At 37.5% G+C, this 254,426-nt stretch overlaps 2 protein-coding genes across 3 annotated transcripts; one reads left to right on the top strand and one right to left on the bottom strand.

Annotated features, from left to right (window-relative positions):
- Window positions 1-789: 789 nt before the first annotated feature.
- fshb (follicle stimulating hormone subunit beta) lies at window positions 790-1,862 on the bottom strand. The gene is made up of 2 exons (XM_036544255.1): window positions 1,617-1,862; window positions 790-1,008 (listed from the first exon to the last, which is right to left on the bottom strand). Exons 1-2 carry the CDS (start codon window positions 1,860-1,862, stop codon window positions 790-792), a joined length of 465 nt encoding a protein of 154 aa, XP_036400148.1.
- Window positions 1,863-5,859: 3,997 nt separating this feature from the next.
- kcna4 (potassium voltage-gated channel, shaker-related subfamily, member 4) lies at window positions 5,860-147,284 on the top strand. Of its 2 annotated transcripts, none has more exons than XM_036543490.1 (3): window positions 5,860-6,123; window positions 6,448-10,599; window positions 147,233-147,284. In XM_036543490.1, exon 2 carries the CDS (start codon window positions 7,199-7,201, stop codon window positions 9,254-9,256), a length of 2,058 nt encoding a protein of 685 aa, XP_036399383.1. In that variant the 5' UTR covers window positions 5,860-6,123; window positions 6,448-7,198; the 3' UTR covers window positions 9,257-10,599; window positions 147,233-147,284. The 2 variants fall into 2 exon arrangements, with proteins under 2 accessions (XP_036399383.1, XP_036399382.1); XM_036543489.1 differs by lacking the exon at window positions 147,233-147,284 and adding an exon at window positions 41,990-42,868.
- The last annotated feature ends 107,142 nt before the right edge of the window (window positions 147,285-254,426 follow it).

The raw sequence follows: 254,426 nt of genomic DNA on the forward strand, positions 1-254,426 counted from the left end.
TGGGTGGCACAATGTGAATTGGCAGTGCTAAATAGGATACATTAAAATAGCAGTCAATATCTTTCAATTCTTCCAAAAAAGAACAATAATTTGAATGACATTAATTATCTTTGAGTGTCTCAGTGATATTTGGTATTGTGTAGTCTACTGTACAACAATCCAGTCACTCTCTGGTGTTCATCATAACTGCCTTTGCTGATTTGTATTAGGTTTCTGTCTCTTTCATTCTTCATGCTCTTCTGGTGTTAAGACTCAGGAATGTATGTTTTTCATGGGCCACATAACTAAACCATGCAACTTTTTCTCAAAATATTTTACATACAAAAATCCATGATTTTAAAGGCCAGCTACAGGATTCACATTCAAATACCTAATTCTTAACAGCTTTTTTCTTACTTTTCACCATTACATTCAACTGAGTGTCATATTACATGTGAATTAGACCAAAATAAGCAGACTGATTTCAAACAGCCTTACTATAAGAATGATTTTTTTAGTGTTCCTAATATATGCAGTTAATTCTTTTAGGAGTCATTCTTATAAATGGAGTGCACTGTATAACAATCCCCCGGAGAGTAATTGCATTTTTCAGAACAATTACAATGTTGAAACACACTTGAAACCTTCATTTAACAAAGCTTAAATCCTGAAGCCTCCCAAAATGGGCCTTAAAAGTTCACCAAAAATATTTTCCAGAAAAGACTCTGATGTGAATTATTAGCAATGACTATTTTAAGCTGAAGCATCTATCCCTTGCTAAGGCTTTGTGTCTGTCGTTCCATGCTGGGTCTAGTGGGCCAGGCATCCTGTCACCTCTATGTTAAGTGGGCCGCAGTCGGTGCTGTCAGTGTTGCATTGGCTGCATTCACAGCTCAGAGCCACGGGGTAGGTGAAGAAAGGGTCCACTCCGTCAGGACAGCCTGGCAAGTGCACCTTCTCATAGGCCACTTCCCTGAAGTTGCAGGTCTGCTGGATGTATGGGGCCAGGGAGCTCTTGTACACAGGCTCCTGTCAACAGTGGCAGGCATCAATATTCACCTTAGTCACCTTGGGACTGCAGTATAGCTATTGCAGTATAGCTATTGCACCAAAATACCTGCATTCAGACTCGGAATGCTATGGCTGTACATGTAAAATATATATAAAACAGCAATGTGTTGTACTGTATGTGCAATAAACTGTAAGAACACACCTGTGCAGCATTTCTTTTCTCAGGTTCACAAAATGCAGTATATAGAGTCTTCACATTGTAGTAAATGCTGACTGTGATGAGAGAGTTAGTGCTCTACCTTGCCTTTTAGACTCAGTGCACTTCGCTCTGCACTTTGTGCTGAGGAATTCACACCACCTGTTATGTATTGTCATATTACTGTTCACACTACTGGTGGGTAGTGTGCCATTGTCTGACCGTTTCCCATTAATGTTCACACTGTGGTATATGGTGTGATTGTGATGAGGGAGCTACTATCTCATATCCTGCTGAGTAACTTCTTGTACGTCCTTAGACTGTGAAGTATCTGATGTGTTTATGATCTATGGCCAGACTGGAAGCTACTGTAATGGTCTGTTGCGAGTGGGAGACGTGGATAGCAAGTGGCTGCTGGAGCCTCAGGTACCTGGGTGATGCACAGGCCAGCGCAGGCGGTGGTGTTGATGGTGATGCAGCCTCTGCATTCTTCACTTTCCACTGAGATGGAAATGTTGGTCAAGCCACAGCTGTGGCCATTGTGGGCCAGCGCCAAGCACAGCATGACCACAACTAGATGCATGTTGACCAGCTCGGTGACAATGGTGAGAGCAAGGGGTCGGTTGGCTGGACTCCTCACCAGAGCTTGCTGTCGAGAAAAACCAACACATGACATCCCCCCTCCCATTCCACTGTTTTGAAATGGAAATAAATTAAACCAGAATAAAGTAAACAGCCAATGAAAAATCCTTTTCTAATTTAATTTCAACTGTGATTCTGGAATGTAAGTTTACATGTGAAGTTGAGGTAAAACAAATCCATACATAAATTTTAAATTTAAAATTAATTTCAATTCAATCAGCCATATGGTCCCAGACAAAGGTTTGTTTCAGCAATAGCCCCAGACACCCTCTAAATTTCTAGTTAGAAAGGGAGTAATTTAAAGAATAAAAATGAGACAGGCAAAGACAGGAATGCAGGAAATAACAGTGGCATCCTCACCTGTGAGATTGTAAGCAGGGCACCAGAATTCCCTGGTCCCCTGGCTTTATCCTCTCTCCCCTAGTTCCAAATAACAGGTGTGATTCTTCTCAGCCAATAGTGGCATTTCCCTGTGCATGTGTTTAGGTGGGTGGGGGAGGCAACAAATCTATTAAGCTCAGTTGTCATGGCACTGCATGTATTTATGTCTAGCCAAAATGTAAATGTAACAAGGTATTATGATTTTTCCACTCTGAGTGGGACAGAGCAAAATTCCAAGGTCGACACTCCCACACAAAACTGCAGTGACACAGCAGAGGGAACCTCTGAAATGATATTTAATACATTCACTTGTGAGCACCAGCCAATGTCAGTCAGAAAGTTTGGCTATGTCTCTAGCCAATACAACATTATACTTTAAAATGTCCATTGGGCTGTTTCCCTTTGCGCTTAAACTTCCTGCTGAATATATAATGTGTTGTTCTGTGCAAACAAACAGTACATCAAAGCCAAAGATAAATATGCAAAGCACAATGTCAGTGCAGAGCCACAGATATCTTTCAAAAGGCACTGATACCAACACTATTTAGGAACCTAAATACTGAATTTGTATGACAACTATTCATTGTCATTCGATGCCTCCAGGAAGCAGTTGACAGCTAGCTTTGTTAAATGCAAAATAGTCACTGTATCTCATCATTTTCTCAAGTCACTTTTCAGGCATATTCTTCCTAGACGTTATCAAAATCTTACATTAATACTGAACAAACAATAGAAATGATGTGGTGAATATGAAGTAACTCGCCCTTATAAGGGCTGTAACAGACAGATAAATGTAACCACAGTAAATTAGTGTTTAAAGCATGTGGGAGAGAAAAATACCCTGGAAAAAACAACTGATTTATTTACCAATTAAAATTAACATAAACATGCAAGCCTAAATCTTATGGAGGTACTAAAAACTAAACAGTAAGAAAATGTCCAAAATCCGAGTATGGACACCATTTATGACCATCTGCGTTTTGATGATCCACATTTCCAAAATTTATTTAAGTGCCATGATTAACTCTTTTACAACACAACATCCTGATTTACAATGAGAAAGATGGCAGGATGGAGTGAGAATGAGTGAGATCAGAAATCAGCAAATAAACAAAAATTCAAAATTCTGTAATAATTTTTGTTTCACATTGGAAGTCTTTGTTTTAGTGTTATTTTAATTTCTTTTATTAATTTTTAAATATTTATTTTAACTTTATTTTAACTAACTAATGTATTGAACCAACGAAGGGAGGCTAAACAAGATTTATTACATTCATTGACTGTGAACACTGTCTTAGCATCTGTATAGACCGCAATTAACATTTCTTCATGTCCTAAAATTAAGATAGTTTATTATATATCTTAGTATTCATACAACATAGCTGAAGCACACTCAGCCTAACGGGCTACTTAGCAACCCCTACCATTTTTTTGAAGTAAGAATGATAGCTAAGTAAACAATAGCCAACTAACGGAAGAAAAGACTAATGGATTTTTTTTAGGTAACTGTATAGCTAAAGTCATATATAACCTAAAATTGTAGACATTGCACATCACATACAGTAAATGTTTACTCTTAACCTGTTTGCAGTATTTTAGTAAATGAGTACTGCCTACTACCTATGTGTGTGTATCTGTGTAATGGATAGGTGAGATGGGAAACATAATAATATAAAAATTCTAAAAACAAATATTGGGTCTTTAACTTTAATACAGTAATAAAGTTGTCAATAACTGAACAACAGCTTTATCCAAATATATTTTACTAATGAGAAATCAACATATAAAAATCAAAGGCTTTCTTTAGAACTTCACTTAAGTAATGTGATCAACATTAAACCATAGTCAGCCTACAATTACACAGACAGGAACTTAAATTGTATTATCTTACTTACTGAAATTACACAGGAACAAGAGAATAACTAACATGTGGAATGTGCACTTTGGCAAGCAAACATAGAATAAAAGCCTATGGCACACAATTGACATAGACCAGAAACATATTTCTGAGTCACAGCGTTTAACTATTAGCCAGGGTACCTCACTTAACCTGACAGCTTACCTTAATTATCCCCACAGGTAACTGAAAGGTTAACCTCTTAGCACAAGGATTCCGAAAAGAGTGCTTAAAAAAAAAGTTTCAAAACAACTGCAATACAACAATAGTATTAACCAAAAATTTTACATGGATGGTGAATGTATGGAACTAGTTCAAATAATCATCTTTAGTTTGAAATCAGAGAAAGGGATGGCATCTACTCATCTGGACCTAGAAAAAGCTGGTACGCCACCATGGACAGTGTAGGATTTCCAGCCTTGGTCAGGTCTTACAGTCAGATATTGTTGTATGATTGATTCTGACTCTGAGAGCTAGGAACAGATAGAATAATTACAAGTCAAAAGACAGGTGTGAAGTTGTTGTGCATAACAGTATCATACTGTTGTGGTCAATTAAAATACAAAAGAGTAAATGTTAATCCAATTAATTTACAGCTCTGTTACATTGCTAACTACTGTATATTTGGATGAAAAATAAGACAGCCTACTGGAAGTGATGTTGCTGAGGCAGTAAGTGTCACTGTATCCCCACAGGACTAAGCTGCAATGACATGGCACTGCGCTGTGGACAGCAACTGATTCATCAAACAGCCTTTGTTATCAACAGTAACATTTGAACTACTGACAAACTCACTGAAGCTTTAAAATGACACATTACATTAATAAGAGGGGTGAGGAAATTCTAAAAGTCATTGTACAAGGAATTTTACAACTAATTACGTTTCTTGGGTAGTTTAAAGAATTTTCAGTTATACAAGTATCCTAAAATTTCTCAGTGAGCAGACCAGTGTCTGTGCAAAGTATGGCCTAGTGGACAAGACATTTAAGGTCCTGATGCATCTTCCCTGATGGCTTTAAAATCCTGATATCCCTGGAAAGACAGTAGGCACTTTTGTTTTAGCAACATTCCACGACTTCTACGTCTCAGACGATATTCCCATAATTAAATGAATAATGACGAACAGGAAGGCAATAATATTATGGAAATAATTACAGCAGATGACGAAACATTTTGGCCCGACTGTCGCAACATCACGAGACCTTTGCGAAAGCACCGAATGGTTAAATGGCAACAGTTGAATTGGATGCAAAAGTTTGGGACTGCAGTATGACTGTAGGGGGTGTAATGTCATAGTCTCACCACTGGGAGCTGATCTAAGTCTAGGAAGCGCTGCAGAGCATGCCAAACGCAACGGTGCTGTGTCTTTCAATAACACACGCACAATGGGGAATAGCGAGGGCAGAACGGCGGACAGATGCGTGTCACTCTGACTGTCCTTATTTCAGTTGACAATATAAAACTTTTATTTATTGTCATATCAACTGCAATGCTCGTTTTGTTGAACTGTTCCAATGGTATGAATTCACCTGTTTTTCTCAAGAACGGATGCAGCGGCACATTTTGTTGTTTTTGCAAGGTGAGGCGCAGGTGATGATTGATGCTGGTGAAATGCGTTGCAAACAGCTGCATCAATAAGAAGCTAAACTGGGCTGTTCTCTGTGTTACACATTAGTATTTATGGATTGTGGACATTTTTTTTTTGCATTTTTCGTTTTTGCAAGACCGTGTGGATAAAAGGACTTAAATAAATGTTTTCATTTTAGCATCTCACTTTGGCGTCACTTACCAATAAGCTATAGCTTACAGTGGAAACGCGTCTGAAAGTGAAATCCCTCGAATGCGAAAATCACATATGTGTAAGCTTAAAATTTCCCCGGTTTATGTCATCGCGGGATTGCCACACTCCCAAAACAAAATGGAAATTGTACAAACCTGAAAATTGCAGCCTCGCCTTTCTACAGTATGCTAATTTGATCAATGGAGAAAAGAAGATAATCTGTATGGCCTTTTAAATGTAAGTAGCATGTCTGAATGAATCGCTGTGGAGTATGTGGGGACAGAAGGGGGAATTAGCATGCATGGACGGAGGAGTGTCTGTATTTATGAAGGACTTCACAGAGGTTGTGTTGCAAAATGCAATCACGCACTACCTCCTGTTGCCGGTGCTGGCCTTTATTATGTTATCTTTATTGTGTTTTTTTCTGTGAAGGAGCAGGCTACTTATTGTCAAGTTCCATAAGAAATACGTAACAGCCAGTCTTTGCTGACGAATATTTTTGTCTAGATTTTGTATATTGTGCTTGTTTGTCTTTTATAACACTTATTTTTCTTCTCTCAGCTGCTGCAGGCGTCAAAGGAATATATTGTTAATCTGAACATCTGACGGCAGAAAGGTATAGTGCTGTTTTCCCCCACCCACTCCAAAACGGCAACTAAGAGACAATAAAAATAAGCATCATTTGCTTTATGTCTGCGCACTTGTGTAGCAAAGGAGTTTGCAACCTGAAGGAGATGAGAGACGTGCATTTCTGGGGAGGGGGCGTGGGAGATTTTACAAATCGCCATTAAAGAATACTTCTACCATTTCAAAAGCGCTGGTGTATACACGTTCAGTGAAATTGTTTTGTGACTGAATAGATATAAAATGTACCAGCTGAAAACCCCGCCTGTTCACCGAATTGCAGTATGCGTGGTCTGAACAGAACGGTTGTATAATCAAAATATGAAGATTTTTTTCATTTGCATATTTTGGGGATCACTTGAGTTGAACTGAAGACAGACTGGGAGCCTCTAAGATAAAGTTCACCTGTTAGCCTGAACATGTAAGCAACTATAAAGCAATGTCGCAGGAATGGCTTTGTACACGGACTGCAAAGACTCAGATGTATACTCAGATGTATCAAAAGTTCCCAGCTACCTGCATGTGCTGCCGCAGGCATATAATAACAGGTGCACGGTTCTGACAATGCATTACAGCAACCAGCTATCCACCTTTCCCCCCCGCCCTAAACCAGTGCTCTAACTTCGTCTTCCTGTGTATGTTATTCGGGGGAAATATATAATTCAGCAATCGAAAACATAAAAACAAAATGGAGTTTGCCATGGTAGGTGCAGAAAGTGGTGGGTGCAACAGCCACCTGCCTTACGGATACGCCCAAGCGCGCGCAAGGGAGCGAGAGCGCGAGAGGGAGAGACAGGCGCACACGCGAGCGGCAGCGGCAGCAGCGGCGGCAGCTGCTGAAGCCGGATCGGGCGGAGAGGGAGGGGGGTCCTCCTCCAGCTATCACCACAACAACCACAACCACCAACAGCATCAGTCTCGCACCGCCTACTCATCCCATGCCAACAACAGTAGCGGCACCGCCTCGCGCCCCTCCTCCTCCTTCTCCTCCTCCTCCTCCTCGCAACAGCCGCAGCAGCAGCACCATCACGAACCACAACAGCAAGCTCTCAGAGGCAGGAAAAAGCAACGGGGTGCGGAGCACCGGAGAAGGAACCGCTCGATTCTCGGCGGGGACTTGCGCCACTCGGAGTTGGCGCTGCTCGGGTCCGAGGAGGAAATTATGATAGAGGAGGAGGAGGCGGAAGGAGAAGAAGAAGAAGAGGAGGACGGAGGAGGAGGAGGGGGTGGTGAAGAGACAAGAGAAAAGAGAAAAAGTTTTCTCTGTAACATGGATGATGAAGAGGAGACAGTCTCACTCACCGACAGACGTCCCCAACCAGGCTACGAAAATGTTTACAGTGAGTATGGGTGCTGTGAGAGAGTTGTGATCAACGTGTCGGGTCTGAAGTTTGAGACGCAACTGAAGACTCTCACGCAGTTTCCTGACACTCTCTTGGGGGACCCCGAAAAACGAATCAGGTACTTTGACCCCCTGAGGAACGAGTACTTTTTTGACAGAAATCGACCAAGCTTCGACGCTATTCTCTATTACTACCAATCTGGTGGGAGGTTAAAGAGGCCTGTCAATGTACCCTTTGACATTTTTTCAGAAGAGGTGAAGTTCTACGAGCTTGGAGAAGATGCCATGCTGAAGTTTCGGGAAGATGAGGGCTTTGTAAAGGAGGAAGAGAAACCCTTACCAGAAGACGAGTTCAAACGACAAGTTTGGCTTCTGTTTGAATATCCCGAAAGTTCAAGTCCTGCAAGAGGAATCGCAGTAGTGTCGGTTTTGGTCATCGTTATATCCATAGTCATTTTCTGTCTAGAAACTTTGCCGGAATTCAGGGACGACAAAGAATTCCTCAGCGCAGGTAACAATTCAGCATACTCAGACAATGGATTTACACCTTTCAACGACCCGTTTTTCATTGTCGAAACTGTATGTATTATTTGGTTTTCTTTTGAAATAATAGTCCGCTTCTTTGCAAGCCCTAGCAAAGCTGCTTTCTTTAAAAACATTATGAATTCTATTGACATTGTATCCATCTTGCCTTATTTCATTACTCTTGGCACAGATCTTGCCCAACAGCAAGGCAACGGGCAGCAAGCGATGACCTTTGCTATTCTCAGAATAATTCGTCTTGTCAGAGTCTTTCGCATCTTCAAGCTCTCCAGGCACTCGAAAGGTTTGCAAATCCTCGGACATACCCTGAGAGCCAGTATGAGAGAACTGGCGCTGCTGATTTTCTTCCTTGTGATTGGCGTTATTTTGTTCTCAAGTGCTGTGTATTTTGCTGAAGCAGATGAGCCCACATCTCAATTTACAAGCATCCCTGACGCTTTTTGGTGGGCAGTCGTTACCATGACCACGGTCGGATACGGGGACATGAAACCAATTACAGTTGGTGGTAAAATAGTGGGTTCACTCTGTGCCATAGCGGGTGTGTTAACTATTGCTTTACCCGTCCCGGTCATTGTGTCCAACTTCAACTATTTTTATCACAGAGAGACCGACAATGAAGACCAAACACCAATTGTGCAGAACACACCTCCCTGCCCTTATTTCCCCACAAACTTCCTCAAGAAATTTAGGGGATCCCCCTCGGCTTCTTCGATGGGAGATAAAGCCGAGTACATGGAAATGGAAGAAGGGGTGACCGAGTCCCTATGTGGAGTGGAAAAGCAAAGCCCGAGCAAAGGAAACGGTACAGAAATAGTCAGAAAGAATAGCTCCAATCCCAAATCGCTTCAAACGGACGTGTGACAACACACTTATCTGTATTTATAGTTAGCCACATGTTTTGAACTGAGATGCAATGTTGATATGACTCGATGGAGAAGTTCTGAGATAATGGCTCCCTAATTACAGTGGAAAAATTGCATGACATGCTGATATTCTTTGACATACCGCCACTGACGTTCAAAATGTAACATAAATACTGTCTTTCTCGGCTAGCTAAAGTGGACCACTCTTTGATTTGGGCTTCCTTTGGAGAGAGATTAAACCATTCATTAACTCAAAACAGGCAATGCCGACATCACGAGCTTTAATTAGCCAACGTTGTGAGCCAAACATTCAAAGGGATTTATATGTACGTGCATTTAAACCATAGCTAGCTAAAGATATTCTTATACGAAACTAAAAACAAGAGAAATTGCAAAGGCACTTTATAAGTTTCTGTATGACACTTTAAAATAATTGAAGGAAAAGGGAGAAAGATCTTACCGTTTTGCTTTTATGCAATAAAGTAACTGTTTGCACTATTGTACAATGCACGGTGACAAGCTATTATCAAGCACCTGCAAGAAATCCCTGCTTTATCATTTTGTGATTGTCTAACACTAACACCCATATCCTCACAGAGACATGACGTATATTTAATTAAATATGTCGATCACGTTCAGTCCCTCTAAAATTTAAGTCCAGTTGGAGAAATGTAATTTAATGCTAAATTAATCGAATTTGCTATGTCGTAAACGCTGGAATCACCAACGAATATATAGAAGCAAATTTGACCTGAAAAGCACAAGGATCTAGGGTAGGCTGGAAAAAAATGAAAAATGTAAAAACTGAAATCAAATGTACATAGCTATTTATAAGACATATTGACTAAATACAAAACAGTACGTGAACAAAGGTCTATATGGTGTTTCCAAAAACGTCCCAAACATCGATTTCTGACATTGGCAGGTCGATAAAGCATCTAATGAATATAAGACAAAGTCCAGTTATATGCTTTGAAGGCCTATCAATACACAAGTAGTTATTCTGTGTTCATAGTCTATGCGTACCTGGAGCGATGCCGGGAAAATGTTTTTAAAACTTGGTTTGGCACTTTTCATCAGTTCTGTCAGAGGAAGATCAGCATCTCTTGGCTCTTACAGCTAAGTGTGTTTTTGTCCCTTTAAATATCACAAACGAATGACTACACATCCCTTTACGTTGAAACTGATGGAAATCCGCAGAAAGTTGTAACTGAAACTTTGAGTACTTGGACTTCTTTTTTCTTTTACTCAATGGACCTCAATACAACACCATCCACGAAAGAACTTTTGGTCTTCCTGGAGAGCACGCGCATTACCTGGACAGAGGGGTTGTGAACAAAGGTATGTGTCTCTTGCATTTATTTTTGTTTCGCATGTTGTACGCACAAACATATATATTATATTTTATTTTACAAATAATTCCACATGACTTGACTCAGGGGATTGTATCCCAAAGGGAGCAGGTGGCATTGCATGTGTTTAACAGTGGGGGATGAATACATTAAGAATTAATAGACTAAGTAAGAGCGTCTTTCTGCAAAACGCGTTTTTTTATGAAAGTATGTCTATATTTTATTGTTCCTGGAGTTAAATTTCAAAGCTTGGTGGTATGGCGACAGTTTCATTTAAATACCGAAATGACATTCTTTTCTTCTGTGCCTATGAGCGTAGAGAGGAATCTCTTCAATGCGGTCATGCGTGCCTGTGCGTAAATTGAGACAGTCTATGTAAGAATGCTTCCTTCTTGATTCCCGACGTCATCTCACATTGACAGTCGTATAATCTGTTTAATCATGATCAAAATCCAGTAGGAACACTAAATCTGAAATCGACTGCTGCCTTGTCCATCAGGCAACTGATAGGCTACATTAAAAACAGAGCGATTAAAACGGAAACAGAACAAGTTTGAGTATAAAATTGCTGCATTTATCATGCAAATTATATAAAGCTCTTCCTCTTCAGATTGACAGGACATGTTCCATTTTGGATATGTTTCATAGAAGTCCTTATATTTTGTGGTTGCATGAAAAACTGCATACTGTTGAGCTAGATTATTTTCTGGTAGATCTCTGTAGATCTTGTAAATGAACACATAGAGCCAATGATTTAATATTTCTGAGCTTGGAAGAACGGGAGGGAAAGTTGGCAGCCTGACAGATGTGGACGGAAACAGGCAGAAAACAAAACAGGAGTCAAACTCCTGTGCTAAAAAATTAAACACCCTCCAGTTAGACTCTCTGCATTGCAATGCTAAGTAACATTTGTAGGGGTTCTGTGCTAAAGGTAAAATATCAGGGGCTGAAATTTTTCAGTTTTATGAATCCACATACACATATCAGTGACATTTTCTCAAAAATATGTATACAGTGTCTTATATTGTTTATAACAGTGAAGTGTGATTTTTTTTATCACTCTTGCCATTTTTAAGCTTTGAGCATGTTTATTTTACTTGCATAGCCATGTGGAGCTATGAAGCTTACTTTAGCAGCTCAAAGAATGAGGTCTGCTGCTGCTGCTGTCTCTTTTTTTGGTAAATTGCACATTGAGTCATTTCTCTTAATGTCAAGGCCCAGTAAAATTGGGTAATTGTAATAATGGAAATGTGTAATACTACTCAAGTACATTTATAATGTGTAATGAAAAGTGATGACACCTTCTGCAAAGGTTGGATTCATGAGCAAGAGAAGTTGCTGGAATGATTTTGTTAGGGTCTCTTTTGTAATGAGGTTCTTGAGCACTGGTTATCATCAACAGTGGGACTGGACAAAGTTTCAAATTTTCATATAGTCACACTTTGGTGGCACAATTTTGCTATACTGAATGTTATGGTCATGTGTGTTTGTGTGTGTGTGTAAGGGGGTATAGCTACATAGTGATATTCTTTTATGTATTCATTGTGAACATGCTGACTATAGGTTAGGAGCTGAACTCTAAATGATAAATTAAACATATGTAGAGTGTCATTTGTACTATTATATTACTTCATTAACTCTTCTTTCTTTTTCACAAAAGAAATTAGCAATTCAATTCATAATATTGTTTAATACATTTGTAACACTGTTAAGAGGAACACGATGCAGGGTGTGTACGCCACATAAATTCTTTCACGTGCAAATATACAGAGAAGTAACATTTCATATTATGTTGTGTACAAAACAAATCCATTTTCTGTATATACTCAGATGTTTGGCCAGTTTCTTTTTGGCTAATTCCCAACTGAAGTTAGTGCTTATGTCCAAAGTTCTGGCAGGTGAATGAGACACAACTGAAGGAAGCATACTAGCCCATCAACTGCTGTGCAAGAGTACAGTGTCATTCAGAATGGTCTAATGGGACATCATTATACTAGTAAAGTAAAGTTAAACCATGAACAAGACCCTTCACACTAGATGACCTCAGAATAATTGGATCGATAGTGCAGTTAGTAAGCTCTACAAAGCAAATAATTGTTGAACTTGTATATTTCCCCCTTGTGCAAGCAACTGTTATGTTGCTTGCTTATTTTGTATCTAGATTAATACATGAGAGTAATATTTTTTTATTATTCTTTCAGACAAGGATAAGTAATGGAATATCCCACTACTGCTGTAAAATGTACCTTTATGCTAACAGCAGTGATGAAATAGTCTGTGCTCATGTTTCTAAAGTATGCAGTCACATTCCAGCTGATGATTGAGCTGACACAGAATATCTAGGATAGCCTGTTTGATAGGATAGAGGCATGCTTTGGAAATAACTCAAAATTTTAGATGTCACTATATTGTAAAACGACAGTTATGCTGAAGCAATATGGCAAAAGGCGGTTGTGTCAGTAGCCATCTACCAGTGGTAGGAGTATTGGCACAGGTGTTTATGTATTGCTACACAAAGTGTGAGTGAAGCCAAGTAAGCCAGCTGCAATACATGTAGAAACCTTACATCAAATTGGATTTGAAAAATTGTCCTGTGGCAACTGATAATGTGAGGGTGTTTTCTTGGCAGATGTTCCTCTAAACTCATAGTGGTCATGGACCGGGTCAGTTCTGACTGTTCTAAAAGTTGAGAGTGTGTTCATCCATGATTCTGAATCTCTTTGTTTGAATAATAGAATTCTAATTATTAATAGTATTATTATTATTATTATTATTATTATTATTATTATTATTAATTAAAAGGTCGATTTTAATAATTATTGTAATAAGCCTTTGCTGATACAAGACTATTTTAGTGATTTTTTCTTTATTTATTGTGGGAAATTCATTTTACCATTATGAAGTACTTTTGAACTGTGAACTTCAAAAGAGAAGAAATGCATGTTTAATGGCAGATCATGCCCACTGTTTCATCCAGTTGCTTTCTTAAGTTTACAAAGCTATAGGCTGTTCTGACAGAAACGCCTGCATATCCATTTTATTTGGTTAACACAGTTGTTTCAAAGGAATCATGCCATTTCCTGCCTTGCTAAAATGCCTTTGCAGTGTTGCACTGGGGAACAGATACACTGTGTGTGTGTGTGTGTGTGTATGTGTGTGTAAAAGTGTGTGTGTGTGTGTGTGTGTGTGCAAGTGAGTGTGCAACATCTTGCTGTTCATTAAAGCTTTCTACCACTGGCTCAGCTTCTTCTCATGACCAGTTCAGGAGTTGATGGCAGTTCAGTGTTTACTAAAAATAAGCCAGTAATTTTTTTCAGTTTTGTCAGTGAGGTCACAGTTTCCATTAAATTAAGAAGTCTTGAAAATTCAGACTAGAAACAGGGAATATGAACAAAAAAAATTTCACTTGTTTAATTTCAAAGACCCAGTGAAAATACGAAAGGAGCCTGGCTTCTAATATAATTCTAATGGTTCACATCTGACCACTAATACATTAAGTTTTCTTGCACTGAGATGCTAGAGCAAAAAACATTAAAAAGTCAAGTAGCTAAGTGAGTAATAGTACTCAGAGAAGAGGTTTTTTCTTCTAAATTCTCAAAGGGAACTCTTCATAAAGGCGGTGGACTAGTGTTTTGTTAATCTTGTAATCTTCAAAGAAAAATCAGGCTCAGACTACCAAGAGTAATCCAATTTTATTTAATTTTATGCATTTCAACAGTCTTTTCATTCATTTGACCATCTCATGAACTATCAAAAGGTTTAAGATGACATTTATAGCTCAAACAAATTAAGAAATTAATTAATTACTCAATTTACTACTTAGACCAAGAAATCCAGTCATTGTGCACATTACTGTGAATTCCTACTGCGTGAATGATTGATAAGTTTAAAGGGAGAAAAAAGGAATGGCTTTTATATTTTTTATTCCTGTGTTATTCCTGTGTTTTCGTATTAACTGAATTATTGTTAAATTATATGAACCATGTTGTTATAGCACATACTATGATACCAAAATAAAAAAGAATAATTTAACAGGATCTTAAAGAATCAAATACCTCCTCCCATTTATTGATCACTGCTGTTCAATGACACAACCTGTGTTATGTAAACTAGTTGAACCACTCAACATAAAAGCAGTGACATTTCATCTTAGCAGAAGAGTACCCAGTAGGAAAATGGTTGCTGCTGTATTTTTGCCGTAAGCATAGCATACCGTGGGTCTGTACTCCTACCTCCTTTTTTCCCTGCTTTGAAATCACTGGCTGCTTTCATGTGGAATGACTAAGACAACTCCTGCAGCACACTGACTTATCCATCTTTATGTGGTACACAAAACTGCACTGAAGGTCAAAGCACTCTAATGGCTCAGCCCGCTTAATAAAAACCAGGATCACCCACTTCCTTGATAACTGAACCAAGTCTTTAAAAATGTGTCATTTGTTCATTATGCTTGTGAGTTGTAAGTATGATCAAATCATTTAACATTTTCTTTCAGTATTGTTCCTTGAATTTTAGTTTTGTGTGTATTATTCCTTTTATGATGATGTCTGTCTTTTTTGTGGGTGGAAATGATCATCTGCTATATATTAACTATTAACATAAACATTAACTAAGTAATTTGTATTAAGTTGACAGACAGTGCACTTGATAGTGAGACAACTCTGATGCAGAGGCCACAGATACTTAGCTGTGGAACACACTGACGGCATGATGCTTGTGCTCCCTGCTGAGTGTAGATCCCCAGTATTGGCTGCTAGAGGAAGTCAATGAGGTCGGTTTCCTGGACTGCTCAGGGCCTTGTAGATTTGTCTGTTATTTGGTAGTGTATGCACAGAAGCTTACCTGCAGGAATTGTTCATCTTTTAAGAGCAGAGTTAAGCCTTATGAAAAGAGTAGGCTTTCCTTTAAGGTAGTTATTACATATGAAAATCTGTAGTTAACTTATTTTGAAATTAATGACAACATGTGAACTTATGCCTTGTACAGTTCAAACTCACCATTCCATTGCAATGTGATCAGTGTGATTCATGATGATGTTACCTAACATATCATCATTGGGCAAGAGTAAACTCAAGGGCCCAGTCCAAATCATTTTAAGGAAAAGTCCAATTCAATCAAAATAAAAACGAACTGTCTGAATTCAATCCAGCTGCCTCATCACACAAGAAAGCCAAATAACAGCCCATGTTGGTGATTTGTGTCTGTGTTTGTCACCATAGATAAACACTATAGCATATGTAATTGGATGTAAACATTGTTACTTTTTTGATCTCAGCCATTGTTGGGGTTTGAACTTTAGTGAATGCTTTGTCATTCCCGTGTGAGCACGTCCTCTCAATGCTTATACATGCAAATTTAACATAGTGATATCAAGTTATGTCAAGTTGTATGTGCTATATAGTTTTAAAATCACAATTTGCTTATTTCTTTGTGTTATATATTTATAATGTGCATTTTGCATGCATCTGTGTTTGGAATCACCTGTTGTGCATTAGGCTCATTGGTGCAACCTCTGTAGTCATGCACTGAAGTGAGATCACTCTTTTCCAATACACTCAAACACATCTAATGGCTATTTTTGTACTGCAAGTGCACCACCGTGAAGTAGAGCCAACTGGAGGATAGGTGCTATTCCACTGACATCTAAGCAGGGATCATAGGGTGCCTGATATCTGTGTCTCCCATTGTGCCTTGGGATCCCATTCATTTTTAGCCAATGACACGCCTGGGATTTAACCCAGACCATACCACTCCGCCTGCACTCAAGATGAGCGCTTTTTTAACTGAGCCACTCAGGAGCCCTATGATGTGCTATATCATACTATGTCATATTCTGCTATTACTGTTTGTAATTTTACAATGAATTAAAAAATAATATCAAAATGGCATGGGCCCTTGAAAAGCTGAAAAGTACTGTAATGGATTAAATTGATTTTATGATTTGCATTAATGCAGTCAAGGCATGTAACCTAAATCAACATGTAAAGAATGCCAGAGCTTCTGAGTTTTGGCTACAGCTGGACATACATGCAGGATTGCGCTATTAATCCATGGCAGCTATTTTGATACAGGGAAAGACAACAGACATCTTAGGCTATGCATTTCTGAGAGTTCGCATCGTAGGCCTGTTTTAACTCATTTTCAAAATTCTGCCAGACAATTCAGTGGTCATAGAACATGTATTATGTGTGTATGTTTATTGAACATTCACCCTTATAGCTACATGTCCCTGAAGCATTATACCTAGGACTGGTTAAATTGGAAGTGTAAAACCACAAAACATCTTTGTCATTTGTTATTTTGCTGTGATAGATCTGAGTAAAATGTTACATTTCTCTGGCAGATCTCATCCAAGTCATTTCTACACAATTGTATGCTGGGAAATCCTCCAAGTCAACATCTAATGTATATTTATATTGTCATCTAAGAGATCCCTACTTTGACACAAAATCCAAATTTACAACCACAGAGAACCTGAAGAGGGAGAAGAAGAATGAGAGAGGGGGGCTTTGCACATCCTGTTCTGAAAGGAGTTTTTTCATTGGCATTTGAAAAAAAATCTTACAGTGTTTTTTTATTGCAATGGAATGCATTTACATGTTGGTCCTACCAATTAATTGTAACTGATGATAAGGTTAGAAGACAGTTTTTGACGTATTTGTTGGTCAGACAGCAGTATAGTACTTATAGTTTAAGGCACAGAATTCAACAGTATAAGCACTGAGAATGTGTTGGAGCCTGTTTAGAATTGAGATAAGTTTGTTACCATTGTGACATGTTTCCCACAGATGTAGATGTAGAATTTGGAACAGATTAAAAACATCACTGCAGAGCATTTTTGTACGCCTTGTTGTGCGAGAGTTTGAGCCAACTTGGCTCACCCTTCTGTAAGCATGTTGCACCAAGGCCATGCTATAATATATCACAGGTGAATGACAGCTATTTAATATTTTAAATCTGGTTCCATGGCTCAATAACTACTAGGTGGTGCTTGGTCTACTTAGTTCAGAGGGTCACATATGCTACATGTGTAAGTGTAAAGGATTAAAGGAACTGTGAAAACAGCTGTCAGAATGGTTAGATCTGTACAAAGAACAAAGGATAGTGGATTTGTTCTTTTGGTTTGAAAAGTAACATCACTTTAGCTAGCCAGCAATCATGGTCAAATAAAGTAGCATGTTCAGCTAAATATTTTGCATCAAAAAGGAGAATGTGAAAAGCAGAGGTTAAGAGAAAGTGCCACTGTGGCTTAATTAATTAACTAGCTAGGAGAAATGAAATGTTTCAACTAAGATAACACATTAGGGGTCAACATGTTTGTCCGAAACAAGCACTTAAAATGAAATAGGGTTACAATAGCTGGCTGTAGCCATGCAGAACCACCCAGTGTGCTTAGATGACAGTCTGAAGTTGTTTTGCAGTCATGGTCAGCAGGTATTGCTTTTGCCAAGCTAGATCAGAGATAAAACATCCTTTACAAATGGCCACACTTAGATATATGTGAGCTTGACCCAAGAGAAATGGGTCTGTGCACTATCAAGGGAAGGTGCACGTTAAAACAATATCACTACTATATATTGTTGCCGGTTTCTTATTCAGAGCCTAATTGTACAAGTCTCCCTCAAATGCCATTGGTTAGACAAGGAAAGTCTATTTAAAGCTTACATTCATTATAATTTTGTATTTTTTTAATGTAACAAGGAGATTTTGCACAGCAGAGGGATATTTTTACTATTGGCAGTAAATGGATGTCCTTTATGTAGAAATATACACATTGACAATAGAATGAGAAACACAATCTAAATGATTGTGTTAGTTGAATTATCTCCTTGATTATTATGACAGGGCTTACCCTGCAGGGATTTTTTTTTTCATTGGAGACGCAATTACAACCATGAATACAGTCCATGTTTATGGGGTCTTAAACAGTGATGACCTTTCCCCCAGGGGAGTTTTTGATGGAAACCAGATAACAATATCCTTTACTTCGAGTTGTAATGTAAATGCTGTAATATTTATATCATGCAAGCAGTTTTGTCAGGCTTCCACTTCTGATGACTGGGGCACTGCAAATAAGAAAAACATAATTTGAATGGAGTGTTTTCAGAGCTACCTTGACGTCTGAGAGAAGAAAAATGGAAAATGTGCATGTGACTGTGGCCTGCAGTTTCTGAGAGACACCAAGTGCATTCTAAAGGTTACAGCTGTGCTTTGTTAAGTACACAGGCAAGTTGCTCTACAGGGACATTTGTGAATGCATAGATGTGGGCCCTATGCCTGCAGTTGAGAAGCGCAGTTGGACAGTGCAGCACGTCTGGCAGGTTGTGGAGGGACTGCTGCTTTCTCAAAGGCACACACAGTGATTTGGGTGATCTTGTCTGTCAGGATCTCACCACTGTCAGCAGTTGACAAACTCCAACACAAAGTGTTGTAACCCAGCTTGGAAAGCCAGGATTTCCTGTTACTATGTCAACTGTGTACTGAAAGCAACTTTTCATCACAGCGTTGGATAAACAGGTTTGATTTTGTCTGACAAAGACCAACTCACCCCACTCTACAGATCGGAATTTCAGTTCAGTTTTCTTCCTCCCTCTTGACAGAAGCATAACACTCCCTATGTAATCATATTTAAGAGTGCCTGGCCTCACGTCTTAAATCTTGAATGGCAAGCTCTATGGGCAGCTCGCTTGCACATCTCAAATAAGAAACTTTCATCCCCAAGGGCAGCCAGATCGGGTCATCTCTCCTTTCCTTACCTCTGTGATGATGGATCATCCACCAAGCTGAATCAAGGTCACATTAAGTTACAGATCTGTGGACTGTGCAGCTGTGTCTCCTGACTGCACTGCGTCTCTCATACATACTGTCCCCACTTGAGTTTGGGACTGTAATTACTGTCACAGAGAAACCTCTGGTTTGATAAATGAATGAAATTAGCAAGATATATATTCTTTAAACTTTAATCATTTACCGTCACAGAAAGTGGTACAGTACAGTATTTTCCTCTGATATGGTGCAATTTATTATCTCACCCCCTGATACAATGGTGAGGCTGCAGATAAGAGCTGGGCTCAGCAGACAGAGCATAGCTCAATTCATCTACAGCATTATCTTTCAAACAGATGTAAGTAATGCACATTGGCAGTTATTTTCAAAATGTGCCATTATGGTTCACCTTTACAGCAGCTGTGTTTTAAAAATAAGGGGCAACCCTGGCAGAATTTTTGATCAGCCCTGAACAAAAAGAGGTTGTTTTACTGAAGAAACATCTGAGATTATAACCTTTAAAGTAATGCTATGGTGTAGGTAATTTTGTTTAATTTGGATCTAGCCCCAGTGTGTTATTCTGGAAATGATGCCTTTGGACTGAAAGTACAGGAATGACAATGTTTATGTTAACCATTTTTTAAGCTGTATGCTCCAAACAATAGTGTCTTTCTCTTTAAAGTGGAGTCTGATTTTTATACAGTCATAGTTTCCTGTCGTGCTATGGGAACTTGAATTCCTTAACTATTCCTCAGCTGGATATGTTCCATAAGCAGTGGAAAATCATATTTTTTCTTAGTTATTACTTTTTGGAAACCTTACCAAAATCCAGGTCCTTATCTCTGACAGAGATCTGACGTGCTTTGCCATGCAAATAAATCTTTCTCAGAGTACATCACTAATTGGGTAAGTGACAGGCCATGGAAATTGAAACAACAAATACTGCTGAAAAAGAAAACTTTGTGTGTCAAAGGTTAGGTATGGTGCTGTTTAGGACATTCAGTTTCATAAGGGGGAATTTTTGTCAAGTACTTGCACGCACACATTCATTCATTCATTCATTTAGAAAAAATTACACAACCTCTTCAATAATAATTATTAACTAAATATGCTTTAACAAGGTTTAAACTAATTAATCCAACGCCCCCCAATATGTGGCCTGCAAACCACATCTAGCCTGAAGATGTCTGATTTACTGTCTGGGCACAACTCCCAGGCATTTTATAAAGCAGCCAATCACAATTTTAAAAGCCTTGCATGGTGTAATTCTGTCCCATCTAAAATTCATTCAGGAGCCAATAGAAAAGTGTGGGAGTTAAGTTGTGCTGGTATGCTTGCCTTTTTAAGGGACTAAATTCAACCTATTTAGATGATTATTATCAGGGTATGTGCTATATATTTACATACAGTGCAATCCATATTTATTTATACCCATGATTAAATAAGGACAAACATAACCAGGCCTGTCAGATGTTTTGAATTCTGTTGGTAACATCAATCCAGTTGAGGTCTGGAGATTGAGATGAACTGCTGGGAAAAAAATATTTGATTTGGCTGAATGTTTTTCATGCTAGAATGTCCCCTTTTTGGCCAAGGTTGAGCTTCTTGGCAGGGGGACCAGGTTTGGGCCTGTCCTTGTATGTATTCTTGGATGTTATTTAAAAGACTACTCTGAGAGGTGCATGAATGTGACCCTCTTTCTGTTTTATGAATAAAAGAAATTAACTGTGAACAACATGACTTTGCTCATACACATTTATAAGCATAAGAATTATATTTTTTCCTGCTTAATGAAGTATATGAATACATATGGAGGGCACTGGCTGTTTATGGTTAGATGGGCAGCCAGTTGTTCATCCTTGGTAGTAAAGCACAGGCAAGAAATTCATTTTCTATAATTTTCATATTTAACAGTACATGAACTGCAGTTTGTCCTTTGAACTTATTGTGGGGAGAGGTAGACTCTATTCTTGAAATGACACTAAATGGCAGTGCTAAAAGAGTATTGCAGTCAACTAGCTGATATTATACAGCTTGCATATTTTGGTATTAGCTAGGTAGCTAAAGTTGCACATTTTTGTTGTATTTACATTATGAATAAAATATTTCTAAGTCTATTGTTAATGTTATCAATTTTTCCTGTTTGATTTTGGAAACAACACAGAATCATTTTCTTCTGTAATTTCTCTCCGATTACATATGATAACAATTTTTTCTACATGATATCTAGTGATAATGAGTTGGAAGAATGTTGGCACTGGAAAATCTTGTTGACAGGGTTTTGTATTTCTCAGTTCTGTGGATGGTCATACAGATGGCTTGCATCATCTACTATAGAACAAGTGTTGATCTTGGGAGGACATGAAAATGTGTGGAATGCTTATTGTGCGTATATGTATATACGCACATTTTTCACCAGACATCCTTTTTAATCAAGGGAGAGAGGCTGGCATCATTAGATTTTGCTCCCTAGGTGTATAGATAAGAAACCCCAGGTAAGACTCATGGGAGTTTAACCAATTTCAAGTCAGTATCCATGGCATAGTGTCAATGACAGCTATTTGATTTAGGGACGTCCTGTGCTTTCCAGCTGACAATATACCTACGCTGATCACCAAATCACAATTCTAAAGAAAAGGCAATGTTAAAACATTATAAACATTAGATTTTAGCTGAGTCAGGACAATAAGAATTTAGGACAAACCTCTGATCTGACCAAGTGGGGACACGTTTTGTCTAAATTGTACCCTTTTTATTACTGTTGCAGAATACAAACACTGAGTAATGTGAATGGGGCCTGAAACAAGAGAATCACAGAATTCTTGCTCATATCCTCACTGCCGCTTAAAACATATATTTGCTCAGAATGGACTTAATATCACTCAAATGTCGCTATTTTCAAATATAAACTGAAAACAGAAAATAAACTGAAAACAGAATAGCCTTCAGATACTGTCACATTCATTTTCCTTATAAACATGGATTGTTTCAAAGCTGATGACCCCTGAGTTTATTGAATTAGTTCATTAAATAGATGTAACTTGTACTGTGACATATTTGTATCTTACGCAGTGATACAATGAAGATGCCTTCATTGGTGTCTGTATGGGAATTGCATTCATGAGATTATATATTCACTCTTCATCAGTAAATGTGGCTGTTCAAGCAACATTGGTTATTGTTTTTAATAACATTACAGAAATTTGTTTAACACACAAAAGCGAGTTGTCCTCCAACTAGTTCCATTTTCAACATTTTGTGGGCTTTATTTGCCAAGAATTCTTTCCTGTATTATAGTTAGCCTTCTCATATCATGACTCAGTTCAAAGAGTCATTATTTTTGTTCAGGGCTCCCGTGGGATAACAGTTGTCTGTGCCCATAAAAGTTCATGCAGTATAGAGAATGCCTTATAAAATTGTATACAGTGGAATAATGTGAGCCACAGACTTGCACCGTCATAGCAATTACAATTTTACAAGTTTTCATTTTAATGGGGAAAATCATTTTCCTCACCAGTAATAGATGTTTTTGGATGTGCAGTCATTTAGAGCAGATCAACAGTTTCATCACATGACAAGTCTACTCTGAAAAAAATTACACATCTGCTGCTGAAAGTGTTATTTCACATATACCTTTAAATTTCATCACTCTTCACTTATATACAATCCAATTTTTTCCATGTCATTTCACTTGCCACTGGTTTCCCTTTGAACTGCTTGTTGTATGGTCCTAGAACTAATCTATATACTCTTATGCAGGAGCTTCTAAACATTAATCATTCTCCTAGTGCATCTCTTTTAACCTCCAAACCTGCTAAAACATTCCAAGTACAAGACCATGGTTGAGCCAAAAAATGCTGCTGTCTGTATTCAAATTCTGGAAATGACAGGCTCAGAACAGAGGTAAGATAAGCTTATTGTGCAACACTATGCAATGCCTTGTAATCCCTGTCCAACCTGACTTAAAAGGACGTCACTGTAAAAGAGAATTGAAATCTGAATTGACCTACATGGATAAATAATAAATAAAAGAGGATGTGTGTGGTTATGATAGTATGCAATTAGAAATCCAGGGCTCTTTGGTTAAGGCTTTATTGGACTTTTATTGCAATGTGAGTGCATATAAAGTGCAACTTACTCTGAAGGGGTCCCTGTACTTTCCATCCATTTATTTTAATTTCTGAATCGCAAGAAGGAAAATTTGGAAAACTAATTTTACCTCTTTGGATTTTTAACATCAACCCTAAAAAATAAAATCAAGTCCCAAGTTTCTGTTTGTTTATGAATTGGGGTCATGAAATAAATAAAGTAATTTGCAAAAAATAAATGGGGCTGCACTCAAGTTCCGTTAGCTGTTCTCAGAAAGAAGGCTGAGAAGGGAAGCTTAGTCCTCCCGTAAGCTAAAGCACATAGCCCATAAACACTGTTTTTCATATAGCTAAATATAGTGATAGCTATGTAAAAGTCACTTTTGACACAGTGTCATGCTGCAATGTCCTTTTTCATGGAAGGCTCACCAAAATTAAAATGTCTTCTCAGAGTACCACTTTTATGACCACAACAGCTTGCTTACACAGCCCTTCCCTCCCAGGGACAATGCTCCAGGTGGTGTATTACTCATCCTTTTACAGGAGCAATCTGCCAATTAATGGCCACCTGTGGATGAATGGCCAATTACCTCTACTGTGCTATCTCCTGGGAAATGCAGTCTTTTGTGCAGTGACTACAGCTTATTTTCAGAAAACACTGTTCTTCAAAACGAAAGTTTTATTTTTGTTTGTAGTCTGCCTAAACACTGTATCACAATAGTTAAAACAAGCTGGAGCTAAAACAAGGACATACAGGCATGCTCCAGAGCTTAAATGCATTTATGAGTTGTATGAACCTCACAATCATATCATTATTAATTCTGAAAGTGCATTGAAAATATTACTAGAGATTGGAGACAAATTTGAACACTTTAAGTATTTCTTCAGTAAAAACCTGAAATTTAGTTCAAAATGAATGACTCTGACCTGTATATTTTGTATTCTTGTATGTTTCAGTATAAGGACCTCCTGGTGTAAATTTGTTCTGTATGTTAACCTGACAGCAGTAGTTCAGAGAACAAGTGTTTATGCAAACAAGTAAGCCCTCCCACTGTGATACAGCAACTGTTTTACAGTACAATATCCGTCCTTCTGCCACCCGCCCTTGTTTTGGCTGGACATTCTTGACACCACCACATAAGGTTTACTGTTTAAAAAAAAAAAAAAAACAGTTTCAGTGCAGTTAAAACTAGAGGTTACAGCCTACCACCAGGCATTCAAGCCAAATGGCTGGTGATTTTAGGAGATGGTCAACAGCACATTGATTATAACATATATACATGTAAAAATATGATATCACTTTAAGGAGTAAAAACAACACAACCCTCCCTAGTTGTGTCCTTGCTTTCTCCTCTCATTTTTATCACCTGATGAGTGTGGCTAATCAATTGAGCGGTTTAACCAACTACTCAGTGCACTTCAGGACACACACACACACACACAGACACACACAGACACACACAAGCACACACACACACACACACACACACACACACACACACACACACACACACACACGCACACACACACGCACACACACACACACACACACACACACACACACACACACACACACAGAGTTAATTCATACGTTAAAAACAGGAAGGAAAAATGTTCATTGGATAAGATTGCATCTTCACAGGTACCCCACCTCAGGATGTGGTAACTACTTGTGAGTTGTGCAGTGCTAAACTAGGTAGCCCAATTTTAATCATGTCAGTTTGTTCCCTTTGCAGAAACAGTTGTACATTTGGATATTTTGTTTGTGTAGTTGAGCACCTTTGTTATTGCACTTTTTGTTGTCTATGTGAGCATCAATAAATATATACTTTTATGGGTGTGTGCTTGTAGTTTACTATTCTAAAGTACAAAGCCAAGTGACCAAGCTAGCTAGTGAGTTAGCCACATAGCCAATGATTTATTCATTGGGTATGCACGTTAGCTCGCTACTGAATATCTGGCTGCAATACAAATTAGCTAGTAATGTAGCTAGTCTAGAAAGCTAGTGAATGACCTACCTTCAATGCTAGCTAATGTTCTAGCTATGTAATGGAAAACTGTATGAAACCAAAGTTTGGTAGATAGCTATCCACTGAATTGGCTACCCAACCAGCGGGTTGGTTAATCAGCTCACTGGCTTAAAATAGAATTAGCTAGCTAGCATTCTACATGACCAGCTAATTGTTGACTAAGTAGCTACCAAACTAGCTGGCTGGCAACCACCTGTAGTAACTTCGTATTTTATTTGCTGTGAATAACAAATCTAGATCCGAGATGTTGAGGCCTTCTTTACAATTGTAAGCTAACATACTAAGCGATGTTTTTACATCAGAAATCATAAGAAAGTATTCAAAAAAGGTTTTTGCAGCCAGTTGGGATTATATTGCTATATGATCATTATTATTAATGTTTTGGTTAAGAGCTTAATTAGCTAGTTGGCCAACTGGCTTGCATGTACAACTAAGATGCCCATCACATCTAATCTGTTAAGTGCAGAAATTGACTTGCAATTGGCTACCATGAAAAGACGTATAGGTGTGGGGTATGTGCTACCAACCTGTGCATTAATGTCCAATATGTTTATTAGGATAGTATATTAATTCATCATATTCCCTTATCCAGAGGACTTGCAGTATACTGAGAAAAAGTTTCAAGTGTAATATGAGTGCAAAATATAAAATTCTAGGTACAAAATAACCTCATAAACTGCAATCAATTAAAAAAATCTGAAACAGGTCAGTAAAATTAAATCTGTTCATCAGAGACCATTTCCATCAGAGATATTTTACAGGAAGAGTGCTTGGTGCAGTGTTTACAGAGTCAGAAGAATTTAGAGTCACAGTGATCTGCAGTTTCAGGACAAATCATTATAATGAGACCACAGTTAGTTAAGTAGCTGAGTTTCAAAAAGGTGGTTATGATCTACAGATTCTGGTTGTGGTGGTAGCTCATCCCAGCCCTGAAGGGCCTGCAGTGGCATAGTGCTTTTTCTGTGATGCACATAAGGGAGGAACACATTTTTAAATGGATGCAACCTGTAAATGACATGATGTGGGAGCAGAGAGGGGCGAGGATGAGGGTTTCAGTGGATGCTGGGGGAGTGCACTTCAGAGCCAAAGTTTTTAACCACCAAGGGGTTGCAAACAGAACTTCATCTGAAGGAGAAATGCATTACTAATGCACTGAAAAGGTACCTAGAGTGTGACTATGAGTGTGATTGGAACCCGCTGAGAGTGCTGGAGTGGCCATATGTACCATACGTTTGTAAATCAGACTTGTAAGAGCCACTTCTTTAGTATGTGCTTGGAATATCCAATTATGTTCATATTCAAGTATTTATTTAGCTTTATTTTTTCCCGAAAGCAAAAATTTCATCCAAGCTTTTGAGGTGTGCATGTTAAACAAGACATTACCAGTAAACAAAAATTTGACCCGCCTACACTAGGCCATGTGTGTTCAAAAATGAATGTTCAAAGCCCCAGAAGCAGAAGTTCAGCAGAAATACAGGCCCCTTTTTCAGAACAGTTGTCTCTTCACTTAGTAAACCTATGGGTTTAGTAATATAATTCAAGAGGAAGTTACACCATTCCATCAAATGTAGATGACCAATGGTGTTTTATGGGTTTTTTTCTGTCAACAGTTTCAAATCAGAGGGACATCCACAATCAATTTATGGTGGTGCATACTAATTTTGTTGACTTTTCCATGATTTATATTTGCAGCAGCAGACAGTAAGACAGGAAGTGAAATATATGACCAGGTGTGTTTGTCTGAGGTTGTAAGCCAAGGTAGTTTCAAGGGTCTTATCTGTTACACTTCAAGTTCAAGAATGAGGATGACACAATGTTTTTGGAGCAGATGGACCGTTAACTTGATGTAGGCTGAGCCCAAATTTTATAATGGAATAAAATGTTGGCGGAGCTTTCCCCATGGGTACTCCCATTGTTCACGACTAAAATATTGAGCTTAGTTTTAACCTTCACAAAAAGCTGCAAAGCTGCCACAGCTGTTTACTGCAATTTGATGTACTGTTCATCCCAATTCCAGTGGCACTTTTCTCAATATAGGAGAATGATAGGTGGCAGTCAAAAAGGATGGTTATGAATATTTGAGATGCAGCAGCATTTTGGCAGAGAGCAGTAGGCATTTTTGTGTTTATCCCACCAGATATCTTGTCAAATCTTTGGCAGTGGCTACCCCAAAAGGCTACATCTCATCAAAAATTATAGTAAACTATGAGAGACATGGCAAGGCATTTGGTGATGAACACTAACATTTACGAAACAAATTTGTTGATTTCAGTGACAGCATTAGCTGTTTTTAAACTTGAGTTAAAAAACCTTTAACTATATGCAATCAGTCTGCAACATTATGAACCGCGATTAGCCACCTTGCAACATTGTCTGATTAATTGTGCCTTCTGCATGCATGGCAATTATTAATTTAACAAATAGTCTTCATTAGTGAAATTCTAAAACACTGAAATTATGGCAAGTCCTGCAGAACTGCTGCATAATCATAACAAGTGAGAGAGAGAGAGAGAAAGGGAGACCAAAAAGCTGTGTTATACAACCAAATAAGAATAAAGTGTGACTGGTGAAATTGCTGAAGAGAAGACAATTTGCCAAGTGATGTTTTTGTCCTATCAGCTAACCATTTACTGCTGTCTTAGAAGAGGAGTATGTATTTTCTGCAGGATTGTCTGCAGGGACAATCGTGAGGGGGATGGCATTAAGCACCTTGGAGTGATTTTGTCACGATTTCTGAGGAGAAACGTAATGAGCCATATCAGTGGCCGATCGCTGCCATATGCTCAATATTTACTTTACCCCCTTGGACTGTATTCCCTATATACTGCTATGAAGGTGTCAGCTGCCTTGTCCTTCTATGCCAGCGGGTCATTCTAGCACACTGTTGGGTATTTCACAATCTCAGTCTTTTCTAAACCATGTGCAGTTGCAAGCACCATAGGTCAACAGCGTCATATGTCACTGTCAGGGGGTTCATTCAATCAATGTCCAAGTATAATGTAATGCTGACCTTACCATAGTGACAGCATACATATTCTAATTACAGGAAATGTTTAACCTCTTGCTGCCATTCAGTTTAACCTTAAAAACAGTAGAGGTGTTAACAAAAAAAAAAAACTCAGAAAAGGAAAATTTCCTGATACTCCATTTGCAACAACATTATCCCAAACAACAGCTGCATGATACTGTATTACATTAGTTAATGTCATGTGAAAATCATATGCTCTACTCTAATGCATACTTTGTAAACAAAGTGCAGTTCTTCAGTGTGGTGTCTAATGTGACAGGTGTCAGAGACAGCATGTCGCATAGTCTGAGCGCAGGATGAGGTTGGGATTGTTCTGTTTTGAATGTGGCAGCCATAGCTTCCCAAACCTAATGCCTCTGCAACTAAGTAATAAATTGCCCAATAACATAACAAAATTGCTAACTAAATAATATAACCATAAGCTGCACAAATTGATTCTTTTTATTTAGAGTCATTTTATTTTCATTACAAGGTAGATAATGGAGAACATGTCTTCAATGAAACAAACTGGTTTCTATTTATAGAGCATTAGAAAAAGACAGTATACATGTCTATGTACACCAATAGCACTTTAAACGTTCTCTCTCATTGTATGTGTGTATGTATATGGGGTAATGAACGCATTGAGCTAATGGCTAATTATTTATTGTTGTGGGTATGCTGCTTTCTCTTCCACACCCCAGTGCTCGGATAGACACACTGAGAGGTAATGTGGTAAATGTGTCCTGACTGGTGAAAACACAGTCACATCATCCTCACATTGACAATTCTTTAAACACCATTTTTCAACATCAAAACTCACCATTTGTGCAGGCCCCACTTCTACTCTGAAAGATCTGCACTTGAAAACAACTCAAGCAGCATAAGGTGCATGCAACCAGACATGTAGCCACTCTGCTCCATTTGTACTTGTCTTTGACTTGTACTTTGCTTGTGGGCATTAGACCATAAGACACATTGGATTTTAGCAGTATGTAGTAACTTATTGGTGAGGAAATCCTGAGCATGAATATTTTTTAAATGAGGAAAGAAGTGATTTTGACCATGATGCATCTGAAAAGCGTGACAGAAATGACACTGTGGGCTTTTTCTTTTTGGACACCTTCCAGTGCAGTTTGATATGTCTGGGATGCCTTCACATTGAGTACATCTGCTATAAGCTATGGGATAAATTTACCTTGATCCAGACATACACATACACATTGATCTTTTGAGTTGGTTTGGATTCCCACACCTCATTTGCCCACAGATAATCAGTTTAGTTAGTGGAGTTCACTTTGTGTAACATATTACATCCCTATTACACCTCTAGCAGGTACAAAAAATGGCACAATGATCAAAATGCAAGATACCCATTATGCAATTCAGATCAAAAAAGCAGGCCAAAGTATTCCACTTCCACAGTAGGGGTGTGAGAAGGCTATGACAATATGTTTTTGGGTTTGGATTGGCAGAAATGCGGTGTACAGTCATGTTTAAATTAGCCTAAACATTTGCCAGGAAAAAGGTAATTGAACACAAACACAAAAGAACAAATTATTCATTGCAGAGTTCAAATGAGTAATATGAGGGTACAAATGACTAAACCGATGGTTTGAATTATTAAATTGAGGGTTTGAATTAGTAATTTAAGGGTACCGATTGCTCAATTGAGAGCTTGAATAATTAAATTGAGGGTTTGAAATTTAAGGAGTACTTTAAGGATGTTTTATTTTATTTATTTTTGGACCATGTCTAAGGTGCACCATAAGTTCCTGTTCACTAGGCAGCAGAAGCAATCAGCTTGTTTCCTGGACTCCTCATGATAATTGCAATTGCAATGTAAAGAGGAATATAACACAAAAAAATTTTGTGGACACTTGGTCATCATCAGCTAGCAGCCCAGAGTTGAAGCTTCAAGTTCTAGGATGGGCTCATAAAATAGCTAATGGAAGAACTTCAGTGCCCTACCACACATGATTTCATGTTAAACATTTCTCTTTCTAATCTCATGGTAAGGGTAGAACATGTTAACAAAATGCTAGCCCTAGTTCAGCCCTGTTGCTCTACAGCTTAATGTTCAGCTGCCAGTAACAGACAAATCTGCCCCTTGTCCAGTGCAAGGAAAGATGTGTTGTACAGTAAAAATGTATGAAGGCAATTTAAAACTATGACAGAATTATGTAGTTCTAAGCAGCATTTTGAAATTGTCCAACAGTGTTTAGTGCCCTGCATAGACTGGCTATCTACCTAGTGGTCGCTACCACACGCTTACCCTAATGTGGGTTAAAGATGACTCGAGAATGGTGTTGAACTCAACATACAGTGAGGCTGAATAGGCTGAACAGGTGTACAACTTGCTGTTTTACAAATCAAAATAAGAAATCCTTTTACCATTGCTCTCCGTAATTCAGTGTTGTCTAAATGCACTACCACGTTTTATTTCTATGTAAAAAATCTTTCACCACCTGACAGTTAATTGTAACAGTTTAGTGAAAGCATTCCATTCAGTATAGTTGTTATTATATCAGCTGTGGTTTTAATTTAATAGGTTCTACAGTGAATATCCTGAATGTCATTATTTCATGTTATCTTCCCAGAATGTTTTGCAGGGGTTTTAATGTCACCCCTTTCTTGTTTAATTGTGTTTGTCAGTGCTGCTGCAGTGAACAATGTCTTTGAGGCACAGGAAATGCATTTAGACTCATTATTAAGCTGCCAGGTTATGAATACTCACATGCAACTGAATAGTGTTTAAAAAGGTATTAATTTCAAAGTAAAATTATGTTCTCACCATTTACAGACATGTCAGCTGTACATGCTGTACAGCTATATACAGAACAGTATTGGGTATTTTACCATTTATTTAATCTTATTAGACTGATTGACTGAATGTCTTTTTCCACAGTATGCACAGTTTGTTAAACAAGGCTAATCTGTTTATCTCTGGTTAAAAGGAAACATTCAAGATGACAAAATGAAAATGTCCTCAGAAATGTTTATTTATCGGCTGAGCTTTTTTCTTTCTACATATGAGGATGCTTCTTGTACAGCTGAGCAAATGTGTTTTGTGTTTAGAGACGGAAATCCCATTTGTTTTTTTTGCAGAATTTTTTCCCTGATCATGGTTCCGCTGATATTACTGGGACCTTGCTCTTCTGAGAACCTCCCCAAAAAAAAAATAGATTCCTTTCCCTGCAGTGTTTGAGAGTAGTTTGTTTAGGTTAAAAAAATCTATGCCTATATCTTCACATTAAAATTCTTTTCCTGTCAAACCTTATGTGGACAAATTTGGAAACCTGCCTATTACATAATTGATGACACAGACTTCTGGGAGAACATTATTCACATCCTAATTTGTGTTTGTTCGTTTTCCAAATTATGGGGGAATGCAATGATTTAGCCTAAGGCTGACTGTAGTTGACAACATCCAAACAATTCTTTATTTCAGCCCCATCCCCCAATCACAGAACCTCAAAGCTATGAATCTTGGAAGGATCCGCAACAATGGCCTAGAACTCAAGTCAATCAATCGATCCCAGTGCGAACTTTTCCATGGTTCTGTTGCTAAGGATAATGAAAAAAGAAACATAACAGGGCTTACGTCTCAGATTTACTGTGCAGAGGAACAAAAGAACAACCAAATGTTTGTAGTAAATGTTAGCATTGCCATAGCAACATGGGGCTGCAATCTACAATATTGTACAATTTTGTGTGCATGGTAATTAGAGCAGTATTTCTTTCCAGGGTATTTGAGATAGCCCAGCTCTCTTTATGGAAAGTATGTGTCAGCGTTGTTCTCATTGCTGTCTTTCTAAAGAAATTAATCATAAAATAAGCAATTATACCAAAGGGTTCCCTTTTTAGCACCTGATATATGCATGATTGTCTTCCATTGTACCCCCTTGTGGACCTCATATATGATAATCCTTTACTTAACCATTGCTGCACACAATAACACATGATATCAATGCCAGGCGCTGTGGTATTTTACATAGATGTACTGCACTTCAGTGGCTTTCATTACCAGATTCACACAGTCGTGCTCGTCTGTTGATGTGATGTTGAATTATTCATCGTGTATTCATAAGGCACTGCAAGGAGACAAAACCCAAGCCTGTATTTTCATACAATGTTTTCTGTCACACTAGTGAAGTGCTGCTATTTTGCACTGCTAAAGCTGTGGGTTGTTGGGAAAAGGGGGGAGGGGAGAGTGATGTTAGTGTGTGGGTGGGTGTGGAGGGCAGGGGGTAGCTCAGTAATGACAGCATGGTTTTACATTCATTCCTTCTGACAGGTTTATTACATCACTTCTGTTTTGTCTTTGTTGTTGTTGTTATTTCTTTTAAACAGGCATTTTAAAAATCATCAGACTCTGTGCTATCTTTGGAAATGGTCTGAAGTCCTGAGTCAGAGACACTTCGATGAATCCTGTACAGGCTGGCCCCAGCCAAATATGTTTTAAAAATAATTGTTTCCCTGTGGAACCACACACCACCACTGATTTGAAAAAAAAATTACATTTCAAAGCTGCCCTCTACCTTTTCTTACTTTGTGGTAGGAAGGGTAACGCCATGTCACGGTCCTTAATGATGTCTAAATTTTCTTTTGTCAGACTTGCTCTGTGAGGTTGTTTCACTCCCTGTTCAGCTGAATTTTTAAAGCTTCAAGTTGTCTCCATTACCACAGTGCTGAGAGGTGTTACTTCACTTGAGATTGCAGACGAGTTGCAGTGCTTTGACTGTGATCAGACGCCATGAAGACACCAGTAGCGATGCAAGAGTGATGGATCTCTATGGAACCACGATATGTCACAAAAGAGAGCACCACACAATACAGTTTTGAAAATTTTCCAGTATTCTGTCAACAGACAGCAAACTGATCCTGCATCACTCGTCACAACATGTGATTATTTGCAGCCCACTCCACAAACGGTGGCACATGACATTGATCCATTGATATAAACTTGACATATTATCACAGCTTCCGCGATAATGTTGTGTGCCGCCGATAGCTTGCAAGCACGGAAAAAGAGAGGCACAGTGGTTACAGAGTGAGAGATTAGTGCTTGCCAGTCTGCTGGAATAAACCTCATCCAAAGAGGTGGGCGTTTTCTGGGCAGCAGTGGAGCAGGCAGGATCGTGACAAGCAGCAGGCAAATACAAAGAATATCCTTACTCAACATAGCAACCCTGAAATAGGTATCCAAGTTCACATTTCCTTTTCTTGTGATAAAGATTATCAAAAAAGCACAAGAACGATACCCATCGTACAGATTACACACATGGAACCTCTGCTACCACGGTCATAACACTATTAATACAGTAACAAAGAGCAATGTGAATCTATACAGAGATGACTATGCACACACACACAAACGCACACAGGTTTTGATATATGTACATGATTTATTAGGCCGGATAGCACTATAAATCTTACCTGCTTTGACTGCAACCTTAGAACCAAAGTGACATTTTGACATCTCTCCTCAGTATTTTCATTACTGATGTGTCACTATGAAAATATGCTCCTATGTTTTTTGGTCTGTTGTAGACCGTGGATGTAGTACATAACAGAGCAGAATAAACTTAATTATCCCTAAAGGAGAAATATGTCTGGTGCCATTCACAGAATGCAGTTCAGTAGTGGCAAAGTAATAGTGACAAGTTGTATAATACACAATGTTATTAATGTTTTCATGGTATATGGCTTTGTCAGACAGGTGTTGGATAACTGCAAAAATAAAAAAACAAATAGCTCTCACAAAATACAGTCTCTTACTTTCTCCCTCGATATTAATCTTCATCAACTGAAATTATTATTTATTAAAATGTAGATACCATGCATTTAATGAGCTAACTATTGTTTAAAAAGCTAATATCAGATAAATTTATTTCTCAGTTGTTTACATTTATTTTTAGCACATCATTCAGAGGGTTATTTCTGTAGCTAAAATTCAGTATTGATAGTTAGTTGACTATATTCAGGAGTAAGTATTATCTTGACAATTTTTTGTATAGTATTTAAAGTGGTTGATGTTGCAGACAGAATTCAAGCTGAGGGATTTCATGGTTGCTTGTCGTGAGTCATAAGTGACTTTGCTTGAATTGAGTTCCTTGCACAAAATTTAAATAAAAGCAAAATGTGTTCATTTAAAAATAAATCTTCCCCCAAGGTTATGTACAACGATTAAAGAAAGACAAAAGTGCCTGTACATGAGCAATACCCCCCCCCCCCCCCCCCCCAACTCCATGGAATGGCTTTAATTCAATGTGACCGTATGTCATGGTGTAATGTGATTTAAAGTGCAACGTGCTAGTGATTTCTGAGTGGTAAACCCCATTGTCACTTTGAATCAAAATTATGTTGTGCAGTCTGACCCAGTGTTCTGTCACAAATGCCATGCTTGATTTGCTATGGAGGATGCTATTTAGTAGGAAAGGACAACAATGGAAAAAAAAACAGCAGCACTACACACAAACACATGCCCAAACACAGATGTAAAAAGTAAAACATAACAAAATGTAGAGGGTGACTCATTAAAAAATGGACAATTTTGCATTGCGGGACTTGAAATGTATTGTACATTACTGCATTATGCTTGTTATGCATGGTGTGGTGATAGAGAACATTTTGTAGCACATATAAAGATCATTTAATTGGCCGTTTGAGAAACGCCTTTGTATTTAGAATCCCTTGGGATTAGAAGAATATTTCACTTAGTCTGAAATGTAGCATGTTGCTTTGTCCATGGATTATATTAAGTATCCTTATCGAAAAGCTCTATATTTGATTTAATTGCAGACCCTCATATAAAGCCGACAATGCATCTTCATCCTCTCTAGATTATTACTCCACCCTGGGCTAGAAGACCTTTGGGGTATATTTGAGGGGAGGTGGATGTTTTGCGTACTGAAACACAGAATAACACTAACGTTCTACATTTGCAGATGATGCTGTGGATCCAGTGTTAGTACTACATCTGTCAAACCGTGAATTATGGCATGAAGGAAGAAAGATGGCTCGGGCAGCCCCAGATGTGCATTTTGCACATGGCTATGTAGAGCAAGCTCCCATACACACAGATTTAATCAATAAATTTAGACTCTATTATGTAAAATTATATATGATACTTACTGACTGACATTTGTTCTACTGGTCCCACTAGATTAGATTGCCTTTTCAATTGACTTTTAGTATACTGAAATATTTCTGAAGTACTCCAGTGTGCGCGGGGAAATCATCATGGACCTAAAAACAAACACGTGTAGCAGAAGGGTCTCTAGGGGTTATTTTGTTAGTAAATTTTGTAGTCAGTACATCATTGTTGGCATTGGCATTTGTCCTTTGTCTGCTCCATCTGAAGTTTTCAGTGGCTGTAAATTTTGATCCGTCTCTCTGCTGTTTTATTCACTGTGATGATCTCTATCTGTCTTTGTTACTTTTTGTGCAAGGTGTTCATTGCAATACATTGATTCAAATTAGTGTGGTAGGATTTCAGCTTCTCAAAAATCCGTCTTGGATTTGGCCTCTTCCTCCTTGAAAGATGCAGTGTGTAGACTGTCAAAGCCTCTGAAATAAGATGTGCCACAATGTAACATGTCAGGAAGAAAGCTAGAAGAAAAGACTAGCCTTGTTGGATTATTTTTGGTGGGGAAAAGAATACAGGGCATGACCAACTTCACAGTTCTTTCTGAGGACTGAGGGCATAAAAGAATGAGGTGAAAGGGACTACACTCTGTCAACTGAAATGAAAAAAGAAGTATCAGTATTTTATTAAAAAGGAAATGGGTTAAATATTTCAGGGCATCAGCCTGTGCAAACTTTGATGGCTGATATGGAGACAGGAAGAAAAAGCTCATTACGTTACAGTAAATAAATCAAATGTCCATTCATCTCCTTCTTTAGTGAGGGATCGTTTAGTGTTCTATCTTCACAGACAGAAAGATAGAAAAGATAGAGTATTTTCAACTGTGAAACTGGGTCCTTGCTTTTCAATATGCATACCTACTAAATTATAAAGTAATGTTGGAATAACCAATTGATGGAAGCCTGACTTGCTGTTCTCATGAAAGGAATTGATGTCTGCTTCTCCTCTGAATATTCATGGTCTCCAGAGTGGCATGTGGCAAACAGTCAGTTGTATGTACACTGCTTATAAGTTTGGGATACTAAACATTTGGCTGTAAACTTTAATTAATAATCCTGTACAGATTTGTATTAACATTTTTGATTAAATGCTGCCGTGGTAGAGGAGGAATGAACTGTGCATTATTCTTTATACACGTTTGGTGTTTGTAAGATTTTGCATTTCAGATTTTTCTGCTATTATGATTTCTGAGGCATAGATTACAGCTTCATAAAATTTCAAAACACTATGTAGAAAAGCTGCAGCTGAGGGCATTTTGTGGCCTGACACGCGGTCACTCCAGTGGAACAGCAGGGCTGAACTGCTTTAGCGCCCCTCTCCCCTGGGAAGGTCCGCTCTGCCAGCCACAGTTACCGCTGTCACCACCCATCCCGTGGCGAGTCTCATGGCACCGGGGACGGGGAGTTACTCTTTCAGCAGACAGAAGACGAATTCAATTAAAGGCCATGGAAAATGCATGAGCTCAGGAACACAGTGACAAATAGCTTAGTGTCAGTGGAAGGGACGGCAAGTTCTGCACAGGAAGTGTTGCAATTAGGGCAAGATCACTGATATAAACAAAGTCTGGGTGCCCCTTTCCTCTGCTGGCATAGGACTCTGCTCGGAAACTCCTGGAATGTAAATGCTTGATAGGCTAGCCCGAGCTTCAGCTTTTCAAGCTGAGCTCCCCAGACCACAGCCCGGCTTCCCTCCGCATCACATTTCACATGTGTGGCTGGCCCCCTTGCAATTCCAAACCACATAAGTCATTCTGCTTTCTGGCATGTTTGGTCTCACTGTTTTCAACATGTGATCTCTCAGTTTCCAGCATGACTGCTGAAATTCAAGTTCAGCAACGTGCAGTGTCAAGGCTTGAATGGCCAATTTTCATTTCTGTTTTGAAATATGAGCAAGCTATAAGATGTATTTTTATGTTCACAAATGTGTGTATGTGTGTGCCTACTGTTAACAGACAAATATATAATTGGAGTGGAAAAGCACGAGTAGAAAAATTGGTTCAGCAAAATCTTGGCTGTACTCTATGACATTTCTGGAGCCATATTTTCTTTTTCCCCTTGCCAGGAAAATATGCATTTCTCTCCCTGTTTTTTTTTCCTGGAGGGGTTCTTATGAAACTGCAGGATCTACAGTGTTGCAGTGGGCATGAGCTTCTATTTAGTTTAGTGACTCTGCAAGCACTAGATGAGACAGTGTTCTCAAGTGATACTGACTGTACTATAGATGAGGAACAGATCTCTTAAGTGACTCTTTACAAGCGTAGAGGACTTGCAATAATCAGGTCAATTGCAGGGGCCAGGTTTACCTAACTAAAGTGGAACAAATAGTAGGCTGTTAGTATCGCCCACTAAACAAGCCAACTGTCACTGACAGAGACAAAAGCTTTTAAAAAACAGAACAAATGAACCACTTCCACTGGTTTGCAATGTTTTACATGTTAGAGGGTCAGTTGTTATTGGTGCATTGGGGGGTGACAGGCGCTGCGTGACTAAAGGAAGCAGTCCTAGAAAAGTTAGTGCCCCTGACTCACTCACTCACACGTTTCAGTCAGTTTTACCTTACATTTCACCTAAATGGGATTTAAGATGTACTGTTGCTGCGCTCTTATAGTTTAAATGAAAGCTTTGTGCAGTAAATTAGGCAAATGAGGTCATCAGTGCTATGGTAATGCTATAGTATACAAAACTGTCAGGACTTATGTCAGAGTGGAACAGTCCTCCCAACCCAGGCTGATCGCCTGCCCTGGAATGGTTGCAGTGTAGTAGGTTTTATTGGTGTTTCTGGGTCTGTTTCAAACAGCAAAAGTTCTCTGTCCTCAGAAGTCTGGAAGTATACAGCAGCCATATTAAGGACAGTTCCAAATGAAAATTCCACAAAGTATACACTTGAAAGGTCCCCTCCACAACATGAAGGGAGCCTATGAAGTAAGCATTGGCAGAGTGAAATTTTTTGTGCTCCCTGCAGGCATCATGAAAGAAAATGAAAGCCAACAGTGAAATGATGGATAGGCTGAAACACATGCCTGTCTAAAATAAAATAAAATACTAGCTTTATAATGACACATTTTGGTTGGACTGAATTTTCTTTATTGTTGATTAGCTAGACTGTTAACCTTTAAAAAAATGAACCACGCTTTGTAGAGATGTGGGGATGGATATTAAGATTGGGATGGATCTTTCTTCCTTGCTAATTTTGACTTAATCAAAGCTCACAGACGCCTCACTTTCTGTATTTAATTTACATCCCAATTTTATATTAGAAAAATGGGACTCATGATTTGCTTTGGGTAAGTTCACAGCATCTAATTGGTGAACCACAGTGTACCATGTCACTTTGTGAACACAGAATTACTGCAAAGCCATATTGATTAATTTTGTGAGCCTGCCTGTTTCAGCTTGCCCTTGCTCATTGCGACTTTGCAGCCATTATCCCAGTGTTGCAATCTTGTTTAATCTTCTCATCCTTGTCTTGCATTCATTCAAAGCTTCACACAGGAACACAGCATTCAATAAAATGATGGACATGAGATAAGGATCCCTTTTAGCTAAAATGACTTATACATGACTTATACTCTCAAAACAATGGTCTTATTCTACAAACATCCTTTGTTTCTATACTTTAGGTGACTGCATTTCACAGTGCATTATCAATATTTAATGGATAATGTTTTGCAATGTGATTCAAGACTGTTACATTGTTTGCTACTTCTTTCTGACACATTGGTTGTTACTTTTATTATGTCAGTTCGATGGGTGTGCTAAAAATGTACTTAATCATGTTCTGCCACCCTGTGAACATTCTGACATGAGCCACATATGTGCTGATGTTGGAGTAGACACATTAGGGGTGGGTACTCTAATGAAACGTTAGCTATATCATATTGACCTCAAACTTAAGCAAACTGTGACTTGAGCATACACACTTTTCCTCTACTCCACCTCAGAAGTGAAATAAAAGGCACAGAAATACCCCTTCTGACCAACAGGTGCAAAAAAGGAATCAGTTGAATTCATTGACAATTCTTACATAAAAATAGGCTAAATACATAAAATCGATTTTTCATTTTGCTGTGATTAGTGTTTTTATTACTAGGAATGTAATGTTCTTAGTTATTACTTACTTATTACTATAACATTTTTTATATTATGCTCTTGAATTTTCTTTATGGACAGTAGTCTCTTTGGGTGAGATACTGTTGTCTTCAATTTAACAGCAGTAATAATATGGCAAAATAGATCCTGTTTCAGTATATTCCATTATTGAAGCCTTAGAAAATTCAGGCCAATTATTACTCACCTGCTATCACTTGTGATTATAAAGAATGAAAACCACTGATACAGTGTTCTCCAAGGACAAATACTGAACTGAACTGGTCTTTCACTGCAAGTTCTAGATTATACCCATGCAAAGGTCAGAGGTGAATTAGCCATGATAAATTTCAGCTTTTTGGTAATACCATTTTTATTTCCAGTTATATCCATTTAGTTAATGCTTTCATAGCTTTTTATTAAAATAAGAGGATAAAGGATGGAGACTACAGTTGGGATCTGGCTGTGTAAATAACATTGAACTGAAAGTGTCCTGCTATGTCTTCCTGCTTGGGAGGAGCCAGACAGCCACCTAAGTGCCACTCCATTTTAATGCATGTTGGGTTAAAATGTATATCAACTGATGAAGGACAATGCTTGTTACAGGAAGAGTTCATGTTAAAATGGCTACATTTCAGGTGATCATTTCTGTTCCTCATGAAAAACACAATGCATCTTAGAAATCAGGAATGAGGCAATCCCTTTAACTACTAGTTAAAAATTGTCCATCATCATTTGGAGTGTGTTTTAAGAGAGCAATATTATATTATTCGTGGGCATGTGTTTGGCCGCCCCATTTTAGCAGGTACAGACATGCACATCACAGGTCAGAATATGAGTATGCAACACACAAGTAAAAGGCAGGGACATAAAAATCATGCAGCACAAAAGAGCATCCAAATCACACATCCAAATCAGAGAGTAGACCTAAATGACCATCTGTATTTGAAAGATTTTTTTGTGGTACCTCAGTCCAGCAAAACAAACCTCAGGGGCAAACATCAAACCTCATAAAGCGGCTAATGTTATCCATAATGTCAATGTTATACATTATTTACAAATGTCATGATGAGGTAGCTTTTTATTGTTGTTTTTTTCTCCAAAAGTAACCATTTCAGCTCCATTAGTTCAACATATTAAAGAATGATAAATATTATAGACCAAATTTTGAGTAAGGGAACAGAAAAGTCTGTTTCCTTAATTGACATACCTTCACTGCAGCTGTTTTCTGCCAATTGTACATTATTCATTGGAAAGGTCTATCACAGGGATAGGTAACACCAAGCTTTGAAGACTCTGGTTCACTCCTGACTGATTTTATGAAAGGTGATTTTTAAAATCTGTATATTTTGGTCTAAATTCAAGACAATAAACAATAACATATTAGATGCCTCTATATATTCTCATCAGTGTTTTCACTTTTTTCTCATTGCACTCCTCAGGTTTTGACAATTACAAACAAGACTCGTTCTCATTCATATTAAAATTAATTTAATCTTAGCTCTTGCATTCTACACTGATAACATACAACAATAATTACTTGGCATATTCAAGAATTTGGGAATAGAATGTAAATTGATGATTTTGAATGGAATAGTTGTGATGAATGTGATGATTCGGAATGAGTGGGATATTCCATTTTTTGACTAATACGTGAATAATGGATAGTTGAACATATTCTGAATGCATAGCCTATTTGAGATCAGTCATGTTACCTGTGAACATTTGTGTCCCTGGCAAGTAATTACATATAGTCACACTTATATTTTTCAAGTATCTAACAGCAAAGTATCTTAGACAGCACAGGAATATTACAGTTAATGTCTCAAAAATTATCATCAGTTTAAAGAAAAAAATCTATTAATAGAGCCAGAGGCATTAGATTCATGGGTTTGATGATGTAAGGGATGCCATATCAATTGGCCTTAATTCTCAAGTATTCAGAATATTGGTCACATGCAATAAAATTATCCATGCTGAAGACTCATAGATTCCACAACACATTTCTAATTTCACATTTCTTTTTACAATGTCCACTCAATGTGACTAAAATGAATCCCAAGCTGAATGACTATAATACCATGATGTGTCCATGCTAGTAAATAAGACACCATAATTGCATGTATTTATACGAACATTACAAAGCTGTAGAGGAGTAGGCTGTTACATTTGAAAGCTGAACCAATACAATGCATTTGTAATGGAAGAAATACTCAAGTGACTGTCCTGTGGTTTTGTTCTTCTTTTTCACAGTACTGTTAAGCACCAGTCCAGAAGAGGGGCCGGTCATGAATACGCATCCCCTGAAAAAAGCAAGTATTGGCCCTTTTGTGAAAACACACTGCTTGACACAGCAAGGACAGACACTACTGCTGTGAAACCCTGCTCCCGGGCAGAGCGTAGATCGACACTGTCGTCGTTTATATGGGTTCCCTTAACTGAGCAGTGATTGACGCCACGGTTGGACATTTTATTGGAAATGGACATAGGAAGGTGTGCAAGTCACGGCCCAGCTGATTGCCTTAATAATATGAATAAAAAATACAGAAATGAGGTGACAGGACTAGAGACCTATTGAAGGTAATGTTATTTTTTTTTTCTTAAGTGAAGCGGTGTCTCACAAGAAACAGATGTGAATATTTTAATATAATGGGGGAAAATAGTTGGGGTGTGATTTTTGTATTTTGCATTTTAATTTTATTGGCTTTATCGTTGCAATCGATAACCAAACAAAGAATAACTGTCAGTCTTGCCAGTGATGTCATTTTATCTATTTATCTTGTTTTATTTTGTTAACCAAATACCACTGTAAAATACAAGTGGAGCTGCTGGAACAAAGAACTTGTATGTTACTCTGGGGCATTTCCCTTTTTAATCAGCAGTCATTTCTGCAATCATTTATTTTGGGTATGCATAGCCAAACTGCACTTAAAATTACACAGTCACTCTTACGCTTTTGTACTGTTCAATGTAGATTAAGGGGTGTGTGTGTGTGTGGTTGTATGTGCATGTCTGTACACTCATGTCCTAATACATATTTAAATTTCAAAACTGGGAACTTTGAAGGAACATGGCAACATCAACAACAAATGGGCCAAATGGGAGCACACACACACCCACATACACACACACACACACACAAACACACACACACACACACACACACACACACACACACACACACACACACACACACGTACACCATATATGTATGTGGTAAATCCCAGAAATCAGAAAGGTGAGGGTTGTTTCTTTTGGCATGTGTGTGTCTTTTGCGTAAGCCTAAAAACATATAAATGTCCAGGACTGACCCAACAACAAAAGGGTTTTCTTACAAGTACAAAAAATGTAAATGGCAGATGCTTAACTGACTCTGATACAAACAGAACCAGTTGCAATTGCTTTGTCTACATGAGAGTCTTGTGTATGTAAAGGAGTGTGATATTTTTATTATCATTATTATTCTAGCCTTGAATCTTTCCTGACCAAAGGTGTGTTCTAGTAACAATAAACGAGTGTGTGACAGTATTCTGGAGATGTAGTGAATACAAATACACAGTAAGTAGAATCTAAACACAGCTGAAGTCTTTATAAATGTATCCTACAATATCAATACTCACAAACATCTGTTAAGATGACTTTACACTTAGACTGTTAGCTATCTCAAAATGAGAAAAAGACTTTTCCCCATGTTTACACCCCAAATAAATGTTCAGTAGTTATATTTGTTGAGGATACTGTAATTTAAACCTTCAGATGTGGGTTTTTTTTAACAATGTACCGTGAACTTGATATTTGATTCTTATACTCTCAGATTGCTTGTGTACGATACATTCAGAATCAACAAAAGCCCAATTACCTTTAAAAGGGAAACTGGCTGAAACAGTTCCAAGGAAAGGTGTTCCCAACATTCTCATGTGCTATTGCATGATCAGCCACCTAGATCAATAGCCAAGAATAATCAATATGTGAGTAAAATATGTCTGCACCCATATGTATGTCTAAATTACTGTAAACAAGGCTATTGCACACTGGAAGTCATATATTGTACATCATTTTTGAATTGTATCTTAAGTTCAGTAGTTTAGGAAGGTATTACTTCAGCAATGTATCGTACAAGTTACCCTAAGTGTACAAACTAGTAAGGTGATTTTATGTCTTCAAATACCTGGCCACTTATATTTGTGATTAGTAACTGGAAGTTTCTGATTTTTTTCATTTCATGTTACAAAAACTGATTCCAAATGTCTCTCCCCAAGTTGTCAAATTGTAGTGTATGTAGAAATGTCTTGGTGTGGATAAGACACTTTCTCATGACCACCACATAACTATCACTGTCCCACTTTTTATTATATTTAGATGATCTACTTCCTTAATGCAACATAATGATTATAAAAATTATTAAATTATTATGAAAATATTTCATCAAAGTTAACTAAATCAAAACTATTTGTCGTTAATGTGAATGAATTTAGTGGTAACAAAATTAAATTAGAAACAAAAAGAAACAAAAGAAAGTGTATGTGCCTAATTTTCCGATTTTCAAAGTGGCAGGCAGTTTTCTTTGACCCAGAATATCTATGCTATAATATGCAAATATCCATACTTTTGGGGGCTGGGTGTTCCATGGTGTTTGCACACTGTAACTAAATCTTGTCAAACAACATGATGGAAAAGATGCTTCTTAGTCAAGATCTTTTTACGTCCATGATATTATATCTCTCTGAACTTTGCAATAAAAGCAAATGTTAATGGCCTAGTATTCTCAATGTTCAAACTTATGTTGTGTCACTAACCTTTGTACGGTATAATAATTTTCATAAATGCTGGTGAATAGTTTATGGGAAGGTGATGTAAACTCCAAAATGATCTATTATTATAAACTACATAAAAATGCTAGACATCCTAAAGTATATAGTTTTGTATGGAAAGACTGTATTATATTGCTATCTAATTCTTCCTGGTGTTCCTGAATTGGCCGTTCTTGCTTTTTGCATGATGCTCTGTTAACATTTGCGTCCTTATTTAAGATGTATTGTTATTTATTTGGGTGCTATATCGGTATTTTTGGGACCCTCTCGTTTCCATTATTTGTTTTACTTTTTTTTTTGTAAAGCAATCATCCAACTTCTGGATTTTCTACATTCATATCATTTTGTAGGCAGCAATATGAGGTGATGGAAAACTGAATTATGTGCAATGTTCAATTAAAACATGAATATATTAAATAAAAACAGAGAAACAACAACAATGATGTTGTACTGTGTGGACTATTTGTGTCCCTGCAGACAAATATGAGTCAGATAAGAATGACTGTTGGCCTATACCTGACATGTAAATCTGCCCTAACCTCAGGACAGGGCTGTCATTGGCAAAAAAAAAAAGCATAAGGACAACTAATGACACCACCATTTTTGTATTTGTGGAGCCTTTTGGCTGTTTTTGATACGTGATACCCAAGTCATTGTTAGATGCTGTTTAAATATTTAAAATGAGCACTGTGTCAAGTAATTACTAAACTTTGGGAAGTGTGCCAGTACCATCAGTCAAGTCCCATTAATGGACTTGAGCTTAGTTTTTTGTTTCTTTAAAAAAATACAGTTGTTGTATCAGTTCAAAGCAAAAACCTATGAAAACTTTTTCACGTCTGTTTATTTTCCAAATTCTTCTATTCAGACAGTTTACCATTGTCCTATTCATTCATATACAGAAAAGAGAAAATACTCTAAAACCAGTACAAGGTACTAATTAAAGGAAATGAGAAGAGGTTATTAATGCAATTTTAATTTTTTTTGTCTGACTGGATTCATTGCTCTTCCAAATTAGTAACCTCCCCATCTTAAATATCTGTTTGATTTTTTTAAAAGTTCTAAAGAATGGATGGTGTTTCTCTGCTGTGTTGTCTGAAATGTTCAGTAGCCCAAGGAGCTCTCGTGATAAGCGCCTGTGAATCAAGAAGAGGTCTGTGGAAATGTTTTACGCTTATCTAGAATCTCTTAGAAACTGTAGAGCACATTTAGTTCCATTATAATCTACTTGGTTTACGTCTGCTCCTCTCTCCTAAGAATAGGTTTCATTGCTCGTGGTGGTAACACTAGACTTGTCAGTGAACAATATCCCACGACGTAGCAGACATTCTGCCGTGTTTTAACTGCCAGCATGCACAGTGTCTTGCTACATGGTATCCCAGCAGCCCGGGGGAAATGTGATGCCCTGTTGACTATGCTTTAACCTGCCAGCCCCACACTGTCCATATGGAAAATTCGAAACTCTACACCCTGCCTCCCCTTCTTTACACCCTATTGGATCTTTGGGTTTTATGCAAAGGGGCTTATCTGTGAAAACTATAGGCCATCATTTACAGCCCCTTGCAAAATGTTCACACGCAGAGTAAAAATGTATTTGTCATAACAATCAATTTATTTATGTCTAGAACCATTCAAAAAACATTAGCTGAAGTAGAGATATGAAGTACGTGTCAAATGTTTTTGCTCTCAGTCTTGGCCCAGATTTGCTATGAGGACAATTCTTGTCTGCAGGACATCTCAGTTGTCTTTGTGGGTGATTGATGATTGTGCAAAGAAATTATTTATAGAACTGCCTTTTATCTGATGAGCCATGCATGTCACAAGGCTTTCATACAGACCTGTACTTCAAGTGTCCTTGGGGTATTTGTATTATTAGCAGTGCTTATTTATTTATTTTTCAATTACTCGTGACATTTGGTGGGCTGCTTTATCCAGGATTATATCCTTAGCTAAAAATGTTGTGTTATTGGGACAAATTAAAAATGCTGAGTCATCGACACAATTTCACACAATTTGACGTTTGAACAAATGTCCTGTGAACCCTGTGAATCCTGTGAATAGTCACATGATATATATAACATAAGTGCCTGGATTTTGGCCCTATAGGGTGCTTGGGCAATCAGTGGCTGTTGATTTGAAATGGGCTAAACCCTTGCAAGGATAAACTGATACTTATAAATTACACCTATTATATATCATATATTATATATTATTATACATTCTATATATATATATATTATACATTATATATTCTGTTCTCTTCTTAAATGTGCAAAAGTGTATCCCCATGCTGTGTAGCCTTTGAGACCAAGCCAAATTGGGTTAAATTTTACAAGAGATGGAATTTGAATAGTCCTATACTACAGTACAGTGAACATCAGTATTCCAAATTGCTCATACACTATGATGAAGGGCAAGTCATCATGGGTTTACATTATCTACAGAAACTGATGATCTCAAAAGTGGGTCAATTTACTGGGAAAAACACAGAATTTATTCATCAAATAAATCATTTAGACACTAGTTAGGTAGCTACAGGGAATAATGCTAAGCATTTTCATTTAAATCATTATGTCCAAGATAATTAAATGAACCATATGAACACATGCAGTTTAGAGAACCAAAGCTTTATGTGTTTTGTCTTATTTTAGTAAGTTTATGCTTGTGTTTAGAGAAAGTCTTTGAGCATTTTAACCGTGATGCAGGGAAACCTACATAGAACCAAGTACTTAATTGTGAAAAAAATATGCAATTGGGCACGGTCCATGTTCACTATATGATTTGTTGTTTCTATAGTGACAGTACAATTGAATATAAACATATGCAGAACCTTCGTTGTGGTTAACCCTGAAAATATACATACCTCTATTGGCATAATTAAATAGTATTTAATCATTAAATATTTTCTCAATAAGAATATACATTTTACAGGGCCAAAATTTCAGGGCTCACAAGGACACACTTCTCTGTTCCTGCAGTATTTTCCCAGTTTACTCATCCTCACTGATGTTCAAACCAACAAGCATTTTAACAGATCTTTTGTCCTTTGAGGGAATGGTGGTAAGTATGGAAGATAACAGAGAAAACCAGGTGACATGTAAAAGGGAGAGTATCATTTGTCATTATGGTATCACACTCAGATGCTTTCTACCATTTCTCTGGCAGTTTAAAGAGTCTTTTAGCCATATTAGACACCTACAGATTATGATTGTGATTATTATTATTATTATTATTGAAACACAATACACAGGTTTTCTTTCATTTTTCCACGTTTTTTAAGTTGCACTGGTTCAATATGATTAAGCTTTGGCAATCTTTTTTCACTCTGAAAGAGAAAAAAATAAATTGAGAGAAATGAAATAAATGAAATAAAGAGAGAGTGAGACATTATGGGTACTTATTGTGACAAGGTCTTGTTTTATTTAATGCAGAGTACTGTTTTGTCACATGTATTTGTCTGTGTGCGTGGGCAATTGTTGCATAATCCTGTCATGCCAGTAGACCTTTTTTGAATTTGAATGAGAGAGAGAGAGAAGGGGGTTGAGGGAAGCTAATAAACAATGCCAAATGACTTTCCAGCATTTCCTTTCCCCCTGCCAACAGAGCCTGCCCATGTTCATACCTCCAGAAACAGCTGCAGGGGAATGTTGGAGGGTTGTAGCTGGGGGTTGATTGAAGGCTCGTGTGACAGTCACAACCTTTGCGTCGTCCTCCTCTCCGGCTGACGGCCGCATGCTCACAGCGGTCAATGTCAAAACTGGAAGCCTGTCGATGTTTGGGATTATTAGGAGGAGAGTAACTGTTAATGGCAAACTACTCTATTGGCTTGCAATGCAGCAGTCATGTGCCTTGTCATTGGATGACAGGTCTGAAAGCACTACACCAAATGGTAGTCCCACCTCATTCATCCCTCTGTCTCTATTCTCATGTGCGAGTCCTTGTTGAAAAATAAGGCATGAAACGTGCATACAAACACATACAGAGAATTCATTTAAATTCTGTTATATCCCAAAAAAGATTTGGGATATAACAGCATCTGTGACACATGCAGAGTGCATAAACCCACATTTAATTTTTTTTTTTTTTTTGTCAGGCATCAAGAGCCTCTGTTAAGCCTGTGGTAATATAGTTTATTACAGTGGGTATGAGCGCCATGTTGTACTGGTAGTGAAATGCACTTTAGTGAAGTGTGAAGAAAATTTCTATTTGTTGTCATGGCAACTGCCGGTATAGATCGAGTGGAGTGAAAAAGGAATCCTAGTGAAGGCCGCCTGACTCCAGCATCACTGAGTCTTTCAGAAAGGCCTTGCCTTCATCCTCTGTGAGGGGTTTATTTTTAAGCAATCAATATAAGAGGGTGGAATGGTGTAAAATAAATTAAAATATTCAGTTGTGGCTATTTGAGAATTTAAGTGGCAGCAAAAGCAATCTCATTTCATATGCCTGAGACAAACCTGTGTGTAGGGAGAACATGATTTTAATTATGAGATAATATGATCATAAGAATAATTACAAGATATATCCCTAGCAATATAATGTTATATATGAAATGTTAGATATGAAATCACCATGGAAAGAAAAAAAAATACTTTACAAAGGCATTTATGTGTCAGCTAACTTGCTGTGTGAATTCTTCAGTCTGAGAATCTATGACCCACATTTAGCCTAGGAGTTAAGGATTTCCATTGTGTAAAGCGGTGTGTATGGCTGTGTATGGCCTAAATTGTTGCACTGCAGCCCAGCAGAGTGCTGTGAAATAAGAGGCTAATTGGTGCTTCTGTTTCCCAAATATATATTTTTGACACTAAAATTTTCAACTTAAAATGGAACAGAATGTGCTTTTCAACCATGGATCTGTTCTATTAACAACACTGAATGCGTGTCACTGCCCAGTTTGTTTGCCCGCCAACAGCCCTATTAGCTAGAGAATATCTAGATAAAGCAATGAACTAAAAAATAACTACAAACGTTTTCAAGACCCAACTTTCACAATTAGGCTTAACTTACACTAGCAAGCTCACAAGCTAATTTGTTATTTGCCACTGCTAGCTAGACATACTTCATTACACATTTAAAACATAAGTGTTCACCAGTGAGGTAGGTACTCATTCAGCTTGAAAGGATACACTTCTGTTCTGTAGTGCTAGAAGTCACTCTGGATAAGAGCATTGCTAACTATAATATAATGATATGAATATAATGTAATTGGTAATATATTCATATACTGTGTCTCAGGATAGTTTGCTGTTTCATAAATTTCAAAATAAAAACTGTGTATGATGAAATTGCTTGCTCACTAGTAATCAAAGCGCCAATAAAATAAATAGCTAGCTATTTAAGTCAATCTTCCAAGTTCCAAGTTGGAAGAAGCCACTTAGAAATAACTTTGTTTTGGCTTACTACAGCATATGCACAGGTTAATGCATTTGAAAAAGTATCTGGGCCAATTTTGTGATGAGAACACAAAGCACATTACGACGGGTCACAATTAAGGGCAAGAGATGAGCTACTGTATAGTATGAATTATTATGCAAATTTACAACTTGATTGTTTTGTAGATGTTTGAATTCGAAATCATTTTGTACAAATAGTAAAGGCACTTCAGTCTTCCAGTGGGAGTCTTTATATTAGAACTTCACAGCTCAGACGGGAGACAGAACACATTACACTGTCTCTGTAGATTACACTATCTCTGTGTCTAATTTTCAGGGTTATTGGTACTTTATGAAATTGCCTATTGAAGCTGATCACTGTTATTTTCAGCTGAGATGTATAGGGACCTGTATTTGCCCTCATCTGTAGGCATATCAGGCTTTTTTTTGGTTTGGGAGCATTGTGGCATGAGTCCATAGCTCAACATCTACAATGAGGCAAAGAGGCCTCCTTTGTATGCTCCTATGTGTCCTGGGAATGGTCGAGTGAGGTTTACATGAACCTTTCCCTCATTACTGTCAGAGAAATCCATTTTTCCTGCTCTTGCGATCACACACTAGTATACCCCATTTCTGATTCCCTGTGCAGACTGCAACACGGTGTTTTAGGTCAAGGCTATGTGTCCTCTAGGTGACAGCAAAAGGATAGGTACTGCTCTTCTTTCGTCAGATTTGACCACAGTAGCAAGGAGCAAGGAGCAAGGAGCAAGTCCATGACTAGTGGTTGTGTCCATGTACAGTTTTGTTGCATTTTGCTCTTTCAATGCAAAATGAAATGGGGTATATGTTAAATTGTTTCTACAGTGTTGTGGCCGGAGATCTCGACACTATGCTCATCTTGACCTCTTTTTATGGTCAGAGCGTGAATTAACCCACATTTCCCACAAGTCCAAAGTGTGAAATTTCCTCTTATAAAAATTGTTTATAAAAGGCATTATTTGAAATGCGATAATCAAAGTAATGTAAGAGCATATTACGTGTACCCCTACAGAAAAACATGCAGTTTGTTGGCTAGCTAGGTAGCTAGCTAATAACTGCAGAAGGTTTTAGTGGGACCTAAGCTTAGTCAACTTGCTGATTAACTGGGTAGAAAGAGATGACGTAAAGTAACTACAAATGTTCTATATTATGCCTGTTAAAAATAAACTATCCAGATCTAGAACTTAACTGTAGGTTCAGCTAAATACACAGTATAACTGCTATGTTAGGCTAAGAAGAAAGAACACTGTACAGCTAGCTATATTTCCTGCAGACAATCATTTCAACTACTGCCTCTGTTTTTTTGCAGGCTAACTAGCTTCTCCTAAACAGCTCATATTTTCAGTCAGAAAAATCAACTTGGCAATAGTCAGAAGCCCTTATGGAATATGCCCATGGACAGATTTGTAATTGGTAGCACGTATGCTTTATAAATATAATCTGGGTTCTGCAGCACTGCATACAATTGCCTACATGATAGCTTTACTTTCAGTCAACAACAAGAAAGTGTATTTACAGAGAATGACTTGAAAACTGTAAAGTTTATCGATAAACAGATATGACATTTAAGAACAAAAAGAGTACTATCATGCAACAAAAATTAATGTATGTAGCCTCAAAGCTATAGGAGGAAATGCTTTAGTTTTTGTATAGGAAATAAACAAACCTAACTTAGTTTTGGATGTTCCACATTCATTCTAAGTATCGGTCTATCATTGTGTCTTTAAACCTGTCTGCACAATCCCCTCAAGAGGTTCATCACTATAAATATAATTCCCTGTAATCATGTAATCTTCAGGTGAAATCACTGTCTTAGACTGGAAATAGAAAACAAAAACAACAAAAAACATGTATACCTGTGTGCTTGAAATGGACCTGTCCTCATTCTTTATTTCGTTGTTGAAATATAAAATAATCTCACTATGTAAAAAAAGACGTATACTCCTTCCAAAAAAAATAAATAAATAAAAATAATAATAATAAATATATATAAATATATATATATATATATATATATATATATATATATATATAAAACATTAAATATTTAGCATCTACAAAATGTCTTTCTTTACAAATGTGTTACAACTTGTCAGTATATTGTATATGAATGAAATGTGAAATGTTTTGCTTGCATAATATAATTATATTCATTTATTCAATATGTATGCTCATATTTAAAACACAATGTACATGCTTAATTATATAGTCATTTATTTAAGGCCATGAATTGATTTAATGTGACATATTTTGTACTTAAACTTAATAGTACTAGAGATAACATATTTTCCTCAGTGGGGAAAAATGCAAAACTGGGCATAAAAACTAATATGGTACTTAAGGGTATTGTTGCTTAAGCATCTAGGACTCTGCCTTTACAGATCATAACTTGTTACAATCATAATAATATATTAAGGAGTAGGGTCTGCAAGCTGAAGGGATCAGGTCCAACTGCCATGGTATCTTTGAGCATGTTATTTAAATAATTTTTCTTCAGTAAACATAAAGCTGCACAAATGATTGAATACAATGCAGGCTCTGTAAGTGAATATAGAAATATAATAGATCAATATAGCTAAAATAGGTAACATAAAATAGAAAATAATCATTCCGTGTGCATGAGTGTGTGTTCGTTCAAGAGGAATGCAATTGTGGAGCGGAGGCAACGGTGACGGGGAGGGGACTGTTGGCGAATAACATGTCAGAGAGGGGAAGAAACCGTGTGGAGTAAACTGACAGACTGTGCCCAGAGGATTCCCTTAGTGAGGTAGGGTGTCAGTGCTTTCTCATTGCCGGGGGATGATGCAACCTCCCCTGTTTGAGCAAGGTTGAGTCCATAAACACATTTCAGTCTTCCTTTATTCAGCCTTTATGATAAAAGGAGAACGGAGAATGAAGCAAGATGATTTCAGAGGGGATTAAAACATATTCTCACATTCTTCTTCAAGCTCAATATCAGCTGAACACAAATTCTGTCTTCAAAGATGGGACAAGCACAGATATCTGCATCTGCATTGTATGCACTGAAAAAAGTGAACAGCCCTGTGTTGCCAGTTTGTTTTCAACGCACTGCTCTACAGCTGTAAAATTATCAAGAACTGTTTTCATTGTCTATGGAAGTGTGAAGCAAAGGAATGCATTTTTTTCCACCAAGAACTAATGCTAAAAATACCCTGACCTTTTTAGATCTTGTGTTTCTATGACAAAAATAGAATAAAATAGCTTGAAGCGAAACAAAAGGCGTACTCCCGTTTAAGCATCCAGAATCCTCTGCTGGAAACGTGTTTTGCATAAAATGAACATTGATAAATTTAGCAGCCTTACATAACCCCAATGGTTCAAACTGTGCAGATGTTAAAAAAGAAGCTATTCATTTAATTCTGCTATGTACTCAAAATAATGCAAAAAATGTGCAATTGCTATATGTGCTAATAATGCACAATTTTCTGTGCTTTTGTTGCGATAATTTACCATTGCTAACTTTGACTAATGTGGTTTTTGGTTTGGAATATACTCTATATACACTTAATACTATTCTTATAACATATAGTGCACACTTGACTTTATAATGTAATTTCTATCACAAACAAGAGTATTTGTTGTTATCAAAACAAATATTTGCATTGCAATTAGATTTATATGGCTTGAGTTTTGATTTTTTAAATGGCTTGATGGCTTGATTCTTATAAGCAGGGTATTTTAACAGTTTTGGTACAGGAATGATTGGGTCCCGGTGTTTTTGAGCAGAATACATGATTGATTGTGAATTCAGCATTTCTTATACATGGAGTGCACTGTAATATACTTCTGTTGTCTCATGAAGATGTCTAAACACTGGCACCAACAGAACCACCCAGGCCTTTTCTAGCTACACACATAGCAACAGACTAAAACACATTATATGATGCAAGGTTAGGGTGTTTAATTAGAATCAGAATGTCTGGCAGCAGGTTTGCACCGCCAGTCACATAGATTTAAATTTACCACCATTTTCACAACGGGCTTTTTTTGCAAACAGTATGATGTCCTAGCAAAAACCTTTACCCTGTCAAAAGGGCAACCACCTCTCATTACTGCAAAATTACAAAAATCCCAAATTAGCAGTGAAGCGGCCAACAGCCACTGCCCTCTCAGGGAGAGAGAGCCTGTTTTTAAAAATTTTCCAATTACCCATTTGAAATGAAATTATTTCTCTTTTTAGTGCTGGGAAACAACTAACTGTCCAACTGTCAAACCATGTGAGTTGTCCACCCTGAAAATGTGTTAAGGAATCACTTCTTTGCTTTCTAAAAATATGGAAAGTTTCATTTAGATTTCAGTCCAAGCCACTTTTGTACCAGAACACTTTTGTGTTTTTTTTTTTTTCAAAATTTTTCAAAAATGATTAGTAAATCATATAAGACTGAAGATTATGGCTGTTAGGATACTCTCAGAGATATCCCTGATGTACTGTGATTCTGTCCCATTAAGAGTTGATCCACTTGTCAGGAGCTGTGATTTTCTTTTGATGGGGTATCTGCACTGCACTTAGGCAAGGCACTTAACCCAGAATTGTCTCAGTAAACATCCAGTTGTATAAATGGATAACATTGTTTAAAAAACTATAACCAACATAAGTTGCTCTGGATAAGAGCAACTGTGATAAAATGTAATGTTTATTGTATTGATTGATTCTGTTGTAGAGCAGCCAAGAGGCAATGGGGGGGGGGGGGGGGGGTGGGTGGATTGATGAGACCAAAGGTTTGGCGATGCCATATTCATGCAAGCCTGTGACATGTGAAAGTAACTAAAATAATACATACTTAATTGAAAAAAAGAAAGACACTTGTACAACCAAAAAAAAAAAAAAAAAAAAAAAAGTCCCCTTAACTCGTATGTTTGTCCAGGATATTCATTTTAAAAAAGGTCCATGGAACGGATATGCACTCCATTACAGATTCTAGTCTTTGCTAGATTGTGGTTATCCAATGATTTACCAAGCTGTAAGCTAAGTAGACAGATGTACTAACTATGTAAATATAACTGTGTATGTCAATTTTGTGTATTTGTTATGGACGGTGACTGGAGAAATGTGCTACAATCCATGTGCGGTTCCTTGACCTTGCATATGTATTCTAACAGGCAATTCTATTAATCACAATGGCTAACACCACACTCAGTAATGTCAGCCCTAGCCCCTCAACCTAGGTGTGATATTCAGCTTTCCTTTTTTCTAATATTTCTAATTGTCTATTTGTAAAACATTTTGTCATGAGTGGTGATCAGTTTTCACATGAAAGCATGTCATTTAATCCACTTTTTTAAAATCAGTTGTTGCTTCAGTTTTATCAATTTGATATCATTATCCCAGAATGACCTGGAGGGGATAAAACATTTTGGCTCCTTGTTATCTTGTCATGTTAGTAAATGTTGCATCAGTTATTTTCACTTTATAAAATCTAAATCTCTGTAATACAAACACAATTTACGTATACATTGTATCAATTCTGATATTTGCCAACCCCATCAAAGTAAAATGAATATACCCTGTACTACTAGTCAGCTAAGATTTGGGACTAGCATTTATAAATACTTAAAATAGTCAACTTTTAGAGCAGCAAGATTGTATATATGATTATGCCAATAAATGACATATCTTACATGTTTTTACATGGCACATGAGCATATGCAATAACAAGCTAACAATAGTGCTGCTATTTTAGTAAGTTGTATTACCTCAGAGAAATTGAATAAATAGATAGTATTAACCCCTTCACACTATGAAAGAGAGTTGTTTTGATGAGCGTCAGGATACAGTGTAATGTTTCCTACAAGTCACGAAGCTTGGCACTGGCAGCAGATGGCGAGCAGCCGCAGACCCAGTGGTAACCCCTGAGGGCAACTACCAGGGCATGATTCAGGAAGTATATTCAATCAACAGACGAAGCTGTTACTATAGTTGCAGAGCTGCCAACTGTTCCACCATGGCAGCAACAACTGCAAGTTACATGCTCAGCTACAGAGGTAAAGAAAACAGAGAGATTTATTGCTTTGGTAAGAAAATGTATGTTTATTAACATTATTCATAATGATTAGTTTTGTCAGGCTTGACAGGGAGAGTATGAGAGTGTTTTATTAGATATATTGCCTCTTACAAAACAGTCCATGTACTCTTGGTTCAAATGGTGGAATAATATGGAAATATTGTATTTGACAATAGCAATTGATACCAACATTGAAAGGAATGATTTTGAGAGAAAGCAAAAGACAGAAAAACAAATGGATACAATCAGAAGAAAAAAAGATAAAAGAAAAAGAAACAATAGTAACATAACACAGTGAATATTGATACCAATTTCAGATGCATTCACTCACAATATCAGAGAATGCAACTGCAAAATGGATTCAGAGAACCCAGTTAATTACTCCATTTAGATCCAGTGTGGGTAAAAGGCAGATTTCAGTTTTTCCATTTAGATTAAATTAGATTAGACTGTCAAATGAAATAGATGGCTCAGGTAGGAGGAAAATACTCTTTGTGAATAAAGCCATGAGATCAAGGAAATCATCAACAACTCAGAACTCAGGCACTATATGATGCATCACATGTAGGACCTGCTGAATTTCAGTGCTTTCGCCTTATGCCACACTCTGGCCATCAGTCACCACCATCTATGAAGGTAATTAGACTGATTAAAATTATGTATCAGTATACGTATCAAGAACCAAACACTGGTCCAAAAACGCCTTTGCGATGTTTGAGAGAGAAAAAAATCCAGTATGTACATTGACACATATCTGTTGTATTATGGTTTTGTTTCTATTTAATCATAGGTATGAAAAGATATGGAAGGCACTATAATTATACTATAATTTTGCTGGGATTCCCCCAATCTCTAAACATATTTCACAAGTAAATGAGCAGAGTAACAAAATGCCATCAATGTATTTTAATCAGCATTTATTACTTTAGAAAGCATCTCTATTGGGATCTAATTACAAAAGAAATAGTTGGATCTTTCTTATGGAATGCACTTACTGTTTAGTGCTGTGTTTGTTTCCCATTACTTAAACTTGACAATTTCTCTAATGTTTTTTTGTTTTTTTTTCATTAGTCTGGATTGACTCTTTGATTGTCTATTGCACCCAGTTCGTATTTTTTATAACTTTTTTTTGTGTTGTTTTTTTTTTTTTTTCCTTTCTGTTGTGGCTGTGAGATGATTCTGCCTGAATCACATTGTGCTTGACCATTCAGAATTTTACCAATTAGTTTTACAGGAGAAGAGACTATGGGGATAACACCCTGCCATGTTTGTTTTGTTAGTTCATTGTGTCCAGTGATCAATATGTCCGAAATTTCTTGTGAAATATAACATTTGCTAAGTTGTTGCATCTATTCTACTTTATGAGGATCTTGTCTGATCCTGAGATCCTGAGATGTTCTCATACTTCTGCATAGATGTCAAAATCCCCATCCTGGGAACGCCATTGCTGGTCCTTCCTTGTATTAATTAGTCATGCTGTGAATGTCAGTTGACTTTTTCACTGGTGGAGATCTGCCAGTCTGAAGTTCTGCCAGTTCTGCCAACTCACCTTTTCAAAAAGAAGCCAGTGATAAGCAGCAATTGGTAAGCAAATCATTCTAACCAAAGCATTGTAATAATAGAACAATTCAATTCATTGGCTGCCATTACAACACTTACCCCCATACTCTGGCATACACTTGCACAACTGGGTGAAAAAAATCTGCAAACTGTACCAACTGAGCCATGTATTGTGGCATTAAAATCAGGTCCACTTGGTTAAGAGTATGTACCAATTTGCAGTATAACATATTTAACAGATAATACTGTAAGGTTTGTCTTTACACTTTATACTTTTGGGCAGTTCAAGGAGAAACAACAAACTATGGATTCACCTCACTGTGAAATGTGTAATATAAACGTTATGTGTTTATTACTTGACATATGACCAATGAAATAAGTCAACTTTAGGTAATTTATCATTTCAGATGATTTTTCACCTTAATTTCACCTAAATATATATCTGTGAAACATTAATGAGATGCCCCTGACATATTTAATGTAGAAAATTTTCAATGATTGTATCGCTTCAACTTTTCACATTTTCTCTTACAAATTCACATCATAGAACCAAGCAATTCCATTTGGTTACTCACTACTGCCTTCTATTTAGCCTGAAAGTTATTGGGCGAGTCATTATACTTTCAGCTTGAGCTACTACATCTACAACTTTCTGGATTCAGCTCTGATATGAGGCTCATGAACAGTGCTTTGCACTTTATGGGGGTTAGAGCTAGGCCACAGTGATGAAAGCCCCCTAGGTGTCATATTCATGCAGATCACCTTCACAGTTCAATCTGATTCCAGACAATGGCAGAAATAAAATCAGCATATTAGCTTTCTCAGACCTGATTGTGCAAACTGCCACTGCAGTGTCTGTTCTAAAGGGATACAGGTATCTTTTTCCATGATGTCATTGTTCAGTGAAGAGTTGAGCGGGCACGTACCAGGTAGACAGTAATGTGTCCCAGCCTCTTCCGGCTTTGATTGCAATCACCACCATGCACTTTTGTGGAAAAAAAGGTTGACACGGGTCAACCCCATTCCAAATGAAGCCAACAGACAGTCACATGACTTGTGTCATCCGATCCTTCATGAGTAGTCAACACCATGTGACTGCTATGAATGTCAATGCTCTGAAGGATACTCGGGGTATATCTAGCAGAGTGTGATGAAAAAAAAAAAAACACCTGTAAAATGGATGCCTTCTTCATAGACCCATTTAAATTAGTTTAACAAATCATGTCAGACTACACTGTCCTCTGAAATAAGTTTTTGGTTGTTATTGAAGGACAAAAGAACTTTTCATACAGTGACAGGTCAAAAGTAAACATATGGAACCTTTTCTGAAAGGCTGATGTTTACACTTGTGTAATTAACCCAAATTACATTTAGTCTCTACTCTCTAAATGACCTCACTGCACATCTTTTATATAGAAAGCCTCAACCCTGGCCTATGCAGATGTTATTTCGAAATGAGGTCCCATTATTATTCTGACCTGAACCACACTCCATCGCTTTTGAAAGCCAAGCATTGACTCTGCCTTGAATGTATAATGGTACATGTTGCCGTAAATTTAAAAATCAGACACAATGAGGACTGCAATTTTTCTTCTGTACATTTTGTTGTACAGCAAAGTTTTCATGGCCAAACTGACGTTTGAATATGATCAAAATTTAGTTGTCAAATTGAGAAGCCATTGGCAAAAAAAATCTGTGTATTTGAAAGTTTCAGTTTATATTTCTGCTTATACAGAAAGTATCAGTGTTATTTTTAGGAAACTGAGCAGATATGAATTTCCATACAATCAAAGTGTGAAAGTTGTGTACAATGTGGAAATAGTGGTACTTTTATTTCCCTTGGAGTCTGAGAAAGGGATCGCACCTGGCCATTGGCTGAGTTTGTTAACCTCTAGGGAAAAGAAGGGGGGAAGTGGGGTACAAGAGAGCTGCTGTGAACAGCTGATGTGGAAAGGAAGTGGTGAGTGGGATTTTTATAGTTGTGGACAGAACCGGTTTGTCTAGGTTTGGTTAATTGCATAGAGACTTATGTGATCTGAAAATTCACCTCCTGAATCTTCATTTGAAACTTCAAATAATTAAGTAAAGCATAATGAAAAACATCTGAATATTCCAGCTTTGCCTTTGGCTTGAATTCACAGTGTACTGTACCTAATGTTCCATAATAACAATCCAACAGAATCAGGCTGTTGATAATAATTTAGATGTTTCTTTGCCAAAGGTGGGCAAATGCACACAAATATACACTAAACACAAAGCAGTAACGTTGAGAGCTACTTAAACATTTATCACTATAAATTGTCTACTGTGCACTGCATTACTAATTCACAAGGAACAGTAACATGAAGAACGTCGCTTGCAACGTGAAATGGATAAAGTTGTCAGTCTAAAGCAAACATGACCTTCGCTGGCAAGGCCCGACCTCATCTGATACAAAAGAGTTGTCCCCAGTTATGTGTCAATGGATACCCAGGCACACGCAGCCCACTGTTCACTTGTGTGACAATGGATACCTGGACACACACCTCTCACTAACTCCACAGAAAAAAATACTCATTTACTCCTATAAAGAAACAGCCTACAGTGTTACACAACAGAAGAAGCAACACTTTGCTGTTGATTATGTGTGCAGAAATGAAAAGAAAATGTTTCTTAGGAAGACCCTAGCTTGTCTGGCATTGAGGAAACTAATTGTATATTGTGAAATTATATATGGTATTATCCTTGCATCAAAAAACGGTCAAAGCAGGCTTTCATTATTGAGGTTTTTTTATGAGTTACCATATGCTTCTTTGATCATTGTTAATTGAAGCCTTTGAGGAGGAAAAAAATGCCTGGATTTTAAAAAGAGGAGTAAAATGAAAATCACAAGTGCTGCAGCCCTAGAATAATTTATTAGAGAGACTGGATTCCTTGAAATTTCATTACCCTCCCTCATAGGAGCTGTTGAGTGGGGTTATCACTTTTCATTTCTTACATTATGAGGGCTGAATGCAGAGCACTAGTAGGGAAAGCCAAGCAGAAAAAACACAGCATAACAAACACAAAAATGATGGTTCCTTTTCAAGGTAAGTTGCAGCAAGCAGACGTCCAGGATTTAACTCAATTCTCCCACAACTGCAGCTGTTTACCGAGGCATGTGTAACTTGCAAAAATCTGTCTGTTTCTATGCCATGAATGCAATATGGCGGGAGAGCAAGAACAAATATTTACAATATCACCAGGTTTGTGGTCAAGAGAATAGGTGGACAGACAAACATTTCGAAGTTTGGGCCTCATATTGCTGATTAAGCTTTTATTACTGCTCTCATGCCTTATTACTTTTTTCTGGAATTTGTTAGTGGGATTTTCCAGCAGTTGGATGTCTTCCCAGATTTTTTAAGAGTCCTGGCATGGTAAATCTTAATTCGCAAGGGCCAGAAACCTTAACTCCTCTGAACTCAGCCTCCCTCCTTACTTGGCCATTTTTTTTCCTTCTTTAATGAAATACAGTCGTCATCCAATGAATCCATCACTTTGTTGGAGAAAAAGAAGCAGTGCTGATTGTAGAATATGAATTTGCTTTGTGTTTTCTTCATAATGTTTTGTTTCCTGGTAAGAACACCAACCCTAAGAAATGAATGGATGAGTGACTGAATGAAGGAAGGTATGAGTGTGGGTAGTTCTGATGATGTTTGTTTCATTCTACTAGTGGATGAGGCACACATGGTTGGCCTGCTGTATTTTATCTGAGGAATTTTCACAAAGGGGCAGGAGCAATGTCCTTTAAATCAGGAATCGGATTGCCATGATCAAGGATTTCAACAGAAGCCAGTTAGTCAAATTATGCTCTGTTCTGTGGAGTTAAAATTGAGGAATAATGACTATGGTAGCACACAAGTTCTGAATTACAAGAAATGAACACCGAACCAGGGCCTGGGTCAGTGGCTAGGAACAGATAGACTCATCTATAATTTCCACTCATGAGAAAAGAGCTTTTTGATGCACCACACATAAAAGCAAAAGGAAAAATGAAAATTAATAAAAAATTAGGTAACCAGCAGGTGTGGCTTGTTACCTAATTGCCAACTACCAGACCATTACGCAAATACCCTGTTTGACGGAATTTGATTGGAAGAGATCCAGTATTATTGTAAATGGAAATTAATGGAAGGAGAGGATCCTCAGTTAACATTTACACACACGTTTAACCATTAATACCTCTCACAGGTTTCCAACAAACATTGTTAAACATTTTAGGGATAAGCGAAGGCTCAAAAAGGTAGTGAGCAGTAATGCACTACTGTTCATGTTTGCATGTCGCTCCTGTTGCAGTGTGTTAAAACTGCTGTCAACACATATTTTGTATTTTGGTGTTTGGTTTTTCAGGCTCCACAGAATGAGGGTGAAAGACCTTAACAATTGAGACTGATACAGCCTGCATGTGCTTTGATGCATACAAATTGTCTTCCAGGTCACCTTTGATATTAATGGGTTAGATTATAATCATGTCAAACCCACCTATTTTTCTCATTTGTATGTCATTTACAGTTTGTCATTTGGCAGATGCTCTCATCCAGAGAGACTTACAAAGCAAGGGTAAAAAGGGCATTGAATAGAGTCACAACAACAGCAGTACACAGAGAACACAGCAGACTACCTGAACATCTGAATCACTGAGCTGATTCATAAAACAAACAAAAAAACTGACCAATAAAAATATAACCTGCTCACGTGTGTTGTTGGGCATGTTATGAAGCTAATGACATCTTACTTAATCTTAGCACATTTGACATTGTTGTGCACTTTAATGATGGTAGGTTTATTACTCACTATTCATTTTTTAACATTCCAAGGCACATGTACCTATTTGTAAAGCACCTGTTTTACATAGAGGTTTCTGATGAGTATATCAGAAGGAAGGGGAGCAAGTTTTGGAATGTAAACACAAACCAAAGTAACACCTGCATTACGTTTCTGTTTTGGGCTTGTTTCATTTTATTGACATGATGCTTTTTGACTAATTATTGCTATCTAAACATTAACTTACCCACCAATGCAACACAACTGTACCGTAACAGGGTTAATTCTGATTTTGCATTTCGCTGAATTGCCTTATGATAGTGTTCTTATTTAAACAGGATGGTGAGCTGTTACTAACTATTATTTTAATAACACTGAATGGGCTGATCTACTAAGAATACTAATAAAGACTGCCACTTTGTGTGCACAATTAAAGAAATTGTACTTGCCACTTTTCTTTTTTTCATGTGATTTACTAAGAGTAATTATGTAAGTAATGACACCCACAAACAACCAGGTTAAAATGTGAGTTGTTCCTTTGAAAAAACCTTTTTGCATTTTGTGATTTGATTTTTAAACATGGAAAATTCAGAAAAATAAAATTTGATCCACAGGAGATTGAACTGTTGGTAGAAGAAGTGAACCAAAAAGTCACAGAACTGCAACATGTGCCAACTGCTAGACCAAGCAATACCACATAACATGTAATGAAAGTCTAATACAAGGGATTTAAAAAAAAAAAACTTGGACATGCATCCCGGACAAGCCCTCATTGGTTTTGACATGATTCCCTTGCTCAACCAAAATGATTAAAATGGCTGTGAATGAAGTGGCTAGCTTAACCTTATTGTGTGATGTGTGTGTACAGAAAAACAAATAAAGAAAAAGTAGCACAAGGCAGACCTGCAGTCCAATGCAGCACAGGTGAACTTATCAACTCTAGGGATCGACCCTCATGGGACGGTTCTGTCCTCTGGGCTCCACAGCCACCAGAGTTATGTTTTTTTTTTATTTTTTTCAACCCTCCTCTTCCGGTCAGCAGTTCACCTTTCATAAGCTTACCTGGAAGGGAACCTGCCTCTAGCTGCATGTTGATGTCAGCAACGAAGTGTCCAATTAAAGAAACAAAAAATTGTGGATGTATGATGTGTTGTGCCCTATCCTAACATGCAACAAAATACCAGTACAGCAAAATAAAATGTGATGGAAAATTTCTGAGATAAGGTGAAAACTGGGTGAAAAAATGGACGTGGAAATGAAAAGAAGATGGATTTTATGTCCTCTTCTCCCTACAATGACAGCACACATTTCAACAGCTGCCTCCCCCTTGGATTAATATATGTGTGAAATTACCTTTCCTGCAATCGCTTTGAGTCACACTAAATTATGTTCCTTTTTGCACAATCATCTGTGCTTACCCATAGGAAAACCTGCAATTTCATAGTCATTCATATGAACCAGCAAAAAGCTGCAGTTCATGCATATTCCACATTTAAAATGCACAAACCTCAGTGCACCATATTACACTGCAGTGATTTATTGCTCGTAGTGACTTTTGCACACATTAAAATGCTCAAAATCACACCCATTTTCTTGAAAAGATACATGAAGGGCAATTTCATATATATGCTGTTTTCACACCTTTACCATGTCAGACTCCACGTTGAAGAGCCATTTCAAATTAATATAAAAAGTCAATCAAATCGGTTGTCTCATGAAAGTCTCATAAAACCTAATCATTATTCTGAATTTCACAATACGTATCACATGTATTACCATTAACCATCTATCAGGTTGTTATCATATTTATTTTTCTAAGCAACGCTGTTTTGCGAAATAAACATTGAATATTGACAGAATCACAAGAATCCATTGGAAGCCATTGTGTGTGTGTGGGTGTGTGTGTGTGTCTGTGTGTGTGTGGGGCGGGGGTAACCTCTATAATTAGTATCAGAGGATGGCTGCATGAAACATGTCAAAGAGATTCTGAAAGCGCTCTTTTCAATGAGTTGATCCATATGAAATAGACAAAGAAAATTTAGGACTGGAGTATTCTAGAATGTGGTGAAGGATGGGGGTCTGGGAAGTACATGGAGTAGACAAAATGATGGAAACACCAAATAATACATGAATATTTATTAGTTAATAAGGAGTTGGGCCATCATTCACGTTCAGAACAGCTCCCATACTTCTTGGAATGCTGTTGAACAAGTTTCTAGTGGGATATTGATCCATTCTTCAAGAAGGAAAGCCCTCATTTATTTGAAAGATGAAGGAGGTGAAAATCTACTCCACCCTTTGCATTCCAGAGCTTCCCATAAATGTTCAGTGTTGTTTGGATCTGTCGTTTAGAGATGCCATGAAAGGTGTTTGACCCTGGTGTTACTGAAATCAAATCTGTTTAGCAGTGTGTATGGGGGTGGTTCCTGGAATAAAGGCACATGTTGACGAAACAATGTTTGCATCATTTCCTTTCTAAGTTTACCATTTGGAGGAAGAATCATACCCAGTGACTCCCACAAGATGGCTGTCTGTACCATAACAGGTACATTGCCATGTTTAACAGTTGGAAACGGGTGATGTGGGTGTAAGGCTTTCTACAAACATAAATTCATCCTGGTGTAGGAAAAAAAAGAATACAAGGTGACTAATCACACCATACCACTTTCTTCCACTGCTCAGAAGTCCAGGTTTTGTGTTCACCGCACCATGTTCTGTGTCGTTGCACACTGTCTTTGGTTACAAGTGGTTTCTGAATGGGAGTCCTACCATAAATATCAGGTTTGTGAAGCTCACAACGTACAGTTTTTTTGAGACCAAGTTATGGAGGTGTAGATTCTGTGATAATATGTAATGTAATATTTGAGGCGATTGTTTTGTGTTTTTTTGCAACTATCCTGTTCAGTGTGTGTCTGTCTCTGTCAGTGAGCTTCATCTTACAAATACTGTTCCTCTTTCCTGATGTAGTTTTTCCTTGTTTTGCGTATGATGTCGTGATTTTCAGCACTGTTCCTCCTGACAGATTGAATAGTTTTGCATTTTCTGTGGCTGATGCTTGCAATTTGGGCACTAAGTATTTGACCCCTTTCAAAATCTGTTAGACTTCTCATGTTGCTTTAGAGACTGGCACATCAGAGTGTTGATTTTAAAACATGTTTTATAGCAGAAATATATTGGTGTTTAGCATTTACGTTAATATGAAACACATGTCCTTTTTAATTGCAATTCAGTTACTTCAAATTATGAGTCCTCTTTCATTTGATGTTTCCATTATTTTGCATAACCCCTGTATGTATAAACAGAATAAACAGAGTCTGCAAAACAGCAGTGTATCAAGGCATTTGCTTCCCCAAAGACATGCAGCCTGGTTTTGTTAAAAAAGACATTTGAACAGATAAGAATAAGATAATTCAGTTAATGATACACATTCATGATATTTTCAAAAATAGCGCTGTTAATTGTTTTCTGACACAAAATCCAGATTTAATGCTAGCAAGAAAAAAACAGCTAAGTAAAAAAAAGGGGAAAAAAGTTTCCTTTTCCCATTGGGTGTTTTTCCATGGTTTATTGGTTTCAATCGGTGAATCGTTTATTGAGACATTTTTGGATACTTTTATTGCACTCTAGTGGTTCAGTTCCCCACACCATGCTATAGCACCTGGGTGTGATACAACGTATAAATCAAACAAACAAAGCATTTAAATCATGCCAGAGATCAAAGAAAGATTTAATTGTATGACATTGTCTGCTAGTGAACATGAACTCATTTTAAAAATGAATTCTACTGTTCTGGAGTGTGCTTTTTTTACTGCATGGAGCTATTGGGATTCTGTACATCCCAAACTATACTAAACTTTTATTTTTTTAAGATGAAATGGCACATTGTCCAGATCCCATTAGTTGGGAGTTGATGCAAACTGGGCATAACTGTCAGCAGTACTCTTTGTTAGGAGACTAGGAGATTTTCTTCCTCTGAAATTACAACCAATTACATACTCCCTCCACTACCACCCATCCCTACAGGCAACATTCCCCTATGTTTATCAGTTCCCCCTCCCCCCACAAATAAACAAAGTGCCCCTCCTCTATCCCTTCCCATTACTGTTATCTGCCACACTATTTTGATCAAACTAAATAAGGGAAGAGTTAATTTATGACATAATACACTATGTCATGTCTTCCGTTATGCCTCTTTTTATTGCCTGCTGTAATTGTAAATGCAGATAGCCATCATAGGGATTCCCAAGCAACTGGCAAACTAGCCAGCACATAATCACATAGCGTTGGACACAAAGAACAATGACATCCCCGTGAATCAGGTTTGGGAGTTAGCACACCTATATTGTCAACTTCATAGCTGTTGCTAAAAGCACTTGAACTGTAGAGTTTGAGCTGTACAGTATCAACATATTTTACATACAGTCTGAGGTGAGCTCGGTGTGACAATGTCACGCTTGAGAGAGGAATGGCTAAGAATGACACATAAGAGCCTATACGGAATCATCCATTAATATCTTGCATTAAAATAAGCAAGCCAATGTTTCCTTTTTTCAAACATGATAAAAGTTTTTTTTTTTATGTGGTGAATTATGATAGAATTGTAATTATTCAAATCAAAAATGTAATATTTAAGAAATATATGCTGTATACATTACACATTAAAGTAAATACCTAGTGTGAATGCTATACTTTTTCATAAAGGTCATAAGGTTTATGCATGCCCTAACATCAGTAGAATGAATTGTGCATCTTTATAGAAAGTGTTTTAATGGAATGGCAGAAGTGGTTTTGAAAAACCCTTCTGCTACTCAATTTCTCAGCATTAATGCCTAACTGTTCAATTTTAACACCATGTGAAAAGGTCCTCAGGTTCATTCAGTGCAAAATCAACAAAACTGCAGTGACCCTGAGGAAATAAAAGTTGAGGAATTTGTTGCTTGTCATCACTCACTGAAGTTCTCTCAACGGTAAAAACCGCAGCAGCAATAACAAGCATGAAAACAAAATTATGTAACGACTGTTGAGAAATTGCCTCAGAACTGCTTGAACATTGGGTGGATGGGTACCTTCACAGTCCTGAGTTCCTCCTACAGAGATATGTCCAACAAAGCACTCCACTCCCACTCTTCAGACCTGGGCTTCATCTCCACCTTCTTCCTACTGATAAAAAGCTCCATGCAGCACAATGACTAACGCGGTCAATGCAGACTGCTGTCATTTGAATGATAGCAGTACATATCAGTGACTTCACAAAACTGAGAACAGCATAGTTGTCTTGCATGCCAAGAACTGCAGCATTCTCTCAACCAAACTAATCGATACTGGTAAGCATTTAATGAGTGTAATATAATTATATTTCAAAAAATTTTTCAGGCAAGTCAAATGTAAATACTGTGGTATATGACAGGGCACTTTTAAAATATTAGGGAGAAACAATTTCCTCAGTCATGTCTCAATAGGGGATTATGAAGTGTGATTTATCTTTTTCTCAAGAATTTCCCAAGAAGGAATTCTTAAACAGAGACATTGGTCTTTTGAATTATGCCAACTAAATATTTGGATGGACTTATCATGGAACATTAAAATAAATACTTCTCTGACTGACTCATTATTGATATAAAACAGAGGGCACTGCTGTATTCTTGGAATACAAATGCTGTATTGAAAACAACTTTCAAGATTTCACATTTTTTTCCTATGTTAAATGTATTGATACATTTTAAGGAAAATCTGTTATAATTAGTAAGAGTAATATGGTTTTTACATGATACCAAAAATGGTAATCTACTGTTCCTGGTGATCTGTAGAGCTGGCACATACTCTCATGTTTAGTCATTGCAGGGAAATTTGTTATTCAAATAAAATGTATAAGCTTCCCTCAAACTCAATCTTGAATAAAAAGTATAAATAAAATCCAACTATTGAAGCAAATGTTCCAGTTACTATTTTCATACCTGGTCCTCTTTTCATTCATGAATGTAACCTTTCTGAAACACATTTGCTTCACATCTGGGTTAAAAACAACACCATGGTGTGCATCCCCCTGTGTTATAATTTGGTGGCTTGATTATTTTTGCTGTCTTCTTGATTATCCAGATAATGATATATTGCAGAAACCCCAGCAGCTGTAGGATTGACAGCCCCTGATGGAGATATGTGGCTCTTAAAAAGCCCTTAGGGAAGTTACATTAGCATTGGGTTGGAAAATGCAGTGGAAACCCTCAAAACAAATTACAAGAAATCGTTGTATGCTTCCTTGATTATTATCTTTAACAGCAACCCCTCCCTAGCCTTTACAGTTTGGTAGTTAGCTTGATTGTAGTGTTCCTATAGAGCTACACCTCAAGTTCAATGATTAGCTCACATTCATAGACAAGTACTTTCATTATAAACTGAACAGCCAAGTAAGGGCAGGTAACTAAAAAACTATGCACGTTGTGTGCTTATGTGGAGACAATTTATGGTTTATTGGTAGTTAGTTTTTCAATCCTGACGTACCTCTCACAAATCAGTCATTATGTAAGATGCTTTCTTACATAATGCTTGGTAAGAGCCATATGGCCGACATCTCTATACATTCTTGTTCATTACACAACATACACTATGACACAGACATAGCATCAATCTATTAAGGTGACAGATATTATCAGTGTACCTTACTGAAAAGTCAGGAGTATTGTACAAATACATCAACAAATGTAATTTTTTCGTGTCCACATACATAAACTACTAACAAGAATGTTTCCTTTTTGTACTTTTCCAGCAAGGCCTGACTGCAAATCAGAAAGAAAATCCTTTCAGGCTTTTCTGTTAGGGCTTGCATGACTTGCGTGACCTGACTACTAAATCTATGAATGCATTCCAGTCACAATTAAAAATTTTAGTCTGACAAGACGATCCACATTTTACCTTGCATATCTGTTGTCTCCCTTACTTTGAAGGGCTTTTGTCTTTGTTATTAACATAACATTTGGGTAGAGCCATTGACCTGCTGTTGAAATCTGGAAAGAGATGAGTGCATAGCTTTGTGCTCATATTTACTTAGGTTTTTTGTGTCCCATTGTAGCTTTAAAAGAATGGCATGCATTTCACAAAGACAAATGATATCTTTGACATTAGCAAGGGGCAAATCAAACAGTGATTCATTAATGGATTTTATTCATTGGTCTATATCACTGCATTTCTATGCCTTTTAAGTAAAATCATTATGAAGTGAGTTGAGTTTTGTTTGTTCATGCAGTCCTGAAATGTGTAATATAGCCTCCGGGTGAATCAATATGTTTATGATATTCTTTCCAGCCAAAGCTTCTATCCTGTCTGACTTGAGTCAAGACACTTTTCTCGGGTTCCTGGGTACTGTGTGCGCACACTGTGAAGTAAATGAGTTTTGGAGCCCTTTAAAGTGGTGGCAACTGAGCTGCCATCAGTTTAGGAGATTTGAAAGACCTAGTTAAAACAGGTTTTAAACACAATTCACCAGGGTATTGGAAAAGATCACTGAAACAGCACTGAAACCTTACCCTGTCAGACTGTTAATGCAGCAGAAATCTGCATATTCATGTTCAAAATGAGAGGATTTGGAGGATACTCTGAAAATAGCTTATTGCCCAGCATGCACTACTGCGAGAAAAGCTGATATGAGCTCTACTGTGCCACATGAGTGTATAAACCCGCTTGCAAGAAAAGCTTCATCTATATTAAATAAATGTTGAGAGTCTCTACAAGATATATATATATATATATATATATATATATATATATATATATATATATATATCATACAGCCACATCATCTACAACATGTTGTTGTGGTGGGTAAGTATTCCACATTGTACTACTGTTTTCATCTGCATGGTGATCGGTTTCTCCTTCATTAGTTACCCAATTTTGCCTTGGGAACTCTGGGTATGTGTACAGTGTTATGTTACATGACAGTGTCCATGTCTGTATATTGGGATGCTTATTGCTATGCCGGCCTGTTTGCTGCTGGGAGAATAAATGAGGTAAACCTGTAGTCCTCTCCCCCCTGATGGAATGAAGCTAATTATGTCTTTCCACTGTGACATGGCCTAGACTTAAATACATGATTTAGCTCAGCCATTGCTCAGAGGGAGCACCTAACCACTGTCTATCTACCTAGTTAACAGGCATTCTCTATATATCTAGCTAGTTACCGAATATATTCAACTTTGGATGGTAGACCATGTAACTGGTGGACACTTTTCCACAGAAGAACGAACCAACCTCAGTTTCCTCAACACACACACACAAACCTCCAGGATATATAGAAATACTCTTGGACATTTCACTGCAAAACTCTACTCACAACAATTGATGTCATTGAATTATATTCTTTACAAAGCAGCCAAAGATTTGTCACTACATTCATCCCATCCTATCCCAGCTGATGAGATGTGAGAGTGAGGATGTCTGGTTCCAATCTGAAGACCTGAATTCTCATATCAGTATCTGCACTACGCCACTGTGACCAGGTCTGCCTGACATTCCTGCATTGTGCTGCTTCAGAAGCTGCAAGAAATGTAAACTTGCTGAGTGGCTGGTTATAGCAGGCTTGCTGATTAGCTAAGGTAATCTGGCCAAGTAGACAATATCAGTGAGCTAGCAGCAAGGTATTTCATTGGCATGTAGCTAAAGATAATGACAGGTTACATTTGTTTGTTAGACAGTTATTATAACAGACATATACTGCTAGCAATTTTAACACTATACGTTATAAAGGTACTAATGCACAGCTGAAGCTGATTTCAGCACTACTTTATTGCAGTATGACACAGACAGGTCAAAGCAGTTGGTTCTACTTATTTGTTTTCAGATGTGCAAAATTCTGTTTCAGAGTTGTATGTTGCTGGTTGCTGGATACATGGTACAAGAAGTACATGAAGGTATCTTAGTCAGGAGAGATTGTGAGCCCAGAATCCATGTCAATCAAACCTTTCTCACTGAAAGTCATCTTCAGTGATATATTAGCTGATATCTGGTTAAAATAAATTGCTAGCTAGCTTGATATAATTCAGAGATAGATAGCTGGATGACCATTTATCCAGCTATCTAGTGATATTATAAACAGCTTGCTAGCTGGCTATTTTAACCAGCTAAGCTAAATAAGTAATTATAAGGTGCTATAACTAAAACTAATTAGTCACAATTGGTTATACTTGTAACCTTCTGTAAGGCAGTTGACCTCAATGTAAAAAATGTGAAGCAACAGTAGATGTCACTGCTGTTTGGTTGCTTGGTAAAAGTTTTACTTATTGCTGTGTTCATGTACATTATCAGCAAAAATCAAAAGCATTAATATAGGGAGTTTTTTCCCCCCATGACTTTAGTACAGAAACTGCCACAGTCCATGTTGGGTCGTGACCTAGAGGTTGTGGCTACATTGACCTAAAGCACAGAGCCTTTGAATTTAACTAGTCCATTACCCAGGCACATTCATATTTGCATTACCTCTAAAATCATCAGTCATATTTACATGAGACAGCTAAACAGACAAAATAAGACAAGTAAGTTCAGGAGGAAAGTTCATTGCATTATAAGGAGCCCCAGACGTATTGGCTTACAATACAGGAAAAATGACTAAACACTTTCTCCAATTATTTATAGTTTGTTTATGTCCGCCTTTACTCTTTAGCTGGATGACAGCTCAGGGTTTCAAAACACTCTTTCTGCAGCGTGTTATGCCTTCAAGAAACAGAAGAGAAAGTGATCTTATTCTGATGATGTATTAGTGGCTGAGTAAAACATTCATTTAAGGCAGGATTGTTGGTTTGATATAAGATTTAATTATTGTTGGATAAATTATTTATCTTCTCTCTGAAGCCAATAAGTGTTTTTTTTTTTGGTAGAAGACCCTTGGACATATAAATATTTAATCTTCCATTTCTTGCTAGAGGAGAAGCAGTGTTCATTTCCACTTGGCGGAAAGCAGCCTGCTGAGCATCGAAGGATCACACAGAAATGCAGTGTACAGCTGTGCATTGGGATACATGAAATAATCTCTCTCTACCTGTGGACTCCTGTCCTGGGGGCTGGCAGCTGTAAAGCTTGGGGCAAATGCCTTTTTAGAACAGTTTTTCACAGTTCAGCCTCCATTGTAATATCTTATATACTAAGTCTACTCATCTGTAGTGGTCTTCTCTTTGGGTACCACCACATGTGTAGGTACTTTTTATTAGTGTGTTTTTTAATGATTTGTCTGGATAACACCTATTCCCCAAAGCATAATGTATAGGGCTGTTCATAGGAGAATAACAGGTTGTAGGCATTAGATTTTTGTTGTTGGTTTTCTTCTGTGTGGTTAACTTAAATTCACCAGCTTAGATAGGACTATTAAATCTGATGTCATCTCTATGTTTTTTCAAGCAGTTAGCTCTTCATATACTATTGAAACAGCTTGGTCTAGTTCTTTATAAAGTTTATTTTATTACAAGGACTCTAATAACATTAGGTCACTGGTTTATTCACACGGCTTTGGGACACAGTTGACACTGCGCCATTGTTGATAGCTTAGGATGACCTTTAAATCATCTGCTCAGCACAGCTATTATATAACATTATGTCAACCCTACAATGAATGTAATGACAGACTGCAAAGGAGAAAACACATATAATCCTATTTGGAGGAAAGGAAATGAAAGCAGACTGTATTCAGAAAATTCAGCAGTATTTTATACTGTGTGGTTTCGTTGTTTTAGGACAGATTGCTTTCAATTTTGGAAGAACCCCCAGTCTGCATACCAAATTGTGAAAACGATAGATTTAAGGATGACTGTTTTCATCTGTAATGTGTATACCTGAATACACACATGTACAGGTCTGTCCTTTATGTTCAAAAGTTGCTGTGAGTATATGTTCTCTAACCCCTGGGCTACATAACCTACATACCTAAGTTCTGATAGACCATTCAAATACCCAAACCCAATGTACGTACCTTTACGCAAACTCCAGATCATGTGAACAAACTAATCCTTCTGGCTGAACAGCTGTATTACAGTTACGAGACAAGGTTTCCATTTTCTAAAAATGACTCATTTGAAAGGACATAAAGACACTATAAAATGAGAAATGAAGACGTATCAGTTCAAGTGTTTCAATGTGACAACAGTGTGTTAAATATATAGAGGAAATGCAATTCAAATCAATGTTGTGGGTAGAGATAACATTAAGAAATTAATCAGGCTGTAAAACCCAACTGTAAATGTAACATTCAGATTAATCATCGTGCCGATTCAAAAGACAGATATTTGTACCACAACAGAGAAATCATTAAATTAGATACTTTTAGATTAGGTCAATACCAGACTCACTAAAAGGTTGGAAATTCCATGACAACATGTTAAATCAATACAATAGCATTGACACAAAAAACAGTAGCTTCATTTCAGGGACTATGACTACAGTAGTATGCTTGGAGGATATGGCTAATAGTGTTTTACACAGTGAGCATGTATTTAAAGAATGGGCAGACCTCCTGCCACATAAGTAATGGCTCATGAACCAATACCAAATCCCCAGACCCATCTTCTTAAATGTGTGCAATTTGCTGAACCCAATACTGGAAAGGCCAACTAGATGCAATAATGCCATACCACTGCAGGCGCAAGTGCTCTGCACCCTTGGTTTTGTGGAGATGCTCAGTGACAGTTCTAGCATATCACAGCCATCACTTTTTTTTGATATACTGAGAGGCATCATTTGCAGGATAAAATTATACATTTGCTTCTCCAACACTGCGGAAGCTCAAAAGGCCATCAAAAGGGGATTCAATGTCCTCAGTAGATTCCTAAATGTGACATGAGAAATCAATTGAGCACATGGGTGCTGTCAGTAAATGAGATTAATTAGGTCAATCAAACATACTCACAAGCAAAAAAATCACTGCATCAATGCCAACTCATTTGTGATGCCTATATAGCATGATTAAATGTCGTTGCCCACAGCTCCTTGATGATTGATGAGATGCTTGATGTCTTTTAATATTTACATAAAATATGATTTGTATTGTCTCATTAACAATATATTTGCTCTTGGCTGTGCCTCAGTCTGCAACAACTGTACCTCATTGCTGGAAATGTTATTTTTCTGTGCACATTTCTCTTTGCATGTTCCTTTTATTAACCATTGCAAAAAATAGCTTAAGTAACCACCATATAAGTCAAACTGAAAGCATTCACTGGGTGTAGGCATAAAGCTTGTTCAAGTGTGCACTTGATTTGTGATTTCTGTGATTTGATATGTGTCATTTATGCAACTTTATTAATGTGCATGCACATCTGGTAAGAAACGTACACATCTTGAAACAGGATGAGTTAACTGCCTACAAATTAACGGAGCAGTGTTATTTGTTTAGCTAGGTATTATAAACAAGCAGCAGTTATCTGCTGCTGATTAGGTAAACTAGGTATAGTTTGCCTAGTTTATTAGCATGAACAGGTGTCAAGCAGGGTTATCCAATACTCAACCAATAATCAGCTGGAAGTAATTGTATTCAACTGGTCAGGTCATCATCTTATCAATATCCTTATCATATGTAAATAAAAGTTATACAGGTGTCTAAGGGAAGGTTACACTAGCAATTCAAGTTGTAAATACGGCTAGCCAAATTCCTTTAAATTAACAATACAAAAGTCAAATGATTTCTCCCCCATGACCACATGCTAACGTTTTCTTTCAAAATGATCCTGCACATAAGTTGAAATTCTTTGCCATGATACCACACCCATATGCAACACTTTTTTTTTTTTTAATTCCACACTTTGTAGTTCTGTATGTCTGAGTTTCCCTTTGTACTCCAGATGTCTAGGTCCATTGTCAGTCTTGGAATTCTGCTTTGGAAGTCTAAAAGTTAGTCTAATAATTTGGAAGTCTAATAATTTGAATAATATGAATGACTGTGATGCAATATTGTAGATACTTGGGCAGTCCCCATTAATGCTGATCTGCATTCACAGCATTTATAGAAATGTCACCATTAATTGTTTCATGACACAAATTTCCATATTTATCGTGAAAGAGAGAAAGCCTTGGGAGAAAAATTGACAATGACAAATTATCCAGTGAAATAAAAAAGTTGTTATTTCTGTTTGATTTGTTTTTCACTCAGCGAACCCTTGAAGAAGATAAATTTCAGTCTCATTCTTCTAGTAGCTAAATCAACACGTTTCAAGACCAAGACTTCTCTGTGTCTTTTCATTCCCCAAATGTCACTCTGTCATGGTGCTGAATATTTATATTATACATCAAATCTACAAATCTACAAATATTCATGCTCTATTGAAGACCATGCAGGCTATGTTCAGGAATATAATACCTACTTATAACATCCACTCTATTTCAATTCAATCACATTTATCTCAGAATGTATGGTGTTGTAAAAACAGAAACCACCTGTACTTTCAGTACTGTTCTCTTTTGTTTGAAAGGCAAAGCTTAGTTGCGTGACAAGGCATACCGTTCCCTTGGAATGCTGCTGTTTCAGTACCTCTCTTCAATTGGTGCTGTTATTCTGTATCCTGATGTCATATGTGAGCAAAGAAAGAGCAAAGACAATATGTTCTTTTGAAATACACAGATTAATGAAATCCTAGGTAATCAAAATAATAAGGCAACATCCTTTTGTTAATGCATCACTTATTATGGAGAACTGAAATAGGAAGACATGTTCTCCTCTCTGTTCATAATGCCTTGACCTTGAGCATGCTTCATTCTGTGGTTTTATCATTCCTCTCACCCAAACCACACAGACAAATTCTCCCCGCGTCCTAGAATAGGGAGGACCTAGTCATTTATAACAAGTGATTTATAATGCTCTTAGCAACATGGAAAATGTTGGTGAAAAAAAGGAGCTTTTTCTCACAAAATATTGAATTTTCAAAAACGAAGCACAAGACTTTGACTTTCAACACTCTTTGCCTAAAACAAAATGCATAAACAGATTAATAAAAAAAGCAACAGCTTCGTGAGTCATCTCTTGTACTTTGCATCACGATGATGTCACTTGTTTTTTGGGGGGCAAATAGTGCCTGGAAGTACAGCAGATTTAATAGGGTATGACAGTGGTAAGCTTCAGCATCGTCATTGTGAGCTTTATAAAGAGGGAAGACCCCACACAGCAGAGTGTAGGTTTATATGAAATTATTTGGATTGAAGACAGAAAAAAAACATCATTATACATTTAAAAATGGACTGGAGCACACAATCTATGCACTACATACATACTGTATATAGTGGAGATAGAAAGTCTACAATCCCGTTCCAAAGTTCTTCTTTTTGGTGTCTGAAATGAAAACAGATGAAGTCAGACTTTTTTTAGCTTTATTTACACATTGTAACCAACAGTACCTAAGTGAAAATCAAATGCCTCAGTTTTCACCTTTTGCTTTGATGCTTGCATTGAATCTGTTTGGAGAAGTCTCTACCAACTTCTCGCATCTATAGTTTGAAATTTTCTCCCAGTCTTCTTTGCAGTGAAGTTCACTTAAATTGCAATGAAATCATTCATGAACAGCTGTCTTCAGGTCAGTCCAAAGATTTTCAGTGGGGTCAAGGTCAGGGCACTGACTGGGCTATTCCAGGACATTGATTTTCCTTTTTCAGCCATTGCATTGTGGCTTTAGCTCTGTGCTTTGGGTCATTGTCATGCTGAAAGGTGAAACTCTTCCCTATCTTCATCTTTTTTTGCAGAGGGAAACAGGGTTTTCTGTAAAATCCTTTGGTACATTATTCATTTCCCCTCTATCTTCACCAGAGGTCCTGTCCCTGCTGAAGTGAAACGGGCCCTATAGCGTGATGCTGTAATCACCATGCTTGACCGTAGGGACTGTGTTCTTAGGCTAATGAGGTGTGTTGGCTTTGCACCAAACATCATTTGGAATTGAGCCCAAACAGTTAGACCTTAGTCTCGTCAGACCTTTGTCCACATGACAACAGGAGATCCAGATTGTGCATAATTCAAACGAGAATGTTCTTCTTTGTGAGAAGTGGTTTCCATCTTGCCACCTTACCCCAAAGCCCAGAATTGTGGAGAACACATGAAATTGTTGCTTTGTGCATGATTGGACAGTTCTTTCTCTGATGTCTTGCAGCTCTTTTAATGTTGATTTTGACCTCTTGGTGACGTCCTTGATGAGTTTTCTCCTTGAATGGTCATCCATCGTGGAGGGACAGCCTGATCTAGGCATGGTCCTGGTGGTGTCATATTTAATCCACCTTTTGATTATGGTTTTTACTGTGTTCCATGGTATATTTAAGACCTTTGATATCTTTTTATAACCCTGTTCTGATCTGGACCATTTAACAATTCAATCCCACAGATGTTTTGGTAGCTTCTTGTTGCCTGTAGTTGTTTCCTTACAGTGGTGTGCACTAGGAAAACATGCTAAAAACATCAGGAGCAGCTTATATGCAGCTTATATACTCAATTTATTAGAATAACCTGAATTGATCACAGGTGAAGTCAATAGACTTTGGGCATGGTTTGGATGGTAAATGGTTAAACCTGAGCGCAATTACAACACCCATTATAAATGGGGTTTAAACTTATGCAACCAATTTGTTTTCATTTTTCTGTTTTAAATTAATATTCAGAAATGTGTTGCCTTTTCTTTTTACTTTGATGTTGTGGGTTACTATGTGTAAATGAAAATGGAAAATCAATCTTATTTAACAGGTTTTCCTTTCAGGCCTCAAGGCAATAAAAACAAATTTTGAAAGGGTGTGTAAACTTTCTGCAACCATTGTGTGTGTGTGCGTGTGCGCACACACACACACCAATATATATCATGGAATTGATACTTGGGGGCAGAATTTATGTTTGTCAAAGAGAGAGCAAAACCATTGTAGGGGATATGAAATTATGTACAAGATGTGATTGCAGAAATTGAAACAGAAACATTGAGTCTGTCAATTATGCAGATAGCCTTGCTGTATTGCTGTACCGATTTGCATGGTAAACTTAGAAGTTGGTGCATACTCACTGACAGAGCAGTAACGTGTTTCCCTAATCTTTGTTGAATTTCTTCATTATACTTATATAGTTTTTTTATGGACCTTGATTGTAATTCACCCTGCATCTCACAAAATTAATGTCTTGTCTTCTACATCATCTTTCCAGACCCTTTTATAGGTGAATATTAAAGTCTGAATAAAATGCAGTGAGGGAGGACACCAGAGGATCCAAATAAAGTTTTAAACTCTGAAGTCCACCTGCTACAATAAACATTTACACATTAAAATACATCTGTTGTCAAGGATGTGGCTTCTCTACCGCATATCCAGAAATAGTCTGTAGATGTTTCCAACACAGGTTGTTAGGGGGCAGATGGCACACATTAATCATAGAAGTATTTGGAATGGAAACTAGATTTATACAAGGGTATTCAGGATGCTATCAAATAGACAAGGCAATCAATCACATCTTCATGTCATTTGCTGCTTTTATTTTCCCTGGTTACACACATTCCTGTTTGGAAATTCTCTCCAGTGCATCCAATCATTCAGAACGTGTACATTCATAAAGAGATGATATTACTTATCAAATTGCAGGCATACGTGGATGGTGACAGAGAATCTCACCCTATCTGCTGTATCCTTCAAATGAACAAATTCTACAGGTGTAAAAACTTACATAAAATGAACTTACATAAACTGATCATCAACCAGTGATTAGAAGAGAGCCAAATCAATCCACAATTCACATGAAAATGAACCTTCATGCAATTTTTAAAAGAGTACTGAGAACGGTAGTAAATCCTACAGTTATTATGAAGGCAAGAGTTTTAAATGCTGCTGCCACCTTTGATAAGGAGGGAAGATCAAGTGTGCGGAGAAAAAAAACAATGGCAGAGAATATCACAAAAACAGATTATATTTTGCCTGAATTGCAGATACGTCACTCAGAGAAACTGCAAAAATATTTAACATGTCGAGAGGAACAGTATTGAAAATCACGGTGGCATATGCCAAACAAGGAACAACTTCATCAGAAAAGAGGAACAGTGGTTGCAAGTCGAAACTCACTGACAGGGAAAGACAAACAATAGACCAGACAATAGAATAGTTTCTGAAAACCACCAAGCAATAGTCTCAAAAATTACCACAGAACTGTATCTACACCTCTGTGACCCAGTCTCAACAAAAACTGTATGCCATGAACTTGACAAAGCTGATATTTATGTTAAGGATTCAGAAATCTCTTGTAATCAAGGCCAATGTGTAAAAATGCAAAACATGACGTAATGAGCACAAAACCTGGACTTCTGAGAAGTGGAACAAAGTGGTATAGTCTGATAAGTAATCTTTTATTTTTTCCCATATAACTAAATGGGTTTATATTTGGGAAAAAGCCAAAGAGGATGCCTTCAACCTGTATTACTTCTTTTCCGACATGATGGTAGATCTGTTATGTTACAGACAGCCCTCTTGTAGTCATTGGGTCTGATTATTACAATGCATGGTAGGATTATGGGCAAGGAACACGCCATTCTGGATGACAAATGACAATAACAATGTAATGTAATGATGAAATACGCCCTATGGTGCAAACATTGTTTCCTAAAGATGTTCCCATAGTCCAAAACCCACCTAAACAGATTCAAGAGTGGCTTCATGAACATCAGGGTGAAGTCAAATGCCTTCCATGGCATCCCCATTCAACAGATCTAAACATCAGACCTTTATGGAAAGTTCTGGAATGCAGAGTGCAGAGTATATTTCCACCTCCTTCATCACTCAAAGAACTGGGGGCTTTCATTTTTGAAGAATGATTCAATATCTCACTAGAAATGTACAACTTGTACAGTATCCCAGAAAAGGATGTTCTGAAGGCAAAGGACAGCCTGACTCTATATTAGTTATTATTATAGATATTCATATATTATTTGGCATTTCGATAATTTTGTCTACCCCCTGTAGCTGCGCTCACAGATGATCATGATTTACCTTATTTAACCTACTGTATGTAGCTGACTTATGTTATTGCTGGCCTGACAGTCATGACAGCAACTTGAAGAGGACCTTAATTTAAAGTAACAAAATACTATTGCAGTTATTAGCATGGGTAGCATAGCATAACAACATTTTCTTAAGTTTGTTTAAAGTTTGTTTTTTGTCTATGTAAGTGCCGTACCTCAGTATTTCAGTGAAAATACAGTAGCTCCAAAACAAATTCATAGTTTTTTTTTTTTTCATTCTACAAACAATACAGTGCATTAATATTTCAGTAAAGATGTTTCAATAGCCTTTGGGTAATACTTTAATATGACCATACTAACTTGTGTTGTTATGTAGACTTCCAAATCAAAATGCTTTCAGAGTACAAAATGGCGAGTTACTCATATGCAGAAATCATATGTTTTCCATAAGTTGGTACATACACATTTGCAAATGTATCTGTTATTCAGAGATAGTGATATCAAAAGCTTTCAGTGAACCATAACACAGATTATTTGCACATAAACCATATGTTCTATTTGAATGAGTATGGATAGCCAGGTTGTCGATGGCATAGATCAGTGCACACACAAGTGTACCTCCCATAATAAGTGAATGTTTTACAAACATTGGTCTGACATCTGGGTGAGCATGCACTTTTGGTTACAAATGCTTGCTGTCTGAGGTGACAGTTCACCAATAAGGTGTTCCACAGAATCCATACATGTCTATGAGCCTTGGGTCAGTGTAAATATCTACTGGTTTGGAATGGTGTTGAATAAAAATAACATACTAATCAGGTGGCTATTCTCAAATGCTATAAAAGGGCATCATAGCTGTCTAGTGTCTCAGTGATTTGGAAATTGAGAGCATTACCATAATGGACTTTCTGATGTGCCGTGGCCATTATGGACTAGACCAATATTTGACAGTCAGGCATAGCAGAGGGTAAATCCAGATGATCCAGTGTGGTGCGTGAACAGACGGCCAAACTTAATGCTGGCAGACTCAGCGTTTGCATGTGTGCAACCACTTACTACTAGCAGTGTCAAAAGGGCAGAGCACACATTGCACCTGTTATAAAAACAGAACAGAACAGACTAGAAAACCGATACCTTTGATATGACCAGTAAAGCTCTGTTGAAGGACACAGCCAGCTCAGCCTGACTGTATGAGCCTTTGAAGGTGTTTCCCCATTCTTTGTTTAAATCAGGTTAGATGCTACAGAATTAGACGTTATCAAGGATTTCGGGGTCACTGTGGTTATCTCTGAAGGAAACCCTGAGAAGGGTTTAATTCCTTTATGGACATAGCAGCATGCTGTTTAACTTTTCTGGATGGCAAACCTCGCATTCCAACAGATCAGTACATAAGTGGTTAAGTACAATTTGTAGAATTTCATGGAGGATTTCATCACCCCATTATGTTGGTTGTTGAAGAATGGCTTCAACCACAATCAAACTTAGCCAAAAATGTTATTTTCTTTCATAGAGCCAAGAAACTGTATAACTGTCACTGTTAATCTCATATATGAAGACCTATCGGTATGTTTACTATCATTGTTTATGACCCCATTTTTTTGTTAAAAACCCAAAACGAGGCAATCAGTTACATTGTATGCCTGGCAAATTCCTAGACAAGGAAGGTTTTAGTAGCTACTAACAGAGACTTTATCACTATTTCAACTTTTAAAGCTAAAAAGGATGAATCAGAATCAGATTTTTACAGAAGTATATTTTTGAATATTTTAACAGAAATAATGAACAGTATGGGTACAAAGTGTCTTTCAGAGACATTCCTTTGGGTGCAAGAGGTGCAAAAGAGTGACAGATTTCTCGCCTGCCAACTGTTGTACAAGGAAGACTTCTGCCTGGACAGACGTTGTTTTGCGATGGTGACTCGCGCGTGAATCAGCCTGACCTACATTGGAATGCTGTAGCTGAATAATCTAATGGATATCATCACTGCATGTTAACACACACAATTCTGATGGAGACTTTTAACTATTTAAGGGGTGCACTGTACAGTCTTGATTGTAGCATCTGGCACAAACCTTAGAGTCTTCTGCAAGGTAAAAAATACCTTATTGAGCCAGGCAAGCAGATCAAAACAATGGTCTTGGGCCATGATTTGAATCTTGAGTGTAATGTGAATGTAATTACCATAAATAACTGTGCACATGCTCAACTAATGGATTACTTTAATATCTTTCCAGCTGCATCATATCCTCACAGGCATCCAAATAACAAATGCCAATTAATGTGCTTAAAATACACAAACCTAAGAATGTATATTATCCGTATAGACGTCACATTTTTCCATCACTATGGTGTGCATTTGTGATTTCAGTGACATAAAACCCTTGCTTCTGTTGACACAGTCTGTAAAGGACACCTTCTGGCAGCATGCATGACAGAAAGGGCCCTGTGAATTTTGGGATGGCAATATGTTGCAGACGGGTGTTGGGGGATTTGACTGCTTAACGCTTGTCCTGGCATATCAACATTCAGCTGAAGTCTGAAGGATGCTTTGTCTTTTTAGGCATCACAGAACTTGATGTCAGCCGTTCAGCACCATCTGTTGGTGGCTGCATGCCATTACTTGAGAAATTTTGGGTATTTTTTGTGATTACTAACTTTTGTGGACAATTCAAACATACCTCACCTGGTTCAGATGTTCTTTAATTAGCCTTGTTCCATCAGTTCAGTATCATGTCAAGTTTTAATTAAAAAGCTTTTATAACCATGGTGTTATCATCATGTCATCATCCTGCTATGATTTTCATCAATTTGATCCTGCTATTGCAGGAGCAATTTGTTATGTCTGTTATCATATCACTAGTTTTATCTTGAAATTGCACTGAATTTATTGTGAAATACAATTGCCTGTCTACATCATGTTATTATTGTTATGCTGTCCTTATACAGCCAAAGTTTTTTTCTGTTATTGGTGTCATTTATCATGATTCCTATTCTTGCATTTTTAATTTTTTTTTATACATGACTGAGCAGCAATGAATAGGCCAAGAAAAAAAAAACCCTAAGGCCCCAATGAGCAGAAACATCTACAAATGACTCAACAGAAACAGTATGCATATGTGGACTGGATTATATACAAAGTGTAATGACTTCATTCCACATTTTATCACAAACGTTTATAATTTCACACATCCTTCAGAAGGCTTTGAACTGTTGACCTTGAGATAACAAAGTCAGCCTATGCTGGCACCCATAGCTAAAGAGTGTTCAGGAACCGATGTCCAAGCAATTACTGTGCATAAATCAAACCTGACATCCAAATAAACCAATTATTCATGATGAGTGAAAAGAATACATAATCATGCTAAAAATCATATTACACTCATGATGCTAACAACAGTATTCATGCTGATATGCTAGAATGATACTCGTATGCTAAAATATGGTATATGATAAATAATGATAAATATCAAATGTATGGATATAAATCTAGCAATCATGCTAATAATGCCAACAGCTGTAATTACAATTTTCTACAATCATAAGAAAAATATCATGACTGAAAATAATTGTCAAATCTGGATTTATTTACATGTGATTTCTATAGAATGCTCCTATCAATGGCCTTGCATGGGGAGATCATTTGATTCATTATCCTTTCCTTGTCAGTTTACAAGGGGCAGTTATTCCTCAGATTTAGTTTTTTATTAAAAATATACACCCAAAGAATTTATGATTTTTTTGTCCTTTTGACATCCTTGCAGCTTATTTAAGTGACCAAATTATCTCATATAAAATTAGGAAAGTTTGATATTATGACAGAGTAATACCAAATTACATTTTTGAATCAGTAGATTTTAAAAAATAGATTGTAGGGCTAGAGGGTTCCTGTAGATATGAATGGAGATTTTTTTTTTATTGCTAGCCACAAAGCAACCTAACAATGTCAACTGAACTGCTTAATGAAAAAATGAGAGATATCTGAATACACTGCAGTTATCAGCAGGTGGAGATTGTTGCATACAATCCTGTTGTTTACTGACATCTGCTTGAAAACCATGTAGGACCCCTTACATTGAGAGAATTCATATTCATCCCAAAAACTACCGAGGAAGAGTAAAAAATAAGCTTTTTAAATAATACTCAAGTATAAATATTTTTGTATTACATTTTTGGAAACATTTACGATCATGAGCAAATCTCCTCAAGCTCATTTCTTTCATAGTACCTAAGCTGTCCTGTGCAGTGGCCTGTGTTATAAAAAGCAAGAGCCTACAAACACAAAATGTTTAGTTTCATTAGCTATCTCAGTCATGTACCCAGCAAGCTATCATGTTATTACAAACCCCTTGAATCTGAGGCATGGTAATAAAGCAATGTTAGCTTGCTATCAGTACCACAGAATAGCAAGAGTTACAGTGCATGAGCAACTAACGAGCCACTACCAAACCAAATTTTTATGAGTCCTTGGCTAACATTAGCTAACCTATCCAGCACTACCACATGCTAGCTATCTAACCTTATTGCCAGTTATTGTAGTCACTAGTGAATACACTAGCTGTTCTAGCTAGCTAGTGGCTATTGTTGTGATAACAAACTAGCTAGAGCTAGCTTGCAACCTCTCAAACAATTATTAATAAAACATTTTAAATCTACCTCTGCATGTATTCTCAGGTCAGAGTAAGAAATCTTATATGCTGATATCTCAATGGACACCACGGACATTACAGCCAGGGATATTTATGTTCTCTGTCCTTTGGAGGGGCCTCCCCCATGTCCTCCACTAGCATGATGGACAGTCAATTTGTGATCTATAGTGATATAAGTATAACTATAACTATAGTGAACTGAGTACAACTGTCTTTAGCTATCAGGGGCAGAAAACAAGGAATCACTCAAATTTTGTGCTGGATTTTGATTTGATTGGTCATTGACTTGCTAAAATGACTACATGGAGAGTAACCCGAACAATGGTGTAGCTCCAGTTATCATCTGTGTACAGGTGCTGATCCATGATGAAATATTGAGCATGTGTAGCACTGGTTGGGATGTGCTGTGTGCACCAAAGAAACTGTGATGGACTCGGTTTTACAAATAGGAGAGTAAAAAGTAGACTCTTTGATTCAAAATGTACTTGATTAAAAGTAAAACTATCATCAGTTGAAATGCTGAAAAATGCTGAAAATAATACCAAAATAACACCTCAATTACTGTAACAAGCATTTTCAATGTGTAATTTTACACCTCTGCGATGGGCTAACGTTTCCCAACCCCCCATATCTGCCTGTCTGCTCTCTTGTTCTGTACAGCAGATTAATTCATTAACTGTAAGTATCAATGTACACTAAAAACAGCTTTCCCAACCAAAAATATTCGCCCCAAAAATAATTTTTAAAAACGCCCACCCACCAGTTCTGTGGTATTTCACTATTTTGTCTGTAGGAATCACCACTGCCTGGTTTCACTGCCCTTGATATTATCAAGCTCTGGCCTGGAACCCACCGAGGTAATGAGTCTTTCACAGGGTAGCACGTGCCATGGAAGCAGGCTGTCAAAGTCGTACATACTCAGGGGATTTTTATAATCATCCTTTATCTGCCTGGGTGTAGCCCCTCTTCAGCACATTTGTCTATTTCTGTCACTGGCCCATTGATGCAGCAGCTCCTATGATGTTAATGGCTGCTGAGGGAAGTCTAGTTTATTCTTATTAGTAGAATTACAATTGAATGGATGAAATTTACATTCATATTCTAAACTGTAATGTTTGTTTTTTCATGTTTTATTCATAAATGTCCACTGTTCAATCACTGAACAGAACATGACAGGATATGGAGTACATGCAAAGAAAATCTTTCAAAAATGCAAAAATTAACAATATTAACATACCTTGTGTTAAATTTGTCATCATTCAAATTTTTTGGCACCATGCAGGGTAAAATGACATGGTATAGTCAATGTACTGAAATAATTTCATCCAAAAACAAAACAAAAATCATTTAATTAATTTTTGAGTATCTCCTTCATAACTGATACTGTGTAGGCTCCAAAGCACTGTCTCAGTCATCTCTGTCTTGCTGGTTTGCATTTATTTTCTATCTACTTATTCATGATGGCTTACATTTCTTTTAACGTCATGGAAAATACATATTTCAGACTGCCCAATCTCTGAGCTGCACTACCTCTTGACATTAAGCTATTGTCAGACAAGAAGGCAGTAGTTTTCATCTATACATTGCAGATTTCTTTTTTGTCGCTATGTCAACTATTTCACCTCTGAGAGTAGGAAAATATGTGCCAGTATCACTTTGGACTTTATTTTCATATCAGTAATTCTTACATTCTTACAACAGATTACACAGTACTTAGACATAATGGCAATGTGTGAGTCGATACCCTATCTGTTTTCATCAAACACAGCCAAAACCAAAAAAAGGTTACTCATTCACATGAGGATTCAGCAGCATGTACACAGGACTTACATTGCACTCAGGGTTGTATGTTGACTTTCATATCCTATAGATCCTACTTAGATTAGGTGACAACAGTTCCAGCATTCAGCATGCAGCATGTGGTAGGAAGATGGAAAAACCTCTGCAGTGACCATGTATAAAAAACATGGATGAAAAACTGGGCGAGTATCCAAGGGACTGGGAATGAATTATGATGCTAATTCAACCTTAATTTTATAAATATATGTGTTGTGTTTAGTCTCTATTAAAGTATGAATCTGCAGAGAGGAGCCAGTATTTTTTTTAGAAAGCAATAAAGCAAGCTAATTTGAAATTCTTTTGTGATTCCAATAATGAGTCCACAGCAATCAAAGTCTCATTCAAATGCGGGAATGCATTCTGCCATCTCTCTATATCTGCAAAAAATGACCTTGCTCTGGATGTTTGGAAATGGAGACAGATAAGGGCAATATTACAGATCAAGGTAGTTCAAGATGAAGAGGCATAAAGCACCTGTGCTGCTAAAAAATATGGTACAACATAAAAAAGTGATGCCATTGTGAGTTATATGAGATTTTTTTTACAAACATGGCAGTTCTTTTTTTTTAAATTGATAAGAAAATTTATATTTTCCCTGGACTAAAACAAGAGCTCTCCCAGGCTACTGACAGCTTTTATGGTGACTAAGATGTTTGTGTCCCCCCTGCTTCCCTCAGCTGCTGAATTTGTATTATTATTTTGGGGGTTTCATAAACTGCATTTTTGTCATTGTGAAAGATTCCCTTTCTTTGAGAACTAAGGCCATATATTCAGGGCACTCCAGTCATGAATACCACTAAGGAATTATTAGTAATTCCTGCCTCTTCACCAGGTCAATAAGCAAAAATAATGAGCTGGTGAAAGGTCAATCTGTACTGTCTAAAAGCTGAAAGATGTCTGTACCACAGTATACAAGATGTATGAATGTGCATTCACCTTAAAGAAAACCATAAGGAATGTAAGGAATATTCTTAACGTAATTAATCCTTATTTAAGCAGAACATGCAGATGGCATTGTCATGCTTGTTTGTTTGCTTTACAACCCTCACAAAGAAGTTCTCTAGCAAGTTATTCATCACTCATTGCTCTTTTTACATTTGCTTCATTTCAGACCAGGAAAATTAAATTGTCATTGAATTACTTTGCAGATACAATTGTTTGTTTAGTCCAGTTGCTGCTACAGCATATGTGAACCAGAACTCTATTGGTTTCACAGTGCAATTTTCAACTGTGCACCATTGGTTTGGTCTTTATGGAGAATATAGACATCTTGTGTGCTATACTCTTGCTTTTAATGTGTGTTATATCATGATTTCACTGCCTGAAAGCAGCAAAAATAGAACCTAGCTAGAATAAGTGTTTCATCTGTTTGCGGAAAATACTTTGCTTTTGGAAAGAATTCATAGCACAAAAAGGTGACTAAAACAAGGCAATATCAATAATAATGTAGAATATAATTTTACAAGACGACTGTGGTGTTCTTTTTAGATATTTAATTTCCAATCAAAACTGTGTTCACTTCTTTGTCAGCAAATGAATCTGAACCCAATAGGCTTCAATTCGTACTGCTGTATTTTCTAGTACTTGAAAGAAAACACCAAACCACCCAGCCAGGTGCTAGGTGGATTGAACCATATGTATAACTAAGACATCAAAAATGATCAAGCAAGGGCTTGTATACGGTACAGCAAAAGTTTTAGCATTAATTAAAACGAATGTCTCATTCCCAAAAATACATAAATACATAACAAAAATGCATATAGACAAGATGTCTATTTTAAGATTGTTTTCATGAAATTAATGATTGAGGCATGACTGGACTGCTGGAGGGCACATAAGGAAACAGCTGGAATGATTGTGACTGTTAGTCTGTCACGGATCTCCATGCATCTGACATACTCACCAATCACATAAGAAATATAGGGCAGTCAACTGGCAGTCCACATAACAGCACACAGGCCTCAGGCAGCTTTAGCCTTCAGCCAGGAAAATCCAACCACCAGGAAAAAAGATTCAAAACATCTCCACATCTGTCCAAGTTTACATGTCCATGAAGAAAAATTAAATGACAGGAATGAAATGGTATCACAAACCATGCATTGATTATGAAATCTGACAACAGCATTTGCCAATTCATTACTACGATCAATTTCCCTGTACAGATGGTTTGGAGGAAGCATGCTTTGGTGAAAATGTTTAATTCCATTGCAGTGAGCAGGGGTTGGTGAGGCAGAGAGCTAACCAGCTGGAGCTGGGAATCAAACCACTGTCAATGTTACAGCTACATTACGATATCCCCAAAGATAAAATCATCCATACACACGTCAATCTTTCCATCTCCCTCAACTTGCTGTCTAACTGCTACGAGAAGAGCTAGAAGAGTGATGCACATAAAGGTTGCTGTCTGGGTCAAATTGATACCTGCTGTCTTATACTGGTTAATCCAATTTCATGAACTGGTTCTAAACTATGCAGCAAGAAATACAGATGAAAAAAATGTATTTACCTAAAGTATAAAGATTTTGAACTCCATAATATATCTTTCTTGTATTGATTGTGATAACTACCCTCTCTTAGAAATGATGGACAAAATACAAGAATTGGAAATCCTTTTGTAAATTGTATTGTTTCAAATTGAATTTCATTTTTTCATTTATGTAAGGTTGCATATGAGCATGGGCTGCTAGAAATGGAATTTCTGACAAAAAAGTTACATATGCAATAAACATTCACACTCACAAAATACTCATAAGATATTAATATTGTATAAATGTATAGGTATACTTACAAAAAGTACAGCATAAATATTCAGCGTTGTAGTGACACAGGACAGGTGAACAAAAAGCTGCAAATTATTGAATCTCTCCCCAGAGAGTATTACATCCCAGATCACTGTTTTTTTTCCTGTAAATGGTTTTTCTTTACAACCTCTTGAACAAAATTTTGCAGATTTTGAGCCACAAGCACCACACTTCAGCCTGTTATAGTCAATTTACCTAATGCTGTAAGGTTTTGCAGGGTCTTTGGAGGATTTGTGTCTTAGAACTTAATGCGTCAGTTATCAAACTACAAAGCAAAGATAATAATGATTTTCAAGAGTATTCTGCAGACAAATTCTTTCAATTAAGAGGTGCATAGAATATGAGAAAATATAATACAACAAAACTAAATAACCATCTTTAGGTCTATCAACCCACTGAACTATATTGCATTTTTATTGCATTAATTTTTAAAAAAAAGACTTAAAAGAAAATACTGTACAATTACCTGTTCAAAGAAAAGGCAATCAGCACACAGTTGTTGTTGCAGAAAGCATTGTAGTATTCCAAGACAGGAGAAGTATTAAGGTAATAACACTTTTAACATGGAAAATTGTGGAATTCATCAGCTATTGGTCATTCTAGACCATTTGTATCGCACCACCTTTTTGAATACATTAAATCCCACAATACTCTGTAGCATCCAGCTTCTCTTAGAAAGAGATACTACCTCATTTCCATATACATTCATTCACATACAGACATTTTAGTAGCTGGCGTTACAATACAGGGCTCATTCATGCCTCCTCTGCCCAATTAAGTTGACACAATTGATTGACATAGATGTAAAATAGTAAAAAGCACTTAAAAGCCCAAGAGTTCAGTATTTTACATTGTAAATGATACCTTTCACCTGAAGAGAGAACCAAAAGTATAGCTTTTCAACTCAGGGATTTTTTGGAAGAACATTTGCCTGAGGCCTTGCCATTGAACTCCATTGTATCTTTCCAAAGAGTTAACTATTATTTGAATGGCAAAATTACATATACTCTAAATATTTTCCCACCTACTGTTATATTTCCAAAACGGTGATTTTACTGGACTCAGAATGTAAACCTTGTATTTAATTGCTGAAGACATTTCAGGCAGACGTTAAGTTAGCTGTGAAGACTTTTTTTTATTTAGTTATGAAACCTTCCTCTATTTAGCTAACAGAGCCACCAGTACCCAATGACAGTCAAATACCTCTCCCAAGAACTGGTCCTAGTGACCAGGCCTGAACTGAACATTGTTTTTTAGTATAATCCTCCTTCCTCCTTCACTTACATAAGAGTAATGCAAAAGACAGCTTGACTAAGACTGTGGTCTCGTCTTGTGATTGTGATGTAATTGAGCTTCATTTGAATACGTTCATTAGAATGTTTAAGCCAGGACTTGTGTGTGGAGTGAGTCATATGGAAGGACAGATACAGCCCAGGGCCCTTGCACAGCTTGCTTGCAACCCCCCTTGTGCCCATGTGGGTATCATTTTGCTTGCTGCTGAATTTTGCCCCACTGTGTGAGCTGTAGACACCTGGCTCAGGATAACATATCAGAGTCTTGGTAACCCTTGCAATGTATGGCATGTGTCTGGATACAGCTATGGCAGCCCGTTGCCAAATCCACTGTGATAAATGGAAGTGGACACGTTCTGCTCCAGCTACTCTGGCTCCTTCTCTCCCAGTGACACATAAAAAAGCAATTGATTTTCCCCACTGATTTCATGTTTAAAAGAACAAAACCTTATCCTTCATATTAAAGCAATAAGATTACTGCAGGTGTATACAAGAGGAAAATGAATGAAATCATTAAATAAATATTTAAAGGGAGCTTGTGATGGTTGTGTAGGCACATACAGTGGATGCTTTTAAGGCAGGGTATAAGCCTTCTTTGTCAAGATCAGATCTTAAACTGAAACTGTAAATGGTACAAAAATATAAAAATCACATTATTTCACAAGTTTCAAACAAATGCAAGTAAATTAGTGTTTTATTTATTTATTTTTTTATTGTGCTCAAATAGGTATTGGATTATCATCATGTCATACCAATGCTGGATGGTTTTATAAGGAGCCATGGGCTCAAATGTTGGACAGGTGCTATGTCACCCTAAAATGTCTCCATCTACTGGAGCTAGGGGGACATGGTAGGCTGTCATTTGCCAAAATTTCAGACAAGCAGTATACCTGAGACAAATTACTCCTTAGGATTCTTTGAAAAAGCTCATCACCAGTACAATTTTCACTCCAAGACAATGTTGAGCAGCAGGTGAGAAAACAAGAAGGGAAAGTGTTGTGAGACAAAGGAGAATGAATTGGAAAAAGGATAATGGTAATTCTGGTCAAGATGTTGAATTTCCTTTCACAGCTGCTCACCCAGCCAATTATGGTGAGATTGAGGGGTATCAGATTTCATAAGATATCAGACAACCTATACATAAATAGAGCAAATAGGTAGTTTATGCTTAGAGAGAGTCTGTCCTTACGTCTGTGGCCAAACTATCCCATGAAGTATTTATGTTTGATGTGCTCTGGGACTAGCCAAATGAACTATATGTTCATAGTTTGTTTCAATCCAAATATAGCTGTTTGCTGTGTTTGCTGTGGTCCTTGTATAAAAATCACATTCTTACTCTCTAATATCTAACTATATTTATCTAGTTGTTATTTAATTATTCTTTAGTCATGGAGAAAGACTCGGACTCAGAGAATAAAAGAAATGATGTTTGTAGTGTAATCTCAGACAGCACAGCCCTGTCTGAAATGAAGAACAGGTGTGGCATATCCTATTCCCACAGAACCAGCTGCTGTGTGTCAGTCTTTTGTTGCAATGCCCCCCAGACCATCATCAATTGTGCATCTCAAACTACCAGCCAAAAACCATGACAAGAAGCATGTGGTTGTACTTCACAAAAAGCAGCACTAATGTCACAAAAGGCATTTTTAAATCAGAAAAGTGGCACTGATGTAACAAAAAGCCAGCAGTAAATTCTTAAACAGTTATAAATTGTCATAAAGATCTGACAATATTTCAAATCCTTAGCCAATTTTTCAACTATGACAGCCCTACCACAAAGGTTACCCACAGGTGTCGTGTATTGACCAGCTATATTTGGACATGTAAATTCACAGTGAATACATACCTGACGTTGAAGGCAATATATCAGTGCATTTGTCCGAGACAATGCAACTAATATGGTGAGGACTACTGATGGGGTTTACACATCTATTATGTCCATAGCTTATATAATACACCTAATGGTAACAGAGTCACTTAAACATTGTGAAGGAATTAGCAATACAATAAAAAGGGGAGAAATACAACATCTGTCATGTTGCATTTCATCTATCAGTAAAAATTAGAAACTACATCACGCACAGGAAAAACTTGGTCTCTCTAGTAATGTTCTGGTGCATAATGTGCCAAAAAGATGTAACTTCAACTCCAAAATGCTTGTTGTTTAGTTGTTGGGGCACAACGGGGCATTAGCAATCATGGAAATGGATTGGAAGGGTCACTCATACACCATCAGTGGAATTTTGTGGCTGCTGTCATCAATATACTAAAACCTTTTAAGGAGGCCACTCAGTATCATTGTCTATAGTGATCTCCTGTGTACATCCTCTGCAATCAGCAAATAAAGAGCCATTTGTGCACAAACAGCAGGTGGAGGTACATGGTCTCCAAATGGAGCAGGTACAGATAAATTAAAAGCGTGCTGGGATTTGATTTTCTAAACTGGATAGCCCTTGTCCTGAAGAGAGTAAAATTGAAGAGAGTAAAATTAAAATTTATAAATAAAGAACACAATAATGTAATTTAATAATATTTATACATGTTGTCTGTTTGCAACAGAATTAACTGACAAAATGAAAGACATCCACACTCCTAAGGCCACTCACCAATCCTCTAGCATTGGGTTTATGTTTGTTCTACATCAATAAATTTAACTCAAATATTATGATAATATCAGCAACCAAGAAAAGGGAAAACAGAGTAGCAGGGAGATGAGTTATGGCTGGTTCACCGGAGCTGCAGGGCATCTTATTATTTTCAAAAATTTTGTAGCAGAGCAATGCTTGTTGCGTGTGAGTCCTTGTGTTAGTGTGGCGACAAACAGCAGTCTGCTGCCAGATAAGTGGAGGGGAGGTGACCAGCAAGAGAGGTTCCCTGATAACTCATCGGAACAAGAGTGGAACTGAGGCTGGATGAGGAGGATGGTGACACCATGTGTCATCACTGGGGTCCGAGTGTAGGAGCTCAGTGTACAATTGAAGTCTGGTTTATTTGAGGCATGTATGCCAGATGGAGGAAAAGACAGGAAAAGTTGAGTGTTATCAGCACAGACGTGGTATGAAAAGCCATGGGCGGAGATAACAGAGCCAAGAGATTGCATATAAAGAGAGAAGAGAAGGGGGGAAACTACAGAGCCTGTGGGGTCTTGACAAACCACCATTCCAGGACACCCTGAAAGAGCATCCAGAGAGCTAGAACTGAACTCAAATAAGAGTTGTGTCAGAGATACCCAATGTAGCAAGGGTAGACCAAACGAGAGCATGTTCCATGGTATCAAAGAATGCAGAAAGGTCCAGAAGAATCAAGACTGAGGAGTGGGCATGCACTGTAGCTGATTGAACAGTTCAGTGAAAGAGAAGAGGGCAGTCTCTGTGGAATGGCCAGCACTGAAGCCAGACTGGAAGTTGTCAAAAATCTTGTTCTTTGAGAGAAAGGAAGACAGTTGGTTAGCCACTGCACTCTAGTGTTGTAGAGAGAAAGGGAAGGAGAGAGACCACTCGATAAATCCTAATATTGCAAAGACAGATACGGTCAACGCATCCTTTAGCTAGCCATCTTCTCATCCAGGTTTCTAGTTTGCTTTGTCGGTGTCTGACAATCTACAGGTTTATTTTGTTTAATGTGTTTAACATGGTATAACGTGTTAAATTTTATGGCTGAAGTTTTAACAAATAATACACAAATAATAGTCCTATACTTACTCTTTTGATTTATTCTTGTGAGGCATAGACTAATGCTAGCATAGTGGGATGCAAGAGGGTTATAAATATTGTGTCTCCTAATTGGTTTATTGGGTTAGTGAATGCTTCAGTGCAGAGCAATACTTTGAGACAAAGAAAAAAGTGCATGTCACAAAATAATGCTCATTTGCAGTTCTTCTAAAACTTTTGAATCTGCCTTGTCATTTTGGCACAGAATGGCCATGTTGTAAACTGGTATAAAATAGCACATCACAAAGTGAAGCCGTTTTGTGATTAGCATTTCACTTTTGCTTTTTCATTTTGGCGGGCAGCCCATGGTGCAGCACAGAGAGGGACTCTGCGAGCCAGGGGCAGTTTGAGATTGACTGTCAAGGACAGGAACCTTTTACCCACTTGATGATGAAGGGCTCACAGAACCATTGGACGTGGGAGAGTATGAGTAGTGTCCCTGAGATTGGTCCACCTTACTTGCTGCATAAGTGCAGGAAAAGTACAACATAATTTTTATATTCTTCTTTTTGTTCAATATAAAACATTTTTGTCATTTAAAAAAAAATCTCCTTTTCCTCTCTGTCCCATCACAAAAGGTTCAACACCTTCAGTGTACTGATTACCACAGCAAGTGAGTGTGTAAACCTTACAGAGTCTACAGAGGAAAGCATTATTTAAATAAGGTATTTGATCTTAGACTTATGAATCTTTCTCTTTATCACTGTACAGTAAGTGTTAATGCAGAGATGCATTTTTAACAGGTAGGTGGAATGTTTTTTTGCTACTTTTTTTGGAAGGCCCATTGACTTTTTCCCATTTTCTCTAAATTTGGAATGCCAAATTGTGTCATAGAAATGTTAATCGCAAAATGCCAAGTTATAAGTTGCTGATGATTACCACTATTGTGCAGTGCATGCAGGGATTTGGTAGTTAGTTCGTACAGCAATTTAAAACTCTGGTCCATCAGTGGAATCATCAGATCAATTATTCTTTAATCATGCAAATGACATCTTCAGTATCAATTACTGTGTGTTAGAGATACTTAATAACTGCATTGGGCAAGAACATGACCACTTTTATGACATTTATTTTTCTCTACTCTGGGGTTGCATCATTGAACCAAAGCAAAAGGAAAAAACGTTTTCAGTCCAACCAAAATCACTGCAAATTTTGTGGCAATTGGCAAAAATGGCAACAAAAAAAAAAAAAAAAACAGGCAGTAGCTCCAGGCTGTTCCTAGGTCTCCTTTGTAATAGGCCTAACTAAGGCAACAAGCCACACTAGGACTGCTTAGTAATCAGCATCAGCTGGGTAGGTGAGGCTACCACTGTCCCAGGTCCTGGAGCCTCCCAGACTGTTGGAGACAGCTGAAAGGACTGACAGCAGTCAAAAAAACCTCAAGAGCAATCCCCCCTGTACTCCTGCTCCAGCTTTCCTGGCATCAGGTATTGATTTAAACAGATTTAGAAGTGATTTACACTTTTATGGATTTGGGTTATTCTTAACAACTCCCTGACCACAAATGCCACCACTCTGGGATATATTTCACAGTATGTGAAACCACCCATGGCAATTGCCAACAAACCTGTACCACTGCTAAAGTGAAAGTTCCTGTTTGACACAAGGTTGGCCATGGTTACAGTGCAGGAATATTGAACAGTGAAATATTTTCTACAAAACAAAAGTCTATCTCTACATTACCCATGCAAGGCTTTCATATCACTGTTCACAAGATTGCGTAGTTGTTTATAGCATTTTGAAATACTCTCAGGTTTTGACTATACTTACCAAGAGGTACTAATAAATTAGCTTTCCTAATTCAATCATCATATCATATGCTGATGTGACACTGTGATCAGTGTTGTAACATTTTAAAATATTGTAATATTTTCAAACTAAATTCCATTATCCAAACCTATGTCTCTGAAGTCTTACCCTTTTTCACGTTGTAATCCTTTCATATACATAGCAAATACTTATTCACATTTCATGAGGTCTTATAATTGTGAGAATGTTTACACAAATTCAGTTGCAATAATGTGTATTGAAAAAAATACCTTTGTACCCTGTGTAAATGAGGGACTACTGTGAAAGAAGTGCAACTGCGCCTTTGGATTGAATTATGGATTTTTAATTTTGTATGTAAATGTGGATAAATTGTTTTGCAGAGCAGATATGTTTTGCTAATTGTTTTGAAAAATACACTTAGAATTTAAAAATTGTGTGTTAGCCATTGTAACAATCATATTGTTTAACCATTGTTTCCATCTTTATAATCAAGTGCAAACTCAAAAATCAACCAGAAACAAAACAAAAAAAACTTTGTTGATGTGAACATGTAGATTTAGTTTCTTTGGCTACTTGTGTTCTAACCTACATGTCATACGTGAAGTAATGATGCAAGGAAAGAAATAAGAGTCTGACAGTGAGCACCGCATGCGGCACCCATGGATTGGAGCATCTAATCACCCACCCTGTGAGAAAAGAGCACACGGAGAACGGAGTGTCCCATGGTCACGGCGCAGGGGGGAGTGACCCTGGAAGATCATACCCAAAGTGACATAGTGGAGGTTTTCCTGTCATCAATTTGTGCCGCAGTTGCTATGGAAACCACACCATCTTTTGAGTAGGTGAAGGATGCAGATTTACAGTGAAAATAGACAAACATAAAGGCTACAGAGCAAAACAGTTCAGAACACATGCAGACTTGTTGGGCTCTAATACTATGTGATTTTTCATCTGTATCTATGCATTATAACATAATGGCTATACTCTGTGCAGAGAGGCTTTTGTTGATGGTTTGGGCTTCAAGGGTCATTCAGTGGATGGTGAATTGCATAATGTATATCACAATGAAATTCTTTTCATATGCCTTCACTTAATCCCTGAATCCAAATTTCAGGCCCTTTGAACATGTATTTTTCCTAATACGACACAACTGATCTCTTGCAGAAATCTTGACCAAAACCCTTTCAGTGTACAAAAACACCAAGGTAATCACATGTACAAATCATACAATCTGTGAAAATAAAATGAGAGCAACAACTGAATTCTATAACAGACATAGATTTAAGATAAATGCGACTTTTTTTAAATGCCTGTTTTTTTACACTGTACTATAGCATAGTAAGTATAAGTATGTACAGCATCATTCAGAAAAAAGAACACATGTTCTTACTATTGTGCATTCCTCCCATACCATGGTGTGGCCATACTGACATATAAACTGTAACACTAGCCTCAAATATTACCCATGATACTTTGCATGTTGAAGGCAGCAAACACATAATTGGTGAAAATGTAAAGATACTGATGTTTTGGCTATGCAGACATGCCACACTCAGGTAATGTGCAGGACAATCAAGATGGAGGAGAAGATAAGCAAGAAAGTGTAAAATGGTCCAGGTTTAGGCATATATCATGTGGCTTTCAGAACCTTTATATTGATTATGCTTACTTAAGTTAGATTTGGCAGAAGTAAAGACTCATATTTTTGTAGGAAATCGCAGATTTGATTTGATCACTGTACCACTATTGGCCATTACATCATTATATTGGTCAAATGTCTTGGTGACCATAATGACCATAATATATATATGTATGTATGTATGTATGTATATAAAATTTGACTACTATACATTGGCTGCAAGGTTAGAGGAAGGGAGGTGGTACCTAAGCAGAAATTCATTATAAGAAGTGAGGAAAATTGGGTAAAATATGCAACTGTGTCATTCAACCAGGAAATTAAAAATCGAAAGGAAAGAAACAGTCATTGTGGTTTCATGCTCATACAAGCAGACAATTGCTTGTGTCCTGTGGCAACTCTTGAAAACTCCTCTTTAATCAACATGCAAATCCGTCTATAAGCAATAACAGGGTTATGTATCACTTGATGTACATTAGTTCAACTTCAGGTAAGCCCCCCTAAAATATAAAAATATATATTAAAAAAATCGGAGATGCACAGCAGAGAAGCTCTACTTTCTCTATTTATGACACAGACAGTGTAAGGTGCAGTATGAATGGATCACACAATAACTTTGTGTCAGGGAATACTTATATAAACTTATGACTCCAGAATAAAATAATAGGTATGCAAAATCCAAGTTACATAGTGACTTCTGGGAGGTAACCCTTTTGTAGCTTGGGGGACTGCCTATTCCACTCTGCCCCAAGATGACTGAATTTCAGGGCAATTAATGTTCACAATGCAGTGAATGGGAGCAAACTGTTGGAACGTTTAAAAAGTAGCTGGTATATCCAAAGTGCACACCAATCATAGCTAATGGTAGTAAGAAGCATATGTTGAAAACTTAATGCTTCAAAATCAACCACAAATCTCCATTAGACAAGGTGCATATGGACTGTGGAATAATGTTTTAAAGAAGAAATTAAGAGGATATATAACTCTGTAGCAACTGTATCACAATGATATCAGTGAAATTGTTTTTTTTAAGAAGACTAGAGGATGCTTGCTATTTTAGTAGGTGATCCTGTATCAATATCAAAAGCTATGTATATAAGCTTTTATAAACAGGCATTTTCAATAATTAAGCTCTTCAGAAATATGAAGGAATGTGAAATGATAAAGCATGTGCAGGCAGAGTACATGCTTGTCCAATTCTGTTCAGTTACATTAGATAATAGAGCCCTTATGGTGTGTGGACTAATATGGAGCTTCTTTCTTCTGGATAGCTACATTGCCTTTCCTGAAAAAGGAATTAATAATGAACAGAATTTGCCCATGTCTCAGCTTAGAAATATCTGAACAGTTAAGAGTTAACAAAACATCTGGAAATGTCACTAAAGTCAAGTATGAGCACACTCCATCATCTTCTACAAAGAGTAGCTAGTGCCTAAAATACAGATTGGACCTTTTTAATTAGTAGGCCTCTGTGCACATTGACAGGTTTTTAAAAATCAGGAGTGAGTCAACAAAAACAACAAATCCAGTTTAAAGAGCGAATATGCATGGAATTGATAAGAGATGTTTCGTAACTATCTCAATAGAGACTTATTAGAGGGTGACTAGCTAGCTTGCAAACGGACAACGATTTTTAATATTTACCTTCCATTTGTCCTCTCAGATTCACAGAAGTATGCAGTTCACCCACTGATCTGATATATTAACTAGAAAAAAAGTTTTGTGGAATTAGAAATCAAAATCTCATTAGCTGATATACCTGTCACTCCAAAATACCCTAATTCATCTGAATGGCAGAGACATTCTATCGAAATTCAGAAGTCCTAATGAATGTGGTATACTCACTCTTAAAACCACAGTTTTCATGAAAAAGGGATGTATTGCCAGCAGATTTGGGTTGGTTCTTGCTGTAAGAGAACTTGCTAGAGTCTTAAAAAATAAAAGTATCCATTCCTCAGATCTCTTTTTCATGGAGAAAGATACTGCTTTTGATTTGTCTGAATGAGGTAATTGACAGAGATATCTAGAAATGGTGTTAATTTATATTTGAAACCTTAACCTGAAATTTTCATGGGTAGACCACTGCAGTACAAACAGCACTCATGGAGGAAAGCAGATAATTAGGCAACTGTGTAATTATGGATAAGACTACCCATTTAATCATACAGGTAACAAGCAAAACCACAGAGGGAAAAGAGAGGTGTAGTGCTGGCTCATGGCTTCACTTGGGTTCTTGCTTCCTAGGCTGTTAGAGGGAAGATTAAACTGATAAATGAGGAGAGATGCCCACCTCTGCAAAATGGCTAAGGGCTTCACTGCCTCACAAATAGGAATGGACAAACATTGGCATGTGTAATCTAGTGCTTCCCTCAAGCGGCTGACACGCGGGCACACAGGGGCAGCAGAGGAGAGAGAGGAGACCCTCTGCTGAGCACAACAATCAGGGGCCGCAAGGAGCGAGAAGTGACATCATCTCCCGAGGCAACATACTGAGCCAATCGCGGACAGAGAGTATGTACAGAGTCAGATCATCTAGCTCTCAGCCTCTGCATGCCTCAATGACTCCGGACTGCGCTGCACAGTACACTGCCCCCGTTTCCCATAATCCAGTGGTCTTGTGATTATTAGGCAGTGTGGGCTGATAGGAGCTGTGCTCTTGCTTCAGGTCTTTTGGTCGTTATTTGAGAATGACCATCCATGGTAAAAATGTATGCTGCTGTATGTTTTTTTGGGATGAGGGGATCCCTGTGCCATGGCTCCCCACAAGGTTCCCTCTTTCCCTGCAGATGCTCCTCAGAACTGTCATCTCTGTCTTGCTCAGTGAGGACATTTGGGGTTTCAGCTGTAAAATCTGCCAGCCTCCGACTTTTATAAATTGCCATGCTGTGCTGTAGAACTGCATTGTTTATTTATCACCACATTGCAAAAACTTTTTTAATCTTTTTTTTTTAAGATTATCTTAAATAAATAATGTAATAATTTTGCAAGTGTTAGTTTCCTTGTTAATTATTATTTATAATTGTTATGTCTTTATAATTTGCAGCCTGTTTTTTTTCTCTAGAACTATATTTTTTGTTTTAGGAAATATGTTTAGAGAAGCAATGAGAAATACGCACATTAGAACATAATCTGATATTGTGAATTTTTTCCCTGAATTTGTTTTTTTTTTTGTACTGCATTATTGTACATTGAAATACTATGATCATGTTTAGTGGCACTGACATAGTGTTACTTTTATAGGCAGTCCCCACTTTCCTGGAAAACCTATCATGAACCAGGTCACCAGAATGTAGTCCTGTTTTCTTGTAGACAGAACATTACATTGTAAATGGAAGTATAGGTTCTGAATACAGGAAAGAAAGTTTTTCATGGTATAAATAAACAATAAATGTGGGATTTGGTGAAATATTCATAAGATATTAACACAGTATAAATATTTATATATGAAATCCAGAGGAAGTATAGTATATGTCATCAATATGGTGACATGCACTCTGTGACGGTTTGGGAATGTGAGGACACAGAAAGCAGCGTGACGCAAATCACAGTTTTTGGACAGATGATTATTTGTAGGGGAGCAAGGTGATTCACTCAAAGGATAAAATAAACAAACCTTCTTGAGGTTCACTAAATGAAAACTACAAACTAAAACAAAGATCACTACTGGAAATAAGGCTGTTTCCTTTCCACAATTTTTACATCCACTGCTTTTTCTGGCTTTTTTCTCATTCTTGTTCTTACTTTCCAGCCTCTTTCTCATTGTAATTCAGAATTTTGTGTCATGAAACTATAGCAGCACTGTCCTCAGTTATCCTCATAGTATAATAGTACAATTCCTGTGTGCATGACTGAAACATTTCATTTGTATAATTTATAGTGAAAACTAGCTAGACTATCTTCTTATGTTCTATAATATTCTACAATACTCTCTTCACAGTCATTCCTTTGTATTGCACTACAAATCGTTCTCTAAGCCGTGCTAACATAATACAGTAGGTTGTAACAGAACAAAAGGGGTTGTCTCCAATAGCACAGCAATAGAAACAAGAGGGGCAGAACAGCAACAGCATTACAGAATCATAGTATTACAATCAGCAGAGAAATCCTAGCAAATATATGCTGAATGAATGTTTGCATATAACATTTCATTCTTCATCCAACATTTGCAATTTGTAAAACACTGCTTGAATTTTTCCTTAAGGTGCAGTGCCAAAAATGTATAAGAATTTCTTGATTATTGTTGTTACATACACACAAAACGTATTGATTCATTAATCAGCTAAAATGGAACCTCACAATACACATACAGCTCAACAAATGGCAGGTGTGTTGACTTTGTATTGCCTGCCCTCTGCTGGACATTTAAAGAAAGGTAAATTATTCAACTAGGTTTTTTCCCAGTTTTGATATTACAATTTTTTGACCTCAAAAAGAGTGAAAACAATATTGTATCATGATTTACAAATTTCCTAACTGTGCTATGAAAGCAAGTATCTCTGACATTTTGACATTTAAGACCATGGGCTCACCTGAGGTTTGTTTTGAAAAATGGCTTTAAAATGTGAGCTGATATTCCAGACAACGTGATTATTTATGTAATGAAATGATTATATAATTCAGGTCAATGCAATTAATAATTAATCTGTATGCAGCAGCTGTAAATGCAAAGCCTATATTCAAAAGATGTGCCCATCATCTTGGTGACATGCTGTTTAAAGTTTTGCTTTTTGATCAACCTGCTGAGTATGCAGTCTGTTCAGAAACACTGACTTCTCACATTTTCTGCTTTGAGGATTTTGAATTCATATACTGTATCTGTCCTAATTTCCCTCCAATAAGCCCTTTTAAGCAACATGTTAAAATGCCGTTAGATCACAATTAGACAGGGTCAGTTCTGGGAAATTGTCCAAAATGTCTACAGGATCACTTAAAAGAAAATTATTGATTAGAATGATGCTGTAAAGGGGAGAGGCAGTTTGGGGGGGGGGGCAGAGACAGCAGCCTGATCAAAGCCAGCAAACATCTGACTCTTGTGCACTATCACAAGATATTTCCAAGATAAAATGGTTGACATTCGCATGTGGCTTTCCAAACCATTCACCTCAACTGACCCTCTGTTTATAACATTCTCATGTTCGACCTAACTGGCAGCAGAAATTAAATAGTATTCAATATTTGCCCATTTTGCCCGCCATTTCCAGCCTCTGCAAAAGCAACAGATCATGGTACCTGTGTGCAAGAGTCACATAATGGGACATCTTCCATGAGATTCAGGCAACAATTGATAAACTGCAAAGCAAAGTACTCCGGTCTATTCAACTGTCCTGTCAGGTAGTTTAAGAACTGATGAAACACAGTGTTACACATTGCAGTTACGCAGTGCATTAAAGCATCTAATTTCAAATTGCTGCAGAGTGAATCTGAACATTTTACTCAACATATTGATTTTCTCAGGCGCAACCGTGGTCATAAACTTTACCCTGTTTACTCTTCTTGTTCGTGGACAAATTATGCCTATTGTACATAATTAGGACTGCAGTATATGACCAGAAGGCTATATTCCTGATGGATTCTATACCCATCTCTCTCTAAGGGGAAATGCTGGATTTCATTTGGAAATCTCATATCTGTTAGTGCTAGTTTTTAATAGATGCAGACAAAATTCAGATCCACATCAGAACAAAACCCAATTCTGATATGGATACATCCCACCTGGTAAATTGCTTGAGAGAAATTACAATCTGGATGAAACACAATTTCTTGTAGCTGAATTGTGACAGGACTGAGTTTATTCTTATTAGCGCTGAGGCACCTCTCAAGAAGGCAGGCACTTTTTTGTCAGCTATTGATGAAGATTCTATCACAGTCTCTACCCTGTTGTTACAAATCTTAGTGTCATCTTTTAGTCTATCCTCACATTTCAACCATATATTGAAAGGCCTATGAATGTGATCCACAGCTCAGGCCATTTCTATTCCTTTCAGATGCAAACACACATTTATAAAACCCTGCATTACTGTGCATTTCCTGCAATGCTGTGTTGGCAGGAGTTCCTACCTGTCTCCTCTTACAGTTACACGTGGTTCATAATGTTGCTGTTAGAGCTCACACCTCTAAGAAGAATCAATAAATCCTTGTTCTTTGTAACATCCACTGGCCTGGCATAAGATCCAGAACTGATTTCAAGGTTTTCTTTCTCACACACAGGCCTCTTCATGGTTCATCAGCTCCTTCATTACTATACCTCAGTCTGCCTCTTATAGCTGTCTTGATTTAAGGAAACCTAGTAGTCCTACTACTATGCATGCCATGAGTGTTAGGGCTTCTAATTTAGTAGCCCCAAAGCTGTGGAATTCCATAGACATCCACTTGGTTTTATTGCACTGCATAGCACCTTGAATGTGGGAAAGGCATTTAATAAATGAAATGTATAATAATAATAATAATAATAATAATAATAATAATAATAATGCATGTACAGTTATGGATCAATGGCTGACATTGCCTTGGGAATATTCTTGGGCTTGTATCTGGCTAACACAAGTGTTATCTTTGTTCAGGACACCTGACAGAGCAGATTTCATATCCAAGCCAGAAAAACAGGTATAGTGGCATCGGCCATTTAAGCCCAGGGGACAAGTGATAAACTTGTGCAACTGACAAAGTCCTTGGGAACAATGGGTCCTCCCTGTAGTCCTGAAAGGCCCTAGAATCTGGCCTTCTCTTCCTTTGAGTAAAGGGTGAAATGCAGAAAGTGTGTATTCCCCAAGAGGGATGGCAGATTACAAACTATCATGGACCCCAGAGACTTCAAAGGCTATCTCTGTACTTTGAATTTCAGAACGTTAAGAGCACCAAGGGTGAAGCAGGTAATCCGTCACAGGCAGTAATAGGTAAGGACTGAATTCATTTGGGGAACCTGCCTTTGGGGGAGGAAAAATTTTGTGAATTGAACTACTGAACGCTACATTCCATTGAGTTCATGACCATAACATTGGCACTACCTATTTAGCATTTGTTAGTTAATACACTTAGAAACATGATCAACTTGAGACAAAATGAAAATACTCCACCTAAACATTTAGGTGAGAGACTGACAGTATCTCACTATTGACAGTAGTGTGGAGGTGGAGTGCCTTTTGCCATAGCTAGACAACTTTTTAATGTTTTTTTTTTTCCTCTGTGTTTATAACAGGACTCTTAGTGGAAACTAACTTCATATTCCTATAATAGAATTTTGGGAAAAAAACACAATCCTGCCAGTAAATGGTTCCCATACAGAAGTTTGAACAATATGTTGGCACCTAATGTGGACTGTGTACTGAATAAATGGGTGAAATTTTAGTCTTGAGAAAGTTGAAATTATACTGTCATGGAGAGCACACAATGCACTGCTTTAAAAATGGAAAAGCAATAAAAATATGATGATGCCATTGGTTTAATTTATGACTTCTGCAAATGATCAGATTAAAGAGTTCTCAGTCCTAAAGACTAATAGCAAGTTCTGTTTATTAATATTGACCTGTTGAATGCTATTTCAGCTCACAAAAGGCAGTAACTTAGCTAAGGCTAAGAATGTTGGGTGGATGATGTGATGAACTCGCACACCAAAAGAACACGACTGCGCAGAACTTTCAGGAAGCACATGCCACCAGCATGCTAACCACATAGTCACCTGTGCAAACTGGTAGAACACTGTCCACATGAAAGTGTATTTTTGTTGAACACAGGGTATATTCACCTGTCAGGGATTTTTAAATAAAGGAAGCATGTTAATCACAATCTGTGGTCACAAGCCTAGGCATGCCACAACATGTAGTTCCAACCTTATTCAGAGCACAGGCACTCATTTGACTAGAGTGGCATACATGTAAAAACTGATTATGTTCTGGGTGTGTTATGGGACCACACAGAAAGATCTATTATCTTACAGCTCCCCAGTGATTCTCCGGTTCTTGCAAGAACTGTTTGATAAGGGGGAGTTACCTTCAACCCCCTTGTGTCAGCACTTAAAGCTACTTGTATAGCAACCATAGGAATATCCCACTGGGGATAACAGTTTCTTGTGGGGATTGACCAGCTAAGGCCTCAGAAGGCACAATGCAGGTACTTTCCTGCATGAGATTTGGAACAGGCATTTATACCATTTATGTGTACCCCATTTGAACCACTAGATTTTGTCAAGCTGGGGTAAGGCAATTTATTTTTGAACATAACATCAGCTAGGAGAGTTTGTGAATTGGAGACACACTCCAATTGTTCATGAAGACTATTGAGGACATTTAACTGACAATTTCCATTGGCAGCACTCTCTCTTGATTGAGTCCCCTATTACTTCTCCTTGGCACAGGAGACACATTCAGACACATTCTCCTTGAGACATATCTTACTTGGCTGTCCTAAACATTTAGAATGTTTTTCTGGATGTAGAGTGTCTTGACCTCATAGACAACATATTGTGTGCTTCATTATCTTATTTATACACAGTTTTTCCTCCTGTTGGTTGTAACACATTTTTTTTTGTAGCAAGGATGTAGATGGCTTGCTACCAATGCTGAGGGGAGTAACAGTATCCAGCTCAGTTGTACAACCATGCATGACCTGAGACAAAGCTGCACACATGTTGTATAGAACAGCAGGTCCTATCCATTTGCATATTCTGCCACATTTGCACTGGAACAAGCACAATAAAAAGATTGCTATTATGCATAATGAGACCTGTGCAATGTAAAGTGACAGTGTCATGAAAATAGACCATGATAGGGTCGCTCAGAGATGATCTCACCAGAATAATCAAACTTGACAATTTAAATACGGATCACCCATCAGCTACTGATCCTTTTTTTAGTATATATGCCTAAAATATATATAACAGCATGACTGTTCATGCTCTTCACATTAAGTAATTTAAATGATAAGGAAGAGATTGGGATACACAAAATATTTGATTTACTATAATATATGAAATTGATTTGAACTTAAAACCAGCTTTTGATTCACATTAAAATAATTTCATGTGAACTGCACAGGGTAACACCATCACAGATGCATTCAAGTAAAAAGCTAAGTTGCTAATAGATGCTGCTTACTGAGGTCGGTACACTCCTCTAATTTACGGAAAGCAAAAGTGGTGATGCAAAACTTTGAGAATGTATTCACAATACTTTTTTCTTTGAACATTTTGTGTCTAGAGTAATGTTACAGTTTCATGATGCTTGCATGACCCCCTCCAGCATTAGTGCATATGCTCCCTCGAGCTTTCAAGGTCAGGGATTCAGTGAAAGGGCCGAGAAGAAGGCTGGAATTGCTGTTAAGAAGAGTGGGGTGTGTTCACGTGTGGGATTTCAACAGTATTGGAAAGCAGTTGCATTGTCAACAGTCGCTGCAATCACACTTGCACTGAAGTGGAAGTGGATTGTCACACATGAGAATAGTGGCCTCAGAAAGTAGGAAATGGCCTTTTATTGAAGTAGTGATAAAATTCCCCTCTGGCCAGTCTCCCTGCCAATGCTATATGTCTTCTTCAAATCATGCGGAACTCTGCCGCCTGACAGGTCCTCTCCCTCCCTTTCTGCACTGGCAGATCCCCCTCTTTTATGTGCTTGTTACTGGTTGACGCCAGCATCCATTTCAAAGCTGTGGTCCTGTCTCAATACTGTGACCTGGACGGCCCTTCCTTTGATACCTCAAAACCCTCCATATCTACCTTCACACCTGCCTGCCCCAGTTGCTTCTCCTGCGTTTTCCATCTTCAGCAATACACTGTGCGTTGTGCAGTTGTAAAGGCGTCTTGTAAGCCAAGATGAGTTGGGCTTTGTTGATGCAAGACATGAAAAGTGAAAGTAAAATAATTCATGCAAAAATTCATTGATTCTTTCCTAATGCCTAATGGCATTTTCATTTGTGTCCCTCATAACTCTCTGCTCTTCTGCCACTATACTCTTCAGGATGTAAAACGTTTCCCATGAATCAGCTGTAGGCAATGAGAAGCAGTACAGGTCTGGTCCTTCCTCCTCTGGTATTACAGATTGAAATCTGAGTATTACTGATTTCAGTAATTTGCTAAAAGACAAGTGCATCCAGTGCCCCATCCAATGAAAATGTGGAACAGCAAGACCACAAAATCTATTAAAATATCTACATCCAAATAGCTTGAACTGCAGTGCCCCCAAGTGTTCAGTACTAGTAGTAGTACTACTAGTAGTACACTTTAGTGAAATCTGAAGTTGACAATACAGTCTAAAATATTTGGGAAACCACACAATATAGAAAAATATTAATATAAGAGGTTTCTGCACACAACAGACCAATCAAATATTAATGAATTGTATTGATACAACTGTGATTCCAGTGTACAGCCCTTTATCAGGACATCAGACATTGCAATCAGTATACTTATGACAGCAAACACCTGTTTGCAATTAGATCAGTCAGGCAATTAGAAAGAAATAACTAACTTATGACATTGGACATAAAATCTTGATTGGTATAAAGTGCAATAAAAAGTAAGCATTGGTTTATTTAGTACATGCTATTAGTATTAATCACTGGTGTATAGTACATAAAAATAAAAATCTAAAATCCTTGAAACAATCTTGGTGTGATAGTTCTGAACTGTAAAATCAACCAGGTGATATACACAACATCACAACAAGAAGATGTTGTCAGCCCACAAAATGCCCTTGCTATTCAATTGAATAAAGCATAGGGTCTATGTAAGCCAAGAAATAAATATGTTAAAATAGTTTCTCTATTAAAATTATTAAAATGATGCTAACCCAAGCCAAAAAAAAAACAAACAAACACAAAACGTGAATCTAGTGATTGGATACAGTAGATATCTATTTTAGTTGAATAGTCTTGGCTAACTACACAGGACAAACCAATGGTTAGAGGTATTTTAATGCACTGGAGGACATAAGATGATATAATGGGTAGGGAAATTAAGATGAAAAAGGTTTGGACATTTATTCTGTGGCCTTACGAAGCTGTGTTTGTATTCTATCTGTTTGAGACAACATATACAGTATAAATGTAAATGCATGGACTCAAACCTCAAAGTCGTTTTTCTGAAGAAAATTCTGAAAAGGGCTTAACTCTCTATATTGTATAGATATGACAGCATGCGACCCAGCCCGTAACTTGGTTGGGTGGCATACAGTACCTGCCATCCTAATACATTTCAGAATTGCCTGTTTTAAAAATAATTGCCTGTTACAGTAATAAAATCAAGATGGGGTGGCAAATACCACATAATTGGGCATATGCATGAAACTTAGGTATCCAGCCTCCAAAGTCATTATTTGCTACCTCCATAAAAATGATTGATGCTTAAAAATAATTTCCCTGGCTTACTGTGAACAATAGGCAGAAAATTCTTGTTTTTTCATCCAATAATTTTGAGAGCAGAAATGAGATAGTGGACTTTCAATGATGCTGCACCGTAAACAATCTGTTTATCCATAGGTATCCAGTTTGTCTGCGTGTCCATTAGGTTTAGACTACCTCACTGTATGCTGTTGTATTCAATGCAACTGAAACGCAGACGTTATATATTTGCGAGTATGCTGAAATACTTATGATGCAATGTCAAGATTATATAGATATAGATATAGATCTATATAGATATAGATATGCTAATCGTAGTGTAGTGGTGTCATCTCATTTGTTATTTTTCTTATTCTTTTGATGCAGGAGCCACTGCTTTGTGTCTATCATCTGTGGACCAGACCATAAAAGCATAACTAACTGTTAGGCAGAATACATTAAGGCAGTTCAAAATAAGCATCATAAGGTATTACCATTCCTCTCAAGAGCTGGTGAGGCTAAGAGCGAGATGTGAGTACAGCAAGGGGTGGGGCAAGCAAGAAATCACCTTAATTGAGTGCACCTGGAGATTGGTCACTGGGTGAAGAAAACAGCTGTGGAGATAAAACATGATGAGTGAGTTAGGCAATCTCCTTCTTCCTTTTTCTGGATTATTATGTTGCATTGTAGAGTTACCTGTGCTGAACCATGAAGCTGAGGGTGGGGTCATAGTGGGGCAATTGATGATGTTGATCAGGAGCTTCCCTGAAACATTAAGGGAGGGAATTTTATTCACCCCATGTGTGTGTAAGTGTGTGTAAGTGAGATGAGCTGGGTAGTGGGACACAGGTCTGGGTTACTTACCTATTGACATACATAACCATGGGTGGTGGCAAGGTATACTAGAGTGACCATATGTCCTCATTTTGGGACCTAAAACACGCGTCTCTAAACGAGGACATGTCCGGGAAAAAGAGGACATATGGTCACCCTAGGTATACAGCAATGGGAAGATAATACCTGAGATATTATTTACTGTGAAAGGAGCATAACTTTGTTTTTTTGGATGGTGTTCTGGATTCAGAAACTGAGAAGTCATCCCCTTTTTTGTGTGCTGTCTGGCTGCAGGTTTGTGCAATGGCTAGTTTTTGATAATACTCTCTGGCTGGTGTCAGGGATTATGACGATGGCTTCCTGGTGCGGAAATTAGCTAAGTTTGTACCTGCTAAGACCCTAGTAATAAATAGACATGATACTTGTCATTGTAATTATAGCATGTGATATGATGGTATCTAGAGCAGTAGCCATATATCTGTTGGGAAGCACATCCTTGCTATCACTATTGGGATGTATAGGGAGTGTGACCTTTACCTGAAGGAGGTCTTTGAATACTTGGAAGACTAGTACTGGGTGCTAGCTACTAGTGGGGGAGTGCAACTGGGAACAGTGGAGACAAGAATGTGAATTACATTGTTGAACGTACCTCTGACATTTTTGTTATGAAACTAGAAGTACATTTTACATAAATGTACCTGTGCTCTCTGTGGTGGGACTGGTGGTGGTTCCCTGCTGTGTGTGTGTGTGTGTGTGTGTGTGTGTGTCACATGGCTGTCATCTAGCAGCTCATGACATCACCATCAAAAATTTATTTCACACTCACGTAAATTTTTGTGGTAAAAGAGTTTAAGTATTGATCTAAAAACAGTTCTTTGTTCTGAATTCATCAACATTTTAATTCCTCCAACTCCCTGGATGTGCAAAGTGGCAGAGGGATCCGTAATTAAAATGGCATGCCAGAACATAGCCCGTCATTTCTCCCCATGCAAGGTCTTTGCCTCGAGTGTCTGGATGTTTTGCAAAAATATGAAAGACTACATGGACAATTAATTATGCAAATATCATTTTTAATGTTGCATGTTCTGACTCATCTAACATAAACCTTTCTCAGAGCAAGGATGACAAATGTCAGAAAGTTCAAATCTTAGTTATTCCTTTTAGTTTGGTATAACTTGCAAGCTATCTTGGGGTATCACTTTTGCATCTAAGCAAGCAACTAACAAGTTTGAGTTTAATTTGAATGGTTATTTCTGTGTGGCAAAATATTTCCTTTGGGCTTTATCTTGTAACTATTTCACTTTAATTTGAAATAAATGTCACAGACTAACAGTGATGAGTGACTCATGATAATGTGCTCTTCTGTGTAATGAATGCATCCATTTTAGATGCTGACCCTTGTGCACTAGGTGGGTGTTGTGTCCTTTGCATTGTATTGACAGTGTGTTGAAAGATTAGGCAGGGTTATCTCATCAAACACACAATAATAAATTAAAGAAAAACAAATGTCTAACATCAAAAGCTGAAGTAAAGCCTAATAGAATTACAAACACAATCGTTTGTCTGCATGTGAGAGTACTTTTCATTGCATTCATATAGCTAGCACTAGCCTGGAAGTATAATGCCTTTAATAGTGTACTTGACCCACACACCACACGGCAATGTCTTATAAAAATAATTCAAACCAACCTGACAACCGTTTTAAATATTTTTTTTTTCTTTTTTTTTCCAAACATTGGAAACACAGTTTAAGGTGTGCAAACTCCTGTCAATAAATAGGGTTAGTCACCATTTATGTTGGAGCAAAGTATACTCTTATACAGCAACTGTATCTCTCAATGCTCCCACATGAAAGGAGGAAGTATTTGCAAATAAATTCTATGTCATAGAATGGAACTGTGATGAGGTTGAAGATTCTATTATGACAATATACTCAGCTCCAGCATTCCTTCAGGCCTACATCTAGGGGGTCCCATTTTGTAAAAGGAAGATCCAGTGCTGTCCACCTTGTTGTTCTGACTAATACCCCTTAGACCATAGACCATACCCCTTAAAAAATGTTCATAACAACCCAGCAAATTAGAACACTTGTAGCTTCAAAAATAGCAGAGACTGAATTTTTCATGTAAGGTGCACCAAGCTGAGCGTTTGGTCCATCTTGATGTAGGAGAGGTAAAGCAGCTCCTATAGCCAGAGTACAAAGCATAGGCCATTTTCATCAGGCTGAGTACAAGAAGGGATAGATGGAACCAGGGGAAAATACAGAGGGGGGGACAAAAAGTCATAAATACTATGTAGATATCAGGATATAAGAACAACTGGGGGTGCACTGAGGTCTGTCTGGAGGTGCAATGCACCCCTAAGCACCCCCATAGTGCCTGGCCTGGCCTGTGTTTACATTTTCATTTGCTTAATTGAAAGGAAGCTGAAAACAAAGCCCACTGATTTCACGACCCATTCCTTTGTGAATCTGAAATAATTCAGATGGATGAGACACCAGCAGGCCCTGTGTGACACGTTGCAGCTGGGCTCTGCAGTGTGTGGTTCTGGGGTGCTAGGATTAGGACACAGGGGGGTGGTGTTAGCATCAGCACCCAGGTGGGGGCTGCACATCAGTGCGTCAGCAACAGGCACACGCAGGTGTGGCCCACTGCTCCACAAGCCCGCAACAAACACGCGCAGATGTGGAACACCGCTCCAGAACCCCATCACAGGTGCACACATCAGCGGGGAGTGCTGCTTCCACAGCTGAAACACAATGACACGATGTTTGCTGCTCCAAAACAACAAACAAACACACAAAAAACAATAAGAAAGCACTGCGGTTGGCTATTCCATAAGTCACTCCTATACTATCATAAAAGTAGGTTGTCGGTAAAGTGTGTCTGCAGTCACTGATCCTGGATCAGCCTCCACTTTTCAAACAAAGTATTTGGGATTTGGCTTTAAGGTATGAAAAGTAATTCTAGGTCAAATGTAGGGGGAAATGCCTCCTTGGCCGTTGGCAGATGACATTGTCACATTCTCCCCCAGCCTCCATCCCTTCCCTTGTCAATTAGTGACATTATCAATAAGAATGTTCTTCCTTGCAGGATCATGGATGAAATTTATGCATCTACACTGCCAAATAAACTGTTTTACCAAAACTTCTCATTTTAATATTGTTCTGGGTGTCATAATACACAGAATAAGTATGTTATTCATTGTAGAAGATGCACTTGTAAAATGCCATTTTTTGTGGCAACAGATGTTAAATGTAGATGCGAAATAGTTTCTACAGTGCATTACATTCCCACTAAGAACTATGACTAAGCAGTGGCTTTGTCAACGCATTTTAATCAAGACATGGGCTTATTTCTCTGACATTGTAAGAATTTCATAACATCAAGAAAGCAATATAATAATGTATGCTGTAGTGCTTTTTGATAATTACTGCATGACTTCCATTAATTACAATTAATTTTGCAATATAGAAGAGCAAAGACTTTTATGCAGAAAACAGTGCAAGAAGATGGAAGCCAAGAAAATTTACATGACTTAAGATATAATAAAATATAGTCTGCAGTTATGAAAGGAAAAAAACAAAAATGCATTCCCATTGGAGAGTGGAGAATAATAGTTTTATACAGTCTCTACATTTGTAGTATCTTTCTAACTTTCACAACTAATTTTTCATTGAGGAAGGGGGGGGGGGGGGGGGGGTTGTGGTTTAGTCTTTTAAATGGGAAGATTTCATAACTTTTTACAAATGCATACTCAGTCACAATTACCTGTTTGACCATCAGCCACTTAATGCAGGTAAATCAGTTTGTATTATTTCTGTATGGGGTTTATCACCATATACTGTATGTACATGTCAATAATTTGGTATATGCATGAAACAATAGCATTCTAAATTATAATACTGTTAAAATGTATTTCTTAGACAGGAGTCAGCTACAAAGCCAGCCCAGATCAGGCAGAATTCATTAGCCTTTTATGATGAAAAATTCAGTAAACAGACTCAGTGAGTCTGAAGAGGGAATAAGTCTCTTGTAACATATTTACGTTCAACTACGCAATATGAACTGATTCATGTTTGCAGCAGAAACAGAAACATAGGACAGAGAGTAACCTACAATTATTTTTAGAGACTGTGGATCTTTCCTTTATTTCCATTTATACAAATACATATATATTTCTACTAGCAAATTGTTTAATGACCATGTAGAAGACATACTACACATGTGGGGTACTTCATTGGAAAATGACATGAAAGCACAGCGCAGGCAAGGGTTAAACTAAACACAAGATTATACTTCAATTGAGCGATTGCTGAGCTTCTTTCATTCAGGAAAATATGGGCCATTGACCTGGAGAACATCACAGAATAATTACACAATGTTCCTGTTTCGGTACTGCCGCATGCAGTGGGGACAATCGGCCAGTGAAAAGCCCTCTGTGAACTATGTCTGTATTAAATTGACACTAATCAGATCCGGTAATAAATCTCCACTCTGTCATTGTGTGAAAGCCCATGCAATAGTTTAACCTTTATTAACACCGGTGCAAGGGTTTAATCATCTAATTGAACTCCCATTTGATTATGTTTGTCTCAAGCTTTAGCTTTAGTCTTTTTTCAGCTTTATTCCAAATTGCTGCAAATGAATTGTGCTACACGTGGCAGTGTTATCATTTCGCCCTTTTCAAATTTTCAACAGCAAACAGAGATAAGGATCTAACTGGGATTCCCACAGCCAAGGAATCGGAGTCCTAAATACTTCAAGTAAACAGAAGAACGTTTAACACTAGATGGAGCTGTCTCTTCTCCAAAGAGTTTTTGACTTCATTTTCATTGATAAAAGTCCTCAGTGGTCAGCGACTGATCCTGTCCTATTATAAAGCAACTTTTGTCTGCTGGTTGCTGCAGAGAGAGGTAGAGGCTGCAGAAAAACAAGTTGGAAGAGAATTGAATAGCCAAATAAATGGAACTATTAATCTACAAAGACAATTGCTGCACAGCTTCAAACCACAAGACACTTGACATATTGCACAAGAAGGAAGCTATAAATAGCTCTGGGCATTATCAATGATGGGCACAGTCAATGGAGGCATTGATGCCATTGTTTCCATAGGAGCAGCAGTATCCTGGTATTCACAAGATGTGTGTCTGATCTGCCTATTATTTAATCATCTGGTGGAGGGTTGGTGCCTGGATCTTGTTGTCAAGAAACAAAGTAGAGCTGAATGGGACACCAAGACCACTACTTTTGAACAACGTTAGACAAGAGAGGTGGCTAAAAACAGATGCAGATGAACAAGTGTGGTCTTGTCATTCTGTCTTTTAGAAATGACTGGATTATTTATGCCCTTCATGTAACCGATATGGAGAAAAATTTTGCTAAAAGGCTGACATCTTACTCATAAAGATGACACAAAAAGCAGTTGTTCACAGCATAAAATGCACTGAATTCTTTCCATTTGTAGGCCTTTGGTATCTTGCAGCTTTTGAATCTGTTTTTTCTCTGTGAGGACATGGTATGGACTGCTTAACACATTCTTTGGAGTCCTGCTCTAAAATATAGACTGTTTACATAAGAAATATGTATACATAAGGTGATGTATACATTAGGGTCAAATTGTGCAAATTTATTGATGCTAAAAATGTATTTTGCCTCTCCAGAACAACTAATATTTTTTTACAATGTTATTCAATGCCATTTATATACAGCATTAAAGTTAAAAAGTAACACAATAACTCACCAGTAACCTTAAAGTACTTGCAATATTCTAACACAGATGTGTAATTTGTTTACATGATAGTATATCATTTTAATTTCCATATATTAAATTTAATTTACCAGTCTGATGGGTCAAAAATTGAAGAACCATCGGTTCACAGTAGTAAACGATGCAACCTATTCTATGACAGCTCAGTTATGATAACTTTTTATTCTAACAGATGTTTGATAAGTGATATCCTGTGTTTGTGCATACTTTTGAGTCCCCAGATGATAACTATAGTATCTTTGATGTTTGGTATTATGTTTGTCTGCTGTGTTTTAGCTGTTGTATGGTTATGACACATTAAGTTAACAGGACACATCTTGTGTATGAAAGAGGCATACTGCCTGAGTAGCAGTTTCTTGAGTCTTGAGTCATCTTTGTTTAAGACAGGGATCTTGTTTAAGAAGATATAAAATCTGTTAGCAGAAGTGGTGCATTGGGTGGTTGCAAAGGTCACTGGTTCAAGCCTCACTTAGAGAGAGAGCCATGTACAACACTGCCAACAAGGAGTCTAAATGCCAGCGAGTGTTTATTTTCATATACAATACAAAAGGTGACCTTATTGTCACATCAGGTGATGTATAATTTAGCTCAGCAGGTGCAACAAAAATACTGAACCACTTCAGTACATACTTTAAAGTGGTTAATTTATAAAATATCGTAGTACACAGGTAGACATCACAGGCCTTTTCAGTCTAAGTACAACCCAACGTTAAAATCAAATCTTGGGGGAAATCCATGTCAACTGAGTCTTGGTTTTGTATGAAATTACCCCATTTTTCAATGTAACTTACATCTGAACAATCTATGCAAAATTATGACTTTGTTAAATGGTAGACCCAGAGTATATTAGTCTTGTCCCAAATCTCATGTCACCATCCAACAAATCAAGATCTTCACAGACACAGGACAACAAGTATGTGTGTGTGTGTGTGTGTTTGTATACATGTGCTTCCCATGTTCTTTGGTCTTAAACACTTTTCTTTTTTAATTAAAGCCAGTAACTCCAGTAAGTAACTTCAGACCCTGTTTATACACCCCTGTCAAGTCAATTTACAAACACTTAATCTGGGCACCACACTGATAGGCAAATGGAATTAATCCTGAGGGCACTCTGCAAAGCGGATTTGGAAATTATGAACCTCCAGAAAGCCATGCTGTTTTCTTTGTTTAACTGCAAGGAGCATTGTGTGCAGATAACTCAGAGAAACACTGGTGTAATTTGCACTTGGCAATAAACCAGGGAGAAGTGTTATACATACAGTACATCTACCTTTTCAGTGCCTTTTAATTATGAGGCAAACCTTGCTGTGGCACAAGGGCCTGGGAACGAGCTTCTCGAGCTTTGAATGCATGTAGGTGCAAGGAAGCATTCAGTTTTTCTCTTTTTGAAACGCTTTTCAGCATTAAGATTTTCAGTAGTCATGCAAGAGTAGTGGTTCAGGATATTATCAATCTGGGCTGGTGTGTTTGGGAGGGGCCAAAACAAATTCTTAATCTTTGAGCAGAGATTCATGGCAAAAAGTGTGAAGCTTTTAAGGACCACATATCAAATGAGTCAGAGGCTTTGTAATGTTATTTCATGGTCACAGCCCTTGCAGGAATGAAATAACAGCAAGCACGTCATTCCTGTGGCAACATAAAACATTCTATGGGACTATTCAATTTGTTGCATGACTCACAACCCATCCAACTGTACTGTGATGTTATTTGGAATATAGATTGGATGTGGTATAAAAAAAGTGCTCTTTGGCCAGCTCCTCTTGGATATTGTTTGTATTTACGTAGGGCCATATTCATGACTCTACCCCGCTTTTCCTCTGGGGATATCACCTCCCTAATCAATAGGAGGCCAGTTCTCAATTCCTTCACTCCCTTCACATCTATTCAATCAGTGAGTGTGCTCAACAGGATCTGTAGTTTGTGCTTGACCAAATAGGCTGAAGAGGCACTGCATCAGTTCCTTTTCATTCCAAACAACATGCTCCTCACAACAACCATTCAACCCCTGTGATAGTCTGTGATTTGTCCAGGTTTGTCTGATAACTTGAGTCATTTCAACACGCCAGCAAGATTTTAAAACTTCTGTCGTCAGAAATAGAGATTCCTATTACAAGAGAACAAAACGCTGTGTTGCACTAATACAGAGCAGAAACAGTGTATGATATTCTGCACAGTATGTCCATTTCAAAAGATGATTTTGTTGTTATCATATTCATGTTTCTTTGATAATTGCAAATTAACTTCACAAAAACAATTATGCATTTGATGATTTTCTAAACACAATGAAAAATAATGTTTATTTGGAAATATTTTCATAAATTTTTCAGTTCTTTGATACACATTCTCAATCCTCATTAAAACTAGGAATTTCCTTTTTGTTTTTTTGTTTTGTTTTTTTAATTAGCACATGGTAAGTTTAATTTGTTGTATTTAGCTGATAGTTTATTTATCATTTAAATAACATTATACAAATTAAAATTCCACAACAGAAATGTATTTATGTATGTATGTATTTATTCTTACATATTCTTGCATAAATCTAGTTTTAAAAATGAATAACTGCTGTAGTACATGAGCAGTTTCAATTGCATACCTTTGCTTTAACAAAATATTTAATGTGTTATTCAATCAATTTTATATGAGAGAGCCTATGTCCATACATCCATAGCTTTGGGCTATATCATGTATTGTCATACAATTTCAGACTTCAGCCTAAAAGACATCAGAAGGTATGTTACAATTCAATCTCATCTCAGACTCCTTCATCCAAATTTCACCAACACCTGCAGAAACCAGATACCTTTGGCTATCAAGATTAATATGCATGCATACAGTTGTTCTCAAATTTAGGAAACAGGTACTGCAATATGAGTGAATGCACAGTGTTATTGTCATCCAATATTTGTTTTCTTTATTATTTACTGTACTTTTGGTTTCTGTTGTGATGTATTTAATGTGTCATGCCATATTAGCTTGTCTAGTATGTCTCTCTAAATGTGATTATAATAATTATTATAATAATGTATAATATAACTATGTAAGTATGCATTATCAACACTCGTAATATATAAACAGGACTGTTGGCAGCTAACAGTTACTCAGTTAATTCAATAATAACATGCGCAATGATTTACATGCACCTATTCTATGTAGCTACATTCAGTGGGTGCAAGCTAGCTAAATTAGTAAGTCTTCCCTACACATACTTCATTGCTACCTTCAGTTGTGGCCATACCACAGCAGGCAAATTCATTCATTTTGGTTCTAGAAACTTATGGAAATGAGATAGTACTCTTCCATATAGGACAGGCGTGCGTTGTTCTGTTGAAAAGGACAGCATATGAGCTTTAGTTTTACCTCTATGGTTTTGAATATTTGGTGACACATCATTGGAAAAAGAAAAATAGCATTCAAGTCCCTGAACCCTGAATGTCCCCACTACTGCCTGAGAATAGCAGTGGGCAACCCTATCTCACAGAGTGCAGCAACCTGTCTCTCTAAATTTAACAATTGGCACATCTGGAACACACAGTCACCAGAATTAATTACAACAAGGCTAATAGAATGTATCGAGGTATTACCACCAGACAAGTGTAAGCTGTCAGCTGTACCAGGCGCATGATCATTCTTTACTCTAATGTGACACTTAGTCAAATACTAAATGCTTGAAGCCTTCTATAATTACATTTCCATTTTACATGGTCCACTTGATTGCCTGAGAAAAGAGAACTGTGGCCACAGACCATAACCAGGGGTTGCCATCTGTCTAGAAGTGCAACAACCAATTGTCTGGAGGAATGTCTAGAGTTAGTGATAAGAAGGAGCTCTGTACAAATAGTTGAGCAAAACCAGGTTAAAGCTGGGGGTGGAGTATGGCACAGGCCTGAGACAGAAGAGCTCAGGGGAGATGGTGGTTTGCTATTAAGCAAAACACAAGAAGGTAGTGGTGGTGTTGGGGGTTATAGCATTTGTGAGGGAGAGGGTTAGGTTTGATTCAAATGATGCAACTACGTATAGGAACTGCACAAACAAATGAATCCAGGAGCACTGAGCTGGACAGTGGGACAGTCAAGAAGAGCCTAATTAACTTTTACCTTTTGGCATTACTGAATCAATCAGATCACAGGTGAATGACTATTTTTACTCTGCCAAACAATCTCTCAAACTTCATAAAATGTCTGGGTATAATTCCTCTCACCATCTTTCCCAGTGGTCATGGGTTCTTTTTCAACATATCATCACATTTTTGTGCCAAACACAAAGCTGATGTGCATGCCCGTAAGGCTCTATTTTGATTTCAATTGGCCATAAGGTATGCTTCCAGTTGTTATTCAGATGTAATCTGGCAAATTCAGGTTGCCTCTCTTGTGCTTTGTCAAAAGAGTCTTCTTTCTTACAACCCATCCGTGATTCTAGCTCTGTTGAAAAATAACATATGCTCACAGGGGCGTAGCTCTATATCAAAAGCGGGGAGGGAGGTGCCCAAGCAGCATTTTGTAAAATGGCTTTTATAAAGGCAGTTTTTGATTTTTGAAATTATTCCTTGTACCTCAGCCATGCCATATTACAAATGACAGTTGAATTAAGGTAAATAAGTCTGCTAATTAACTCTGCTTACAAGATGGTTAGATTAGATTAGTCTGCTAGCTGATAAAGGCTGGTTACTTACTCGAATTGCTAGGTAGTTACCTAGGTAGACATCTGACTAGCGATTAAGCATTACACATATACATTACAATTACATCAACAGAGTAATACATTACCTTGCAATATGTTGAAGAGCAGGCAAAACAACATACAGCTACAAATGTCTTGCAAGGTTACCTCATGCACGTTTAGAGGCAAGGGCAATTATGTCTCTGAGTGGGCTTGAATTTGAGACCTCACTACAGGTCAAGGTCTACTTGGAATAGTCCATGTAAATTATTGCATGTGTTCTAAGTAAATAAACTGAGTAACTGTTAGCTATGACCAGTCCTGTTTATATATCAGGAGTGGTGAGGTCTTGAGGTCTGGGCCTAATGTTGCGTGTTTTCAAGTGTTTACTGACACCATCAGCGCTCCACCAGCTGATGTTAAAAGAAGAATAATGGTGTACAATATCACCACTGATGGAATGGAAGTGTCAAAATAAGTATAAATAAATAAACAAATAAGAGAGCTATTAACTAGCTAGCATTACATAATTGCAGTAACATTACTGTAGATCACACTGGACAATAGCCATCAATGCTAGCTATCTCTATTGTGTAACATTTTCTGTTGCATAGCAACCATTTCTTTTCTGTTGTATTCAGAGACTATATTCTTTGGAGCAATAAAGACATCTAAGAAATGTGTTTATAATGTGTTAATATTCTGAATACTAAAATGAGGTGAGATGGTACAGAAATAAATTATTTTAACTCTGAGCTCAGGGTCATTTTGGCTATTTTTGTTGTAAACCCTGAAAGTGGTGTAACTCTTAGTGCTGTATAATTTGGTAGATATACCTGACATCCAGTTGTAATGCTTTCAGCCATGTGTAACTAAATTTGCATAACCAGTAATATTATACTCGATTATATCGAGTACTCATTCCATATAAACCTAATCTGTGTCAAGGCTATGCATATCCTGTTAACTGCCGAGGAAAGTTAATAGGGCTGTGTGAATAGTAATCAGACACGACGACATCAACAACTAGGGGCTATACTTAGGCAAAGATATTGATTAGTGATGGTAGAAAGGCTACAGCTGCTTCAGGGTGTCCTAAACGATTCAAAGAAGCATTATCCTAAAGCACCAATTTGAAGCCTCCCTCATCTCTATGTGTCTGCCACAGGCTTTTCTTGACAGGCTTTGCTTATTGCCACTACCATTACACTAAAATGAAACAGTACATACACATTTGTCACTTTTAGTACAATACCTTCCAATTTTTTCCATTTCTTTTATTCATACCATCACATGTATACCCTTTTCAATTTTTGCATTGTTTGGTAATTAACTGAAGTCTGTAAAAATAAAGAATAACAAATACTCTCATTGTGATGTGCTCCTGGTGTTTGGTGACTCATAGACAGATTGTCATACAGCATGTTCAAAGACTCAATGCAACATGATTTTTCTCTTATATCCTGATCATGGTTAGCAGCAACTGGAGTGGAGATGGTTGCTTAGTACCAGCTGATTGATACACAGCCCTCCAAGGCATGCTGTTTCTTGTATTGTGCTGGATACAGGGTAATGGGGTTGATAAACTACAAATGCCTGGTTTGAGGGGGGGCGGGCTCTGTAACCATATATGCGTGTGTTTGTGTGACGCACGCAAACCCATTCTAAAGAGTGTCTGCAGTGCAAACAGTATGCCTCTATACCCTTCGAGAAAGAATGAGTTTGACAGGGAACCAATGAAATCATTTCCCTTCTTTTGAGATCCAAAGGGTGAGGTGACTCACACCCTTACACAACATTAGCCCTACAGTCTCCGTCTTTTCAACTCTCCCGACATTGAAGCAGAGTCTCAAGGGTAGACTGAGCGTCCTCTTCCACTATTGTACTATTTTCGTTTTTCATCTCAGCGTGACGTGAAACGGTGCAGTATGTACTAAACTGAAATGAACATTTTTCCCCGTTGCCAATTATTATATTACCTTACATTTTTGACATTCCCAACTTTTCAAAATAGGTTAAAGATAATTACTGCAACATGGGTGCAACTGATAAAGATTGCAGTTTGACAAACTTTATGATGCAGTGTGGTGTAAATCTGTTCAGCTTGAATGCACAGGTGTGTCAGAGTCATGGTCTGAAGCACGGTGAAAGTGATTCACTCGTGTTACAACACTGTATGTACCTGGAATGGCAGACTTTACTGAATTCCTTCCTTTATTATTTTTCTCTCCTTTAGAGGTAGCATTGTGTCACATTTGAAATTATTCATAATTATGTTGAGTTGAGTGGGCTAAAATCACATTTATCAGAATATTAAATGTGGGAAGAATAATATCTTTTAAGTGGCTAAGGATAATATTTCTTGCCCTTCTTTTATTGTTATCTAATTTAGAGATAAAAAAAAAAATATCTAGTTGTATGTGGAGGTAGGAAATGCATCAATATCTGAAGTGGAAAGTTTTGGGTTATTTGTTAGACGTGTCTCAGCAACTTTTCGAGTATGATTGTGCTGATGTGATTATTATACTAAAAGTCCTCTTTTGCAGAACACCAACGCAACTAACAATCACTGGAGACACTGTGGCGAGACAGAAGTTCCAGTATTGTGCATAGTTTTGAATAGATTTATTTAGTAGATTCCCTCAAATGAGAGAAATTACAAGGCCTCTGGTCAATTCTGTGCAAAGAACATTATGACCTGAAAAAACAAAATGTAGTATGTTATGTACGAATTGCAATACATAGCTGCACCCTGTCTAGTACTCCAATGGAAATGAATGAAAACTCATTCTTTCAAACTCAAACTCATTCTTTGACATGAGTTTGTTCTGAAACTAATAAAACGTGATCATGTGTTGGCATTTAAGTAAAATTTGGGCCTGAAATTTAATGCACATAGACACTGCTAAGTTGTGGATGAAAGTATCTGAAACATGCAATATTTTCAAATTGCATCTTTCATGGAGAAAAATTGGTGTCCTTAGTAAAATGTTGTCAGCCATAAGTTAACACAGTGGAAGGGGTGGTGTTTGTGCAGAAACTGGCTTGGCTTAGTCCAGAAGTATGTCTGATTTTTCTTTGTTTGCCCTTTCTCCACTGTATGCAACAAAGAGGAGGAGCAGATGGAGCAAGGAGCATAAACAGAAATGCCAGGATACAAAGGGGAGGAGGATAAACATGAAAAATGAATGTTTCCAGTCCCTACTGGCAATGAATACTGATGGCAGTATGCATCACATAGCCCTGAAGATTTTTGTAGGAACTTGGACAATAATTACATTAAGCATATATGGTATCCATGGATGGACATGTGTGGGGCCAAATGCTTTAGTCTTGAAAAAGAAAGGAGGAACTGTACAAACCCTCAGAAAGCTGCTGACAGACGTCACGATAAAGCCTCATGGTGTGCTGTTAAGCAGCCCGTTCTGGTGTTATTTACTCTTTCCTAGAAGTCTAAGCACCACTCTGAATTCATATAATGTAATATCCTCTTGTTCATGCTCTGCTATTGCTTGCGATCATTAACACACGCACACATGCATGCACACAAGAATGCATACACACACACACAAGCACACACGCGCGCACACACGGAAAGGGGGGGGGGGGGGGAGGAGAGAGAGAGAGAGAGACGGGAACGAAACAGAATAGCTGTGTGAAAGCTATGGGAAAGTCATTTGTAAAGTGACAGGGAGAAAATGCACCCCCAGAAATTAAAAAGAAATTATACTTGCCTGGACTTTTACCTTCCAGAGAGAAAGTGATTTTATTATGGAATAGGAACTATGTTTCAACTGCTGCGTGTTCTTCATTTTTTTTCCTGATGAGCACAAGCAATTGGAGGGAGAGGCATTCCTGCTGATTTATTGAAACACACAAATATAAAAGAGCTGTGTATGTGGTAATACATAACCAGACGAGAGGAGCTAATAGCAACCTTACAAAATGAGCCTCAAAAAAAAGAACACAAATTAGTGAGGGAAAATGAAAATATGAAAATGTAAAGGAGGAACCATGAGTGAGTAAATGATAAATAAGAATCATGTTACAGCAGAGATCATTGACTTCATATCAACCTAATCATAGGATTCTGTCCAAAGGCACAGGAGTATTTTTATGCCTCCTATTCCTGTCTCAAACTAATGAATAATTTCTCACAAAATGTATTGCCAGCGCACATCACGGGCCTGAATAACGTCATCGAGTGACTATTACGCACGTATCCTTGTCAACGCAGAAGCAGCAGGCTTTTCCCCACATACCTCTGGGAGTTGTTGTTTTTTAATAGAACAGCTCTTATTATAAATCAGCCAGTGAGAAGTGAGATGGAGAGAGGGTGGAGGGAGGAAGAGAGGAAAAAGAGACTTGCTCCGAGACAGAAATAAGCAGCGACTGGTTGCATGTTATAAGAACACATTGTGTCCTCAACTGATGCTAAGAAAGTCTCTGTGTGAAATAAGAATCTGTACAGACTGAGAGCTTGGATCCTTCTTCAAATAACAGAGTCCCTACTCCAACCCCTTGAACACATGAATGTGCACATGCGCGCGCACAGACAACGGCTCCCCTTCTGAACTGATTCATTTATTTATGTTTCTATTAGATGGGAGCAGCTGCTGGCGTAGGAGGAGCTGCTCTTGTTCTCTCCCTCTCTGTTGTTCTGAACCCCCGCAAGGAGTAATTAAGCATCTCACCCAGCTGAGGAGGCGTGCCCTTCTAATCACATTGATGGGACAGCTGTAGAGGGGAGGGCTCTGCACTCTGCTGTCGTGTGGCAGTTAAGAGTGGATTATTCCATGTCATTTTTATCGCTGTCATTTTCCCTTTGCGCAGTCCCTCTTGCCTCCTCCTTCACCCCCGCCTCAACCCCCCCCCTCCTCCCCACAACACACACACACATGCGCACACACGCATACACACACACACGCGCAAACACACGCACGCACATTCCAGTATCTTGATTTATTGAGCCGGTACCCTCTTGTTTTTTAATTCATGAAAGAGATGTATGTTTTGAGGGAGCATGTTAGCAGATACTAAGATGAACTCTGCATCAACTGAACTGACCAACAGTGGATTTCACTGAACTCAGGTGACATGGGAGACTGGATTATTTTAAGCAATAAAAAAGAGGAGAGAAGAAGATGGCTGGCCATGGGATTTGCTGTGTTATTTCAAATCAGCACTCACTGCTTTTCTCGGCTCGTCCTTCTCACTCTCACAAACACCTGAGTTCCGTGCGTCATCCTCCTGATTCTTTTCTCAAGGGCAGCAAACTAAAGATCCTATTGGCTTGATAAATCAACTACAAGACGCCATTTCACATTTCTGACTTAATTAAACAGATGCCATCACAGCTTTTCAAAACAAAATATGCAGGATATAAATGTCCCTTTTTTCCACATCTAATGTGATCCTCTATGAATGTTCTGTACAGCTAACGTCAGTGTGACCTTCTGTTTATTAGCAACATTTCATTTTATTACAGAGATCGGCACCTGCATCCACTGTCATCCTTCTTTTCATTCTTTTGCACCATTTTTTCCCCCAGCACCCAAAGTGCACCATGGTGTTCAGGACTGGATGTCTCATTTATCATTTTTTTCCTTTGATAATGTTATTAAATAATTAATCATATGGGTTCTCACCGGGGATGCCATTACCAAATTACCCGTACAATGGCAATATGCTGCCTGTTCAACTCTTTTTGGATGAGAGGAAAGGCAGAACAGAAACTGCTAATGCCAGACAAAGGGGCGCAGCTAAGCTTAGCAATATCAGCTTTTAAAAATGATCTCAAAATGATTCACTCCTTAATCGTAAATTTACTGTCACATTTACACCTAAGCATGTTTTGGTTTTGGATCTCATTTATTTATATATTTATTGAACATATTTCGGATAGAGTATAATAAATTTAGATATGATTGCGGTGTTTTAATTTTTATACATTTTTAGTATACAGAATACAGTTATGCACTGTTATGAAAACATCAGTAAGCTCTGAACCAGAACCAACAAGATTTCAGAGCCAGGAGGGATAACAGTGTCCTCTATTTTGTTCATGTATTGTATTACATGTGAAAATTACATGTGCAAAAATGTATTTGGTGTAGTACGCAGCACAATTTGTTTCTATTGTGCCTTAAAGGCCACTGAAAAGTAAAGGGTGAATTTTGGCTAATTCTGAGAATAATGTCACATCAAGGTATTTGAACAAATACAACCTAATATTTTCAGGACTCTTGCGTAATTCACAAGGGTAAATAGCTCTGGGACAAACGCATGGACGAAATATGTACCCAGAGCCACTATTTACATTTGCATGAAAATCGAAGAGACACAACTCTCTACAGGAGACAGGGGTGGTATTCATTAAATTACAATTGTAAAATAAGTACATGTCTGAAATCATCACAGGAACCTTTATTGTGAGTGAACTTGACAATACTGTATGAAGTGTATCCCAGTATATACTGACAAAAAGGGTTGCTACAGCAAGTAACTGTAAGGGCCTATTTTTGTTATGCTGCTGTGCAGAAGTAGTAACATGGTTGTTTATGGTACCTTAAGATAAGCGCACTGTGCAGAGGTGCAGACAGGACAGTGAAGGACAGTTCACAGGGTAGGAGGGAGATGCTAGGTGTTTTAAGTTTTTTTTTGGTTGTGAATGTCCATAGCATTTTTAACCTCATAGAATGACATATACATTTTTAACACCAGAACCCAGCACGAGAAGGTTCATTTCTTCATGTGCAAATCTGCACAGGTAATCCCTAAAAAGAGGCAGGGCACTCAAAATGTACTTCCGACAGTATCTGCAGTTCACAGCAGGGTCTGTATGCTGATGCATTCCATTTTTATTTCTTGCTATTTTTTCTGCAGCTTTGTTTTGTCATGTGTATGTGGATTTAGACAACACTAAAGCTGTAGATAAAAATAGTCTTCCGGTCAAAAATTAGAGCGATTGGACAATATGCCATCAAATACCCTGTTATACCCGTGACAAGTCACGATCCTTTAATCCTTAGAAAACAGGCTTTAAATACTTAGTTTTTTTTTTTCATATTAAATACATCTTTCACTGAAAATAGAAGGACAACAATGGACAAGTTTTTGTTCTGCATGGGGTGGTTTAACTTAATCTGACAAAGGTATTATTGTGGTATTATCTTTTTAACATAACTGGTCAGGTTTTTTAAAACTACATTCAGTATTTTTTTTTATTTTGTATATTTACTATATTAAGCTATATAAATGACTGTTGTTATAAACACAAAGTTGTACTACATTAAAGCACAGTTAATGGTGTATGTAGATTTAGCTATGACCAAAAGTCCTCATGAATAATGTGTATTGGCCGTGTATTTTTTAAAATTATTTTTCGTCCTTTTCCATCATCTCTTTTTGTCCTTGACTGAAAATACAGCTATCTACCTAACTAGCTAGCAAGCAGTGGGCCCATAGTTAAAGAGTTAAAGATTTAAAGATTTAGTTATTAGCCACTCTTTTGCGTAAAAACGATCGCGACCTACAACGTTATTCTAAGAACCCCTGCAAAATAGAAGATGCCCTAATACAAGCTGTTTCAATTTGGTTCCCTTTTTTAACATAAGTCAGTGGCAGGACCCTCTCTTTCCAGTTTGAATAATCCTGCTTGGTTATCGCTGTACAATCTTTGATCATCCAATCACAAACTACATAACAGCATAATACAAATATTTGCTCAATCCAACTACTTGCTAGCTTTGTTTGGTTCTTGTTACAAATCAAATGTTTTTACAGTTGGCTCTAGTTTTAAATTACAAATGTGGAGACACTAACTTGTTTCTACACGTACTGAACAGACAACAGACATACAGTAGAAATTTCATTTCCGGAACGGCACATGCTATCGGATAAAGGGGAGACCGCTTTCAAACTTTGAATGACTGCGAATAAGTCTGATTAAAGCCTCATCAATTCTTTATGTACTTGTACAATGTCTGGCAAGCTAATTTGTTAGTAAGCTGTAGTAGTAAACATGACTGCTTAGCTGTAATGTTATTTTGCTCACTAACTGATTTAGCTGATGATAGATGATGCTGCTATCATACTGATATGTGCCTCTCAGGATCCTTTTAAAAAGTAGCTAGACTCATAATGAATCATTTTGGCCGGTGGATGTTTTCTTACACCATTCACCCTGGCTGCTGGATTTTGTCTAGGCTAATTTCGAATCTGGTTGAATTAATCAAGAGAGCTGTCGCTTTGATACTTTGCCTGTCAATAAAAGACCACTAATCAGTGGATGAAGTGATTAGCAGTGTGCACTGCTAATGTTTTCATTCACTGTTGATGATGATGGCTTGTTCTGTTGGGTAGGGACAAAGAATGCTTCAAAAATAATGACACTTTAACCATAATCTGAAGCAATGATTAACGAAATCCTTGCAAAAGTTTGTAAAACCTTGTAAAAGTACCTGCAAAATTACATTGGACCAAAGAAAACATTACATTGGAATAAACTAAACAATTAACTGTAAATTCATTTAAAATCTCCAAAATGCAATGCCAGGAAGATGCAGTGCTCTGTTATAGTAGCTATAGTTGCTATTTACTTGCAAGCAGTTCTAGCTAGCTAGCTAGATTTGGGAAAAATGTGTGTGTATACTGTATGTAAGGAATAAGGATATTTAGATTAAGATATCCTTATGGGGTAACAAAACAGGGTTAAAACCCTACATCTGTGCAACATCATTCTTCCCTTTACCTGACATCACAATTTTTTTATTATAGTCATAATTTGTTTAATAGTTTACACAAAATCCACTTTAACTCACATAGCTACAGTAAATGGAAGTCGACACAGGTTATATTCATTGGTCCTATGAAAATTTAAGACGAGGGACAAGTACTGTGCTACATCCGTAAAAGAATGAATCACTTAATGTGATCCATGAGCACTATCTATAACAAAATACATTTCACTTTAACACCTAGTGCAAAGTGCACTCAGAGCCAAAAAAATGAGAATATAATCCTTGAATTGAACAACGGCAATAGTCAACATTTTTATCTACTATATCCTGTGTGTAATGCATTACAGCACTTGAAATCTAATGAAACAAGTGATGTCTTTTGTCGATGAAGTTTGCTTACTCCAAACACAGAGTGACTCCTTAAAACCAACACAATCTGTGTATTCAGCTGCCCCCTGGTGATAAGTATGTTGCAAGGCAGAGGAATCTGAGAAAAAAAAAGAAAAACAAATGCCATGCACTAAAAATGATGCTGCAGCAACAGTGTACTGTCTCTGTGACTAGTAGTTGTGCAAGTCAGATCTGTAGTAGTATGCAGATCCACACAAAGTCACCACCAGTTGCTGGAACTGACCCATTATCCTGGGGGTCCAGACCTCAAAATAATTCAGTATGATTAAGTAGTGTATTTCAGAGCACTGAAACAACGCATTAAGACACTTTAAAGAGTGTAAAGGTTCTGCCAGCATCGCTTCAACTGTGTAATATAATTAGTGATTCCTAATTAGCACTGACAGTTCCGCTTGGTTGTTCTTTGGCTCAGTATGGTTCTTAAAATTATATTTTCTTAACTCTAAGCTGTTACAAATCCCCTGAGCAGTTATAACCATCCAGGGTATCAGACACTATCCTTCTCACTTCCTCTCTGGGCTCTGCAGAAAGCATTATTTGCATGTAGGAGGAACAGGACAGGATTGTCAGTTGTCAGAGGCTTTCTCTAGCACTTCAGTATGGCATGCTTTGGTCTCACTGACTACACATGATAATAATGAAATAACTGAATACTTCCCTTAAGGCAATGCTGGTATTTGTATATATATTTTTTATTTGTAAGTACACCTAATTCATGTTTCAGGAAGTGAAACAGCTGTAGTGGTTTGTACTACACAATCACTTGCCACTTTATACACCTGAGTGATTTTTATCTTTTCAGGTTAGGAGGATTCTCATTCTCTAAAGGTTTCTCATTTGTTTTCATTTTCATTGCAACTGGTGAAAGATTTCAGCCTGAAAATAAGTTGTTGCTGGCAGAAAGGTTTTTTTTTCCACGAAACTCTTCTTAAGAATCTTTTTTTTTTTTTTTTTCAGAGTGACGGGCCTTTCCTTGTTTTTGTAATTGATTAATACATTGATTAAGTAGATGAAATCAGTTGGCCTTTGAAGTAATCTAATACACACTTTTGGAAGATGTTTTCCTTATGTGGTTAAAATAACCTAAATTATAGTTTTAAATGCAGATATACTGTTGCTTTCTAGGTAGTCCAATTTAAATCAGATAACTTTTTCCAAGAATAACCTGACCAAGAGGGCAGCACACTGTTAGCCATATATTAAAACAAAAATACAATACAAAACATACAACCCAAACATGACAAAAATAATACATACAGTATCACTGAAAATACAGTAAGCGCATGAAAACATAGTGTATGGTCAGGAACACACAACTTTATTCAAGGAAATAATTATTTTTTAACACACGCACATGCACATATCTCAAATACACTGGCATTAATTGACATTTCTGGAAAGTGTGTGTGGATCTTTGTTAACCTCTTGTATTCACTGGCGCGTATCTCATGTTAGCAAGTCTGAAAACCTATCATTTGCCAACAATATTACATGGATAGGAAGACAGTGGATGAAGTGGTAGTGTGTCCCCCCTTTCCTGAAAGAGAAGCCTTTGAGGAATCCTGCTCTTATCAATCTCATCATCCATGTGGGGAGGAGATGACCTGGGATACTTCAAGAGGACAGAGCTGATACAAAAGATGAGAGGTGACCTGGACGACATTATGCAGCTGTTCCTGGAATCCAAGATATTATTTTCTGACATCTTGCAACACAGGGTCTAGGTGTTTTGGGATAGCATGTCCTACTTGGAGAAGGCCAGATGCTCGGTTATCATTGGGTTTGCTGCTTTCTGGCATAGGCATAGGTAACATACAGCACCCCAACCTCAAACACATACAGCACCTGTATTGACAAAATGGGGTCAACTGCACATTCCTGTAAAACATCTGAAACAGGGTTTTGCCAAGCACATGTTACAGGGCATTACATTATTGTCATTTAGCAGATGCTCTTATCCAGAACAGCTTACATACAGTAGGTTACAATTTTATCCACTTAAATTGATATTTCCTGCACCAATTGTGGGTTAAGTACCCCTGCAAGGGTAGCAGTGCCCTAGCGGGGAATTGAACCAGCAACAAGCATGTGAGCGCCAAGCTGTGCCAGTTCATTGTAAAAAGATGTCCTGTCTATAAGTAGTTATTTTTTTTAATTATCATTATCATTTTTTAAATTGTGGAAAGCAGGCCTAGGCTGTTTTACATGAGCCTGCATGGTGTTGCATTTCTTCATCTAAGCAGCAATCAAACTAACTAGCTAAATAAATCCACCATTGATGTTTTTCCTCTCAACTCCAGATTGGTGGTTGTTTGCAGCTGTTTATTCAGCACATCAATAGATGCACCTATGTACTATTGTGTGTAAGTATTGTAAGTGTGGGAATTTGTGAAAGGATGATCATCTACGTGTATACTGTAGGAGTGTGATAACCATACTTACCCGTGGAAGGCACCCCTAATCCGGGATGATGGTGTTGAGGCAATGGGGTGAGGGGGAAGGAGCAAGTATTTGTTCATGTGAGCCATTGTTTTATGTATGAATTGTAATGTGAAGTTTAATGTTTTATTGCTACTTGCCTTTCTATAGCTGGTGTCCATGATAGCTACCAGTAAGTAACAGCTTGCTAGGTATTGTTAAAATCTATTAAAACACTATCTATTAAAATTGAGCTGAGACAGCTACATAGCATGTTAGCTATGAGATTTGCCTGTAACTAGTTCACAAGCTAGTCTTCCCCTTCTTTATTAACACATTGGAAAATGACATTGTAATGGAAAAGAAATTAATGAAAGCAAAAGTAAGTAAAAAAAGTAAGAAAGTAAATTCATCATTCAGTTCCTGACAGCAGTTATTTATAGTAGTAAAACAAATAATCTCATTGAAATGAAAAAAGGCAAGTTAAAACTTACCTAGGGTCAGAACAGCTAAATGATGTTGGTCTCAAGGCTTTAGGTAAACCTTGATTTCAACACAGTAAAGGGCACATGGATGGGAACATTTTGAGGGTGTACACATGAGGGTTCCTCTAATTCTCTATACTTTACAGACTTTATATAAAATAATATGATGAAAGACCTATTATTCCGTTATTTTCCACAGAGATCAAGCATCACTAGATTACAGTACACTTGCACAAAAAAAGATTAAATTGGACTCCTCTTGAGTAAGACCTAATAAATAAGTAATAAGTACATTCAAAATCTCTTTTTTAATTCATGAGTTGCCTGCAGTGATTATTTTATTGTTTATGGTTGCTTACGCAAAGTGAGGGACAACAGAGCCATCCCAATTTGTTTGTAAAATGGAACACTTTGAGATGATTCCTGAATGCTTCAGTAAACAGTCTCCCATCCCCCATCCCCCTTCAGATGTAGCTGATGATAAATGCTAGTGATTGGTTGGGAGTTTTTGCCCCTTTTGATCCTCTGTAATCAGAATATAACGTATGTCTTCAGTGTGTTTTGGCTATTTTGGATTATATTTCATTATTTATAACATATGTGTTTATCTCAAAGACATTTAAGTTGCGTTAAGATGCATTTACAAAGATCCATTTTTGAATGGAATCATACCTTAAGACAGATCAGTCTTCTGATTCTGAGCACGCCGAATGTGTTAAGATCTTTGTGCCTTACCTTAATAAATGTTAAATAACTTTCCTACATTGTAGAGATAACTAATTGTGAAGGATAGCATTGATAACAGAACATGATGATTTGTGAACACAGGCAGTCCAAAAGCCAATGAATCCAAATATGTGGTTTGAAAATGTGTACAAGTACTATAACACTAACAGTTTGTCTTTTTAGAACTTGTTCTAATTAAATGTAGTCAGACTCATGAAGCTCCTCTAGGGATCATCAGAGAAATTACACAGCATGTTTGTCTTTGACAGGACACAGTAAATTAGTGTGCAAATATCAAAGCTGTCGATACGATACATTAATCTGATTAATTCATGCCAATGTATTAACTTTGGCAGAGGCTGAGAGAAATATTGCACATCAGTTTAGTTAATGGTCAATAGCTGTTAACAGATTTATCCTCGGTACTTGTATGGTTTATACTTTTATTGTTACATTTGCTATTTCTATATTTGCATGTTTTTCTTTTATTTTTATATTTGGACATGTCATACACAGCTTTATGCATGGAGAATTGCAGGTGCATTATTGGTTAGGAAGGGTTGCTGATGTGCAGTGGAGGAGACCCCTGGCCCGCCTACCCTCCCCTATTTCACTTGGGAGAACGAGGCCGTTTTGTTCCGCCACTGTGGAACACTGTCTCCCAGTTGTTGCTGGCTGATGACAGGGCTGCGATGGAACCCTAGACCTAACACTCAACCTTGTGTTTGCAAGAGCAAGTTTTTTTATTTTTTTTTTATACTAGTAGAGCCACTCAGGTGAAATAAATGAGAGAAACATTCAATGGCAGAGCCAGTTTTACATCATTTTTTTTTTTTTTTTTTTTTTTTTTTAATGTTGATGTGTTCAGCACATTAAAAGCACCAATTCTCCTGTTCACGGCAAAATAAATGGGAAGTTTTTTGTGGAAAAATGATCAAGTTTTGCAGCGGAGAATGAGGGAAGCTTGTATGGCCACAATTTTCTGCTTTCGTGTTGTAGGGGTTAAATCTGGAAGAATTCCGACTAATCAGATGATACACTGAGTTGAGAAAGAAAAATGCCAAACACCTCCTGAAACACATCCTTTACTCATCCATCAATATCACAAGTGTATCATTGACACACTAAGTGTTAAGATGTGTTGTCAACAAGAACTGAGAACAATCCCAGTTTTGTTTGTGCCATTTTTGTTGATGCATTTTTCTGATAATAGTAAAGCAAAGACTTTGTAATGTGTCTCGAATTAAGACAGATATGTGGATGTTACACTTGGAAAGAAATTAAAAGAAAGAATTAATACTTGGAAGCTAAATGTTACACAGCAATATGTAGATTTTTTAGCTAATTAGTTAAAATTCTTCATTGCATTTTTTAAAAGTGTGATTAGGCTTACAGCGGAGTGCCACAGATTCACAAGTTGTTGGAACTGCCGAACAATGAGTTCAAACAGCAGCAGCACATGCATGGGGTATGCAGTGTACATGAGTTTGAGTGTACATGTGGTGAGATATGGAAAACCCACGTATGAAGTGCTATATTGCTAAATGTAATGCAAAACGAAATGCTAAAATGTAATGATGTAAAGAATGTGCTGTGTTTGTGCACTTGAGCCTTTGTTGGTAACAGTCCTGCTTTGAAATAATCAATGCTGGACATTCAACACCATCATGTGATAGCCATTTTTGAAATTTGTTTAAACCTTTTTAGCTTGCATTTGAAATAAATAGGGTACAATGTTTATACATCTTTGATTCTTTGACATGTGAAACCTCCCATAAAGCACTGTAAGTTTCATTCATGTCACTAAATCCAATTCAGCACCTGATTCATCAGAATCTTATTACTGAAAGATCTGTATTTCAACCAATAACTGAGGTCCAGTGGTACTATATTTGGCAAAAAAGAATGATAATTATTAGCAGTTTTTAGTGGTTATGCGGCTTTAAAAGGGTTCAGAACAATCAAGATAATCAATTCACTTGACCCTTGTTTTATTTGACACTTGACACAACTTGACCCTTGTGTATCATGGCCCATCGAGTGCATGTGAGAGAGTAATCTGTCCCAGTGTACTTTCTGCTTATTAGGAATCATTTGCATACAACCTACTCTGTTTTCCCTCACTTGATTCTTACTGCCATCACTCACATGGCAAAGAATTTCAGACCAGGGCTAGCTAGTCGCTAATGTATTGTTTAGCCATTGATGCAAGTGTGTACACACGGAAGTGCTGAAACAGCATGCAGGATTACTAACGCAAAAACAATACCTGGACCAAAGTATTTCCGGCACACTGTTTATTACAGTGTTGACAATTATTTTATTCAGTGTTTGCCTTTTTGCTGCATTTACCCCAGCTTCCTTCAACTGTGGCTACTTCCCACATACACGTTTCTTGTAAGATGGAAAACAAAGCCTGGAAACTGGTTTTGTAATGCTTTGCACATGTGCATTTCCCTGAGGATGGGAGATACCATCTGAATTAACATACCTGCAGTTATGCATCATAATTATAACAGTATAATGAGCTGGTATCCCCATATCACTATGCAAAGCTCTCTCATAATTACTAGGATGTAATTTTTTTATGGTCATTGTGGGGAGTGCCCACGTTTTATTTGTTTCCTGCTGTGGGGTGGGGGGGGGGGGGGGGGTCATCCTGTTTTATGGGGTTCAACCAAGCACTGTAAGTCAGACTTGGGGTGAGACCACCACAAGAGAATAAGTATGTGTAGCATGTTTATTTTTTGCTTATTTGTTTCCAAGAGTTTTGTTGTATAGATACATGGTTTATTCTGCATCACTGTAAAAACCCCACAGTTGAGTCAACAGCTAAGTCATGTTTCACCCTCAAAATACATACGTGCCCCGTCCATTGCTAAAACTACCTTCACCCAGGCCAGGGTGTGACAGTGCATAACACAAAAATGCAAAAAAAAAACATGTATGAATGACAAATGTTGAATGTACAAGAAACCTCATGTGTACACAAAAACACACATACAAAAAGGACAGAACATTTACAAAAAGCCATTTGCCAGTGCCCTCCCAACACTACAAATCCCATCAGCCCCCAGCCCTCAGGTTTTTTGGCTGATGGAGCCATGATGTCCTGCTGGTGCCATTGAATGAACAGGTAGGCCATGTTCCCCCAAACCATAAACATTCAACTTACTTTAGCTGCAAAAAGGTGCATATTGAAAAAAAAACTATCCAAGATTTAGAAATTCTTAAACATCCAGTTGGTCACCCTGCATGTTAAGATACTTCCGCCTGTTTCCTTGTAAGTTTGTAGAGTCCATGGTGTGGGTGCGTTTGGGAGGAGGCAAACAAAGGAGTTGGTGAAATAAAATGGGAGTCTGTGTATGTTTATCCAGGATATTCTTGTTCATTTTAAAGAGGTCCACGGAACAGACATGCACTCTGTTACACATAGTGACTTTATTCTGTACTGGAATTATTTGAATTTGTCTTTTCTGCTAGGGGGCAAGAGCCTGGCTAGCTGTAACTTTTTTTCTGACCATTTGCAAAACACCTGTGATGTGAGTATCTCATTCCTAAGTTTAGTAGCTGTTACCAAGATGTGTGCGTGTGCATGTCAACATCCTTGTTTTTTAATCTGTGACTGTCCTGTTGTGATAGACATTTTAGGCGGTGCTAAGAGAAGGAACACACCAATCTGTAATGCACTGTTCTGCGCTTTTTGTTCTTGTGTTTGTGACCATTCTATTGCATGTTCCTATTTTTTAGGATTGTGTTATTTTTGTTTTCTCATTTGGGTTTGCATGTACTTTTTATGATTGTTTTGCACTGTAGATCCACTGAGCCTATTGTCACCTCCTTCACATTGCATTTTCATTCCCTTCTCACCTGTCCTTGAATGGACAAACCCATTGGCCAAAATATAATATTAACAAGAGGCTTCCCATTTTCAACTCTTTTTGCTTCTAGTTTATACAGGAAAGGCTGAAAAACAGATAGATAAACAGCTTCAGAATCCGGCAGAGTGACAGAAAACTACTTTCCTTCCCCCTCAGACAACCTTTAAAGACTTGCATATCATTTGTCCTTCCTTTCCCTTTTTTCTCTCTTCAAAGGATTGGTCTTTCCACTGAAGGTTACTCATTCAGTATGAGAGATCTGCAGATGCATCATTTTTATACCACAGAAATCCAAGGGATCATGATTGATGCCCTATTTTGACGTCATTCCTTCGAAGGCCTGGCTTCTTTGATTCAGAGGCAGGGAAAAAAAGAGAGGGGAAAAAAGGCGGTCCAGATTGTACAATAAAAAGCCCTGCAGCTGTGCCTTGTTTTGAGTGCTCCTCTGTGCCCTTTGAGGACATTGTTGTGCTCCACATGTATAATTACCTCAACTTTTTCAAACAATATTTGGCCTCGACTGAAGTAGGCCCACATTTCATCAAAGAGCAACTTGTTTATTTTTATCAAATATAATGACAGATTATGCCCATTAATATTTTTATTAGTGCTGAGATGCAATTAGGAATTTTTACTGGGTGGGGTAATTGAGGGTTTGTTAAATCTGGTAATAGTTGATCTGTGACAAGTGTTTTGTCAGACATGCACACCTATAGCACACAGCCGCAACATCTTTCAGACAGTAAAATTAAAATTGAAAGTGACACATATTCAGTTGAAATGTCCTAGTTGCAATGTAGGAAAACAAGCAAAAAAAATCAAAAACTAGCCAGTGTTATATAGTTAACTAGATCAATTCAATACATACAATTAATATACAAATAGACACACTGTATAATAAACAATAGAAGACAGACACAAAATTATGTAAATGTTATGTACTTACAAGACTTAAGGCAAGTGGCTCACATTTGCATGGCTTTTTCCCAGCACAGTGTTGGTGTTATTCAAGAAAGTTTGTATTTCTTATTATTTCTGTTATTGCAACATCTTCAAATCTGAAAAAGCTTTAATGATGCTATCTATTAGTGTGATACACTTTAAAGATAATAATGAGGAGGGGTCCTTCACAAAGGCTGCAATAATGTGTTATCTCTTATTTAACCATTGCTCAAGTTCAAAGAGCAAAAATGCTCAGTGAAACGTATAGACATCAGTAACAAGATCATCAACAGTGTCATGAATCAAAAGGCAAACACATCACCACTTACAGGAATACCATAAACAAGAGATCCCAATGAGCTAATTTGCTGACAATGATTGTGCATCATTGTCAGATGTGACATACATGGGCCCTGATTAGAGACGAATGATACAATGATTAAAATACATTAAATCTTGAAAACATGCAAAACATATATGCATTAACAAAAACTGATTTATGTTAAAGTTTAATTTTGGCAAAAGCCACAACAGATGGGAAATTCATGAAATTACCTCTGCATTGGTAAATCAGTAAATTTAATGTAGCAGGTTATGTCTAAATAAATATAGTAACCTAATACTTACATGATTCTTTCCTTTATTCCAGCGAGGACTATATATTTTACATCTGTTTGAGACAAAGTTTGAGTCTTTAGCAGTCTCCCCAGTGGTGAGTACATGTTGTACTTGATGTAGCTAAGTAGCTAATGTAGCTAACATATCAGCATGCTTCAGATTAGTGTGCTGAAAAGCCTAGCAGTGCATAGGCTGCATTTAATGTAGAGGTAATTTCTTGAATTTTCTGTCTGTTCCCTGATCTGACCTTAATATAACAAAGCTAACATCAATGCTACAGGTGCAATGAAAGCATACATAGTATATGCAGAGGTAAGTCATCTTTCACTATCTACAAGATGCAAACCATAGCAGAAAATTACAGAAAACACTGGAGGCATCGGTCCTTATTTAGACCTTATGGATGGATTTTTAAAATAGAAATTCACCTATATACCAAGAGTTTGGTATCTGTATCCCACCCTCTGCATGCTTTTGGGTCTGTTGTATGTCCATGCATGTAAAATCTGAGACCAAGTGAGCAGCTTCAGTACGGTGTCTAGCGACATGTGATTTTTCATCTTTACGAGTAATAGCATTCATGTCCCCTTTGATACTCAATGTTATGACTGTCTTTTTTACTTACATACTTAGGTTTTACTTACAAATTTCAGACCACAAGTAGAAGAAGTGCAATATGTCATCCGAAGAGAGGCAAGTGTCTTTACATTGTTTCTCAAAAACTTAACTGATTTTTTTTTTAAACCAGTAACTCTGTCTAAGCAGCCAGTTATGGATGGCGTTATCCAATTAGCAGAGTTTGTGGTTGCTGTCCTGCCCAGTGTGTTTGCATGCAATTTCCTTGCTGTTTCAGAGATATGTTTAAAATCCTGTGTCTCCATGACTGTTATAGTCCATTCAGATCTGATGAAGTGTTTGTTTGATGGGTGTTTGTAGATTAAGCAGTGGTGTCTGGCTTATGAGCCTGATTGAGGTACCTGTTTGAGATCTTTTATTTTCTAATGGTAAGTGTAGGAAAGCACTCAACTTCGAAGGTGCAGATGCACCATTTTAATTTGTCGCATCTCCTGCTATTATTCTCATTGTGATATATGCATGAGCTAATGAATATTGATTGTGCTGCAGTTCTCTTTTGTGTCAACAAGAAGGAGTGAATGTGTATTTTCCACAAACAGATGAGAACATCTAAGACAACTATGACAACAAAGCAGCACCCCAGTGCATGCAAGCAAGTGAACAAGTCCATACTTCACATGATATTGCACATGTACAGTATGCACAGAGCAGAGAGGAAGGGTGTTATTTAGACAATATTTACATTTCAGGCACACTCTGCCATCACCATTTCAGAGACTGCAGAAATTATGGCCTCTGGAAATCACATTGAGATCATAATGATCGCAGTGTTGATTGATACAGTTAAAAATGAATAACATAACACATTTTTTTTTAAATTGTGACCTCTTTTACCTGATCTTCTCCATAAATGTCAAGCACTGTGTGAAATGGAGAGACACCATGGTGGCAATCTGTAGGAAATAACTTTAAATGTGAAAGATCATCTCAGTACTTTTTGAAATGAATCAGAGGAGGAACATTCAGTATGATTACAATTAAACACGAACAAATATGACTACCTTGATGAGCTGCAACCCATGCAAAATTTGTCCAAAGAGCACTGATTGACTCCAAATTTAGTATTTACAAGTATACTCCATGTGGGCACACCTTTCCATTACTGCTAGAAAACTCATGCCTCTAATTGCCACACAAACTGATTGGACAATGGAAGCCCAGGGAGATGTGTTTCAAAGGACATAAGAACCTCCAGTGGCCTCTGGGTGACCATTGCTGGAGTTCCCTGCTTTGAAAGTAACAGGCACAACAGAACCATCAAGTGCTGCACATGGATGCATGGGCACCAGGATGGCTGTGCTTTTCTTAATTTAAGTGCAATGCAAAAAAGTTCTTTTTCAGATAGTACACTGTTTTGTATGGCCTGATAAAGGAAAGGGGTCATGCAGAGCACAATCCCCCCCCCCCCCCCCCCCACAATCATTACTAGATGGCCTGGATCCATATACCCTATACCACCTTTAATGAGCTATTTTCTTTTGCAATACGTTTTTTAGTATGCATTGTGCTTTTGTTTTGTGCTTTGTGTTTATTTTTCTATTTTCTACTTTTTCATTTACTTCATTTCCTGATTCACCTTTTGTTTTTAAGTATCTTCTTTTAATATGCTTTAAACATTTCCTTTTTTATTTTTCTTTCATTCATCAATTCATTTATGCACTCATTTTTAAAATCTTAAATAATTTTGGTTAATAATAACCAAAACCAACCATGTAAGCCAACCAAGTGCCTTTCATCACTATCTTTTATTTTTCACATTAAGCAATCTTGCCTCAAACACCAGTTGAACTCCAAGGGGGAAGGGGGTAGCACCACCCAAATTCAGACGTCATGAATGTTAAAGAAAAATATGAACACCTGGAAGCAATACATCATATTAGAAGCCTTTGACATGATAGTATATGTGCCTTATTTCTCTCTAACCTATCTATAGTTGTGGTCATAAAATCAGTGTAATATAATAAAGTTTAATGAAATCAACCAGTTACTCATACTTACAGTGGTGGTTATGTGTGTACTGTGATCCAATACCACACCCAAATTCACCTCTTATGGGCTTACAAAAATGCATAAGAGGTACTTCTGCTAAATAAAATGCAATTTAGTAGCATTTATAAAACATTTCATACAGGAAAATGATGCAGATAAGCCAGGAGGGATAAACACTTAACCCAAAGGAGGAACCAGCTAACAACTTCCTGATGTTGATTCATACTTTTTTATATTGCTTATAATTAGCTAAAACGGAATCATTTCCCAAGGGTCTTAGTGTCACACAAGCTTTAATGACAGATAATGTGTTAGTCTGTCTGTTAATCATAAGAATCTGTAGGATGATTCAAATTTAAATGAATTGAGAATAGACAACATGTAATGTTATAGTGGTTGACTATTCCAATACTTGTAGAGAGCACTGTAATGACTGCTACATATATTAAAGATAGTTACCACATAATATAAGTTAAACATCAGTGCGGTGTTTGCAAGAAAAATACCAATATGTGTGTCTGAAACATTAACAAGCTACCTAGCAAATGAAAACTCCAGTCATTATTTTTTAAAGTAGGTCAGCATTCAGTCGTGGGTAAATTAAGGCTGAAGCATCAAACAATTATGATGAAGTATCCCAAAATGAAATACCGTGATTGACACATAAGCATATTATATGCTCTCAGATTTAGGTTTGACATTCTAAAACTTTCAGTTTTTGCCTCATCACCCTACACACTATAATGGTGATAGATGCTGCACATAAGTTAGCAATTTTCCAGCTCCAACCCAATCAACCCAAAATCTCACCCAAAAACCTGTTCAGGTCAGATTAGGTTGCCAAGAAGACGTTTAACTACTGATTTTGAAAATAAGGGGTTTTGTTTATTTTAAAGAAGCAGCATCCAGGAACTCAGTAGAGTTCCATCCATGTATATTTAGAATGGAATGTAAATTAGTTTACAGCAGGTGATATGATATGCAGGACCAGTCAAAAGTTTGGACTTGATTAAGATAATGAGAAACATGCATTCAAAGACATTTTAATCTAAGGACTTATGCTTAAATGCTTGAAATTTGTTTCTTAGACAAAAATAAATAGTGAAGTTGATGCCTAAATTTTGGAAAGATTTTTAAAAAAGGCTTTTTGGCTACTTTGAAGAATGTAAAATATAAGATAGTTTTGATTTGTTTAACACCCTTTTTGTCACTGAATAATTCCATTTGTGTTATTTCATAGATTTGATGTATTTAGTATTATTCAAAAATATGGAATTAAAAGAAAGAAAGAAAAACCCTTCTCTGAGGAGGTGTGTCCACAGTTTTGACAGGTTCTGTAAATTTGAATGAACTTTTCATAAAGTGTGATCCATCAATTAAAATAATAATAGTAAAACAGAAGAATTCCAGAGGACATTCAGCACTTTGCATCAGATGATAATCCATATTAGCCAGCAGCACCCGGTCAATGGCACAGGGTCTGAGGCAGTGGGGGCATCTATTCTGGGAAAACTTATTGCTACCATGTCCTATAACCATAATTTAGGTGGACCTAGGTTGCCTGTGAGTAACAGTATAACCCCTAACAGTATCACCCAGCCCATGGTGTAGGATTGAAGATGGTGAGAGAAATCACTGCTGAGGAGTGAATATTCTTTGTTGTTGTTGAATACAGAAGCAAGGTTCAGGCACAATAGCCCCACCTCATCTCAACTCAAGCGCTGGGTGGTTGGGAGGAGGGTGTCTCACATATTCAGTAGGGCTCTGATCTCCTCAGCCAACCATTTCCTCTCATTTCAGTCTTTGAAGAAGAGCATCCTCTGTCTGCCAGACCTCTGGATGGTTATAGGAATATATAGAGGCTTGTCAGTTAGTGTGCTTATTTTCAAGGATTTTCAGAGGTTCTGTTTCTAATGTGGTATCATCAGAAAAAAAGTAATATCATATGATAAGAATATTTGTATTAATATAGATGTTAGTGTTTTGGGATTAAAATTGTATCTTGGGAAATTGAAAAAATCATGCAGTTTACTACTTCTGGATTGCAAGTAACCCAACTAGAATGATTATTTCTCTTCTTTCTGACTGCTTGACCTGCTGATTTGTTGTAATTGCTTTTTCCTCTTCACAATGTGTCCAAGGCCCTTCCATTATAACCTACATTGCTTTGATGTGAAATAAGATGCATATATGTTTTCAGAACTATGACAGAAACCTTTTTGGAGGTGTTAAAGTGTAACATATTTATTATTTTCAAACAGATTGAACAAAGTTCAAGTAATGTGTCCAGTTCCCTCCATCTTTATCCATAACCCTGGCTAATAGGAACAAAACCTTATGATGTAACATATAATTTTACCTTAATATATTAAAAATTACACTTTACTCAGTTCAGTGTTACTCATATTGCCCCCAAATAATTTATTTTATTCCAGAAAACACAAGGGTCACATTTATTAATTTTTCATTTGCTTATTAAATTATGAGTTATCATTGGGAAGAGTCAAAGTGTGATTTATTTTATTGATTGATTGAATTTCCAGGATGGAGCTCAGTGAAGATGAGAACATAGGAAAAAATTACAGAAGCACAAAAGTCTTGTTTCATCATCAGTCTAGAATGAACTTCATTTGTTATAATGGAAACTATAGGCATGTGTACTGCAGTGTTGTCATAAAGCTGGACAATAAAATAAATGTGATGTAAAGACACATCTACAGTTTGTTGTGAGCTTCTCAGCAACTGATGCAAATCAAAATGTGGTTCAGAAAGTGTCCTCCTCACCTAAGCAAGTGAATTCCAATGTCAGAGATGGCCCCATTATCACACTGCTGTGCAGGGCTGATTTACTTGAAATGTCCAGTGTTAGCCACATTAACGGTGCAAAAATAGATTTCCATTCAACATAATTTCACAATGCGGAAAAGAGACATAAATTACATTTCACTGTTTGAAATACTCTCAGGCTCTTGCCCATACACAGGCATGGAAATGGTATTGTAATGCATTTTCAGGAGTCTTAATGCTACCTCATCACATAGCTCAGATGCCTTTGCCTCATGGGTAGACTTCATGAATCAGTCCGAGCGAGGCAAGCAATAAATTAAAGGCCGATATAACACAAACAAGTTAGAGACTGTTTATACAGCACAGTGTAGCAAGACACTGCATACATTCTTCGACTGGCCCGTAAGCATGAGCACAGACCCATTTACCCACATAGTGGATGGATGAAAATACTGGCAAGTTGGGGAATTTTTGGAGGTGTTTATGAGGGACTGATTATGGTTCCCTCTCCTCCCATCTAGATTTTCTGAAAACAAGGCGGTCTGCGTTTTGTAGCTCAGTTGAAGGAGCTCTCTCCCTTCTCACATCCAACACCACTGCTGACTCACTGGTCCTAATTAAGCCCTTGCCAAATCACTCTGATTAAAGAGGAAAGATGAAAAGAATGGGGACAATAATAGATGAGCTTCCAGCACAGTCTGTGACAAACACAAGAAGCTGGAGGCCAAGTTGCTGACCATTAAACTTACTGGGTGCTATTATTATTATTCTCCGACTACTACTGATAATACTAATAATGCTATTGCTATTGGTATTGGTATTGCTGAACAGCATTTGTTGTTAAGTGCTGTAGGGTATACCATTCCTTTCTTTGTCAAAATGCATACTGGTGTCAAAGAGGGCAGAACATTTTATAAAAATAAATTATGTTCATATTTAGATATGGATGTGTAGCTGACATGTGTATACTACGTGGGAAACCTGAACAATGATTCCCTGACCAATTTCAAATGTTAATTATGAGAAGCCCCTGGAAATTTTTGATGAAAGATATGACACGTCAATGATAGTCAGTCTTCCGTACAGTGGTATAGGGGGTATAGGGATTATGTTCATAGGGCATGAATGGATGATTCAGAGATGGGATACAGCAGAGGGACAGGTCTGCTGTTTGTGGTCATTGGTCTGGTCTGATCCTAGGAGCTGAGCACAACATTTCTCCATGGGGAGGAAACTGCACTCGGCAGGTTACTGGGTGCAATGATAGAGTGTTTTTTGGTATTCACAGTGTCAATTGTGAAAGTACAATTCATGAACAACATGATTCTCTATTAAATTATTGTAATCCCTTAATTATAAATCTTGGATGGATTGTGTTTTATTTAAACACTGACACCCCTTCTCCACCCCCGGTCACACCCCTTTTTTAAAAAAAACCTTGCTGGATGCACTGCTGTTTTTCTTTACAGCTTCAGTAAATACGCAACACAGCATCCACAGCTAGCTAGCTAGCTATTCATAAGGCTTGGCCACAGCCCACAGAGGAAAAAAAATACAACAGTCAGTATAACACCCTCTCAATTAAAGTCTTAAACTGACAGATGTAAAGGATGGAATGGGAATAGTCAGTATGGATATTAAAATGGCCAAATGAAATTGAAAAAAAGATCCTCAGGCCAGAGGTAGCAAAGTTAGCTACATCAGCTTCCATTATCATTAGCAGGCAACACATCAGCTATCTACAGTGATTACAAGTAAAGGGAAAAGTGTTAGAGTAATATATACACATAACAATGTCAAAACTTTACCTCTTTACCTTCTGCTGAGATCGCTGCCTATTGAGAGCTGTATTGAGAGTGAGGTGATACTCTGCTAGCTATATATTTCTCCTGTGCTCTCCAATTGGCTGTGAGCATGAGAGAGTTCATAGGAAAATCAGTCACAGGTCAGGTAGCTTGGTGTAATTAATTCAGACTGAGAATACTTGCAACATGTAAAATCATTGCTGACATATATTTGGTAAATATTAATATTTTTCAAAAATGTACTATTTGTGCATGTCTCAATTAAGTGTACAAATTTCAGTGTGTCCCAAAATATGATACATGCAATGCAATTCCTTTTAAAGATTCTGATTCTTAATGAAGATGGACAGCTGTCTTACTCTGCTGCAGGTCTGTCTGTGTACAGTTGTGGAATATGATAAACAAAAAAAGCACAAGGAAATATGTGTTTGTATATGTTGAATGTATGTATGATGTAGGAATGCTGCATGAATGGTGAATAAAAATATAAGAATTACACACAACCAATGTGTCCCTTGCATTTTAATAAGATACAAATTCAATTCAAATTCAAACTAATAATGCTGACTAAATCATTGGGTCTTTCCAATGATTCCCCCACAATTCCTGCAAAGCATACATATTAAAATCTCATCGAACAAATGGAGATTAGAGAGCAGAAAAAATGATGCAATTTCTTCACTGGCCTCTAAATGCTAGAGACCCTGAAATACCTGATTTATCGACAACCAAAATGCAGTCATTCAAAGGATGCAAGTTTGGACTACTTCTGGCTCTTTGTCAGGATTTCAAAAACATGGTAAGTTCTAAAAATACACAATCACTTGTGAACAACATCAGCAGTATTGTAAATGCTGTGCAGCCTAATCTTCTTTATGATCTTGCACCAGACTTGGCCTTGCTGTTCAGTGTAATTTAGCTGGATATTGCACAGGGCCGTAGAGAGAGGTGATACTGGAATTTTACCCGTTGAGAGAGGACGGTATTACCATACATGGAGCTGAGATGATTGACGTGTTTTCAGTAGAATATTTAGATGCAGACCAGATTGGGTTTTGAGGACAGCCCTGCTGTGAACTAAATCTGCAGCATACTAAACTGTTAAAACTTGCACCCATTTGCCAGTTGTGCAAAAACTCTGATAAACCTCTGGCTACCGTATAATTTGTTAGCTTTACTGACAAATTGTTTGCTGCTACTATAAAGGTGTTTGCAAGTGATGACAAACCTGTGATAAATCTCTTGTGAACAAGCTATTTGTTCTCCTCTCCTGTCTCTGTCAGCTAACCCACCACACTGCTCCCCTCTCCCTGGCATATGTTCCCTCCGCCCCAGGTGCACAAAGTCCCCTACCGGGTAAGTGTGACTAACAGCTATAGCTGCAACACTCCCCTTAAGCTCACTTTCCATTACCGCTACTATGAGTATACATTCATGCACAGCATCTGCTAGTTAAGGTGTGCAATACATAGTTACACACATACATAATCAGGTAAATCTAAGATATATTAATCCCACGTTATTCCTACTAAATGGCAGGATTGCTTCTTGTTCTCTCACAGCTCCCCTCCACAAAGCCCCAGACCCCACAGTGCATCAACACTCAGACCTACAAGTGAGTGCAAGCAGTTTTCCTTCAGGATTTTGCACAGACCTGGCAGCTTGTCAAGTCCACACACACACTCTCAAATACAGCAGGTTAACACGACCCGTATCTGCTTGAAAGGGTGGTCTTCCTTCAAATGTGCTCCACCTCCCTCCCTAGAGACCATCTGGAAGTGGAACGGTGATGTCACACAGGCAATTCAAGGTAAGCTCATCGTCATCTATGTCCTCTTTCTCCTTTCCCTCACTCTTGGCACTTTTTTGACTAGCGTCCTCAGTGAGCCTGTTCATGCTGCTGTACTGGAGCATATTTTGACTGTCTGCCGCACCTCACTGGGGTCTGTGAAGCAGGAAAAAAGGGGAGAGAATTGCCTCATGAGCCAATTGCTGGAAACCAAATAATTTGTCAGCAGCTAGAGGCAAAGTCTTCGCCACTAGTGGCAAACCTCCTGTAAATCTCTGCCAACCAAAGAATTTTCAGCTACTTGTGAGAGGGTGTGTACTATTAGCAGAAAACCTCTGGTATCTGTCTAGAAAATAAACATTGTATTAGGTGGTAGAGGAGCAGTGTTTGCCACCAATATAGTGGCAAACCTATTACAACTTTGGCAAACAGACACTTTGTGCTTGCCAAACTATAACAGTGTTTGCCAGAGATACTGGTGGATAGTTCTATTTTTATGAAACAGAGAGTTCTCATCTTACTGCCTGATTGGTCAATGAGCATTCCACCTTGGAAAATTAGTAACTGTACTGTATATCGATTTTTGTGATCACCTTTTAATGGGGATTGTATTAATATAACTAAATAACAGCCCTAGAACAGAAGAACAGATACTTGAGAGAAAATTCATTCCTAATAAAACTGACAAAAAAGGGGGAAATATGCAATATGAAAATTATGCAAGTAATTCAATCAGGTACCAAGCATCCACAATTTGTGACCCAATTTGTGATTTCCTGATTGTGCAACCAAGTAGTTGCCTGTATCCTGTACCACTTCTTGTGAAGTTCCTCTCTCATCTATCTGCAATTTCACACTCACCCCAGGTAGATGGGATTCCAAGACAGGAACATGGTTTACACTGGAAGTAATGGGAGCCAACTTCAAGGCTATAAAATAGTCACAAATCCAAAAGTTTGCTACAGAGTAACTGAAAGCCATCTAAAATAAAATGGAAGGTATGTAATACAGAGAGCTTTCTAAAGTTTATGCATTTGGCGGCAATGTTCATATTAATATTGTTGCATTTCGAGGAATAAGGTAACCAAAGAGGTACTGATGATTCTGAATCTGTTGTTTACCTCAATGAAATAGCGTAGACTACTGTTAATGAAAGTTAACACCTTACAATGGTAATTAATGAAAGTGGAAATATTGGTAAGCTAATTTTTAATAGACAAAGAATAAACCTTCCAGTCTCCACAGTTATTATACAAAGCCACAATATGCCATCCTTTGTCCTAGTTAACAAGGTAACAAATAGAGCCCCAGAACAAATGGAGATTAGTTGGCATTCTTCTGATTGCCAATATTTTTAGGTCTCAAAAAACAAAGGGTATTGAACACAACACAGGATACAGAAAAATGTAGCACAGACCACAAGTCCCATGCTCCTCTTTTCACTGTACAGCTGCTGGGTTGTTTCAGTATGTACCCACATGCCTTGAAAATGCCAACATTTCATGATTATATTTCTCTCCCGAATAATGTTACTTAGTAGTGTGTATTTATTTTTCAAGGTAGCTAGGTTCAGGAATAGAAATAAATGGTATCACATCTTGTGATATATTGCATTACAATATTGAAATTTATGATTCAACAGAACTCTGCCTATGCTCATTTAAATTTGTACATATAATTGCAATAAGTAAATAATGCTGTCAATAACAGTTCACCAATGCTGTTGTCCACTATATTAATATACCACAATTTCTTGCAGTGGTTTTCTGCATTTAAAGAGGCCTTTCAAAATGTTTTTTCCATCATAATGTCACCACAACTGTTCGCCAGAAAATTAATTTGCATCGGAAAGGTATAACTAAAACTCAATTGTGCAGTGAATTATCTATATTTTCATGCTTATATAGTTATATAGTTTTAATAATAAGGCTTTTTTGTTGTCGTTGCATGAATAAATACTACATTCTTGAGTGCTCAGAGCTGGATTTATTTTGCTGACTGAAGTGCTTTGGTGTGCAGTTCATAAATGATTCATTCTTTTTATGGCACTGGCTCAGTGTTCTATAGGACCCAGCTCTTCTGAGTCACAAAATGCTCTGAATGACACATACATTAGCCTACAGAAAACTGCAAAGGTAGGTAAGCTTACTGACCAATCAGCCAATCAGACTTAATGGCCAATCAAGTCTAATGATTAAAGATGCCCCTTGAGTGATTTGTTCAGGGAGCAAGAATCAACGAATACAGTGAGCTGCTTCTCTTTCACATTCATTGGCTCAGAAGCTGATAAATTAATTTTTGGGCTTTTTTTTTAATTAACTGGCTTGCTTAACACTTGGTTGCAGCTATGCAATGCAAGTGAGACACCCAAATCACACTGCATTATTATTTTCAAGATGTTCCTTAGTCCAAATGGACATTAAAATAGGTCATATAAGTGATAAGTGATGTCTTTTCCCTAGCTAAACGTTAGACAATAGCTTGGTAATGATGACTACAGTAATGATGATTAGATTAATGAGTAATAGCTGTAGGTAGCTTGGGGAAAATGTCTTCTATACCTAAACAGGTCTTCATTAGGAATGTTTTTCACAGACTGACAAAGTAAAGCCTGCAGTCAGTGCTGTTCAACAGGAACTGATATGAGGCTGACCATAATGCCAGATTTTGTATGACAGTAAGACCAGTGTTTCTCAACCCAAGGCCTGGGGGCACAACATGTATGCTGGGTTGTGTTCTGAGTTCTGCATTAATTAGGTTTGATTGAGATGCTGATTTAATACAGGAGAACCTTTCAACTTGCAGGGAGAAGTTGTTGAGATCCTGACAAATGGCTAAATGTGCAAATGCTGTACTGTTCCAATAATACATATAAAGGGCGGCGGGGGGGGGGCGAGGGGGGGGGGGGGTGTTACACACTTACGGTAAAATGCATTCAAGCAACAGAGTAGGTAAAAAAAATGTAACCAGGGGAATGATGTCAAATACATCTTATACACTTTTAAGATTAAGATTAAGATTAAGATAAGATTAAGATTTAATCAAATTATCCATGATCAAAAAATGCAGATGAATATACATAGTTTATGCTATGGAACATGCATGGCATTGCTACTATTTGGTTAAAATTGCTTCTATAGGGGTCCACTCACCCACAAGCTGCTCACAGATAGTTTAAGGATTTTCAGACAATACATTTGCATTAGACTTGGTTTGTTAAGATGCAAATGTGGTCTGCAGCAACCAGCAATCTAAAGCATATCTCTCTCCAAGTTAGATGTGGGTTTTGGAAATGGAGCAAAAAATGCTCCAACCTCTGTGGGTACCTGGAGACACTGTTGCAGGTGCCCCAGCAGTATGGTTTAGCCATAAAGTTTAGTCTAGTTCATCTACTTACTAGATAGCAATACCTGTAAACACATATTATGTATCATGTATTATTTGTCCAAAAAAATAGCAGGTAGTAATTGTTGCTAAGATAGAATTAGACAATCACTATTCAGTGGGTGGGGCTTAGCAAAGGGCCTATTGTCAACGAAGGTCGCAGTGTTCCATTCTTTATAGCAAGTGCATAGACACGCAACTGACATTAACACAATAGAAGTTTGATCCCTCAATTTTCTGTATTGTTGGTGTCCTCTACTTTAAATCATATGTTTACCAAAATATGTGTTATCCAGAACTGCAAATGAAATATTAAACTCAAAGCAAAAGGGATGTAGTTAAATACATAATTACAATGTACCAGATTCATAGTATACCCAAGGGGTGGCAGTGTATGGAAGCTTCTACTAGCCAAGTGATACAACAATATTTTTCTCATAATCCACCCGTTACATGCTCAGGTACCACCCCTTGGCCTTGGTTACAATGAATACCTTTTTAGTATTGGAATACTGTTGCATCCACTATTTGCACCAATCCACACCACAAAACTAATGGACATACTCTCATCACAACCATTCAGTGCAAACACTAAAAAAACAGTAATTTGTGCTGCTGTCATTTTTTCCTCTTTGCTCTGGCCACAAATACCAAAATGTTTGCCTGATGTGAAATCAGCACTTCATGGTAAAAATGTGCTGTTTATAAGAAAAACACATATCCTCTAGCTTTGTATGGCATACGTGTGCAAAGCAATAGGTGCGACATACGTGTGTGACATCATCACGGAAGTCTTCTGACTGTTTACTGCATTGAACAATTTATTGGGTTACATTTACATCGGAATCTCATTTTCATTAATGTGTGTGAAGCAATTAAAAGGCAATGATTTTTTCTCTTTCATTATAAAGTCATGTACAATAAAATTATTAGTATCCTGTAGCCCAGCATTGGAAATTGAATGCGTGCTGCAAAGCCTACTCATTGTTTAATAAGCCTGTGGAGGGGAGGAGGATGAGTCATCACAGGAGTGAGGCATTGGAATAAATACACCCGAGACTGAAAGGCATCATATTGAGGTGAAAAATTAGGCATCTAGGCATTAGACTAATTCACAACACACATAAGAATTACAAAAGTATTTGTAATTACTTCATGCACACTGCATAGTGTTTCTTATGTACATGTTGGAAATATTTTGTAAGGCTGATTCTATATAGCTGAAAAATTGATAAATCCTAGTGTGTGGTACCCATATTATCCCCCCCTCTAACAATGATTGTTAATTTTTGAATAGCTTCCTGCCTCGAAAGTGCATTTTGTACATGTCAGCCATGATTAATTTGCCAATAAATTGTTTGTACGAGTAACATTTCTATCTGGACATTGTGATTTAGGCCATTTTGTAATGAGTAGCAGAGATGTGGAAGATATATATTAGATATTACAGGATAATTACTACTGCTGTTCAGTTTTTGTGGCACTGTATTCACAATGAACCAAGGTTACAGGGAGGTCAGAGCAATTGTGAAAACATCCGTTGTGGAGTGTCTTACTTTCCTGGAGCAGAATGTTTATCTTTTATCACTTTTGTATTTAAAACATAACAAATATGTTGCATTTTTAAAATAATACTGTAAAATTTGACAACCATTCACCACCATAACATTAGCATAAACAATGATTATTATTAACATTACATTAATATGTATCCTGAGAGCCACACTTTGATAGATAGGACTGCAGTAACACAGTAATGAAAGGGGAAATTGGTAACAGATAGACAGGATCTCTACAGGGGAAGTAGTACACATTGTTTCTGTGTCATCTCATCTCTGTAGAAACTAAATTACATAATTTATATACCAACTCTTGCAATTATAAAACTAAAATTTAATTGCTCACAAAAAAAACTGTGAGTAAAGTAAGTTAATATTGTAATTCAGAAGTGGTTATTGATTCTGAACTGTGATCTAGCTCTCTTGACCTCATCTTACTTCCAACTGTCTGTATCATTATCCTGTTTTTTTCCTATCCTGTTTTCATGTCTGTATGCAAGTTAATAAAACCACACCATGAGAGCACAATTTAAACAATCAGAGCCGTATTTATGAAAGCCATGGTATAAGCGGGTATAATTTCTGTCCTCCAGCTCCACAAATTTTGTATACTGTATAAAAATGTTTTGAGTTAAATAAAACCAAATCAGTGTTTTGATACAGTCATAACTTATTGCATCTCTCAGTTTTGGAGCCTCACTATTGTGGTTTCAGAGTATTGGAATGGTGTATTAAAACATTTTATTTAAACAGTACAGCAGACGACAGAGAAGATGTCATCTAATTGCTATCTATAGTGAAGAGGTTTCATCTAGCCACATACTGTGATTCCAAAATATAACATGATAAAATGGGAGATGGGTGTTCTGAAAAGCAAATTCCTCCCATCATTCTTTTTCTTTCTTATATATTTTTAATGTGTTTCTCTACAGGTACAATCCAGGAGAATTATTTTACCCCTTACCATTATCTTTCAGCGTGATTCAATGCAAAACGTTTTAGAATGGTAGTGAAGAATATTAGTGTTGCCTTCATACTGTTTGCCAAATTTGGAAGTGGTAAATTTCCACAGTGTCTAATGAAAGCAACTTTATTGTGTAAATGAGATGTTTCTGAGAGCAATTTAAATGCAAGATCCATGCTAATTCTTGGCCAAATGTCATATGAGTAACATCTAAATTACTACTTTAAAACTGCCTTTAATTCTATCCTGCGTTTTCCTGTTGTGTTTATTTAATGAATGAATGAAAGTTCATTGAGGGCAAAGTCACATGTTGCAACATCTAAAGCATGTGTTGGATCAAAGTGGTAATTAAGTCAGACTCCAACATCCTGAGAGCATAATTTATCACTTATATAAATATATCAGGAGCTCTGTTGACACTCCTTTATTGAATCTGGTATAAATAGCATAATTCATTCAATGTTAAATAAAAAATACAACTAATTAATATTTGACTAATATAGTCTATCCATCTGCATTTGTTTTGCAAATTCTATTTAGAGTTGTCGGGCCATTTGCAAGGTGGCATGTCGTGTTCACCCTGCAGTTAACATCTTAAAGAGACAGCTTGTTTGCTGAAGTTCCTTATTGTAAGACACATTTTAATTGCAACACTTAAATGTTTATTACATGTTCTTACATTTAAGAAATAGTTTTTTTTTTTTAAGAAACACCAATTTTTTTTAAGAAATACTATTTTAATTGTGGGATACCACAATTAAAATGGTAGTGTTATTGTAATGAAATGTACTGTCCATTATATATGTAGATAGTATATTTAGTTGTCACAAATTGTGCAACCAGCAGGTGTTGATCCTGCCAGAGGAACTGAAAGAACTGCACGCTGTGAAATACTTTTACTTTCCTCTGAGAATGTACTCGAAAGAGCATGAACTTTCAGTAGCAATACATTTTGAATCTTATACTGCCCATGTGGAAACAAATTTCTCAATTCTCTAAATTATGGCTCTAGAATTCCATTTGGAGGAAAGAGGAATAGGCACATATAACCAAATACAATGTTATAAGTAGGCATTAATAGTGAATGCTTTGTTGAAATGACAACATAATATATCAACACCTTGAAGAGACAAATTTACAGGCAAGGGTGTTTCTGACCTTTAATCAGCTTTTAACAACATTCAGCCACACCAACTTCTCACAAAATGTATTGTATATACAAACAACTTTTCAGCAATAGCAGGTGCTAAAGCACATCTAAATCTGCTGGGTCTCCACAGGGCTGTGTATTATTGTCTCTTGAATGTATTTACATTCTCTATTAGAACAACTGTGGAGGAGTGCAATTGTGGAGGATACAGCAGTCATTAGTCTCTAATCTGAAGAAATGCATCACTGTCCTGTGTTAGATGATTTTGTTAATTGCTGTGATAAATTGTATCTGGATTGGAATGCATCAAAGAAAAGGCAACCATTGATTGTTTTTTGGGTAACTCATTTATTCTGCTATTTCCTATTAATATTAGGTGGACCAAATTAAGTGGTTTAAATACCTTGGCATGTGTGTTTCTTCACACACAAATTTTTTTTTTGCGGAAAATGGGGTAATTTGTGGAATGTTACCCTTGCTGCAGAATCTTGACGAATTTCCCCAAAATATATGCTCTCTGTGGAGGTGGACAGTAGGCTGGCTATTTTTAAAGCTATTTTCATTCATTCATACTCTGCATGCAAAAATTCAGATCAGTCTTTTTCGGAAAAGCCTTTGAAACATAAATTGATTATAAATTCTAATGTTTCTTCACTACCATTATCAATAGCTAGCTAGTTAACCAGGTTAGCTAGCTCATTACAATAGTTGCACACTCATTTGTAGTTGTAACCAGCTTGCTGAAAGATGCTGAGGTATCAGATTTTCTGCAAAAAGGATAATCACATCAAACTTGATTAAACTAACCTTCTTAGCTATCCAACATTAATGTTCTCAAATTTCAGCCAACGTGGTTAGTCTTTTAGCCAGCTTAATGCAATGGCTAGTAGGAGAGCAATCACCCACCCAATCCCCCCACCACTGAGAAACCAATACAGACAGGGATCGTGTGCAAAAAGAATGAACCCATCAGGTCGGGACAGTCAGTTTCCCTGTAGCACAGCAATCTTGAGCGAACAGATGGTTTGAAGAGTGGTTGTAGGTATGAGGGGGCTGTCCCATTCACTGTCCTGTATGCCAGCACTAAGGTTTTGAACTTGATGTGAGGGATGACAGGAAGCCAGTGAAGTGAGGTGAAGAGAGGAGTAACTTGATTATGTTTAGGCAGATTGTAAACAAATCATGCAGCTGCATTTTGGATTAGTTGTAGAGGTTTGATTGTGCAGGCAGGAAGGCAAGCAAGGGGGGAGTTACAATAGTCCAAGAGTGAGAGGACCAGGAAGCTAGGAGCAACTAGGAGCTGTGAAGAAGAGCATCTCAGTTTTAGGCAGTTCAGCTGCAGGCAGTATTCTACCATCCACTGTGAAATTTTTAGGCAAAATGAGAAACATGTAGAAACCTCTGTGGTGGTTGGCAGAAATGACAGAAAGTGTGTCTGCTGCTGAGAGCTGTGATATTGCATGTAAAGAGAAAAGAGAAGGGGGCCAAGTACAGAGCCTTGAGGGACACCTGTACACAGGCTGTGGGGTCTAGACAACCCACTGTTCCATGACACCCTGAATGCAATGTAAGGAGGTGAGCAACATCAGCATCTTAAATAGGGAAGAATCTGGATAGAGGAGGAGTGGCAAGTGAGAGGGAGGAAAAAGAGGAAGAGGTAAAAGATGAGGGCTGTAGGGAACTGCACATGCTTACAACCTTTAGGTCGAAATGATCTGCGAAGTCATCTGCAGAGAGATCAAATATATAGCTACAGTATATACCTTTATACAGCTAGCTAGATGCTTTAAATCTTTTCAGCATCTCAGTTTAGCAAATTAGAATGTAGCTAATATAATTTTGCCTAATGATGTAAGTTGGATGCTGCAATGTTTTTCCTTTGTTGTGAACAGTCTTGTTGCATTCTTCCCCCATGGTTGTGTAGGCCAGTTTAAATCAGCTTTAAAGGTACATGTGTTAAACAACCAATCACAACAACACTATTCTGATGTGACATTTTCCAAGATAAAGGATTTGATTAATCAATTATCTAGTCATGGAATACATTTATTTCTGCCATTTTTTACTATTTTTTGATAAATAAACTGACATTTTAATCTCAGTTGGGTTTGGTGGAATTTTGCAGAGAAGTCATTTTTCAATCACAGATTTTGTGAATGTTCATTGAAAATATTGGGATTTTGTACCCTGGGTAACCAAATGCTCAAACTCATATTCAACTTGCAACCTTGTGGCTATTAGTTCTCTCAGCAAGGAGTCAACACTTTGTGTCTCTCAAAAGGAAATTATAGCTTATTGCATATTGGAACATGTTGGAAAAGAAGAATTCTTTTGAAAAGTAAAATTGTAGAATAACAATGGGTCATGTACCAGAAAGTTACATTCCTCAGAACAAGAAATAAATTGTTATTTTGCATAAACTATCCCGGGCGAGTGCTTTTGGTATGTTACATCTGCCTTGCTCAGACAGCCTTACTATAAACCTTATATAACCTTACTATAAACCCTGTCATCTGTGCTCATTACTGAGATAATTATTTGGGTAAGGATCCCATTTGTGGGAGGAAAGTTGCTAATTATCTGTTTGTCAGTAATGTAGCAAATCACATGATTACCACGTATCCCTTGTTTTTCCTGATTTCTATTTGGAAAGTTTCTTAGCAGTCCACCGTGCAGAGAGGGAACCAAGACCAATATGGCTAGACACCAGTTGGAGCTGTGTTTTGCAATTAATTGTCTGATTTTGATTCAACAATTTATTACTTCAAATTCTAAAAGCCAAGGACTCATCTGTGAGTTAGAAGTAGTCTCCTTTGGTTCATATTATGATACATACCAGAGAGTAAACCTGGAAGCCTTCTCAAGCCATTACAGTATAATGTAAATGAATGGAGTCTGCAAGATAATGAATAGTATTGTGTTGAATGCTATTTGAAGTGGGCTCTATGTTTGTCTCCTTTTCTTCCTTTCCTTTTGTAGATGCCACAAGGTAATTATTGCCTTTGGGGAGAGAGTGTTCTATTCTTTGATGGAGCTATAATATGCATTTGACTTGAATGTTACTTCATAGTTGCTCTGCAGATATGACATTGTTAAAGTAAATTGTGAGCTAGCAGTGCTGTGCAGATACTTATATTATTGGTCAATTACTGACATACTGACTGTATTTGGTTCCTCTGTGTCTGTGTATTATAACGATTTTGCATGCATATTAGGCCACAAAATAGCATGGGACACTTCACACTCTCTTGATTTTTATTTGGTGAACATCAAGATAGATGTTTTCTTTTGTGTAGATGTTTATGCATACATATAAAAATAGAGTGTAAGGTTTTCTGTGGGCCTTTGAGATTTGTTTGTCTCCATTTTTTTCTGCTGGAGACTTGTGCTATAATGTACAATTCCAGAGGTGTGAGTCAGCCAGGCAATATTGCGGATTGGCTGATGGGTCTCCCAGAGATCAATTTCAGTCTGTGCAAAGCAATAAGCTGGATATACAGCCAACATTTATTTTCTCTAAAGCACCCAAAGCAAATAGCACCACAGGTGTCAGTTTTTAATAGAGTAAATTATATTCATGCCTTTCTCCCTTTTTACAAAGTCCTTTTACCTCCAGCCCCACAGGAACTTTGGTGAGTCACCACCAGCGTCTTTCTAGTCGACACAGCCTCATTCAAAGATCAATACCTCGAAATTTGCATCGCTTCATTAAAAATATGCTCACACATTACATGGGGCAAACAGTGCATGTGACAAATGCATTTTGATTTAGCATTTTTGTATCTTTTATTGGGAAATACATTCTTCTGACCACATATTTTTTATTACACAGAAGTAAAACAAAAGTCAAGGCTCTGTGTTGCAGTAAGGCAAATATGATAGCACTTGAATTATCACCTGCAACCCTCTCTTGTCAACATACATTATTATATTCTGTCATAAGAGAACAAAACTGTATTGTAATAAGAAAGTTTGCTGCATCCTTCTTTATATGAATATGCCACACATTTATAAGACACCAAGGGCTTTTAATTTCAGTAATGCTTATTTTTAAGATGCTGTAGTTTTTAGAAATAGTACATTTATGATCCCAAAAAAGTCATGTGACAGTTTTTGCACATGACTACAGAATGAAATTCAATAAATTTCAATGCTAGATCAAACAGTGTAGTACAGCACATAAAACTAGGTCAGTACACTCCAGCAGAGACTAGCAGAGACTAGAACACCTTGTGCCAAGAAAATTAAGTTTAACATCAGGTGTGGACAGAAGTGTCAACCTGGTAAGCTTATTCTGCCATAGCAAATGCATCATAACTGCACACCAACAAATGTCCATGGAAAAAGCAAAAATTCAGGAATAACAATTATGAAAGGAGTCAATGGCCTGCTAAGCAAAATGAAATAAATTGGCAATTGAAATAAAGATGCTTTCACAGATTTTCCTGATCATAGTGACATCATAGGTTGTCCATGTTATAGCATTACTGGTGAAAATCGCTAGTGTATATTGACCTGATGGCATGCATCTGCATAGCAAAACTTCAATTAGTATATCGCACCAAATGTAAGAGAAAATCAGAAATTTTCTGTATTAGGGTAGTTAAAAGGGCACTAGACCTAAACACCTCTATTTTCATCTTGTTTTTACCTTGCATGCAGATAAAGTGCACTGAATTATCTCAGGAGCAGACAGCTCTCATTGCTTTCCATATTTCTTCTTACAAAGTATCATCAAGTGGCATTTCCATGTTCCAGAAATTGTGAAGTGAGTACACACTTGAGTTCTGACTTCCTGAAGCAAGTCTAAACATGATTCTTCTAAGCTTGTGTATTTGGCTGGTGAACCAAACAATTAATATTTTTGCAGAGATTTTATTAGTCATATGGTCTGTGATCTCTTAAACTTTGCTGTTCTCTGTCTCAAATCCCCTGCAGACATAGTGATACAGTTTGAGCATCTTCTTTCTATTCAAATGCAAAATCTATCCTGGGGTTTGTATGGGACTTTGATTACAAAGTTATGAGCTATGAGCTGGCCAAGAAACCACAAAAGTTATCTTTTTATTTTGTTATTTGACAAGAATACTAAAGTCTTTGAGTTGTGGAAAAACTTACATTTATACAACCCCAGCTGAATGATACTTTAATATAATAGACAGTGCTTTAGCAAGGAGTGGCCTGTGTAATACGCTTCATTCAAAAGTATGGAAGACTGCAGGTGATGATGTCAGAAGAACAATAAAAATGAAAGTCAAGCAACAGAGACCACTCTCCAAGTATAAATTGTTGAATTGACAAAAAACATTTCATATATTCTCTCATAACAACATTCCTGTTCAACACTGGCTACTGCGGGGGAACCATCCTCAAGAAGGAGGTAAAAACAAAGACACCAGATTAAAGGAGGATACCATGCCTATGAAAGAAGAAAGCCAAGGAGATCTGCAGAAAGAGCTCGAAAAGGAGGTAAAAAATAGTCTGCAAATCACTGACATCCCAAGATACTTTGGTACTCATGGCTGATATGCTCAGAAGAGTTCTAAACGTATCTAACCAACTGAATGTAAAGGTGAATTGTGCAAATCAATTATCCATAAAAATCAACAAGCCTCTGATCACGTCTCCCTCCCTTTGTCTAGCTAAACCATATTATAAGAGACATTGTCTGAAATATTAATGATAAATTATCAATAGGAATGGATATGTGTTGAGACAATCCAGATGTTCTGTCTAAAGAGATTCAGTTTGTCCTTCTGTAACAGACAGCAGCTGAGTTACCTTCTGCCTCTGTTTTGCTATCAAGGGGAGGAACTACTGTCACATCAAGTCTTTATACTACTAATAATGAAAGGAAGCACAGATGTTTATCAAATTAATATTCCATTGGTTGTAAAGGGATGAAACGAGTGCTGTCCACATGTCACTCATTAAGAAATGCCAGCACTCTTAAATGAATCATCAATAAACAAAAAGCCCAAAATAAGCCTTTTCTGTGATAAATGGGCTTTTTTCCTCATCCCTTATTTTGAGATAATAGCAAAATATATATTAGCGTTTTATGCTGTCAGAATAAGAAAATAGATGGAGAAACGTTAAGGCATATTTTTAAAACTAGTATTTTACAGCAATGGACAACTGTCCACATACTGTAGGACCTCTGGACCTTTGGAAGTGTAAAAGGACTGATTGAATGTTATTCTGGCCCCCAACTGCTTGGTGCTGCGCAGAACATTAACTGTCATCTGAAAACAGCATGTGAAAAATACATCTTCATCTAGCATGAAGCAAGTACAAGCTAAGTGGAAAAATGGTCCGACCTGCCAGAATTGAATCCTCTTGTATTGTTTATTATAATTGTTTAGTATCATGATAATCAGTATGTAATCAGGTATTGTCATTTTTATTGGTTTGTAACTACTTTGCTATGTACTGTATAAAAAGTACTGTACATACCACTAACTGAATATATAACTGTGATACGGACGTCATGCTCAGGCTTTTTTTTTCCACAAAGTTGTGGCGTAATGAGCTAACTCTGGAGACCGTAATCACAAATACTGTAGCGTAACATAACTGTGATTGGCCCCGGTGCAAATATTTTTCTTGCCAATCCAGTGAAGACATCATTGCATCATACCACCTTTCAGTCAAAGGTTTTAAAACCAATCATTATTGTATTAGGTCTTCACATTAAGCCATCATTTTAGGTAGGGCATACAGGCAATATGTTACAGTTTTGTTTGTGCATCTCTTTACAAGAAGTATTTCAAGATGAAGTCATCAGTAAATCCATTTGGAATAATTGTGTTCAGTGTAGGCATCCAAAGGATTTCTCTTTTGGGGCAGTCTATTAAGGATATCACCCTCTCTGCGGTTTGGGATGATTTTCTCAATCCCCACATATCCCAACGTGGATGGTGAGCCTCCTCATAATGTTTAACCACTGCATAATCCATATTTCCAGTCCTAATTGCAGTTTTATGTATTACAATGCACAATTTATGACACTGTTTTGACTGGGAATTTGCAATGGATTTGAAGGTACATGTTCTATACTGCCATCCAATGTGGTTATGGAGATTAGATGGCTGCCAGTGGGTTCCCCAACAAACACTATCAATACACATAAATCTTATCATTTTCATCTGTTATTGTCTTGGATCATGGACTGTTATATGCAATTAAAACCACTTAATTTCCCTGAAAGTACTGACAATATTTGAATCTTATTTTGATTCAGTGTCTAAGTAACCATGGCTTTTGATTGTAATATGCCTTTAAAATAGTAACAGTCAGGTTTGAGTGCAAAAAGTTGTGTAGTAATGCTCTAGCAAATGCATGGGCGTGTTGCCCTAGTGATAGCCTGTATGTGGGCTTAACCCAGACCTTGCAAACTCATCCTCCTCTGCAACATATGTGGTTTTTCCAATGCATACGTCCAGACTTACAGTGCAAGGACAATTTGCATTTATGGATAATATTTCATGAAAAGAGAAGACTACAAATAACTTTGAGTGTAAATACATTAGAAAGAAATATATTTCACTTGCATCCTTTGCAACATGCATGTTTTTTTTTCCCTTTCCCAATGCATTCACCCTCATGAAAATATTCAATGAAAAGAGAAGAAAACAAAAATCTTCATGTTGAAGTGCATTTAAAAATAATATATTTCACTTTTAATTTCACTTTATAATGATGCTTTCGATGATACTCATTACATATATTTACAGCTTTTGCTCAGTGAAAGCTGATGCACAGAATGGTCTGATAGAGGCTAGAAACTCCAGCAACTTAATGCATTACCCTGATAGAATAATATGACTGCTTATATTGGTTATGAAGTTTAAGGGTTTATTTTTTAATAGGCAAGTAAGGCTTGGTGTGTGGAGGATTTGAAGCACAGGTGATTTTAAAATCAAAATGCTTCAAAGCCATCATTAATAATTATTGCTAGGTAGCCTAAAATAAGTGCAGTGTCTGAAATATGCATTTGATTTGGTTTTCTGAATACCCAAGGATAAGTAATTGTTTTTTGTTTTTTTTTTTGTTTAAATCACCAAGATAAATGGTCTGAACTATAAATTAACCAGGCAGCCCTCAGGAAATGAAAAATTTTATTGGGGTTGATTCAATAAGACACAAAGTACAAAAAATAACACATTTTTTAGCATCAAGCCTGCCTTCAGGGAGCTCCTGCCATACAAGGTTGGAAGGGCAGCCTTGCATGTCTGCCTTGCAGCAACAGGGCAGGGGCATGCTATTTCTAATGGACGGCCTCCCAATGACATAGAACACTTACTGTATATAAAACTAAATAAACCCAAACAGAGTGATGACAAAGGCAAACAAACAAAAAATCAGAAAGGAAAAAGTTAGTTAAATGAACATCTATTACATGGACTGCGGAACCAGTAGGGCCCGGGCCCTACCTACTTTTGAATATCAAACGTAAAAAAAATCTAATACCTCGGTAGCCACATATCGTCGCTGGCAGGCGGAAACCTCGACCCACAAGACAGTGTTGCAGGGAAGTTGAGACTTCCTCATTACACGCACTTCAATCTACACCTTGAGTGCGCAGTAACGACCTCCAGGCATGGAAAGCCATGGGGCCTGGCACGGGCAAAGGCAGCTGTAGGTGCTAAGATGGCAGGAAAGCCCCAAGGGAACAGGCAATCTGCTACAACAGGGGAGAGAAAAGGTTAAAAATAAAGGATAGAAAAGTAGTTTTGTTAAAACTACTTTTAAAAAAGTGGTAAAACTCAAGTAATCTATTGAGATAACACAACTGAAATTGAAATAAACCATTTCAAAGATTAAAGGATAAAAAGATGTCAAAGTTTTGCTGGAAAAGAATCTGCAACCAGCTGCTCCAGTTTCCCTATGCATCTTCTCTATCACAGCTGGTCCGTAGTTGGATGTACTTAACGTCAATTACTCGGCTACATACAGTAGATAGACAGACTGCATTGAGCAAGTTTTTATTGACTATTGGAAACATAATTACTCCAATGACAGTAGTCACCTAGCTTGTTGCGATATTGTTGCTATGGTTATGTTCTTAACATATATAACAGTGCTGCTGGATTCACTAACTGGTTATGTAGCCAATGGGGAAATTAGCTAATAAGCTGGCTTTTGAGACATTGTGTATTTCATGTCAATGTTACAGAGTAGAGTTCAATTGTTGGCTTACAACAAGAACTCCTTTCTACTCTTCATTGTCAACATTAATTTGTACATGTCCATTCACACTACAATTAATATTGAGATAAGTGTGATTGTGTCCTAGATGTCCATCTCAAATTTTGCAACATAGGGTGCACACATTTAATTTTGGACGAACATATTGTCACTCTGCTGTTTCCTGCTTTCAAGTTATGTTTGCAAACTTTGTAGTGAGCTCTCTGCCTCGTGGCCACTTACTGACATTCCTGGCTTGCAGCCTGGCTTGGATTCACTAGCTGCATAACTAGTTATGTTATGAATGCCGTGAATATTGGCATAGCTATGGGGTGTTGTTAGGTACGATGTGAATGATGTTTCATTAAATCAACAAAAAAAAGTTGAATTTGGTCTCTCGTTTTACGTTATGTTGCTCAGTAACTAACATTAAGTTCAGCCAAGTTGTTACGTAGCCATGCCATTGTTTGCCAACAGCACTCAACATGCACTCATATTAAAACATTTACTCATGGTATATAAGGAATTATTGCCATGGCTGGAATGGTAATTGACCAATGGGAACAATGGCTCAGAAATGCACATTTTATGAAATAAAATGACTGTATAATTTTTTTTTTTTTAATTTTATGTAAACAAATATTTACATCAACATTGTAAAGTCTTCCTTTAAAACAAGCAGTCCCTTTTTCATGTCTTCTTTCATTACATCTCATTAATGGTAATTATTAAATGATTGTGACATCCAAAGGGTATCTAATGCAGTTGCAAATGGCCTTCCTGGCAAATGATGAAACATAAATTATTGCTGTCAAAATTAAAATTCACAGCGTACAGAGAGTATGATCTGGAGAAATGAGAAATGTCACGCTTGTTCGGGTTAGCATGGCTGACACTGAAAATCATTTTAAATCAAGCACAAAATATTATTGATTTAAGAAAGCTTGAATGCGGGATTTATTAGCATTAATAACAAGAGATACCAGTGGCACATGTATAGACATCATTTAGCACTGAATCCACAAATTCTTTATTCAGTATGGCTGTTCAGTATGGCTGCATTCCATTGGCCCTACAGAGCACCTTTTTTATATAAAATTGTGTTAATGTGAAAATTAGATTAAAAAATGTAGCCTTATGCCCAGTGCAAACCTGGGAATATTACTAATATTATAAAATATCTGGGTCACATGAAATTATTAGGTACCTGTTTGTATGATATAGACTGGTTGTAGTGACAGGGTGGGGCATATACATTTCTTTCTCCCATATTTTCCTGTTACCTGGTGTCAGCATGGTGGAGATACTGTTTGATCAAATTGTTAGATTCACTGCAGACGAAATAGAACTGCTTGTGAGGGAGGTCCAGAGGTGCACACACTATTGTTGGTGATGGTCCCCTGGTTATGGTCAAATTCTGAATTGAGTTGTATACAAACGATGTGAAATACAAGCACTGCTAATATTCCTTTATACATGGTACTCAGAGTATTCCTAATAAACATGGTACATCAAGTGTTTCTGGTACACATCTGTGGGAAGCTGCTCACCGGTCCCTTAGTGCCTCTTTCCAAGCATGCACCTAGCTAGCAGAGAAACTATATCTAATGCTACCTCGAAGATAATAATCATGGGCAAAACAGTTGACAGTAGCAAGCTACAGATGCACCAGTTGAATTTGTCATGTTTCTCCTTTGGAAACCAGGTCATTGTGAATTTAATATTGTATATTGAAGCATTTTTGTGTACCAAACCCTAATATGGACATTTATTATAACATAGTTTCACCTAAAATACATTTGTTATGATATTGCCTTACAAAACTTTATATGTGTGTCAAAATCTCATTAATTTCTACGATTATCTCACCACTTGGAAGACAGTGATGTCACTTGGCTGGGTTGAATTGTTTAATGGTGACTGGATTTATGTTGGATGATGCTTGCAAAACTGCAGCATAAGAAATTAAAACTGAGTTGCTTAACTCAAGATGTGTATACAATTTCTACTGTAAAATTGTATGTGAATGTGATGCTGATGTTAATACATCTGATAATGTCTCAATGGTAGCATCTGCAACACTCTAAAGGACAGGAAAACATGGCTTTGGCAGTAGTATCCTCTACATCTTCTTAAATTAGAAGCAAAGAGAGCTGGAAAAGACAAGAGTCATACCAGAGTAAGGGAGATACTGAGATTAAAACTAGAAAGATCTTTAGCTTTAATCAGCTTCTGCTGATACAAATGCTAAACTTAATGTTTTAAGTAAGTATGACTTCCAAGTATGAATGTTTAACTAGACACTATGAGAGCTGTACCTGTCACTATATAGATAAAAACCAATTCAAGATTGAAAAAAACCATTCAAGACAATTTTGGCGATTTGGCCTTGGAACCTCCGCAGCCTTCACGGCAAAGGCAGATGAATCTTCACATGAACAGATCCAACTTACCTGTCACAGTACCAGATAAATCAAAAACATTACCCCCCACCAACATGAATCATGAAGACGTAGGAGATCTTGTCAGTTTGATAGAACGATTATCCTCCTGGAGCAGCAGAAGCCGACTACTCCACAGACACTGGACATTCCTGTCTTTAAGGATAATCCATGTAATTTCAGTTTTTCATCCACACATTCAAACATTGACTTTAGGACAGGACAGCAAAAAGTATCAAGCGCTTTAAATAATATCTTTTTAAATAATTTATTAGCAGGAAGGCTATAGATCTGGTGCGCAGTTGTCAGCACATGACCCTGGACAGAGTTTACTGCATAGTTAAACGAGTTTACTGCTTCTTCAGAAACATTTTAGAGTTTAATATAAAATAGCCACGGTCTACATTGGCAAGACCCTCAAACAGCCTAAACGTAATTCTGAGGACAAAGAGGCTGTCAGCACATATGCAGTTTTCCTGGAGAGCTAGGAATGGAGAGCTAGGTTTGCTGACCCAGTGAATTCTGTAAGTAAACAAGCAACATTTGCTTCACCTGGATCATCCAATGCCAAGAAATTCATGGATGATGGAAACATTCCAAAGGGCTATGTTAGACACCAAGGGGCTGTTTTTTTTGCATGTGGATGACAACATGCAGAAAGGGTCTTTGCTTCATGATCACAAGTCAGCAGTAAAGGCTACATTTCTACAGTGAAGTGCTTGCAACCTCTGACTGACACGTTTGTAGTTCAAAAGAAGATTTATAGACTTGAAGGTTACTGAAAGACTTAAAGATCCTTCAGAAAGAATGCTCTCACACACTAAAACTTGCAAAATAGTAACAATTTTATGTATATTACCATTTACTAAGCTTTTGGTCCATTTGGACCTTTGTTGTCAATAGGAAAGTATGTTGATCCTAAGCTAAGTGTAAGGCTAAGTGTAAGGCAGCAAAAGACGTTCATTTTCATTCTTGAAAAATAGCTGCAATATTTTAGCTCTCATTAGGCTGTATATCTATCTAATTCATCAATTTAAAGGCTGAAAAGATATTGGCTTTATGCTATGTTATGCTATGCTATTTTACATTAAATTGGCTATTATATAAAATATTTTGGGTACAACCACGTAACATTTGGCTTTGTTTTGAACAGCTAACCGTTTAACGGTCAATGTCCCAATGGGAAGAAATGACCCCTGATTTGCAAAAAAGTCCAAAAGAAAGACCTTGCAGCTTTCATTGGTGTTTTCCTCTCTCTCATTCACACTCCCCAGCCACACTCTCACCCTTACGTGTATAGAACATGCTGGAACATAGAAGCCCAGTTAAGCTGGTTCACAGATATTTCCTGTAAAAATGCTGTTTGTTGAATTAATTTCTTGTAGGGAAGCAGATTTTGAGCAAGATGCAAAGCAACATCTTTACACTGTTGCATTGTAGTGGTGCATATTTTCTTTGTCCTGATTTTTCTGAGGATGTGCTAGATCACTAGAATGAATTATATATTTGATTTTAAATATTCTAGAAATTTGTGTGACTTCTAATAAGAACTTACAACATATCTGGTTACCAGATTTTGGAGGAAGAATTGAGTTTAGTGATGATGAAATGGTGAATCATCATGAAATGGTAATCATATACGTATATAAATTATAATTGTCCTGAGACAAATTCTTACAGACATTGACAATTACCCAGTATGAAATTAATTTGATGGAACACAACTGAGGATCCTAAAGACCACACAAGTTAACATGCAAATAAAAACAAGCAACACTCCTGGCAACACATTTTTTCTTGAAGGCAGTTACAGTCACTTTAGGGGAGGTATAATCCATCAAGTCACATAGACAAAGTTATGCACCTGCATTAAACTTACGATAAAAACAACACAGAATATCAAACATTATACAAGATGCTATCTTGACGTTTAAACATTTCTACTATCCCTCTTGTAGAATACAATGAATGCACACAGGAATAGGTATGCCATTCTGCATCAGAGTGAGAGGGCCACACATACAGCAGCAGTGTAGTGACAGTGTTCTGTTCTACTCTGGTAGAGAACAATTCAACCCTTTGTTCCATAGTCAAACTCAAACCACGGAATGCAGTGCATGCAGAGCCTTGAGGCTGCTAAATGTCATGTGCATGGGTTGTCACATCAGTTGAATATTCCATTGCATAGGTTGATCCGCAGGAAATATATTCCCTCATTCAATTAATTTAGAGGTCTGCTGTCTCCACCTTCCAACCTACAGAAGGTCAAAGAAATAATAATACACGTCAATCTTGAGAAGATGAGTTGCCCTAAACAAGTCTCTAAAGAGTGGCAAAATATTCTCCTTTTCCTCTGATCTTCTCTGTTTTGCCACTTTATTTTTCTCTCCCCTGTCCACACCAGTGTGATCATATAGTAATGTTGAGTGACATTAAACCTTACATTTAAATCTATCCAGCATGATAATATATTAAGTAACCCAAACCAATCACACAAAGCATCTCCCTATATAGGCTTGGTGCCAGGAGAAAATACAGAGGGGTGCATTTGCAATCCAGAGGGGTGCACAAAAATCATACATACTATGTAGACATCAGGATATAAGGGGACAACTGGGCATGCACTGAGGTCTGTCATTCAAGCAAAGCTTTGTACAGCACCTTCAAATGGTAGTTATTTTTATTATTTATCTAACCGTTAAATTCTGATTTATTCCAAATGCAACATAACTAAATCATGATGTTTAATTGGCCCAGCTGCCTCCACTTCCTCTCTGACCAAATAAAGTCAATAGATTCTGTCTCGAGGGACAAAAGCAGCCGTGATATGGAGTTAGTCAGCAGGGGTCAGTGGCGGAACGCGCCATCCCAGTGATGTTTGGATCTTCCCGGACCTGTAGGTGTGTGAGGGAAGCATAGCATGTGGGGGTGGGCTAAGTGTCAGAGAAGCCGCAGGCAATGTGGGCATTATTAACAGGGAGACATATTGTTTCCTTCCTAGATCAAGAGACTCCGCATTGCAGGGTCAGACAAGAAACCAGCAAGGAAAAGCTATTGATGGGTCTTAGAGGGAGGGGAAAGGTGGCATATTTAATTATGTAAATACTGTCAGTTTAATAAGGATCTCCATGCTGGCAACAAACAGGACTTCATGGGGGGGCTGCGAATGAGTCAGTTATGTCACAGCAACATGCACCAGTTCTCACAGCCTTTGCTAGCATAACCCTGTTTATAATGTTGACATTTCCCTTTTGTACATGCATGTTGCTTGCTTTAACTTTCAAGTTACAGAACTCCACAGTGGTGGTATCTCTGCAGTGCTCACGGTTTATTCCTTTGGAAATGATCAGTACTCTATTCATGTGTTACTTGAGATGAGTTCAAAATATCATACATATAAGGTGTGTGGGCTGGTGCTGCTGTCTGAACTTAAGCCATGAACCATTGCACGTTTGGCCTACTAATGACACATAAAGTGAAAATGCTGGAACCTACTCTCACAAACTCCTAAGCACGTAGACACACTTACACCCTTCTAGAAAAAGAAGATGAATGTCACATTTTCCCCTAACGTGAGCCTTTGTGATTTAAGGTAATTTAATAAAGGTTTAGTATGAGGCTAGAATGGCTGGTGACTCATAGGTCAGAAGTGGGTGGGAGGTGAGAACATCGGAAAGCCTAAAGCGTTTAGAGCTGTAATGAGGCCTGTGTTGCTTCCAGTGCCCAACATTACAAGTTATTACTTCCTCTAATATTGCAGCTCAAAGCCTTTTTTGTCAGTTCGTAACACCTTGGCTCACTCCTACATTCATGCAGCAGTACATAAACAAACTATGAAGTGTGCACTCATCTCTTTCTTTCAACGGGATGTTATTCTGTTTGCAGATTTTCTGAATATTACACAGCCAATCACAGTAACCATCTGATTTCTCAATGTTGATAGTCAACACAACTGGCATATTCTGTTCTTGAATATGGATATTTCATAGTGGGATGATGGTCAAACCGATCAGAAACAGATCACTGAGGTTGTTCAGTGGAACCCTTTGGCATCAAATGCACACACAGGCACACATTCTACTCACACAGAGGTAGCACTTACCCCTAGATACAGATATTTGTTAAACTGGTAGATAATGCAATAAAGATTGGCTCAGACACGTTACATGGTATGCCCTTTGCTAATCAGTTGATGGAGCTGCTCCACTAGCTTCCTTGATCAATCTCTTTTATTTATACCTTTGTTAGAAAATGTTTTAGAGTAAGACTGATTCTCCAAAGCTCTTACAAACATTTGTCCTGGATGTTGTGTAGCACAATATATCTACTTTTTAAAAATCTTTGTCGGCTATGTCACACTGCCTTCTTGCAACAAATCAAGAATGCAAAGTAATTTTTTGTGGAATCTCAAACACACTGAGTGAGAGCGCAGTTTTGGTAATTTGCTAGAATTTTGTTAAAAGACTGGATTTTTTTAAAAAAGTATTCAACAATCAATAAGAAGAGTCCAGGGACATCTGTAATTACAAAGTATTTAACCGGTCTACAGTTTCTGACTGTTTCTACAGTTGGCTTTAGCTATGTAACAACCAAAGCAAGCTTTTTTCTGCTTTGCCTTTATTTTTTGCTCATAAGAATCTCATCATTGTCAATGTTTTATAGCAAAAACTTAATTTAGGAAATACAGTTCAATACAGAATCAACACCACAAATATACAGGGCAGCAAAGAGATAGCATTTCACTGTGAAGCTATTCAGCTTTGTGAAGCTATTATTTCACAGTGTCCATACACTGTTTCTTTGCTTGCCCAAGCTGTAAGGGTTTTATGTGAACTTATATTAGTTTTGTACTGAAACAATTTTATGTGGCACATATTGAGATGGAAGCTGAAAACTGGTAGGCCATACTAGGAAGTAGAAACTGGATATCAGTACTCCGGTACAACAATGTGTGATAGACGGTGTCATTAGTCTCTTAGCATGGCTTTAGCTTATAATATTCACTAGGCCTGCTGTGGGTACTTCCCTTATAACTCATCCAGAATCATATGAATCAATCTCATTCTATTCCCAACCATTACATGAAAAAAGTAAACAAGGGTCACTGTTAGGGGGCATAATTCTTGCACACTACTAGCCCTATATGGGGGCATGACCATTAGTTTTGATTTTGCGAAGGCTGACAACTTGCTATCCTAAAATTGTTCCCAATGGGAATGAAAGGGACATTGGTAACTAAGATGTGCTCCCCAAGCACTCATTTTATTCTACTATTTTGTTGTCACTTTGTTGACACTTTTACTGCCACAAACAGAATTTAAAAACTTGAATTAAATTACAACATAAAATCCATGTTTTTATGTCATAATTATCCACTTGCCACTGGCTGCATCATACTAGCACATCTGGCAAAGGTTTATTTCAAGAAAATGGGTAATAACAGCGGTGGCCTTGTGGGGCCCTGTTATTGCACTAGTTTATAGTGTATTGGAAAACTTGGGCATGTATCTGCTCGAGAACCAAGGAAAGATCATGAAACACACTATGCCCTCTTTTAATTGAAGTTATCGCAGCATGTAAACCCCAAAAGACAGCCCACATCCACTAAGCAACAATTAACACACATTTTGTGCCATGAAGTACAAACAGTACATAGTGATGGTATTGGAGCTTACAAGTAGAGCCTGTAAATTACAAGTGACATTTAGTGTTTCATAAATAGTTGTGGTGCATTCAACTGAATACTTACACCTTAGCTGAACTCACAGAGAGGATGGATAAATGGTAGTATATGGCACACCATGGTGGCCTCAGCAACTGTAGCCATGGATTAGCATTTAAATATACTATACTTTAGACTGTATGTCTAATCCATATGCCTCTATTGCTGCTTCTTATATAGTTTGCCTGTGCAGTGTCCCACCTTCAACATTTTAGTGTGAAAAGATGTATTCAGTGATATGCTGGTTTAGCAATTCACATCAAATAACAATTGCTACAGAACATATCTAGATTGCAGTAGCAGATACAAGAGAGGAAAACATAGCATGTTTCAATTAGCATGAAAATCTAACATTTGGTATCATCTGATAAAAAAATACTCACAATACAGTAATTGCTGTATATTGGATTATGATTAAATCAAGTATTACTAATATTTTTCAGGGGAAAATGAATTGATTTATTTAGACTTTACCTTTGGACTAGCCAGGTCCCCAGAGTTTATGAATCAGTTGATGAGTCATTTTCATTTAAAACCCATCTGATTCAAAATCAGAATTTGTGCTTTGTGAAATTATTTCATTAACTTACTCCTTTCCTGCATCAAAATATTCATTTCTTACACTATTTGTAAACCATATGTTGCATGACACATAAGAAAATGTATAAACCCATTCTTAGTTTTGATGTGATCAGCTTTGTTTTGTTTTCACTCCATTCTCAGATCATTGTATATGGCAGAAGTGAGAAACTGATGCATTAATGTAAGCAATGTAACAATGAGATGATAATAAGGATGAGGCCCTTTTGTAAGACAGTTTCCCATTCTTTTAAACAGGGCCCCCAGTAAATGATAAGCACACAGATACCCTCTAATGTCACAATTGTTAGGCCACAAACCAAGAACATGAATCACAGCACTGGATTAGATAGATCATGAATTAACATGATTTCTCTTCCTTCTATAAGTGAGTATATACTGATGTGTGGCCCACCAATGGCTCCTGAAAAGAAACAGTGGCAGCCTGTCATGGAATCCACAATGGAATATACCAACAGGAAAATCTGTACACCAAATGAGATTCCAAACATTTTTTTATGGAAGAAAACACAATCAAGGCTTACACACAATATCATATTAAAATCTATTCTATGGCTATGTTGTGTACCTCTCTGCAGTGGCAGGTCACCTGTACTGACCTTAAGGTGAGTCTAATGACCTGATGAGCTGATTCATCAGCCCTACACACTTTTCCACACCCCTGAGAATCCAGAAAGTAGCCACTTGAGCCCCTGAAGCAGCCTGGGCAGCCTCTTCGACAGCCTAGACACAGTTAAGTGCATCCCTACAACTAAATGTGGCATGGGCATAGCCTGTAGCAGCCTTACATACAAACCTATCATACCTTCTGCTCGTTTACCCCCCAGACCTGCCTAACATGCTTCATAAGCCCACACATCCTCCAGACACCCTCAAGGGGTCAATATACAACCTCCAGCTCACGCCAAATGTCCAGGCATTGCTTTACAGACCTGGCAGCCCACTCAACTCTCCAGACGTTTCATTATTTATTTGCCTGACAGACACCCTTATCCAGGGTGACTTGCATTTTAAAAGTGATTTTCTTATTGGATCAATACAAGCTAGGTAACTTGCTCAGGGCAGAGATGTAACTGCAGTGTTGCACCTGGGATTCCAACCTGTGACTCTTCCTGTCCCACATCCACAGCGCCCCGTCATACAGCTCAGATCAGTTCTGACAGACAGCCAGTCAGCACAATTTCTGTTGCAATATTGCAATGGGAGTGTGAATCTCATGGTTCTCTTTTGCTCCCTCTACTCCTTTTTTTCTGGTTTCCTCAACCCCCCGAATTCCATGGCTTTGCCACTGTCCTTAAACTAGCAGAAGAATAACTGATTCAGATCTGAGGTTTTGTATAAGTACATTTATGTACTTCATAAACAGTTTCATTTTACTTTTTTTGTTAAATGGAATATTTTACATGACCAGGAAAATCTATTTCTTGTCACCTTCAGAATAGCCAGTTAAAGGATACACCAGTTTAATTTGTTGCACTATGGTTACCATGATATAATTAATGATAAGTTTTCACTGTGAACGACTGTAGTTACACAAAATGAGGTGCCAAGTGACATCTGTAGCTCTCCCATGCAACTTTGATGAAAGATAAGTACGACAATGAAAGAAAACAACTGGGCCAATTACTTTGTAACTGTAAACTTAACATCCACAAATTTTGTTCATTTTGATACTGTAGTGCCATTGTTACAATAGTTTATAGCTAGGCTGTGTCTCTCATAACCAAATATGGTCATTGTGGGAATCACATGCTGTGACTGAGTTTCATATTTAAACTCAAAAGCAGCACTAGTGTAGTACAGACGTCAAAGCCATCTTTAACAAATGCTGATCCGCAACTGTGTTTAGCTAACAACCTTATGATTGCAAAAAGTTCATATTCTCCTTGTTTTCCCTCATCAACCATTATTTGTGCAACTGTCAGTTACAAGCTAAAACAGTACATTAGTGTGGTATTTGTCACTTCATTTCTATGCCTACCATTTCTATATTTTTTCTTAATTCATGCGCAACTCCTGTTCTTTTAGACTGTTTCATTCACAGATATCAGTAATAAGCCTACCGATTCACAGACAACACAGTGCAACTTTAGCTTTCTGTTACTTGTTGATAGAAAGTCAGAACTGTTTGTGCTCGTTTTGTAATAAAAGTACAGAGATTATTAAGTCATTTCTTGCAGATATCTCTCTGCTGATTCTCCATTTCAAACAGTGCTTGACACTAATGGCAACTTGGGAGAGAATAGCCTACCTCACTCACTTGGATTGGGAGATCTCTGCATTCTAAATGCATTCTCATCTGCTTTGCAGAAAAAGGGCATTTACTCCATCGTATGGAAAAAAGAGAAAAGAGAAATGCAACATCAGTGAATATTCATTAGTTTATCCACGTACCGCTGCAGTGGGAGTAGCAGGAGACAGGAAAATTTAAACTTGCATCTGCAGCTTTTAAGACAATTGATTTTGCAAGCTCCATATTTAATTTTAGAGAGATGCAAACTGCCAATCAGTCTGCATGACAGTGTTGGAATGTGATATTATCAGCTAAACTAATCAAATGACATTGTTTAGCAAGTGTGTCACAATTATGCTGAGAATTCCTGCACATTTACTCAACTCTAAGCAGTCAAAAATGTACTGTTCCACTGTTGAATAATTATTTTCTTATAAATACCTTAGTATCAGTAGGAAAAGTATGTGGCTAGTTACTCTTTAGCTTTAATCTTTGTATTACCTGAAGTTGTTTAACAACAACCATATTCAAGGATGGTGGTCTGTTTCTTATTACCTAGCTACATTTGTAAAGAAAACACTTTGTATGATCTTTTAGCTTGCTAGATTGAGAAAATTAACACAATTATCAACCAATGCAGTCATGTAGGAGCACTGAAATGAGATATATGAAAATCCAATACAAGTGCACATAGCACCCCAAGTTAAAGAGAGCACCGCAGTGAAGTGGGTGAAAATTGGAGGATAGTCAGTACTACACTGATGTCACCTAATCAACTCGCAGGTGATGTACAAATATCAAGGTGGTGATATGCGGAAAAACAGGCCAACTGAACCCAGGCTGTAGGTCTTAGCCTGCACTCAAGACAGGCTCCTTGCCAACTAAGCCAGTTGAAATATGCAATTTAATTAATTTCTTCATTTAATTGTGCATTACATGGATCAGCACAATTTAACATAATGCTCCATCCCCCCACACAGCAAAGAGTTTAGTTTATATTGGAACTCTGTTCAATTAACACCTCACTTAATATCACATATTTTTTCCTCACAGAAAACATGTTAATTGGGTTGAACTGTATTAAAAACATGAAGATGGCAAAGATTTAAGTGAACCTCAGCAAGTATGGAATCCGTGAAATATGACTAATGTGGTTGTTGTTATTGCCAATTCCGCGCACTGGTGTGTACCTTCCTGTGTTCTTGGAAAGCCTTGTGGCTCTACTTTCATTCCACACCTCGTTGTTGTCTTAGCATGTGTCCCTGTTGATTGATTAGCTATGTTAAATTGTATAGGAGCATCTTTCGGTTTTCAAGTGGTCCCCTCCATCCTCAGCATTTCATCAGCTAGGCTACAACACCTCAAGAGAGCTCAGAAGTGGAACCTCTCCTTTATTTTCCCTGCTCAGCTCAGTTCCTGAAGGCTGCCTGGGCCTGCCAGTTCTTTGCTTTAGATATAGCTACCCTATCACATGCAGCACTATTTAATGTAAAGGATACAGCATTCCTCTTAGTAGTATAAATTCGCAATCCTAAATTATAGGGGCACCAGTCTAGGAATTTTACCTAAGCATTTGAAGAATTTATTCAAATGAGCAATTAATCTGAAAGGAAAGGTCATTCAATTAGTAGAGTCAACTCACTGAGTAATTAACACAACACATTTCATAAACACAAACAACATTAACAAACACAAGATTTGCAAAATATAATGTAAGCAATAGTGTGGTGAAGAGATGTCGTGAAATATAAAGAGAAAGCATTAAAGGCATTTAGACAATTTCAGACTGAACTGTTATATTCCCTCTTTGTCAGACTCTCTCCTTGGCATGTGGTTTTCCCTCTCTGTGCTAGGGCTAGATTGCTGGCCTGGCTCTTCTCTGTGGGCTGAAGGCTGGGTACCTGGGTAAACCCAGGAGAAAGAGCAGAAGTTTTTGCAAAAACCTCTCAAATCTCCAGAAATTCTCCTGGAGATATCTTATATAGCTTGTAAGATATATAGCTATATATACGGCCAGCATGAACCCGACATCAACCAGTCATGAGGTTTCACACCTCAGAGTTATGTAAGGGCTGGTCGTCTTTAATTTGTTTAGAGTTGTTTTATAGCATGTTCCATAACTGTGGTGCAGAGTAATTGTAAGCATGTTTCCTCAAAGTTGCAAGGTTTTGGGACATTGAAAAGTATCCAGTCATAGCAGCGAAGTAGTATATGCCACTATATTGCATAAGGATGCTGTAGAGATACGGCTGCTTTTCTGTAATGGTCTTATAGATGAAAGTATACCTGTGGCAAATTCTAGGTGCAGACAAGGACATCCAGCCTTTTTAATACAGTGTACAGTGATGGGCAGCAGAATTAGAATTTCCAATCTTATTGCCCCATGGTACACTATTTAAAACATGCAGGGACCAGTTCAAGGCATGCATGTACAATAAATCACCATAGTCAAGCACTGAGAGAGGCATATCACTCAAAACATTTTCTTCACCTGAAAAACAGCATTTTTAAATTACAGTACCAGAGTTTTAATTTCATTTTTGGGCAAAGCTGTCTATGCTTTTTGTAATAAAGATGCTCACCAAGCTCAATCTGAATCTGTTTATACAACTTTATAGAACTAATTGGTTTACTATCCAAGGCAGTTAACTGTGCATTTTTAGAAACAAGCACACCATTTAATTGTTAAAATCACTGATTGCTAATATGAAACTGTTAAAGCCTTGCTGAAAGGCCTGAACAAAAGGCCAATCCAGTTTGTGAGACAATAGGAAGCCTTCATTAAAATACAATGCATATAATGCATAATTTTGTGGGGGGCACGGTAAGCCCCTCTTTCCCAAGACCTGGTGAATTGCTTGTATTAAATTGAAAAGTCAAACTTAATTGAATGTAAAAATGGGCTACAGATCAAGATTCCCTGCAGATTTTTTAACACGTTCTGGTAAACCAGCTGCCAAATAATTCAGATGCAAATATAAGACCTTGACGTCAATAAACCTGTAAAAGACTAAAATAGACCGGCTGAGAGGTTTGCTCTTAAATTAGACATGGTGTGATTAAAGAAAAAAATCACGGCAGCTCTTGCATTAGTAGGTGTGGTAATAGGATATTGTACTCAAATGAAAGGCATTGCAGGCATCAGTAGTTGCACTCAGCCTCAACATCCACAAAGGTGAGCCTGGTTTCCATCAGTTCATTTTTTCCTCGAACATTCTTTATGTAAAGACTCCAAAGCAAAACCATGTAAGTCAAAACAAAAATGGTTTCATGCTTAAATTTATTCTTTCTGAGGAATTACTTTCCTTCATCAATATATTCAAAAATCATAGCCCCAAAAAACTGGTTGAAAAAAAAGTTGTCAAGCAGGTGTGTAGGGTAGAATGAGGTCCTGGAGGTAGGTCGGGGCAGTCTTTTTTGCAGCAGAAAAGGGGAGGGTCAGGGTTTTGAAGCAGATCCCGGCTGCGACCAGGAGCCAGGAGAGGGATCTCAGTAAAGGGGCGACGCAGGAGAACTTTGGGAGGTTGTAGATCAGCCTAGCAGCTGCATTTTGGATGAGCTGCAGCGGCTGAATGGTGCAGGCTGGCAGGCCTGCAAAGAAGGCATTGCAATAGTCCAGGCAGGAGAGCACTGTGGCCTGGACAAGCAGCTGGGTGGAGTAGGTGGTCAGAAAAGGGCAAATCCTGCTGATGTTGAAGAGAAGGAATCGACAGGAGCGTGTTGTCTGCGAGATGTAGTTGTTGAAGTCCAGCCTGTTGTCGAGGGTGACACCCAAGCTCTTCACAGATGGAAGTTACTGTGGTGCCGTCAACAGTAACTGAGAGGTCTTGAAGAGGAGAGAGCTTGGCCGGGATAAACAGTAGATCGGTCTTATCCAGGTTTAGCTTTAGGTGGTTGGAGGCCATCCATTTGGAATATGTTACAGTAACCTGGTGCAGTTACTTCAGTTCAATCCTTACTCTGTGTAATGGTGTTGGCCAATGCACCCCATATAAAATGAACATAAGGAGAATGTAAAAAGAAAATAACAGGATTTTGTTTAAGATGCAACACATAACACATGAACCAGCCTCAACCAAGACAATTTTAAGTGGGTAAAAAAATGAAACATATCTCTCCTAATCACAACAATACAACATCCTGATAAGGAGAACATGACAATGTACTGTACAATGTATAGATACATTACCTGATGCTGTAAGAGTCAACATGCCTGTGTAAGGACTTTCAAGCTATGACTCCAAAGTTTCTCAAAATGCAGATGCATTACAGAAACAAGAGGACTAAACCTCTTGTTCAACCTCATACAAGTCCATGAGTATGGTGTAGGTGGTCTTCTCACCATCACTTACATGTCAAGTGGGATGCTACCTGTGGTGCACCCACCACTCTTACAAATCAGCAGCTTTAGCTAGCATTTCTGGCTGACAGCACCATAATTCTCAACTGCTCAGACAAATCACTCATTATGATATGCTGCCAAATTAATCTGGGCGGCTTGTTTTTGTTTCATTGTATTGCAGTTCTTCTTAACATGACATGGTGGTTTTGGCTTTAGTTATGGAATAAATACCTTGAGGTGATCTCAAGGCTCTGGGTTTGCCCCAAAGCAACCAAAGGCTAATTACCAAATGATCATTCCACATAAAAATATTCCACCCAGCCATAGTTTTAAGCCAAGGACAAGGAATTATACAACTTGTGGGCCAGAAACACAGAGATCTCCTGCAGCTCCTTCAGATAGCTGCCACAGAATGCATTACTACAAATTGGCCTAAATCACACTCCCCAACGTGATGAGTAATGGATTACTAACGTAAGGGACCCATCTGAGATGGAAAAGAAAACATTTGTATTGAAATGTATACTCAGACGTTTCCCCCCACAAATGCTGAGTTGAAGATGTTTTTTGTTTTTTTGTTTTCATTTTTTCTTTCTTTGTCTATATTTCTGCCTGTTTGTTTTGTTAGCTTTGTTGTATGTCTTATAATAAAACAGACTGCAAGGTCTGCAATGGAGTATGAGGAGATATTGTTTGTGTAACCCATTGTGTAATGTCTCATCATAAGTTCATGAAGTTCATGATTACTACCTGCAATGACGTGGCACTGAAATGAAAGGAATACTCTGGAGAAGTCTTGAGGTATAGTGTACCACATAATGAGTGCCTTATTCAATCAGCTCAAATATTTTCCAGTTATTATTAGCATCTTAAAGAGTCACTGCCAAAAAGCAAATTATTAGGATGAAGCATACTTTAAAATTATCATGACAAAAAAGAAATAAATGCAGTAATTTAATCTTTTATTCTTTATATTCTTCCATATATCGATAGGTCTGCTATTTCATCTGACAGGGATCTGCACCCCATACTCAAGGAAGGGGTAAATATGCTGGAATTGTAAGGAAAAAGTTATTCAATATAACAAGGACACTATGCTGCATAAAAACATTAAACTTAACATTTGAAATGAAAAGTGCACCCAAACCCCTTTTTTCACCCAAGATATTTTTAGCATACTTTAACATATTCCTAATGATCTGCAGTAGCAATGCATTAATTTGCAAGGCAATACAAAATGGCAAAGCTGTTCTTCGCATTCAGTATAAGCCTTGTTAGTTCCAGGATGACGCCTTCCCAGGTCCCACAGGAATGAGGCGCTTTATTCATCCATTTTTTCTGAATGAAGAGCTAAAAATACCAGGACCATTTTATGAATGAAATACTAAAAATACAGCTCACATTAATCTCTCCTCTGCTCACTCTCTCTCCCTTTCCCCTCAAACCGTGCTCAAGTGTTCCTGGATCAGAAGAATGACACTATACGCAGCTCACCCCAGCCATATTAATTTCCTGGGCTGAGACTTGAAATGTCAGTATACATTAACACCTGATCTATAAAGACAACTCAAAGACCTTGCTGGGAGTATTAGTCACTGAGCCTAGGGAATGCAATTGTGAGTTTCCATTGTCAGCTCATGTTGTTGTCGCACATGTCCGGATTCTCAATGAAACACTCACAGCATTCAATTCATTACCCTTATCCTGATTGGATGAATGTGCCAGGGTCTTTTGTACCCCAATCTCCACTTTTCTTCTCCCTGCCCAATATGTGTCTTTACATCTCAAAAGCTTCACAAGGCAGTGAGGGGTATAAAGTGTGATACTGCTTATCTTTAGAGGTATGTACATGGGTAAGTAATTCCTAATACAGCTGTGCACAGCGTGCCTATATTTACCCACCCACCTTTGATTTTAAGTTCAGGACTGCAATATAGTACATATTTAAAAGTCACCAGATCTGTATTTAAAGACTGACACCGTAAACCGAAGTTATATGTATGGTTGATTGACATAAATCCCATTTATTAAAAAATAATAAACGCAAATAGTTATTCTTCTAAATACTACAATAATTTCAATAGCCTTTTCTCTTATTTTCCATAAGTGCAAGTGGAAAAAAACATGTCTGCCAATCCTGACTTGAAAAGAAAATAAAGTGATTAAAAGTATCTCCAAAAGTGAAGAAAAAGCCAACTGATATTTCACAATTTAATATTCTATTAACCCTGCCATTCAAGAAATTAATCATGTGTACTCTTACAAGCTGTGTTTAAGCTGCATCAGATCTCATCAATCATGATACCCTACTAGAATACATAGGGAAGAGTTTCAGTATTACTACTATGTACCTCTTGACACAAGACCATAAACAGGTCACAATATAAGTCAAATTGGCTCATCCCACAGCACAAGCCTATCACATAATGTCACTGCTGTCCAAGGTTTGGTGTGATACCCTTTTATGTCGGAGTATGCTGATAACTTAAGTACAGCTACTTTTCCCCTACAAGAGTCCTAAACTTGAAACTGGGCCTTTTATCCAAACACTGAACATAAAACTGGCTTCAAGTTTCAACTTCACTTATAAATATCTTGCCTCAGAAGTGAAAAAAAATGGATCAGCCTTATTATATTCACAGCAACAATGGAAAAACAGCATGTTTATTAAGGAAACAGAAAGGCAATCATTTCTTAGCTTCTTAGCATTGACATGACGTCCAGTCAATGCTTTAAGAATATCTAATTAACATATCTTGCCTGATTTGGTCTTTCACTTCAGATATCACTTGAGCATGTATTTATGTTATAGATCTGTGTTTTTCATTGTTGGTGATACAATGCAACACACCTTACTTACTCACAACCCTTTTTAATGCATAGGTGATAGCTTGCTAGACCTGCAGCTGGCTTCAAATAGTGAAGTAATCTGTTCAGGAATGGTAATGCCTATGTTTCAACCTTGCTGTCATTACCTCACATGCAACATGCTATTTTTTAGAAATGTATTTTTTGCTAAAATGTCAACAGATCTAGTATCTATCAAGATATATTTTGTACTATGGATATTTCTTACATATTTTTAAAAGCTTACTGTGAGGCTTTGCAGCAGGACATGCACAGCTAGTGAGGTTTAAGCTTTCTTCTGGTGTTGTACTATTGCAGCTTTGTTGATTTGTATGTATGGCTACCCCCATACTGATTATGTGTGACAGGAATGTATGAACAAATACTTGGATAGAAGTACCATAGTATTCCTACCCAATTGCCATGCCTTTTCATTGTACAAACTTTTAGTTGTAACTTTGCCTTATTACATGATACATTGACCTCTTTCAAGACCTTTGTTTCACTGTGAGCACATTATGAAAGTCACTACCTGCAAATAAATTACACTCAGAATTTCCCCTCCATGAATTTAAATCCTACACTGATCTTAATACTAAGAGAAACTCCATTCCATTACTACTACTTACTTGTCAACAACACTGTAAGCAATTACATTGCTCTCTTTGCTTTGAAGTGCCAAAAACAGCAGTTGGGACTCCTACCCCCTGCACTTCTGTGAAGACTAGAAAAGATCAGCGAAACAGCATGTAAAGACTTCCTTCATGATTTTTTTCTCTTGGCGTATATAATATAAATGGCTCCCATAACAAATATGGCTAAGGTAAAAAGCATCACTTTCTCATTTAATATCACAATTGATACACAGGTTTTCATCATAGAGATTTGGCATTGAACAAGTTTTCATTGCCAGCACAAAATCACTGTACAGACTGCTCTGACATCAGAAACAGTGCTTTACTAATCCACTGGAGGCCACTGGTGAATGTTTGTAACAGCAGTTCCCTGCACTGCATGCTCTTCTCATTTGTTGCCGTAGCCTTTAGTAGACAAATGTTTGGCTGTTACCTGCACTTTTATTAGTATTCAAATATGGATTTTATAAATACATCATTATGAAATGTGTTGATCCATGCCTTTGATGCGCTGATGTCTTTAGTCGCTATTTGCAGCATTACAATGCATCAGTACAGAACAAATGACCTAAAACTAGTTTAGGAGGATAGAAAGTTGGCTACTTTTAATAGAGATTTGTGTGTGTTTCTAACATTGAGGATGCTGCTGCATTATGGTATTGGGAAGAGAAAGAATTAGATTCCATTTTATTGAACAATGCTGTATAAAACTTGTTCTTTATAAATCTTGCAACCCTTTTCTACATTGTGAAGTATTGTCAGTACTGTCCCCGCATTTTCTAATTTACAAGTGCATTAGCATACCAATATTCTGTTGATAATCAGGACTATCTTGCAGTGTTATACCATAATAATGTTTCAGGCATACAATAAGACTTATCAACTTAGTTTTTTGATAGTCAGAGTACAGTTGTATGTGGTTAATATCGCCTTGATTATGATCACATTTTATAAGACCACATGCCCCTCATTATTAGTTAAATTGACTCTTTTAATATCAATCAGTCAATTGTATTTGGTATAGTGTACCATAAATACATTTATGGCAGAGTGTTTTAAAGATACAGGTACAAGAAGATATGACAAAGGCCCATAAGAGCAAGGCCAACTGTGGCAAGGGAAAATACTTTCACATATTTATTTAGTTATTATGTAGAATACATTTCCCTAGGGACTAACCCAACTAATGACTTAACTATATTCCCAAAAACTAATTACAATTTAATTTTCATTAAAGGTAGAAAGAATTATGGTTACCCCTAGACATTATCACATGTTTGTGAAAAAGATGAAATATATGGTAATGTTGGCTGTTGTTAGGAAGAATTCACTAGTGTGTGTACAGAGGTAGCAGTGAGCTAGATCACCAGTGCTCTCAGCAAGGACAGCCAATCTGAATCAACACTGCTGTTTCAACAGGGTGCTATTGGTGGATACCAATCTGATCAATCAATTACCATAGAAATAATACATTCAGTCATTATATTTTTACCAATAACAAACATTTAAGCAATTTGAAACACTTTTACTAAATGCTGTGAAACACCATTTTTGAGGTACTGACATTGAGAAACAATGATATTTTCAAATGGCACTTGGATCAGAACTTAACCAGAGCAGAATATTCCCTTAGTACATATGAAAATCACACCAATTTTAGTTGAAAATCTATGTTATAAATAGGTGAGAAATTTCAGGTAATCTGAAATTCATACTCATTCGTGTGTATAATGCTAACCCACATTATGTTTCATGATGCCAGAGGTCTGTTTTCTCATTATTTTACAGCTATACTTAATTGGTATTAGCCACATGTATCCACTCAGTTCAGTCAGCTACAGTCCAATCTTTACATGCACTCTATTCTCAAACTCCCTGTGGAGAGATCATCGGTGTCCCATTAAGATAAACACTATGAAGAAAGAACAGAGGTCTGATTAACAATCAGACCAAGGGGAGGGGGGAGGGGTCCAGAGTAGCTCAGTGGTTAAGGCACTCGTTTTGAATGTAAGATGAGCTCTACGGCCAGGCTTGAACCCAGCCATGTCATCAGTGACTCAAAGTACAAACACTAATCACAATTAGCATGTAAATACATAGTGAATTGCGTTCACTACACGCTGTGCTGCTGTGTGAGTATAGGAGTTATCAGAGTGAGAGACAACAATGTCCATGTCCCAATTCTAAAAGAGGGGTGCATAAAGGGGGAAAAGAATAGAAAAAAAAATCACACTGAAGAAAACAACAAAGCGGGATTACATGGTTGGTAGGCCTTCACCAAACAGACAGTTTGTTCTCCCTTTTAGTGTGACACACCTGTTTTTGACACAGAAATGATGCATCAGGCGAGACCAACACTACTAACCTAACTAATACAAAGTGTATTGAATATATTCCATTGTTAGTTAATGCTTAACAAATATTTTCAAAAGTGGCTGAGAAGCTAATACAATCAAGCCCATGTGAACAGATTCTTTTAGTCCTGGGTTCAGTCAAAACTGCCATGTTATCCTCTGGGGAAGTGCTACACAGTAAATAAAACAAAAATCTTCTCAGATTAATCCAGTGCTACATTACAGTGACTTTTACCATTAAGATGGCTTGATGATTTGAGTGAATCGGACTGAATCCAGGGGACACCTTTTGTAATACCACATAACTTAATTAATACGCTCTCTAATATGAAGAACAAATACATGACATTAAGCAGAGTATGATTTTATAATGTTCCAGTATTATCTAGCAGCACCTCTCCACTTGAGAACAAAATCAGCAGGCTCATTTTAAAAGCACTTATTCATCTATTTTACAGTTAAATAAAGAAAATGAATTTATATACATTTTGTGTATATTTTACTGCTGTACTTTACTACTCTTACATTATTACATTGGAGTGTGTTCAGCCTTAGTCTCCTCATTGATTATAAACATCCTAGTAATTATGTTAAGCATATGTCAAGTGTTATACAGTAATTCTCAAAATAATATTAACCTGCAGAGGTTAACATTATTTAGAGGACCAGATAAACACAGCACATACATTAGTCAAAGTGAACATTGATCAAATAACCCAGCAATTGAACCAGTTTGTATTTGATAAGTGCAATAAAATAGATTATTTGAATAGTATACTTTGGACTTTGTAGTGTGTTCAGAAATAATTGCTTGCTATGTCCTTTGGGATGAATTAGAGTGAAATGGTGTAAAAATAATAAAATTGAAAGAGAGTGAACTTGCATAACATATATTCCCCTTGATATAGCTCTCAGGGTGTTTATATAAAACTCATTCAGAAAAGTATATCCAATATAAGAAAAATGTAAACCATTATAATCTTGCTGTAAGATGAGTGCTCTTGGCCCACCTCTTAAAAGTTGGTTCCATGCCAAAAAACTTCAAATAACATTGCAAACCCCGTCACAATATTTACATACCCCATTGTCATTAGACTGCTTCAGACTCAACAAGCAGCAGAGAACTATGAGGAACATGATGTAGGTTCTTAAAAAGGAAACACTCGTATTCCTGCTGTCTAGAGCCCCAGCCAACATTGCGCATGGAATGCAAGAATATCACACTAAAAAATCTGTGGAATGCAGAGCATGTACTGTTATGCCATTACTGGAAGACATCTTCTCTTAGGTACTTGCAAATCCCTAAGTATGCTGTGCCCTCATAATAGGAATATTCAAGTAATGTTGTAAGTGACTCTAAGTAAGGCTTTTCAGGGCAATTTGCGTTTCATGTTTTTCTTGGTTTGATTGTTTCTTAGCATGTTGACTATTAAAAATTGACATTAACTTCAGAAAGACCTCAGTATTCACGATAAGTATTCACAAAGCTTAAGTGATACCCAGGTGTGGCACAACCATTGCACTCTTGAGCAACAATCTAGATGGTTATCATTAGCTTGTTTATTAGGGCTGGCTATAGCATCCATCTAACAGACATTAGCTAGTTAGCAAGGTTAAAGTCAGCACATATGAAAACAGCACAAAGGAACCCCCAGGAACTTCCAGAGATTCTCCAAAATGCATCATGAAAGTGAGCTGAAGCTTATTAATAACATTTAACAACCCCATGTGAAAAATATTTTATATACACTTTTCTGAGATCAGTACACATTCCTTTGATCCACATTCATTCTCCTAAAAATTAACTATCACAAAATATAAAAAATAGCACCTCAGAAGTATTATTGAGTTGTATGACTTCCTTTTGGATTCCTTCAAATGACAGTGCCTTGTTGTAAAAAAATGAATTAGCCTTGTTGTAAAAAAATGAATTAGCATTGCTTAACTGCACCATGACTAAAACATTATAAGGAACATTTTGACCTCTGAATTGAAGAGTTAGGGCTGTTGAACAAGTACAAGAAAAGGACTCAAGCCTGATAGTTATGGTACATGGGAAACATAAGAGGCCAAGAAGCATAAAGGCTCAAAGAGTGCGCAATGCACTAACCAAGCACTGTGCTAACAGTCTTCAAAAGTTCATGGAAGGGGCAGGCCAGCAAGCAGTCAGCTAAATATAAAAAATAAATTACATGAAACAGTTTCTGAAGGATTTTCTAATACACTGTGGTATTGGTCTTGACTCATGAGAAAACAGAGTTTGGAATTTTTACAGTGACGTACACATACACACGCACAAACAAGTATCAAGAGGAAGAGTAGAAGTTCTCCCTATTCAGGTGAAGCCCGAAAATTGCAATTCTTTATCATAGGGAATGGTTAGCATTACCATAATCTGAACAAAACCCATATTATTTGTACAAAATACCCAGAGACAGCAGGGCAAACCTTGCCAATGATGGGGTTATTGATTACTGCATACCCAGCCTTTTCTATGAAATAGCTGTTGCTCTGGCTGATCATTTAGTGAGTCAGGCCTACAATACCTGTCACTACAGAGCTATACTAGAATTACAGAGAGGAAACCCAGGAGTCACATTTTAGAGCAGCACTCTTAATACAAGGACACAGAAGGTAAAATGGATGTAATATATCCAGCTGATGTCAACACAGGATTGCAGTTTACAGCTCAGGTTTAGGGCTCATTTGCATTCTTGCATGTTTTTGAAAGAGAGCCACATGCTGAGTGTGGTGAAAAATAAAATAACATGGATTTCTAGCACAAATGGGTGATCACAGAGCATGCTGATGAAGTGTACGTGACAGTAAGCTTCAATGTTTCCTTCACACGTCGCTGTTTCCTCTTCTTTAAAGCTATGCACTAAGCCACTGATTTTCAATCCTGCTCCTGGGGCCCCCGTGCTCCGCACGTTTTCCATCTTTCCCTGCTCTACCTACCTGACTGAACTCATCAGTGGCACTTTTGATTAGCTGAGCACACCTGATTTAATCAAGAGCATGTTTGGAGCAAGGATAGATAGAAGATATGCAGGACAGGGGGACTCCAGAAATAGGATTGAGAAACACTGCACTAAACTATGCGTATGCACAGTAAATTCAACAGCTTAATATATCTTATTCAGCAGCTTAATATATCTTATGGCAACAGTCTGTATGAAATTACACAGATTGATATCAGCAGCAGGATGTGTAATCAAAAGAATCTATTTCTTTGAGAAATTCCAAAATTCCAAAATAAATGATGGATGATTAGTGTATGACAGAGTCTAAAAGCTTATATTACTAAATCGCCAATACTGAAGAAAACATTGGCTTTGCCATGTTGTTCAGTCTGGCCTCAAAGCTATGTTCAGAAACCAGAAAAGCTAGTAAATAAGATGGCAAATAAGTGCAATATCCTCTGTACAATTACAAACAATAAACCAGTGTATTAAATTATTTTAAAAGTTAATAACGTGCGATGGTGTAAAAGCCTGCTCTACTCTGGCAGGTAGCTAGGCGTTGTTTTTTGTAACTTGGCATTAATACTTGCACCAGGCAACAGAACCTTGCATCAATAACAGAATACAAACTAAATGTAATAATATTGATTTAACATTAAGTGGCTAGTAAAAATAATGAGGAGGAAAGGAAATTACCATGGTGCACCACAGTGTAATTACTAGAGATATAGATTATAGTCGTATAAATTGGACTCAAGTACAACTTGAGTCACAATTTAGATGACTTCATGCTTGGCTTAAAAAAATAAAATAAAATAAAATAAATCCAGACCTTATTTTGACCTTCTTGACTCAAGACTTCACTCTTACTAACTCTTCACTCTTACAGTCTTGGAGCTTGATGGAGTTTAATGGTTCCCTTCACTGCTCTGCCCTCCTCTCCCTCCTCTGCTGTGCTCACCACCAACAACACAGCGTGTTCTTGTGATGCTTGCAGGTCAGTAACTAGCTAGAAAGCTGTTACTGTGGTTGGACAGAAAATTGTGTCATTGATGGAGTAAAGTCAACCTCATTTACAAGACAACAAGACAACCTCAATAAATGATTGTCCAGTTGGGAGAAGGCACTTGTACTGTTCACAGAACAAATCACTTGAAATTTTAAGAGAAAACTGTTCAGTAAATTTTTGGTATTTGAGAGTAAAGTTTGCACCAAAGAAAATGCTAACATATTTGTGTTGTCTTGTTTACAAAAAAACTACTGCACAGATTTATGATGTAATATCAATTTGTTGCATGCCATGGTCAAAATTGATATTATAAAAATTATGATGAAATGGTTGAAATATTTGTTGCAAAGCTAATACTATGTTTTTTATTAGAAAAAATTCCTTTAAATTAGATTGTGTGTTGTATTGATTTCATTTTAGTCATGGATATTGTACTTAAATGAAGATAACCTCTTCATGAAATTAGGTACATTTCTGTTCATTCATTAGTGTCATGCAACGCTTATTTTTTATTATTTTTGGGGTATTTGTTTTTACAATATGTATTTATTACAGGTACAATTTGACGCCTACGCATAAGTTCAATATTTAAATTTTTCATCAGCCAGTCTTTGAGTGACTGTAGAAATGTATACCCAGTTTCACTTCCCTGTGAATGATGGATTTAAATTGCACTCCAGTGTCATTCCTCTCACTTTCAAGCAGCTTGTGCAGTTCCCTACACGCAGATCTATTGCCCTGCCAATGACTGAGCTGATTGAGTGATGCTTCAACACAGGATAAAGCACACGAAAAATCAATACGGTTGTGCTGCAATAGCACAAGGCAGCCTGGCAAGTGGACAGATAATTTCATCAGAGAATATTAAGTGTTTGGGAAACTTGCTGATTTTAATGTTGCGAGGAGTCTTTTTGATCCAACCCTCTCACCCACACTGTCTATATGGTAGGTGCACCATGGCATGGTAGGAATGCAGATGAATCTGCTAAAGCTGTCATATAGCTTGAAGCTAGCCATTCAATGCTATGTAGCCTATGCCAGCTAATATATGGCATATTATTATATGGATTTTGCTTATTTATTCTCATCAAACTAGTTTTAATACTTTACCTACATGCGCCTTCTATATTAATCTATAAAATGCAAGATTCAGCAGAACACACAAAAACAAGTCACTCAGTGAGAAAACTTACCCACGTATCACTGGCTTCCATGTCCCAAAAATAAAAATGTTCCTCAGCAAGAAAATATGAGGAAATTCCTTGAAAATACTGGCATCTGTGTATTGACAAGGATTATGAATTAACCATGTATGTTGTTAAATAAAATAATAATAGCATAAAAGTGAACTATGGTTTGGTATTTAGCATAATTCAAAAAGTAGGAGTTGAAGACATTATTTTATTAAAACCGTTGTTGCTGTTACTACACATCAAATGTCTGCACTACTTACTGAGCTATTGCTTTGATGTTATTGTTGTTTTAGATTTTATATGAGTTAATTTTGCCTTTTTCTCAATCAAGTTAATGTCGGTACCTTTTGGATCAATGTTTAGCTGTACACCAACAACAATATCCAACAAAGTATCTGGCTTTAACTTATGGAGAAAATTAACAGGTAAGTATATAAAAATCAACTTTAATTTTCACAGAACATTGTACCTGCTTTCTTTTAGGCCTCAAACAACAATCTTTGTACTTGTGAAAGTCCATGAAGCAGTTTTTGTATGTGTTTTAAGTAAAAGTACACTGCATGCTTGAAGCAACCTCCCTCCCTTCTGTCATCATTACAGGTCAGTGATAAATTTTGACCAATCACATGGGATCCAAGGGAACTGGGCCCACAGGTCCTCTTTTCTACCAGACCTGGTGCCAAACTTTCCGATGACCTTCCCTTTCGCTTCCGGATGTGCTTGTTTTCTTTGCGAAGACAATGTACATCTGTTTTGTAGCCTAGAAGACTGAATTGCATCTTCTCTGGAACCCCCAGGTCTCTGAAATCCCTGCATTAGAGAGGCCAACTGTCCACAACTGTGAGTTCCATAAATGGAACACAATCTGATGGTACCACTTTCTGGAGCTGATCTTGGTGCAGTACAGTGCTAATGGTGAATAAAAGAGGCTGACTCCTCCAATGCTCTTTCAATAGACTGACTGTTACTACAACAGCCTCTTTCTTCTTTTTGTCCCATATTTCCATTGCATTTCATTGGGTTAGCTGCTGCACAAGTGCTCAGGAAAGTGGTTGGATGGTTGTCAAACCATTTTACTGCTTTGACACTGACACCATCATGTGTGGTCTCCTTTTCATCATCTGAGCCATGTCATTTGGTCTTCATCAACTTGTCATTCATGACGGTGCATCTGGTAAGATGATTCTGTCTGACAATTCCAACACTGTGAATCTTTGCTTTCTCAAGTATCACTTACAGGTCAATGCTGTAGAACCAGTTGTCAAAGAAGATTTTGTGGGACATGTTGACAGGGATGAGGGAGGCAAGATGTACTGTGCTTCTACTCGTTCTAATATCTGGGGCCCCAGGCATTGGAGGAAAAATAAATAAATAAATAAAGCTGTATACAATGTCATTTTGGCCTGACATTACAAATACATTGTAACTCTGTGTTTGGGTTTCTCTGTGTTCAAGTGCTTGAGTTGGCTCTTGCCTGTAAAAGGTACAATCTGTTCAGCCACACAAAGATTCCCATCCATGAGAATATTCTTGAAACTTGTCAGAAGTGCTGAGAGCAATAGCCCCACTTTGAAAAGCTTGTCATGTCCAGAGTACTCTGCTGGACCTTGCTTTTCATTACTGGCAAAATTAAGGAAACTTTTGATGGTTTCCTTTTCACGAGCATTGTATTTGCCACCCAATCAACTCTGGTCTTGGTTCCCTAAAACATGTGAGTCTGTGGTGGGCCATGCACAGAAGCATATGTCCATAAATTACTCCAAGTATGAATGGCAAAAAAGTTGTGTCTGAAATATTGAAGTAGTTCAGACACACACACCTTATTCTGAATTGCACTTTCCAAAGTCTACACCTGTCTCTTCCAGCTGTTTTTGCTAACTCTTGGCTGTCAGACTCTCCCTCACTGCTTCCGTCTGTGGTCTAGTTGACGTCACTGTCCTCATCATTAAGTCCTAGCTCATCCTAGCTGTCACCTACAGGAAGAGCAAGTTCTGCCCTTTTCTTTTTCTCCTTGCCATAGAACATAGAAAGTTGTATTCATGCTGTAAACATAAGAAATATAAAATGTGATTATTTTATCCATGCATGTATAATATTGAACTGTTATATACTTTTTTTCACAAAAAAAAAAAAAATTATATATTATTTCTGCCAATCTGTTTTGCTAATCTATTGGAGAAATGAGATATTGCAATTATTATCGTGCAGTTTTTCTTTATAGTAACATACATATTTGTTCCATTATTGTAGAGTGTTTCCATATTGCAACAGCTTCCTCCATGTAGTCATGTGTGGGAAAGAGAGCTACTGAGAGGGGTGTACATGTCATGTGACCTTACCCCAGTACTTTATTTTCTACCTTCAGCAGAAAAGACATGCATTTTTTTCTTTGTAGTAAGGAAGTGAAAGGAAATGGTATGTTGTAACACTGTGCAGCAGATGGTTAAAACAAAAAAAAACAGTTAAATATATATAATGTATGATATATAATTAGATGTTTGTCAACAGAGCTATTTTTCTGTATTGATTATCCTTTGGAAATGCAAATAGTCAGGCAGATTATCCAAATCATTAAAAAGATGCGCCCGCGCCATTCAGCCTTGCACGTGACTCACCCCCTCTGCATGTTACAGACTGAAAGCCTGAAGCATGGCGAGATGTCAAAGTCAGCTATGTGGAAACATTTGCTGATGACGAGAAAAAGGTCAAATGCCAAATATGGGAGAAGAAACTGGCATACCATTGTGAAATGAAATACTTAGCAAATCTGAAGCTGGCGATGGCAGCGAAACACATTCTCTACATTCCTGCAACCGCAGAGTGAATTTCCTCGAAGGCTTGTAACATCATCAACAAAATTAGAAAATGGTTACTGCCAAAAAAATGTGGACAGTCTTATCTTCCTGGCACATAACATGAAGAGAGTTGATGTCATATATGCATGGGCATTTTATTCTCAGTTGTGTAGGCCTACTTTGAATATATTACAGTGTCAAATGAACAGAGTTGAACAGAGTTGTTTTTCTAGGCATTTCTACACTTTTCCTTCTCTAGATTTTTCTTATTTTATACGTTAGTGAAACAGAAACAGAAAAAAAATTAATTGGATGATTACAAAAACAAAGCTTCGGAGCCTGGCTGAAATTCACCAATACAACGGTCTGCAGCATGAGAAAGGCATTCGAGCCAGCCCTGCTCTTATGGGACATTACTGTGGAAAGAGCCATTGAAAGAGCCATAGTACTCTCATAATGCTCTCACGCTATCCTTTCACAGACATAACACACCTTTACAACACAATAGACGGACAGACCAGTGTGTGCCCCGCTTCTCCTGATTTTTCCCACAAGCCTAGTGAATGGTGTTGACTACCTGAGGGGAGTCCAGAGACATGGCGGTGAGAAAGAGAACAGTGGTGGAAAGAAACTTATTGGGAGTGCAGTGATCCGTCCCAAGAGGTCATCGCTACAACGATCCAGCATGGAAGGAGGAAACAGAGTATCAGAGGTGAAGTACAAGAGTACTGTCAGATAAGGGATGTACACATTAACCTGTGTGGGTCTGATGCTGTTGTGTGCTTTCCTGATTGGGTCAGCGCAGCAGGTTATTATCCCAGGTTATTATCCCAGGTTTCCCTGTGCCTTGCAGAAGGGCAATAAGTATGGGTAACTGGTGAGGAGCTGGTAATGACACTTGTCTGTTTTAAGAAGGAGCTTTTGTGGGCTGCAAAGCAGCAAAACTACTTCACCAGGTTACCCTCTCATTATCTTGTGGCCTGAAAGCTAGAGAGGGCAGTGGTGACTTGTTAACTGTCAAAACCAGCACTTAGGAAATAAAAAATGTATTTTCTGTTGTCACCTGTTCCTGTGCATAAATGTTCTTGGTTGTCCCAAAGGTGATTGGGTAAGTTTCAAACTGTGAAAAGATTGTCCTTTATCATGAATATTGGTATGGCTCGTCGTGATCACCTTGTACAATCAACCAATGCAAAGCCATTCCATGCTAAGAAACAAACACATGGAATCATTTTAGACTCCCAATGTACCTAGTTCACTAATTACTGCCAGCATAGATTCTCTATGACATAACTGGAGGATTTGCAATGATGTAATGTGAAAAGAAAGTTAAAGATGGAGAAGAATAAGATTAAGAAGAAAGTATAACAAGTTTGGCCATTTATTGTTTAGCCATTGTCATAGAATTTATATGTTTATTTATTACATCTAAATATTGCTAGAGCTTCCTACTACTGCACCATTATTGGAAGAGGTGGTCATAATTCGAGAGCTCTTATCACTTCTATCAACAAGGCATTATTGCCTACTAAGAGATTTTATCCCCTTTCTCCACCACTCTGTGCAACATGTACCTGTCCTTCTTCCATAACAAAATTGACAAAATGAACAGTCACTTTATGTCCACACCGTTCCTTTATCCAGTTACTACCCCCTAACAAGCACTCCTATACTTGAGTTCTGGGATTTTACCTGTTAGTCTGTCACTCAGTTCTGGTTTATGTACCAAAATGAGATCTTCAAACTACCATCTTGATCCCTTCTCCACATCTTGTTAAATCCTCTCTCCATTCTTGCCCCTCTTGGAGCTGTATCCATTGTGTTTAAAATGCTGCCATCACTTCTCTGCTTGTCGTGACCCCAAGTTATTGAATAAATACTGTCTGGTTTCAAATCTCCCCTTTCTCTCCAAACTTTTTTCAAAAGCTTGCCTCTACCCAGCTCCAGAATCACCTGTTTTCCAACAATTTATTGTGGTTACTGAACCATTTCAGTCTGGTTTCAAAGCAAAACACAACACAGAAACTGCCCTTTTGTGGGTCACTAATGACCTTTTCTGCTTTGATTCTGTCACTCTTAACATCCTGCTGTTGCTTGATCTGAGTGCTGCATTTCATACAGTGAATCCTTTTACTCTACCACATTGTGCAGTATGCTGAGCTTACTGGAACTGCATTCTGTTCTTTCAGTTCCTACCTGTCTCATAGACAGCAGTTTGTTACATGTTAGCTACAGATTTGAAATTGTTCCTGTACTACATGGAGTGGCACAAGGTTGTGTCTTAAGTGCTTTGCTATTTTGCATTTATCTGCTCCCTCTTTGCTGGATTATTCATCACAATGGTATTGTTCTCCATTTTTATCCTGAAAATATGCAATATCCAAACAAAATGTCAGCATTGTCACCTTCCATCTGATTGACTACCAAGGGATGTTTAGAGCTAAATGCGTGAAAACATCCTGAAATTGACAAGAGTGAAGTGATTTTAATAGCTTCTCATTCAGTGATACAATGACCAGGTAATTTTACTTGGAAATAAATTATGTCAAGTGTAGATATGAAATTTGCAGGTATGAATTGTGGTTACTATTTCTGAGAATATGTTATCTTTTGAAGCATATGTAAAAAATGTAACCCATGTTGTCTTCTTCCACTAATGAAATATTGCCAATATCAGACAGTCTCTATCCAAAACAGACACAGAAAGAATTGTCCATGCCCTCATCACTTAATGATTGGACTACTGAAGGTAATGCAATGTAATATACTACAGTGGCATACCCTTTGGAGTTTCTTGCCAAGATTCTGGATAATCTGCAGCATGTCCAGAAATCCACCACTCGTATCCTCAGTCACACTGCATACCAAAACCACACCTTCCCTGTACATTCCAGCCCATCTGCCTCAGCATCCTCACCTTCAAATCACTCCATGTTTTTTTTGCCCTTGATTATCTGCACAATTTCATTCAAATCTACACTCTGATCTTCACTTTAATCTATAGACACATGCTCAGTACACCAGTCCACCACAAGGCTCAGTTCAATGGTTGATTGGACTTTTTTCAATGCTGGTGCTCAGGTCTTTTATTTATCTACCATATCCTATGACATACTCAGAAACCACAGTAACATTTGAAATGGATCTTTTAAAATAGGCCTTCTTTTAATAAGTTATTTTTCTATCTCAGCATATATTGTCTTTTAACTGCTCTGACAGAATGTTGTACCTGTGAGAATGTAAGTAAAATTAAATGTATTGTGTTGAGGAAATATGATATTTGGTCAGCACCCGCAGATAACATCTTGCATTTTTAACATGATGTTCCTGATGTTTTGCCGCTGATGGAGATAACATTACTGTGTGGCATTCTGGAGAGGACAGAGATGTTTCGCTTAATAAGTGCACCGTCACTGCTCAGGTTGCAGTAAGGGCAGGGGCTGTTGTCTTATACCCCAGGGGGGTCGCCTTTAACTGTATAAGAGAGAACCCAACTATATTGTCATTTGAACAATTTGTGAACTCTGTGTTATGATGATATTTCCACAGTCAGCTGTGAAGTAAAACTCCCTTCTTCCCTTATGAACATCAGATCCATTTCTCTGTTAACATGGAAATCAAAAATGTAATGCCAAACCATTTTCATGAATTTCTTGGAAATGTATGATCTTGTAGTTTTACAGCAATATGAGAATATGTAAAACAGTCTCAAATTTACTAAGCACAGACAGAAATGTCCATGTTGATGATGACAATGATGATAATTAAGTAGATAAAAGGAGGTACATTTCAAGCTCAAGAGCATCTCCTGCTGCTCTACAACAAAAATGTACAATATACCAATGCTTGCTTCCCTTGTTAGCTACATTATTGTCTTTTGCATTATTTTCTTAATTTGGTTCCCTTGGACAAAAGACATCTTACTTAAAATAATGACTTATTATGATGGGGATTTTTAGAGCTGTGCAAGGCAATGTATGGTCATTGCTCAGATCTTCCACCATTTTTGAAAAACGGCCCATGAAATTCCAAAATTTGACAGGTTTGTAGAGAATGATGAATCACATCAAATATATTGCACTAAACTTCAATTTGTTTGGTTGTTTGGTGTGGCAAATGGTATAATGGTTTAAACAATGTATTTGTTTAAATTAGTATTTATACAATGATTAGTATGATATCCTGTCATTTTATCATTCAGATTTGTTAAATAAGATTTGTTTTGATGAATAGAGATTTGTTTTGATTTTTATGGCCACCAAAATGAATTTGCAAGTCAATGAAATTGCAGATATTAATGATTTCCATATAATTGCATGTAACGATCAGAGCTAAATAAACCAAAGTAATTGATCATTTTAGTTGTCGGAAGTAATTATTTGCAGTAAATTCATTTGCAGACATTACAATTTGTGTACACTCTTTAGATCTACATGCAAAACTGCTGTAATCTCTTAATTATAAATTACTTCATAATCACAAGGTCATTAGTTCAAATCCCACAATAACCACAGGACATTTGGAAACTGAAATGTTTGAAACATTGCTTTCAGCTATGCTAAATAATATGATAATAACAGTAAGACAAAGAAAAAAAAACATGATACTCATCAAAAAGTAAGAACTGCAAGGAACCTGTCTATCCTCGGAGTCAATGATTTTCAAATCTTTAAATAGCAATATTTCTGTATTTCAACCTTAAAAAGTGTGCTTCAAAGTTTGAATATTTTTCTGAGTTTCTCAAAGATGTGAAATGGAATGCAAACTGGCCAACTGAAATAACTGTTGTTTGACGTCATCACGTTATTTATAGAAGGTAATATTTGGATGTGCGAGTGCCTTTTCATGTCAGAATCAAAGTACCCTCCGACAAACACACACACACACACACACACACACACACACACACACACACACACACAATTAACCAGTCTAACACACACCTCAAAGTAATGCAGTAGCGTAGAGGTGAAGGAGACATTAAAGATATATCAGAGTTGATTTTGTTTATGAGAAAATGTTGTAAGAAGATTACAACATTACCTTAAAAACAAATACAACTTTGTCTGTATTGCCTTTGCTCTCCGGAGTGATTTTCCTTTATAAAAGTAAGGCTGAACCTAACCTCTGCCCTGAATATTTACACCTAAATTAAGTATTACCAGCCTTATAAATCTTAGATCAGTCAGATGTATCATGAATATACTGCATAATGAGCCCCTGTACTTTGTACAACATGGATAAGAAAGTATTATTAGTGAGCCTAGATTTCCTAATTGCTAAGTAATATGGTCACTGTGTAGAACATCAATGCTTTTTGTATGAAATTTTCATTTGTAATATGCTGTATTATATATTCAAAAAGTTGAGATGAAAGCGGGGGGAAGTTATCTATCTCTGGCTTGCAGCTGCTCCAGAACCAGCTCTGAAACTGGAGTCAGTTACCAAAAGGACAAAATTTTGAAGACTGGGCCCTTAGAATTTTTTGATACTTTTTTAACTTTTTACTTTTTTAACCTACATATTTTTCACATCTCTAAAGTTTTGTTTGGCTCTGGCAAGGCATTGAAAATTCTCTCATTTGCTATACACAGAGTACCTGTTGATCTCTGGAGAAGAAGGAGCTTGATATTGTATTCCACCTTTACAGCAGTGGGTTTCCAAACCCCTGTGGCTGGTCACGGTTGGCAATGTCCTTGGGGAGGGAATGGGGAGCATGTGGTCCCTAAATTGGGAGACGATGGGATGCATGGGAAAAGTGCAGTACCCCTGGTTTACACCACTGTGTAACTCATGGTTATTGTTGCATTATGAGCTGGTGGTAAGGAAAAAAGTCCCTAATGCTCTGCAGTGATGCCGTTAAAACTGGCATTGATATCTTCATCCCCTTTTGTTATGTTCTTCAGAGCTAAGATACATTTCTTCAGCAGTAAAATCTAAGCTACTGTATCTTGTTGCAGTGGTCACATTTAAAAATGTTCATGAAATCACAGATCTATAAATGTCCATAGAATCACTCGATTAAAACATGTCACAGGTTTCACACGGCATAATCTTCCTTTAATAATCTGCCTCCACACAAAATGGACATCACACATAGTACCTAAAAAAAAATCTACTGCAGACATCAACTCAATCTTTCCCCAGGTGCTGAAGTAGCAGGAGAGTGGAGACTCTCTTACTGTCAGGGCAATCGGTTCCTCTGAGGGCATGACAGACAAACTCAAGGATCTGAAAGCTAAAGGTCGGGCTGGGCACTTACCATAGCAGCAGCAAGTATGCGGCTTTAGGGAATGCCAGGGGCTGGAAGTGGCTACACCAAAGAAAGTTACAGAGCTGAGGGCCAAATTGGGCAGAGCACAAATGCCACAGTGGCAGGAGGTAGCATGGTTTTCAGGAACTTCAAATGTAGAAGAGGCACAATGGCGGAAAATGTACAGGAAATGTCTGATAAACAAGTAGCCCAAGATGAATGTGAAAAATAAAACTGTAGTAATAAAAACATCTAAATGTTTGGTAAGACAAACAATAAAAATGATGATTTAAACAGTAAAAAAGTTAAACTATAGAATAACAAAATAGTAAATAGCAATAATAAAAGCCAAAAGTGCTGGTATAGCACAGTGTGTCAAAAATGCATAAATCAGCTGCTAGGAATTTTGTTTGGAAGACTGCCAAAGAATCCCAAAGAAGGTGTAAACATAGTCACAGCAACAACAGTCAGCTAGTATTAATCTGGCTGTTTAGCTGCAACATAATTCACTAGCTAGTCTGACAAAAGAGAAGCAGATGGCTAACTAGCTAGCTAACCATGACCAATATTGCTCTTCAACACTTCAATGAAAAATGTTGAGACCATCTGGAGACTTGAAAAACCCTGCAGTGCCTTCACACTTGAGTTAACTACCAAACCACAGCTTGGCAAAACTTTTCTAGCTATACGTTATGATGTGGCTTGGCAGTTACAAAAGCACTATATCACCTCATTAGACAGACAGAGATTTGGACCCTGGTGGCAAGGTAATCAAGTTAATTTAATCTGTTAAAAGAAAAACAAAAAAATTAAAAAATAAAAATGTATAATTTATATATTAAATATATAAATATAATATAAAAATATGAAGACAATGGCATGATGATACTGAAGCTGGACAAAGCCAGTGCAATGAGGTTTGTCATCTGGGGTGCACATAGCCAGCAATTTGCAATCCAGTAAGGCATTTCTGGATGACCAAGAATCACAATATCCTTCCACAAGTTTGTGTTTTCTTCTGTCTCTGTGATAATTTGGCCACTGTCTGTTCCACAGCATTGAAAAACACCTCAGCCTCACTGTCTTCATGAAAATCGTTCATGGAATAGGGAGTGTGAGTGCAAACCTCAACCCCCAGATAAAATCTCAGAAGTAGAACTTTGGATGCAAACTGTCTGGGAAACATTTTGTACAAATTCCAACCATGTATTGTAAACTCTTTGATGTACTGTAAATGTCGTGCTTATTCAGTCTGGGTAGGTAGAAAAGATTTATAAACCCACCAACATGTTTCACGATGCACTGCCCTTTGACATTCAGAATATGTCAGTGTTGCAGAAAATACATATGATGCATATTTATGATTAATGCACCACAATTCAACTTTGCCCTCCTTCCCTCCTGCTCTTTTTTATTCTATAGTTGTCTGAAGAGCATTCTAATGACCCATTTTGTGCAGTATTTTGTGTGGCCATGTTGTCCTCTGTCAAGATCAGCTCAGGTTTACTTAGTCAAGTGTGTTCACTTCACTGGAAAGACGAAACAGACTGCATTCAGTCGGTAGGGGGAGAAAACACTACACCCAATGAGACCCTGGCCTCTCATATTTGCTGTCCAGACAGGCAACATTACTAGTTAAGGAACTGTATTATCACAAGTGGCATAGCGAGCATCACAGATAGAGTCAAACAGTGTACGTGCTAAAAACACTACCTACTATTCTTCACTTTGCCATTAATAATAAATGAGGATTACGCATGCCTTCCCTGCCAGTGTTTGTTTTTGTTTCTTTCTTTTTCCCAGAGATGTCCTGAGAACCAGGCCCGCTCTGTAAAGAACATAGTATTCAGTATCCATTCTTCCCTGTGTGACTCTAAGCAATGTAATATTAATTATGCCATATGGTATTTCTGACACTGTTTATGGCTCAACCTCAGAAGTGAAGTGCATTCACATGCATCAAGCTCCTGTTTTAGAGACCTGCAATGGCTCATATTTTAAGGAGTAATTATGCTTCATTCACTGTCTACTTGCTATGGAATCCCATCGACTGGACACTGATGATATAACTTAACAGTGTTCAAAATTTTAAGAATCCAGTAGAAACATGTCGGAAGCAGCAAAGTAAATTGTGATTTTATTAGGCACACTATCTATGAATCTGGTTAGGTTTGGTGTTTCTTTTTACCTTAACACAAAGTGATCAATTTGATTGATCAAAATAGCAATGTTTTTCTTGCACATTATGCAACATGCATATGTGTTACTGAATGTAAATAACGTGGGTGAGGGGGGTGGAGGGGTTCATGGTCTTAATTCACCATTGTAAAAAATGTACATTTATGAGTGAGAACAGTGTGAAAATGCTGTTTTCTTGGATGGCACTTTTACTTGGTGCTTGGCACGAAGGTGGTTTATCATGTCCATTATGTGACTACGGTGTGACCACCTCTTAGCCAGTCAAAGAACAGTAACATTTCTTTTACATATGCATAATTATGATGGCATGACTGATGGGACATGCTGCTTGTTGTCCCTTCTAGCTCCAAAGAAGGCACTCACCTCAAAATCTGACCATTGATGTTGTTGCCATATATTTGATGAGATACATTTCCTAGCTCAAAGAGATGCTTAAAAAACATGGCAATTCAAAACAGTACAAACGCATTTGCTTTTTACAAGTAAACAAATTGTTGTTTTCTTACATTATGAAGGTTTGTAAGTCTCCCTTTTTTAATATGTAGATTCTGACTCACTTGTCTGTAGCAGTTGCCACTGGTGAACCTGGAAATTGGCAGTGAAAACTGGCAACGACTATGCTTTCCAACCATCCAACGTAACTATGAGTGGCCTTCCTAAAAATCTTAAATTTTTTACCAAAGGAAGATGAGCTTAATAGCCTAACCTTGCTGGATGACATTTTAGGTGTTTTCAAACAACAAACTGGCTCCCTGACATACAGTCCAAATGCACACCCTTAAAGAATGTCATAAAATGGAACATAAATGGCAATAAACAGCAAGAAACAAATCAAACAAATAAAAAAATCTAAATCTCTTATTTGACTTGACTCAGAAAATGTTAGATGCCTCTTTAATACAAAAATGAATCAGTAGCATGAAATCAACAAGAAGTGTGTCCAGTTGTATTCCTGCTGTACATCTTTACATGTATGGTGAAGTTGTGCTTTTCTCTACATTCACTTTGCTTGTTCAAGGAATTTTTTAATTCATCCTGAGTGAATAAATCATCAATCACCAAACAAACTTTATGTAATAACTATATATTCTACCCTGGTAGCAAAATCTGAGGATTTACATTGATTTCAGTATCAAATAATGCTATGTTGCTGGCTTCCCACACAGCACAGGCAATGGCAATGGCAATGCAGTATAGCTGAATAGTTAACTAGCTATCATTAGGTTATGAGTGTAGTCTAGTTGCCTAGCTAGTCTATATCCAGTAACATCCAGCTAATTAGTTATCATAACCTAACCTGGGTGGTACTCAAGCGTGAACAATAACTCCTCCTACATCTTTGGTGCTGGTCTGCAACTTTTAATAATTTCTTTTAAAAGGTAAAGTTTAAAGTTAGCCTGGTTGAATAAGTCCAAAATAAAATCACACTCACCAGATTATTCACCACAAGTCACCATTTTAGTGGAGAGTTAGAGTTAGCTAATACACATAACCTAATCTAATATTCTTAGAGCGAAGTGGCTACAATTTTTGGCCGATAGTAATATCATTAATCATAGCCTTAGAGAAGGTGGAAGATGGAAAAAAATCAACAAATTCTATTCCCATCCACTCCAAATTAAATGGGATTGGTTGATTTTACTGTCATTCTTTATTAATACCGCATACAGTTTGTAAGGTCTGTAACAGACCACAGAGGGTCCTGTCGGGAGGAGATCACTTTATAGCTCCACAGAGACTGTTAATGTGAAAATTGTAAGCTTTAATTGTAGCTTCACAGGTTAACTGTTTCCCTACTGTTCTAGATATTTGACAGATATCAGGTTGTACAAATGAATGAAGACACTTCAATGGTTTTTAAAGCTTTAAGTACATTGTCCCAAAAGATTCAGTCCTAGGGCCCTTCTTTTGGATTTACATTCTGCTACTTAGAGACTTAAGCATATGGAATACATATTCACTTCTACACCAACAACAAGCAGGTATATGTATCACTGAAACCTGGTGAAGGTCTTCAGAAGTCCAGGCTTGAATGGTGTCTTAAAAAAAAAAACTTTGGATGAATTCAAGCTTCTTGCTTCTAAATACAGACAAACCACAAATGACAAAAACACTTTTGTAGCACCCTGGAAAATTTGCTCTCATCCTTGACCAAGCCACCCTGAACATCTTATGAAAGACCTTGGGGTTACAATGGTTCTCAGTCGACTACAATTGGATATCCCTATTGAAACTCACACAAAAATATTTCAAGGCTGGCATTTTTCCAGCAAAAATATTGCTAAAATTAGAAGAGATACAGATAAAGCAAATCCATTCATGTATTACTTCTACATTAAAGTATTGTAATACCCTTTTATAAGGACATTTGAATGGCCCTTCCAATCCCATGCAACATGTTCAAAATACTCTGTTATAATCTTCATGAAAGCAAATAAATAAATAAAATGACCACATGACTGTGGTTACAGCATCACTTTACTGGTTACCAGTAAACTATTAAATTGATTGCAAACTACTGCCCCTCCCTTATAAGGCATTAAAAGGAATTCCACCTGGCTACTGGCTTCATCTGTTCTTGCAATATCTTCCCCCACAACCTCCCTGGATTATTTTGTTCACAAGAGGCTCGCTTTCTTCATAGACCCTATTGCCCCAACTAAAAGTGAATGTATGCAAAGGAAACACAAATCTGACGTCTGTGTTTTAATTTTCAATTGGATATGTGATATTTTTGATACTTTTACTGAAACCTGTAAACAATATCTTGCTATCTGAAACAATGGAGAAGAGAAGGAAAACAACCAAGAAAAAATGAGTCTATTATCGCCAGAGAGTACAGATCTGGTAGCTGTGACTATGTCACCAGCAGCTGAGAAGATCCTCTCACTAGTGTCACAGCCTGGTAGTGCCTTGCCAATTTAGTGGCACAAGAATATAGGTGCTCCTGCATCTTCCACTGTTTCAGTGGATTTGCATCCAGTGTCCTGTATGAGCTCACCTGATTCTTTACAACTTTATCCAAAGGCTTCATGCCCTGGTCCTGGATCTTGGAAAGCTCCCCAAATACCTCAGCCATGGCTGACTTCTAAGTCTGACTCTAGGGAGGTGATGGTCCTGGTGTTTGTGGCTTGAACCTGCAGAATGAAATTTCACAAATATGACCGTCCTTATAGTGGCATTGAAAGCAGGGTTTGTTCAATAAAAAGATTTACCATATCTTAATAAGAAACTATGACAATTCAGGTTCAGTACACAAGTAATTTACATCTGATTAAAAAATAATTGCTTCAACAAAATAACACAATACCTGTTGTAATAAACTCATTGCAGATTCTCAGATGAAAGGGAGTATCCAGGTGTGGAAGAGACTTGAATTGTGGGTTCCAAAGCAGTGGTCTAGTGGAGGATGTCCTATAGACCAATCAGCATATCGCTCCTACAGGTCATTTCTGATGGGAGTCTTGTCATCACTGACTGTGGGGCTGTTTTCATCACATGCTGCCATAGATCTCAAGACCATGATTTTCATTAGCATGACCATGGAAGCTTATGGGGTAGCCTCAGTGCAAATCAGGATTGCGACTGGCTTCAGCAACCTCCTGTTCAATATGGCGCTCAACCATCTTGTGGCTTGAGTTCTGTCTGGTGCTGACATCATGGATGAGGATGTGGGCTGGACGCTGCAGTCTTTCCTATTGACTTGTAAAAACATGAGTTGCTGTAGTGCTTCTGTGGATGAAGATAACCACCTTCCTGATCTTTCCTAGGAGGTTAGAAATCTGGGTTACTGCTGTGGCTTTCTAGGATGCAAGATTGATATTATGAGGAAAACATCCCATCTGTGGCCCCAGCCCAGCCATTCCAACTATGTTTTCAATGTTTCTGGCATTATCTGTGGTCACAAGGATGGTTACATTGGTCTCTCCAATTTCCAGACTGCCACTGCCTCTCTCTGCTCCACTCCAATATATGTACCGTTTGAATTAACGTATTTGAGGTATTGCCACGGACATACCTATTCCTATTTAACAGATCCAACACTATGTCATAGTTTGTTCCACCATGCATTAGCCATCATTATTGTAATCTACTGGGAAACTGTCATGTACCCAAATTGACTTAAATGTTTTTTTTTTTTGGGGGGGGGGGGGGGCAGTTCTGGCTTGTCTGTTTCACTAGCCATATTATTTTGACTTAGCTACCTTTGTGTTTTGGTTGTTGCTGGCTCTCTATAGTTTGTTGTCTCTCCAAGAGAGGGGAAGTGGGGAATTAATTTATTTAGTGTGTTGGCCTGCCCTGTGACAAGGGGAACCATTTTATCAAATTATACGTTGTTAGTAAATGGCCAGCAGTGTGGTGTAGTGGTAAGGTGCAAGACTGGTAACCAAAAGGTCATTGGTTCAATTTCCTGTTGTGGGGTACTGCTGTTGTACCCTTGGGCAAGGTACTTAACCCACAATTTACTCATCACATATCCAGTTGTATAAATGGATAAAATTGTAACCTAATAAGTCACTCCAGATAAGAGCATCTGCTAAATGATAATAATGTAATGTAATGTATTTTAACATAGGCAACCACATTTCAAAGTAAGCAGCAAAGCCTGAGTATTTAATGACCCTTTAAAATTAGCATGCGGATCCATTACATAAAAGCTATAACACACATGTGGGTTTCACCTCCTATCTAGTGACTGCATCACAGTCATTCCAATAATTTCAACAGCGCAAACCCTCCTGTGTATTATTACTTTATCACGCCATTTCTTTGCCATCAAACTTCAATTTGCTTCAACAATCAATTCATCCTACATGTGCACATACCCAGATACAAAAAATTTAATCGCTGACTTAGAATCCCATTTAAGCCTTCAGAAATTCAAAAAATTGGTTCCACCCTGAGCACCTGGTCAGCGTGGAATAATTTCCACCAATTCGCTCATTTATTTTCCTTCCCGTTTCCCTCTTTTGAGGGAATTTAATTACCATATCCTCCTTCTTTTAATAACCATACTCTCCTTCATTTCACACAATCACCACAACTTGCATATTTGCGCTTTCACCATAAAAATATACCTCTGCAGAATTAATGTATTTCATAAACACCCTTTTGGTTCCAGTTCTCATGTCATTTCCAGTCATTAAGTCATCCTTTTCTTCAAAGGGTTTCAACCCAGCCTACCTAAGGCTATACAACCGATCACAACAGACCTTTTTGCTCTGGTTTCAGATCTCATTGACATAACTTTACAGTCCTGTTAGTGCCTGCCTTCTATGATTTTCTCAGATGTTCATAACACATCTCTTTGTCACTCTCTTTTGACCTGTCCAGACACCTTAGCACCTATGATATCATAATTATCAATCACACAGTTGTTAGATTCCACCTTAGTAAAGCAAAACTAACAAGGAAAAGGAGCTGTGATATTTTATTTCAGGCTAAATACCCCCATTCGGTCTTATGAACCAGTCTCTGCCTTCATTCAATTACACTCCCAGCAGACACCCATTCATTTTTTATTTTTATTTATTTATTCATTTATTTATTTTGGGGGGTGGGTCTAAACACCATCATAGCAGACAGACATGTTTGCTTCCTTAAAAGACTGGCCTCTAAGTCAAGAAAGTTTTCCAGCTGTCCTGCTTTTCATTCATTTTAATGTTGTACCTCTCCAATAACAAATATGTTCAAACTCACTCCAACCATTTTGGAATTTCTAGTGAATTGGGTATACTAATCTTGCACAGGGGTATTGACACATGGCCTGGCCTGACCCATCTGACTGCAGACATGATATTTTTGTACCTGTGCCCAGAGCACACCAAAGTGTCTGAGGAGTCCGGATATTAACTTACCAGTCTTTAGTACTGAAATGGCCTCAGAGGTGTGGAAGAGTTATTAATGCCACAAGCACAGCTGCATTCATGCATATGCAACCACTCTACCATGTATAGTGTTGTAGAAATACACAGGTGACAGGGGTGAGTTGAATTGATAATTTGTGAGTATATACTTCTGGATAAATTCTGGAACAAAAAATCTTTTGTTGCCTTTTACAGTCCCTCAGTATTCACCATGTCACAATAAATTGTGAATCAACAGCCAGCCCCCAATAAGGGTTGCGAGAGGTCAAAACAATGATGTTGGTATAATAAAAGTCTTTCACTATTTTAATGGTATATAAATCCATACTTTTATTGGGCTAATATGTTATGATGGTGCAGTACCCACTGACCATTGGTTAATTTATTGTGATGTATGTAATTCTCTGTGGATTTGAAACCTTTCATCTAAACACAGGCCAATATTTTTTCCTCCCTTTCTGTTTAACAGTGACCCAAACACATTAGCTCTTAGCCTAATTGACTTTCTCCGCAGTACGTTCCCTACACACTTTATAGATTGAGTTATGGCAGAGTTTTGAATCCAAAGTTTTGATTGATTAATTTCTGACATGCATTTGATTTATGTTTCACAACAAAATCTTGCTTTTCGATCTGTTGGAATAACTGTTCAGTGACAGCAAAACTAACAGAACAAATAGCAGGAAACATGCACAGTAGATGTGTAACATAAAATATCTGAAGAAAAAAAGTAAAGATTAGTTATGGCTTGTCCACAAAACTGATCAAACTTTGTTGCCTCTGAAACAACCAGATTTGCACAGGATCAACGCAAATGGTTTCACCACAACCATGAGATAATCTCTGATATTCTCTCATCCCCATTGCAGTAGTCATTTTCAATAGTCATTTTCTATTGTAGTTAAGCTGAACTCATGCAAATATGGTATTTGTGTGGAACATGTGTGAAGTTAGTTGCTTAATTAAAGGGTTATAATCTGGAATGAATAAAATCATTGTTGCCTCTAATTTTACCTACATCCTTAGAAAATTCAAAGACACACACATGTAAAGTGTAAGAACAGCCTAGGAATGTCTTCAAAAAGAAATTGTAAAAGGTGACAGCTCCTGTTTTATACGGAAAGGAGATAGGATAAGGAGATGCTGGAGACGTTTAACATTCGTTTGCTAGTGAAGATTCATCCATGTGGTCAAGGTCCATTGGGGAATGATTTGAAAATGAGTAATCTGATAATGTACTAGATCAGTCCTACAACCAGATTTATGTACCATGCTTTCTCTCTTCATCCTACCATCTATCACAAGAGCAAAGGCGGGTTTTTAAAACAGAAGAGTAATGGAATTAAATAGCCCTGAATTACAAGATAATTGGAGGGGAAAATGAGTGGGATTGATTGTAGGAAGGTTTGTGGCAACTTGCTAGGTGACCCAAAGAGCTTCAGGGCAGAAATGGCATTTTGTTAGTGGATCAGTGGTGTTTTAGCATTCTTCTTTGAACAAACAAGTTAGTTATTAATGAGTAAAATGTTTTAATTAACAGTTTTTGTCCCAGAAATTAACTTTGTTATGCATTTGTATTTGTTGTCTTCCTAGGATATTAATTTCCATATGCTGAACGTCCCTTGCTTATGACACATTAATTTTTGAACCCATATTCAAATCAAAGGAGGTGGAATACCAAGGGGATTGCTTTTTGAAATATATGATTTCTGAACCTTGTGTGACTTCCATTTGCTGCCAGAAGTACTTGCACCTGACATAGCAGCAAAATTACAAAAGCATTAATGACTCTCTAGTGAACAGTATTCCTTTGCAAAGTGCTGCACAAAGCTCAGGAAGGTTACATTGTCTTTGTGACAGTAATACACTCAGATTAAGAGCATCCCATATGTGTACAGTTAGGTTCACATTCTGTGACAAAATGGCCAGTTTATCACACATGTTGTGCCATGCCAAACAGCTGGAATGTCTGTGTGCCCAGGCACAACAAGTTGCCGTAAGACAATGATTCATAGAAAGCGATGCATAGAAAATGTCCTAGAGGCACCATTTTATGGTGAAGTGCAAATTTCCAAGCAGAGCCCTGGCAGGTTCCCTAGCCCCCAGAGAAAAAAGCAAACTAAAACAGCCAGTTTAGATATTTTGACACAATGGGAAATAAACTTAAAGATCTAAGCCAATTAAGTGACATATCCATGACATCAAGACTAACCAATTTACCAAGTAATTCACGATTCAGTGTGTTAAAGGCTGCACATAAATCAGGCAAAATACAAATGTTAAGAGTACCTGAATCAGAGAATATTAAAAGGTCTATCTTAGGCAGTTTTGACTCTGCACTGAGGGCAGAACCCAAAATTGAGTTCTTCAAACTGACGAATTGAGTACCTCAAGCAGCTTTATGACATAAAACTTAGAAGATGAGAAGCAACAACATATTCAACTGTCTTAGCTATAAATGGCAGGTTGGAAATGGTAGGCAATTTGTTCAGAGTGTTAGGGTTTGAGTCAGAGTTTGTATTTTTAAATCAGAGGTTACTGCAGCAGCCTTTAAAGCATGGGGTATAGTACCTTTACCTAAATGTTAATTGTAATATGAGGGCATAGAGCAAGAAGACAGGTCTTAATCAGTGTAATTAGGACAGGATTTAATGTGTAGGTAGTAGCTGTGGGTTTGTTGATGAGGTTAGTAAAGTTGGCAGAGTCATCCAGAATAAATGTGGACAGTCAACTCTTAAATGTGGCAAGAGTGGTGGAGTCAGTATTTAAAATTAGATTTTTAGTTCGTGGCTCAGCTGCAGGAGGGGGTGTAGCAGACATCATATTTATTTATTTATGTCAGTAATCATATTTTTGAATAACTAAAGAATTTAACTGCATAGTTCAGGAGAGTTTATCATCTGTGGGCGTAAGTAGTTCATTTGTTGTAGAAAACTGAGCTACAGCATTACCATCAGAGCTATTAATGATTTTAAACAAAAGCAGGACCTTTCAGCCTTCTATATTGTCCCAAGTAATGTTCATATGCTTGAGTGTTGACAGGGAGACCTCTAGACACTCAAGGCATTGTCTATAGTGCTTCTCTGAGAGTATCTTAGGTGTAAAGAAGGGTGAACAATGGATTAAGGACGTGTTTCATTTTAAGGGGAGAATTAAGGGAACCTGGTATAGTCATACTGAACTGAGCAACAAGCACCTCCTCAGGTGAGCTCCTCAGAGGCAGGACTTCTGCAAAGTCCTGAGCGTTTCTGCAAAAATGGCAGAATTTACTGGGTCAACCTCTTAGACTACTAAGAGTATCACTTTTGACAGTGGCCTTGCCACAATGTCAGTCAAGAGGGCCTGAAGGTGTGTCCTCCACAACATTCAAAGAATCAACAACTTCTTCACCATTAACTTGGCCCAGCTGCTGTTCCAGGACCTGGTCCTCTCCCATCTGGACTAATACATCTCCCTCCTTGCTGGTGTCCCTGCGTGTGCAAACAGACCCATGCAGGTCTTCTAGAATACTAACGCTCAGCTGGTTCAGAATCTTCCGAAATACTCTCATGTCTTGTCCTTACTGATCTCCCTCCACTGGCTACTGGTAATGCCACATAAAAACATTGATGTCAGCCTACCAGGTGGCAAGGGAAAATGGCTCACCCTTATTTCCAGTCCATCGTCAGATCCTACACACGAAACAGGTCACTCCATTTGCTACTTTGAGATGCCTGGCTTCCCTTTGTAGCTCCACATCCCAGTTGCATCCTCTCTGTTCTGTCTGAGCTTCCCATAGTGGTCAGGACAGCAGAGGTTCTATCCAGTTTTCTTTGCTGAAACTTCTTCTTGGCTCCCCTACCCAAGCATAACTCACCTTCCTCTTATATAGTCTTATTAATATGTATATTGTATTGCATCTAGGCATGGCTTGGCGTACTTATTTAAGCATGTGTTCACTACTTATCACAGCACTCAGTGAAGGGCCTACATATTTGGATGTGGTTAATTGTGTCCTGTATGTGCTGTTGTTTAATGCAACTTTATTAGATGCACTTTGTACTTGTCCTTTGTAAGCCACTCTGGATAACATCATCTGCCGCATGAAAAAAATGTCATGTAATGTAACTGTACTGGTATCATACTGTGAAAGGTGATTAAATAACTCTGCACTTGGGATGCAGGGCTTGAAAAAATGGATAACCTTATGGTTAGAAAAGGACTAAAAGCTGTTGTCTGTTGCTGTGCTATTTTCTAAGCCAATAAATTGAGGGATAGCAGGGTTGCTATTATGTGATGACAAGGACTTTAATTATCTTCCAAAACTCTGAGGAATCATTTAGATTCTCAGTGGTGCTTTTCAAATAAAAGTCTGATTTTGCATTAAGAATCAAAGAGGTACATCTATTTTGAGATATCTAAAATGAATCCAATCTTTTTTTCAATCTGAGAGTTCCTTGCAGTAGTCCAGGCCAAATACCTCTCATAGAAAAGTTCTGAAAGTTAACCAGGCAACCAAGGATTTCATGGACTTTTAGCTTTTACCTTTCTAGTTGTCTTATGATTATAAGAAAATATTTTCTCTTTGTTTTCTTTTATCAATTGTTATTTTTGCCGTTAGGGCAATGCTAGATAACACAGACTAATTGTACATGCAGTAATTGTTGTACCGGTCATCAAAGAATTTTGTGCATTGTTCAAAGAATCCAAGGAAAACAACATACTATACACAAAGACACACAGACTAGTAGGACAACAGGAAATAGTCAAAAGGAAGCAAGATGGGTGGAATGGAATTCTCTGATTATTCAAAGGACAAACAGAAGAGGTGAGTTTTGTGACAAGACTTGACAGTGTCAAAACTGGACACAGAAGAACAGACAGGAGGGAGGAGGGCATTACAGAGCCATGGGGCACCTCTGGAAAAAGCACAGTCACCCAGGGTATGGTGAACTGAAGGGGGGGGGGTTTGTAGAGGATGACACTTTATTACAAATTGATTAAACTGACAAATATTTATCACTTTGCTGTTTTTTATTCATTACTATTCAAACAAATTGCCATGGGTCACCATTGCTTTCAAATTGTGGAACAACATAAGTCAACATCACACACCAACACACTTGTGGGTGTGGGTGCGACATTCCGTATCAGAGGTGCAAAGATGTGTCGATGTTCATTTATGTAGGAATGCAGGGTCTTCTGAGCAGCAACTTCTGAGTAGCCTTAGATTTTGGTCAGCCTACTGCTGATAAGTACACTGAACAAATGATTAGTATGTAATGGTATATTTTGTTATATGTTGCACATATCATTGGATTCATGTTGTTAGAGGATTCACTACCTTAAAATGTGAACCAAACATGACTGAAAAGGACAGACTCTGTAGGCTAACCTACTGCTGTGAGTTTTGATATTACTCACAGTTAAGGCTGCTAATATTTCTTTGTATCAACGAAGTTGCTTCCAGAGACTGAGACGTGTTTATTTAGCTATCTAGCTAAATAGGTGATAGTCACTGCTGGCTGCTTTTCTGTCTTTGTGGGTTGGACTGCTGTGCACCACAATGTGAAATAATAAATAAATAACTCACAGTAAGATTAGATATTTGTGTCAGTATTGGTTGGTATAGCTGGTGATTTTTATCCAGGCTATGTTGTCTTTAGAAAACTGATATTGCTGCATTAGCCTTATAGCCAAATGAACCAAAGGAGCTCACTGAAATAGCTTAGCTATGAAGTAGCTGCCCCACATTGCTGCTGTTTGACTATGTGAAATGTGTCAATGGTTGTTTTAATATAAATTCAAATGGAACGCTGGCAAACAGGTGTTTGGCTCTACAGAATTTGGTTGAGAATATTCTTTTCTGTTTTATACCTATATTATATGGATAGGATTGGCTTTGTATTATATGAGAGGCTACAACAGTACACATACTCTATATTGTAGTTAATGCGCAACTCCTTGCCTTTTGAGTTGCTTTGTCCACATGGATCAGTAAAATCCTACCAATTCACAAACAGCAAAATGTATGACTGGTGCTATACAAGCTATACAGCATTTGTAAATTTAGCAAAACAGAAGTGTTTATAACAATTATTAATCAAAAGTAGGTCTGATGAGCTTATGATGTTTTTCCTGTAGTTTTATTTAAGTTACCTCTCTGCTGTCTCTCTATTTCAAACAGTGCTAAGCACTAATGGGAAAGATCATGGAAGGAGAGGATAGCATATGATTTAAAAATGGCTTCTGTTAAAAAAACAGTCTTAGATTTTCTTTTAACTGTACCAATCAACATTGTATGCAGTATAATTTTGATATGATTTCCACAGGCCACCCAAATCAATGAATTGGTGACAGTGGACTACCAAATTTGCAGCCAAAACACCCTTCCCCTCTGACTGCACTGTTTGTATCATGTGTGGTGACGTAGTAGTACAAGCTACTGTTTGTATCATGTGTGGTGACGTATGGCCTCATGCACTCTCTCACCTAGACTGGGAGGCTGCTGCATTCTCAATGTGTTTTCATCTTCTTTGCAAAAATGAGCATTTATTCCCTCTTATGGAAAAAAGATAACCGCAATGCAAATTAATATTCATGAGTCCATCAACATATTGCCACAATGGCAGTGGCAAGAGACACAACAAATTAAACCAGTGCATCTGTATAGTAAACTGGTTTCACAGACAACTGGGCAAACTCTGTGCTGCAGTGATAGAGTGGCTGAATGACCATACTCATCTCCTGTTCAATACAACAGTCCCTCCTCATTACAACAAATATAATGCCAGAGCTCAGGTTACACAACAAAAGTGCATTCATTTACCAAATTAGAAGTTAGTTTTAGAGCCTCTTTGCATGAATTATGATGCATTTTTTATCTATTTTTTATCTATCTTTAACAATTATTTCTCATATGAATTGTTTAGTGTAAAGAAATCTGTATTAGAAAGGTTTGATTTGCTCATTTTTAATCCCACCACATTTTAGTGATGCTGGACTGAAGAACAGAGAAAAGCATCAATTAGTTGAACTTTTGAATTGGAATTTGGCAGACTTTCGGAACATGTTAGCCCTCAAGATCACCTTCTCTTAAATTCTTGTGTCCAGAACACTGTGACACAGCATGATCTCCCATAATACTGCATTAAAAAACATTGCAGAAGTAATTATTTTCAGAACTGTGCTGAATTTGTCAACTGCTTTAAGGAGAAATAAGTCCATGTAAAATATCCACTGAAAATGTCAAATGTTTTCTGCTCTTGAGCTTGGCCTCTGTGTTCTCCAACTTAAATACATAATACAGCTCAGTGTGTGCCTTCAGTGATTGTAAATATGTGTATTGATTGGTTTGACTCTTTCCTTTTAGTCATATTTCTGTGTGAAATGTTAACTGGATTTTAATTGAGGCTCTAGAACAATTTTCTCAAACCTTAGGTTTTAAATATATATTGTCATATATGTCTTACATATTTTGACATTCAGCTTATATACTGTTTCCATTTATTTTTATTTATTTTGGTTCATATATATGTATGTATACAGTGTATCTGTATATATGTATGTGTGTATATATGTATATATGTATTTTAATTCTACAACATATACAACATATGTGGAAAATTACTCCCTCGCTATAAATAGAGGGAAATGTGTGTAGATATAGCATCCCCCCCCTACCCACACTCCCTTGCATTTTAATTGTCTTGCTGTTTGAAGTAACTCAAAGTGAATATGTGATTTGTCAATTGATTCTTTTTCTTCCAGGCTATGAATAAAATACTTTAATTATTGATGTGCTGACGTCATGCAGCTGTTTGAATGTTGTATGTGGTGCAGACCTCTTTCTCCAGGCTTGCTTCGCTCTGACTTTCCTCTCAGCAAAGGATATTAATGTAACTGTGCTCTGACGTAGCTGCTGCTTGCAGAGAGATGGTGTCCAATAGAAAGCAATACCTTGGTGTGAAAACTATGGCAATTCACAGCCTTGGACAGAAAGGAATCATGAGCAATTCTGCTGCATTCTCTTATTACAGACCTGCCTATGCCTTGAAAATAGCCACAGAAGGGATGGTGTTGTAATCTTCAGATGGAATGTACTTCATAATTAAGTGACGATGTAGAATTTCTGGATCTTCAGCTTACTTTTTCAAAATTCTTGGATGAATAAATATTTCTCTTTCTTCTTAAAAAAGATAAATAGACCTGCTTGATATGAAAAGCAAATAAATGTAGTTGCTGGAAGCTCAGAAGCAAATACTATATTATATTCTTGTTGAAGTTTGTCACACTTTTGGGTAGGATTTCATAAGGACTGGACTCACAGGCTGTTTACTCAGATTCAAGTGATATCTTATGCTCCATATAAGAATATACTGTTTGCCAATATTTGCTCAAATGTATTGCTATTTTAGTTTCATACAATGTCAATCAACAATTTGTCATACACAATACAAGCCATACACACATTTAAGTGAGTACCCTTATATGAAAGTTTCTTTCTTATAAACTCAGGTCTTATCACTTCAATTTCATGGCTTGCCACAACCTTTAATTGTTCATCATGAGGAACACAATTCCATTAAAGATAATACTGTAGCCACTAGCTGGGGTAGAAGATGAAGATTAAGTAAAAAAAGGTTTTTCCTCCTAACAAATTATGAAAAAGCTGCCTTCCTGTATGTAGCAGTGGTGCTTTGCTCTCTGAACAAGAGGGGATGTAGCTTAAACTAAATATTTCTTTGTCACTGAGAAATATATTACCTTAACATATAACAAATAGTTTAGTGGGGATTAATTGTGAGCCAATACCAGGTAAAATTGGGAAGTACATTTTTGTGTAACAAAAAAGTAATTCCTCTCACAATATTATCACATATTAGATAGCTATGATGCAGCAATCACAAAAAAAGAAACATTTAATAATATGTGTAGACCAGACGTCAATGAACAGGATATAATCTGTTTATGTCCCTATAACTGAAAGGCTAGAAAATGCTGTTGGAGAGCATCTACATTCCACTTGCACAGTTAGTCATTACAGCCATTGATAAAACAGCTTCATGTATCCAAAAATTAAAAAAAAAAACGATCATAGTGAATAATAATGATAGTCTTTTTTCCTTCTTCTCTGTATCATCTTCATCATAATCATCATCGTCATCACCATCATCATCTCCTCTGTCATTTGAAAATTTGTATGATTATTTCATCACGTGAGGCAATGAGATTTATATTTCTGTTCTTGTAGCCCTGGGTTCCACAATCACAACTGCATTTGCAACAGAATCGTATTTACACTCTAATGATATATGTCTGGTTCTTGTGTTAGTACAGTGATTAGTTCTTTGTATTCATTTATTCTAACAATATTAAAGATTAATATTTGAAAAGTGTAAAATAAGTAAATCATCTATAGTTTATGCAGTTAGAGACTTGCACTTTTTTGCCTCTGCTGTTTGTGCTCTGGTCATTTATGTGACCAGCATACTGGTGGCTCGGTGCTCTGTGTTAGCTTATATTTGTTGTTGTGTCGGCGCTGAAGCCTTCTGATCATATCATCTGACCATTTCATTTGCTAATGGAGAGGCTGGGTGTCTGGCTTTAAAGATAGGTGAAGACAATAACTGTCACATAAAACAGCACTTAAGAAAGGATTCTTCATCTTTCACAGTTCCCCTGTCGACAGAAGGTCTCAGCGCATTGCTGCAAGAGTAACGTCAGGACAGTCACTGACACCAGATTAGCATCAGAGAGGGGAGCCTAGGACTCAGACTGAAGAGGGCCCTTTCAGGGCAGACTGTAACCATGGCGGTGCGTGGAGACATGAGAAAAAAAAGCAGTTTTACAGGAGACAGCTTGAAAAGGTGACGAATACCCAATCTGTCACCAGGCTAAGTCTGTGACATATGGCCAATAGGTTGCTTGTAAATAATTGATAAAGTGAAACATTAGGCTGTGATGCACGGTCAGCTCTACTTGCAAGGGCCAGGTAGAGCTACTCAGCTACACAGCAATTTAGCCTGCTTCACAAAATCTAAAATGTTTTCACTTCCACTTAAAGTCCATTTGTCTGCAGTTTTGGAGGGGTCAGTAGGCACACCTGTCTTCAAACATTCTGAAATGTAGCAGTCGTTAGGGTGCCTTTATGAACCAGCAACTAATCTAAATAGTCTTACACATTGCAATAATTTGATTAAGATGACAGTGGATTAACAATGAAAAAATATTTAAAGTGCATTTATAGCTCATATATTCCATTTCTGCTGTTACCAAAGAATGCAGTTATATGCAGTTGCCAATAAAAAAGATGTTGGCAGTGGATGATCATTGGTAATCACCAACAACTTGTGTGGCCAGGGTAATATATAGATATTGAACACTAAAAAATGGAAAGTGGGGACAAATGAAAAGAAACTGAAAATGATACACAACATAAAAAAACATGCAAAAGAATTTTATCACTGTAATACACACTTGCTTTCAAATTTAAGTGCCACAGAAAGAAGTAAAAGATAGAATTGCTGTAACTGATCGTCAACAGATTTCACGAACAAATCATGGTTGCTTGGTTAAATCACAAAATACATTTCATTAAAACATTCTACAGTACCTATCATGATATTCAGACATTATATACTTTTCATAAAACCGTTTTGCCAAATCACTTAAATGAGGACAAATGATCAGAGAAAACAGTCTTAATGTTAATGGTGTGTACTCATTTCCTGACCTTAGTGTTGTGTAAACACCCAAATTGCAATCATGATTGTGAGACCCTTCCTTTTAATCACTAATTGGTTTCATTTACTTGTTTACAACAATAAATGCAAAGGTCAAATATTTGCTTACACCTACCCAACTGTGCCACAACAGGTTGTATTAAACACAGATCAGAAGGAAATTAAGTCCATAAATGACAGCTATGTATCTATACATACACAGAGATAATGCCCACCATAGTGTCTTCATACCCCTAACAATTAATAAAAATGCTACAAAAGAAAAATACATAAAAATTACATAAACTACATATTCATTATTTTATTCTGCTCATAAAACTTTAAGAAATGTATATATTTTTATCTAAATAGCTTGTTGAGAGAAAATGGTCACAAATAATGAATTGCAATCCAAAAAACACAATTCACATTTATTCACACCTTTGAAAAAACTTTAAAATACAATCTGACAAAATAAATTTACACCAACCTTCCACTTATTGGATGTTCAGTAGAAGGTTCTGGAACTATACAGAGGCATCCAAAGGCCTCTTGTTTCCCTGTGGTATAAAGGGAGGTAACAAGCAGAAGAGATTCATCAGTAGAATGCATTATCATTGTTAAGGTCAGACAGCTCTCCGAAGACTGCAGGTAAATGGTCATTGACCTTCACAAGTAACTTGGAAGATGGCTATAAAAGGAATGTACAAAAATGTGGATTTACAGTTGAAAGTGGTAGATTCCATTATTTTGTTAAGAAATGTAACGTTGTTGGTATAGTCGTAACCTTGTTAGGAAGAGGATACAAGTGTATCTTTCACCATGGGTAGTGAGATAAGTGGTTTGAGAGGCAGACAAAACTCCAAAGGCAATAGTTGGAAACCTCCTCAGCAAACTGGCATCTTCAGATAACAAACTGTCAAAAAAAAAATCATCAAAAGTTGTACACGTCAATGTTGCATTCATGATCGGGTTGCAAGGAAGAAGGCCAATGTAAAAAAGAGGCAACTTGAATTTGCCTAATAACATTGCAAGCATTACCCATGGTCAGATGAAATGAAAATTGAGCTCTTTGAATAATATTGTTATATTTGGCATACAAATATGATGCTCATCTTGAGAGAGAGCCCATGTCCACTGTAAAATAGGGCAGTGGTTGGAGTGGTTCCTCAGGGCCTTCAAGGACAAGGATTTTTTAAAACATTTTATTTTTATCATTTTTTATTTTATTTTTATTATTTTAAAGTAGTTATCTAATTACAGTGATTTATAAAAAATCATTAAATTATCAAATTAATAAAAATCTCCAAAATATCTCAAAGACCTAGAACCTAGAGAGAAATGGTCAAAAAACCTCCTACTCAGAAGTGTCAGACACTACAGGAGGTATCTTGTTAGTGTTATCTATGCCAGAAGAGGCCAAAGTACTGGTGACAATATATTTTGCAAAACATTGTGAACAATATCAATTTGCTCTGGGCAATACTATTAATATTAAATCATACTATCTTTTGGCTCCTAGTCAGGGGTACGAATACATATGGAGGGCACTGTGTATATACCCTAAGAATGGTTTAGTAGCTTATTTAAATTTGGGATGAGCAAAAACTGTATTTGTTATATTTACTCTAAATGAGCATATATATATATATATATATATATATTTTATGACAACATTTTTTTTACTTATCTATGGTATGAAATGATAAATAGGGAATCTAGAACTATAAGGGTCCTAATTAGACAAATTTAATGCAATGAATAAGTCCTTTGCATATTGCGGCTGGAAAAATGCCACAGTTCATACGTGATATATACTCTTGCACTGAGATCACCGAGATAAGCGCTGAGTCACCGATAAGTTGGAGTGAATAAATAGGTAATTACAGCTAGCCATGATAGTATTATCTAGCTAGCTAACCTGGTCAATATGACATATCATAATGCCACAAACCAGCAAAGCATACGTTTCCATCTTAACACAGTTGCAAATATTTCATTGATTAAAATAATTAGCCGTTAATTATCACATAGAATAATGATGCTATAGAATAATCCTAAGAAAAACTATATTCCACATGTTAGGATATCTGTATATTATATATTTGGGTTTTGTGATGCCATAGAATAATCCTAAGAAAAACTATATTCCACATGTTAGGATATCTGTATATTGGATATTTGGGTTTTGCTCATTTTGCTTTCATCAGTACATTGTTTGGTTGGTTTTCTTGTTGTATTTGTTCAGTTTGTGATGCATTCACATGCACACATTACTATAAACACACTGACTTTCACAAGCTTCTCATTCACATAGGCCAACATGGCTTTACACCAATACATACACACATTAATAAGGTCACAGGGTATTACAGAAAAACTTCAGTAATGAGAAAATTCCTCGTAACAAACACCCAAAAACCACTGACCTCCATCACAGATTAAAAGAAATAATAAATAACTAATTGGTACTTTTACATACTTTCATCTTTGTTTCAGCTCCTGTGTTGAAAATAGGTGGGAAACTGTTCTTGTGAATTTTAAAAAGTGCGTGATGAAAAGAGCTAGGCAATGAAAAGTCCAAAATTGCTTTTGCAAGGAGGAGCCAAAGTCACTAATGCTAACAGTGACTAATCTATGACTGCTTCATTTGAGATAATACATCTGCTCATACTCTTTTCATGTTAATTATTGATAATCCATTGCGGGCTATTGAGAAATTGGATGGGGATGGGTAAGAGGAGGGTTATGTATCCTCTCATTGAAAAGTGTCTAAAATCAAACTATTAATGGGGGTGGTGACTCACATGCTGCACAAGAAAAAAGGCCACACTAATGAGAACCCCCATTTGAATTGAGTCACTCTTTGGTCGAATAGGTGATTAATTGTGGACTACTCCCTTTAATCAACCAGAAAAACCTTGTTAAAGATTTTTTTGAAGTGATACACTAAACTTCTTCGAACAGTATGTTCTGGCAGAGAAATTATCCACTGTCCCACCCTGTTTCACCATAATTACAGTAAATCTGACATAAAAGTCCTAATCTAGCATAGGGCTACATCATTATACTTAAATAACTTGAAGTTTATTTTAAAGCATTGTAAATGCTTTAATTTCTTAAACAGCATGCATCTGTTTTTCCAGACTGAAAAAAGATTCTGTTACGAAAGCGATACATCCTTAAATTTTCATTTAGGATAGCCATGGCTTAACATTTTAAGGAGCAGTATTTATTTGTAAACTTTAGAAAAATGAAAAAGCAGATGCGAAAAGTACACACTGCTTCATCCTGCACCTTTGTAAAATATATGTTTAACTATGTGACTATGTGACTGTGTGAGCGACAATAGGATGTCTGATGCGGACTGGCAAGTGACAAAAAGTGCTCCTTTGAAAGTTTTGTGTAATATTTGTGTGAAGGCATGCTATGTATCATTAAATGTAACCACAGTGCAAATCTGCTTCTTCATTGACATTCCATGGGATGAGAATTCCTCTGTAAGACAAAGGACTCTGTGTACACAAATTCTCAATTATCATTGGAAAGCTGTGTTGCAAAACAGCAGGGAGGTAGGACACATTCACACAGATAAGCACATATGGGTATAGCAGCAAACAGACAAACAGCAAAGTCTCCTTCCCCAAAGGCTTCTGTGAAGTCCATGACTATTAATTAGGGGCAGCTAGAACATGCTCAGGGATCCCATAATATAAGGTGGTTATTACCTTGCTGCATTGTGCAGTTCATGTAGCTATATCCCTGCTTCTATTCACCACCTATGGTATAAGACAGTCAGATAAGCCACTAGAAGTCCTTTCTAGTACATAATTAACAAGCAGTCTCAATTGCTAGCAAGCTATTTAGCAGGGTTGATTCTCTACCATATATGGGCCGTAGGGTTTACCCACTGGAGTGTGTATTAAACATATGAAGATCAGCCTGGAGATTGGAATTTTGTTTGAGTCCAACCTCCTCCTCTCATATTTGCTCTACTGTTTGCCCTGGTAGCTGCTCTATTATCATAATGTAATACTGCCGATTGAATACATCATCCATTAGCCTACCTGCTGTATACATCATTAGTATTGACACAGGCCCTGATATTGGTCAACCTTAAGTCACTAAATTGCCAGCTAGTCATAGCTACCCACAGAAATAAGCTGTGTCCATTTAAAAATCTATATTTATGATACACTGTATGCATCTCATAAAAGAATCACAGTCCATGTATTGTGGAGCTACAGATCAACTACAGAGAGTTGAATGCAGAAAGTTGCCTACAGAACTATAATATGTTCCTGTATCAAGTATTAAATCCACTCTCACAGCCACACAAAATTGATGCAATGTGATGTGTTAATTTTAATGCAGTGTGCATTTTAACAATTTAACAATGCATTTTTATGCACTTAACTGCAACCAACCATTCATACACATCCATAGCTAATTTTAGCAAAGTGTATGTGATCATTACAGTTGAAGTGAAATCCTTCATAAGCTCACCTGAAGAGGAAGAAACGCATCTAATGGAGGAAAAATACAGAAAGGAGGCTATAGGAGGTGTTGGCCTTCAGTCTGACGTAGACAAAAGTTCTACGTGCTTCTTTGGATAAAAGCTAGGCTACTAATTTCTCATGGGTCTAAATGTCAATATTTCAGTACAATAAGTATGCCTTGCCATCTATGAGATAAACATACATTTGCATCTGAACATCAAATTTCTGGCAATTGATTTACTGCAAACTGACATAGTGAATTTCATCAAAGTAACATTTTAGAATGTGGAACTCATTGCACACTCGAGAAACAGACATTGTACACCAAATTTCACAAAGTATTGTCATTTCAAAATGAATAGGTACTGACTAAAAGCCACTAAACAGTGAGGAAGATTGGTAGAAGACAAATGACTTTTTTCACTCTCAGGTAATATTGTACAAAGGAAGTGTGCAGACATCCTGAGACAATGTGAACAAGCTAGTCTGTCTCACAAAATGGACCAGGTCAAAGAAATTGGACTGAACTGAATGATTGGCTATAGCCCTTATGATACTATTGAGATGAGCTAGGAATGTTAGGTTTATCATTTTCCATGACAGTGAAGACTTTGAAATAAATTTCCCTTTTAAAATGTCCGGTTTTTGCCCAACTGTTTTGTGAAAAAGCATTTCCCTCTAATATTCACTTATGGCACAGCAGTGGTTTCCAGTGTAAAATGAGATTGTACTGCATTGATTAGGGAGATTTATCATGTTAAGTATTGGTCATGAAAACTATGAGCTTTAATTATTTGCATGAAAAGCATCCAAGTTGGCAAAGCCAGAGTTTTATTACCAAACAGGAAATTAGATCAGAGGTAGATGATTCCTGTTTAAATTGCTATTATTTATTTTGTAGCTAATTAAAATATTATCCTATTACTGTTTAAACCTTTCTTTTTTAGTTATATGATGGTTCTATTTATCAGCCTAATCAGACTTAAGCATGAATCCTGCTGAAGTGCTACCACAGAGAGTTGCACCCCTCTGTATTTATTAAGTATGCTCAGACATGGGCCACTTAAACTCAGGCTACTGTATGTGGGAAGCACATCTGGGGCCAAAATTAGGGTGTTTTGCTTAAAATGAGGGTATGTCTCATTATTTGAAAGATCCACTGATCTCACACTTTGTTTTCTCTCTTAAAACTCTTACGCGCATGAAATAAAATAACATTGTTGGTGACTAGACATGCAAAATGGAATGCAAGTAAATATAGAAAAGAGAGCTTATACTTGAAAAGTATTTGATTTTACCATATTTGATAGATTTGTCAATAAAATTGTGAACGTGCACTGTATTTGAAAAGTTCATAAATTCTCTCTGAGATTTGAAATATGGAGGCAGAGATGGAATACACTATCTACATACACTCCATAAAGTTTGATAATTAACTCAGCTCTGCAAGGTAGCTATCAAGTGATCTAAGCCACTAACTAGTTCAGACCATGGGTAACCTCCTATCAGTCAGGGTCCATAAGTGGGATGTTATGGCACAGAGCTGCCTTCCTTAAAGTTTTCCCACACTCAATTTTAAATTGACCATTTCATATCAAGAACTGAACAATACATTCAAATACTGTAATCCATATGGTTGGTTTGTATAAGTAGGCTCCTATATTGTCTATTGCTTTTGCTGCATTGCTTATCTAAAGTTACCCAATCAATAATGTGACTAAAAACAACTTTAAACTAAGTATACTGTGGTGTTCTTCTTTGAAATATATGTTTAAATATACGATGCTGACAGTTTTAACTTGTATCATCTTATGCATAAGTATCGAAAGTTCCAGAACTTCTTTATTTTCTCTTAAGTATCTGCTAAGCTTTCAAAATTAAAGTGAGTGTCTTGCAGCTGTGTTTTGTAGTGAGGACCAACAACCCCATCATAAAATATATCAGCCACTAGGCTCTAGGTAGGGAGGCTTGTTTTTTCAGAGCAATTTACATTTATTCACCAGATACTTGGGTGCATCTCAATCCCAAAAACAGAAAAAAAATTCCTATAGTTTTATGTTGTGTTTCTTTTTTAAGTACCAGTTTGCTTGAAAGTCTACAAGAAATAATGCACAATCCATACTGCTCCAAATGGTCAATTGTTCTCTACTCTGAAATTGTTTAAGACCAGATGTGCCAGGATTTGAAATTTTAATGGTAATCCCCTGGCTCTCCTGTATCACTTTAATGACATTTAAAACAGAAATAGGTGTGTTGCTTGTACCTTTCACGGCAAATGTGAAAGTTGTTGGAAAAACTGACAGGTATGTGTTTGTATGCAATGGTGTCTGTAGTACCTTTAGGGTTACCATCAGTTTAAATTTCATTGACAGCTTTGTGTGGCTTCTTACTTTAACTTCCTCTCAATACCATATTATTTATATACTAAAGCTGTAAAAGAAAAGCTAGCAGCATATCTGCAACAAGGTTAAACTAGGTCAATCAAATCAGTTACATGAACTGGGCTCTCTGAGTTCAGCAGTGAATTCAGTGGGATTCCAATGCCCCTTCTAATGAATCAAGCCTAATTCCATCTTTTCACTTGACTAAAATAATTAGCTCAAACAATTAAGTTTTAACGATTGTACTTAATGTCTTGAAATCACTTCTCTCTGTTGAACTTTGCAAAGAGATCTGTTCTGTGACAGTTCTGCTGCAAAGGGAACTACATTAGTTAAAATTTGATTAATTGATAGAATACATTGTTAGAAAGGGACATATGTTAAACCGAAAGTGACAAGTGATGAAGTCAGAGAAGTCATAAATGAAGAGAGGGACAGAGAGGAATCTAGAGGGACTGCCAGTTCCAGCAGAGGGGAGAGCATGACTAACTGTAAAGGTGAACAATGAGGCTATAAGGAAAAAAAAATAAAAGGCAGGATCCAGTCAGATTAAGTTTAAGAGGGTAGAAACACATCTAGGACGAGGCTGCTCAACAATGGTCCATGTGATCCAAATTCGATAAGTTTTCTTAGCTTCTCTTCAGTTATTTTGTGAAATAATTTGTGCATAAATTGAGCAACTTACTGCAGATACTGTGATCCTCCAAGATAAGGGTTGAGTAACAGAGATCTAGGAGACGATGTCCCAAAGGCATGAAATAAGATGACAAGCCTGAAAATCTCATAAAGAGGGGGCAGGGAGGAATAACCATACTATACTGTGAGGAAGAATGAGAGGATCAAGAGAAGGGCAGCTGGCCCAGAACAGGGCCTTGTGTTACCTGAGTAGAGAGAGGGTGATGAGCAGAGAGATCCTCTGCAGGTGATCTGATAAATGTGGGTAGCAATGTAAGAGGAGAACCAGGCTTGTACAACAATCCAGAGATGCCCAGATAAGCAAGAACTGGAAGAAGAATCAAGTGATCTACAGTATCAAAGCCAGTAAAGATACCAAGACCTGACACAGAAGAGAAACTGCTTGAGAGAAAATTGTATAAGTAACAGACAGAACAGCAGTTTCAGTGAGAGATGTTAATCTATATTTCACAGGATAAAGTGAAAAATACAAAAAAGGAATGCACAAAGTTCAGGAGGGACAGCTCATTCCGTGTTTTTAGGGATAAACAGAAATATACAGAGTAGTGGTGCAGAGGTAGTGGGAGAGTGTTTCTGGCTACCAGAAAATGCTTTAATAAGAGGCAGGTAGGTTTACCTCTGAGGAGTGAGGAAGAGAGGTCAGGATTAGACAGCAATTCATGAATGGTAGGAGGGGATAAGCATAAATCAATAAAAGATTCTGGAAAAGTTGTGTTGGTGTGTGTGTGTGTGTGTGTGTGTGGGGGGGGGGGGGGGGGGGGGTGTTTCAAAGGTTGCCAGAGATTCTCTAAAATGGGACCAGCAAAGCACAATTTTAAATAACTCACGTAAGCTACAGTATATATATATATATATATATATACTGCATTACACCACTAATGCATGTCAAGGAATGGGTCATTAATTCAGTTAAAATAGAAATTAGAGCCGTTGTACAATCACCTGTATTATATGTCATATGTCACCTGAGTGTATGTCATTATATTGTCATGGGGGCATACCAGTCTGCTATTTACACTCTAACCAGGGTCTTTTTACCTCTACAAGAATTGGCTCAGCCCCACCAAGCAAACTACAGAAGCAGTGAACTCCCCCCGACCAGTAACACAGTCACCTTTCACACTGCCACCCCCAATTGAAGAAGTGACACTTAGCTGGGTGGGGGTGGGGGGGCTAACCTCACATACCAGAGCACTAACAACAACACAACAAAAGATGAAAATATAACAGGCTGTATAACTGCCTTCAATTTAGTGTAAAAAGGGTATCACCAAAAACATAGCCTCACATCTGCAATCTGGCTTTTATACAAAGGAGATAGTGTAAAGTTAGATATAACTAAGATTGCTATTTAAGTCAGTGAAAAATTTACAGAAACTGACAGACTGCTTTATTGACTAGTTAGCTATTGTACTGGGTAGCTCATAAACAGATAGCTAGGTAACTAGCCAGCTAGCAAATATCTAGCTGACTGAAAATAAAATGAGTAGAATGTGGTATCTAGCTAGCTAATGCACTTTAATCTTAGCAGCCAAGCCACGGATGCACCACTTTCAGTGTGTTATGTCCTCTCCTGTTGCTGTCCATCAGTATTCTGCAGAATAAAAATTAAGGCAGTAGAACTTTCTAACTGACCAAACAAATCAGCATTTTGTCAACACATGACTATAGTCATGTTTTGCAGAATCGCACAGTAGCAGAAGCAGCTACTTTAGGCTATTTTATGACAGTTGTTTGGCTTATTGGGCTATAAGGCCACTGGAAAATGTTTTTGACAAAAGTAAACCATAACATACAAACCAATATTAGCGCAAATGCCTGAACTGTAAATTATTTATCATTTTAAATGTCCTTGGTATGAATTGATGACATACCTTTGTTGCTTGGTTCAACATTATTGTCATGATTTCACCATGATTTACATGGATTTTGGGGGGTTCTGCATAGTAGTTTGTAAATTGCAGGCAAAATGTTTATATCTACACAAATCACCTGTCCATGTCCTTCATTGTCACATGTAGCAGAAGCGTGTGTTTTGTTTATCAGATCCACATTCATATTTGTTGTATCCTTTAGTCTGTAGCATATTGGTAGTAAATGTCACTGTTAGTTTAACTTGAATAGACCACCAGAAATTTATGAGCAAAACAGTAATAATCTAGCTAATAAGTAAAAACAAGACGCATGAACATTTTATGATGATTTTTTTTTTTTTCTGACACATTGTTGTCCTTTAGCAGGTTCCTATTGCAACACAGAGTCTGTGGACTTAGCTTATGATAGCATATCACTGCATAGCCACAATTGTGGCATTTGTTTCCTTTGTCCAGTTTTTCTTTTGTTTTTGTCTAGTTAGCAATGTAGATGTTCTGCACTGGAATTTTCAACACTTGAGAGTGTAAAATTATCACAGGTTTTCTACATCCACTGTCTTTGCTCCACCTTACTTTCAGCCAGCACTCACCAGTCCTTAACAACCTCCTAACCAGTCCTCAAGTAGTTTTTTGTCATTCATTAATTTACTTAAATCAGACCAAACTCATTTTCATTTGCATTAATCAGACTAATTTGTTTAAACACTGTAAAATTATAGCATCACTATTTGAAAAGCAGTGACAGCAGCTCATGGGAAAACGTGGGGAACGTCATTACTATAGGGCCTAATTAGAATACTGTCACAACATGGTGATCACACCCCTGACCAATGTGTGACACATTCTAGTGGTGTATCTGGAGCTGGCCAGCAAGTGTTATTTTGCCTTCACCCCTCTAGGTAATCTTCAACAGTCAGCCTCTTTTGAAATACCTCAAGATGTTTGAAACAATGTACTCAGTTTACATGTAATGTTATATCACATCCTGTTCAAGGTCCAGTCCAAATGCAGTTTTACACAATGCAGTGTAAAATGTATCACAAGAAGACAGAGATGGCTTATTGGGAGTCCTAGGTGCAAATGATGATCACAGGGTCAATCCAGCCTGGCTGATCTGGCTTTATGGCAGCTAGATCTGCAATGGACTATGCTAATGGGAAGGTGCATTCCAGAAACCTCTGCTGTACAGGTGTAACTGGCTATGTATGTTTTCAGATGACAAGAACTAAATGGGGGATTTCTTCTTTGGTCGGTCAAGGAAACTATGACCTATTTGATGTGTCATCAATTCAACTGCCAATCAACAAAAACATCAACAACCTCTTTTCTCCCAGGATTAAGAGAGGAACCTCCATTGTTGGGTTTTGCTCATATTCAGGCCAGACAGGACAAGACAGCTCATCTATATAGCAACTGACCCCTAATACTTGGCCTCATCATTGATGCTGCTTTGTAAACCCAAGAACTTGCTTTGAGGTTTAGGCTCAGGTTAGAGAAGCCCTTATACATCCAATATTTAATGTCAACATCATATAGTAAACTGTCAACACATAAACACTAAAGAACACAGTTCAGTGTTCAAAGAGAAAAATATTTCACTTTTCCATCATCTCTTATAAATTTACATGAAGACAAAGCTGTCTGGATAATGGAGTGATCCTCAGAATGGTGGAATATTCAGTTTGCTTACCATTGGAGAAGAGTTTTTTTTCTCTACTTGTTTTCTTGTATGTATTTCAAACCCTCACACCAAGAGGTTTATTTTATGCCATGTGTCAAACAATTATCCCATTGCAGTACTTCAATGATCTCAATTAATCTTTTAATTATAACAAATTAAGCTCACATGCATCAAGACTGACGGTTTATGTCCCTTAACACCATCTCAGGTCAGATTCAATGTTATTCTTTAGCAACTAAGAGAATGGGGTAATAAAAGGTTCATCAGGAACATGCACACAGGATTTTTTCTTTGTTTGAAGGGGTGGCAAAATATTGACTTTAGAAATCAGTGGTCACATGTTAGTCTGCCACATTATATAAAAACAGAGAAAAAAGTTGTTTGCAGAATATGTGAAATAAATAAAAGGACACCTGAATCACCATACAGTTCAGTGAAGTTCGGTGTTTAATGCTGGGGTTGAATTGAATCATTCCATGTTGGTTTAAGGTTTCTTCCATCATGGATTGACAATACTGTGTGAATACATGTCCATATGAAGACACTATTCTCTCAGCATCAACAGAATTGGTAAATTACAAGTATTGGTTAGCCCTCTGTATTACACTATGTTATATTTTTTTCATTCATCCCAGAATTCATGCAAGACATTCCCCTGACAGTGTATTTGTACAGTTATATACAGTTATGCATTGTTCAGCACATTCATAGTCAGCAAAGTTTAAAAATCATCTTCAAATACATTAAACATCTCATGATAAATGTATGCTCTATAACAACAGGGTATATCATCATGCAGTTGCTTTGCTGTGTATTGCTATGTGTTCCTTTGCCTTTAACAAGAAATAAGAACAAGAACAAGTTGGTTTCAGTGTTGTAAAACTTGTTGGAGCAACTGTATCATAGAATTGATTCATATATATTATTTAGTAGACTGTGATGCAATTTGAAAAATAAATAAACAGTATGTCCTTAAGGGTTACCCTCCAAAACTGTTGAAATCACCCATTTTAACTTGTAACTACTATCTTGTAGATACTTGGCAAATGCTAAAATCCAAAGAAAGAAACCACACATTACCCTGTCACATTACAAACTGTTTTTGAAGAATATGTCTTTTTACCTCACAAGAACTGATTGAACTATTAACTTAAAATATTTTTTTACCAAATTGTCATCTCAAGCCATGGCCATGTTACCGACATGTCCATGTCACATTTTTACCATGTAGTGCTTGCATGAATGAAACACAGACTAAAAAAAAATCAACAATTTCTGCAAAGTTTTCATTGCAGTCTGAATCATATTAATTAGCCAGTTTTGACAATAAATTAACCAATTAAGCTTTTCTCCACAATTCTGAGTGTTAGTGTATTTGAAGTAATCGGAACTCTTGCCTTCAAGTATTTGTTTCAGCCTCATTTTTTATACACTAATAAATAAATTAAGCTTTTTTTTTTTTCTTTTTTTTTTTAGGATGACTCAGCGCAGTATTAAAATAGTCTTTCCAAATGCATTTCAATGTTCAACAGACAGGGCAGTTCCTTTAATCATATTTTTGTGCATTTACAAATTTTCTAGACCAAAAAAGAATCCATTCATTTCTGTGAAACAACGTTCTACAAAAAACAGAGTCAGAAGTATCTATTTCACAACAGGGTAATAGTGACCAGGGTAAGCAATTGATTTTAGTCATTTAGCATAGCATTTCCTTGTTGAGGGGCAGTTAACACTAATTAGCTGATATCTGGATGCCTTTGGTACTGTAATTATATAAAATGTAGAAGATTTCCTCCAGGTATTACCATTGCTCAACATGAATGCCAATCAATTTGTTGAACCTTTTGTGTAATAACTGAAAACTGTCAAAATATTACATACATTCTAACTACTGAACAACACAAAGTCATTATTAAGACCATCAATGCTAAGTTTATGAGTTTAAACATCCAAAATTATTTGTATTTTATACACTACTGGACTACTTTCCAGAAGCATAGTTTATATACTCACAATGATGGCTTTCTCTAAAAGGCCAGGTTCTTTTAGCCTTTTGCTAATCTGGGCAAGCATTCCCAAGCTTTGCACATGTGACTGGTTGATTTCAGAACAGCATAACTATTGGTTATGATTATGCGCCTTGGGTACCTTCAGGGGAAATCACATAAATGCAATGTTCCACAATGCAGCAGGTATTTATTATACCCATTCTGACTTGTTGGAATTCACACATGAGTCACAGCATCTTAATAAATGAATAAAGGCAGAGCACACAGACATCAATATCACACAATTGACTGTAGGATGTGCACCATTAGCATTCATCTTGAATTGCTTAATAAAATGAACTAGTCACAAAATTTAAGGAATGCAGGCAGACAGCCGTAAATTAAGGGGCTATCACTCTGTGTGATGACATAAATGTCAGAAAAGTCATCCTGAGTATTGCATTGAGACAAAACCCGACAAGTTTGTGTTTGTGACTCAAGTTGTGATGCCGGATATTTGTAGATCACCTAGAATATGGAGTCATGATGATGTCAGCAGCTGGAGTCACTCATCAGGAGTGGGAAAGGGGGTAGGGTCCATGGACCTAGGAGCATCTGGTAAATGAAGCACAGCTGACTTTTTGCTAATTAGCAGAGCAGGAAAGAAAAAGGGAGCAGTGAGAGTGGGGCAGAGTGCAGTGATGGAAAGTAGTCTGACTCCCTAACATCACTGGGGTTGGACCATTTGTTTTTGGGTGTTGAGTGTTGCCTCATTTTGTGTTTTGTGTTGCTGATGGGGTTGTTTTTAGGGCCCGTTAAACAAGAGCTGTCATAGCAGGTGCGCTGACAGCCCAGACTGACATTTGGGCAAGTGAGTGATGAAACCAAGTAGACGGAGGCTGGGGAGAGGTTGTCTTTCCATGTATTTCTTCTTCCAGCAACAGAAAGCTGACCGAATTGGGAAAAATACTGGTGTAGGACCTGAGACAGCAGCTGCCACACAGCCCTCGAACACTGAACTACATTTGGGGAGGTTGCTATTTGCTAATCCATCTCAGGGTTGGCTCATCTGTGTTGGCTATGGGCAGGCAGAACATGCCAACTATTGTTAGTGCTGTGAAAGTGAAAGGGCATGGACACAGGGTATTGTGAGAAATGCCTACTGAATGCCCTAGTCATCTATCTGTCCCGGGAGTCTGTCCATAACTGGAGGTGGAGGTAGGAGCACTCATAGTGCTTAACATATTTGAAACAGGGGACAGGTGATGATATTTAATGAAAGTTTTTTTTTTTTTCCCAGAAGGACCATTTGGAGCAAGACACTGCTGCCCTGGACTGGCTGACCCTCTGGGCTGATAACAGTCTGTAGATCCCACATGTAGGTTATGTGGTCTTGGACTTTGCAGAGGGTTCAGTTCCTCCTAAGGGGGACAAAATCATCCTTGATCGCAAGGGCTCCAGGTGTGGGGTCCTGAGGATGAATGTCATAGCACAGTGTTGGGAAGAGGTGTTCTGGGGTTTGTAGAGAAGAACAAGGCCCAGGTAGGTAGCACCTGGCTGTTCAGAACTCTGATGAGGTCCCTGCACAGTCTGAGGGGTTGTTGTGGACCCAGTTTGATCCATACCTTCACTTGGATTATGACTTTTCCCTGGTTGAGGACTTGGATCAAAGGGGTGAGTGAAAAGTAGCCTATGCTCTGATGAGAGTGAGGGAGAGCCATGTCTTACTTCAATCCTGCATGTTCAGCCCTTCCTCTTGTTAATCCCTTATCAGTGCCACCTGGCAACCGTAATTTGTATGGATCCTGTAGAGGTGTTCAGAGGACATGATGTAGTACAACGGAACTCCCAACCTGGCAAGGTTGTGGCGGAAGTGGAAATGGTCCAGCTGCCTTTGGGGGGCAACCCCTCCACAGCAGTCAGTATCTCTTGGCCCTCTTGCAGCAATGGATACAGGTTTTCATAGCACATGAAGAGAATTTCAGGAGGACTAATATGGTGCTGCATGACATCCCTTTTGGTAATTTCTATCTCAGGTAAGAAAGGTCTTGCCCTCTCCCTCCTAGCCTTTTCCCAGAGGTGTGGACCCTGCTGAAGGGGATGCTTGACAATGCTGTTATCACTGAGAGAGTCAATTATGAGCCTGAAGTTGGCAGACTGGGTCTCCGCCCTGGATTTAGTCAATGGGTGCTGGCAGGTAGCGGTCCTGGCAGAGGTAGCCTTTACAACCCTTCTGAATTCCAGTGCATACCCTTCAGGCTTTTCCAGACATTTTCCAGAGGCTGACACATTATTATCATGGGGATCAGATATATGAGTCTCTGATGACTTATTTGAGTGATATCAATGTGTATGTGCCTGATTCCGGACACAACTGCAGCACCTGGAGCATGTTCCAGCAGTTGTAGTAGCATGGGCTTGAAGCTACAGCCCCAGAAGTGAGGCCTACTGAAATGTTAAGTGAAATACCAGGGACATTTTGTCAGCTGTGGGGTGGCCACAAACTTGGAGAAGACAACCACGGTACAGGACTAGCTACAGCCAGAGACAGCACGCCAGGTGTGGGTACTGGGGTTTGTGGGGAATTATCAGCATATTTTTCCAACTTTTACTAGTTTTGCAGGCCCTCTACATCAACTGTTGAATGGGGCCACACTCTGAGGAAGAACAGTCAAGTATTGTGGACATCACCATGTCAACAGTTGTTTTAGGAAGTGAAGAAGACCTAGAGGACCACACCTGTCCTAGTGTATGTAGTCTTTCTTCCCATTATGCCTGAAAACAGATACCAGCATGGATAGGTCATGGACTGTCCTGGCTCAGGTGAATGTAGGTAAAGAGAGAGTGACTGCCTACAGCAGCCAGAGCCTGCATCCCCCTGAGAAGAATGACCAGAACTACAGCTCATTGAAGTTAGAGCTCCATGCTCTTAAATGGGTCATGGTGGAAAATTCAAGAACTGCCTGTGGTGTCCTTTTATATGGACATTAACCCCTTGGAGTACAAAAACTCTAGGTGGTGCAGGCTGCCAATTATATTCCAAGGTGAGGTAGGAAGACCAGAGACAAGTGATGGTGGAGAGAGTGGGAGAGTCTCCAAATTAAGCACTGTGAGAGAAGGGAAGAGTGCAGTTAAGGGAATGTGGGCTAGGTCCCTGACAGAGTCTGGGTTTTGTCTTTGTTGCTGCCACCTGTGAGGAGGCAAGAGCTGGCTGGTGGAGAACAGAACGGAGAGGGTCAGCCATGGACAAAGTGGGAGAGTAATTGCTGGAGAAGATATGCCAGGGAGATGGTGCCAGACCAGCTAGGAGAGTGGAGTATGGTGCCAGGGAGTATGCCCCCCTTTGTGAAAGAGAGCAGTCATTTTGCATGGTGCTGATAGTGGCATCGGTGCTGCAGTGGCAGGTCCTTCTGAGAGGTAAGAGACGAACGGACTCTCTAGCTTTTAAGTTTTTTGAATGGCTTGTCTGACCAGGCAGTGTGGTGCTGGCCAGGCAACTATCCCTAATCTATTTTATGGGTTTGTTTGTATGTGCATATGTGTGTGACAGGTGCACCTTGCACCACTCCTAGTGAGAAGAAGGGCTGGGGAATCTCTGTCTGTTGCCAGGGTAGAATGTCCTGCTGTTCAGGGAAGCAAAGAGGGAAAATTCAGTTGTGTGCTGTGTGGTTCAGCTAAATCTAGCGAATGTATCCTTGGCATGTTAGTGCAGAAGCACTTTTGTGGGTATTGAGTGTGCTTTGTAATGTCTTGCTAGATTTCTGTTACATTATGTAAGCATATGTTGATCACAAGTGTAAGTATTTGGAGGAAATATAGTTTGCCTGACATAAAAATACATGGTTGGATTCATTATATGGTAGGCTCTGGTCTATTTTAGCAGAAATTAATGAAAAAATAGACATAGGCCAACCAATACGAACTTAAGTTTTCATTATGCGGATGCTGCTTACTGGTACACTTTTTATTTATTAGGTAATGAAAGAAGCCATTTTAACATTTCTAAAGACGGAAAAAGGCTCAGTTTAGACCAATTTATCAGTAATCTGAAGAGTGTGGTGTCATTTTCTACTGAGCCATGTGTCACGGGTGTAAAGTTTAAAAGTGGTCAGCTACACCTAGAGATGTAGTTGTGCAGAAAAATAAGAAGTTTTTGAAGGATTCTGTAAAGCATCCCAAGGCCCAAGACATATAAAGGAAGAGATTCAAGAAAAGTAAAAAAAAAATCTGATTCAGGTGTCTTTAAAGTTCAAAGTATCTGAAATTCTAAATCCTCCATGGTTACTTCACATGTGAGGAAAACCAAATTTGTTGAAAATGACATTGTTAAATGATTTATAGTCACTGTGACAGAGCAATGAAGCTGGAAAAATTATTTTGTTTTCATGATAAAGAGTAATGGTTGAGGTTGTGGATCATGGGGTAGGTGGTTATCACATTTTTTGTGATATCAATTGCATATTTTTACATATTGAATTTACATATTTTGCACATTACATTTTTTTCAATACAATACCAATTCCAGTTTTGCAAATTTCAAGTGCATAATTCAAAAAATAAATTTTCAAACATAGGCTAATGTGTAAAAGAGCAAACACTGCCCAAACTTTGTCATCTAGATAACAGTGGGCATTCTCCTTCTGATGTACAGGTATTTTGAAATGATACCTGTACAGTTCCTGGCTAATAAGGCTTTTGAAATAAACCATTATGTCAGGTTTTCAAAATTTCAAAAAATGCTCAAACATTGTTGCTCAAACCATGGAGGTACATTACAGTAAATATAGGCAGATACAATAAATAGTGAATGAACTGCATTAAATATACATTTGAATATACATTTTTGCCCAAACCAAATGCCATGAAACTCTTCAAGTTAATCTTAAGTAGACATTCTACATGAAAAATGTAACGGGATCTCTACAATACAAGATTTAATCATGAATACCACGTTTTAGCAACATTTAAGACTTATTACTGTATGCAGTGTTAAATGAATGATCAGTCAGTTTGTTCAATTAAATAAGCAAAATCTCATTAGATTATATGTGAGTCCTCATGATTTGTTCAGAGTGAAATGAGAAGTTATATATGCTGATCCTTGTATCGAATGGTATACTAGGACTGTGCCAGTTCATGTTGAAAGGTATGCTGTTTGGATTTTGAGCAAATGAAATAACAAAATTAAGGCTGGCACTGTATGTATTTTTTAATGTATTTACTTATTTCAGGTTAATATAAAACTAACAATGTAAAAACACTGCACAAAACACTCTGATTTACGCTTAATGAATGAATGCACTCATAGATGCAATCTGAGCAGTACTGTTTGAAGTGCAACTGAGGACAAATCAAGTCAGAATATAGGCTTGACTCCACAGGGAAGGTGAATCCTCCCATCTAATTATAGTGCTCCCTGTCTGCCACCATCAGTGAGTCAATCTAAGTACTGTTCCTTTATATAATGTTCTTTATATGTGTAATATGTGTAATCTTTTACTTATTTTAACATTTCTGCATGAAATGAAACAGTGTAACAGTTAGTCAGCCAGCTAGCTAACCAGCTAAGTTCTTAATAGCGGTAAAGTTATCATTTCACAAAATATGCCAATTTCTTACCTGATATGAAATATGGCTCACAACAACAACCATTTATATAAATGTCCTTCATTCCACCTATCAGTTTAAGAATAATGTCTGGCATCATAGGCATCATTCCTATCAGCCCAATTTGAATTTTAAATTCTATTTTTATATTTTAAATTCAGCTTTACATATGGTTTTAGTTTTTGCTGGTATACCCCCTCAGTATTGCGAGGCGGAATTGCAGCATTGTTTATTTAAATGTTTGAGCTAATTTGAAATGCTCTTTTTAATTTTCAGACCACCCATTTATTGTGGGGAGATTTCTGAACAGTAAAATATTTTCAATAAAGTTTAATTTCTTGAATCTAAGCAGCTTATTTAGAAAACTACCTTTGCCGTCCCCTGGATCAGAGGCTAATATGTGTGAAGAAATCAATGCTCAGTCTAACCACTAAATTTGCTACTAACCAATGTCAATTTACTTTAGCTTGTAGTAGTCCTATGATAAAAACTGAATCTTCAGATCCTCTGTGTAGGATTTTGTATATAATGAATAAATTCATTTAAAAAGAAATGACTATGGAACATTTTAGAAAATAGTTACAATATGGTTGCTTTTGGACAATTTTGTTGGTATACGTGGCATTGTGGGACTCATGCCAAAGGCAGTGGTTTTTTTTCAGACTAAGAATCAATGCTGTTTTAAAGCAACAACAACAAAAAACTAGCAAACTGTGGCAAGGTGACAGGAGTGGCTACCATTCCAGGTGAATTGGACAAGAATGTAAGTTCCAGATGGTGTATTTGGCAAGCAGCCATTTATTCTACCAGCTAAGGGTAATTGAAAGTAGATATAAACAAATTAACAGGCAGTGCTATAATGTGAGTAACAGAGCAAAACCTCAATACACACCAGTACCATCCAGTATTTCCTCACTGCAGGCACTGCTGTCTGTACCTTTCTAACAGGCCTAACAAAGACAAGATGCCTGGCTGATTAGCAACCAGCCTTAGTTGTACAGTTGCCTGTCTATTAGGTCATTGCTGTTCTTAAAGTCTCCCAGGTTGTTGGAAACAGAAGGAAAACAAAATTCTGTTCTCTCGCCTCACCCCATCAGGCATATACTCTCTAGTATAATAAATTGCATAGGTAGATCCCTTCTGTTCATTTATTTTCTTTAGATAGTTGGTTTATTTATTTTACCAGTAATATGCTTGAAATGCCCTAGCTAGCTAGATCACTATATGACAGATCCATACTTAACTGTTCAAAGCAAAGTTTGTGCAGGGATGTATTCAATCTGTAACCCATGTGGGGCTGAAACGCCTCTAGTGTAGAGCGGTGACTGTTGAGTAAGCATGTACATCAGTTTAATTTTGTGCTACCAGGTAGAATAGTGTAAAGATATTAAATTGACCAATTTCAATTCAAAATCCAGAGTCAGCCTTAATGCTGGCAAGATAGCTCACTATTTAATGAGCTGAAAAAGGTAGGTGACTATCTACACTAGACTATCTTTATCTGGACTATCTGTATCCACAATCTTCACATGACACGAACACTACAATCACTACAATCATTACCACATTACTATCTGAGATCAGTGACTTAGAATTTCAAATAATTATGCCAGAAATACTTTTGAGGATGAAAGATAGGATGTGCTTAGAGATTAGTCTGTACTTTGCTGAAAGTACAGGCTGGTTGCTTTTTTAGAATCGTGGTAACTAAGTGTGAGTGGTGATACTCTGTCAGGTATGCCTACTACTCTCTAACTGCCAGTGAACATGAGACAAACAGATTATAGGAAAAATCCCATTAATAAGAATCTTGGTGTGATTACAGATTGGAAGCACATGAATTAAATATCATAACTGCTGAGGCTATTCAATGAACATTAATATTCAGACAAAAAGTCTTGTTTGTATATGCATACCAATACCATGTTTTGATATTGGGATTCAGGTGCATCCTTAAATATATATATATATATATATATATATATATATATATATATATATATACACACATACACACATAATATATAATATTATAATATATAAACAGATATGATGGGACATTAGTGGGCGCCACATGTGTGCCATTCCTTTAGATTATTTCTTCTGGTTGTGGTAGATACAGAAAAATCAAAAGCTTACACGATACACGTAATAGAATGATAATTTTAAAGCCAAACACAAGAAATGGCTTCAAACTGTAAAAAATTAATTTAATAAGGATAACTGCCTTTAAGTTTAAATTCCAGTCAAACCAAAATAGACCTGAATTGAAACAGAAGTACAACTAGAAAAAAAGATGACAAATAATGATGCAATGAGAGATAATAAAATGCAAACAAAATAAAAAAAATATCAAAAGCAAATGTTATTAGGCAAATAGTATTTTAACAGATATTGAGAACATCAATCTGTGCATTAAAACCTAAAGATTTTCTCCCTCCCATTTGATGTAACCGTCGTCTCTTTGTCTTTATCTTCCTTGCAATCACAACAACTGTACGGGAGCAAACAAGCTGAAAGTAAGCCTTGAAAAACGAGGGGGGGGATGTGCATCCCTCCCCAACAGAAAACACGCCGGGAATAGCGACCCTCGTAAATAAAGCAGCCTTCGCAGGAGCACATTGAAACAAATGCCAAGGAATGTGAGAAGGTGTCGTTGGGATTACCAATGACGCGCTAATGGCTGCTGCGGCGCTCCAGTGGCCTCGGCTAGCTCTGACTCACCGCATCCCCACGGGGTCCTGACTGACGTCACTCTGAGACTGTGGGTCAGACTCAGTCCAGAGTGCAGCCCTGCCGGAGCCCGGCTGCGCAGACAAACTCCAGCTTCACTCTGTTAGGGCAGAGGCTGCATAGCCCCTGCCTCCCCCGCATGAGGGAAAGAGATACCTGAAGGTTTTACATTTCTGCTAATGAATCCCACAGAATCCGTGATAAGGTCTTTGTGTTAGTTGCACTGCCATCTACCTCAGTGCTCATCTTAGGTAAATAGATAAAAATGACAGATATGCCTGTCCATCTGTGTACAAACATATATAAAGCATGCCTTATCATTACTATTTTCTAGGTCATTATGCTTCTTACAATAACACTATTATAGGAATACTATATGTAATAAATAGCTGAGCAGAAGTGCAGGTTGAAAAACTGATAATGTGCACTTTTTAAATTTGAATTTTTATGTTAATTTCCATGGTATAAATATATGCTGTATTGCTTTTATTGTGCTGTAAATACGTCAAGCTTGCATAAGAGCATATTCAGTATGAATTCAGGTGCCTTTTAATAGGTCTACCAGTGAGAGGTAATAAAGGCACCCAGGTCATCAATGGCTATATACTGTATGTATTTATTTTACAGACATGGTAAATGGGCTGTAAATACTGGATAATTTAAACTTAATTTAGTAATAAGTAGTAAGTAAATTAGGCAACACTGAGTTGTCTCTACACTAAACACAAACCTACAAAGCGCAAGACATACCTCATTGTACCTTTGCTTTGTCAATTGCTCTAGATAAAAGCATCTGCCAAGTAACCAATGTAAATGTAAGATATGTAATATGAATCATTTTCATTACCTGATAATTTAACACACCTACTTGTCTGGTAATTTCCTTTCCCTTAATTTTATATCAGCAGAGTCCAGGTGAGTAAATTACTAGTGGTTTTCCATTTTTCAAAATGTCTTACAGCTGAGTGTCAAATGCTGAAAAGTGTCATAGATTAAGGACTCTTTTATAATGTCACAAAGTGTATCTGAACATGAGGAAAAGGATAATGTGTATAGTTGTTTGCAAGCAGTGGTGGAAATGGAATGTATTCACTACAAGAACTTGCATGGGGGGTCCAGGGGATATTCCCCCATGGGAAAAATTTTAGAATTGAGTGTTTAAATTCTGCATTGTGGTGAGTGTCAATCATTAATTTGGCACTACTTACCATTTCTACATTTTCTGCACTTGGAAATATGTTCAATCTAAGGTAAATAAAGAAATAAATGTAAGTAATACTCATAAAAATGAAATAATAATTTAAAAATCCTCAAAAAAATTGAAAAATTTAGACAAGAGACCTCACCAGTGGTGGAAGTGTAGACGTGGAGTGCAAGAAGGCTGGAGTTCACTACTTAGCTGTCAAGCTGGGGATGAAGGTCCAGAAGATTGGAGCTTGCAAGTTGGCTGTCCAGAAGTGGTACCAGGAATGAAACTGATGGTATTGCATTGTATTTTATTAGTGAAATCATGATTGATATTAAAAAACATATTCCACTATAAGTGCAACATGGTGGAATTTCTTTTCCATACCTGTGCCAGAATATAATACAAATAGCTGTTCCTAGCCTGTGGTGCAGCAAGAGGAAATGCATCACCTTACCTTTAATCCATTATCACACCATGCATTGCTGCCAGACAACTCTGCCCTGCAACCTCTAGTCGTCCGGTCATCTGTCTCTGAGAGGGTCCATCTTCTTGGTCACATCTGTTCTTTACTATGGCCCCCCCAGTTTGAAAGGAGCCCCCCACAACAGTCGGCTGCTGATTCACTGACCATCTTCTCTCGCAGACTGAAAACTCATCTGTTCAAACACCATTTTGGTTCAGCTAACACAAACTGTAAACATTCATGCTATATCTTGCACCTACTACAACATGTTATGTAATGACTCGTACTATTGGATTGTACTCGATTTAGCATTGTCTCTGCTCTTAGCCTAACCTTCGTGTATGCACTATTGTAAATGGCTCTGGGTAAGAGCATCTGCTAAAAAAACTAAATGTCAGTGTATGTATATACAGGTCTCCAACCTGGGCACCAGGCAGGCAACAGACCATGCGAGACTCCTTGTCACGCGAACACACTATGCTATCTACCCCTCTAATGATTGAATCCCCCACTATCACCAAGTCCCTTTCCTTGGAGGATGAGGCCACCTGGGTGCTCTGGGGCTCTTCAGTCCTCCCACTCTCAGGATCGTGGGCCAACTCGTCCTGCAGTGACACGAAATGGTTGGTCACCGTGATCTCTGGAGATGCCGCCCCTCTTGGAATTTTGTGCCCCTTTCTACGCCTACGCCCTACTGTAACCCAGCTCTCCCGGCCTATCTGGTCTGTATCTTCCCCCCTACCCAGCTTGGGTGAGCACACTATCTCTCTATAGGGCGTACTAATCAGTTCCTGGAACTCTAACAATTCAGGATTACTGTGGAGTCCAGCTAGTTGGGCCTCGAGATCAAGAATCTTGTTCTCCAGGTGCTCAACAAGTCGGTAACGGTCGCAGATGAACTCATCCTGGAGGTCTCCCTCCAGAAATCCGATCATCCGGCAATTCTCACTCAAAGTTTTGGCCACATTTTTTTCCCCTAACTGAAACGCTTTCCCTAAATAAAGATTTACTGCCGAGACAGAATTACCAGCTAAAAAAGTGCTAAAAGCACCAAGGTGGCTCAGAACAGTCAAAGGCAGAAATCAAGCACAAGAAATGCCACTTAGCCTAAATACAATAAAACTACGTTTACAGTTCAGCAGACGCTCTAACACAACCAGAATAAGAATATCCTAAAATCTGAAGCTGAAAAATAGTAGAAAAAAGTAAACAAGCAAACCGGCTAACTAGCTAAACTACCCGACTAGCTAGCTAAAGTGTGCTGCTTAATTATTTAAAGATTTGCTCCTGAGAGGGCGAAATAAATATATATATATATATATTGGTGTTAATGTGACAGAAACATCAGTAAACAGAACGTGCCTGGCTCCCACAATGGGAAAGCTCTTGTCCTGCTCTTTGCATCAGATGGATGGTTTTGTGGTGTCCTTGAAGCACTGGAAAATGCAGCAGTAACATGTACAAATAAATTGAATAAGTTGATTCAGGTGAACATTTAATTACTCACAAAGTCACTGAGTGTGTATGTAAAGTTAATGCTTGCTATGTAGCATAGTCAACCCAGAAGTGTTTCTTCTTGCCTGTAACCAGTTAACTCCACAAGTGTATAATTTCCTTTATCTGGGTAGCTAGATAGCTTGGTAGCTAGATAACTGAATGCTGTTCTTTTTTTTCTCTCTGCATCTAACAATTGCACTCTTGGGTGAAAAATAATTTCCTACAGTAGAATGTTACATAAAACGACATGATCCAACTGGTAGATGGCTCATATACCTCAGTTTGAACAATAAGTCAACATATGACATAGGGACTGTTCTGAATATTAGGATGAATTTTGAGGTTTGTGAAAGTTGAATGATGCCTTCATGGAGGCCATGAAGACTGTAAATGAGTTTGGTGAAAGTCTGCTGTAAATGAGTTAGACAGCTAGAGAAAAGATGTACTAACCATATGCAAGAAGAAATACAAATTTATTTTCTGTTTGTATTGCAAATACCCAAATTAAAAATGTAAATGTGGAATATGATATGTTGCTATGGGAGAGCAACACATTCATTTTTTTTGCATGCTTATCATGCTTCAGTTTGTGCCCCTAATTTGTCAAAATGAGTCTATCAAAGAAAGGTAGATACTAAATGCAAGGTATTTAAGAAAGTATGGATATCCAAGTACTTGTGTAGCTTCATAGCTTCTACTCCAGTGTGTGAACGAGAGTGGAAGTTGGCACTCTTATTTTGTCAGACATGATTTGTTTCAGACATGATATTTGAGAAATGTCATATGATTCCAATATAATATGCTAAAAACAGAATCTTTATTGATTTTGATTTTTACATTAAAACAGCTTTTTTAATTCTATCATTCTGTTCTATAAAATTCTAGGCTTCAAACTTTGATGATGCTATTGATTTTTGAGTAGCCCACGCTTGATATATACCTATTGGTTGTTACACTGCAAGAAGGTACTATTTAAATAAAGGTATCTGGATGACTTGAGATGATGTGAGATCTACGTAAACATATGTCCTCCTTATTCATTTATACCCCTGATTAAACAGGAACAAAGAAAAAACATATATTGTGTTTTCATGTTTTAATCTCAATTGAACTGCATTGCATAAATACTGAGGGTGCTGTAACTAGCTAGTTAGAGAAGCTGATATACCAGTAGCCAGTTAGCTCTCCTAGCTAGCATGCTAAATCTGACATTCTTGTATACTTTCAGGATGTAAAAGTGACAATATTTTCAACCAGAATTTTGCATTTATATATATATATATATATATATATATATTTATATATATATATATATATATATATATATATATATATATATATATATATATATTTACTTTAAATAAATAAAGTTTTTTTTTCATCAATCAATGAAGGATTATTCGTGCAGACTCTTGCGGAGTCAACTACAGCCCAAATCCTAGCAGTGGAGTGTGATTGACAGTTACAGGCTAATTGGAAAACTAAGCAAAGTAAGATAAAAAAAAAAAAAAAACAAATGACCCCAAATGAAAAACATATGACCAAAAACAACTGCAAATGCACCTACCTGAAAAAAAAGCAAATTATCTACCCCAAAAAGCGAATAATGTATGCATTTTCTGTATCCCCTGTGTAAAGAAGGTCTGTGCTCTTCCTGGAAACCAGCAATCATGGGTCATTAAAAACTTTCCCACAGATCCCCATATTACAAATGGGAGCTACATTCCTGGATGCAGAATCGAAATCAATTGTTTTTACAAAAATGGGGAGATAAACATTTAATTCAACATTCATAAACATATTAACAAAGTAGGATTTTTAAAATATTTAAACATATTTAAACAAGAAGTTGAGTTTGGATATTTAGTATTGTGGCATGCAATGCATGATGGCTTAGGAATGATAGGACACAACAAGACACAAATCATGGATTCAAAAAAAGTAATGCACCATTTTGTAAATAACATAAGCATATCTCACCCTAATCACAGGAATACTGTCATAAGAATCAACAGGAACTGCCTGTATTTTGTATTTGTGCATTGCATTTGATTTAGGCACTTGAATCTGCATTTTTTTGTGTTTGTTGTATTTAATCATAGCACAGTTAATCATCATGTTTAACTAGCTAAGTATCTCGTAGAGAGGTCCTGTTTAGACCTTATCAGGTCCCCAAATGTTGGGAATATTTGAAAAATGACGTGGCTGACAACCAAAACTAATGGAGATGAGTACAAACAGTTAATTCAGGAATTCAGGAACTAAAGCCTCAGCTGAGGCCAATTTGATCTATAACTCTAAATAAATAATGATGTTCACTATGGTCAAATACCCATTTGGCATCAAATTAAATGTCTTCTGGTGTTGTGTATCAAGGCTTTTGGCACAACATTGTAGTAATCCAAAACATGAAATTTTAACATGATGCTATGTTTTAATACAAACCCTGCAATATTTGGAAATCAAAAAAATAACTCTGTTGCTTGGATCATGGTTATGGTCAAACAGCTGTCTCAAGCTTCAGTATCAGAATTAGAGAAACTGTACCAATTTCTGTGAGCCAAATGATAATTCATGTAGTGGCAAAACAAATGCTAAATAATTCTGCCAAATCAGTCATCCTCTAGTGCTCCTCAGTCTGATGTGTTGCAGTCCGTTGAGCATGCATTCTGCAGAACACCACAGATGATGCATACAGTGTCTCCTTTCCTTTTTCAATGCTTATGAGATTCATGAGATGTCTGGGTCTTGTGATGTGGTCCAAATATGGATTATCTTGCCCAGTTCAAAAGAGAACCTGAGTGAGAGCTGACTGAAGCAAGACAAGGGGAAATGGTCTTCCCACACTTTCTCTTCTCTTCTCTCAATTATGTTCAAGCTGATGAATGTTCTTGCCCGGATGCCATATTACTCAACCCAAAATGATACTTAATGGCAGGCATTCTCTGAAATAATGAGTCGGCTCCCAGATTAATGTGGTATATAATGTATAATGGCTGTCTTTGTACCCTATTAGAAAGAAACCACTGCTGACCTCAAAATCTCAACAGAGTAACTTTTCACAGTATTAAGTTACTATAAACCAATGTCAAACCAGCAGGGTGATTAAGTTGAAAAGGAGTTGGAAACTGAGAAACTGCAAGTATCAATTCATAAATGGTTTGCACAAGAAATTTGTCATTGGTTGCACTACCCCTAAGTTGAAAGTCCATTTTTGTAGTGTAGTGTCCCTCTGATCTCCAGGAGATGGGAGTCAAGTTGCTTTTGCAGGAACACTAAGGTAATGGCTCGTTTGCAAAGAGTCACAAGGCTGCATTTCATTCAGATCAACTACTCAATGTTAGTGTAGTAGGCTTTGTAGAGTTAATATGTGAGGATCCCTGGGGTGCAGACCATTAGACATCTTGTTACTGAATAAAAAAAATATTCTGGGAAGTGCAGTGGCTGGCGAAAAATCACACATCCGCCATGTTACATCAGCAAGATCCGATAACACCCTCTTGCCTTTTTTCTCTTTTGAAAGCTATTACTGTAGAATGAGAGGAAGGCATATTGTTTCTTTCTAATTTGCACTCATACTCTTTAAGCACAAGAGAACAGCAGCAAGTTTTACAGCAATATTATTATACTCAATAAAGTCATAAGTGGGCCTCTTCAGATGTGAAAATTGTACATAATGATCTCCCCTGTGTAATTATGCACTGGAAATAATTGCAGGGGGACTTGAAATATACCTGTTTTGATCAACGACTTGTAATCATCTTTAATCATATAATGCACCTGATATGGATTGGTCAGTATAGAATATCCTTGCCATCTTTTTCTTAGTCTGAAAATGTCAAGCATGAGGTAAAATAACTGACTGCCTGACTCAATGGTAATTGTATCCTTTAATAATTAATAGACCGGTCTTAGTCACACTGCACCACTGTGAGAATGAACGGTTAGTTATGGAATATTGAACTTAAAGACAGACTGCTCTGTTAAAAAAAGAATGACAAAGGAACCCTCCTGTATCAAAATCTTGAAAAGCAGTTTTCTTTTTTTGACAAACAAAAAATCCTCCTAACACTGCAATATAGTTTTTTCTTAACTTGTACTACAGATCCTATAAAACAACACAATAACATAATCAGAAACAGAATCAGACTTTATTGGCCCAGCATGCTTCTACACATACAAGGAATTTGACTCAGTTTCCAATGTCTCTCATAGTGCTTGCATACAACGTCAAAGTGACAACAACAAATACCAAACAACAGTAGTGCAGGATGCAGACATGGAATAAGGATGGAATTACAACATTACAAAATAACACAAGCATCAGAGTGAGAGATACATGGCCACCCCAGTTCTTCCAACAGGAAGCAACATGCAGTGCAGATGTTGGGTGTTGACAACCTGAAACCATTTTCTGCTAGTATTTCCAGAAGGATGTCAAAACCATACCTCTGTAGCTAGCTAAACGTATATGGTAACAAACAGGCATTAAATGGCCACATCAGCTAAGTTGTAATACTACATGTATCATAAATTTAAGGGAGAGCAATGAGGTAAAACACAGCTGCAATTTATGTTCAGGCCTGGGTGAATAAGTATAAAAAAGGCAGATAGAAAATGCTGCATTTTGGCTAACAGAATACAGCATAACAATGATATTAAAACCTGGCAGATCCTTATTTTTTCCATATGCAAATGGACAGGGATGCTGTATCCTCATATATTTGCCAGTGGTGAATTAACTCTGGCAGGAATTTCCCCCACAGACTCCCCAGAGGACTCAACAATGTCATTTCCACTTGACATGCGATCTTAATCACTCAAGCAGCTCTGTCAGTCCTCCTCCTGAAATACCTCACTGCACTATTTCACATTCTGCTTCCTCTCTGATGGCACCCAGTACTCCCACAGAGAAGATGTTTACTCTCTGTTTGAGCTATGTATTGTGCAAACAGCTGTAGGACTTTACTTTTACTATCTTGTGTATATTCTATGCTGTGGGTCACACTGTAGTCAAGGGTGTTAAACCAGATATATTGTATCATATGTATTCACTGATTTCTTGACCAATCAATTGGCTATTAGATTACAATATTAATATTGTTGTTCTAAGTATCATTCTGGGACAAAGAGTGATAGATCCCCAGGCTGGGGCAAATGGTGTATGGTTTTGCAACCTCTGTACCTACAAATAGAAGTGCAAATTGTCCATTGGTACACTTTTTAATATGGAGAATTAACTGATTGTGTTGTTAATGTTTTATTAAAGTAAAACCTGCTTTAAAATTTAGGTTTCAGTTAGCACAAGGCCTTGTGCAAATTGTAAATGTTGGCTTACTAGCTAAAATTGTAGCTCAAATGTAAAACTGTGTCATTTATCTTGTTTAATGTGGTATTACTGGCTAAAGATCATAAAAGAAAAAGAAACTAAATATGAAACTAAATACTTATACATGTACATCTAATTAATACATAGCTGCCAATCGTCCACCATTTCACATATAATGCTACATTCACAGTTAACTCTGAAGTCATGTATATAACGCTGTTGAGTTTTTAATAAAAATAATAATTTAAACAGGTTTCTATCACTACAGTATTGCTCAAACATGCTCATAAACAAGTTAGTTCTCAAACCAAACAATTATTGAGCTTTACTCTGACAAACTGTTGTTATGCAGCTGAGGAGGAACCATCTCCCTAACATTTAATTGCAATGGCATCTACAGCATGGGTTGAATGTACTAATTAGAAAGATATTAGCAACAGTGAGGTGTATGTATGTATGAAAATAATAATGAACTGTGCTAAAAATTAGGGGGGTGCCGAGGCTCAGCGCCAGGATAAAATACAGAGGGGTGCAACAGCAATCCACAGGGGTGCACAAAAAGTCATAAATACTATGTAGACATTGGGATATAAGTAGACAACTGGGGGTGCACTGAGGTCTGTCTGAGGGAGCAATGCACCCCTAAGCAACCCCATAGAGCCAGGCCTGGGGGTGCCTGTATTCCTTGTTTATATTATTTTTCAACCTGTAGCAGCATTGTTTGTACTTCACAAACTGTCTGTGGCTCCCTCTCCTGCAACTGTAAAACAGATTTCAAGTCTTTTGGGTCCTTTTGCAATCCTTCTCCAGAAACCATCCAGCCAACCTATTTCACTTGTGGTTTGAAAGGCGCACATTTCTTTAGACAAAGTTTGATACCATGCTGTCTCAGACACAGGTTGGATGAGAGAAGCCCATCTTAGGTACTTAACAGGTCCGTCTTAGGTCCTTCACATACTTGTCAAATGTCTTTGAGTAGCAGCGAACATCACTCATGTATGGGGAGCAACAATCTCTCATGGGTCATGAACACCCTGCATGCCCCTGGCATAATGAATGTGGCTGAGACATTCATTATGCCAGGGGTCTTCATCCAAGCCTTAATGATATGTGTTGCTTTGATCTTGAACTGAAAACCAGTTGTAACCTCCCAGGCTGGACTTCTTTATCCAGCCTCTCCCCAAGAGGTGTTTAACAATGCTGAACATTTCAAAAGGTATATAGTACCGGTCAAAGATTTGGACACACCAAGCATGGTGTTAGACTACCATACATATTTGCAGTGAGTAGCTGTCACCTTAGCTTATATAGTAAAATTGTTGCATTGTAAAGTTAGAGGCAAATGCAGACGCTAACAACTCCCTCAGGAATGTATGGAACCGCTTATTATTATTATCATTATTATTATTATTATTATTATTATTATTATTGGTCATTAATAATAACTGAATTAATTGATAAAAACTGGGTTGGATGTGGTGGTGGGGTCCAAAAAGGGATAACATTAGTGAAACACAAAACATACATCATCAAATCTCATGATAACTGCCCCCCTTTCAATCCAAGAAATACATTACAATTGTAAGGTTTAAGTCAGTTGCCCTTCATGTAAAAACAGAAAAAGAAAGCTGTTTTTCTGTTGCGATATTAAGCCCTTAGTATTCAACTTATTTAACCGAGCACTCTTGAAGAGTGCCCTTTTCTGTCTCACCAATTTGCTTGTATTGTTTTGTCATGACACTTTTAAGAGGCATTGATTCAATAAAGCTCAGAAAGTGTAAGCCATTGTGATGGTTTGCAGCCAGGGACAGCAGCCATCCACCAGTCATGCTGTCAAGACCACAACAAGACACACACACGGCAGTAGACAAGATTCAATACATCATATAAAAATGTGCGAAAGCCGTGGCATGAAAAATATGAGAACCTACATACCAAACTGAAGTGAAGCACACAACATCAGACATGACAACTGTGCTCCTATCAGCTTCTAAATATGCACTACACTGGATGTTAATCAGTCATTCCACATGGCATGCCATTACCCAAATCATCCTTTAAAATGTTTTCTATTATTGCCACTTAGTTAAGAGCAGAGCATCTAGTGAAATGTGATGAATTACAATGTGATTAAGTGAACAAATCTTTAAATTGTTAAAAAAACATACAAGTGCACTTTGTAAATATAATATGTGTTATGGACATAAATCTACATTTAATTGAACATTTTTTATGTATTCTCAACATCAAGTATGGAATTACAGTATTTTATAGCTTACATAGAGCCAAAAGTACGCTTCCTGTTGAGACCCCAGTAGGCAAATAGAAACATATTGTTGAGCGCCTTTAGGGCTTAGTGTTCATATTAATGTGAGGCTCTCTTAGGTACATGATATTCTTTATCTCCAGATGCCATGAGACTAGCAGCATCTCAAAAACCATCTTATTGTAGAGCATTCAGAAAATATGAACAGCCTTATGTCTTTGATTCCAGGGGAAGTGCCAACAATGAATGTCTTTGCCTGTCTTTTTGACAACTTGAGCTAAAGCTAATGGTAATAAGGATGGATATGTTCCTACATTAGCCTACAGTTGATGAATTCAATTTGGTCTGAGTTGAAACTAGGGGGTGAGGGGTAAGCAATTTAGGCTAAGATAAATTCCTGATACGTACAACAGAAGTTTAAAAGTTTCAATGCTAAGCTTAAAGAACACACTGGAACACTGACTCCACTCAAGGAATGGCAGTGGCATTACTGACTCTGAGGAGTCTTGGGGTATACAAAAAGCTGACAGGTCCCTGGACATATGGATGGCAGACAATGTAGATGCAGACAGGTATAATCACTTGAAATTAAATGCCCTGCCAGCTCATATATACCTCTGCTTTATCCCCCCCCCCCCCCTGGCAGGGGCAGATCCATCCATAGGTTTGAAGAAGCTGTCCATTTCAATACTTTGCCACGAACTGTCATCTGCCACCAGCCACCATTGCCTTTGAGATTACTGATGGTTTTCCTCTTGTGGGCAGTCGGTTCTTTGAACTCCGGTTCCTTGAAAAGTAGTGTCATAAAATGATGTGAGGAACCTTGCATGTCTTTTCATTTTACAGCAAAGGTAGATGTAAGTCCTCTCAAATGTTTAGCTTTAAGTAGTCTTGGCAGTAATTGCTTTCTTATCAATTGCATTCAGTCATAGAATGTTCTCAAGATATCTTCCATTTTACCATCAGGCCAAGCTCCCCAGACAAAGCTGTTTTCTAAAATTTGTAGAATCTGCGTTAGTAAAAAAAAAACAAATCAATCATACTAATGTCTACAATATTTGCTAACTGCCCATGTTAGAAGAATAATAACATGTACTACATAGGCTAGGCATTACTCCAGTGGAGAGGGGTACAGGTAATAGCAGGTTAATTGCATATTGGTCTTGTCTCACCACCATATCTTCCGCACTCACGGAGGAGTGTTGGGATATATCATATCCTCCAATATACTTAACAGTGAGAATGTCAACAGTGCAAATATTTCACACTACAAGTCTCACAGCGAACAATGACAGCAAACATTGAATGGATTGCACATGTATCTCATGTCATGTGGGCGACTGACGAGTTGCAGGGTGCTTAAGGCCAGTGAGACAAGCTGCTGACATACCCACCCCCATTCCAGCAGAAAAAAATCAGTTTGCTAATGTGGGCTCCCAGTCATTTTTGGCTGGGATCAAACATAGTGGGCAACGTTGTGCTTGTAATGAGCACCTTAACTGACTGAGCCACCAGAATTCACCAGGAGCCCACAACAGAATATAATTTCATGAGTTAAAGATGTGACAAAGGTGAGACCATTCTTCTGGCAGTTCATAAATTTCAGCAAGGCAAGACAATCTGGTACAACTGCTTCTCTGTGCAGCTAAAAGCTAGTGCGACAAGGTCCTTAAAGTATGCTCCGAGATTGTTGGCCAACCACTTGAAAAGATCTTTCAAAGCTCATATAGCAAGAGCATGCTGAGGGGGACTGAAAAGACTAAATCTGATCCAACTTATGTTCTTTATGAAGAGTACCAACTTGTGCCCTCTGGGAAGTGTTTCAGATTCCCCAACTGTAGACATAACAAGCTCAAAAACTCCTTCATCCCACACTCAATGAAACCACTCAACCATCACAAGCTCACAATGTTAGATGCTATTTATAAATGTAGGTATTTATTTATATTGCATGTATTGGAATGTACACTTATTTATTTATGTTTTTGGTTTGTCTAATTTGTGTAATTTCATGGCAATGACAATGAGAAGCAAAAGTTATAACTAATGGTTATATTGTGTGCAGAATGTCAGGCTTTGTACCGTACATGGTGTCTTTCTAACTACTGTGTATGTTGCTTAAAATATGTGATACGTAATGCACTGCGCATTGACCTATAACCACTAATGTGTATTGTATTGTGTATTGCCTACTTTTAATACCGTAGTGCAAGCTTTTTTGTGATGCAAAATACAGTCCTCTGTAAACAGACGATGTAGTATTTTTTTATCTTATCTTGATTTAATCGCATTATCTTCAATCATGCATTCAACATTGTGCCTTGAGCCAGTCAAATTCTGTCAACAATGTTCAATAACAAGATCAGAGGAAGACAAGAATGAATTGTTGAAGGCTTGTGTTAATAAAAGGAATTCAGCAATATTTGTATTAACATTCTTTTGTTGTATGTGAAACAAACTCACATTGATATGCTTATAGATAAATATATGTACGTTAAGTGAAATCGAGTTTTGAGGTATAAGGAGCAGTAATATTTATACTGTACATCCAAATGAATGGTTGCTTCATAGACAGAATGGCTCTAAGCTAAATAATCCACTTCCAGATTAAATTTTAACTAAAATAATTAAAATCCAAAACCCAGTGTCACGTGCAGTTCATGCTCTGTTCAGACCCTTTAGCAAAGAGAACGTTTTTGTTGACTTTTTGTGATTTCCAATTGTACATGTAAGGCCTGCCTCACCATGACAAATATTGCAGGTGCGGTGAATGCAATCTTCTGACATGCATGCATGCCAACAAGACTTTTTCATAAGTCCAAGAGGTTCCCAGTCATCGTTGGCAGATGACGCAGCTGGATTTTTAACCCAGGGTGTATGGCTGAACATGCACTTGGAACAGGTGCTTTGACTATCTGAGCCACTAAGGTGTCCCAAAAATGACATTAACATTAGCATATTTTTTTCCTTTCTCTTTCATTGTGGTTGCAAGGTCACCCTGCCAGAACCACACATTTTGCTGTCAGTGTTTCAGTGTTTTATCAATGAAGACTATTATCTTGATCTTTGCGTTTCACACAGAAGGTAAAATTTGTTCATATGTAAATGTTTAAATTAGACAATGTTAGAAACCAAGCAACACAGCTAATTTTCAGAGTTTTGTTTTATAATATATCGTAGAGAAAGGATCACGCTAGTTTAAAAACTGTTTAAACCAACAGCATCATTGAAATGATTAACATTGCTGCATAAATTTTGGTGTTCATCATCTGATGCCTTTCCCATGTCTCCAATATGTTACTCTTACTTTTGGTATAAACATTGCGTTATATCTCTGATGTAGACACAGCACAGTCCAGCACAAAACTGCTGGACTGTGTCAAAATACCATTACTGCCCGAATATTCACAACCATTCATTTTTTATTAACCACCCATCACCCTCCTACATAATACAATGTGCTGGTGCAATGGGGACAAACACTGGAAACTCAATAGGTGCTGGCATTTTTTATGACACGACATGAAATAAACCCTCTCAGTTGCTTTAAGAGATGTTTTTTGTGCAATCTCATTGGACTGGCTCCAAAGGGAACTTCAGTGTTGTTGGTATGTCTGAATTGAAATAAGCCTTTTTTGTTAAATAGCCAACCAGTGAATAATAGATTGAAATGACTGTTATTTATTCTATTATTACAGAGATGACAAGCACAAGGTACAGGAAGTACAAGTGAGGGACATCAAATTTAGTTTCTGTTGTTCTGATGTTAACATGTTTTAAATTTTAGAGTTATACTAATACAACATATTTCTGTGTCTATCACAATGTATCTGTGGTATTGAACATACAATTGTAATCGAACATGGGAACCAACATGGGATCTGTTTTACATTTGTCTGAAGCCATGTCATAATAAAATATAGCAAAAGCCTGCTGCTCACATTTCAGTCATTGTTGATGCACATGAATGGTTGTAAAATATATATTTAGCAATGGTTTTGAAAACATTGATTAACTTGTTTGTATAAGACATTGAAATGTAACAAATTACCTGTCAAAGTACTAATGACATCTAGGTGGTAT

This window comes from Megalops cyprinoides, chromosome 13, assembly GCF_013368585.1.
Source record: "Megalops cyprinoides isolate fMegCyp1 chromosome 13, fMegCyp1.pri, whole genome shotgun sequence".
NCBI classification, from domain to species: Eukaryota; Metazoa; Chordata; class Actinopteri; order Elopiformes; family Megalopidae; genus Megalops; species Megalops cyprinoides.

Coding starts and splice junctions, on each gene's coding strand:
- kcna4 (XM_036543490.1), top strand. CDS start 7,199: ATGGAGTTTGCCATGGTAGGTGCAGAAAGTGGTGGGTGCAACAGCCAC.
- fshb (XM_036544255.1), bottom strand. CDS start 1,862: ATGTCATGTGTTGGTTTTTCTCGACAGCAAGCTCTGGTGAGGAGTCCA. Junction 1,009..1,616: donor CTGGCCTGTGCATCACCCAG/GTACCTGAGGCT, acceptor CACTGTTGACAG/GAGCCTGTGTACAAGAGCTC.